Source organism: Artibeus jamaicensis, unplaced genomic scaffold (assembly GCF_021234435.1).
Source record: "Artibeus jamaicensis isolate MK-2021 breed Jamaican fruit bat unplaced genomic scaffold, CSHL_Jam_final contig_923, whole genome shotgun sequence".
Taxonomy (NCBI): domain Eukaryota; kingdom Metazoa; phylum Chordata; class Mammalia; order Chiroptera; family Phyllostomidae; genus Artibeus; species Artibeus jamaicensis.
The window spans coordinates 6,101,223-6,352,789 of record NW_026522014.1 but is presented as its reverse complement, the minus strand read 5'-3'; the positions used below and the strand labels follow the sequence as shown (position 1 = coordinate 6,352,789).

Below are 251,567 nucleotides of genomic sequence, written 5' to 3'. Positions count from 1 at the left end.
TTCCATACAATGGCTCTAGTAGTGCTTTGTTTTCTCTAACTTCATTTGAAATGTTGTTAGAATTGTGACAGCTGTCATATCAGTGCGCCTTTTAAAAAACACTTATCAAAATTGGTGAATTTTTGTACAGCTATTTTAATACTGAAGACAGAAGAAAATATGCAACATTTTCAGCCCATTATGCTTTATTATTTCAAGAAAGGTAAAAACGCAACTGAAACACAATAAAAGTTTTGTGCAGAGATCGAATGTGTCAAAAGTGGTTTGTGAAGTTTCTTGGTACTATTGACATTTTGGCCAAATAATTATTTGTCGTGGGGCTGTCTCATGCATTGGAAAATGTTTAGCAGCACTCCTGGCCTCTACCCACCAGAATCCAATAATGGGAGATAGTCGACATACTCAAAATACCCAAATCAATAAAGTTGGTAGTGAAAATGAAAAATGCCTTTTATTTTACAGAAAAAATAAAGAGGCTCTTTGCCCAACCCAATATTACTATAGAATATAAAATCAGAAACGTGCTTTTCAAACAATTAGACTTCAATACTAATTTTCATAACTTGTATTGTTTCTTCACCTCACGTACAGTAGTACCCCATATCTGACTGACACAAATTCCTGGGTAACTTAATGTGTACATAACATGAACATTCATCATTATTGTAGAAAATCTGGGAGGTACAGATAATAAGACAAATGTCACTTAAAATCCCAGTTGATGACCACTGTTAACATTTTTGTAAACATTCTTCAATAGTGATCCATGCAACTACATTTATCTACTGTACACATCATCTTATGACTTGCCTTCCCTTCATCACGCTATCACAAATCCTCCTTTCTCAATACAAACACCGGCATGCTAATTAAATAGTATCTCATTGTAGGTATTCAACAATTTCTTTATTCTTATTACTGGACATTAAAGTTTCCAGGTTTTCTTCTATAAATACTGTGATCAACCACTTCATAGAACCATACATCTTGGTATGTGGACTTATCCAATCAATCCCTCCAAAAATATCCCTAGTATACTAGCTCAAAGGGTAAGATCCTGCAGCTTTTTATACTGATAATAATGAACACCTGTACTCATACTAAACTCTGACAAGCCATTATCCGACAGTGTTCCTTTCCTACATCCATGAAAATGTGTATTATTCCTTTTTTCTCAGTTGTTTGGTGAAATTAACATGATATGATGGTTAAGTTTTTTGGGGGTGCACTACCAGCTCGTTTAATTTAATCAGCTTAGACAGCAGCCCACCCTGGTGAAGTGTCTTGACTTGGCTAAAAAAGCGCTGATGAGAAGGCTACTGGGCCTGGAAGTTTACTGTGCTAATACACTGTCATGAACTCATGTGGCTGCTGCTTTCCCACATTGTGATTCCTTTCTTGAAATGGAGAGAGTGTTTCTAGGGTAAGGGCATAAGGTAAGTGAGAATGATCCCCAAAAATGTGAAAGGAAAGGAAGGTGCTGTTACTAGCTGTCAGAAAACAGCATCTTATTGCCAGGAATAAAAACATTTGTTTTCTTTTTATTGAATTTATTGGGGTAACACTGGTTAACTGGAGTATACAAATTTTAGGCACGCAATTCCACAAAACATCATCCGTACACTGTGTATTCATCACCCTAAGTCAAGTCTCCATCCACCAGCACTGGCCCCCACTGTACCCTCCTCCATGCACCACGACCCCTCCCCGTCTGGCAACCACCACAGTAGTCTGTGTCCCTGAGTTTTTTTCTCAACCTTTTCTTTTTCGCCCCAAACAACCAGGTGAACAGTATCCTATTGTTTTAATCATTACTTTGTTCTGATTTAATATTTATTTATATTTATTGGCCATTTTAATTTATTTTGCCTGTACAAGTCCTTAATCAGCATTAACTATTGGCTGTATTTTCTTTGTGTTTTTACGAATGCTCTTTGTGAATTCAGGGTATTAAATGTTATGCATTTGCTTATCAGTTTGCTTGACTTTTATTAGCACCACGCTCTAACCAACTGAGCTAACCGGCCAGGATTTGCTTGCCTTTTAAATGTTTATGGTACTTTTGCCATACAAACCAAGAGCCTTAAGGACTTGAAAAAGCAGCAAGGGTGTGCCTCACTTCACTTTGCTCTTTTGAATTGCTTATATGGAGAATCTGAGATAACAGGACCCTTGTTGCACTCATGTCTATAGTGGGAAGGGTTCTAGAATGTGTCCATTACTTATGATGCCAGCTGTTTTAGACAGTAAAATATGAAGGGAAACAATGAAGAAAAAACATTTCCCTTGCATGATAACTAAATCTCAAAAACAAATTGAGTCAATTTCAAAAATTTTATCAAGTGTCTTTTACATCCATACTGACATGGTTTTCCCCTTTTGACATATCAATACTAAATAAACTCTTTGTCATGATGGATTATCCCATACACAGCCCACAGAGTACTACACACAAGTACAAAATAGTAATTAAAAATACAGGTTGGGAACCCATGAGACTGCTGGAATCTGAATCTTGGCTCTGCTATTTACTGGCTGTGTATTCTAGGGCCACTGACTTGATGTCTCTATACCCTAACTGCCTCAGGTACAGAATGGACACAGGTACAGATATGTCCTGGACACCTGCTCGTAGGGCTACTGTGAGGATAAGAGAATGTGCCTGGTACCTGGCACCTAAGTACCAGCACTAACTATGATTCTCATTAATATACTTTGATTTGACATTCATTTTACTTATGAATTTATCATGTATATCCCTAAATGAAACCAGTTGTTTTGGTTATCTATTGGTAATTAGACATGTGAGTTATATTAGCTCTAATAAACATTTGGAAAGCTTTCCTTTCTTTACTCTGAAATAATTTGTATTTTATAAAAATATTTTTGTAAAGTGCTGCTTTTCATAATTAGCAAAGTAACATAATTTAGAGGTGGGAGGGAAAATAAGTAGATGATGCAGTGGAAGGACTTAGTACTAGGTGGAAGGGCAGCTAGCCGTCCAGCAGGCCCCACCTCTGCCATGGCCATGTGCGTCACCAGCACTCAAAGTGAGTATGAGGATGCTGAACTAAAACGTGACATCTCTCCCAGCTCTCTGAGCTTTTTTCTGAGCAGGTATTAGACATGCAAAACTAACTAGTGCCCACTAGCTTTGGCTACAGCTATCCCAAGAGAAACAAATCTCACAGTAAACTTCCTTTTTTGTTACCACTACCACCCCAACGTGTTAACTTGGATGAACACCAGGTGTAACGGAATGGCAGAAGAGGAAAGATTACAGAGATAATAGTGGATGCTTTCTCCCATGAAGAACAGGATTTAATAATTGAATACAGATATGAAAACCTCACGTTTTAAAGAGCTACTGGTCAACTGTCCAGATTTACCAAATTTTAATTTTCTTTCCTGAGTTCACACTTATATTAAACTTCTAGGTACTTGTTCAGAAGATTTCATACAGTAAAAAGTAATATTCTAAATATAGGATAAACAAAAGTAGCTAATTCCTATCTCAAAAAAAAAAAAGCTGTAATTTATCCAGCTTTGGGAAAACAAGCTCTGGAGAAATTTCCACTCGAGACAAATGCAGAACCTTCATTTAAGTTATACTATATTCAGTATAAAAGTAGTGACACACAAGAAGCCAATAAAGATTAAGCTAATGATGACTGTTAAACACCTTTTGTGGAGCACTTCCTGTTTATTCCATCACCTATCAGTCCCATCAATCACCCTACAAAGTAGGTATTTCTGTACCTTGCTTTGAACATATGTGGAAGTTGAATATTAAAACAGTTAAGTCACTTGGCCACAACAGTAAGGGTAGGATTATCATTTAAATTTCAAAGCCCATACTTTAAATATTTGTAGTCAAATGACTGACTGAAATTAAATTGAGCCATGCAATTAAATGTAGAACTATATTCTCTCTAACTATAGTACTTACCATGTGTAGCACTAACAATGCGAAGCTACTTTTTGAATAGATGATTTTTAATGAATAACCACGATGGAAAGCATATTAAAACTGAAAAAAACAAGACCCTAGAAAAAATTACTTCTAAGATTAAGTACCAAATTTGTCATCAAATTAAGTAATACTATTACTTTACTGAATTATTTTGGAGGAGTCACAGATAATTTCTAGATTAGACAAATTGACTTCAACCCACATTTATTGAATTTTTAAAAAATAATGAAAACATTTTTATTGAACACTTCTATTGAACATGTTTAGGTAAAATATCTTGTTGATTTTACAAACCCAAATATCAGTGACCTAGTAATAAAAACAAAATAATTATTTTAATCCATTTTCATGGTCCACATACACTGAAATGCAAAACAAGCCTAACAGTTGACACCTTCTATGAATATCTGGGCTTCACAGAAAACATTAGGAACCTGACACATAGGTATAAACAATTCATCTTAAAAACAGCACCCTTATTACAAACAAGCAGATTATTTATACACTAGACTGTCTTATTATACTGTATTTCCAAAAATTATAAGTATCTTAAATATAACCCTCTTCTAAATATACATTCAATAATTTCACCTTACTTGAGTCAGGACAAGTTGAAAATGTGTAAGACAGTTTGACATTACTATTTAAAGGTGACTTTTCATATTTAGGGCACAATAAATTTGAAATGACATTTCAAGTGAAGCAATTTTAAAGGTAAAGGTTCTGTTTTAGTAAAATGAAATCTGGAAGATTTACTTAAAAGATGACTGGAAAATGTCCCCTTCATGGCAATCTTAGTAAAAAAAAATTTTTTTAAATATGTAACTACTGCTAATTCTTGTCATCATCTAGCTGAGACATTTAAGCAAATGTGCAATATATTCCTAGAAAAGCGTTTTTTGTACCATATCTCAAAGTAAAAATGTTATAATCCACTTTTGTTCAATATTTAGGACACACCTCAAACTATCAGTTCCTTAGAACCTAGTTTCATCTGGTAAAAATGTTAACGTGAAAGCTCTTGAAATTCAAGATATTTCTCCAAAATCCAAAAAATAATTAATTTTTACGGTACTTTAAAAAAATCTATGAACACAACTTCAACTGTGAAAATCAGTTCAGTCCTCTGAACATTCAGATGACAGAGAAGCATGCTATAAATCCTTGATATTTCTCTTCCAATTATCTACAGCTGTAAAAAGAAAAAAATAAAATAAAAACTTAAAATAAAAGCCCTGAATTGGTCCAAGTATGCTTACCTTTAGAAACTTCCATATAAAGTAGAACTGTCTCCAAAGTGACCCGTTGTCCCTCAACATCTCCCAGTTTATCTTAGGGAAAAAACAGGGCATTCCTAAACAGGAGGCCACGTGACAGTAAGCCACACTGGTGTAGATTGCTGAATGTCTGGTCATATAATATCTTGCACAGATTCTGTGTTTATTGAAATGCTCCCGGATGATGAGCATAAAATAAGATGATGAATTAACAGGGAAACAAATCTTTCAAGACAAATCAGGATACTGAAAAGTAAAAGACTGAAACTGAAAAATTTGTTATAGTATGTTACCCTAAAATGATGCTTATTTTTCTCTTCATAAGAGAAAGTTTGTGAGATACCTTCTTAATTTTGGCTTTTCTAGGAAGATAATAATCTGTGCCAAAAGATTTTTTACCTTAAATTAAAGGGTATGAGGAAAAAGACTCCTTAAAATATACACGTATATCAGCCATACCTTGACAAAATTTATTCTCCAGTGTGGGGTAGACGCTCTCTGGTTCTAGAAGTAAAAATCAATAGTTTTAATTTTATCTCAAAGGAATCTAAGCAAGGAAGAGGTTTAACTGTCATTTGAGTCTCTGAATTGGTCATTTTATTCTATTTTCCAAGTGTACTGATTTTACTGATAGATACCAATTTGAGTTTGGAAGATACAGGTTTGAGGTCTGTTCTTGGCTATTCCAGAAACTCTACTGGCACGGTGTTTATAATTTCACCAAAACCCTAGAAAGTTCTTCCAAAATGAACTTTTTCAACCTAGCCAACACCATCCATCCCGCACTCTGACACCCATCGCGGCAGCACTCGTCTCTGAAGCACATCAAAATCACTTGAACATCAAACTGCTGATGTGATAGAATGATTTATTTTCCCATTACAGGAAAGTCATGAGTGACTTGTTGTGAGGTATGTTTTTGAGCGATGCAGGACATCCATTAGGAAGCTCCACACTTGAAGGCTTCTGTTTAGGTGATAACGTTTACGGCTGGACGGTCTCCGCAGGCACCAAATTCCCAGTCGTATCCAACTGCATGCATTTACACGTGCATGCAGACACGGGACACTCTGCGTGGTCCCTAAAAAACAGGCCAAGGAACAGTTAAAAATCTAAATTATACATATATACACATACGTATGTATATACATATGTTTCTGTATCTATAATGCAATGTTTCAAAATGGCATTTGGAAAAATACAGCAATTAAAACCCAAAGACAAAGAACATTAAAAGCATTAAATTAGAAATGACTGCCAAGCTGAGCACGAGGAGAAAGTTACTGAAAAATTAATAGCTTTACTTTATAAATATATAACAATACACCTCATTTACAGTTACGAGGGTAAAGGGATGTGCTTGGTTTAAATTAAAGTCAGTGTGACAAACTGGGAGTAAAAGCCACAGCAAGGAGTGCAGGCCACCGGCACCGCTCAGCCTAAAGGGTAAACGTGGTCTTGAGTCTCCATTGCATGCGGTGCTTCCTCACTGCATAACCAGCTGACTTAAAAGACATTGGACATTACATATGACAGGATTCTGTTGGTCATGAAAAATTATAATCATATCCTCTCCTCAAATAAAGTTAAATAATGCCATACAAACACTTAGCCCATACATCATTTAAACTATTCCTTATATAAGTTTAATTTTATGGTTTAAAATTACACAGGATTTCTAATCTAACAACAGAAATGTCACCACCTTTGTTAACTCAGGTGACAGGAAAGAAGAAATTCACCCTTTCGCTATATAAACCCAAAGTATTTAAAAGGTCATCTGCTTTCCCTCCTCCAACTCCAAGCCTGCTCAAGAAGGAACGTGTTGATTACCTGAACCAGCTAAGCATATGTCCAGCATGCCCACCGTGCCTGCAATTGTGACACCATGTAAACCAGTTGTTAAACTGAGCTAATTTTTTGTCCTTGCTCAAGTCTACTTTTTCATCTGATTTGGATCCTCCTGTGGGTTAAAGAAAATGATCTTCAATAACTGTATCACAATATTTTATCCCAAGTTTCTTAAAAGGTAGTTCTAAAACTCTGTCAAAGTACAATTCATATATCATACTGAAGTAGTAACTTTAATGCTATGATCTAGTTAGATTGAAAAGATACCAACTGATAGGAGTCCCCTTACATTTTTAATAGCTAATAAAACCTTGAAAAATATAAAGTATCAATCCCACTAAGAAGCAATCTGAATGAACAATTTTAGAGAAATAACCAGTAGTTTAAAATCTTCCCACAAAGAAAATACCAAGCCCAGTTTGCAGTGAGTTCTACTACACATTAAAATAACAGGTAATTTTTATCTATACACATTCTTTCAGAGAATAGGGAAAGAACGAAGATTTCCCAAAGCTTTTTATGAAATTGGTATAACTTTACTAACAAAACCAGGCAAAAATAATTTAAGAAAGGAAGGTTATAGGCCAATCTCTCTCCTGAACAGAACATAAAAATGCTAAGTAAAACATTAGCAAACAGTATGATTTAGCAATTCTACTCATAGGTAAACACATCAGAGGAACTCTGTACATGCTAAAAGGACAAATATGCAGGAATGTTCATAGTAGTAAAAATCTGGAAACAACAAAACTGTCTAAAAATTGAAGAATAGAAAAACTGTGCTATAGTCATGAATGAAATTTCAAATAATAATAAAAATAAACAAACTACAGCTACATTCATCAGCATATTTGACACTAAAAAGACAAAAACAAAAACAAACAAAAAACCAAACCCTAATGCTGAGCAAAAAAGGCAAACTAAAGGACATATTCCACATAACTCACTGAATAGAATTTAAAACACAGACAAAGCTACACATGTGATGAAACCACACAGACATACTAGACACTGAATAAAACATAATTGAGAATGGTGGTTTCCTCTGGGGAGGGGGAAAGGGGTGAGATGAGGCCGGGAGAAATGATCAAAGCCACTAGTACAGACAATGTTGGCTTAAGCAGGGTAGAAGACTCAATGATGGGTATCACAGCACATAATATATACACTCTTATCTTCTTATAGCTCACAAAAAATTTATTTTCTATTTATTAGTACCAGGGCTATAAAAACTGATCAACATGCAACATGTAAAATGAAATTCCTTGACTAAAAGTTAAATTGAAACTAACAAGTGCATCCAAAAACATTACACATTGCCTTACATATTTGTTTTTAAAAAGGCATCTAGTTTAAAAATTAATTACTCAGCCAGTGAAACAAGCAAATCTTTCACAGATGTTAATGTAATAATAAAGCAGACTACTTGTATGAATCAGCTGCAGAATTACAAAATTTTGTAACTAGGGAGAATCTCCCAGTTCAACACTTTATATGAAAAAGGGTTAAAGTAACTCTCAATGCCAGACTGAATTTCAGAGCTCTTACTAAGACTCAATCTGACACCATGTCCAGTTCTTTATTCATTATTCATTATACCACTGTGCCAAATATTCAAATGTTTTTAACTAAAATTTTTGCCATAGTATCATAATCAAGTTACATAAATAGCTGGAATATTTCCAGACACTGGATACATTATTTTCAATTATCTATTTTTCTCAATTTTTATATATACTTACTATAAGCAATAAATAATAATCCTAATATTCCTAACTATATGCATACATACATACATATACATATGAAATATTTGCTAGGTAACTAACAAATATAGCAGAAACAGCATCAAACGTTACAAGTAAAGGAATCTCTCTTCTACATATTTCAGAGGTAGATTTTGAAGATGAAATAAAAGGAAATGTGAAAGAGCTTTGAGACAAAAACTCTTTATGCATACAAAGTAGTTTTAATAGATGATGGCACATGACAATTAAATATAATATTTGAGGGAATTCCCCTTAAGAAAATAATATTATGAGATTACATACTGTTTAAGCTCCTCTTACTTCAAATTGGCTGGAATTTGTGAGATTACCTGAGATATCATGGATAATGATTTTTCTTTCAATGTACAGATTTTATAAACTATAGGGAATAAAAGCCAGCAAGTGGCTTGCTCTTAGAAATAATATAAAATCAAGCTAGTATGTCTTTTATTTACAATATTAAATCAATTTTGGAGGAACAACTTTCGCCCCAAACGAGGGACTGCAGAATTATCGTACCAGGGCAGCTAGAAACAGGCGTCCCCATATTAATGAGACAGAGTGCACATCGAGGAAGGGGTTTCCGACAGCCAGGGCAACTGGTGACTTTGGACTTGGTGGGCGAGCCGCTGACACCATACTGACTGAAGCCCCTGCCCTGGTGAGGCACAGTTGAGCAACTGTAAGAGATGGACTTGCCACAGAAATTGCAACTCACAAACACCTATAAAACAAGTAAAAGAAGGTAAAATATAATGCAAACTTTATAAATAAATTCAAAGTTTTATCCTAAAAAATTACTTTAAAATATTTAAAAAATTATTTTGTATTATAAAATAATTTATCTGCTAAGTTTTACTAGCTCTCATTTAATTTCCACTTAGTACTTACACTGAATACTTTGCTCTTACCTGTTTAGTTATATTCTTCCTAATGCCACTGATATGCACAGAAATAGTAGGTAATGTTAGATCCTAACATTATAGAAATAATGAGGACTTTAGAGTTCACATTAGATCCCAACATTCTATAAATAATAAGCACTTGGTAACATGAAATCCCAACACTTTAGAAATAATAGAAACTTTAGAGACATTAAAAAACATCCTAATATGGCTTCTAATCCAAAGTTCCATGATATAATCTCCTGAACAAATTTTCTTCTACAGAAAACACTCATTTCCTAAGATAAGTAATTAATGACCCTGTAATGGTAAACAGTTAACACTTTAAAATAATTAACAATAGTAACTATTAAATCTGCTTTAAAATTAAACTCCTAGACTCTTACATACTTACCATATAGATCAGTAACAAATATTATCATGTAATTCTATTTTACTAATACTCAGGTTGTTTTAATACAATAGAAGCACTATTTTCTCAACTTTCTAAAATAAGAAAACAGCACCATCCAGTGCTCACATTGAGGATATACCTGATTATTTAATGTCTGAACTTAGATACACAGTGATCTTATGTGATTTATAAGATAATCGACCTGTTTTTTTAAATTAATGCTAAAATAAAAAAATTTAAAATTTCCAGGAGTAATTGTACAGATATGTGTGTGTGTATGTGTACAGGTATATGTATGTGTGTGTGTAGTGTTAAAAAATCCTGTCTTATTACAAATAAATAGTGCAGAAAAACAACACCTAAATGGCCCTGGCTGGTGTGGCTCGGCGGATTGAGCGCCAGCCTAAAAACCAAAGGCTCGCTGGTTTGATTCCCAGTCTAGGGCACGTGCCTGGGTTGTGGGCCAGATCCCCAACTGGGGGGGTGTGAGAGGCAACTACACACTGGCATTTCTCTCCCTCTCTTACTCCCTTTCTCTGAAAATAAATAAATAAAATCTTTTAAAAAATACACAAGTGGAATTTATAAGACCATAAAGTAGTTTAGATTCTGAAAGGGCTTAGATATACTGGACAACCTCAGATAGACCCAGGACTGTTTGCCTAGACCCTCCAGGCCTGCTGCAGTTTGCTTTATGTTGGACTACAGCTCAAGCCACTGAGATGACTGTTAGAAAGTGGCAAGACCCAAAACAACAGGAAGATCAAAGACAAAGTGCAGTCCAGATAAAGACATCAATGTGAACTCCACACAGAAAAAAGAGTGACTAAAACTAACTTAGTAAATCGAACTCTCAATGTACCCTATATAATATGTTATAAATACTTCTACTTTTGGCTAGACTATTAGGTAGGTGTTATTTGATTCTCTTTAAAACAAGGTACTTACCTGTGCTAAAGGCTTGGAACTGGGATCCAACTTACTTCTGTGAATATCAAATTCAGCTCGTTTGTGCCAAAACCTCCAGGCATCCAATAAATTTCTGTAATTCTCAATCCAGTACTGAACTCTTTCATCTTTAAGAACATCTAAAGGAGAACCCTAAAAAGAAAACCTGAATTGTTTTGGTTGTTTAAAAATTTTCTGGCTAAACCAGAAGATTCTAGGTAATCTGTGAGTATGAATCACACAAAATAAGCCTCCTTTTTGCCAAAAGCTGACTCCTAATGAGGATATAGATAAAATAACTGATGGAAGCTCCATTAGTTTACTTTAAGCTGGTTTCTACTAGTGACAGAAATATAGAATGCATTTATATGTAATGTATGTATCATTAGAACTGGCCAAGGCAGTGGAAAAAGTTTGAAAACCCAAGAACAAACAAGTCACCTTCCTGGCTGAATAAATGCAACAAGAAGTGATGTGAATACTCTTTATCCCAACTTTAAAACCTCCAGGTTCACAACATCTGTTTACTACCTAATCCAAATATGCACCAAAGCAGCTAAATCACATTTTAAATTATACTGAGCCTGGTCCTTCATATATAGCAATGAACTGTGAACTGAGGTGCTATTTTTGTATACTTATTTATCTGCAAGTTAAACCTGCATATCCACTCTTACCCTCAATTAAAACATACATTTATTACATTAAAATTTAAAAAGAAAAACACCAAACCCAAAACATTCTTAGTTCTTATGCCCCTAAGACATACCGAAAAGTAAGTCTTTTTCCTTAAATTAAGAATTTCCTTAAAATTCTTCTCATTAAAAACTGTAATTTCTTGCCAGTAAGACTTTTCCTAAAGCTGTATTTTCCCTGGCAGCTGCCACACTCCACATTTCATCATTCTTGCTTTGGACGGTTTGCGCAGAGTGTTGATAGCACTGTCCAACATATATCTTCCTTAATTTATGAAGAAAAATAGAGTCTCTACCTACAGTGAAGCCACGGGCATCAATACGAGGCCCATTTTTCTCAGTTCTATTCGGGAGACAGAACACTAAACTGTTAGAACTTAGCATGCATCGTACTTATGGAAAATGGGAGGAAACCTGTAACAACTAATAAAAGTATTATATCTTTACACATTCCATTAAATAGAAAGAACGTATCTTTTACCTATTAATCACGTAGTAATTTCAAACCCGAATTAATTCAGCTATAGGAACATGTGGAAAAATTCTTACTTGACAATTTCATTTTTTTTAAAAAAAGTAAGCCTCTACTCTTAATTTTGACTAACTTAGCTAGAACTATGTATAGAGAACCCCTGGCTTTTTATAAAAAGAAATCTTCATACTGCCACTCTTGCCCCCTCCGTGGCAGTGAGGATCAACTAAGAAGGAATTTGGCCAGTTCATATTCTCTGTTTCCTGTAGCTGGCCCCTATAAAACCTAATCAAGCTCTGACAAAACCTGCAGAGGAAACAGTTCGCATGAGATCTGACCAAATTAGAAGCATCTGCAGGATACCTTGGGCTTTGCACAAATCCATAGGAGTAAAGTGTAAGACAAAGAGAATAGCAAGTTACTGAACTTTCAAAAGCATTAACCAAAATTCTTCAGAAAAAGGTGCAAGGACTCATTACTTTAGAATGTACTATATACAACATGTAGTGCTAAATAAAGAATCGCTAGACATATAAACAAGTAAATAGTCTATGTCAAGGAAAAAGACAGTCAATAAAAACTGAACCTAAAAAAGTCCATATGTTAGAGTTAGTTGTTGGAGTTCACTGCAACTAATAGAAATATGTTCAAAAACTTAAAGAAAAATAGTGTTTTAGTGAATAAATAGGGATCTTGGCTGAAAAATATAAACCATAAAACAGTTGAGATTCTAGAATAAAGTACAATAACTGAAATTACGTACTCCCTGGAAAACTTAACATCAGAACGAAGATGACAGAAGAGTCAATGAGTAAATAAATACATTGTATCCAATTTGAGGGACAGAAAAAAAAGATGGGAGAAAAATAAACAGAGTCTTGGATACCTATTAGATATTATTAAATGATTTAATATATGTATAGTAGGGTTCAAAAAGAAAAGAATGAGATTAAGCCTAAAAAAAATATTTAAAGAAATAATGCCTGAAAATTTCCCAAATGTGATTAAAAACACTGACTGGAGATCCAAGAAGCTCAGTGAACCATAAGCAGGAAAAACAAGAACCACATTAGGCATCAAGGTTAAACTGCTAAAAATCAAAAAGAAAACCTTTAAAGCAGCCCAGGGAAAAAATAAAAAGTTACACAGGGGAAACAAAGATATGAACAGCTGACTACTCATCAGAAACATTGGAGGCCAAAAGACTATGAAACCAAATCTTTAAAGGCTGAAAGAAAAACAAGAACAAAATGGACATTTTCAGTTAAAATTAAACTGAGATAATCTGTCATCACTAATACTGTAATTTAAGAAATGCCAGCGAGAAAGACCAAAGGATACCAGATAAAATTTGGGTCTACTAGTTTAAAGAGTACCTGGAATAGTAAATAAGTAAATAAATATAAAAGCTCATGGTTTTGTTCTTCGCATAATTTACACAAATGACAGCTAAATGTTCAAAGCAAAAGCATAACCCTGTGTTGGACAACATGCAGAGGTAAAATATATGACAACAGAACGAAGGAAGGGGGTATAAATGGAATTACACAGTTTAACATTTGTGAAACGCGAAATATGAAAGCAAAAAGCATAAAGTGTTAGGTGTGACGTACAAAAGACTAAGGGTGGAGGAGAAAGCCTGAGGTATCCAGTGTGAAACGTTAAGTATCAGGAACTAAAATGTTTTAAAAAAGACAAGGAAAGGGGATATAGCCAAAAAGCCACTAGATGGGTAAAACACTGAAATATTCAATTAGCCCGAAAGAAGGCAGTAAAGGAACAGTAAGCAAAAGCAAGGAAAAAAATGGAGAATAAATAGCAAGATAGTAAACTTAATCTTGACCATATAAATATAAGTGGAGGAAACATCCCAATCGAAGCGCAGCTGAATGGGCACGAACTGGGCGGGGGGACTGCTGAAGGGAATGGGGAATGGGGCAGAGAGGGGCAAAGGGGGAAAAACTGGGACAAATGTAATAGCATAAAAATAAATTTAAATAATAAAATAAAAATAAAAGCTGGTATTATACTCAAGTCACCCAAAAAAGAGAAACATAGCTGAATAAATATCAGACTGAATTTTTTAAAGAAGATTCAATTATACACCTATCTGCATTTAAAACATATTTTATAAATTTTGTTAAGAGGTTACCAACTCATTTGTACTGTATAGCCATATATCTACAGTTTGATTTAACAGATACGATCCCACTTTGATAAGAAAAAAATAATGCATTATGTTATAGAAGGACACCTTTTCTTCCATGGGCAGTAGCTTGAAATCTTAGGGTAAATTTACATTGCAGTTTGTAGGCTAGTATCTATATTTGTTCACAATGAAGGGTGAAAGAGCATTTTATTGTATTTTCCCAGTACATGGCATGCATAACAAAGGATGAAAACAGGAAAGGGGACACCATGAAAGGATGAGATTAGCTGAAGACCAATGGGAAATCTCAGCAAAATAAGTAAGTAGAAGGAAACCTCTGCCAGGAATCTGTTTGTAACCACTGGAGAGTAAAAACAGCAAATAGATAACTGGTTACCCTAAATCATGTCCATTGATAATAAAAAGAGAAAATGAAAGTTAAGAGAGTTGTGGTATAACTTGCCTTCTGCACTTCAAATGAGACTATATTTCAGATCAGGGAACTTCAGCCTCTTTTGCATAAGATGTAGTTGTATCCACATTTGGGGAAAGTAATCAGAGGTTTCTTTGCTCCATCTGATAAAATCAAGACTGACAGATACTTCCTAAAGTAAAAGAAAAACTGGATAACCCAATGCAGGAGGCTTAGGGAGAGAGAGATGAGGCAGAAGTCCTCCACAGATGAACTGACTGGGTTAAAGCTAAATAAATGCCTTCGAAAGATCCTAAGCCAGTGGATCCTATCCACTTAATGAGGGAAGAAAATACAGAAGGTGGTTAAACATTTATTTTTCTTTAAGTTGTTGCCACACTGCACTAACCTGTAACATGCAGTAACTTGCTGTTTGGACATCTCCAGTCCTGTCAACATAACTCTCCATTAAGTCCACTCCATCCTTAGTAAGGCCTGTCAGCAGAATTCCTTCCAAATTTCCAGCCTCCTTCATTTCATTGGTCAACTTTTCGATATATCTATTTAACTGGAAAATTCAAAGTGATTCTTCTGAAGCAATCCATTTCACCCTACCTCTTGTCCTTCAAAAACTTCTCTACATGTGGGACAATTTTATTAATAGAAAATATTTTAAAACAAAAGCCTCTGGAAAAATCTAGAGGCATGATCTTTAAGAAGTCTTTGCATCTAATATAAATTACAATGAAATATTTATGATCACTTAAAATGGTTTTTAAAAAGGCAAGGCATTTGTATGTTTGATGATTATTCTATAAAATAACTAGATGGTTTATATACTATTACCAATTTAAAGAGAACCATCCTTATTATTCTGCAAAGTTCTTGCCGTCTATTATAGTAGGATATATTATAACAGAATTACAGAATGAGTTAAAAGAGAACTTGAAGACTATGAAAAATAACCATCTCTTGTAAGGTCTTCCCAGACTTCCTTCCACCCCGAACTCTTACCAAGACTTCTTTATATTCCCTCCAGCACTTTTTCATTATTATAGCACTTACCACATTGTAATGCTAGTTATTTGTGTGCATTTCTCTCTCACTATATACAAGGTCTGGCAGAAGTTAACTCCTGCTTGAGTGTGGTTGGTAGGGTAAAGACATGGGTGTAATAATTTATAGTTTTAATTTGAACATTTCACCTAAAATGTCACATGGTGTGCTTGAGTGCCATACTGTTATTTCACAGAATTACAAGCTTATGATTTTGTAATAAAAGATTTTGTAATAAAAAGGGGCATTATTTATGCCAGACCCTGTATATAGCATATGTATTCAGTTCCTATTTACTATCTTAGAAAACAAAGGAATCAGTTTATAGCATCCCTAAAAGGTGAGTTTAACATCTTTATCAACTGACCAGTCTTACTCCCAAAAGCAGAAATAAACTAAAATATGAAGTCAGCATTATTCAAAAAGTAAATTTAGTTATCACATACATTTACAATACTTAATCTAATAGAGATTATTTACTTTTTAGAATTTATATATATCTCACATATATATTTATACATAAAATCAGTTTTTTAGTCCAGTAACAATAAATAATAATCACTTCACGCATAAAATTGTATCAGTTCTTACCTGACTATCACTAAGGAATTTACAAGCAAACGCTACTCTGTCACGTACAGCAACTTTGTTTTCATACTGAAAGAAGAAAAAGCAAGGAGTTACTTGTAGATGTTATGAGTTCTAAACTTTTGAAGACTAAGTATTTTTTTTAATTTTTTATTTATTTACAGAGGGAAAGGGAGGGAGAAAGAGAGAGAAAGAAACATCAATGTGTGAGAGAAATATCTACCAGTTGCCTCTTGCATGCCCCCAACTGGGACTTGGCCCATAACCCAGGCATGTGCCCTGACTGGGAATCAAACCAGCAACGCTTTAGTTCATAGGACAGCACTCAATCCACTGAGCCACACCAAGCAGGGCTGAAGACTAAGTATTTTATATACAAAAAGTATAATATTTATTTTCAAAGGTATTCATAAGTTATTGTGTATATATTGGCAGAGCCATAGATCCCCTAAGACACCTTCTGAAAAAATTTTTTAAAATTTCAGTTATAGTTGACATTCAGTATTACATTAGTTTCAGGTGTACGGCACAGTGGTTAGACATTTATATATTTTAAGAAGTGATCCCCCATAAGTCTAATACCCACCCAACACCACACATGGTTATTACAAAATTACTGACTATATTTTCTATGCTGTACCTTAACATCCCCATGACTATTTTCTAATTGCTGATTTGTACTTCCTTAACTACTTCACCTTTTTCACCCAGCTCCCCAACCCTACTCTCATCTGGCAACTATCATTTTGTTCTCTGTATGTGTGAGTCTGTTTCTGTTCTGTTTGTTCATTTACTTTTTTTAAAAATTATTAACTAAAGCCCATAGTTTATTCTGGTTTGTTTAGTTTTTGTATAACATACTTTTCTGTTTCAGGAGAGCATGCTATAGTCACTTGCCATGTCTCCTCAGGAGTTTACTTTTTTTTAGATTCCACATGTATGTGAAATCATGTGATATTTGTCTTTCTCGGTCTGACTTATTTCACCTAAGATGCTCCTAATGTAACTCAAAAAAGTTAGTCTTATAGAGTAAAAATTTACCTCTTAAATACTGAAGTGACCAATTCAGTTAAAAAAATTCTAGTTCTGTCTTATCTAACTCCAACAGAAAATACAAACAATGATGCAGTTATGAAACTTAAGATGCTATGTAATCTTTTTAACACAGGAACTAATTTCGGGGTTAAGAGGAAATCTTTCTTTGGCTGCTAAGTTAGCCAACAAGTCCAGGAAATTGGTGAATTACCAGTGAATGTACTAGTACAAATACACCAGTGCAGAACTGAGAAAGAAAATCAACATGTTTCTAAATACAAAGGGAACAATCTTAAAACATGCCATTACTAACAATAAACACAATTTTGTGTGTATAGAAAAACAGGTGGTTTGTGTTAAAAAATTTGGAGGAATTATGCCAATACCTAAATTTGTGTATAATTTCCAACAGTACAGAACAATATTCTGAGAAAATGTTTACTATGAATGCAGAAAGGTACAATTAATTTTGTGATAAGTAAAAAATGTAGTTTAAAGGTGGGCAAAAAATCTTATTTCCATTAAAGTCATTCTATGAACTACAGTTTTCCCCCTTTAAACATAAGACTACTTCACTCGATACCTTTCTTAGTATGTTTTTACAAATACAAAATATTTTTTAGGGCTCTGCCCTAAAGAGAAAACATGCTTGAATCAATGTGGATTTAACTTTTAGATTCAGTTTCATGTGTTAAAATTCTGATCTAGAAAGAGTTATAAATATTATCTGCCCCATTTTACAGCTGAGGAAACTAAAATCCCCAAAAGTTAACTGACCAGCTAAGGTAAATGCAGCACAGCAAAAAACGCAGACCTTTATCTTTTGATTTCCGAAGTCAGTACTTTTTACTAGATTACTGCAACTTGACAATTTTTTTAAAGAACAGCATTAAGTCTGGGTTGGTGTGGCTCAGCTGGTTGGAGCATTGTTCTATAAACCAAAAGGTCCCAGTTTCCATGCCCAGTCAGGGCACATGCCTAGGCTGTGGGTTTGGTTCCTGGTTGGTATGCACAGCAACCAACCGATGTTTCTCTCTCACAGCAGTATTTCTCTCCCTTTCTCACTCCCTTTCTTCCCTCTCTCTAAAATCAATGGGCATGTCCTTGGGTGACAATTTTTTAAAAGAACAACATTAATTATAATTATTTATACATAAAGTATAATTAGGTACACTCTTGAAATAATTTGGAAATAGGAACTTCCTACTCAAGATAAGATACCCCTATCTAATTAATAAAATTTAGATATAAGAAAAGAAGGGTCTTTATAACAGGTCACTTAATTTAAAATACAGAATTAAATGTTTAGACAATATATTTCTCTATCAATTTAAAATTTAAACCGTCCGCTTCTTTTCTAGTCTCTATCATTTTCTAGCACTTCCTGAAAGCATCAATTTATTTCTTCAATGTGCAACAATTAAAGTCTTCTGTTTAGCAAAAAGAATCCTGACAGTAAAAACAAAAGGAGCCCCAGCACACTCTAGATATCAGTCTGAAATTGTCAGAAAAGTTAAATAGCAATTTATTAAAGTAATGAACAAAATATACAAACTAAGGAGTTATCAAAATGGACACTAACATTAACATTTTCATTAAGATACCTAAATATAATACATGTTTTTTATAAACTCTTAGGGACTAATATTAAACCAATCATTCAAGCAATGTATATTTTATAAGAAATGCTGTAATGTCAAACAGAAATAACTTTCACGTTAGAAAGCTCTTCTCAGTGCTAGAAAGAAACCCAATAGAATAAAGAAAGTTGTGGTACCAATGTGAAGTTTAAAACTCAGTAACTAATACTGATAAGCAAATCTCATTTTATTCTTTCTCTCCCAATTTTGTAATAAAAAAACCTATGTGATAATTGTGGTCACAAGTAGTTAAAGCAGAAGAAAATGAAATGGCAAAAAAAGACCAAATAATATGAAATAGACACTATAAGGAGTGTCATCATATACTTTATATTCCAAACTAGAACATGTCCAAGAATGACGAATTATCAGACAAGACACGGTCATCCTGATCAGGTGCTGGTTTACTTAACAAAAACAATAAACATACACACACTTTTAAAAATTATATTTTAATGAAATATTTATGTCTATGTAGTTATAGAGTTCTAGAGCTCAATTCTTAAGCTAACAGGTAAAATCCTATTCCATGCCTGTAAATTATGTAACTAAAACTATTTTAAAAGTCAAGTTCAGTTTGATATCAATTAACTAACTCTAGGTTGGCAGTCATATTTAAGGAGAGCTGCTCAAAAAATATTTAAGGTACTTTGTTTTAAACAGAAAATGCACTGAACTATAACAATATTTTATGCAATAGACATTTGAAATTTTTAACAAAGTTAGATAAAAGCTCCGACCTTAAAAAGAGAATCTTGGGAGACAGAAATAAGCTTACCAATACTCCGTCATAAGATCCTCCCTCACTCGTCAGAAATGCAAACATGACACACAGATAGGGGTTGTTTAACTGTAGCCGCAGAGTGCTGCACATCTCTCTCCAAAGGGAGTTCTTCTCATCGGTGTAACCCGACAGGGCCATTGCTACCACGTTGAGATTCAGATCTCCTGCACGTTAAAGACAGCCAGCTTGATCAAAGTGACCCAAAACTCAGCATCTCCTTCATCCCAGTTCTTAAAACTATGAACAAATAAGGACCACAGGGTGGATTTTACCCCCCGAAATAAACCTACTAGAATAAGAGTTTTGATGCAGATTGGAAAATTTCAGAAGTACCTCTTAATTTTCAAGTCCTCATTCCGGGCAGGTTCTCATACAGTGTGTACTCAGGAACTAACTGAAGAAAAGTGAAGCCATCCTACCAGAATCATTGCCAACTTTACCATCAAATTCATTTACATTAGTTGAGATGTTTTAAAGAACTGATAATAAATATACTGTATCTTGGGACTGCAATTTTTAAAATCATTTTATTTTCCTATTCTTAAATATATAATGCACATATTTATGCACATGCTTTAACTACAAGGTATTAAAACCCACTATTTTAGCACCCTTATTAGAGTATTACACTTTTAATTTTTCTGGGACAAATTAACTATCAGTACTACCAGTGAATTATATTTAGACACACTTACAACAAAGCATTTGTTACTAATAGTCTTTTAAACATCTATGCCTAGAAGTTTATGTGGCTGCGGATAAGCTGCTAACCAAGAAGTCAGGCCTACGGCTGCCTTGCCTTCTAACAAGTTTAGCTTCCAAAGAGAAAACTATATGAACCTTTAACTTTGACTCTTAAGTATTTTCTACATTTATTATGGCAGCTATCTTATTGTTTCCTAATTCTAAATATTTTCTTTCTTTTCCAAATAAAACAGTATTTTTCCCTTTCCCACCTTACATCCTTAATAGCCTCGTTCTTCATTTCTATAAACACGTTCCCCAGTTACTTTGTGCTTGATTCTCTGCCTACTATTAAAGTCTTTAATTAATACCAAAAAAAGGAGTATCTTCTTTGAATCCTGCTAAGAACAATTTATTTCCAAATGGAAAGAAATACTGGATTCAGAGAAATCTTGCCTTCAGTTCTTAAGCAAATTATTAAAATCATTAGAATACTTTCCCCTATTGTTAGCTGAGTGCTCATATCTAACACCAAATATTCCAGGTGCACATGACACGAAAAGTATCATGCTCTCAGGCTGCAGCAAAATTATCATTAGAAATGACTTTAAATATCCATTCCTCTTCCCATCACCATGTCTTCTATTGGAATCTCACATGGGGAAGACTTACATTGTAACAAACGTGAAGAGAAAAAAAGGCCAACCTGGACAGAACATTAGCTTTTTCAACCTTTAGATTGCAAGTAAATATATTACAGCTAATTTCATATTTTCTTCTATTGTACAACAAAGCTGTAATGGTTTCTAAATAGAGCAAAAAAATAGCAACTAAGTACTGTATTTTTGGGACTATAAGACATACCCCCCAAATTGGGGAGGAAAATGGGGGTGCACCTTATAGTCCGAATATAACTTACCTGGCTAGTAAATGTAGTTTACATCTACACTGGTGAAATATTATGTTATTTACGTTATTAAATATATTACCACATTTTTTGCTTCAATTTTTTTTCTATTTTCTTCCTCTAAAACATAGGTGCATCTTATGGTCCAGTGTATCTTATAGTCCTAAAAATATGGTATTCTGAGAACTCAGAAATAATGTGCTAGTGTATTCAAATTCAGTACCTATATACATTTAGATATTTCCAAGTAATATATTCCTATAAGAAAAAGCTGAATTTCTGGATTAAGATTTATGTTTCTGAGTATTCTCTTGCAAAATGTTAGAGCAAAAACTATCACATTTCACTTTTTCTTCCTTTCTAAAAAATATTAAATGGAAACTATGCTTAAATCAGCAGACTCAATAGAATTATATTAGCAAATCAAAATGTCCTTTTTCTAAGAATTTATATTATTCTAACTAGAACTACTGTGCAAAGTTTTCTAAGTCAACCAATAACTATTCAAAAAATCAACTATAAAATGAAATACATTCAAATGTTCACCATAAAAATGCTTGCAAACTAAAGTAGTCCTAATCAAGAAAATATTTTTAAAATGTGTGTGAACTATCTTTAAAATAAAAAAGCTTTGAAAATGGACACATTTGAGCATTTCTTAAAGGACAGCTAAGACACATTCTCTTTCTTAAAAAAAATTTTTGGGGCCCCACCCAAGGACATTTTTTTCATTGCTTCTCAGAGAGAGGCGGGGAGAACAGAAACACTGATGCAAGAGAGAAACCTCGACTGGTTGCTTCCCATCCTCGCCCAGACCACAGTCTGGACCAGGAACTGAACCTGCTACCAGGCATGGGCCCCAGCTGGAAACTGAACTGAAACCTTTTGGCACAGGACAACATTCCAACCGACTTGTGTCACACTGGCCAGGGCCATATTTTCTTTTCTACAGATTTAAACTAAGGCATAAACAAGGGGATGGGCTAATATTTACAGATATAGTACTGTGCTAATTTCTTTCAAAAAACTTACATAAAACTATTAACCAATTAGATTTTTGAAAATTATCAGCATCTTTTCTTTAAAGGAATCTATGAATTACAAGTCTCTTAGAATATAAACCCAATACCTTTTCCTGAAGATGCCCCTTCATTCAGGATTTGGATTGCTCGTCGAATATCCGAGTTGAACAATGCCACAGCAGCAGCTCTTTCCCATTCCCCTTCTTGTACCAGGGAGTTCAAAAATGGCCCCACATCTATATCCGTTCCTTTCTTTATCCACCCACAAAGCTGTAAAGCTAAGATTCTCTCTTCATTTAAATTCTGTATATCACTTTGCTTATCCAGTCCACTCCAATTATGTCTGCTGCTTTCCACCATTCCTAAAACAAGAAACATTTTTATATTAATTGTTTTATCATGTATTATTTTCTGAAGTATATTTGGAAAATAAGTCAGTTTTACAGTTAAATATTTCAACATCAGATTCTGAATGCTCCACTTCTCAGCCACAATTTGATGACAAAATGTAAAATATGCCAAACAAAACATTTTACAAATTGGTGAGTAAGACAGTATTGTGAAATATCAAAAAGACCTACTGGACTAAAAGTCACTGCCTGACAGTCTAAGCTGAGTCACTGCTTCAAAGAAGCCTACCTGGCAACTAATCTAAAGGGTGCCCCCTGCTATTATCTAAGTGTTTCCTCTCTTTCCTTTAGCATTAACATATGCTCCCCCTTTTAAAAAACATTCATGTTTTAGTCTTATCTCTTCTAATACTCTAACATGAGCTCCAAAGGGGCAGGTATCTTGTCTGTTTTGTTCAAAAGGTATTGCTGGTACTTGAGATTCAACACATGCTCACTCTCTCTCCCTCCTCCACTTTCTGTCTCTCTATGTGTATACCTATACACACATGGATATGGAAAAATGAGATCATAAACATCAAAATGCTTTGAAAGTATAAGGTTACTAAAGCTAAAATACAATAGGAATGATTTGAAGTCCTCCCCGCCTTAAATCAGGAGATTTTATATTGTCATTCTCTTTTTGGAAGAAATCTAAATAAATTCTTGGTAGCATTATTTAGATAGCAATCAAGGCAGCTGACCCTAACGGCAGGATAATTTCACTTAGAATTATACCTGGTGCCAAGTAAAAGTTAAATAAATAGAAAACTTAAGGACTCTATTAACTACAACTCAAATTCTTCAATGTTCCAGGAAGTTTTACCTTCAAACTTTATTAAAAAGTTTCAAGGTGGGTTATTTGTAAAACTTGAAATTTAAAAAAGTTAATTAATACACTTGAAAAAACTCATTTTTAACCTTACTATTGGAAGCTGTTGCCAATTCAGGTCAAGGAGCTAGGAGAAGACTTCTGAAAGTTATCTTCCTTTAAGAGAGCCCTCTGCCCATCAAAATGAGGAAGCATTCTGCCCTGCTAGTAACTATGATGGGAGTCAGTTGAGACAAAAATATCACCTTTAGTTTCTGAAAGTGAAATTTTAAGAACTCTGAGAAAGCTTTGAGTAATTAGAAGTCAAAGTTAAAAAAATCCTGTTAAAATTAAACAAAACATTAGTTTTTTGAATAAATTACTTTTACAAATTTAGATTGTTTAGATGGAGTGTAGTTATTAAATTTCAGGTACAAGCTGCAGATGTACTAAGGCATTTATTTTCATATCTCCCCTATAAATTTTGGATTCAATGCTGATATTATTTAATTAATGATAAAAATAACAATTTTAAATGGACAAAAAGCAGCCAATTATTTTTTAAAAGGCTCCTCACAGTTTAATAACATTCCCGTTTCTTAAAAGTTTTCACTTTACAGAAATTTTGTTATGAAATAGAATAGAGAGCAGTACACATCAATCCAAAGACTTCACCGCTAGGAGGTGGAAAATTGTGTCACATATTTAAGCTGCTCAAAGACATTCTTACTCTGGTAACTACACTATAGGTAACTAGGGTCATCAAATAAGCAATGTGATATTATTGTGGATTTTTAAGTATATAGTCATATTATGATTTCTAACATGTATGGATTTTTTTATATCTGATAAACAAATATAAACCATTTTGTTACTTAATGAAATTCATTGGGATGTGAACATCTAAAAACTGAATTTTAAATATATGATTTTAACATAGCTCTGAAAAAAATCAAAACATATTTATGTATGTTATACAATACTAAATGACAAAATTGTATCCCCTAAATTTTATATGAATAATAGAGTCAACATTTTATCAATGGTCGAAAGAGAAATAAATTCACTTATTAAAAAACATTAAAAAAGCTTTTTCCCATCTTGCGAGATAGCGGGCAAAAAACCTGAGAAGCCGGGTACTAAGGAGAAGAAACCCCAAGCCAAAAAGGCTGATGCTGGTGGCAAGGTTACGAAGGGGAACCTCAAGGCCAAGACACCTAAGGGGAAGCTGCACTGCAGCTGAAACTCTGACCTAGTCAGAGGAATTGGCAGGTATTCCCGGTCAGCGAGGTATTCCCAAAAAGCCATGTACAAGAGGAAATATTCCACAGCTAAATCAGGATTGAAAAGAAAAAGAAAGAGAAAGTTATGGGAGAACTGTCACTAAACCAGTTGGTGGCAACAAGAATAGTAGTACCCAAGTGGTTAAACTCACAAAATGCCAGATACTATCCTACTGAAGATGTAGAAAGCTGTTGAGCCAAGGCAAGAAACCCTTCAGTTAGCACGTGAGAAAACTGCGGGCCAGCATCACTCCCAGGACCATTCTGATCATCCTCACCAGAGGATGGTTTTCTCATAAGAGGGTGGTTTTCCTGAAGCCACTGAGCAGTGGCTTGCTGCTTGTGACCTGACCTCTGGCCTTTAACGAGGCCAGAACACACCAGAAATTTGCCACCGCCACTTCTACCAAAATTGGTATCAGCGGTGTGTGAAAATCCCCAAGCATCTAACTGACGCCTACTTCAAGAAGAAGCAGCTGTGCATACCTGTACACCACCAGGAGGGGGAAATCTTCAATACCGAGAAAGAGAAATAGAAGATTACAAAGCAACGCAAGGTTGATCAGCAAGCCATGGACTAGCAAATTCTGCCAAAAATCAAAGCTGTTCCCCAGCTCCAGGGCTACCTCTGCTCTCTATTTGCTCTCACAAATGGCCTTTATCCTCACAAAATGAAGTTCTAAATTTGTTCTGAAAACCTAATTAAATAACTGATCTGTTAAAAAATAAATAATATTAAAAATTTGTCTCGAATACTATATCATGCAATAAGACACTCTGCTATTTGTACATATTAATTTGTTTCATTTTTATATCTATATAAAAAGCAGTAAAATTATCCAGTGTTTATAAAGAATATTTTGTTGGTAAAAACACTAAATCCCAGCCTGTTTGCCCCGTCAAGTAATTCTGAATAGGTAAGTTCTGTAGACCAGAGTATATACCCTTTAAGCATGAAAATTTTTTTTCTCATGCTGGATGGGAAGCTGATGAAAATTTATTACACAATTTTCTGTTATCTTAAAAGGAAGAAATTATACCTATTGACAAACACTGTGAAAACCGCTATTCAAGACTGTAAGGCATTTCCTCAGAGCACGCATTCTCCTCACACTGGTTGATTTCAACACTTAGTCCTCCAATACAGTCGTCTCTTTGCTCCTTATCTCCCATGGTCAACATCTCCTTTACCCTCTGTTTTCATGCACACATTCTAAACTGCTCCTCCTCCAAAAGAGACCTTCCTAACCATGACCTCAAAGCCTTTCAGAAATCCCATTTCCATATCCTTCAACCTCACACTCTCCTGACCACTCATATTTTTATTGGCCAGTCTTTCATTTTCTTCCCTATCCAAGCTCAAGCCCAAGGATCAACAAACGAATCATTCTCTTGCCAGTACCCTTCATTCTCCTGCAACCACTGTCGTTTGTTCTTTCCTTTGGTAAAAGATTTCCCCACAATCTTCCCATGTTTCTTAAGGCAACTCTTTCTCCTCTTCTTTGCATCTTTTCTAGACAACCTCTCTGCTCTTTCTCAACAAGTAAACCTACTGCATAGAAAAAATATGAGTCATCAGGTGGAAAACCCCTCAGCTCTGGTCAGGGAACCTTAAACAAACTGCATACCTTCCCCCTTTCCCTCTGGCTAATACGGAAGTGGTATACATCCTCCTATCTAAAGCTCTGGATCACTCTGTCCCATTCCTAGGACTTTTGCTCTTCACCTCCTTTTCCCTACATTTTCAAACTCTTTCTATGGGCTTTTATGCATCAGCATTTAGTCATGCTTAAATTAATCCCATGTACAAATAGAAAACAAAACCATACGCAAGTCCTCCCCTGATACTAAATTCACCTGCTACTAGTATTGTATGTATTTTTATCCTCCTTCACAATTCAAGTTTGTTGAATTACATAAAATGGGTGACTTCACTTCTTCAACCTACTCTAAATTGCTAGCCCAGTGGACATCTCCAACTAGTTATCTCAAATTCAACTTAATCCAAAAAAAAAAATTCTTACTCTCCTCAAACATGCTCTTCCTATGTTATTCCTGTCTAATTAACTGATAGCAGAATTAACCCAGTTTTCTAAGCTAAATTCCTAATATGTGTGCTATCTTTTCACTTTTCCTTCTCCGACCTCTTTATCCAACTAATCATTCAATTATGTCCCAATCTAATTTACCCACATTTCTCTAGTTCCTCGGCCACTAACCTTGGTAAGGAACACTACAATCAGGTCAGGAATTCTATGTAGAACTGTCTGTTCTTCCTCTCGTTATAACTAGCTGTTTAGTTGTCCTGATTCTGAAGTAGAATGTAAACTCCCAGGAGTAGAAATGATAGCTATCTTGGTCAGTGTATCCATGACGAATATTTTGTTGATAGTTATGTATCCAGTTCCTTGGACAATTCTTAGCACACAGTGAACAAGTAATAAATAATTGGCTCAATGAATAAATAAATTTACCTCACTTTACAGTAGTAAGAATAAAATTACATGGGGAAAGCAATTAGCACGACGTCTAATTCATAGTAAACACTAAACACATATTATTTGTCACAAAAGTTAAAATGTAGCTGTGTGTTCTAATAAACCTGACTAATAAACCTGTGTGTTCTAATAAACCTACAGTGGCCATGATGGCTCGACGTGTTGACTTATTATGTGTTAAATTATTAGAGATACCATTAGAGAAAGGAATATAACCAGATAAAAGATTGAAACATAGAAATGCCATCTTTGGCAGTCATTTCTCTACCTATTACTTTCACCTTGTCGGAACAGAAACACCTAAATCAAACAGAACAAAAAGCTGCAAGTCTAGCAACAAGGAACTCTTTCCAACAGTGGTTTTTAGTCTGGGTGAAGACTGCTCTTGACTTAAGTCAAGATACCTAGTTTGTCTCTACTGCGACAAAAACACAGATATTCTACCTTTCCCCTTGCTTTTCCTCAGATGTAGTTTGGTGGCTTTTCCCTAAAACCTATCAAAATACAACAAAACGGACAATAAACCTCAATGTGGCCTGACCTAGTATTTAGATAAAATACTAAATATTCTATAAACTTGGTGTTTAATTCTTTGCAGCAGTGGTTCTAAAGTCATGAACCACAGTATTCAGGTTCACCGATAGGGGTTATAAGGTATATCTGCCTTTCTACTAATATTAATAAAAACCAGAAGTTTCTAATTGAACTCATTCATTTTATTATTTACAACAAAAGATACTTTTTTGATGGAGAGTTAATGAGAATCCCAAAGCAAAATGGGTTTGAAAAGTAGTCCATTGCATCTTCATCAATGTGAACTAAAGTAATTTGAAAGTCCTTTAAATAATTATAAGTTTAATTAAAATGTTTAACCTACTATTATTAAAGAATAGCATTTTACTTTATATTATTTGTACAGTATTTATGAAAATCAAATTAAAAAACATGATGGAGCTATTACTTTTATTACCATTCTTTGACTAAATAACATGAACTTTTCCAGCAGCTTGCATTAGGCCCGAATTTGATTCCTATCAAAAGCTAAATACCAAATCCTAGGTTGGAGAAATGATTATAATATAAGCCACTATTTAAGTACAATAAAAAACAACTTTTAAAAAGTCAGTGAAAAAATAATAAATTTGGCTCTTTTGCCATCTTACTTTACTTTTAAATGGTTTATCAGGTTCAATCCTACAGTAATTCACACAGTCATTCAGTCATCAAGGGCTCTTTCAGGTAAGGGTCCTTTAGGTAAGGCCATAAGCAGTGTCATAATTATATACAGACCTTGCCATTACATAGCTAAATAAAGTAGGCAGGAAAATAAAAAGCTGTCTTCTTCAACTAAAAATCTTTTTACTCAGTTTTTATATAAGCTAAATACTATAATACAATTTGAACAACCAGGATCCTAAAAATCATCTAACGTGATACCTCTCAAAGTGGGTCTTCAAAAAAAGAACCCAAACCATCAAACAAATGAGTGAATAGATTTAGAAAGTCAGTACCACTTTACAGAACCATGATGCCCTCCAAAAAGTATTTTAGATATAGACAACTATGCATTTAACTAAACACTCACTAACATATTACCCCCCAAAAGAATACTTATGTATACTATCCTGAAATACAAAAATTATAAACATGTTGCAGAAATTGGAATTTTCTTACCCAGAGATGACTTTACAATTGATTTAATTCCTGCATAAACCAATGATCCTTTGTTGCCTGGAGATTTCTGGTCCATATCTTCTGTATACTGCTTCATGAGTATTTAAATGCATAGGAAATACTAGTAATGATACACAATAAAATATTTCAAAGCTAAATTTATTTTGATTTGGAGCCAATTCATAATTAGGTATCAGTGCAAGCAAGGTGCTTCTACTCTGTTGTAGAGCTATACTTTCTTCCTCCCACACAATCTGCAAAGCAGTATTTCAAGTTCAACAGTTTTAAACACTTTTACTTTGTAATATGTCTTATGTAACGTATATTTGCATATAAAACACTCAACATATTTATAGACTGACCTTTCGGCAAACGTCAAGAACATTTCTACCTGATTCATCTAAAAATTCACAACACAAAGGATATAGTGCAGAGTATACCACAATGACTTGAGCTGTGGATCATCATTTCCAGCTAAAATATGGTTTCTCCACACCTGTTCTGTATCGAGTCCGTACCTTGATAAAGCCCGAAGGCGCATCTTCGTTGCTATATCTTTTTCTAATGAATTATCATTTTCTTCTTCTGCGCATTCATACAAATGACGACCACAAGCCCACATTAAAGATGTAATTGGGCTCCAGGCCAGAGATATCCTTTCAAAAACAGTGAAATCGGACATCGTTCGGTTGGGAGTTACAACTATCATTCGATTTTGGCTTGTAGGATGCCAAGCAAAGGAAGCAATGTAATTGTCACAAGGTTGAACACTTCTTTCAATTATTGTGGGCTCAGTTTCATCACCAATGGGAGTGGGTGTGTGCTGCATATCATACAATCTAATAATATTACTATCCCTTGTTAAAGTGGCAAGCAGCCCAGTCCTAGTTGGACACCATGCTACTTTCGTTAAGGGTTTTGGTTGCTCAGTCAAAGTCAAAACGGGCTTCTCAAATTTTCTAAGATCCCATATTGCAACCTGACCTTCATAGAAGGAAGCAACACGATCATGGAAATATGGGTCTACTGTCACCCCCTGAACAGCTTTTGTATTTACAAACATTTTTTGGCTTGTATTCCGAAGATCAAATATGGCTAGATTACGATGCATACCAGCAAGCAGAAGTTTCTGGTCCCGTGGAAGCCAACAGAGAGAGAGACAAGCGTCATTCTGTCCTAATTCATAAAGTGGCTTTGTTACTAATAATGTTGTTTCAGTTTCACCTGCTGAAAGTCTCACTTTCTCCATGGGGACTATATCAGGAGTATATTTGCTGCAGATATCCCAAATCAGCACTGAAAAATCAGCTCTATGTTTATCTAGACCAGCAGCAAGCCAGTTACTATCCAATGGATTCCAAGCAAGGGTATTGCATTGTCGTGCATGTTTTGGAACAAATTCTTTTCCTATCAAATCTTTGAACTTTGAGTTGTGATCTTGGCCAAGACTCGTAAGTACAACTCGACCATTTGCTTGTCCAACTGCTAGGAGACATTCAGGATCATAATTGAGATACCAGGCAACACATTTCATATAGGGTGTATCTGAATTTATTGATAGTAATGTAGCTGCAGAGTCTTCAGATAAACGTAAAGATCCAGCTTTGAGTTCTGAATTCACAGTAGATTCCACATGATAAAGGCTCAGTTCTGAGTCACACACAACAAATCTATCAACCTGGTGTGGTGCCCACAGTATGTCAGGTTTGGTACCGCTCATGTTTATTGATGTGCTCAAAGTGTCCAGCCAGGTCCATTCACCGAGTATCTGTTTAAAAATGAAAAGTTTAAAGTGTTAACAAGATATAATTCTAGGTTGAATCAACAATTCAGAAAGTCAGGAAATTGTCTATACAGTCATTCTGTTTTTCAATCTATATACATTTTTTGTCTCTGTCTGCTATGAATTCAAGACAATATTTATTGACAAAAAAAAAAAAAAAAACACTTCCCCCCAAAAGATGAGCTGGTAAAAAAAACCTGAGAATTCCATTCTGGCTTTATTTCCCATGATCAATTATTTTAATTACATGTTACTAGTACCTTCAGCTTAACCTTAGGGTTAAAATAACTTCAGTGTGGTCAGCAAATGACATCATCCATTTGAAGAGGGTAAAATTTTAAAGAGTTTATGAATCATGTTACTAAGCCATAGTTTAGATCAGTACTAGCCATCTGAATTTTCTGCAATGATATCAATGTTCTCCATATGTACTGTCCAATATGGTAGCTAGTAGCTACATGTGAGCCACCGAGTACAAGAAATATGACCAGTACAAATTTTAAATTTTAATTAATTTTAATATAAATGGCCATATGCAGCCACTTTAATGCAGATTTCAAGTGCAATGTAAGACAGTGGCCTGTTCCCTGATTTTAACAGTAAGAAGCAACCCTAAGGCAGAAGAAACAATGAAATGCCCTGAGCAGGGCTGAGTTCCATTTCTAGCTCTGACGTATGTATTAGCTATATGGCTTGTAAAGGCCTTTGTGTTTGGGGGTCCTTTTGTTTATTCACCTATACAGCATAAAAGTTGGTTTAGATTAGGGTTTCTTAAAATTTAGTCATTTAGGTACCACCTGTGTGTTAAATTTAATATTTTTATTTAAATTGACTCATTTTTTAAATCTAAAAATTGATTTTAATCTCATAAGGTCCATGAATTATAGGTATAATATGCTAAGTATATTTTTTCTAACATACATTAAAATAAATAGATAACTATTTAAAAATGCTTGACTGTGTTTTACCTAAAATTGATAGGGGACTCAAGACTCGGAAAATTTTAGCTTAAGGTAAAAAGTTGTAAGTCTAGCAAGTAATGTGTATGTTAAAAAGCTTTTGTTTCAGAAAATACAGATAAGGCCCATCCTGGCTCCTGGGAAAAACAGCCAACCTCCTGGGGCACTGGCTAGAGATTACTGCCTGGGGACAAACTGGAAGCATCGGGGCTTTTGTCTTCCAGGGGAACAGATGACCAACCCCATCTTGGGAACAGCTAACTGCTGAGGTCACCAGTTTTGCAGCTTCTGAATCTGAAAGCCCTCACCACACCTTGTTGGTCCTTCCCTATCCCCCTTATGAAAGATCTGGCCAAGAAAGAGAAGGGAAGATGGTTTGTTAGGGTATGAACCCGCCATCTTCTTGGATCACTGGCCATCTGAATAATGCACCCGTAAAAGATTCAATCCCTGTTATTGCTTATTGGATTTGGTAGTGACAGGCAGGCTGAATGCCGTGTCTTTTCTGGTTACAAAATCACCCTGTTTATGACCAATGGTACATACATGCACTTTGGGAAACTGAATCAAGTAATCATTAGAGGCACTTTCAGTTTTCGAATCTATAAACTTTAAGTATCAAAAAGAAATTTTTGAAAAGATATCCTAGGACCTTAAACACAAACTAAAAACAGTTATGGTATAAATGATACTTTAATAGTAATGGTAATTATTATTAATTTTAATTTTAATAATAAAAGTTACTTACAAAAATGTAAATGTTTGCTTCTAACCAAATCTGGTTAAAGCAAATTATTATCTGGATTAAAAACAAACAAAGATATGTACACTCTTCACCCCAATTGGTATCTATACAACTGTGTTGTAAGTTCTTGAAGGATGAAGCTATGGTTCATTCATGTCTATAGACACAGAGCCTGGCACAGATTCCTAACAAATATTAAATAAATTCAACTCAAACACTCTTGCTTTACTTTTTGATTCTGTAAATGTTTCAGTCAGAAAATGTCAGTCTAGAATTTCAGTAGACACATGCACTGGGAAAAAACCTTTGAGAATTCTAATGCTGGCTTATTTCCTTCCTTAATAGATACGAAGCTCAACATCAATCATTTCAATTACATTGTTATCAGCATCCTCAATTTCTTCACTTCCGTGCCACTTTGGGTTTGCCTTCCCAACCCTGTATTAACCCAATTATTTACTGTCTTCTTTCCTCTATTCAGGTTGTAGGCAACCTACAACAGCTCTGCAAACCGACTCCATAAGAAATTAAAGTATATAACATGTCTGGCCTGTGGTGCTGGTTCAGCAATTGTCTGATTCATCTTTCTACTCTGGTTTTTACGAAATTCATCTTTATATAATATCACAGTGATCTTTTAAACATACCAACTTAAGCAGGTTATCCGACCCCTGCTTAAAATCCTATAATGGTTTCTAACTGCTCTTAGTACAAAGTTCTAAATCTTCAATATAACCTGTAAAACCCTACATACTTTGGCTTCCATCTCCTGCTCCAGCCTCAAGACATACAATTCTCCTCCTCCTTGCTGTATTCTAGCTACTTTGGGCTTCTAGATATAAACTGCCTCTCTATCATCTTTGCAAATGCTATTCCCTTTGGTTGGAGCATTCTTCACTTTCTTCTTGACGATATTAACACCTGCTTAAGCCTGACACCAGCTATCCTCTATCCCTTCCCAGTCAGCCTGTCTCTTCCACTAGATTATAAGCTTCATAAGAGAAGGTAAACTTTTGCTCTCCATTTGTACCTCTAGTACCCAGCAGAGTACTGGGCTGTTAATAATTATTAATTAACTGACTGCACTTGTTAAATCCTCCCTGTGATACTCATCACTGCTATCTCTAAGCTTTACAAATCTCCTCATGCTTCCACCCATTATTCTTCCTAATGGAGGTTAGCTCCAGCCAAGAGCAAAGTGACCACATTCATAACTGGTTCCAATGAAGGGCAAGAGCCCACAGTAAGCCACCCTAAGAGAGGATCACCCTAATACACTCTTTCATTTATTCTGTGAATGTTTATTGGGCATCATCTATGGTCTAGACACTGTTCTAAATGCTGTGAACACAACAGTAAACCGGGACAGATAAGGTCCCTGGTTGCCATGGACTGAATTCGTCCCCCCAATACTCATATGCTGAAGATCTAATCCCTCACGTGACTGTACTGGAGAAAGAGCCTTCATAGAGGCAGTTAAGGTTAAATGAGGTCATAAGGGTGAAGTCCTGATCTAACTGGAGTCCTTAGAAGAGGAAGAGATACCTAAACTCTCTCCCTACCATGTGAAGACATAGCAAGAAGAGAGCTATCTGCAAGCTAGGAAGAGAGCTCTTACCAGAACTGAACCATCCTGGTACCCTGATCTTAGATTTCCAGTCTCCTGAACTATGAAAAAAAGTTCCTTCTGTTCTTTAAGCCACTCAGTGAATGGTATTTTGGTATGGCAGCCCAAACAAGACTGCATTCTAGTACTGAGGTTATGTCTAATCTTAAAGAGAATTTAAAAATTTAAGAATGAAAAGGAAGAGAGGCACCTCATGTAATAACTAAGACAACAAAAAGAAGGAACAGATACTCTTAAGTAATGGTTCGTACTCTTGCCCTTACAAACAGAGGAAACCTCTAAATTGGAGGTATCCTGAGATCTGGCACACCTTCCATCTCACTGAAAGACAAATGCTTAACCAAGCACACTTTTTATCCAGGTTTCTATCCCATGACACTCTTTACATGAATGATTCATGGTAAGAAAACTTAGTCCCATGTGGAAAAATCCATCTTAAAAAATAGAAAGTGTTACTATAATTTTAAAAACTATTTGATTTACATGACATTTAATGGAGAATCATCAGCATTTCTTTGATGTTATGCATGTAAAATAGTTATATTATCATCCACAAAATCTGATCACAGTAACTCATTTAGAATCAAAGAACTTGAGAGTTAGAGACTAGCCAACCCGACTCACTGCAGAGGGCTGTGAAGACCAGATATTCTGGTTTTTGTCCAACACCTCCCCACTCCTGTTCTAGATTACTGCACACAGGAAAAAACAGCTCCATCATTTGCAGGGCCCAACCCAAACTGAAAATACAGTTCCCCTTGTTCAAAAATTCCTGGCTGGTGCAGATCAGTGGACTGAGTGCAGGTCTGCAAACCAAGTATCGCTGGTTTGATTCCCAGTCAGGGTATATGCCTGGACTGTGGGCCAGGTCTCCAGTTGGGGGCACATGAGAGGCAACCAAACACAGATGCTTCTCTCCCTTTCTCTCTCCTTTCCCTTCTGTCTGAAAATAAATAAAATCTTTAGCTAGCCCTGAACAGAGATGTACATCTACAAGCACCCTCTTAAAAAATTTATTTCTTTATAATCCAACACACAATATACATGGCATCTGGCTTATGAACATAGCTCAATAGGAGTACGATGGAGAACAAAGAAAACCGAACCTGGAGTCAGAAGACCTCAGTAACTTACTGGCTGAACCCAACCAAGTCCCTAAATACTCCAAACTACGAAATGGAGACAGAACCTAGCCTACATCTATCTGGCCAAGGGTGGCAATCAAATTGAGTTCTTCACTATGATTCCCTTAAACATCCTTGGCATTTAATGTTTTAAACATTGTAGACAATGACTGTAACAGCATAACCAATTAAAAAATAAATTTAAAAATATATATATAAAAAAAAGAAAAATTGGGAGTATAAGGGGTAGCATCTGCAATCATTACAGCTTCTACTTAGATCCTCACCTTCAAGTTTAACAAGTGCTCACTTCCCGTCAATGGTGTCAGAAGAAAGGAAAGCCATGATGATTCTGTGTTCCTCACCAGGAGATCCGTAATAGCATTATCCAAAAGAAATACAGGGTGAGCCACATGAATTTTCTAGTAGCCACAATGAAAAATAAAAATGGATGAAATTAAATGTAACACTTTTATTTAGCCTGACACGTCAAAGAATTATCCTTTTCAATATGTAATCAATATAAAAATTATCGAGCTCTTTTTAACTTTGTTTTGGTAGCAGGTCTTGCAAACCCACTGTGGATTTTACCCTGACAGCACATTTCAACCCCACGTGGCCACTCGGCTGTGGAGATCTATAATACTAAGCATACATGGGGACCAATCATCCTTTCACATTTTTTTTTATCGCTGTCTTCTACTTTTCTTACCAGGACCAATAACAGCAGTTGCAGTTTCAAAAAATTCCCACCATCACCATCTTCAAGGAGATAGCTATACTTAAAGTTATACAAAAGGCCTGCACAGGTCGTCATTTGCTAGGCAACTGAGTAATGCTCCGGACATACTTGAGAGGTTTTATCCTCTTGTGGAATTTTCATTACTCCCACCTGCAGAGAGCAGGGCTAACCCGTGACAGGCCCTTTAAGAAGTATGTAACAGAGTACAACCCGCGCTTGTTGCTATTCCGGGTAAACCAGGAATCTGAGGGCGACTCCCACGCTCCAGACACCAGACTGAGTCTCTGGCCCAAGGACGCAGGTCCGCGCAAACCCCCGGCGCCAAGAGTACAGCGCAGCCCCTGCGCCTGGGAGGAAGTCTCCACGCGCCCTCGGGCCGCCCGCAGCTCCGAGGATCCCTCCGAAGCTCCGTGCGGTTACCGCAGCGCGGAGCGCGACGGCCTGCGCCCCGGTTTCGAAAAGGCCCCCGGGTCCGCCCCCGCCTGTCCTCTCAACTGCACTCTTAGCCCTAAACTCTGACCTTCCTTTCAGGAGAGGGGAGACTCCGACCGGGCCGCACTCACCGACCTGGGGAGGTAGCGCGGCCGCCGCACAGCAGCTTCCGGCCCAGTGGCCGCCCCTTTCTCCCCAGGAGTCTAGACTCAAGCAAGATGGCGGTGCAGCCAGTAACTTGGGCCCACCCAACCTCGGTCCAGGAGACCCCACAGCGGCGCCTCCGCGACGAGCTGCGGCTCCTGGGACTCGGAAGGGGGGAGTTTCCCCGCCCGCAGGGCCCGCCCCTTCGCATCCAGAGAGTAGCCCCGCCCCAGGGCGTGGTCACTACTTGGGAGGCCCCGCCCTCCTGAGTGCCTAGGTCTGCTCCCACAAGCTGGTGTCTTTAACTCGGCGGCCAGATCCCAGGAAAAGGACCTGGGCGACTTTTTAGAGCTGCGTTACAGTTTCAAGAACTTCAAACGCTTTAGTTCATTTGATCGGTTTAAAGTTCAATTACAAATGGGTGGCCCTTGATGTGGTAGGAAAGTCAGGGTATTTGGTTCACGATTTATTCACTCATTTTTCTCATTCCACGAACTCGTCTGGCGTGTCTATAGTGTGTCTGGCACCAAAGCTGGGGACACTGGAGTGAACCAAAAAGACAAGGTCCCGGCAGGAAGCAGGCAATTAAAGTAATGCCTCTTTGGGCTTAATACAGTGCTCCAGGGCGCGGGGGGGGGGGGGGCGGTGCCCCCTTAGTTTGGGGGAGTCAGGAATGCTTCCTTGAGGCCCAGTAGGTTGAGACATGGAGGATGAGTATGGGGTTAGCCGGGAAAGGGAGTAGAACAGAGAGGGTTGGAAGGGAAGAGCCGTCTTGGAAGGAGGAAGAGTCAGTGCAGGGTCAGGAGGGAAGGCATAGCAGTGGGGAAGCAGTGGAGTAGTATGAGTGAGCAGAGGAAGTGGGGAGAGATTAATTAAGATGCTGTATCCGGTATTTGGAAATCAGGTCAGTGAATTTAGATAGAATTTTTCCTAAAGGCATTGGTGGAGTCATTGAGAGATTTTAATCAGGCAGGTGGTGTTTTAATCAGGCAAAATCAGTTTTGGAGAGAAAAGGGAAAGGCATAGGTTAAGTATCTGAATGAGAGATGATGGGAACCAAAACTACCAGCAGTGTGGAGTGCGGGTATGGAGAGAATTGTGCGGCCTGGGGAGTATTTATTAGGTGGCGTGATTGACTACGTGAGTGACGGGAAATGAGGAGTCTAGAATTTCGGTCCCGTAATTGAGTGAATGCCACAGTTGAATGCAGCACAGGTGTTATATCTGACACAGAGGCTTTCTTCAGATGCCTGGCGATCTTTGCTGGTCCTGTTCATGCTTGAGAGTGGATGGTGTTGAGCTTTTGATGACTGAAATAAATGGTCTTAGTCCTGATGACCTTTAAAGCAGATTGTTTTGGTAAGAGGATGAGTTTGGGGAGAGTATTGCCTGTGGATGAACCCCGCCATTGGAGAAGTGGAAGCTGAAAAAGGTGCTACATGACTGAGGGGAGACACCACAGGATTTATCACTTCAAATACTATCTTGCCAACCTTCTCAATGGTTTTGGCTCTGGCCCCAAATCCCCATGTGCAACCTCAGATTAACACAAGTCTCCTTCCTAACCGCTCCTCCCATACAGGCCCCCTCATGCTCAGAAGGTGACTTTACTTCCTACTTCAGAAAGAAAACTGAAACTATTAGCTTGGAATTTCCACAGCCCCTGCTATTTTCTTTTTGCATCCCCCACATCTTCATTCACACCAATTCTTACCTTCTTCTAACTGACATAGATGAAGAGAGCCCTATAAGTTTCTCCTCTTCTGGTACCTTACAGTGTAAGAGGTCCTGGTCTGGGCCTGTTAGGAACTGGGCCACAACACATAGCAGGAGGTGAGCTTGAATGTAAGGCGCTTGAATCATCCCAAAGCCATTCACCCACCTCCCAATCTATGGAAAAATTATCTTCCACAAAACCGATCCCTGGTGCCAAAAAGGTAGGGGATCGCTGCACCATCAATTTTCTCCTCTTCCATATGTCTTCAGCCTTTCCATTTCTACTCCTTCTGTACCTTCAACATGTGTTTGAGTCATTCCCACTTTTCTTCTCAAAGGAGAGGATGGTGCTTGCTCTCCCTAAACCCACATTCTCCTGTCTTCCTTGAATTCCCTCCACTCAGGATGTTATGCCCACCAATCCACCAAAACCTTCTTTGCTTGCCTATTGTCGTCTTCCCTTTCTAAAAGGTAGGTACCATGTCACCAATTTTCACTGTTATCCCTCCACCCCCAAGTGTTAGCAAGGTGCCTGGTAACCCAGTTAGAGATGACAATTCCTTGGCTATCCTTTCAACTTGTTTGGCTAGATTGTTACAGAACACAGGCCGGTGGGGAGGCAATTATTGGCCCACCCAGGAACGCCAAAAACTGTTACAGAACATACCCACACATAGGGACAAGAGGGGGACACTATATACTATTACCAAAAGGACCCTCCACCAGGTTCATTATGTCCGCTGCCAAAGGAAAGATATCTCTCAATGCCAGAGGTTTGTGGAAAGGAAAGGAAATGTTTAAAGCTACACAGACTTAAAGTAGTGACCCAATGTCCCCATTAAAATATCAAAGTCCTTTTGGATACCCACAAATACCCAAAGTGCTTCCTTCTTCCCCTGCCCTAATTCAGGGTACCGTAACTCTGGAAAAGAAGCAAACATCTGTGTTTCAGGCCGCTGGCACCGTCAGCTATGTCACCATCCAGGCGGGATGTCTAATTAATCCAAAGCCATGGGGCACCTTCTCATGGTCTACTGGCAAGAGTTTCTTTTAGCCTTCTTCCAGACAAAGTCTCTCCTGCTTCCCAGGCCACGCAGTCAAAGGGTACATCCCAAAGCCACGTGGTCCTCTTCTACCAAAGCTGAGGGCGTCCCCACTCTGGCAAAGCCAAGTAGAACTCTCTATCTCAATGGCTGTCAGGAGTCCCCACTCTGCCAGGAGCACATGGCTCTCTCCTGAATGACTGCTGTGTCTCGGTTGAAATCCCCATGCCAATCTTCCTCTGCAGCCCCATTTCTGACTCGTCCTACAATCAGTTACACTTGCCAGCACTCCCATATCCTTCCAACTTTACTGGACTGCCATAATGAGACTGGCAGGCAGGGCCCCGTGGCATGGAGCCAATCATCTCTAACCTCTCACATAGGCGCTGTCACCTGGGGGACCTGCCCCCAGTTATATCTTGGGTGGAAGTCACTTCCATCCCCCTGGCTCAGAGCATGGCCACAGCTATTTAACATATCTATGCAACCAGTTAAATGTTATAGATATGTTAAATGACCATGCCAGAGGTTAGCTGCAAAGCTGTTGCTGTATAAAACAGCTCTCCATGGCCCTGCTCCATTTGTCCCTCCCCCCAACTCACACCTGTGGTTGGGGGGTGGGGGTAAGGACATCTCGATATTTCCTGGACACCTTAAGTTCTGGACCCCATTACAAATCCCTGTTTGGGGCCCCCCTCTTGGCTGCACTCTGTTACAATATTACAAAGTGACACTGTATCCAGTGACATGTGAATACAACTGGGTTATGTCCCTTAAAAGAGAAGCTGCTTGCCATCCACTTCCTTTTCTCCTTTTCTGCTGTCTGGAAAATGGCAAAAAGTAACACAGACTAGAGATGGAAGTCGTGTATTATATTAAGGAAGGAAAAACTACCCCATTAGTCTAAGTACGGGCCTAATTTAGGGAGCTGAGATATCTGTAGATCAACCACAGCCTGGTGGACAATTACAAGGGACATAATAAATTGTATTCTTTTAAAAATTAGTATTCGTTTGGACCCATTTGCTATTGTGTTTTAGCCTATTCCCTAACTAGTGCTCAGGAACTTTGTCTGCTTTGATCTCTCATAAATCTCCTGGACCTGAAAGAGTGAATAGTACGGAGCATGTGCACAGGAAAAATTTGTTGAATAAGCCCTAAAATTATTCTCTACTCTATAGTCTTCTCCAGCTAATATCTTTCCTATTGTATCTAAGCTCTTGGGAAAGTGTAATTTTTCTCATGTTTCTGCCGCTTCCCTGAACTTTAAAGTCCCACAGGAATAAGTGGCGCTTTTTTCATTCTGCTTGGAAACTGATTCCCCTTCTCCACTAACCTGTGTTTCTTGTGAGTAAAACTGGATTATGTCCTTTAAAAGAGAAGCTGCTCGCCAGGCACTTCCTCTTTTCCCTTCCTGCTGTCTGGAAAGTGACAGACAGCATTTTCCTTATGGGTAGTGAACCTGTAGTATAGAACTTTGGATTTCCTATAGGGCCCCTGTGTAATAAATATTCTAAAATATTTACTGAGCGGCAGAATGCATGGTATTCGTGGGAAGATTACAGTGTGTCAGAATTTAACAGAGTGGTCTGAGGTTACACTAGTGGTCTTTATCAAACAATGCATTTTTAAGTATATTTTATTGATTATGCTATTACAAGTGTCCCATTTTTTCTTACTTTTATCCCTCTCCACTCTGTACCCCTCTTCCTTCCAGCAACCCCACATTAGTTCACATCCATGGGTTGTACATATAAGTTCTTTGGATTCCCCATTTCCTATATTCTTAACATCTCCTTGTCTATTTTGTACCTACCATTTATGCTTCTTATTCCCTGTATCTTTCCCTCCATTCTCCCCACCCCTCGCCCTCCCTGCTGATAACCCTCCATGTGATCTCTATGTCTGTGATTCTGTTTCTGTTCAAGTTGTTTGCTTAGTTTGTTTTTGTTTTTGTTTTTTGTTTTTAGGTTCAGTTGTTGATAGTTGTGAGTTTGTTGTCATTTTACTATTCATAGTTTTGATCTTTTTTTTATTAGACAAATCTCTTTAATATTTCATCTAATAAGGACTTGGTGATTATGAACTCCTTTAACCTGACCTTATCTGGGAATACTTTATCTGCCCTTCCATTCTAAATGATAGCTTTGCTGAATAGAGCAATCTTGGATGTAGGTCCTTGCCTTTCATCACTTTGAATACTTCTTTCCAGGCCCTTCTTGCCTATAAGATTTCTTTTGAGAAATCGGCTAATAGCCTTATAGGAACTCCTTTGTAAATAACTGTCTCCTTTTTTCTTACTGCTTTCGGGATTCCCTCCTTATCTTTAATCTTTGGCAATTTAATTATGATGTGTCTTGGTGTGTTCCTCTTCAGGTCCAACTTGTTTGGGACTCTCTGAGCTTCCTGGATTTACATGTCTATTTCCTTTACCAGATTGATTGGGGAATTTCTCCTTCATTGTTTTTTCAAATAAGTTTTCAAATTCTTGCTCTTCCTGTTTTCTTTCTGGCACCATTATGATTCATATGTTGAATATTTAAAGTTGTCCCAGAGGTTCCTAAGCCCCTCCTCATTTTTTTGAATTCTTGTTTCTTCATTCTATTTCAGTTGAATGTTTATTTCCTCTTTTTGTTCCAAACTGTTGATTTGAGTCCCAGTTTCTTACCCTTCACTGTTGGTTTCATGTATATATTTTTAAAATTTCACTTTGCATAGCCTTCACTTCTTCCTTTATTTTGTGGGGCCATACTCAATCAATTCTGTGAGCATCCTGATTACCAGTGTTTTGAACTCTGCATCTGATGGGTTGTCTGTCTCCTCATTGCTTAGTTCTTTTTCTGATGTTTTGATCTGTTCTTTCATTTGGGCCATATTTCTTTGTCTTGGTACACCTATTGTAAGGGGCAGAGCCTTAGGTATTCACCAGAGTGGGGCAACCCATGTCACTGCGTTGTGGTGCTGTATATGGGGGAGGGGTCAGAGAGGGAACAGCGCCACTTACTCAGCTCTTGCCCCATTTTCAGTCACTTCTCCTGGTACCAACAAGCAAATTGCATCGTTGTGGTGCTGATTCCTGGGCGGGTGGGATAGTGTATGTTCTAGGACCCTGTGGGCCCCTCCAACAGACTCTCCTGTGAGACTGGCAGTTTCTCCCATTGCCTCAACCCCCACAGGTATTTACAGCCAAAGGTATTGAAGTTTTCCTTCCCGGTGCTGGAACCCTGGGTTGCTTGGTTTGTCTAGCTCCCTAGTTGTTCCTCCTGGTTTATCTGCACACAAATGTGTGACTGCCCAGTCCTCCAGCCTTGCCACAAGTTCTCTCTGCCCAGCTGCCCATTTCTGACCCTCCTACTGGTCTTGATGAATGTTTGTTCTTTAACTCCTTGGTTGTTGGACTTCCATACAGTTTGATTTTTTGGAAGTTCTGGTTGTTTTTTGTTTTTAAATTGGCGTTATCCTTCTTTTGGTTGTGGGAGGGAGTGAAGCATATCTACCTATGCCTCCATCTTGGCCGGAAGCCCAAACCAAGACCCAAACAATGCATTTTGTTATGGATGCCAGAGTTGCTAAACTTCAGTTTCAGGGTGTTTTTGTGTGTTTGCTTTTGTTTTTAATTTAAACTTTTTGGTCTCTAACAGAATGTTATTTTTTTAAACTCCTTCATTTTTTATTGTGGTGATCCAGGATAGGATTTTCTTTGTTGTGGTTTTAAACCAATAAAGGACTACAGTTTTACTGCTAATATCCTTCCTATGACTGCTGCTCTCCCCAGCCATTCAGTTACTACTGGAACATTCTCTTGGGTGTGTGCCTGGCTAATCCCAACTCCCTTTATTTCCACATTTACAACATCAGTCTTTACCTGAGGGCAAATTTTGCTATTAGGCATCAAGAGGAAATTTTGGCCCTGTAAACATGTAACATAGCTTTGTAATCTGTGTGTAGATATTGAAGAGAAAATGGTACTTTTTAAAAGTGTTCTAGCATACTCTAAAATAAATCTTATAAATCAATATACTTATTCAAGTTTTTTGAAATTATATCTAACATTGTCATAATAAACTTGCTTAGCTGTCATGATTATGCTTTTAATATTTTTAACATTTAAATTGTAAATAAACTGTTGCATCACACTAAATATATCCAATAAAATTAAATACCTTAATGAGAGTTTCTCGCTATCTTTTATTTAAAATTTTTGTGAGTAAGCTATCCTTTAGCTGTAGGGAATTCTATATTATTCTATTTTTTTGTTCTTAAACTTATATTTCCATTCTGCTTTCTCCCACTGAGTTGTTTGTTTGATAACAAAGAATTAGAGAGTATATACCATGTGCCAGCTACATTACAAGACGGACTCACTTAACACTCTGCCTAAGGCTGCGTGCCCTGGGAACCATATTTCAAGATGGAGATTAGGATGTAGGATACTTATTAGGGATGTTCTTGGGATCAACACCTGTGGAAGGGAGGAGAAAGATGCAGTATTGGGCAGAGTGAGAACATGAGCTATGATTCAATACCAAAGAAGGCCTCAGCCAATTCATGGGAAACTTTGGAACTGGACTAGCCTTTCAGAGATGTCTTGCATTGGGACAAAGGATCCAAGCCTTTATACTACCCACTGATATGGATGTGTCGTCAAGGTGAGCTGTCCCTTGAAGGAGATGTGCTTTCTTGGAGTTGTTTCTTCAGTCAGTCACCAGAGTGATTTTTCTAATATGGAAATGTGATCATGTCACTCCAGTGCTTAAAATCGTTTAGTGTTTCCTCACTGTATTCAAGATGAATTGCAACCTTTTAACATGGCACAAGAGAAACCCCTACTTATCCTCTGGTGCCGCCTTGCTGACCGCTGGGTCACTGCCTGGGCTAGGTGCCCTCTTTTCAGCTCTCTTTTACAGATAGCATCATGCTTCATTGCTATTGTCTTTTTTGCCTAATATTTTGTTATGAAAATTTTCAAATGTACAGAAAAGGTGACAGAACGATACAGCAAATCTGCCATCCGCTGCCTAGATTCTGCAATTAACATTTGCTATATAATTGACACATTTTCTCTATCTATTCATCTACCCATCCTGCTATCCATTTTCTTTTTTTTTTTATGATGCATTGCAGAGTAAGCTGCAGACAACTGTACAATGTGCTCCCTAATACTTCAGTATGGTAGCATTAACTAGAATTTGACATTTGATTCCCTAAAAAAATTTTTTTGGTAAAATTTACCATTGCATTTATTTGCCTGTCTCCTCCACTGAGCTGAAGAGACTGGATCTTATTTGTTTTTTAGCCTCCATATAGTAGAAAAATTAATGTTTGTTAAATGAATGAATTTTAGATTTCATCAGATGTTAGCTTCTTGGTTTATATATAAAAGTAGTTTATCACTCCTGTGATTCATCTCATCATTCGTCTACCCTAAAAATTTGCAAAAAGCAACTTCAATTCTATCTGTTCAGCATCAGGGGAAATTAAGAATTTTAATTTGTTGATGACAGATAGTAGGCAAATGTCCCTCACATCATGTCTTTCTACAAAGCCCCACAAGGTGGTGCCCAAATATCTTTTTTCAAGCACTAGTCCCTCAATATTCACGGTCCTCACTGATTTGCGTGTTTGGCATTTCTGAATTTGGCCAATCAATATAATAGAAAATATAAACTTAAGTAAATATTATTTTACATTAAATAAAATTATACACGTGTGATTTCAGAATCTGTAGTTCTGGAGGTACCTTATGTTTGCATAGGGTTTCATATTATTAAAAGTTTTTAAATCCCCAAATAGTAAAATATTTACTCATCTCAAGCCATTTTCATTGCAAACTTCATCCCTGGGTAATTTACCCTTAGTACATAATTTTAAAGGATAGAAGAAGAAACAAACTATTGTCCAGGAAGAACTACAATTTAGGCGTAACTCAAAGAACAGATGACCCTACTACCTTAATCAGTAACAATGTTGTGTAAACCGGAGTTGTAATGGGTTGACATAATGTGAGATAAGCTATTTAATGTTCTTAAGACACTTTTGTTCCAGGAATTTGATACAGTTATTTTTAAAATGTTTTTGTTGGCTATTCCTATTAAATCTCAAATGGGCTGACCAGAAACTCAAATGGGTGTTGAGTTTCTGAACTTATTTATGAAAATGATATTTACTTATATTACTGGCTGTAGTTTCAATCGGTATCAATGACATGAACCATGGGTCACAAATCCATGTAACAAACCGACCCAAACCTGGAGGAGAAAGTTCTTCAGCTCAGGGTTCTAAGAAGTGGTGTTCCATGCCTTTATGACCCAGGCATTAAGATTTACACAGTGATTGGTGGGATTGCAGACTGGTACAACCATTATGGAAAACAGTATGGAATTTTCTCAGAAAAGTAGAAATGGATCTGCCTTTTGACCCAGCAATTCCACTGCTGGAATTATATCCTAAGAACCCTAAAACACCAATCCAAAAGAACCTATGCACCCCAATGTTCATAGCAGCACAATTTACAATAGCCAAGAGCTGGAAGCATCCAAGGTGCCCGTCAGTAAATGAATGGAACAAAAAATTGTGGTACACGTACACAATGGAATTCTATGCAGCAGAAAGAAAGAAGGAGCTCCTACCCTTTGTGACATCATGAATGGAACTGGAAAGCATTATGCTGAGTGAAATAAGCCAGGTGTTGAAAGACAAATATGATATGCTCTCACCTTTAGCAGGAAGCTAAACAACAAAACAAACAAGCAAGCAAAATATATCCAAAGACATTGAAATAGAGAACAGGCTGACAGGAACCAGAGGGGAGGGAATTTCGGGAGAAAAGGGGAAGGGTTTACAGAAACTAGTATAAGGGGCGCATGAACAACAACTAAGGGGAGTGGAAATGGGAGGGAGGTGGGGAGCACGGGGGGGGGGCAGTGGGATGGGAGTAAAAGACAGAAAACTACACTTGAACAATAATTAAATTTAAAAAAAGAGTAAAGCAAAAAAAAAAAGATTTACACAGTAATTTATGAGACTCAGTGCATGATGGAATTTAGTCCAAGGTAACTTGCCCTGAGCCATTTGCCACTAAATAAAACCAGTATTTTTCAAACATAAATCGTTGGGCATAGACTAGCCTCATTTTCTTCTGCTCTGGCACAAGCCTGGACGGTGCAAAGGCTTAGAAACTTCCAGCGGTATCTAGGGCACTGAAAGATGGCCAACTGATTCACAAACATGTAAATTTTATTCTCTCACTGACTCATGGTATGATCTCTGGGTGGGTCATGACATCTGTCCTCTATTTTGTCATCTGCAAAATGGACGAAACAAATAAAAGTACTTTCTGTTTCCTTTTTGTTCTGAGACTCAATGCTATCATTTGTCCCCAGTATAAGAATAGGTCAAATACCATCTAGTGGGCAATCAAAGAATTCACTAAGTTACATACAGTACAATACTTTCTAATGCCTGAAAGTAAAATCAACTAAGTGAAAAATAGAAAATACTTTCCCCATTAAAAGTAGAATTTGGCCAAAGCTTAACTAGATCTAATCTTTCCCTTCTGATGAACCTTGCATGAATAGTTTATGACTGCTCTATCCACTGACTGAAAAGAATAATTTTTAGTAAATTGAATATTCAAACCTATGATAGAAGAAGACCTATCCACTTCCAGACGTTTCTTAGAAAGGAAAAGTGTAAATGTTTCCAGAGAGCACTCAGTTTTTTTTCTTTTGTCTTTTTTGGCATAAAAAAATTTGTTCTTACTAAAGAATAAATAACACAGAATAAGCAAATATCAATTATGAAAGAAAATTTCAGAGAAAAATTGTAATAGTCCTAAGATTGACACAATGGGAATTACGCTGTCACTGTGATTTAGGTCACAATGTAACACATTTGTTCAAGCTGGGGACTAAATGACAAATAATGAAGCAAGATATATCAGGGGTAAACAATACAAAAAACAACGGAGCAGAGGGAATGCGGAAGAGTCAACTCCGTCCAAATCTGGTGAGGGCAGGGGCACTGGAGTCACACTGCTGCAGACTTACACAATGCCACATTTTCTACACTTGATCACCAATGATAATTTCCACTTCCTTGTCTTTGAATACTTTTAATCCACTCCTAAATTGTTAAATAAACCCATCGTTTTAGCATTTCTTTAACTTCCTGAAGAATGATGGGAGAGAATGGCCAAGTCATACTTCTGGAGCCAAGAAGTATAATACATTTCAGAAACTTCAGAGCCTCGGGGCAAATGTTATGAACTCTATTACACCAAGGTTTTTTTTTAACATTTTTTATTGATTATGCCATTACATTTGTTCTATTCCCCCCCTTTCCCCTCCACCCTGCACACCCCTCTCCCACCATTCCCCCCTTTAGTTCATGAACACGTGTCTCAAGTTCTTTAGATTCTGTATTTCCCCTACTATTCTTACCCTCCCCCCTATCTATTTTCTATCTACTGTCTGTGCTACTTATTTTCTGTACCTTCTCCCCCCTTCTCCTCCTCCCACTCCCCTGTTGCTAATCCTCCATGTGATCTTCATTTCTATGGATCACTCCTGATCTAGCTGTCCTCTTAATTTGCTTTTGTTTTAGGTGTGGTTCTTAGTAACTGTGAGTTTGCTGTCCTTTCACTGTTCATCTTTTTTTATCTTCTTTTTCTTAGGTAAGACCCTTTAACATTTCATATAATAAGGGCTTGGTGATGATGAACTCCTTGAATTTGATCTCATCTGAGAAGCACTTTATCTGTCCTTCCATTCTAAATGAAAACTTTGCTGGATAGAGCAATCTTGGTTGTAGGTCTTTGGTTTTCATGACTTGGAATACCTCTTCCCAGCCCCTTCTTGCCTGTAAGGTCTCTTTTGAGAAATCAACTGACAGTCTGATGGGGACTCCTTTGTAGGTGACAGTCCCCTTATCTCTTGCTGCTTCTAGAATTCTCTCCTTCATTTTAATCTTGGCTAATGTAATGATGATGTGCCTTGGTGTGTTCCTTCTTGGGTCCAACTTCTTTGGGACTCTCTGAGCTTCCTGGATTTCCTGGAAGTCTATTTCCTTTGCCAGACCAGGGAAGTTCTCTCTTATTATCTGTTCAAATAGGGTTTCCACTCGTGACTGTTCCTCTTCCCCTTCTGGTACCCCTATAATTTGAATGTTGGAACATTTAAAGATGTCCTGGAGGTTCTTAAGCCTCCCCTCATTTTTTTGAATTCTTGTTTCTTCATTCTTTTCTGATTGGTCATTTTTTCCTTCCTTCTGGTCTACTCCCTTGATTTGAGTCCCAGTTTCCTTTCCATTACTGTTGGTTTCCTGTGCATTACCATTCATTTCAATTAGTTTAGCTTTCATATGTTTCTCTAATTTGTGACTATAATCAACCAGTTCTGTGAGCATCCTGATCACCAGTGTTTTGAACTGTGCATCTGAAAGTTTGGCTATTTCTTCATCACTTAGATTTATCGGCTCTGGGGCTCTGAGTTATTCTTGAGCCATATTTGGTCTGTTCGTGCCCGTTAAGTATGAGGAGCGGAGCCTCAGTTGTTTACCAGGGTGGGGCCACTCAGGTCGCTGGTTTGTGATGCTGTATGTGGGAGCGGGGTCAGAGAGGGAGCAATGGCGGTCCTCTCTGCTCGCCCATCTGTAATGCCCCTGCCTGTTTATCCAAGCGGAAATGTGCGAGCCCACCACCCTGCTCCGTGGGGTCTCAATGCTGGCCTCTTCACTGGTTTATCTGCACGCAAATGCTCCACCGACCGCAGACAGCCAGCTGTGCCTCTCCCCTGTGTCCGCCCGTAGCTAGCCGCACCTGGGATCTGCACCTTCAGCTGCTTGTGCACCACCCGGTCGGGGATCTTTTTTGCCAACACACTCCGCTGCTGGCTTCGCTCCTCTTACTGGTTTAGCTGAGCATTTCGTTGTCTTTGGACTCCGTATTGTCGATTTTCTGTGTGGTTTGGTTATGTTTATTGTTGTTAAAACTTTGTTTTTAGATTTGGTTGTGCGCGGACGCAGGGTTGTTCCACCTACGCCTCCATCTTGGCGGAAGTTCTACACCAAGGTTTAATACTGAAAAAAAAATAAATAGAAGGGAACATCTAATTTCTCCAAATTGGGTAAGAAAGTCATTGACTTCTTTCTTCTTAGTTGATAATGCTCTTTTCTGTTCTGGGTAGTCAGTATGGAGGGTGGGCAAAACTGGGAGAAGATTGGGAAACATCTCACTAAACTTTGATCTCAGCCCAGATGTATAACTATGTTACAAGCTTGAGCTGATATGTTATTAGCCATTTTTCGTGTTTCTGTGACCTTGTGCAGATAAAACCTTCTGATATTTACAAGTCATCCCAGACTCTGATTCCTCTTAAATGATCCTAGGACCCCAAAATACCATCATTACTGAAATGGGATCTTGGCACCAGTATCAAAACAAATAAGGCCTACATAGATTCTACTTAGGTGGAGTATTAAAATATGTTGAAAAGGCTGAAAAAGATTCGCTGTCTAGCAGTGCTCCGAAGGGGACCAATCTGTTGTAGCATGGTTCTCAAGTGATCGAGGAACACTAAAATTTAAGGGGGAAAAATGGGAGGGATTTAGAGGAACAAGTATAAAGGACACAGGGAAAATAACTATGTGGAAATGGGAGGGAGGTGGGGAGCATGGGGCAGGGTGGGCTGGGATGGGAGAAATAGACAGAAAACTGTAGTTGAAAAATAACTAAATAAATTTTAAAAAATAAAAATAAAAGTTATAGGACTATTTTAAAAAGTCACTTCCAATACTCATTTATTCAACAAGTCTTTATTAAGAATAGTTAACGAGCAGGAAGGCTTTAGCCCATTTCTCCCCTTCAGGAGTCACCTGTTTGCCTCTCAGAAGTATCACTGTTCTTCAAGTTGTTAATCTACCTCAGGAAAAAGAGAGCTGACCTTCTGAAAAATGCCACGTCCTGATTCCATGATTTTCATCTCACAGAAGTGACAAGTGTGGCTAACATCCACAGGCTATTTAAACTGTGTATGTGTAAGTCTATAAATACATATGTTTGCTTCCTGGGAAATCCTATGGTTACTTCTGCAATACACCCACTGTTCCTTTTTTCTGTTACCAAAGCCCTACAAGACTCCCTCTGTTCCTTAAGAACTGCTTTGTGGTGAGGAGACAATGAAAGCACGAACCTTCACCTGGACACTTCATTTAATAGTGTGATAGTTGGTCTAAGTGAGTCTCAGTGGTCAGATAGTTCTGAATTAAGACCCCATTCTGGCATTCTCCAGTATTAATGTAACAGTGGGCAAATGATTGAAGTCCTCTCTGCCTCGTCATCCTCACCTGCAAAATGTGGCTTCTTATAGTACTTATGATAGGTAGGTGGTTGTGCTTTTGGAGGGCTAAATGCCATAATGCGTGTGGAGTACTGAGCATAGTACCTAGCTTGGTAAACTGTTCACCAAGTGGGAACTATTATTGTAACCATAAGCAGATGCATAAATGCTAACATGTATTCCTAGGAAAGCTAATTTAAGACAAAAATATATTGCTTTCTCTGGTCATCTTACTATTCTCTGTCTCCAAGGCAGTTCATAGAGAAGCTGCCCTGTTAGTTGTGTACGTGGCTTCTAGGCTGAATGTTTTGTTCTGATAAACATTGACTTAACAAGAGCTATAACCGCTAGGTAGAAAAATAGGAGAGAGAGAGAATGAGAATGGAACCACTACAGTGACCACATTACCTGGACAGAGACCTCAGAATATTAATCCTTGTAAACCTACCTCTTATGTTACGGTTTTAAAGGATGTTGATAAGTAATTCAGTCTAAGTGGGAACCTGAGGTCCCTATCTTAGAGACAAACCAAGGACTAAATTTAGATCACTCATTCACTACACATTATGTAGACCTTTTATTATGAAAACTTTCAAAAATCACAGATGTATAAAGACTAAAATAATGAGCTTCTATATACTCATCATCCAGCTTCAATAATTATCAACCCATCACCTCTCTTGAAAAACCAGTTTTGCACCTGAGTCTGGAGTCATTTATACTGTTTCACAGAGCTGTTTAGAACCAATTTCTAACAGAGCACATACTCCAGGCAAAGAAATGTAAAAACGGAAAGTGAAGAACACAGCATGAGAACAAAGGCAGACTGTCGATAAATGCCTACAGTGTAAAAAAACAAATTTCTCTAGTTGTTTTTAAAACAGTCTGGAAAACACAGACTTATTCTGAAAGGACACTATTCCTTTAAATTACTTACTGATCCCACCCAAATCTTGCACCCTGGCCAAATGCCTCACCACTCTTGCTTTAACTTAGTCCAATAAACATGAATGAAAGATTGCAAAAGATCCAAAGCAAAGACAATTTTTATGTCCCACAGAACAGAGAAATATTCAATAGCCAGTTGAATCCCCAACGATGGTTCTTGCTGTTGGTATTAGCTTAAGCAGTCTTTAATTCTGGTTTGACACACTTGATAAGGTAAGGCATAACTGCTTTGTTTTAATCACTTGTAATCGGACAGGGTCATTGAGAACTGCAGAAATCTAAATGGTTTACATACTTACTATGTGAAAAAAGCTTATAAAATTTATTCTCTCTATTATCTTAAGTTAATTATTAGAAAATATGAATAATGGTAGAATTTTAAAATGTAGAAATTTAAAATTTATTTTTGAATTATTTAAAAAGTATTTTTAACTTATAGTCTACTTCATAGCACTACAATGATATTAATATCTTTTGGTGGATCCTCTTAATTTGAGAAAGTTTTTATAATTAAATATTGATTGCAGAATGCTTTAAAACTTGGTTAGTTTGACAATTTGAGAAAAGTATTTATCCATCATTTTATGTTCATGTAGGAACAAATAAGATGTAAATACTCTGAGTAAAATCAGTAAACTCTGTTGAAAGATAATTTCATTTATGAGTTTATCTTTAAAGTCTGTTGGAGTTATTGATCATGACATTTATGCAAGATACATTTTAGGCAAAAAGGAAAAAACATGGCATTTGGATAAAGATAATTATTGTTTTTGAATTTGTAAAATTTAACCAATAAGTAAACATAAAGATTTATATTCCATTCATTTAATTAATGATATTTACCCTGACACCTGTTTTACTCGTATGTGATATTTAAATGAGAAAAAGGTGGGAATTTATTAAAAATGCAGGCAAAAATAAGAATTGATAAAAGTGATTAGAAATGGTGGGCTCTTAACATGCCAAACTAAATGATTTCAGGAAGATGGAGAAACCAAAACAGTAAAGAAAGAAAAGTGGAAAGGTATAAGCATGTCCTCTAATACCAGAAAGCAGGAAGAAATACCAAATTTTGGTTTGGGAATGCTAAATAAAAAAATGTTGGAGCACACAGGAATAAAAGATGAGATATTGTGATTATTACTAAAGGTTAAGTTATGATAGTGAGCATTTTATATGCAGAGGTTCAAGTAGGAATTCATGATTATATGCCAAGAAAACTGTATGAGCAGGAGTTTAGTTTGGGAGAAATGTAAGTCTTTATTTAAAGTCAGCATTTTGAAAGCTCAGAATGAAGTCTACAAATAAGAAGAATGGTGTTTTCTTCTCATGTTCCTGCATGGTTATCACTTTCTTTAGGTTTTTGAAGAGTCATCTTGATCATGTAGCTTGTAAGATCTCTCTTGCTATCAATGAAATTAAATTCTCAGTCTCCTATTTAAAGAACTTCTGAGCCCTGACTGGTGCTAGTACTGGATTGAGTACTGGCCTGAGGACCAAAGGGTCACTGGTTTGATTCCCAGTCAGGGCACATGCCTGGGTTGGGGGCCAGGTCCCCAGTAGGGGGCCACATGAGATGCAACCACACATCAATGTTTCCCTCTCTTTCTCCCTCCCTACCCCTCTCTCTAAAAATAAATAAATAAAATTAAAAAATAATAAAGCACTTCTGAGAAGTTTCTTTTGGTATAGACTCAACCAAAGAAAAAAGTCATATGTAATACCAGGGACATGGTGTTACTCCTTTTCCCCCTCTAAAAACGCAATAGCAGCTGTATTTTGCTTCATAGCCTCGTTCTTACTCTAGTCTTTAGAACTAAATTTGGACATCTTTTTGTATTCTTCTCCTTGTTTAGCAAGGGGATTACATCCAGAGGATCCTGAATGTCTTCTTTGTATTCTATTTCTTTAGTACAGTTTTTGTTCTTTCTTTTAACACCCACCTGTCTTCACGTGTTAGCATACCTGGCTTGGAGAGTAGTTGAGATTTGATCAGTTGCAGTACTGGCTGGCAGAGGTACTTGTCCATACCGATAGATATGAAGTCAGTGCAATAAACTCCCTGCTAGGTGGCACTATTTGAGAAATGGAGTATGGCACAGAGCCACTCATTGGTTCATCCCCAACTCAACAGCTTTGATTCGCTTAGGAATTTCTCCATCTGGCAGGTATGAAAGAAGTCAGTCATCCATCTCATTCTTCACTGCTTTTATGTATATTTCTACCCCCTACTCAGAGCCCGGAAAAATCATGCTCATGATTTCCCAATTCTTATTCCCTGAAGGTGAGATGCCAAAGAAGGAAAATGTGATTCCTTTCCCAGAACTTCTGAAGTCAATACAGTTTAGGTAGGCAAACATTTTCAAACCATGCAGAACATTGGTTCTGCTTCTTACCCCCATTCTCAGGTATACTGAGCTAGCCACATGTGAGTATTTTCTTACCAGGGAAGCGTGTGACTTTACAAGTCATTTGGTGTATAGCTGGGCATCTTGAGTGATGAAGATTTTAAACAGGATTGAATTTTTTATTGTCAAGCTACCAAGAAAATTAGTTTCACAGGACTGTTCAGAAGGGGTACTTCCTGATTTCAAGAGCTATTTCTGTCCATTAGCTAGAAGAACAGTGTTATTTAGCAAATCTATGTTTGCTCTCATATTCTTTTGCTTTATTGGATATACAGTTGTGTCCAGCTTGAAATTCTGGTGGACATACAGTTTGCAAAATAAGAGTAGGAAAGAGAAATGGGATTCTATGGAAACAGAAAAAAATGTATGGTAATTTTTAATTTGAGCTCTGAGATTCACTAAAGTTATGCATGAAAATAGTAAGACTGAAATGGCGGTGGTTCTCTAGAACCCTGTAAAAATAGTGGGGTCATCAGGAATTTGTTATAATGTAAATGAGTGGAACCACCATTGTCAGTCTGAATGTGGGAATGCCAAAGCAGACCCTGTGATGGAACCAGTTACCACATAGTATGGACTGAAATGTTGGAAATGGCTCTCCCGACTCCCGGCTTCCCAAAATAAAATGGGGAATACAGACTACTTACATGTAACTTTTTGATTTATGGAAATATTCATTAACACATGTTTGGGTATATTGCCATGATTTATTTGCATTAGAAACTTAAAAAATCTCAGTGTGCATATTTTTCTATAAATATGAATGAAAACTTTTTTCTCCTGTCAAATGCCAGTTTTCAATTCTGCTAGATTGGAATTAAAAATAGCAAACACTATATTTTATTGATGTATTTATAACTGATTTTTCTATTAAAGGTGCTACAGGCAGATGATTTTTCACCATCTACCAAAATGTGGACCAGACACATTGTCTTTTATCTCCTGCTTTCACCAGCTTTTATGAGTCAAACAACATATGGACAAAGAAAGAAAGAATCAAAGTCCAACTTACTTGCAAGAAAAAATAATCGCCAGGGTAAAAAAAAATTTTTTGTTTTTAACGATTAATTTTAGCTCAGAAAGACACTAATATGCATTTTTACCAATAGCATTTGATTTAAATAGCAAACCATAGGCATATGCATGTATGTGATATTCAACTTTGACATGATTATATTATGATAATGATACACCTTACATACTTCTATGGCATACCTATGAAAACATCAGTTTTTAAAGCCCTTGTACATTTGTTATTTCACTTAAACTTCACAGTAATCTTATCAAATAGGCATGGCAGAAAGTGCCACTTTCATGTTATATAAAGAGCTGAGGCCCAAAGAGATTAAGTGGCATCCGCCAGGTTGTAGGCAAATTCGTAAGACAGACCTAAGATGCGATCTTAAATTTTCTGCTTTTAAGTTCCCTTCTCCCTCACTGTTGCTACATTGTGATGTATAGTAATTTTCTCCCTTGATTTCAAAAAATTTTTAAAAAACTACGAAACCATACGGGGCCTCACCAGTATGACACACAGCCTGAGAAACAGGTGGAGTATCATTTACTTCCAGATGACTTTATCCAATGTTTGTTGAATTTTTAAACCATGCTGTGCTATCCTCCCCCCTCCCATTTTAAGTGGGCTTTAATTTGGGAATAGGTTCAGAATATATGGTATTTTTAAAATTATTGTTTTTGTTTTACATGATTTTACATGAGAACAAGAATGGATAGACTTGCAAAGAGACTTCGTGCTTTGCACCTTAAACCCTCCCTACAAGGTGCTCTCTCTCTCACTTCCCTCTGCTCTCAACAGCAAACAGAACAGTGGCATCACCTCAGTACTTTTCTTATGCAAAATTGTCTCTCCAGCTGTCCCATTTATTTTGCCTAATCAATTTCTTCTATTTTCAGACATCGCTTGCTCCGTAGATGTCATCTTCATCGTAGACAGCTCTGAAAGTGCTCAAATTACCCTCTTTGATAAACAGAAAGATTTTGTGGCTAACTTGAGTGACAGGATTTTCCAAATGACCCCAGTTTACTACTTGAAATATGACATAAAACTGGCAGCTCTGCAGTTTAGCAGCTCTGTCCAAATTGACCCACCTTTTTCTTCTTGGAAGAATCTACAGACTTTTAAGAAGAGGGTCAAGTCTATGAATTTCATTGGACAAGGTACTTACTCATATTATGCCATCTCCAATGCCACTAGGCTACTTAAGAAAGAAGGACGTAAAGATGGCGTAAAAGTAGCTTTGCTGATGACTGACGGCATCGACCACCCAAAGAGTCCGGATGTTCAAAGTATTTCTGAAGACGCCAGGACTGCAGGGATATTATTTATTACCATTGGACTTTCTACTGTAGTCAATGAAGCCAAACTTCGTTTGATATCCGGGGATTCATCTAGTGAACCCATTCTACTGCTGAGTGATCCAGCCCTTGTAGATACAATTCAGGATCGCCTGGTAGGTATCTAATGGGTTGGTTTTACATACATACTTCTCATTATAATAGTAATATTTCTGATTATAAAGTCTTTAAGAATACATAATGAGTCAAAATTTGAAAGGAAGATAACTCATCTCAGAAATGGAAAGAAGACTCTTTCTAAAGCCTTTCTCCATGCCCTTGATAGTTTATACCAGATAAACTGGAGCAGTACCAGACCCATTCTCTGGAATTAATTTCTAATCACACAGCTCAGACTCCTGTTTATACATCCTGGGTTCACTGAACCCTGCTGATTTATATTCCATTTGTGGTCAACTTATGGTCTGCTACACTTGGATTAGACTGATCTTTTCCCTTCCTATATGTGTAAAAACAATTTTTGACTTTGTCTTACTGTGTATTGCTCCATTATGCTCAAGCAGAATTCATAGACTTCCAGTTTTTTTTTTAAATTATCTCATTGTTCCTTAGGTGTTAACAAGGCCACCCAATGTAAAATCACCTACAAGCTGCAGTCACCCAACAGTTCTCCCATCAAGTCAATGAGTCCCTTTTGATGGGTCTGCCTGGCTGTGCCGATGCTTTTTTCCTTCATTGGTTGCCCAGCTGCTTGTAAGAACCTTTCCTCCCTGCCTGGTAAAACACAAGGCAAAGCAATGCAAACAAAATCCCTCTTCACAGAATTTCTCAAGGAAAAAAACTCTGGAGAAATAGTGGCTGGTTTGTTAAGTGTTAAAAAACTGACTTTCTTAAAAGTATTCATTTTCTTTGATTTCTTAAGAAGAGGGCAAGACAAATGTGTCCTTCAGGTACCCAGCATTTCCTGTGGCTGTTTTCCAGAGGGTGGGCAAAGCCTCAGGCTCCATTTCAGAGACTGTTTGGCTCCTTTGTCCCTTCCTCCAATCTTTTCCCCAACATTACACTCAATTTTTTGTCTCTTCTTAATTTTATTTTCTTTGGTTACACTCAATTTTTTACTGAGCTGTTTTCAGCATGAGACCCTGAATTTGTCTTATCTAAATAATAATTATCATGTCAAGTGTCACTCTGTGTATTAGGCATTGTTCTGAGCACTTTTACTTATTTTATTCTATTCAGTGTTAAGAACAATCTTGTGATGTAGGTACTGTTATATCATCATTTTATAATTGAAATTTTAAGGCCAGGCAAAGACCCTAGAGTCTGCATGCTTAACCTTGTGAAGTCTTACTGAGAGGGGAAATAATACAGTAGCTTGGGGCACATGCCTACTCAAAGCACCTCTTTTGTGAGAGACGTGCAGGGTGGCAGCCTAACGGCCTAGTCTTGCCTGTGCTGTTTAAGGAGCCCTCACCAGTGAACTTGGAACAGAAGGTCCCAGCATGTTCAGGAGAGAACCCTGGGGGTATAATAATAAGTTGCCTGTTGCTGACCGAGGAAGATGCAGGACAAGCATCTCCTTGTTTGGCCAGATGTGAAAGCTCGGAAGGTTCATACTTCCTCCAGCCACACTGTCACCAAGAGCTCCTGCCCATCTGAGAACACAGAATCTTGGCAGCAGACTCGAAGCAAGATTGCTCGTTTCTGGGGAAACCAAAAGTGACCCAGTGTCCTAATGATTCTGCTCTTCCTTAGCATCCTGTGATTTCAGCTGTTTGTTCAGATGGAAGCTCTGTGAACAAGCCACTTCTTAGAAGGAGATGCTGCTTTACAAACACTTCCAGGATCTAAAGGGCTTATCGGGCTCTTCAAAGAAAGATATATGTAGCTTCAGTGTTTCAAATCACCACTTCTAGGAAGCAGATCTTGACTTTTCATCAGACCATTGGAAAAATTCCTCATCTAATCTATTTCTATTATATCCTCGGTTGAATTTTTAACTTTTTATTTTGAAATAATTAATTAGTTGACTTTTAAAAATAGGTTAATTGGGTATAATTTCCTTACCAAACTGCACTTACCTGAAGTACACAATTCCATGAGTTTTGAGAGATGTATACACCCAGGAAACCACCGACACCAGTAGGATATAGAACATTTCTGGCATCCCCAAAATTTCCTCATGACTCTTTGCAATGCATTCTTCCCTTGCCCCTGAGCAACTGCTGATGTTGGCTTCTCACTCGAGATTAGTGTATACATCCTAGAAGTTTACATAAATAAACTTGTACAGTGTGTACTCTTTTTGTAACAGGCTTCTTATTCCCAGCATAATAATTTCAAAATTCATCTTTTTTTTTGGTATTAGGACTTTATTCCTTTGTATTGCAGAGTAGAATTTATAGTCAAATTTATGGACATGACTGTCTACCACAAATAGAATTTGCAGGATGCAAGACAAATTAAGGAAATCGTTGTGCATTCTTGGCACCTCTAGTAGGAAGTGTCGTCTAAGAACCCCATGAAAACATTTCAGTTCTGAATCACCCAAGGGAGACCTCTGGTTCTAAATTGAAAAATATTTTTATTGTTGCTTTATTATGGTTTACATAACAGTCTTGAAACCTAAGAAACTTAGCCGAATCTCCTAAATATATTACTTGGTCCTTTAGGAGAGCAAGAAAGAGTAAGTGAGATTAAATAAGTACTTTATTTATTCTATCAACTTTGATGTTAAATTTTTTAAAAGCCTTTATGGGAATGAACATTGTGATGAGTTGGTCTCTTTCTCTAAAGATTATTAAGAAAAACATCAGTTTGGTGTATCCCCTTCTTTACCTACCAAACAAAGATCAACTTGATAATTATTGTACCATCTTTAGAATCTTAAGCTTTATCAGTTTATTGATTATAGGCCACTTCCCATTTTAAGTCTTCCTCTCTTTAGAGCCTTATTTTTGCTCTCTGTTTAAGATTTTGTAGTTTGTTAATGCTGCAAATTTTTTTTCTTAGCATTTGCAATCCTTGCCTATTGCATTTTTATTTTCATCCCATTTGCTGTCCTGCTACGTGTTACGCACCTTCCTCACATTTCCTCTCTTCCCTTCTCATAGCATTGACCTCACAGTCATTCACAAAATTGGCCTTTTCCTTACACACATATGCCATCCCAGAGCTCCAGCTCCATTAATAAAATATACTTTCTTTTGCTCTAGGGAGGGCCTTTATCTGTTTATCCTTTTCATTTAAAATACAGTACCCACCTAGACCTTAATTGAACATGTCCTTTTCTCTGGCTTTGACCATGTTTCCCCCAAGGCCTGCTGCCCAGCCTCAGTGAAAGATCTCACTGTGCCCCAAGGCCTCCAGCTCTGTCCACATGGACTCCTCTGTCCACTCTTTCTAAATGTCCTTCCTTACTGCTTCTTTTGTCTATTGCCCACACTAGTCTTGATGACTTTTTCCCTCATAAACTTTGACATACAGCAGAACATTCCATCAAAGAGTTGGTCCTTTGCATTCCTCCCTTGAGAATTTCCAGAAAAATTCACCTATTCCAAGAAATTATCTTGTTCGTGCCCCCATTCCACCCCCCGACCAGGATCTCCTTCCCACGCTGCTTGCTGTGAGCTGTTTTCTGTCACTGGGGCTTAAGACCATAAGTGCCCTTAGGGATGGAGCTTTGTTCATTGTTTGAAACAGTCTTATTTATTGTGCAGTTTTGGGTCCACTCTTGTTTCCATAGAGATGTAAATTCCAAAAAACTCAAGTCAAATGAGTTCCAAAAATAATTTGTTAGTTATGCTGTTATGGTTTTAATCCTCGTGGCACGTATTTTTAGACGGTGATATGGCAAAGCTAGAAATTGAATTTTCAAAGGCAGGGCTAGAAAAGTGTAAATTTGCACATTAGGCGTGGTAGCAGCTAAATTCATGAGTTTAAAATAGATAAGGACATCAATGTTCATTATAAAAAGATTATAACATGACAAAAACTTAGGATTTTTCTATATATCACTAGTTATTATCAAATATTACAATTTGACTTGCATTATAAGTTGTTTATTGTGCCTTCTGAACTCCTTTCAAATTCCCTTTCCCTCTCTGCCTCCCAGAGGAAAGCAAGCTAATGACACATTTTAAATGTTTTTGTAATTTGGATCACATTGCTTTTTCACTCAGTGTTCTTGGGAACCTTCTTATGTTGAAATATGTAGATCTAATATGATTACTTTAGTTGCTGAATAGTATTTCATTTATTGATCCATTCCACTAGTGGTGGATACTTTAATTATTTCTAGTATCTCACTATTAAAAACAGTGAATGCTGAAACGTATGAGTTCAAGACTTTCTCTCTAGGGTGTGTCTGGAAAGGCTGTCGGGATATTCCGTGGAAACGAGGGCTTGTGCTGAGCAGCCTTGAGATAAAGCACACTCGTCCTCAGCTTTCCAGGCACAGCCAAACATTCTGGAGGGGGTGATGCCATTTTAGACACAGATTGCCATTGTATCTCAGTTTCTGTTTTTGCACATGACCTGCCAGGTCTTAAAGATACATTATTAAGACATCATCTGCTTTCAGCCTAGATTTATGCTGGCTAGTAATTTGAAATCATTGGGTGGGGAAGGGGTGGAAGAAGGGGAGAAAGGGGACCACAGGCAAAGCCCTGAATTTAGTATAGGGTCTGCGGACAGAGTTCTACAGCTCTCAAAAATGTGGGGTCAAACTTTCTCATTTTATATAGGAAAATGACCTGGGAAGAGTATATGACTTGCCCAAGGCCACGGGAGTAGTTAGTTAGTGGTGGAAACAGAATGAAAACCTTGGATGACACTTAATGCCCAGGCTCATTTTTCCTCCTGTTCAACTGAGCCACTTAAAGCCTTTTGCTCTGTCTTCTATGTTATTAGTTTGTATGGAAATAAAAATAAAGTAAAAAAACCCTACGGGGATGTGGAGTCCTCCATAAAAGTACAACTCTGACTTTAACTTCCTCATTATATCTTTCATTTTTAATATCTTGCGACAAATATTCTAGTGCCTCTTACTTTCACTTTTAATTTTATCATATGCATGTTATGCCTCTGATTCTGTCACAAGGCATTCATTTGACACATAGTATCTACCTTAAGAAAGTAATCATTCCACCCGTAAACGTAGGTTAACTTTGACTTCAGACGGGGCCCTTCGGTGCACTTGTCAGATAAAACCACTGAACCGTGTTGTAAGGTAGTGAGGCCTAGATATTGGATAAAACAGAGATTGAGAGTTTCTCTAAAATTAGGAATTTAAAGTAATTTTGAAAACTATTCTGGCTATTCACCTCTGTGTGTATAAGTATGAAGCAGCACCGAACTTTGGCAGGTGACTTAGCCCAAGTTTGTGATTTGGGACAAGTCATAACACTGCAGATCAAGTTTCCTTATTGCAAAATGAGAGGTTCAACTTTTAAGGCTCATTACTATTTCCTGAGGTTATAAACCTAAAATGAATGTTTTAATGCCTAAGTCTTTGTAACTGAAAGTAAAAGATTTTTCACTGTGACTGATTAAACTTGTAGCCAAATTAAGCTTGTAGCTAGATCATAGAGCTGATAAAGTAAATCAAGGTACACATAGACTGCAACAGGATAAAGTTCCTAAGCAACAGGATAAAGTTCCCAGAAAACAGAATAACTTTTAATGTTAGTGCCTTTCATGTCCCCTATTTTGTACGGCTCAGAGTATTCCTTGGGTGGGTGGCTGGTAGGCTTCATTGATTTCACAAGGCTAAAAAGGCCGACTTGCTATTCTTCTTGGAAATTGCAAATCCCTTAGGGAACAATTAAGACTAATAAGAGTTGGAAGCAGAACCATAAATTGAGTTAATGTTTCATTCTTTTTTCCCCTCATAGGATATCTTATTTGAAAAGAAGGTAAGTACCACTTGCTTTGATTACTATGCATTACTCTGAAAGCTTGCATTATCAAATCAGCATTGTACTTCTCATTGGAAGATAGTGTGACTAAATAAAAACACTTAACACTTTTTAGAAAGAGCCACACTATTTCTAGGCTGCCATCTGATTTCTTTTAGGCCACCATGTCCAATGCAGGTTGGAAAATTAGAAAAAAATTAATGTGATTCTACAGACTGATTTTAGAAATTAATGATAACCAAAGGACTTGCTAAGCAAAGGACTTTTGCTTAGTTTGATGTAATTTCCTTTATTCTAAGCATGTCTCTGATACTGGTCATTTGTGGAGTGGGGGGGGGGTCCTCTACTTTGGGAGGTGTGCCTGGTGTTGGCCAGGGTTAGTTAGGCAGAATGCTCCAGGCTGAGACAGAGCTCAGAGTCGCCCCCTGCTGCCTGTTGATTGACTAACCTCATTCTTTCTGATGGTGGCAACCAGACCAAGTGGCCAAGGAAGCAGGCCAACATTGGTTAGATAGTACTTACCACAATAGATGACCATTAGCTTGTTGAGGACTCTTGAGCTGAACATGTGTTTCTTAACACAAAGAGTTTGGAACACCTGAACTTTGATAAGTTGCTTATTTAACATAATAAAATTTACACATAATATTGCGTAAAATAATAGAAGCCAACCAAACCTCATAGAGCTGCAGTCCCTAAACTTTATAGCACCAGGGACCAGTTCACTCACTTGCCCACCACTCACTTCCTGCTGTGTGGCCCAATTCCTTCCAGGCCACGGACCAGTGGCAGTCCACGGCCTGGGGGTTGAGGACCACTGTGGTAGAGCACGTTTCATTGAATCATATATACATGGTCAGATATACCATTACTTTATGTGCCATTAAAACAAGAAAAACCTCTGGTGATTAAACTATGATATAGTATCTTATCAATTTTCATTTTTCATTTTATACTTATGTGAAGAGTCCTTTTAGATTTATTTAGATACAGATTTTTAAATCCTGTATCACTTTTATACACACATATATGAGAATATATAAGCATACTAAATTGGTTATTTCTAAAACTTCTTCACATTCAGAGTCTGTATCTTCTGAATCATTTTAGTCTTAGAGTCATTGATGTAGTTGTTTTTCTATAAAAGAAGTACATCAAAAGCATGGGCATACAGTATTTCTTAACAGTGCTCCAGTAGTGTCTCTGGAGTTTTCTTCCATTGCATTCTGTAAGTTTTGAAGTGTAAATGTGGAAAATAGCAACTTCATCATGATTGGGCTTACTCTGATTTCAGAGGTGTTATAATAAGAAAAAATGTGTATCTTAGAATCGATTCAATATGTTTTTAAGTCAAATGCTTTCCTTTGCTGAGTAAGTGAGTATTTGATATTTGTATATTATTGAGCTCTGATGTGTTATATAAGAGAAATAGCAGAAATTCCAAGAGTCCACTGAAAATGTTTATCTTTCCCTTTTTAACTAGCAACTAGAATGTGTGTGTGTGTGTGTGTGTATATATATATGATAGGAGGTCTCTTTAATTTAACCATGGCAATGTTTAATAATACTTTTATTACCTGGTTCTTATTAGATCTGCGTTTTCCTAGAAGAATTTAATAGGAAGAGCAAAATCTCCATAAAATTGCAAAGTAAAATTTCTTCATGGGAGTGTCCCATTTAGTAATGTACTGGATGAGATTTGAAGTTCTGCCTTTCAGTGTGTGTTAATACTGTATTTCATTATTGATTCAGTGTGAACGCAAGATCTGTGAGTGTGAGAAGGGGGATCCAGGCGATCCGGGGCCCCCGGTAAGTGTATTTCTGCTTTGAATTTAGGATCAATTCAGGAGTCCCAGCAATGATCACTCTATTCACACTTGCAAATATCAGGACTATTTCATGATGTCAAAAAGCACTTGTGTGCAAATAACAGCAAAAAAAAAAAGGTGTTTTTTCTTTTTTTTTCTAAAAGGATATCTTCTATCCTTAAGAATAAGCCTGGGATTTTACTGACTTGAACTAAGGGCAAACTTGGTATAAAATGATGAATTTGTTGCCGCAAAGGTTATTTCAGCACCACTTCTTATGTGGCAGTTGGGGCCAGAATTTCTCAATAGTGAAGTGAAAATATAGAAAGAGATAATCCAAATCTCTGTGCTTTAGGCAAAGCTTTATTTGCTCCACCCAGAAACAAGGACCAGAGACCTCTCCTGAAGGTAACTGTGTCTTTACACTCGTCCAAGAGCAATATTGTGGGACCTTGTGCAGAGGAAGCTCTGGCTAGGAAGCCTTGGGGGTTCGAGTGAACTCTGTGACTTCAAACGATACCAGTATGACTGGAGATGCTGAACATTTCTCTACCACCAGATCATCAGGAAGCATCCATGCTGCTTTTTCAGTATTTCATTTGTTTATGATTCCAAACCTTAATGTTCAGAAGCACATTGGAGATATTTCACAAAAGTGCATGGATAAGATTTTTCAACCAATGCTTGTATGTGGGGGATGGGACAGGAGATGCGTACTGTGAGCTTCTTAGACTGTGATGGATGCATTTTACCCTGAGACTTGAGGCTGAAGCCTATCCTTTTTCAATCTTTCCTACCCATCAAGGTACTAGAAAGTAGGAATGTTTGGCTTTTTCTTCAAAATACATGATTTGATAATGTGGCAGCCAGTAGAAGCTGACTTGACCCAAAGCAAAGGCTTGAATTTCCTTCACCATAAAGTCTTAGTTTATACTTCTAACACCAGGGGATTACCAGTGGGAGGTTCACTTGTGATATTCAATTATGTTTTAGGATGAACAATAACAAAACTTGCAATTGCTGAGCTAACTTGACAACTTTAGCCAGTCAATATTGTTAGAAGAGGTAACCATGTTTTAATAAGGGTAGCCATAGAACTGTGTTATGGAAAATTTATTGGGTACCCCCACAACCAGTTCTCAGAAAAGTGATGTTTTTAATTGTTTGAGGACAGGAAAATGAAGAGCCTTTCTGGAACAGGATTTGGAGAATTCTCTTCTTTCATCTTTTGAGATCGTCCCTTGAATTTAGGGTCAGTTCAGGAGTCCCAGAGATGATCACTCTACTCACACTTGCAAATACCAGGGCTATTTCATGCTGTCATGGATGGAACTGGAGAGCACTATGCTCAGTGAAGTAAGCCAGGTGGTGAAAAACAAATACCATATGATCTCACCTATAAGTGGAACCTAATCAACAAAACAAGTGAGCAAAATAGAAACTGAGACATGCAAATAAAGAACAAACTGACAGAGACCAGAAGGGAGAGGGGAGAGTATAATGGGGGAAAGAAGGTGAAGGGTCAAGTCCAGGAACATGTATAAAGGACCTATGAACAAAACCAAAGGGGGGAAGCATTGAGGGTAGAAGGTGGGGGTGGGTAGGGTGGGGGAAAGAGGTTCCAGGAAAATGGGGACCACTGTACTTGAACTACAATTTTTTAAAAAAAACTTGTGTGCAAATAACAAGGAGACATTGTCCTCTTTTGGCTAATCTAGAGAATCCATCTATACAAGACAGTGCAGCCTTCCTTATATGTAGGAAAGGGGATAGTAGAGTTGACTCTCTTCTTGGTAGGTAGTTATTTTACAATCCTCCCTCATTTTATAGGATGAAGCTGGTCAGAAATTATTGTAAGATGTGGGAAACTAATGGAATGGCTGCTCAGTATAATCTTTTTTCCTTTGCCTTCAGGGTAACGATGGAAACCCAGGTATCAAAGGTGAGCGAGGACAAAAAGGAAACCCTGTAAGTGAATAAACATCTTTCCTTTAAACAAGTGTATGTTCTAAATTTATTTAAGGAACAAAAACAAAAACAAAAACAAAAAAAACAAAGAGCATTGCCGTATATGTCAATGCCAAAAAATCAGATGATTTCTGTGAAAAGTACAGGACGTTCACTTCCTTTGTTATCCATCTGGTTTGTTATCTATCTGGATCATGTTAGTAAATACATTAAGGAAACCTTGGGACCCAATAAATAGAAACTTGTAATTAAAATAATGGTGTCCCAATTTAATTATCACAATGTTTTATGAATTATTAAGATATATTCCATATCGGATTGACCTAGACACATGTTTTCAATGGATCTACTTTGAATATAAGTGATCTATAATTATAAGGATAGAAAAAACACCAGATTGACTCTCACTCTTCAGCCATTTCCTCGATTCTTTTCTTTGTGTACCCATCACAAAATTCTAGATTATTTTTAATTATCTGTTCAGATCATTGTTGGGAAAATGGAGTTTCAAGTTTTACAGTGACTAAAGGTATCACAAGGCAGAGACTAGCCGATATACCTATGTGCAAATTTAACACAAAATTCTATATACTGAACAATAATACTTAAAATAAAGAGGAAAACATATAGGAAAATGTTTTCATCAAATAAAATGGACATTGAGTTCATTTACATAGCACCAAAAGACAATAAAATGGATGAGAAAATATCAACCTTCTAATAACTAAATGGTCAAAGGACACAAATAATTTTCAAGAGAGGAAATAAAACCAGTAAATAAAGAAATGCAAAAGCACTTAATTTCACTGTATAATGAATAAAATTTAAAACAGAGACATTGAGGTACTTTTTAATACTAATTATTCACATCGTAGAAACTTGAGAGTCCATGGTTGTTGGGTTGTGTTTTGGGGCTAGAAAGGGATAAATGTTCTAATTCACATAATTTGGTTTATGCTGTGTTTCAAGTTAAAAAGTAATTTTTTATAACAGTTAACACAGCAATATAAAAATAATAATAACTAGTGACAGAAGTATGGTAGTGAAACTGGCTTGCTTTTCATTGCAAAGGTAAGATGGCACATTTTGGAAAGCAAATGAGCGCTACATAAGATGCATTCAAATATTCAAAAATTAATCCAATAATTCATTTCTGATAATGTGTTTAGGGATGTAATGAAAAATACCATAAGGTACATGCATTAAAGTATTTTTTGCTGATTGCCTGTTTGTCAAAGAAAGGGAATGTAAAGCATCTTTGAGCTGTTTCACAATACACAAACGCACACCCCTACACTCGCTCACCTTACGTGGGTTCAAATTAGTGCCATCGTGTCTCCTTTTGTTTTATTAAATACCTGTGATAAGTCTATGTTTATATTTCATTTATTTGGCTTGTAATTTTGTGCCACATAATATATTCTCCTAAGTCTTGCTGAAATCAAGCAATCAGTTTTGAGGACATTTTGGAAAACATTCCACGGCCCCTTGGAGAAAGGCCAGAGAGGCTGGCTCCCAGTGGGTACAGTGCTGTGTTTGAGAACAATGGCTGTGTTGTTAAACTGGGATGCAAGATGCCGCCTACATGGTGAACATGTACCTGGATGCAGCGCCCTCTACATCTGGCTTCACTCCAAAGGGCAAAGGCTATCTGAGCTGCTGTTTCCTTCCCTGGATTGCATAGTGAAAATGTCAAAGGGGAAGACCAAAGATTTTCTTCCTCCATTGGCTTCATTTATTAATCTGGGAATTCTGAATATCACATTTTATTGAGCAATTGGTCCATTTGCAGGATGGTAGAATTCTGACTGAGTTTTTTGTTTGTCACAGGGTGATGCTCAAAAAGGAGAACCTGGAGAAAGAGGCCCAGGGGTATGTATGCAATGGGAATGCCTTTCTAAGAATGTAATCCCAGGTGCTAGATTCTGGAATTGATGGTTTTGACTCATGGCGTGCGAGTGTGAAAATGATTTATATCTATCTGTGTGGGCTAGTGATGTCAGAGACAATTCAGACAAAAACGATCTTAGAAGTGGAAGTGTGAGAGGACAATACTCTGTTCAATGGGAGTGATGATGGGACAAGTGGTCAACCACGTGACACTCCCTGATACTAAATTCGACACTTGTGAAAGGCTCAAATGAGAAAAACATTTTGTTTTATTGCTTCTGGGTTTTTTTTTTTTGCAGTATAGAAGAAATTTAAATTCTGGGGTCATAAGAGTTACATAATCTAAACTACGCTTTTGTAAATCTGATTCTACAGATCAAAAGAGAGAGAGAGTATTTGTGACGGAGAAAAAGGGATTATTCTAGTTGATTGATTATCCCTATAATTAGAAGATAGAAGCTACCAGAGATTGTATGAGAAGTAATTACAGAAGAAGTTTTCATTACTGATGTAGAAAATAGCTGATGAGTCCCCAGTGAACAAAAAGGAGCCAGGTTACGTTTCTCCTCTCAGTCTGTCTCCTTGGGTCAAAGCCCAAGACTCAGACCCAGAGGCTTTAAACGCCGTTCTCTTGTGTGTTTAATCAATGTCATGAAAAAGTCTAATAGAAAGTTTGGTAATTTCAATAGAAATCCATTCAGAATTTGTGTTATTTCTTTCAGGAAACATTTCTTTGTTATCTTCTACATACAATGCATACTGCTAAGTAAAAATAAAATTAAGACAAAGCATTTATATTTTTGAAACATTTATTTTCTCATAGGAGAGATAAGATATTTAAGATAGCTGCTATTTGAAGCATAGTGTCAAAATATTGTGAAAATTGCATGTAAAAAGTATTATAGGAATTCAGGGATTGGAGTTCTTGGGGTAGTTTTACGGGGTGACCCCTGAAGAGTGTAGAATTGTGACAGGCAAGGACAGAATAGTAAGGTGGAAGGGGACATGTATTCCAGGTGGAGAGGGCCTTGAGCACCTAGCTGCCAGAGGGAAGGCGGTGTGTTGGGAAATGGTGAGATGGGGTGCCTGAAGGGGAGGACTGTCATGTCACACACAGCTTGAGGATCAGAGTGGGTGCTCTATGCTGTTTGTAAGATCTGGGCTTTGGTAGGTGCTGGGCATCCTCCAAGATTTTAGATGAGGCATATGACACAGGAGCTACATATGTATTTGGAAGATTAGTCTGGCATGGTTCTAAAAGAAAAATCGAAATGCGAATAAGCACAAGGAAGAAGCACTTAGAAGGTGTATTGCTATATCTTATATGAGAAATAACAGGAACATTGGCTAGAGCTGCTCTGGCCAATGTGAAAGCCACTAGCCACATGTGCTTACTGAGCAGGTGAAATGTGAAATCATGGTGTGCTTTAGAAATAAAACACACATAAACTTTTGATGACTTAATATCCCCCAAATAGAAGTAAACTATCTCATTGATTATTTGTATATAATTACATATTGAACTGACAGTATTTTGGATCTATTGGGATAAATAAAATATATTATAATTAATTTCACCTGTTCATTGCTTTTTTAATGTGGCTATTAGGAAATTTAAAGTTACATATGGGACTCCCACTTGGGGCTCCTCTTATATTGGGAAAAACTGGGCTACAGTGATGACAACACAGTAGGGAAGAGGACATTGTGGGAATTATGAAAGAAAAGCAATGATAGACTGTGGTGATTAATCTAACTTATATATTCAACAAAGATATATTGAGCACCTTGTATGTGTTGGGCCTCTTTATGTGCTGGGATACAGGAGTGAGCAAGTCAGTTCCTGTTTCATAAAGTGTTCTAGCAGGGGGAGGCAATCAATAGGCAAACAAATGAATACGAATTTCGGTCAGTGAGAGGTGTTCTGAAAATATAAACAAGGTCAAGGAGGGCGTTCTAGGCAGACAGAGCAGTGGGGACAAAGGCTCTGAGGTGGGAACAATCTTGGCAGGCACAGGAAATGGAAAGCAAGCCAGAACCTGGTGAAGAATGACAGGAGATGAGGCTGTGGCTTAGGCAGGGGCTAGATCAGTAGAGCTTCATTGGCCAGCGTAGCAGTGGGTTTAAAACAAGTGTAGTGGAAGAGCTACTGGGGAATTTTAACTGGTTGGATTAAAGGAATGTAGGGGGCAAATAGGGACAAAAGATAATTATAAGTTTTTAAGACTGTGTGATTTGAAATATGATAGCCTTAATAGAAATAAGAAAGTCAGAAATAATTTGGGCAGAGAGCCAAGAGTGCAGTTGTGGCTATTTCAGATTTGAATATTTTAACACTAGTCATTAAGATGCCATGAAAGAAAGGAAGGAAGGAAACTGATAGCAACCAAATAATAAATAAATCAGAGATTTCTGAGGGGAAAAACAGGGAACAAAAAGAGAATAGAATTTGTATGGAACCACAAAAGGCACCACATAGCAACAATGATCCTGAGAAAGAACAAAGTTGGAGGATCATGATCCCTAATATCAAACTATACCATAAGGCCATAATAATCAAAACAGCATGGTGCTGGCATAAAAAAGACACATGGATCAATGGAATGGAATAGAGAGTCCAGAAATAAACTGACAATGTTATAGTCAATTAATATTTGACAGAGGAATGGGCTAAAGGTAGCTTATTCAATAAATGGTGTTGGGAAAATTGGACAGATATGTGCAGAAAAATAAAACTAGACCAACTTCTTATACCATACACAAGAATACAAATTCAAAATGAATTGAAGGCTTAGGCCTGACACCATAAAAATCCTAGAAGAAAACATAGGCAGCAAAATCTTGGATATAGCTTGTAGCAATTTTTTATCAGATATCTCTCCCCAGGCAAGGGAAACAAAAGATTAAAATATTTTTTTCACAGCAAAGGAAACCATCAACAAAATAAAAAGATGACCCACAGAATTAGAGAACATATTCACCAATACATATGATAAGGTGTTAATATCCAAAATTCATAAAGTACTTATAAAACTCAACACCAAAAAACAAATGGCCAAGTTAAAAAATGGGCAAAAGACTTGAACAGACACTTCTTCAAAGAGGACATACAGATGGCCAACAGACAGATGAAAAGATGCTCAACATCATTAATCATCAGAGAGATGCAAATTCAAACCACAATGAGATACCATTTCACACCTGTCAGAATGGCCATCATCAATAAATCAACAAACAAGTGCTGGCGAGGATGTGGAGAAAGGGAAACCCTTTTGCACTGTTGGTGGGAATGCAGATTGGTGCAGCCACTGTGGAAAACAGTATGGAATTTCCTCCCTGAAGTTTTCTTTTTTATCATTTAAAAAAAAGTCACACCAAGAAAAACATGTTGTGGACAGACTTACATGTAACTGCAAGTACATGCAAGTACATGCAAGTACATGGCTTGTCTATTCCGCTAGTTTCTCCAGCCCACTTAAATTATCTTAACACTTCTATTTTCATGCTTGAAAACCACAGTTGTATGAAGAAGACATGAAATCCTCTTTGAAAAGGACTTGCTGTTCCTTAAAGTCGGTAACTTCCCAGTCCCTTTAATACTCAGCATCGTGTCGCTTAAAGGGCTTCTGTGCAGCGACAGGATGGAGAGGGCTGCGGGGGGTTCCCAGGAGTGACACAGAAAAGGAGCAGACACTCTGGCCTCTTATTTAGCAGGAGATAAAATATAGCAACTTAAAGGTCACTGCCTCATTAAGATGGAAAAAGGAACCATTCATTTCCTTGATGTTTACATTCTAGACTGAGTTTGAAAGGAGGACCATAAAGAATATAAATATTTATGGACATTTGAAAGGACATTGTCCTAAAGCCATTTTCACGACCAGTTTCTGTGAAACATTCTCAGCCGTGATAGTTCATAGTTTCAAAGTCAATACAACAATTTTGAAAGGGCAATTACAGGTCTTCAATTCTACAGTGACATTCAGTGTATGGTATCGCCTTCTGGTTCAGGCCAAAGGGTAAGAAACTGGGTTCGAAAAAATGCCTGGTACTCAGAATAGAATGTAATAAAAGGAAAAATAGCTTTTTCTCTTCTCCCTAGTAAATGTACAGTCCCTCAGTGCAAAGGGAAATAGCCTATGTATACATGGTCTTATTTTCTAAGACTGTACTGATGTGTTTTATAATGTCACAAATGAAAAACATCAAATACTCCCTCCAACTATGCCTCCTAATATCACATTTTATTTTTTCTTTTCTTTTTTTTAATTAGGGAATTCCTGGGTACAAGGGTGAGAAGGTAAGTTTGTAACAGCCAATAGACCAGAATTCCAGAAAGAAAAACAGAAATATTGCTGTATTTATGTACTGAATAAAAGTTATTTTTGAAAGTCTGGATTCCCTAATTAGTAAATATAAACATAAGCTCTGTTGACACAAATAATAACATGACTTAAGATGTGGGTGTATACTGTAAGGGGTGGAAGAAGTCCCAAGGTTACTAAAATTGGTGCCCACTCCCTCTGAGCTCTGCAAATGGGTTTCCAGACTGAAAGTTTCAGTGTACAAACAGATGCAGAAAACTGCAATAAGCTTGTTCCTTTGGTGCTCACCTTCCCAACCCTCTTCTGTGGAAAGAGGATTTATCCTGGTTAGACAGTGTAGAACCACTGACTTCATTCAGTTAAGCGTCTGGGCAGAGATTGTAGGGGGCAGTAAATCTGACAAACAAATAAAAGGAATGGTTTGTAGATTATTGGCAAATTACAAATTAGGAAACTGATCCAACTAATTCAGAAGAAGTTAACAGCCTGATTCTCAGGTGTTAACGGCCTGATTTCTGGCCTGGGACTCAGGAACCTCTGAGAGTGCTCAATGGTTCATTAATAAGTCCACCACTGTTCTATGATCAGATTTTTTTCCTCTCTGAAACCTGAAGAGGTCCTTGCCTCCATTCTGTCCTACAGGTGGTACATCCCTCAGACCTGGGCACGAGGCCTTACCTCAGAGGGTCCCGCTCTGGGTCTCCTCTGCCCTCCACCCCCACTCCGGGATTTGCAGGGCAAGAGGCCTGTGCCTCCTTGGCCTAGATCATGCTTTGGGTAACCAAGACCCCAAATGTCCCTGCAAAATAATCTGAGCTTGCATTGAAGGCACACATAAACCTTTTCCCATGTCTACTTTCTTCCCAGACCTGAGAAGGAACCAAATGGAAGCTGTTTGCTAGGGAAGGAGGGGTTTGCCCGGAGGCAGCTTTGCTGTGCTGTGTGGGGCACCTTCTCCACTCACACACAGTGTCTCTTGCTGTGGCAGAAGCTGGAGGTGGGAAGTGACATGGGCTGTGCTCCTGCACGGACCTCTGGGGAGCCCCCACCTCTCTGGTTTTTAAATTTCTTTTGAAGGTGTGTTTGTCAAGAAAGGAAGCTAGAACACGACTGCTTTATTAGCTTGATTTTTAACTTTCCACTAGTTAGATACATGGTATGTTGCCTTCTGCTTGACCTCATCCTTGGGCCCTGCAAATATCAGGGGTGAACCTCCAGATGAAAAATAAACAAATCCCTAACCAAGAGGAAGAGTGTAAGAAATGCCAAGATTCTGTCCTTAGCCATAAGAACCTGGGCTCCTCAACCTCTTGGAGTGTCTATTTCATCCTCCACGTAGAACTGAATTAGTCCACGCCTCCCTACTTCTCAGAGAATCAAACAGGATAATGAATGTGACAGTGTGTTCTAAACTCTTTGCTGGCCTGTACATGTGAGGTGCTGATATGGGAAAGTTGAAAAAGTTCCATGACTGCAAATTTGCCATATATATGACAAATACACACCTACACACATATGTGAGAAGAATTATAAATAACCTCCCACTGCATCTTGATTTTTACAATGAACTAATTATCAACCCCAGGAAGATATGCATATTTCATATATACATGAAAATATTCATTGAAACCTCTGGAAAATTATAGACTCCCTGGAGGAGATCTCACTTGGGAAATACACACTGTGAGAGAAAGTGACCTTGACCCTGGCAATCAAGCCAGGAGCTCACCAGGAGCAGCAGCATCGGGAGTCAGAGGCTGTGAACAGAGCTAATCTGTTCATAGCTTTCTGAAGCCCTTGCTCCCTGGAACTGTCACTGTGGTGATTCCGCAGCGATTAATGAGCCCACCAGAAAGAAACCGCCTTTGCAGAGGCAAATAACTTGAGTACAATATTTTCATTGATGGGAACCTGCCCCCGCCCCAAACAAACGCTGTTCCTCAGGACCCCATAGCTAACACATCTGTCTGGGCTAACAGAATGTGAATTCTGCCCAAAATAATTTTGAATGTATTTATGGTACTTTTCTCTTTTGTATTTTGGTGGTTGACTCATTTCATTCCCATCCAACATTATTACATTAATTGCTTTCTAACTGATTCTTCAAGAGTGATTTTCCATTTGCGTTCCGAAATAAATATGCGACTTGTTCTAAGGGAAAGCTCCATTTTTCCTGGGTCAGTTTGACTCACGTGATGTGGGGAGAGAATAGATTGCTTTCGAACAGAGGCATAGCTGGATTGAAGCATTGGACCTCCCTCTTTCTGCTCTCATGCCAGCAATGCCTTATGCAGCACCTAAGGCAGAAGTGTCAAGTCAGTGGGGAGCAACTTGCAGACCATGGCTGCGTGCTTTGTTCAGTTTTGGGTGGTTAACGAAGAACACGGGCCTGAGCGTCTACCAGACTCAGCTTGGGGTCATGGGCAAATTACTTAATCTCTCTGAGCCACATTTTCCTTATCTGTGAATGAAGATATATCTACCTTGCAAGGCCAGAGTGGTGGTCAGCAATAATGCCGAGGCCTTGACACATGCTTTGCACCCATAGTTCGTGGTTACAATTGTGATTTCCCTTCCTTTGGAGCAGTGGTATACAAGATATGGTCTGCAGGCTGGCTGTCAGTGTGTGAACCGTTTGTTGCTTTTTTGTGATAAGATAAAGCTTGCACCAGACTATAAATCCATTAGATCATTAAGTATACTGTTTAGCTCAGCTGACCTTTATTTTCCATAGCAAGACTTCCTTGATGAAGGAAGCAGGGCACTGAAGTGCATGTTAGTGTATCCCTTATGTCCTTATGTCGTGTAGTGGCATTTCAAGTAGCACGCCTCAGACCAGCGCGTAGGAAATACAGCAGCAGCAGACGCAGAAGCCAGCAGTGAGGGCGCTGGCCTAGGAGTCACTGGCTAGAATGTACAATTGAAGTGAACCATTTACCTCTCTGGGTTGGCTTCTCTTAGAAACATGAATTGCTTTGAGACTCAAAATGCATATATATGAAAGCACTCTGCAATTCAAACTTTACTTGTCATTTTCAGTGACTCTTACATTTTAGTTCAATTTTTAGAAGTGTTAGACTTCCTGGGCAACTTACTTAATCTTTTTGAATCACAAAGTTTCAGACTGTAAAACTAGGCTAATAATATCTACCTCAGACAGTTGATGGCAGATTAACTGAGATAATTTCCATAAAATAACATTAATGATAAAACATGAAACATAATGTATATGTTAGTTTTTTTCATTACTATTCCAGGAAAGGCAGCGTGGTGGAGAATAAGGATGGAACATACATGACATGCTGGCCACCATGCCCCCTCTCTCTCACAGCAGGCCTTGCTCGTTCATCTTGCTTCCTTTCCCTACCAAGTCAGGACAGTGTCTCAGAACTTTTTCCTCACACTCTGGAGGCGAAATCTACTGTTTGCTGAAAGTTGGTACTGGGGCAGGAGCATGGTGTTGTGGAAATAACAGGGACTCTGAATCTAGGTAGACCTGAGTTCAGACTTTGATACTTAACTAGCTCTGATGGGGAGACATTATCTCATTCAGCTTCAGTTTTCTCATCTATGGAATAAGAATTGTAAAACTGATCTCATTGGGCTGTACTGTGGATTCAATTAAATCATGCATGCAAAGAGTGTAGAATGTATGGTAGATCATCAGTAAACCTTAGCTTCTTTTAATTTCATCTATCTCTCAAAAATGTTAAACCGCATTAGGTGGTATCACTGATTTCATCCGTCAAGTTAAAAACGACTTACGGATACAATTTTTCAGACTTCAATGCCCAAAGAACCCACAGGACTGAGGATAACCCTGAGTATAATCTATCACAGTGCTTACATCTTAAGATTCTGCTGGGAATCTTTAAAAGAAAATACTAACACTGAATGCCTGCAAATGTCCGCTGATTTATTTTATTCATTTATTTTAGGGTGTACGTGGAGAATGTGGTAAACCAGGAATAAAAGGTGACAAAGTAAGGAACATGTTTTTAAAATGGTAACATTTCTGATCCTTTGGGGCTGAGTTTCCTTAAGATGAAATTCCTGTTTCTATTCCTGTTTTTGTTTGTTTCTTTGTTTTGTTTTAATAGAGATCAAAGAAATGGTTACCAGAAGGGAGGGGGGAGGATGAGTGAAAAGGGGAATACAGTCAACAATATTGTGATACGTTGAAACAGTGACAGATGATGACTAGAATTAGTGGTGTGATCACATTATAAGTTATAAAAATGTTGAATCACTATATTGTGCACCTGAAACTAACATAACCAATATAAGATTGTATACCAACTCTACTTACTAGAAAAAATCCCAAACAATTTTAAAAGATAGAAAGTTCCTGAGATGCATTTTGTTGATCTTACTACTGAAGTTAGAGAATCATTGGCTCAATTTTCTCATTGGTAAAACATGAAGCAGAAGACAAAGCCATCACCTAACTTTAAGTGATAGTGTCCCAAAATGCCTTTCTTATGTTCCATTAAGACTTTGCTTCGTGGTAGCTTTGAGGTAACTTTGAGGCCAGGCCTACTGCACGTCATAGTGAAAAGAATAATTTAACCAGCAAAAATTTAATTCAAGCTCCATTGGGAAAAAGTAGAATTGTTTTCCAGATATAAACATGGATACCAAGTGCTTCCCAAGCACAGTGAAGAACTCGATGACATAAGTTAATGAGATGGTTATAAACAATGTGACAGAATCAGACTCAGACAGGGGTTTGAAATTTTGAAAATCCAGCAAGCTACAGACAACCAAGTATCTATTTACTTTTCATTAAAAAATAAATAGGAATAAAGTACTTAAACTGGAGACAATATTAAACATGTTAAGGAGTTCCTTAATGGACCAGAAATATAGAGTGTATTTGAAATATAATAAATAATAAAGGGTAAAAAAAATCACAGAGTAAAAGTAGTTTTTGTTACAGTTAAAACTATTAAAATCATGCCAGTAAGACAGCAAACTCTTTCCATATCTATATTTTAATTATGGCAGAGAGTCAAGGAGAGAAGGTGAGGCAGAAGGTGAAAAGAAAAGGGTAAGACAATGACAGTGGCCCATGTAACTAAACACTTAAATAGCCTGAGGCTTTCTGAAAGCTTTTTAAACTGCTGCAGAGTGAAAGGTCAGGTGGGTCTGAAAAATGTAGGCTTGGTAATTACCTCTGGATGAAATGGATAGTATGATAATGAATGGATTCTTCCTGGAAGATTACTGAGAATGAGAGATGAACTTGGACTCAAAAAATGCAGGAGGGACACATACCGAACAGAACAAAAATGAAAATCAGATAATAACTAGAAAAACTTTTTGAAATAAAAATGGCTGACAAGGAGTTAATGTCATATTTCATCGACTAAGATGCCAAGGATTGTTAAATGCCCTATTATATTCTGTGCCAAAAAGAAAGAAGAAATACTGTTGATTATAAAGCTGCAATTGATTGTAATGTGTGTTCCAATGTTAGAGAAGTAAACATTTGAAAAATGCATGTCCAGAGTTAATGGAAAAAGAGTCCTTGACATGAAGAGGATTCACATAAATTCATAAGTAAAACATACAAAGAACCAGAAAACCCAAAAAGAAAATATAAATGGCCAATAAATGAAAAACATCTAACATATTAGCAATCAAATAAGTGAAATTAAAACATTAAAATATTATTTCACCAATTAAATGAGCAAACACTGAAATAATATATAATATATAGTATTCAGTGTTGATGGGATTCTATAGGATGAAGATTTGCTCTCTCTATCTGGGTAGTGAGAATGGAAATCTGAACAAATTTTATGAAGAAAAGTTTCATGATTTCTTCCCATAAAAGGTGTGAGAGACAAAGAGAGTGAGAGAGAATCTTAAATGTGCTTATTGCCTTTTTCTACATTGAGCGTCCTCTTCTAGAAAATTATCCTCAGGGATGAATCAGAAGGTGGACAGAGATGTATGCACAAAGTTGTTCTCTATAACATTATTTAAATAATAATCATCAACAACAATGTAAATGTCCAAACTAGTGAAATGAGTAAGTAAATCATGATGGATTCATATTCTTGAATATTATTCAGTTTACTAAGAGTTATGAATGACAAAGAAAAATATTTTTCACTCAACAGAAAACCAGGTAAGGAGGGTGCAAAATTGTATACATACTTTGATCAAATTATTTGAAGAAAAATTGATTGGGAATAAGAACAAAAGTAGGTGAAAATAAACTGAAGCAGTGTGTAGGAACACATACAACAGAAGCAGGGGGAAAAAAGTGAAAATCTGAGAAAAGAGAAACTAGACTATATTATCCTCTAATAAAAATAAACTTCAAAGGGTTTCCTAATTATGAAAGATACTGAAATATTTTTTATTAGAAGAGTGTTTAGCATGATCAGTGTTTTACTAAGTTCACTAGATTAATTCAATTGACATTACCTGGTTGGAAGAAAACAGTATTTCACCAAGTTTACTGCTTCCTAAGGAATTTTAAGAAATCTTTTACTTTGATCAAAATGTCAATATATAAACCAAGAAATTATATCTAAAATTATGTTTTCATAGAGTTTGTTTGCTACAGAGAAGTTTGACCCCCCCCCCATTTGACTTGTTAATCAGGATGATTTCATTAACAATGAATAAGTGAGCTTTGGTGTTTGGGTAATCAAAGAAGATTGGCCACTACTGAAAACATATTCCCTTCTCTTCTACCTAAAATCATTACACTTTGAAGGTGGATATTTTGAGTGACTTACCATTAATTTTATTCCACAGGGATCCCAGGGGTCATATGGACCAAAAGGACCCAGAGGAGTTCAGGTAAAGAAGCTAAAACCAAATCTAAGCCTGGACTAGAATCACCCAGAGAGTTTTTAAAGTCCATTTGCCCACTACATCCTCTACCAATTCGATCAGAATGTCTGGGGATTGGAGCTAGGCATTACTATTTATAAAGATCCCCAAGTGACCCCGATGTACATCCAAGTTTGGAAACCACTACCATAATGTTATAATAATTAATTCAGGCTCCCTCAAAATAGGTACCAGCAGGGGAGTCTACGTAGTGAGTAGCTGTAGGTAAACGTTTATGAATTAGAGTCTAGAAAGACAGTAAAGTCCAAGTAATTATAAGTAGAATGTAACTGTTTTTGCAGTACTACTAAAATGTGGTTGAAAGAGTTATATGCATTTTATCTAAGTTAAGTATTTGTGATGCTCAATAACATGGAATGATTCTTTAAGGCATTTATTTAAGTTAGACATATCTTAAAAATAATAATTAGGATGATATTTGTCTACTCTATGAATTTGCCTCTTCTATAGTTATCATGCGGGGGAGGGTGTATAAGGAGTTGATTTCAGTATTTCAAAAAGTCTTCTGAAAATGATACTTTTGCCCAAGATTTCCTAGATAGCATTTCATTAAAGATCAAGTCCTTCACTGTGGCCTGGAATTGTGTCAAGGTAGGACAGTCACTCTGGCCATCACAAGGTCATTGGAAGCTCTAATTTTCAGTTATAGCTGCCTTAGATTTTTTAAAGTTGTTTATTTGAAATCTTTCAAAAAAAGGGTCCAGCACAGAAATAAGGTTGGAAACCCAGGTTTAGAAAACAAGCATCTCATTAATGTTTGCTCTCAGCTTAAGTACTATTATAGAAGCTGCCTATTTGACACAAGGAATTTTATCTCGTTCCATTTCTCAGTCCCATGCAATCACAATTTAACTGAGCTATGATCTGAATTCTAACTCTGGGATCTCCAGGGACCCTAATGAATGATCCATTCCTGCTGGACCTTGCACCCAGAACTAATTCTTGGTTTTCATCTTGGAGCAGGGCATTAGTGGACCTCCAGGGGACCCAGGCCCGAAGGGAATTCAAGGCAATAAGGTAATCCTATCCTTGGGTTAAAGACGGGCAGAGTGCCTTTCCCCTCGTGAGCCATGGCAATGCATGTTTCTATGAGGTAGAAGTCAATAGACTCTTTCAGGAAGTATGTTTGGCAATACAAAATAACCTCCAGGTGTGTACATAGAAGCAAGATGGTTCAAGTACCTGGAAGAAGTCGCCGGCATAGCTTTTTCATTTACTATTATATTATTCAAAGGGGGCATTATTAAAAATAAGCCATCACCAGAATCTTCACAGAGCATCCTATTTGCCTTGTGCCCTTCAGTCGTTGCATAATATAGCTCACTAGAAACTGCTTAGTAGTAACAAGTAACTCAATTCAAATGACCCTATTTCCTACATGGAATGCCAACTTGACCTACAGTTCATAAGGGAAGAGAATTTATAACTCTTATAACAAAAGAAATCAAGCTTTTTTTTTAACAGGGGCATAACCTTGGTTGTCAGCGCCATGCTTGTAATGCCATCGCCCAGATAAGCAGGTGAGACAGACAGGGAGGGCTGAATGAGAGCCAAGCAGAACTGAAAGATGCGATGAGAGGGTTTGTAAAAAAGCCTTTATAAAGCTCTGTTTTCCAATGAGAGTGGCCCACTAATTTGCTGAAATCAAGCCTTCTAGTTCCTTTTTAATTCTTCCCAATGCTTGGTAAATTTCACAGATGCGGTAAATACCCACTAAATGGAGTTGCGTTAGTCACTGGAGGTCTGTGAGATTTATGGCAGTGATAACTGCAGAAAGTGCTGTCCCCAGTGGACTCTAGATAAAGCCAATATTTTAAAAGTGCTATTAAATTTAAGTTGTGGGGAGTAGTTGGGCTACTTGAGAGAGAGTAAAGGAGTGACAAGAATAGTATTTTTAATGACATAATGACAGTGTGTGATTCCCCAGGCCACTTTTTACTGGCAATTAAAATAGAACAGGCTTCTCCACAGGAGCATGCCTCAGCTTTGTCTGGGGAGGGTGTCTTCCTCAGTCCTTGCCTATATTTCTCTCTGGGGAAAAGAAATGGCTCTTTTGAATACTGAGTGTAAAGATTTTATAAAATTGCTCTGGCCATAGGTAAAGTCCCGGAGCAAGGAAAAAAATATTTTGACAGTTCATGCTTATTTGTAGGATTTTTTGTTTACTGAAGATGATGATTTTCATTTATTTGTGAAAGAGAGGTTTAAAATCAGGGTTCAGGGTTGGAGTTTGTGACAGTAAGAGAATTATGGAATTTTTGAGGCACAAGGGATATGGGTGAGCACTTTGGCCCAAAGTTTTCAGTTTCGAAAATGAGAAAGTCTGGAGATCCAATGGCTTGCCCGAGGCAGAGGCAGAGCCAGAGCCAGGCCCGTCAGCTCTGGGGGGCATCTGTGGACGTGCTGGGCTGGACATGGGACGCGTGGTGTTGGGACACGGTTGGTGGCGGTCCGTGAAGGGCTGCCGTTGTTTGATCATTCCTCTTTCTTCTCCCACGATTACTACTATGGCTTTTTTTTTAATGCATGTATTTTAATGAAATTTAGTTTTTCATCCAGGCATGCAGTAATTCTTAGAAAGAGTAAATAACAAAGAGTGAAGTGTTTGAGGGAGCTTGTAATTTTCTGACATAATCACACTGCATGCTTGACTTTCACAGCGACATCATGAAAATGAGCTGTGTCAGAAGCATTTGAGGACTTCATTAATTTACAAAAGGGACTCTCAGATTTTTTAAAAAAAATTGTTGTAAAAGATATGTAACGTAAAATTACTGTTTTGATGCTAATCACTGCCAGGTGAACATACAATGTTCATTGCCAACTGAAAAGACAAAAAGTTCATGGTGGACTTCTAGAACATGTTCAAGGTCGTGGGGAGGAAGTGAGGTGAGAAGGGGCTTCTCTTTTTCCCTCTAGTTATATTTCTGGTTTAAGGTCACAAATGTAGTAATCTCTTGACTCTTAATTTGAGACTATTACTAATTTCTACTTGTCTTTGGATCAGAGATTCATGTCACATTGAACATTATTTTTTAAATTTTATACATGTATGAATATATTGTATTAAATGTCAGCTTTTGGGGAATATTTTTATTTCACATCCCAGAATGTACTTCTAAATCTTAAAGACCAAATAAACTATTTTTTCCTCCATCTAAAAATAATATTGTTTTATAGTGACATTTCTTTTCATTCATTACCATTTTATTACATAATGCTTTTTAAGAAATTGCTACTGCAATTGGTATAAAAACACTATCTAAAATCCAGTAATTCTTTGTTTTCTAATGGGCACAGGGAGGATTATTTATTTAAAAACTCCTGTAATGATAGATAACACTCATTTATTCATTATCTACAGACACAGTTCTAAAGACTCATTTAACATAATACTACCTTTTGAGGCACGTTCTGTTCTGACCCCAGGATTAGGTACAGATCAGGCTACCGCACAGGGAGTTTAAGCAATGGGGCCAAGTCTGAACAGTGAGTCAGGGACAGAGCCAGGATTCAAACCCAGCCAGACTGCTCTTAACCACCATACTGTATTTATCTCCTTAGGAAAATTGCTCAGTCTCCTAAATAGTCAACCTGAGGGAAATACTTTTCTTTTGGGCAGGATGCAAATTGCATCTGTCTCTACTTCTAATGCACTCTAACAGAAACATCTATCTGTTAAGAGGCACTTTTCTGCTTGGTTATAATGTTTATCCGTAAATGCAGGAAAAGAAGGAAGGGAATCGTATGAGGAAACAGAAACCAGTAATGTGCTCTTCGAACATTTTTATTTCTTATAAGACCTTCTAACAGAAACCTTTAGATTTGTAACATTTGTGAATATTCCCTGAGAGTCTCTGTATGGGGTCTGCCTCTGCCTCTAAATGTAGGAATGGTCGCTCTCATGAACTACAATACCATTCTGTGGCTCTAGTGATTTGGATTTTCTTCATCAAAGGGTTTGCAGTGAAGGTGGCCAAAGAACAAAAGGGGAAAAAAAACAGCATGTGACAAATCAAGGAAAAAATGTGACTCTGGCGTTGTTTCCACAAATCCTTTCTGCCCTTAATCTTTTCCACATGTAAAGTAGCTCCTCTTTTGCCCTGGATGCCCTTGTTTCCTTAGAAACAAAACATAGATGTTCCCACAGTGAAGCCTTGGCTCTGAGGGCGCCTCAGTCTATCCCACACCCCAGGGCCCTGCAGCGGGAAGGAAGGCATCCCATCCATTTCTATATTACATCTCAAATTATAACCATGTAAGGACCCAGGGAGACTTATCCGTAGGATGGAACTGAAAGTGGGACTCGAAAGAGCACTGTGCTCTCTCTTAGTAAAAACTGGGTGCCCAAAACCCTATGCCAAGGTGCAGTCCCATCTGGCCACGAAGTGGGCCCTCTAATAACTGGAAAGAATGGCTTGAGATTGGCAAGCCTTTCAAATCACAGTGAATAAATGACCAAAATTAGTTTTGAACAAATAAGTACAGAAGGCTGGATGGACAAGCCCACATTAGGTAATTTTTGCCATTTCTTGATGTTTTTCTGTGGTTATGTCTGAAGGGTATTTTTCCCTCAAGTCTCATGCAAATTTTCTCTTTCCGAGACCCTCTTTGTGCTCCTGGAAGGGGAGACAGCTGGTCGTAGCTTGACCAGGAAACAGGTTGTGACACGTTGAAGTCTCCCAGTGCTAGGATTCCACTGCTAAGGCCAGAGGATACTCGGAAATAGCCCTGATGTTTTTTTCCCAAGGCAAAATACCACATGTTAATCCCCAAAGCATTAACAAATACCGTGATAGTATATATTAATTTATCTTAATGTATGAATTGCCTCCCTTCTTCCACTGTTTTACTCTCAGATGTTTATAGGTTTCTTGCGGGTCCCCCCCCCCCCCGCCCCGCTAAGTGTTTTCTTTTTGCCCTACACTCAAGTATGAAAGTCTTAAAGTCCTTTTATGTATGAAACTTGGTCTTACATTACGTTCAGTTTAACTGCTGAGATGTTAAGAAAATCCATAGAGAAATGTCATCAGTCTGGTCTAGTTTATCCAACTGAATGTGGTCAGGGTAAAAAAAAAATAATCTCCTGTGAATTAAACATCCATCATCCATCAAAAATGAACAAAGGACCTAGTATTAATAAAAAGACAAAGCCTACGTTTCAAGAGGAGTCGTGAGGGCAAATTAGACACTTAGAACACAGCAAAGTGCTTCCCCACCCGGTCATTCCTAGACACCCTTCTCCTCCTTACCCAACTCTGTATTTTAAGGTTCCTAAGCACAGTAGATATTTTTCAAGTAGCTGGAGAAATTAAGTAATAGCTAAATATACAGATCCTAAAATTAAAACTCTAAGCCTAGTAAACATCCCTGCAGAACATCCTGTTTCCTTCAAAATACTCTATGAAAAAAAGGTTATTTTTAAAAAGAGGGCTGCCCTGGCTGGTGTGGCTCAGTTGGTTGGAATGTCATTCCATAAACTGAAAGGTCACAGGCTCGATTCCGGTCAGGGCACATACCTAGGTTGTGGGTTTGGTCCCCAGTCAGGGCACATAGGAGAGGGCACAATGGATGTTTCTCCTCACACTGATGTTTCTCTTCCTCCTTTCCTTTCTAAAATCAATAAGCACATCCTTGGGTGAGGATAAAAAAGAAAAAAAAAGAAAGAAAGAGCACTAGTTGTTGGCCCTAAACATAGCTACTGGGAATGCATACGCAGGTAATTTTGGTAGCTGGCGGTGTACCGATCAAGTTTTCTTTGAGCTGACATGTGTTATGCCTTTACACATTGCCAGACTTCTTTCAGATGTGAGCCGTTGGCAGGAGAATTGGACAGATATATGCAGGTCCATCACAGTTTTAAACTAAAGGAGAAGATCTAGTGATAAAGGGTCAGGATCACCACAATCATATCTGAGAGATAAAAAAATTACATGCACCCTCAAACACATTTAAAGTAAGCTGCATGTGAGTATTTGTTGCCTGAATCAATGACTGAATGAGGGAAAGGTTTTAAATGGCATGAGCTGTCTGTCAGCAGTAGCATATTGAAGACACAGGTCAAACAGGCGGGAGCCTAGGGAGTGAGTTAGTTCGTCGATTCTGAGGTCGTTGGAAACCTTGGAAAGAGCAGTTTCAATAGAGAGATTGGGGCGATAACAGTGGGTTAGGGAAGGAATCAGAGAGAAGGGTGCAGTAGGCAGGAATTTTGGCCATTCTTCCCAGTTAGTTGGATAATGAAGAGAAACAGGGCCGTGGTTGGCATAAACCATCAAGAGCTTCTTGCGCATTAAATACTCTAATGTGTTATCTATACTTCCACTTTCTTCTCAGAGTGGCGTAAAGACCTGGGGCTTAATTTTATTTTCTTTATAGTTCATATATACAACTTAGATTCTCATGTTTTTATAATGTCAATATTTTCATTAGAACAGAAAAATCATTGATGAAGATTTAGTACAATAGTTTAAAAATACGTTGCTGTTTTGGTAATTATTTAAATACTTGATTTGACTCAAAGCTAGCTTAGTAGCTTTAATAGTCAAGCTACTAAACCTAACCGATATTTCAGTTGTGGTTTGGAAGTAGTTCAATACCATAAATATAAACAACTGTGAAGAATTTTAAACTTTCTCCTTATTTCAGTTTCCATAGAACTCAAAAACCTAACAATTTCCTGACATTATGATGTTGCTTTCAATCTTTAAAAAATCACGATTTGCAATAGAATATAATTCCTTATAACTCAATAGGAAGTAAATCAGTTGAAACATACATGTCATCAACAATTCCTAGCACAGAATAATTAATCACACAGAAAACTTTCTTTTTAAGTCCATAGCTCCCCTAACTGAATGCCTATATTATTGGCTTCATGTAAAGTGTTTTAAGTACAGGATCCTGGAACACATTAGCTTTACCAGCTGTCCAAAAACAGTAATGGGTCTTCTGGTTCAGGCTAACAACTTTGAACACGGTTGTGATAGCTCAATGAATAGCACTACAATGGAAAGAATCCTTTACAATTGTAATTACAAATATCTGTTTAATGAAGAACCAGAACCACGCCGCCAAACCATGTGAATATTTTTCCTTCAGAGATGTCAAAGTCTACATGCTATTTCTGTCCTTAGCCTATAATTAAAGGGAAAGAGGCATTAGTAATCCAGCGATTCTTGTTGCAGGAAGGGCTTTGACCCACATGCACACCTGCCTACCAGGACTCTAAGTTAGCTTACTAACTCACTTGGCATGAGACAACTGAAAGCCACAATGTGAAGTGTCTGCCAGAACATGCAGGATGTCAGCCAACGGTTTCAAGGTAGATGATGTTCATTCCCAGATCTCTGACGCATGTGGTTCTCGGCAGATGGTGTACGCCCTGTGTGGATGTGTGTGCAGGTGTGTATACAGAGACCACAAAGGTGAAAACTCTGACAGATCGAGAAACCAAAATGCTGCCGATATTTCTTACCAAGGCGCTGATTCTAACCCACATGTCCAGTCAATCTGGCACTACTGTGGAACAGAATCAGTTATTGCAATGTCTTTGGAGAGAAGTCAGAATTTTTAAAGAAATAGTTAAATCAGTCTTATTATTTAATTCAACTTGCAATAGCAACACTGCCACAGGGAAAATCAAATTTATTCTATGGGAAAGGTAAAATATACCTAACATAACACTGATCATTTTAACCATTTGTAAGTGTATAATTCAGTAGTATTAAGTACATTCACAATGTTGTATAACCATCATGTTGTCTATACTCAAAACTTTCTCATTGTCCCCAAATAAACATTGTGCCCTTTAAACAATGACTCTCCTCATTTCCCCGTGCCCCGTCTCCAAGGTAAGTTTTTAAGAAACATATCACACTGTCATATAAACCAATCTACTCTCCTAAATCAATGTTTTGTTCTCAGATTTATGGAGAGGGTTCACCCTGATTATTTTCCAGCAAATATTCTGTGCTGGAGGAGTCCAACAGTGGCCACCAGAGTGTGATCATTCAAAGCTCTCCTGATGGGGTGCTGACTGGTCCCCCCTTTTAGGGAAATAACATACATGCCTTAGACCTTATTACATGGGATGAAGTATGACTGTGCAGTTAGATTGAACCATGCGAATTGCTATTTTTGTAGGTCAAACATGGTTGAATGTTGTCTATCGTATGTGGTTTAACCTAAAAGCATTAAAGGGGTTAAGAGTTACTAAAATCCAGTACAGTAGTATAGTTTTAATTACATTATTCTCCAATTGTTTGTTATTTTGAAGTTTTTTCTTCTTTGGAAGGGACAAGTAGGTGGAGTATATAAACTGTGGTCTTCTCTTCCTCAGGGAGAGGTATTCAAACAGGCCTATAATTGAAAATTTTAACATGATGGTGGTTCCAAACTCAGAAATGGGTTGACATATGTGAAATTGCAATGTGTGATCACAGCATTGCCAATTGCAATCTATGTTACCTTTACCCTGTTCCCACTGATTCAGTGACAACGCGGGTGCTGGGGGAAATGGTGTGAGTGGCTTGTGTAAAGTGTATTCCTTCTCAGCTTGTATTGTATTTCAGGATTCTTGGTTTTCATGGGATGAATCTTCAGCTGTGGCTACATTAAAATCAGCTGACTTTGTGTTTTTCATCCTATAACAAAGACATGATTTTAGTCTTCAATAAGATGATCTTTGAAATAATTTAGGAAAAGAACTGAAAAGTCCCAAGGGGAAGTTTGTAGGGTGGCTAGAACACAATCTTTAAAACCAGACTGCTGGGGTTCATACACAGCCTGCTATATATTAGCTCTGTAACTTGGGCCAGTCACTCCCTTCCTATGCCTTGTTTTCTCATCCATGTAATGGGTTAATAATAGTACTTACCTCTTAAAGTCATTTTGAGGATTATATAAGTTACTGTAATATATGTGCAACACTTAGAATAGCATCTGTTACATGTTAAGTGCCATATATGTTGGCAATAATTATTAAGTAGTTAAGTACCTTAACAACCCCTCTTTTTACTAATGTAGAATAAGTCTAGCTGGATACATTTTCTAAAAATATATCTCTTATTATATAATACTTCCTCTCAAACAAGAGAAATGAGGGACTAAAAATTGAGCTTGATTTAGTAAGAATTTGATAAGTATTTGTTTCCTGTCTTCTTTTACCTTCTTTCCAAAAAAGGGGGGCCTTTCTTGACTTTTCCCCATGACTATGTATACAGTCATCATTGCCCTGAGTTTTAGCTGACAATGTATGTCGGCCACAAAATATACAATGTATGTATATTTTGCATTTGCAAAATGCTTGTCCATCCTTTTCTTCCATTTGGAAACTCGGATGATACTTGTCACAAGACAAAATATTTAAGCTGGTGTACACATTGTGTGGAAAATAACAAAAAGCAGTTGCTAAAGCATCTTTCTAATGTCAAGAAAATCTCCTGGTCTGATTAAATTATTCACAATTTTATTACTCAAGAAATGGTAAAGTTCTGTACTCAAAATTTCCAAGACTCTTAGACAACCCTTCATTATTTATTATCTTGGGGAAGGAAGGACATTGGCTTTGGTTAGAGCCAGAGCCAGGAAATAGGAGTGTTGGATTTCTCTGGCTGGATTTCCCACATGGTGTAACCTTAGGTCACCTATTAGAATTTCATCACTCCTTCAGTTGGAAAAAAAAACAACAACTAATTGTATCTGGGTAAGTTTGCAAGAGTAGCTACATAATTGGTACTTGATATCACTGTGTAATTTATATACAATTGCTCTTGACTGAAACCCTGAGGAAACCAGGGTGAGCTCCAGAGGGGCATTTCTGGACTCCCAGCTTCCCCAGCCTGGAAAGGCATCCCGTTTTGTTCACCACCAGCAGCTGGCACAGCACCTGCACCCTGGTGCTGCTCAGTAAATGCTGCGTGGATAGTTGAGTGGATGATATCAATAAGCTGAGCACGGAAACTGCAAAACTGAGCAAAATCACATGACATCCTCCCCACAGTCTAGGGGGAACCATATTAACTAAATGCAAAGTTGCAGTTATAAGAATGCTCAGAAAAAGAGGAAAATGGTGCTGTTGGTGCCAGAGAAGCCCTCCCTGAAGCCACGCGGCTTAAAATAAGATCTGAAGAATGAGTCAGGATTGACTAGGAAGATAGGGAAGCAAGAACATCCCAGATAGATGAAATAGTATGGGTGGCTCATTGGTTGGAACGTTGTCCCATGCACTAAGAGGCTGTGGGATTGGCCCAGTAAGGGCATATATCTAGGTTGCAGTTTGATCACTAGTTGGGACGCGTACGGGAGACATCTGGTTGATACTGCTCTCACATAGATATTTCTTTCTCTCTCCCTCCCTCTCCCTTCCTCTCTTCTAAAATCAATGAACATATCCTCAGGTGAGGGTTTAAAAAATAGTATGTGCAAAGATCCTGTGGCAGAAGGGTACACGACAAGGAACTGAGCAAAGGTCATGCTGCTAGGGTGGTGTGTGAAGAAGCAATGAATAATAGAGAGGGCTGGAAAGGCCACAGGACCATGCTGTGCAAGAGCTCACCAGCCTTGTGAGGAGCTCTGTCTTCATCCTAAGAGCTAAGGGAAAGGCTTTGAAGGGTTTTACTCAGATTAAAATTAAAATAGAAAAGATCGCTGTGGCAGCAATGGGGGGGAATGAATTGGAGTGCGTTAGAATGGATCCAAGTAGAGCACTGAGGAAGCTGCTGTAGTCTGAGAGGAAGCTGATATGAATTTGGGGTAGGCGGCAGAGAGCCGGTAGAGAATCGAGGCCGTAGATGGGTTTGAGAGAGATTTAGGAGGCGTACTGATCGGCACTGGTGATGCATTGCACATGGCGGATGAGGGTGTGAGAGTTATCAAGAGTGACTCCTAGGTACTGGTTTGACCCATGGAGGGCTCCGGTGGTCTTTCCTGAGAGAGAATGCTGCGGGATGACCACGTCTGCAAGTGGAATATCATGAGTTTGTCTTTGGGAATTAGGAGTTTCTTTTAAAATTACTTTTCCTGACTTCCTTTACCCTGTTTTTGTTATCTCCCCCCCTGTTTTTCTTGGTCGCTGTCTTTGCCAACTTCCCAAAGACATCTCTGTGCTCTTCCACTTCCACTTAATTTAAATGATGGTGTTTTCTGTGGATCTGAGCTGAGCTTCTGGACTCTTTAGTGACTCCAAAACTTGCCCCAGCCAATGCAATGGCCGTATATGGCTACTGAGCACTTGAAATGTGCCTTGTGCAAATTGAGATGCACCCTAAATGTTAAATACACGTAGGGTTTCAAAGATATAGAATTAAAAACAATAAAAATGAAATCACTGGTAAGATTCCTAATTGGTTATCTGTTGAAAGGGTAATATTTTGGATATATTGGAGTAGTATTATTACTCCAATATATAGAATTATATATTGGAGTAATGTGTTATTACTTTCTTAGTGTGGCTACTAGAATATTTAAAATTACATTGATGGCTCACTGTGTATTTTTAGTGGATGAAACTGCTCCAAACAGTGACCTACTGCCTGCCCATTCCTGCCCATCTGAGCTCACAGAACTGCTTACTGTATCCAGAACACTTCAAATCACTTTATGTCTCATATGCTTTCCTTTTCCTGAACTTTTGTTCCTTTCCTTTCCTACCAGATTAGATGTGATTCCTACTTCTTTGTTCAGAGGAAAGATCTTCTCTGCTACATGAAAATGTCCCAATTCCTTAAGGTAGAATTAAACATTTCTGCCTCGGAGCTTTACATGCTCTGTTAATGTCTTTATTATACCTAATTTACATGCTGGTATTTTGTTTTGCGTTCATTCGTCTGTCCAGCCAGATTGTAAGTGTCTGAGAAGTGCAGGTGCAATCTGATTTATGTCTGTAATTATGTAACCAGGTACTGGGTGTCAGGTTGGTGCCCAAGGAAAGCCTGATGAATAACAACTGAATCGGCACACATTAAACAGCTACCACATGACTGGTTATGACTTAGATGTTCTATGACAATATCTTGAATCCTCTCAGCAACCCTGTAAGGTAGATATAATTATCTTCATTATGCATATGAGGATCTTGCAAAAGCTCAAAGTGTTAGTAAATTATAGAGCGAAGATTCGACTATAATGAATGACTCCAGAGCTATGTTTTTTCCCTGTGATTTCATACATGCTGAAAAACAGATTTAAAAAATGGAGATTATATTCCTACATCATAACAGAAAAAATACCTATTTCCTAAGATTGTCAAAACATTAAATGAGATACTGTATATAAAATGCCAGGGCAGTGCTTGGAAATAGTTGGTTTAAGTAAACAGTGGCTTTCTTCCACCTTGAGGCCCACAGCAGAGAGGTCCTGAATTTCTGAGGAGGACTGAAGTGGTCTAACTGCCGCGACAGCCCTGCACACACTCGCACACACCCACACTGGTACGGAGGTCGTGAGAAACAGAGCCCTCTGGGGCCCCCGCTTCAACCCAGCCCCCTTTGCACATCCTCTGATGGCTGGAGAGTGAAGTAGAGAAACAAATAATACCACGGCAATGTGTGTGTGTGTGCGTGTGTGTGTTGGTGAGGGCTGGGGAAGAATAATAGCAGAAAGGGAATCAAGTCTGCAGTCTTCCTAGGACTATGTGGCCTCTGCGAATTCCTAGACAATCATTCTGAGTAGCATGCCAACTCTCCTCTTCCTGTTCTGTCTCACCCAACTGTAGCGCTGTACAACTGGGATCACTTTTCTAGCACCTCAGGAATCTTCGTAGGAAAGGGGAAGTAGGAAAAGGCAAATATTAAGTGTAGGCCAACACCGGTCTGCACGTCCTTTGTTGAGATGCTAGGCTCCTGAGAAATTAATTTAAGCATGTGAAATCCCTCTGTAAGCTTCAGATCCCTGTAATTTCACCAACACTTAAGAAATATTAAGAAATCTCTCGGTTGCTGCTGGTACTTGACTGAGGCTAAATGACTTGGTAAATGATCAAGGAATTCATTTACTGAATAATGAAAATGGTCACCCACATGCAATATAGTTGACAAGGAGATCCCAGCTTGAGTGGACAGCAAAGAAGTTGTAAGGAAATGGTTCTTCGAAGTAAAAAGCTGGGAAACTGAATATTCTCTAGCACTTAAATCAAACTTTGAGATTAAGAGAACAGCTTGCCTTGGCTGGTGTGTCTCAGTTGGTTGGAGTATTGTTCTATAACTAACAAGTTGCAGAGTTGATTCTGGGTCAGGGCACATGCCTGGGTTGCAGGTTTCATCCCCAGTCTGATGCTGCTCTCTTGCATCAATGTTTCTTTCTCTCCCTGTCTTCCTTCCACTTTCTCTAAAGGCAATGAAAAAAATGTACTCAGGTAAGGATAAAAAAAAGAAGAAAAAAGAAAACAATTTTAAGTTTAGGGAGAACTTTTAATCTGATATTATATATAGGGAAATTCCATGGCCAAGAGCATGTAAAAATTAACAGTGATGACCTGACTGCTACAGAAAATTTAATCTATATAGAGAAATAAGTACAAAATTGAATTTTAAAGGGAAGAAATGAAGTTCATTTATCTTCCAGACTGACTTGTACTCAAAAGGTTGAAGAAAAGGTACTTTCAAATTCAATCCACTTAAATGCCAAAGCATCGCACTTTCCAATCAACTGATTTTAAGATAATCTCTCTGGGACTAACACCTGTGAAATGCATGAGCTTGATGCTCTCATTCAGTTCTATGATGGCCTGACTTCTACTAGATAAAATGCTGCTACATAGTAGACAGCATTACTGAAAATTAACAGACGCCTTGACTACTAGTGACTTAATCATAAGCACTCTTTTTGTTGAAGAATGCTTCAAAGAGAATGTTTGAAAGTAGATAGTCCAGGATGGACTCACTAGCTTAATGATGTTCTCCAGGCTCTTTTAAAGTTTTTTTTTTGCATCATCCTCTTCAAAGGTTGGCATTCATATGAGAGGTTCTTGCCTCATGACTATAAAATAGCTATTGCAGCTTCAAGTAGGAAACAAGAGCCAGAGGTAAAAGGTTCCGTTTTGCATTAAATAAGATGCCCACTTTAATCAGAACTCAGCCAAGGACAAACCTAGAATAAGCAGTGGCAAAGGGAAAGGAGACTCTAGACTTGCATTAGACCAATTATCATTCATTCTATACCTCTTAGGGCAAGGAATAGCTGCCCGTGACCTGAACAGGTCAGAGTTTTAACAGCAAGGAAGGACAGAGGGTAGAACATCATCACTAGGTAGAAAATAAAATGTGTCCGCCAGAAATACTTAAGGTAGATTTGCTGAATGAACAAGTGAGGGATGTCCTGTAACTTTCGTGGATCCTAAAAACTTTGTCTTTGTGGGTCCCTTCATCTGAAAACTATGTTAAAAATAGTGTTTTACAACTGAGTTGACATAAAGACAAAATCCGGACTGAATTCATCATTATGCATTAATTCTTATTGTCATTAACTTTAATTCTGATGTTTAAAAATGCAAATTGAAACACTTTTGTCAGCCCCAAGCACCGCGCCTATAATGCCTAGTGCGGAATTCCACACTGGGTCTATGCCGTTTCCTGCTGGTGTGTAAACTCAAGGGCCGTGACTATGTACTAGGTTTCTTTGTTGCCTTCAAGCCCCTCTCACATCACTGTGAATCTCAGGGGTGCTCCTCAAATGATGCTGAGTCGAGCTAACATATCACCGTTTCTTCCCCTAGGGTGAGCCAGGTCCTCCGGGTCCTTATGGTCCTCCAGGAGTCCCGGGTATGGGACAGCAAGGTATCAAGGTAAAGATACTTGTCTCTTTGCCCAATGATGATTTGAATTTATTGTGGGGGCTGGGGGAGCTGTGACTTCAACTCTGCTCAGCCTTACCCTCAAAGACACAGAGAGGCTGCTTGCAGAAGTTACGTATAGTCTGGATGCTTGGACAATTCATGTCCTGGTCCGGGGAAGTTACCATAAGTATAACCAATGTATTTTGTTAGTTGATTGGAGTAAAAATTTTTCTTGTCTCCAAATACCCACCCTTCTCCCAATGTACATCTGGGTCTGTTGAGTTTTCATGGACTTGAAAGGTTAAATATGCAAAATGTTATTGATTCGTGAAACACTTTAATACATCAACTATCACCTGTGCACATTAAAGAAGCCCACAGGGACAGAAACCAGAAGAACCACGACACTGGGAAGTAAATATTGACAGAAAGGTCCGTAGGAGCTAGAAGAAACTGGAACACCAGCATCCTAGGTCCCCTGCACATGAAGGATGTAATAGAGCAAAGCAGTTATTTTAAAGGAATTTTGTAAGCCATCAGGACAAAAAGACATTGATGCAAGTCTAATGCAGAAAACAGTCCAAAACAGTGCACTTTGGATGTCATCAAGTGTCACCACGGATGCCAGTTACACAAGAACACGCTGAGACTTCAGGGAAGGTGGAGTTTATATTGGCAGAACTATTGGGGAAGGGTTCTGAGGTGATCAGGTGTGAAACAGAATTGAAAGGAGAGGTGACAGGGGGTGACAGAGGTGAGTGGGGGTGGGGAACAGGCAGCATTCCAGGACGGTGGTGATGGGCCAGGAGCAGCATGAGCTTTGTCAGGGTGGTCATCTCAGTGAGCAAAATGAGTAACTCACAGTCCATCCTGCCAAGTACTGCACAGTGGTTTCCAAAAGCTGAACATTCTGATTGCATTTAGACCAGAAGGGATGCTGAACATTTTAGGGTGATTTCTTCACTGAAATTTCAAGCCACTTTTCCTCCAGAATTTTTTTTATCTTCATGACTGAGAAAAGTGTGGACTTCCAGCTAAGATGGAGGCATAGGTAGACACACTATGCCTCCTTCCACAACCAAAATTAAGGACAACAAAAATTTAGAAACAAAATAACAACTAGAACTGACAGAAAATTGAACTGTATGAAAGTCTGACAAACATTCATCCAGATGGGTAAGAGGGGCGGAGTCAGCAGCTGGCAGCAGAAAGGGTTCGCTGCAGGAAAAAGTGGTGGCCGGCCACCCAGGTGCACAGGTGGTGGCTGGCAGATCTTGGTCACACATTCACATGCAGATAAATCAGGCCAAAAATGGGCAGCAAGACAGACCACGCAACCCAGGGAGGGCCCCAGTGCCAGGAAATAAAGCCTAAAAGCACCGATTGAAAACACTTGTGGGGATTGAGGTGCCGGAAGAAACTCCCAGCCTCACAGGAGAGTTTGTTGGAGAGACCCACAGGGTCCTAGTATGTACACAAGCCCACACACCTGGGAACCAAAACCAGAAGGGCCCACTTTGCTTGTGGGAAGCAGCAGAGGGGACTGAAATTCAACTTAGAGTGGAGCAAGCACCACTGTTCCCTCTCTGACCCCGCTCCTACATACAGTGTCACAACCCAGTGACTGGATTTCCCTGTCCTGGTGAACACCTAAGGCTCTGCCCCTCACTATGTAACAGGCATGACCAGACCAAAAAAAATGGCTCAAATGGAAGAACAGATTAAATCCCCAAAGCCAATACTTTTAAGCAACCAAGAGATAGCCAACCTATCAGATGCACAGTTCAAAACCCTGGTGATCAAGATGCTCACAGAACTGGTTGATTTTGATTGCAAATAAGATGAAAAAATGAAGGCTATACCAAGTGAAATGAAGAAAAATGCACAGGGAACCAATAGCGATGGGAAGAAAACTGGGACCCAAATTAATAGAGTAGAACAGAAGGAAAAAAGAATCAACCAAACAGAAAAGAATGAAGAAACAAAAATTTTAAAAAATGAGGAGAGACTTAGGAACCTCCAGGACATCTTAAACATTCCAACATTCAAATTATAGGGGTACCAGAAGGAGAGGGGGAAGAGCAACAAGTGGAAAACTTATTTAAACAAATAATAAAGAAGAACTTTCCCAATCTGGCAAAGGAAATAGACTTCCAGGAAGTCCAGGAAGCTCAGAGAGTCCCAAAGAAGTTGGACCCAAGAAGGAACACACCAAGGCACATCATCATTATATTAGCCAAGATTAAAATGAAGGAGAGAATCCTAGAAGCAGCAAGAGATAAGGGGACAGTCACCTACAAAGGAATTCCCATCAGACTGTCAGCTGATTTCTCAAAAGACATCTTACAGGCAAGAAGGGGCTGGAAAGAGGTATTCTAAGTCATGAAAGGCAAGGACCTACATTCAAGATTGCTCTATGGAGCAAAGCTTTCATTTAGAATGGAAGGACAGATAAAGTGCTTCTCAGAAAAGGACAAGTTCAAGGAGTTCATCATAACCAAGCCCTTATTATATGAAATGTTAAAGGGACTTATCTAAGAAAAAGAAGATAAAAAAGATGAACAGTAAAAAACCCCAGCAAACTCACAATTATTAACAACCACACTTAAAACAAAAGCAAACTAAGCAAACAACTAGAATAGGAACAGAACCACAGAAATGGAGATCACATGGAGAGTTAGCAACAGGGGAGTGGGAGGAGAAGAAGGGGGAAAGGTACAGAGAATAAGTAGCATAGATGGTAGGTAGAAAGTAGACAGGGGGGAGGACAAGAATAGTATGGGAAATGTAGAAGCTAAAGAACTTATGACACATGGACATGAACCAAAGGGGGGAATGTGAATGGGAAGGGGTGTGCAGGGTGGAGGGAAATGAAGGGGGGAAATGGGACAACTGTAACAGTATAATCAATAAAATATATTTTAAAAAGAAAAGTTTGGTGGGGAGCACGGGGCGAGGGGGCTGGGATGGGAGAAATAGACAAAAAACTGTACTTGAAAAATAACTAAATAAAAAAAAGAAAAGTTTGCTTGTTTTGCTATTTGTTGTTATTGAAATCTTTAGAGTATTTTGTGCTATATTTCTTCTTTGTTTAAAAGCTCAAACTTTTATTTGATTATTTCTTTCTCTTAGGGAGAGAGAGGCCAGGAAGGAAGAACTGGGGCTCCAGGACCCATTGGCATTGGTGAGCCAGGCCAGCCAGTAAGTAGCTAGCAATTCTAGATGGAACAAGAATGACAAATATAGTACTTATGTGCTCCTTCTGGTTAGAACAAATGGTTCAATGAATTCATCGTGTATCTTTTTGGACAACAAAAGACAGTAAATATGCAAGAACTGATGCAAGTCTCATTTTTCATGATAGTTGAAATAGGGACACAGATACACAGATGGTTGTACAATTGGCTCTTTCTTACTGTAATCTCTCACAAGACTAATCAGCTTGTTCGAGAAAGTTCTTATGTGTCAAAATTTCCTGGGAGATATGAGATCTGGGTTCTGGTCTAATGTCTGTACTTTGTAATTTACTTTCCTGCAACCATGAGAAATTCATGACAATGAGGACTTCACTCATCACCTAATCCGTGAGTGTGCTCTGAAGCTAGTGTCAATGATGGTAGAGAGACCATACCTCTGTTATGTGCAGAGGTATAAAAAATATTTCTATCTAGAGAGATCTGAAGAGGAAATGAATCAAACATGACTATTCTAGCATAAAAAGCTTCTTCACTTTTCAAGTAATCATTCTCCTAGCAAAGAACAGTAGCCGACTCCCTGGGGTACAAATGAAAACATAGCCGGGCTCCCGATTTTGTTCTGCATCCCATAGGTCCTCCTGTGTCGCTGGAGCAGAAACACGTGCCTCCTGGCCGTACCCTGTGAGAGCCATGGGAGCACGCTGCTCAAGGTTCCAACTTTCCACTAATGCCTGCAGGCACTAATTCAAAGCCAAACACATCTTATGGATGGAAGATACACTAGACTAATTATCTAGCGGTCAGTGGTCAAATTTCAGTTTCCACTAACTAGACAGTGGCCCTAAAGGGAAACTGCTGAGAGGGTAGAAATCAGCTTTCTTGCAGACATTGCTGGTAGTTCACTGGACAGGCTGGAAACTGAGAAGACTGGAGGGACATCAGCTAGAAAGAAAGACACAGGCACATACAGATCGCCATGTGCACAGAGAGTACGGCGGAGGATCTGGGGATTTTTTAACAGAAATGAAGAAGAATCTTTTCATAATGCCCTGAGGAAGTGAGATTAACAATGAAGTAAATAAATAATTTTTTTAATGAGCTGCTAAAAATACAGAGAAGAATTAGTAAACTTCCACCAGATAGACACATCTTAATATTTTGCTATGCTGACTTTAGATTTTCTTGAAAAACCATAAAATATGGATACAGTCAAGTTTACATAATCTCTTCCAGAAAATAGAAAAGGAAAGACAGCAAAACACTGTTTCCTGTTGTTATATAGCAAAACAATGACAATACATAAAAAGAAAACCATAGAACAATATCCTTCATGAATCTAGATACAAACATCCTTAACAAAATATTGGTGAGTAAAATTCAGCAATACATAAAAACAATTATACAGCATGACCAAATTGGGTTCATTCCTGGATGCAAGGCTGACTTAATAATAAAAAATTATATAATACATCGTATTAATTGGCTAAAAATTGCATATAAGATGAAACAAAAGCATTCACGAAACTTAAAATTCAAAACCCTCACAAACTCTGATAAAAACTATCAGAAACTAGAAATAGAAGAAAACGTCAACTTCTACGAAAACAAAGAATAAAATAAACAAAAAAACTACAGTTAACGTTACACTCCATGATTAAATGGTAAAATCAAAAACAAGACAAAGATTTCTGTTTTCACCAATCTTATTCAGTGTAGTATTAGATGTCCTAGCCAGAACAATAAGGCAAGAAGAGGAAATAAAAGGCATATGCATCAAAAAGAACTAAAGCTGTTCCTATTTGCAGATGACATAATGGTATTCATAGAAAATCCCTGGATATCTATACCAAACCTCCTAGAACTAATAGATGAGTTTAAGTTCACAGGATGCAAGTGGAACATGCAAAATCAATTTTATTTCTATATTCTAGTAACAAATACAGAAGCTTCCATCTTTAATTACATTATTACCATTCATTTTGTGCTTGTCACAGATGACTGACTCATAAAAAATAAATTGATTTTAGACTCTCAGGGCGATTTGTTTATTTTTTTGTGCAAGGTTATTCAGAGCACTATCAGTATAAAATACTCTCTGAAGTAGAACTTGTAATTATTTTGAGGTTTAAAATAAAGTAGATGGCATGTGTGAATATTACAGACAATTTTTATTATTACTTAATATATTTATCTTGTTTGCAGTGTATATTAAAAACTTTATTGATTATCCACACTATTTAGGTTATTAAGGAAAGTAATAACATAATGGATAATTACATTTTATTGTGCTAATGTCTGAAATAAAGCATTTCACGGACCAGACTGTGTTAACCAATAATTAGTTTCCTTCATTATATTTTTTTTATTAGAGCTGTTCACTAGACACCAAATAAGTATGTCATAGTTGTAATTGATTCTCATGAACTTTGAAAAAGATAGTTTTTTATAGAAGCATTTCTTTTTAAAAAATATATTTTATTGATTATGCCATTACAGTTGTCCCATTTCCCCCCTTCACTCCCCTCCACCCCGCACACCCCTCCCCCAGCATTCCTCCCTTTAGTTTATGTCCATGTGTAATAAGTTCTTTAGATTCTATATTTCCCATACTATTCTTGCCCTCCCCCTGTTTATTTTCTACCTACCATGTACACTACTTATTCTCTGTACTTTCTTCCCCCTTCTCCTCCTCCCATTCCCCTGTTGCTAACCCTCCATGTGATCTCCATTTCTGTGGTTCTGCTCCTGATCTAGCTGTCCTCTTAGTTTGCTTTTGTTTTAGGTGTGGTTGTTAATAACTGTGAGTTTGCTGTCCTTTCACTGTTCAACTTTTTTATCTTCTTTTTCTTAGGTAAGTCCCTTTAACATTTCATATAATAAGGGCTTGGTGATGATGAACTCCTTGAACTTGTCCTTATCTGAGAAGCACTTTATCTGCCCTTCCATTCTAAATGAAAGCTTTGCTCGATAGAGCAATCTTGAATGTAGGTCTTTGGATTTCATGACTTGGAATACTTCTTTCTGGCCCCCTCTTGCCTATAAGGTCTCTTTTGAGAAATCAGCTGACAGTCTGATGGGAACTCCTTTGTAGGTGACTGTCCCCTTATCTCTTGCTGCTTCTAGGATTCTCTCCTTCATTTTAATCTTGGCTAATGTAGTGATGATGTGCCTTGGTGTGTTCCTTCTTGGGTCCAACTTCTTTGGGTCTCTCTGAGCTTCCTGGATTTCCTGGAAGTCTATTTCCTTTGCCAGATTGGGGAAGTTCTCCTTTATTATTTGTTAAAAAAAAGTTTTCCACTGTTGCTCTTCCTCTTCCCCTTGTGGCACCCCTATAATTCGGATGTTGGAATGTTTAAAGATGTCCTGGAGGTTCCTAAGCCTCTCCTCATTTTTTAGAATTTCTGTTTTTTCATTCTTTTCCTGTTTGGTCATTTTTTCTTCCTTCTGGTCCACTTCATTGATTTGAGTCCCAGTTTCCTTCCCATCACTATTGGTTTCCTGTGTATTTCCCTTCATTTCACTTAGTTTAGCCTTCATTTGTTCCTCTAATTTGTGACATAAATCAACTAGTTCTGTGAGCATCCTGATCACCAGGGTTTTGAACTTTGCATCTGATAGGTTGGCTGTGTCTTGGTCACTTAGAAGTATTGGCTCTGGGGCTTTGATGTTCTTCTTGAGTCATAATGTTTTGCTCTGTTCATGCCTGTTAAGTATGAGGAGCGGAGCCTTAGATGTTCACCAGGGCAGGGCCACCCAGTTGCTGGGTTGTGACGCTGTATGTGGGGGCGGGGTCAGAGAGGGGCAATGGCATTTGTTCCACTCTCTCTCATATTTCTGTCCCCTCTGCTGCTTCCTGCAAGCAAACCTGGCCCCCCTGGTGCTGGCTCCCAGGTGTGTGGGCCTGTGCACCCTCCAGGACCCTGTGGGTCTCTCCAACAAACTCTCTTTGTGAGCCTAGGAGCTTCGCCCGGCACCTAGACCTGGAAAGTTTTTTCCAATTGGTACTTTTAGGCTTTAATTCTTGTCACTGGGGCCCTAGCCTGCTCGGTCTGTCTCACTGCTCGCTCCTTCGCCTGGTTTAGCTGCGTGCAAATGTGTGACCGGGTTCAGCCAGCCGCCTTGCGTCCCAACTGGGCCTGCCCATTGCCAACTCATGCCTGGGATCTGCCGACTGCTGCCTGCGTGCCTGGGTTAGTCTGGCTGCTTTTTCCTGCTAGATCGGGCTCTGCCAGCCTCTGACTCTGCCCCTGTTACTGGTCTGGATGAACAGTTCATTGTTGTCAGACTTCCATACAATTTGATTTTCTGTGTTTTGGTTGCATTTTTGTTACTAAAACTTTGTTGTCTTTAAACTTGGTTGTGCAAGGAGGCACAATGTTTCCAACTATGCCTCCATCTTGGCCGGAAGTCTGTTATAGAAGCATTTCTATCTTTAAAAAGTGATCTGTTGGTACTGTCTTCATAAATTAAAAATATACTGGGTTGGCCAAAAAGTTCATTTGTTTTTTTTTCCATAACATGGCTCTAGTAGCACCAGGTTGTCTTTAATTTTATTTGAAACAATTTGTCAGTTTGCATTGTGACAGCTGTCATATCAGCATGCATTTAAAAAAATCAAAATTGGTGATTTTTGGTGTAGCCATTGTAATATTGAAGATGGAATAAAATAAGCAATATTTTCAATGTATTATGTTTTATTATTTCAGAAAAGGTAAAAATACCACTGAAATGCAAAAAAAAAAAAAAAGATTTGTGCAGTGAACAGAGAAGTGCTGTGGCTGATTGAATGTAGCAAAGTGGTTTGTGAAGTTTTATGCTGGAGATTTCTCGCTGGACGATGCTCTCCAGTCAGGTAGACCAGCTGAAGTTGGTGATCAAATCAAAACACTGAATTGAGAACAATCAATGTCATAGGGAAATAGCTGACAGACTAAAAATATCTAGGTCGATAAAGTTATTGGTACAAATGAAAAAGGTGTCTTTTGTTCATGGAAAAACTAAATGGACTGCTTGGCCAACACAATAGTTCATCCAATCCAAGAGCCTACTGTTCCCTCTGGTTAACAATATTCTCGATCCTGATTGCTCAGCTAGAAAACTTGAGAATATACTGGTGGTGTGGAATATTACTGTGACCATTTACAGTAATTGAGCCTTGGCTCTCTATTGTTTAAATGTTCCCAAGTAATTGCTCATCAGCATTAACCCTCTGTTCCCAGCAGTTTGAACCACATGGCTCCTAAAAGCCCCTATTATTTTCACTTTCACCTTAGCTGATGTGTTCTAGAAATGCAGAAATGGAAGGAAGAAGGTTCAGTCTTTATTCTGTGTAGCATGCCTCTCTCAATATGTAATATCAATGACTCACCCTGAGACCAACTTCTTTATAAAAATGTCCATAAAAAGACATTTGTAGCCACTGCAGGACTCAAGTAAAATAATTTTGGTAGCAATAGCAAATATATTCAATGCTTATTATGAAAAAGCTTTAAATCTCTCTGACTTAATCCTCATATTAATACTTAAGTTTGAGGTAGGTACTATAGTTAGCAACATTGTGATGCATTTTCTGAGCTTTAAAGAGATTACGTTATTTGTTTAAGGCCACACTGATAATATTATGTAGCAGGGCTGGGACTTGAACCTCAGTCCAAATGACAGCAAAATCTGCTTTCAATTATCATGCAAGACTATAAACTCCAAGAGACAGAGAGCAGGTCTGTCTGTTCTTCTTGGAACCTAGCACAGAGCTTGCACCTGCTTGGCATTTGGTGAACATTTGTTGAATGGGTGAAAAAAAGAATAAACAAGAAAATAGACTTCTTGGCCTCTGATATAAATTGTGTTATTTTTATTTGTCATGTCATTGGGGAATAAAATAATTGGCCAGTTTTTTTTGTTAGAGTGTAATGTTAGCTAGACACCATCTGTTTAGTTTGCAATCTAGTTTTCATGCTTGCATTTATTTTCCTCCTAGTTAATTGCTCTAGCATTAGAGCAAGCTGTCTTGAATATCAATGCTTTGATTAAGGACTTGGATTATTTAAAAATAGGCTTTCCTACTCTGGCCTGGTGGTTCAGTTACTTGGAGTGTCATCCCATACACCAAAAGGTTGCAGGTTCTATTCCAGGTCAGGGCACATACCTATGCTGAGGGTTCGATCCCCAGTCAGGGTGCATATGGGAGTCCATCAATCAATGTTTCTCCCTCTCCCTTTCTCTCTAAAATCAATAAACATGTTTTACATCAATGTTTCTCTTCCTTTCTCTTTCTCTAAAATCAGTAAACACATTCTTGGGTGAGGGTTAAAAACAAACAAAACCAAAACACCTACATTTTCTCATAAACATAGCAATTTAAATAGAATTAAACGTTAGCTTTTTATTTTAATTAAAGTCTTTTCTAAATTGGCTATGCATAAATACTAAAGAAGATGTCTTTTAAAATGTACATATTAGGGAAAAGCAAAAAAAAGAAAAGAAAAAGACACTGAGTTCTTTTAAGCTTTCTTATAAGCTTTTTTCCTACAAATCCATAACTGTGCTCAGTCACTGACGAGCATGATGCTCCATCCTGCTTCTGCTTCCGGCTTGAGTAGAAAGCATCCCTTAAATTACTCTGACAACTGCATATCCAGCGCCCACACCAGTCAATGCCGACAGTGTGCTGGCTTTGGAGCTTCTGGGCAGCTCCGTAACCCTTGTTCTGTAACAGGCGTACTTCCCTGGTAAGTGAGCCCTAATTATCTTTTTAGGTCAATTCAAGGAAAAGCTCCAGTTTGTGCTTCTAAGATTCCTGTTGTTAGTCCCTCTTCTACTTTTTGGCCTGCTGGCCAAGAAGAACAAGAGGGACGATTTGAGGCCTTTTAAAACTCCTAGTGTTTAAGTGAATACATTACTGTTGTCTTATTTTTCAAATAGTACAGTTCCTGCCAGTCTACTTCAAAGCCCAAGACAGTGTTTTTTTCCTTATGTGATAAGTTCTCACTTTCCCTAGTGCCTTTCTGAGCAATAGTTACATGGACTTCCTAACTTTAATTAATGCTTCCCTTAATGATTCTATCAAGATTTCTATTTACACATAAACTTCCAGTAAGTTCAACTAGTTCTGGAAAGAATTCAAGTGTGAATCCAAGTTTGTGAGGATAGAAGTTAAAAATATGTAAATAAAAGCCATGTTTTAAAACAGCTGTGCAGTGATTTCTTCACGAGGCTCCTCTCATAATTAAACTATTAAATTACTCTGCATTCTTCCTCAAGCCCTACAATCCTAGATTTTAGCCTTTCCTTAGAATTTATTTTCTATACCTTATTCTGATGTCTCACTTAATTTTCATTTTCCACTAACTTGAGGACATCAGAGTAGAACATCCTATGCCAACCAAGTGAACAAGTATTTAATACAATGAAGATATTATTTTTCACAACTCTATGATTCTACTGATTAGTATGAAGCTTACCAGGAGGATTCTTACTAATGACTTATATAGGTAGGGCTCCTTCATTGCTGTGTCCACATGAACTGAAATATAACCACTTTCTTTCTTCTTCCCTCCTCTTCTCCCTTCCTTTCCCCTCCTCTCATTATTTTTTATTCTCTTCCTATTCTTTCTTTTATCCTTTTCTCTCTTCTCCCATTCTTCCTGTTATCCTGCCCAGGGTCCCCGTGGTCCTCAGGGAGAACCAGGAGACAGGGGCTTACCAGGAGATGGATTTCCAGGACCAAAGGTAACAATGCCTTCTTGTACCAGGAAAAAGTGCTTTGTCTTGCATAGTTACAAGTCACAAATTTTTAAAAATGTGTCCAATTATTAGAGGTCAAGTATCCCCAACTTCACCAACTTCACCTTGTTAAATGAAAGAATATGTAAATTTTCCCTTAACATGAAACCACAGTGAATTTTGTAATCAAAAATCTCTTAGCCTGTAGTCATTAAAGCCACAGTGATAGCATCTTTATGCCCAGTAGTTAAGTTACAGAGTGTAGCTATGACAAAGCTTTACTCACAGATTTGTTTTGTGAAACACAGATAAGAAACAGTCTAGTAAACCAACTGATAACAGTATTGGCATCAACACTGAATATGCTAAAAAGGAAAATGTGGCTGTGAAGAGGGAACTGGAATTACCTTAATACCATAAGGAGCAATTAAGAATTTAATTGTTTCCACTGCTTTCCACACAGAATTCTTGGAGCTCAAGTTCCTCTAGACCAGGGGTTGGCAAACTTTTTCTGTAAAGGGCCAGATAGTAAATATTTTAGGCTTTGTGAACCAGATGGTGCTGTTGGAACTACTTAACTCTGCTGCTGTAGCATGAGAGCAGCCATAAACGACATAGTATAAATGAACGAGTGTGGCTGTGTTCCCACAAAGCTGCGCTCACGGAACACGGGCAGGGAGCTGGATTTAGCTGTTGGGCTACAGTTTGCCAATCCCTCGTCTAGGCTGTTTCCTCACAATCTACATTACATTTGCCAAAGGCCACATGGGAAATGATTGTCCAAGATACTTTTGGCAGCATCCATAAAACTTCAGAGCAAGTGAGGATAGATTTTGGATTCTTTCTTCTTTCTTTTGGGAACTCTGTCCCCCAGCACACATAGACACACTGCCCAGAGAAGCACATGCTCTCTCCAAGTGACTAAGACCTTCTCCTGCGTTCAGTCAGGTCACTGAGTTCTGACCTTCTCAGTGCAGCCCCCTGCTCTAAGACTGCATCTCATTCTTGGCCTCTCCATCATGAAATATTCAATGATCCATGAGAAAACTGAATCTCCATAGAGGAAAATTAATTAGCTAAAGCAAACAATTCATACGGTGTTTTCAGAGACAGCTGGGCTGAATTTTCAGACAGATCCCTTTTAACTAGCAAAATAAATGTGTCATAATAAATGAAAATAATATCAATATGTTAGATAGAGGGGACATTACTAATGCCCTTCACTAACCAAATGTCACTGTCCAATACAGAGACTAGCAATTTGGCACTGCCTATCAGAAAGATTTCTAATACCTAGTTTCTTGAAATTTTTTTTTTGTTAATTTTTATGTATGTGCAGTCCAAAAACCCTGGAAAACTTAAATAGCCAGGGTTATTTCTCTTTATAATCTGTTTTTTAAAGATAAAGAAATAAATGAGAAATGGATATGTGAAACACTAAGATGGCATGTTGGAGAGCAGGTCCTAGTGACAAGTTCAGCTGTCTGATATAATGACACAAAATAACCCATGACAGGGCATTGCCCTCCAGCTCATCAGAGGAAGGACACACCGCATTCACTGTTGTTTTAGGGTCGACTGCATGAACTATGCTGTGGAAATGATCAGAAGGACTCACTGTTCAGAATACTTTATGCCCCAACCAGCAGGACCAAACTACTTGGGGCTGCTTTGCAATGATATAGGGCTTAAGGGATTATATCATGAATAGAAGGAGACACAAAGATATATTTTCCTGTTGCCTAGGTTTCTTGCCACTGTTCTTTGATTCTACTCTTGGTTCAAATAAATTCATGAAATGAATGCTATTTTGGATTGTTTACATGGTTTATTTTTCATACATATACAGTGTTATGACTTCACTGATAATACATTATGATTAGAGTTATTCACAGATGTCCTGTGATTTGATCCAAAAGACTTTACATTCTTTTAAAACTAAATTTTCAATGAATATTTATAAATTCTGACATAAAGCATGTCATAAATAATTCAACTCTAGCAAGCATTAGTTCACATACCAATATGAGAGACACATTTCCATGGTGTGGTTGTGGCACTGTTGGGGAAATGGAGGGTTGATTCAGTTAGATGTGCCATGTGATTGATTAGGCCCCCCATCTCCCAATATTTCTGGTTATAGTAGGAATAGAGCTCTTTTCTAACTTTAGTGATATTGCATATGTGTTCTGCTGGGACAGAGTCCTTCCTATAAGATGAAAATTTTTTTTTGCAAGTTACAAATCTTGGAGTCCATTAGAATTACCCATGTGCAGTGATCAGTGAATTTGGTTGCTTTGAATGGTTTGTTTTAAAATTCTGATTTTTATAGTGCACTGATATCTCTCCCATATACTTTCAGGGTGAAAAAGGTTCTGAAGGACCAATTGGCCCCCAAGGATTACAAGGCTTGTCAATCAAAGGGGACAAGGTACTGCAAATAGGCCATATAATAGAAGAGATGCCAACAAAGTTATTTTTAAAAGTTTTCATTATATATGTACATTTATGAACCATACACAACCTGACAACTATACCACACAGGGTCTATGGGGTCAACGTAATTCTAAATTATGTATATGCAAGGTATCTTAGTGTATAGGGTGAATTATGATCTGGAAATTCTCAAATTGTATATCTATAGTAATGTTTCATTTATTTAAGTCCTGACTTCCAGTTACCCTATCTTCACCCAAGCAGCTTTGGGACCAAATATTAATAAAAGAGACCTCTGCTTAGTAAAGAAAATAGCTGTTAAAAAACATGACCTGACCTTGTTACAGAGGCAGATATCTACTCTTAGGTGCCCACTCAAGAATCTTACCTTAAAATGGGGTGAACATGAAACGCATCACTTAAGAAAACTGGCATCCATGCCTCTGGCAAGGATCAACAGAAATCCACCTACAGTTACCAAATTTAGGTTTACTGACTCATTGCAGTGGGAGACCACATCCCCTGAGGAACCTATCACAATGCAGTAAGAAGATGAAAGATTTGTTTTCATAGGATTTGGGCTTATGTTAGGTGATTTGGCCATGTATTCGGTGAAGTGGATGCTATAGGGAAGTGGGTAATTTTAAGTTTGGGCAATTTAATGAATCTTACCTAGAAAGTGAGAAAAACAGAATCAGGTTTAGTTGTAATTGGTAAACAAGTAGCACATACTCATTTTAGCCAGTATAGGAGAACATCTGGTCATTTTTGAGGGGTTCGGACATTGTTTTTTGTTTTTGTCTGTGCTCAGACATAACTACAGTGAGGTCTTGCTTTTGTCTTGCTTGCGTCATCACACTGAATGGCCATGCGAGACACTGGTGTTCTGCAAAATTTTTTATGTTCAGTGCCATGGCCTACCTGCTATTGCTTTCTTCTTTCTTACTAGTTACTTGTTTTCTTTAAAACAGCTGCAAATTACCATACCCAGATTAGAAGTAGGGGTGAGGTCAGAGATAGTAGCTACAGGAGGCTAAGGCCCTAATACCAGTGGGAAGGGAAAGCTACCAGAGAGGGTATAAAATGTACAAAAAACAGAGACCTCATAAATATGGAGTCATTTATACATCAACCTCTGAGCATATCATTATATTATATATTATATTAGAATAATGATTGATATTCAAGATTATCTTAGGTATTGTGATTCAAACTTGAATTACTCATTTCTTTGATTTATTGGTAGCTGTCTCTTCTGGGAATCTGTATTTAAATAGCAGAAATAGTGGTAAATAGTGAGTTATATAAATTTCAGGTATAATGTAATTCTTGGTTGTAACTTCAGTGCCAGAATACTCTGAAAATATATAAATGCTCTTTCTTCCTTTGGAGCAGTGAGCATTGAGCACAACTGAATTTTTTTTCAATGTGTTCAGTAAATTAACTTTAAAGTACTGTTGACATTGCATTTTTTATTTTTACACCTGGAGTTCATGCAAAGAAAACACATCAAAATATTAGGACATTTTCACAGAGTAATTGCAAAGCCTTCATCTGTTGTTCCCTTGTTAATTCACACCGACTTCCTTTTCCCTTTCCTCCTTTCTTCCTTTCCTATTCTTTTATACATTAGATTCAGAGACTTTGCTGTCTGTGCTTCAAGTGGTAAGATAAATATGTCTATGTTAAGGGCTCTCAAATACATACAATTGTACCAAAAATGAGGTAGTTTTGGGACAGATATTTAAATGTAAATAACAATGCACAAAAGACCACTCTCGTGGGTATATTGGATAGTTGCAGGGTTATGACCTGGGTCCTGAAGTCAGAGAGCGGACTTGAATCTCGCCTCCGCCATCTAACACCAGTTGTGTGACTGGGTGTTTCTCAGCCTCACCTGGAAAATGGGAACGCCTGCTTTCAGAGGGTTGTTGTGAGGATTTGGTGAGATAAAGCACGGAAAGCATTTAGCACAGCGCCTGCCGCAGGATGAGCACTCAAGTTATGAATCAGAATGACCCAGTCCTGAATTAGGACTTCATTACATTTTCCTTCCATGAGATTTACTTAGACTGGGGATGGATGCAAAGTGAAACGTTCAAAAGCATATTCCAGGGCATGTTTTAGTGACAGGTCCGATATACTTTTTAGTATTGCATAAAGTATAATCGATCAATATACTTCCATTCATAAAAATATATTTGTTTGGCTCAGGCGTTGGCACACTATGGGGCTGGCTGTCTGTTTTTGTAAACACAGTGTTATTGGAACACAGGTTCACCTGGTCACTCACGGACAGTTTACGGCTGCTTTCATGCTGCCAAAGCCGCAGTCACTAGTTATGAAAGAGACCTTATTATGCCCGCTAGCATAAAATATTGGATGACAGACAGAAAGATGGATGAATGATATTGCTCTTCTTAGTGATAACATTGGTTTCCCAAATTTATTTCATGGGAAGGAAAATTAGGTTTCTTCAATTTTGTTGTATTTAACTTAGATAATTTCTTAATTTTCAAAATGTATCTTTGGGAAGATTTGAAGGGAAATGTATTTAGAAAATTTTAAAGCATTTTCTTCAATTTCTTTCTTGAATCCTAATTTCCTTGTACCCTCTGAATGTTATACTCTTAAATACTTCTGTTATAATCTGAACAGAAAGTATTTGTGTTATTATAATAACCATTCAGGAAATTTTGGTTCTTGTGAGAAAAATGACTGATAAATATACATACTGGTACAAATTCTCACCAGTTTAGACTAAAGAGTAAAAACATCATTAACTATTTTGGCAAATTTGAACTAAACTGCTTAAAAGGAAAATGGAGTTTGCTAATTTTCCATGTCGAATTTTTATATGACATGGAGATAGATTTTAATCTAGCATAATTCCAGATTAGCAAAGTGTGAAAGAATGAAGTTTCATTTTATGGTTATATGTTTGACTTATTTCCTATACAGGGGGATTTGGGACCCATGGGACCCCAAGGACCAATGGGCATCCCTGGACTCGGGAGTCAAGGGGAACAGGTAATCGATGCTTCGCCCTCTCCCTAAGGTACAGAATAACCGGCCCCATCCTGGTGTTCAATGATGGCCAGGCTTGCAAACATCACTGAGCATATTTGATAGTCAGACTGCAATGGTACTCACATCCAAAGTGAGTGTAGGAAGGAAAAGATGGTTTCAGGAGATCTGATTTTATAGAACTTTCAAGACTTAAGATAAATAGTGTGTTTCTTGGTGCTGTAACATTTTTGTTTTTATATAATCACCTGAGGACACGCTTTACTGATTTTAGAGAGAGGGGAAGGAAGGGGGAGAAGGAGGGAGAGAAACAGCAACATGAGAGAAACATTGATCGGTTGCCTCTCCTACCTACTTGCCCCAACAGGGGACCTGAACCCACTACCCAGCCATGTGATCTTACCTGGAATCGAACCTGTGACCTTTCTGCTGACAGGTGATGCTCCAACCAGCTGAGCCACACTGGCCAAGGCTCGATGCTGTAACTTTTAACATTAAAGCCTAATTAATAAGATAAGAGTTTGGGGATAATATTATATATTTTTGGCATCCCTTTGAAGCAATAGTTTATTTACCATTTGGTTTGTGTGTTTATTTTTCCCCTCTCACAGCTTTGAGAATGATTCCATCCCACTTTCTCCCAATGCCAGTAGGGTAGTACTTCTCACTGCCTAGCCATGTACCAGCTTAAAACAGTATTAAATTTACAACAAGGTCCAGAATCAGAAGTAACTGCTTAGTTTTAAGGGGCACCATTCCTGAACAGACACCAACCACAAATAGAGTATATAAGTGATGCTTGGCCTTTTTTGGTTAGAAGAAAAATCTCTCAGCTTGTCTCTACATTCATGACTGAAATTGCTTCCCAAATCTGACCAGAGCTAGCAGAAAGCTGGGTACACCTTGTTAGATGTAAGTGATATGATGGTAACATAACAGTACTATATACGGGTGCTGTTGACCACACACTTTTACCCACAATTTTCATTTAATCAAGTGACCAGTAAATCCAAACTTATGCCCAACACCCTCCTGCATAGGACATGGCAATCTCAGTTTGATTAAAATTTATGATTACGGTTTGAATTATTCTGTTGCTTAAGAATGAATAGTATTTCCTTTATCTAGGATAGTGGGAGAAGAAAGCACTAAAGAAAAATGAAATAATTTTTCATATGGCTTTTTGTTGCCATTTGAGTTTATTTCTAACCACCTTCTAATTAATTAGTATATTTTTATTGCAGTTAATGCAAGCAACAGCAAAGTTGGAGTTATTTCTTCTTCTTTTCCTTAGTGGAGGGCTTAGTATAACAAATTAGAAGGATTAAGGGGCAAGATAAGCCGAAACAAATGTGTAAATAAATATTTAGATGATAATGAAGAGCTGGATACTTTGACCATGTATGGGTTGATTATGTGACCACACACTCTCATGCTTTGTAGTTGACTTTTGAATCCCAGAAGTGGCGGGACAGTACTGTCACATCCTGGGTCTGGTGGTGTTCTTGGTGCTGAGTCACCAGTCTAAGGCTGAAACTGAGGTTCAAAGACAACCAGTCTGTCCAGATGGCCCATGGACCCTGGACCTCCCACCTGCAGCTTCCTGTTACCTCCAGTACTGGTTCTTCCTGGAGGCTGTTTTCCTGCAGTTTAAAAACGCCCTCAAACCTCCTCAACTTTTGTTTTCTCATCCCCTTCTGTTCCTTTCCAAGACAAAAACACTTTTGAGCTGGACGTGTCTGCATGGAGCTGAGCCCTATGGGATGGGAGGCTGAATGGAATGTGCCATTCGTAAACTTCCCCGAACAAGAAAAAAATCTGTTTATCCTTCTAAGACAAATGATCTAAAATCTACTTAAATTTAACTGTAATCCATGCAGTTATTAATTTTTCCTCTTATCCTTAATTTAACATGTTTATCCATTGAATTCCTGATATTATTAGGTATCCCTATTTCTCTTGCAGAAGTGAATTTTCTCATTCATCTATTTATGAGGAAACTTCTGTTTCCATGCTAGCAACAAGTGTGTAATATCCTGCAGATTTTTGTTAAATATTTGGAGACTTGACAACCTTCCATCTTTTCTTTTTTATCCTCACCTAAGGAAAAAATGATTGATTTTAGAAAGAAAGAGGGAGGAAGGGAGGGAGACACATAGAGCAAGACCAGTGTGAGAGAGAAACATGAGTCGCTTGCCTTCCATATGTGTCTCTGCCAGGGATGAAACTCACAACCTAGGTATGTGCCCTTGACCAGGAATCGAACCTGCAACTTTTGGTGCACAGGATGATGCTCTAAACAACTGAACCACCTGGCCAGGACAAAAACCTCAAATATTTTATAAAATGAAGAATATAAATAACCACATATACATCTGTAGGCACATATATGTGCCCTTTGATTTTTTTTGGTTCCTTGTCCTACTGCATGCTACTTGGGTTAGGAAAAAGTCCTTCTTATAAAGGTTCAGTGTTTTCAAGCTTGGCTTGCTTAAATTGTTTAGATTGCTTCACCTTTATAAGTCAGAGAAAGGGAAATACCATTAGTAATTTTGAAATGAACAGCTGTCATAGCTTCTAGCTGGAGAAAGGGCCTAACATTTGTAATAATCATATTTCTGTAACCACTATACACACAGGCATGGCTTGTGGGGTCTCGGCAAAACCAAATCTTAGTTTTTTTCTCTCTCATCCCCTTAAAATATTTTTTATTGGGGGAAGTTTCTTTTTTGTCCCACCACAAAAAGAAATGATCACCAGGGTAGACTTTTCTTATCGTTTTTTAGTTAACAGAAAGTTACTGGATCACTCTAAGCTGCAAATCCCAGTTTTAATTGTACAATAAAAACTCTCTAGTCACCATATAAATCTTCCCTTCGATCTTTGTTCACCCGGTGTGAGCTGCACAGAGAGCCTGTGGTCCAGGGGGAGAAACATGCTTCTCATCCCGCCCCAGGCTGAGTCCAGGTTGGGAGGAGCGGCGGGGTACAGGGGTTCTTTGTCACTGACACTTTCTCATGGGGACCTGCACTGGTCCCTGTGTTTGCCCCTCTTGGAATATGGATAAAGGACTCTCTTCCTTCATCTATGTCTTCCCACCAGCCTCTGCTTTCCTGGGGGTTTACTCTGTACCAACTCTTTTTGTTAGAGTCCCATCACTCTTCTGGGCCCTCTTGGACGGGCTTCAGAACAGCTCCGCGCCTACTGTCTCACACTTCGAGTGCATCTGGTCCACAGGAAAAACTCGTGTGGCCTTTGCACAAACTCTGATGCTCAGGTGGATCCCACCCCAGCCCTCGCTTGGCTATCACAGTCCAGTTAGCTTCCTCAGGTACAAGTCAGACACTGGCCCCTGTGGGTGGAATAGGTGAAGGGGTCAAGCTAAACAAAAACTCATAGACACACACAACAGTGTGGGATTGCCAGAGGGAAAGTGGAGGTAGGGCAGGTAAAGGGGAATAAAGGGGGCAAATGGTGATGGAAGGAAATTCAACTCTCGTCGTGAACACATAATACAGTCTATAGATGATGTGTTATAGAATTGTACACTTGACATTTACATAATTTTATTAACCAATAAATTCAATAAAAAGAGTTCTTAAAAGTAAAATTTCACAATTGTTTAAAAATTAATTTCTTCAAGTAGTTTATTGAAGTTCCCTTTGTAGAGTGGGGTAAAGAGTGAAGCAACTTAAACCCCTCTCACTTTCTCCAAAGAGAGATTTTCATAGCTCCTTCTTCCAAAGAACAACTTTATAAATGCTGTCTCCTTTCCCTTTTTACACCTACAACACGAGTGAGAGGCAAATGTGTGAACATCTGTCGGTTTGCTGTCCTCTGCCTGTGGCTTCTAACAGCCTCGGTCAAACCTGCATTTGAACATCCTGACACATACCCATCGGTCCAGCGAGGGTGCAGGTGTGCTGGTGTGTGACCGAGTGCGGAATGGGTACCAAGGTGAAATGTCCTTTCTCTTACTCAGAACTCCAAGCTGCTGTGGCAGCTCTCTTCCTCAGGGGTCCGGGCTTCTCCATTATGGTTCATCAGCCATCCTGAGAATCTTCTTCCTCCACGTAATCCAGGAACAACACCACGTCTTCCCTTCATCCACGGGAGAACCAGCCGAGGGGAGGAGAAGGCATACCTCCACCTTCGCATGGACCACAGAGTACACACCTCACTTCCGTTCACATTCCAGTGGCCAGAATCCAGTCATATGGCAACACCTGGCTGCCACAGGGCCTGAGACATGTGGACTTTATTCTAGGCAGTCACGTGGGCCAGCTGAAATTTCTCTCCCCATTGGAGGAGGGGAGAAGGTATTCTATGATTCAACGAGCAGCCTCTGCTATCCCATCCAACTAATATAGAGTATTAGTAATTCATTATCACTTTAGAGGATTTGAAGTATCATACTCACTTTAGAAGATTTAAAACTGCTCATTCATATTTCTTTCTCATCTCACTAATACTATTTTTAAATTTTTATTTTAAAGGGAATCCAAGGTCCTATTGGTCCCCCTGGTCCACAAGGACCTCCAGGACAGGGATTACCTGGTTCCAAGGTAACGTTCTCAAGGGGAGAGGAGTTTAATATGTCTATTGTCTAATTGCTGTTTTCTGGGTAGTGGCTGGGCATGTGGAAGGCAGCAGCTGAAATGAACTTAAAAATCATAGATCTCTACTTAATGTAAAATACTACTGATCTTCTTAGTGGTTTAGAAAATATAATGTATATCCTTCATGCTCATAGAAGCTTCTATTTATGCAGTAATTATTTGCTGTTTTCTTTATTACTCTTACTTAGGAGGCCCTGTTCTAACAACTGCAGTAGCGATAGCGGCAGAGACAACACGTGGTTGCATGGCCCCCGGGCAGACTCATTCTCATTCTCACCGGAGGGTCCAAACTCTAAAACATTTCGTTAAAGATGTGGAGTCAGAAATGACCCAACAAATAAGCATTTTCTATAAATCCAGGAATTGAATCACCCCCTAAGCTAGGACTATTATTGAGCCCTTGGGGAGAGGTATGGCACCTGTTCTCTCATCAGCTGTCCTTCATGTTGCTTTAAGAAATCACCAATTGTTGTTCAATAAATAAATCCTTCCCTGAGAGGTCTCACTGCCAAGCATACTCCTTCGCGATGCCCATGTTAGAAGCAGCTCCGTGGAACACTGTCCTGGAGATTTCTGCTGTGGGGCACATCATCGAACACTCAGGCTATTGTCTCTGGTCGTGATGCTGCCCTTGATCACCAGTCGTCTTGGCTTCTCATGTGCTGGGGGTGGGGTGGGGTGGGGGATTCGTAAAATCAATTTGAGTATGGTACATAGCCTGTATGTTGAGCCAGACCATTATACATGTACACATTCCAAATATGGTGGGGGAATATATATATAAACTGAGCACATGAAGCTCAGTGGTCTCTTATTTGGTTGATATAAGACAGCTCTTAGGAGACCAAAGACAGAGATATATTATTTTTATTCTCCTGACCTAGTCAAATAGCCTTCAAATGCTCTTTCCATATCAGGGAGAAGTAGGCCAGATGGGACCTCCAGGCCCTAGAGGACCAGTGGGGGTTGGAGTACAAGGCCCAAAGGTAAGTTGATTACGCTGCTCAGACGCATTTAGATAATTTGTGTGATATTATGTAAAGTTTCACTTATATCCAAATGAAATATCCAAATGAAATCTCCAGAGGAGATTATGTATGTATCATCCTAACTGTTACTTTACTGGAGTATTTATTTAGAAAAAGTCTGATACTCAGTATAACTCTTATTGTTTAAAACCCCCCACAAAATTGGTTTAATTTAATGACTGCTGTTTGTTTTTATTCATGAATTTATTAGGATCAGAGGCCTGCTTTTGGTATAGAGTGGTTCTTTAAGAACATTATCACATGCCATATTATAAAACAAAGCCCCTAGTGGGCAGGATTTCAGTAAAGGTCACTTCCTTTCCTGTGTTTTATGGCTTCCCAACCCATCCATTCCTTAAATCTAAAATAAGTCCAGTCCGCTTCTGTTACCCAGTAATTTTATATCTCAGCATGCTGTGATTTCCTTGCTTTTACCACTTATTCAACTTGCATTTAATTTGCATGTTTTTGAATTACAGTTGACCCTTGAACAAGGTGGAGTTTAGAGGTGCTGACTCTCTGCAATAACTTTTGAATCCCCCCAGAACAAGTCATCCCTTGGTATCCACGGGAGGTTGGGTTCCAGGACCCCTGCAGACACCAAATTTTTGGAGGCTCAAGTCCTTCACATAAAATGGTGTAGAAGAATGCATACAGTTGTCTGTCCATGGATTCCCACAGATTCCCACAGATTCCCACGGATTCCCACAGATTCCCAGCCACAGAGTAGTTTTGATCCATGGTTGGTTGAATCCATGGTTGGTTGAATCCATGGTTGGTTGAATCCATGGATGCAAAACCCAGTGATGCAGAGGGCTGAGTCTACATTTGTTGAAAAAATCTGCACAGAAGTGGACCCGTGCATTTCAAACCCATACTGTTCAAGGGTCACCAGCACTTCTCATCTTACTGTGCCCTCTAGAAGTGTACTCTCCAGTACTGCAGCTACTAGCCGCATGTGGTTACTGAGTGCTTAAGGTGTGGTTGGTGTGAGCTGAAACCTCCAAGTGTAGTGGTGATATATACATCGGATTACAATGCTTGGTCCAGAAAAAGAGTGTCAAATATGCCATTAATGCATTTGTACGCTGATTAAATGTTGAAATGGTAATATTTCAGATACAATAAATAAAACCTATTAGAATTATTTTTACCTACTTTTAACTGGATAAATGTGGCTGCTAGAAAATTAACATTACATATGGGGCTTGCTTTATATTATTGGGCCTTGCTGCTCCTTTGGGGCAGGAACCTGGTTTCCTTCTTTTTCTTCTTAATTATTGAATTACCAGCTTGGGAGACATGATAGGTACTCAATAAATGCTGCTGAATAAATGAGTGAATCCTTACTTCACCTTTCACAATTTCTATAACTCATCCTGAAAGCATATAAGGTCTGGTGAGCCATTACCAGACCATAAACTTCAGCATTAAACTTCACCATTGTTCTCTGCCATTGCCATCATTCTTTAACATATTTGGTTATTAGAAGAAATTTAAGATGTAGGCCTAAGGAGAACCTGCATGTTCCATATATATAAACATATAATTATGGGGGATAAGGTGTGTACTAATGTAGTAATAATTGTAATCATTTGTTGAGTGGTTTTGATGTGCCATACAATGTGCTAAGAGCTAAATATGACATATGTCTATACATATATGGAATGTATACATTTATACATATGCATGTACGATGTCCTACAGTTGCCAGTTTCAGAGAGGTGATGTAAGGTAGAAAGGCTTAGTGGTTAGACTACCTAAGTTCAAACCCCAGTTTTGCCACTAACTAGATGGGCAATCTTAAGCATCTCTTACCTTAAAAAATAAAGTATTTCAAACATGCTACCATATAGAATAATACAAAGAACACCCAAATATCCCATGACCCATATGGAATACAGTCATAATAAATTTTTAATATTTTTTTCAGATGTATTTTTTATTCCTTCTTTCTTTAAAAAAATTGTTCCAGTACAATTGTCTCCATTTTCTCCCCACCACTCCTCCCTGTCCCCCCATCCTGCCTCCCATCCTCAGTCCTACCCCACCTTTGGCTTTGTCCATGTGTCCTTTATACATGTTCCTTGACTACCCTTCCCCTTTTTTCTCCCCCATTACCCTCTCCTTCCTTCTCTCTCGTTACTGTCAGTTTGTTCTTTATTTCAATGTCTCTGGTTATATTTTGCTTGTTTGTTTTGTTGATCAGGCTCCACTTATAGGTGAGATCATATGGTTTTGTCTTCCACTGCCTGGCTTATTTCATTTAGCATAGTGTTCTCCAGTTCTATCCATGCTGTCATGAAGGGTAGGAGCTCCTTCTTTCCTTCTGGTGTATAGTATTCCATTGTGTAAATGTACCACAGTTTTTGATCCATTCATTTACTGATGGGATATTATAAATAGTGATGTTTAATGTTCTTATATGCTAATTCCATCATGTATCATTTTCTGGATCAGTTTTAATTGATTGATTTTTCTCAACACAAAGGGCTGTATTTTCCAGCTTTTTTGAATGCCTGATAATTTTTGATTGGATGCCAACCATTGTGGATTTTATCCTTTTCTTGGGGGGATGGGGTGCTGGATATTTTTGTATTCCTATTGATATTTTGGCTTTGTTCCTGGATGCTTTTTAAGTTACTTGAAAATGGTTTGATCTTTGCGGTCTTGCTTTTAAGTTCTAGGAGGCAGGAAAGGCAGCATCCAGTCTAGGTCCTCGCAGATCCTTGAAGTTGGTTGTTTCCTCTGGCCTTGGGTAGTTTCTTCACACTGTGCTGTGCAGTATTCACCTGATGCTCCAGGGGAAACTCAGCAAATCACAGTTTTCTGCACGTGACTCCTTCCTTTTTGATAATCTATTCTGTGAATTTTTTACACCTGGCTACCTTGTCTCCTTAACCTTCTGAATTTTCCCTGGGTAGTTGCTCCCTGCACCATGGCTGGGAAACTATTCAGGCAGTGAACTGGGGAATTTGAAAATTTTACCTTATTTGTTTCTCCTTTCATAAGGGTTATTTTTCTTCATTATTTGGGGTTGAATGCCTTGAGAGACCCTGTTTCATATATGCTGTTCAGTGTTCTTGTTGTATTAGGAAAGAAATTAAATCTAGTTCGTATTCCTCCATTCTGGCTGGAGCCTTAAGTTGTATCTATTCTCACAGGTAGACTGGTGTATAATTGAGTTTTCTTGTCTTGTTATTGTGTGTGTGTGTTTGCATCAAGATGATATTAGTCTCGTAAAATAAGTTGTGTAGACTTCCTCTTTCTATTTTTCAGAACTATGTGTAAGACAGGAAATATCTGTTCTTCAGAGGTTTAATAATTTGGTAAGGCTTGACTCTAAAACCAGTTAAGCCTGTGATCCTAAGAGGAAGTGAGATCCCTTGAATTACTGATTCAACTTACTTAAAGCTCTTAGTTTATAAAGCTTGTCAATTATATCTTATATTTTTTATGTAATTTATATTTCTGTTGAAGATTATCTATTTATTAATGTTTTCCAACATACTTTTGAAATTGTCATAGAAATTTTCTATGATTTAAAAATATTTATAATGTATATATTTATAGCTCTTTAATTCTTAATACTGTTTATTTGTGGCTTTTCTTTTTTTTTTATTTGTGGCTTTTCTTTTTAAAATATTAATCATTTCCACTAGGCTTTATTTTAGGTTTTTAAAAAATATCACCTTTTAACTTTGTTATTCTTCTTACTTTTTTGTTTTCATGTTTATATTTTTCTTCTCTCATCTTTATTATCTTCTTTTACTTATTTTTAGGTTCACTGTGCTTTTTTATCAGTAGCTTTTTGAGTTTAGGTTAGTTGAGATGACTTTCAATTATCTTTAATATATTTTGCTTCTAATAAATGTAGTAAGGACAACTTTATACTGTTTGAAGATAGCATGTGTTTCCTTTGAATATATTAAAGAACTTACTCTTAATTACAAATTAACTCAAAAGCAGGTGAAACTGAGTATTAGAGCTGAAAGTGATGGTAGGCCCCAAATATTTTCATGTAACTTTTATATTAGTTTCTCAGGATTGCTGCATCAAAGTACCACAAACTGTGCTTACTACAGAAGGAATCTATTGCCTCATGGTTCTGGAGACTAGAAATAGAAAATCAATGTGTGCTCAGAGCCATGTTCCCTCCAAAACCTGTAGGAAAGAATCCTTCTGGGCCTCTCCTTAGCAAGGGGCCAGTCCTTGGCACTCCTCAGCTTGCAGCTACATCACTCTAATCTTTGCTAGGTTGTCACTTGGTGCTGTCCCTGTGTGTCTGTCTTCACAAGGTGTTTTCCGCTTTTTAAAGAAACATTGGTCCTGTTGAATTAGAGCCCACTCCAATGACCTCCTCTTAACTTGATTACACCTGCAAAGACCCTATTTCCAAAAAAAACATCACATTCACACGTACCGAGGGTTAGGATTTTAACATAAACTTTTTGGAGTCAATTCAACCCATAACAAAAAACATAATCCAAAACTGAGACCCAGAGAAGTAAAGTAACTTGGCCAAGGTCAAACAGTTTAATCACTATTTAGATTTCTCAGCTCAAAGGTTTTTCTTACGCACTATTATGATGTATCTAATTACAAGTACCTCAAAATGGGGGTGCATGATAAACATGAACTGCTGGAAATAAAATCTTTTCTCATCCACCAGGGGGCGCCAGGAACAATAGGGCTCCCAGGCCAGCCAGGAGTACCAGGAGAGGACGGAGCTGCAGGGAAGAAGGTACCTAGGTTTTTCATATTACAGGAGTAAAAACCATTGGACCACACTGATCCCTTGGTCCTGCAGGACCTCAAATTAAACCATCCAGGGCACATTTAGTCTTTTAAGAAAAAAACCCCACAAATCTAAATTTCCTTGTTCACTGACATGTTCTTTTTCTCTAAAAAGAGCACCAGTTCAAAGGATGAGTAGTGTGTTATGCCTTCTGCCTTCGCTCTGGTGTTTGCCAGGACATTCTCTAGTGACCCAGTCTTTTTTGGATACCTAGAAAGCACTTTAATTTAAACTTAGACAAAAACAATCCCCCCCCCACTGTAAAAAAATATCTGTAAATGCATTTGGGAAGTAAAACCATTATAAAGATTTCCTGAAATATTGTAAGTGGACACGTGAAATATTTATTTTCAACACAAGCAGTAAAAAACATCAGATGAAAAGGCTGAAGGTCTTGTTTTTCAAAAAAACAAACTACCAAAAGTGAATGACAAGCCAAAAGGAAAGTAAGCTTATTTCTTCAGAAATTGGCTGAGAAATTGGACTTTTTCATATTTCAGCTGCTCTGTGCTAAACTAGAGTTTGGTACTAATTTATCCAACTTGACAAACTGCTAAGCTAATTTTGTGAGTAAAGTTAGGGTCTGGTCTGTTTTGGAGGGTCTCAGCAGAGACTCCACTGGCCTGAGAGGAGGCCGAAAGGCTGATAGAGAGGGTGGGACACAAATAACGCCCCTCTTTTGTTACACAATCATAAGCATGTAATTCTGTCACATAACAATATCTGTCACATAACAACACTCAAGCACACCACATGACATTTTAGGTGAAATGTTCAGACTAAAATTAAAAGTGATTACACCCATATTACTACCCCACCAACCACACTCACGCAGGCATTACTTCTGCCGCACCCTGCACACGGCCTGTGGAGGGTCAGCTAAGCCCCCGGTGTCATCTTCTCCAGGGAGAAGCAGGGCTCCCAGGAGCCAGAGGCCCAGAAGGACCACCTGGAAAAGGACAGCCTGGCCCCAAGGTACGGAGCTGACAATGTCGGGGGGAGCAGACTGCCTGTGTTCTGGTCCCGATACTAAGGAGCCAACTTGGGGAAAATGCGATTGTTATTCTCACTATGTCAAATGTGTTTACTTCTGGCTTAAAGTTATGGACACTAGCTTGCGAGTTCCGGAAGAAAGCAAGTATGTTATTACTCATCTTTACTTCCTAACATCCATTCTAACACCCTTCTTATACAAAGAGTTCAACACATGTTTTTCTTAATAGCCAGACTGACATTTAGAAAACACAGAGGAAGGGAAAGAAGCCTTGAGATATGTCCTTGAGACCTGCAAGTTCATGCATTTTCTTTAAGTATTTATGGAATTTCACACAGTAAGAAGAAGTATTACCTTATTAAGTGGCAATTTTCCCTTCGCAACTTGGAATAAATTTATTTTTATACATTGTAGAAACGCTAGTGACTACCATCTTTATAGGTCAAGATGAGAATATCCACATTCATTGATAAGACAGTTAGCGACATAACCCAGAGCTCTAAGCTGCTAGATGTGCCTGTATTTTTTATGCACAGCATCAATGTGCTGTAAAGATTCTGAAAAAGTAGACATGAGGAACGTAAAGTAAAATCTGTATACAAAGATGTTGAAATAGTAATGGACAGCTTAAGACATCTTTGTTCTTGAAAAATACTGGCTAAAATTGAGTCCTTAACCTTAAATGTGAGAATTTGACACTTAAGTATATTTGTAAAATTTCAAACAATTTTATTTATTGACTCACCAGATTATGAGATTCTTTGGGGGCTGTGGGGGAGGAATATAGACAGAGAATATCTTTTTAACATCATGCAAAAATACTTATAGAAATGCTTTCCCGTTAACATTCAGGAGGACTTGTATATTCTAGAATATGCTTTTGGAAGGCAGACCATTGAGGTAATAACTGAAGCTATAAGAATGAGTGATATCTCTGAGAAATAGAGCTGAGGTTTGACTTTCACGCTGCACAGTTGCTAGAGAAAGAACATTCAAAACAGGACAAAGGTAGGCACAATGGTTACCGTGTTAGGGAACCTAAGGAGAAATCATTTCAAAGGGTGTCAGATGCCACCACCGGAGCAAGGACAATGTGCTGAAAGAGAGGCCACTCGATTTGTGGCTTCGAGGTGATCTGTGGCTTTGGAAGGATATTATAGCAGAAGAGGGATGGGAATATGTTACATGGCCCAGTGTCCCCTTATGGTTCAGTGTTGGCACTTTCTTATTTGGCCAGGCTCCGGTTGTGGTCTTCTGGGGTGATTTCGGTCAATAAATTGAATTTGGTAATGAGTGAAAGAATAAGTAGTTTTTGTTAGATTTTTTTCTCCATTGGGAAATTTTGACACAATAAGTGATATTTAGACATTCAACTGCTACTTTTGTAGCAGGGTAGTTCTGTAATGCTCAGGGGCTTCTGGGTGAAGGAAAGACAGTTCTCTGGGGGAGCGGTGTATACACCCAGGCTGGGGACCAGTCAGTAGGCAGTTTCCAGCTCTGCACCAGGTTAATGCTCACAGTCTTTCACCAACAGAACCCCCAGTCTCCTGTGGGGGAAAGAAAGAGGCCCCCCACTGAGGAAGAAGTGGGGCTGGACTTGAAAGATATCCCCTTTTATGTTTGGAAACTGAAATAGCATGAACACTGAAAACCACCAAGGAAAAGCGTAGATCAGTCTGCTTGGTGGTGCTGTGCCTTTCTCAGAACCACCCATTAATAGGCCAAGAGTACGTAAGAATTGTACATTTAAATAAAAGTCCCCAAAGAAAGATACTGAACTTAGATTTAAAAATATTAAATCATATTGATTCTGAAGTATCCAGTCTGCTCAAGAACCTTGACAAACCCTGTATAACTGACCTGGGCTTATCACTTTAAACTGGGTATTAGTTGAGAATGTGGCGCTGATATGGTTGTTGCATGACCGGGGAGGCTTTGTTAATACAACAACTATGTTTTTATTTTGCCAGGGAGACGAAGGAAAGAAAGGGAGCAAAGGAAATTCGGGACAGAGGGGATTTCCGGGGCCCGAAGGGCCAAAGGTAAGGTATTTATACTCTCATTTCTCTCTGAAGAGATTACAGTTGTATCTGGTTTTAATAGAATATTAGGTTTCTACCACAAATTTGATTTCCCATTTTCTTCTGAACAAATACAAAGCAAAAACCTCAAGGTGAAAAACATCTTCAGAAAATATATTAATCCAGACCATGGTAGAATGGAATAAGAAGGTTGCATACCATATGTGTTTCTCACTGGAATGTTTATGCTCCTAAGAGAGAATCTGTATGTCGCCCCTCTCTGGGACACAGTTAGGACCACAGGCGAGACCAGTCCTCTATCATCTAGTTCTGCCCAACAACGTAGGAAGCCCCAGGCTACGGGGCAGTTGACTTGACGAGCAGGGCTGCAGAACGCTGGGGGGGGGGCGGCTGAACTAGTCTCATCCTGCTCCTCCCCAGAACCTTCTGGGGCCAGTCGTTTCAATTGCAGAAGGAAAGTAATACTAAGATCTATTTCACAGGGTCGTTGGGAAAAGTAAGACATTTAACAAAATGCTTAATACAGTTTCTGGCACGCAGCAAGAGTTCAATATGTGGAGTTATTTAGAGAGCTTATGGAAATGAAAAGTAGGGGACCCATGTCCTGATAAAGTGTCCTGATAAAGTGTCCAGCTGAGGAAGAAGTAAAGGAAATCATGAGGCAAGTGATTAGGTACATGTCCTGCCTTAGCAAGAGAGGGTATTGAGGTTATTTGGATGTGTCAGGAAACAGAAATTTGCAAACCTAAGGGAGCTCATGCCTCTAGGAAGATACTAATTGTAAAAAGAGACACAGACCAGACTGCTAAAGAACAACTAAAAAAAATGGCCATGGCATGATGAAAGCAGGTACAAAACACAGTGACCCCTGTAGGCCAGCGATTCTTAAACGTCGGTGCCCCTCAGTGTCCCCCAGGGGGCTCCTTGCAAATCCGTGTTTCTGGCACCATGCCCAGGGATCTGGGTACCAGGGATCTGGGTACCAGGAATCTGATTTTCTTCAATAAGTGCCTCCTGCTGCAGGGAGTTTAAGGAGCACAGGATGAGAAATCCCCCTCTATAAGAAATATGTTGTATTATTATTAATAACAGTGATTACTCTTTGCATCTTAGTTGCTCTTATTCAAAGTGAATATTTTTCTGTATTTTGAAATAAAGCTCTTTTTAATGAAGAACTGCTGTATTTGAATTAATAATCACACCTTAATAAAGGGTCTTTAAACAGTTGTACACCTATGTATATAACTTTATATTTTAAAAGTACAGTAATTGGCCTCTTTAACAAAGGTAGATGAGATTAAATCTGGAACATAATCTTGCTTACCCTGGTCTTTGTGAAAATATAACAGGTCATGCTTTATGCCTTTGTCAAAGGACCGACTGGGGCGGTGACGTGTTCCCAGAGCCCTGGTTTGTGGTGGGCTATTGACCTGCAGGTGGGAAGCAGGGTCGGCCACATTTTGGGTAAAGGGACAGGTAGTAAATATTTTAGGCCTTGCAGTCCAAGAGGCAAATTGAGGATGTTATGTACCCACTTATATAGCAATCATTTACACGTGTGAAAGCCGTTTTAGTCCTCGGCTGTCCAAAGCCAGTGGTGGGTTGGATCTGGCCCACAGGTAGCAGTTTGAGGCACCTGTTCTAGATCCCTTGTTTCCAAACGGTTCGGTTACAAATCTCTAATAGCACTCCAATATGGGTTTTGTTTAGTTAGTTTTCCATCGTAGTTTTTATTTGGAAACTATCATATTAATGTTATAAGGTTTATCTAAATAATGGAAAATTTAAAAGAGGAGATAAAAGTAAATAGTGCAGCCCTAATATTTTCTTCTAATAATGCCCAGTGGGTCCATTTAAACACCCTGCAGGCTGGGTGCACCCTGTTATCTACATCAGAAGCCCCAGAGCTGCCTCATAAAGATTCATATTCCTTGATCCAGCCCCCACATCTATTAAAATATCTGGAAGTGACCATCCATAGATGACTGAATAAAGAAGATGCAGGCCCTAGCCAGGTGGCTCAGTCGGTTGGAGCATTGTCCCACGCACCAGAGTGTTGCAGGTTTGATTCCCGGTCAGGGCATGTGCCTGGGTTGCGGGTTTGATCGTCAGTCAGGGCGTGTACAGTAGGTGACCAGCTGATTTTTCTCACATCCACGTCTCTCTCTCCCCCCTCCCCTTCCCCTTTGTCTAAAATCAATAAACATATGCTTAGGTAAGGATTTAAAAAAATGAGAATAAAAGCTTAATTTAAAACCAAACAAAAAGATATGGTATATATATACACGATGGAATATTATTTAGCAATAAAAAAGAATGAAATCTTAGCATTTGCAATAGTATGGGTGGACCTAGAAGGTATTACATTAAGTGAAATAAGTCAAAGACAAAAACCATATATTTCACTTATATGTGGAATCTAAAAAACAGAATGAATAAACAAACAAACCAGAGACAGAGTCATAGATACAGAGAACAAACTGATGGTTGCCAGAGGGAAGATGGGCTGGGTGGCGGGGTGGAAATCGTGACGAGATAAGGAGTACGAATTGGCGGTTGTTAAACAGCGGTGGGGACGTAGAGAACAGTATGGGGAACACAGTCAGCAATGTTGGGGTAACTGCACATGGAGCTGTTGTGTGCTAGACTTATGGGGCAATCAGTTTATAAATTATCTATAACACACCTGAAACTAATATGATATTGAATGCCAACTGGAATTTTAAAAATATCCCTGGGACTGAAACCCTGGACTCTCTATTTTACCAAATTCCTCCAGTAATTACTCCCTAAAATTTGAGAACAATTGATCTAGAACTAGGTAGGACAGAGATACTACTTGCTATTTCTTTCTTTTTTTAAAGATTTTATTTATTTATCTTCAGGAGAGAGGGAGAGAAATATCAATGTATGGTTGCCTCTCGTGTGTCCCCTGTTAGGACCTGGCCTGCAACCCAGGCATGTGCCCTGACTGGGAATCGAGCTGTCATACTCTGGTTCACAGGCCCGTGCTCAATCTACTGAGCTACACCAGCCAGGGTTTACTTGCTATTTCAAATTGAGTCTTTATTGAGACTCAATGTTGAGACACCCACCTGACATTGAGAGATGTTTTAATTTTTCTATTTGAAAATGTATCTATGTGTTTGTTTGTTTATACCATAAGTTCTCTACTTCTAAAAAGGGATATGAAATACTTTACAATGGAAGACTGACATACCATGGACCACAGAACTAAAGAACAAAGGAAAAAGTTATAAACTAAAAGAAACATTATTTCTCTTTCAAGTATACCAAAAAACTTATGCTGAAGATAATTGTTAGAATTGAACAAATATTTCCCTCTGAGCTTCTTGGCATACAGTGAAAGGGAAGCATCATTAATTGCATTATTTTTATTAACTAATAAAAGGATATACAAAAGACAAAATGTGCCGAATACTCAAGAATTAACTGAGTGTATTTATTGAAGGCATTGAAATCTTAATCATCAATAACTTTAGTAGTGGTTTAACAAAGATGTTGAAATGTTTTTACATTGGACTGTGAAACAGGTCATAATATTTCAAAATGCTGGAAACACATTTCTATGCTTTTCCTAATGTAATTCCTATATATATATATTTTGTTTGTTTGTTTGAAGTGTAATGAGTATTTTGCTTTGCTTTTAGGGTGATCCAGGGGTTATGGGCCCCTTTGGGCTGCCTGGAGCATCAATTCCTGGACCACCTGGGACAAAGGTATGCATTCTTGTGAATACTTTTTTCTTTTTCTTAAGATAGTTGGAGAAGGGGAAAATTCATGATACCAGTCTACTAGAATTTTAGCTTTGGAAGAACCCCAAAATGTTACCTACTTCAGCCCTGATGCATCACAATGAAGCAAACTAAAGGCCAACCACAAATGTAAGATTAGAGACAAGATTTCTTGCTCCCGGTCTTGAGCTTGTCATTTCATCGCAAATTACCTCCCCCAAATCTTAGACCTTAATACGAGTAAGAATTTATTGCATCTATTCACAAGAATTTGCTAAGATTTGTAATGAGAAAGTGTGACAGAAAAGAAGTTCACTCAGATTTGAGATCATTCCCAGAGAGCCTTACAGTCCACACATTTGAGTCCAGATGGCCCCCTCCTACTTCAGGGGCCTTTCTCTAACCAGCCTGGTAGACTTTATGGACAGGTTTTATTTACTCAGAATTTGAAATTCATCTCAAGTATGTTAAGAAGACTGTACTCTCTCAAGATCCAAGACTGATAGGTGAAGCCCTTTACCAACTGGCCAATCACTTTTGTCCCCTGCCATCATGGTTTCTCATGCAACCTCGCATCTGAAACTAAGAACATTATTTGAAATGTACAGGGAGACAGAGGAGGACCTGGGTTGCCTGGACTTAAAGGAGATCCTGGCATTGCTATTCGAGGACCAAAGGTATGCTTTATGCACGTTCTTTTATTTATTTATTTTTCTGTATGTGAGAGAGTGAAAGTAATTTAATGCATAGTAAACTGATGGCCAGGATGGTTCTATTTCCAGTATTTACATTGATGAGCTCAAATGTAAGAATACACGATTCCCTTAAAAAAAAACAAAGCCAACAGGTCATTTCTTTTTCTTTTCTTCTTTTTCAGTTACAGTATACATTCAGTATTATTTTATATTAGATTCAGTAGTCAGACAATCATATACTTTACAAAGTGCTCCCCCCAGTATTTTCGGTAACCACCTGGCACCTACACAGATATTACAATATTATTGACTATATTCCCTATACTGTACCTTACATCTCGATGACTATCTTTAACTACACTGGGTTTCTAGAAGTTCCTAGAAGCTGCTGAACTCGTCCCTGCTTCAGCGTCCTTGCAAATGCCGACATTTCTGCTTAGAATTCTATGATCATCAGTATGTGCATAACCTACATCTCGTCTTTTGGGTCTGAGCTCTATCAACACCACTTCCAAAGGCATTTCTACCCTTCTGACGTCGGCCACTTTGATTGCTCTTCAACTAACCATTCGTTTCCTTCATAAGACACCATTATTCATAACAATTATGTTCGTTAGTATGTGTCCTTGTTGTTGTTACTCTATCTTGTAGATAAGTGAGAAACAGCAAAGATTTTTAAGAGATATAAAATAACTTATTCAATTAAACTCTAAGTACATGCCAGGTACTGTGGGAAATGAGACAGAGAAATCATTTATTTTTCATAAATGGTGGAACTTTCGCTGACTAAACAGTTGTTTGAAGACGCTCATTTTGTAATATCAGCGATGTGAGATTATATGGCCGCTAGCCCTTTACATTTACATATTAATGGCCAATGTGTCTCTTCTGCAAAACATTACCACAAAAAAGTTCATGTTTGGAAGCTTTATTGAATCAAATTTCTGCGTTTTGTTATCCATCTTTCAGAGTTATTTTCCATTAAAATGCAAAGAACTATAGGAAGAGACAGCTTTAAGCAGTCGTTTCTGTTTCTCTATGGCAAGGAAGCGCCATTTCCCTCCCACCACAGCCAGCACTGCAGCCGTCGGCACCATTCCCAAGGTCAAGGCAGCGCGTCCTTGTGCAGAGAACAGGCTTCCGGGCTCCATCCACAGTCAGCACTTAGTGAATTAGTGGCACGTTGTTACACAGCTTTGAAGCTGCCTGCAGTTCTATCAAATCGTCTCTTCTAGGGAAAAGGGTTTATGCACTGACATTGGTGATTTTCAAATGTCAAAAAAGACAAAACTTAAAACTGTCTTTGTAATATAATGCAAAACGTATTATTTACTGATATACACAGTAGGGATTCTTTTTGAAAGTCAAAGGAAAATCCTGACCCTCAGTGATCTTAATCACTTTGTTGTCCTTGTTGGAGTGACAATCTTCTTGTTTATTGGGGACAGAGGAGTTTCCAGGGACATTCAAGCTGAAACAGAGAAAGTCCTAGACAAACTTACCCCTCAGACTTTGAGGCACTTGGGAACCCAAGTTACTGAAAAGACTCTATGGGAATCCAAACTATGTACAACTCAAGAAGAAAATTTCAAATTTTCTAATCCTAAAACTATACATATAACCTTGATCAAGAACATTTGGGTGACTATTTTCATATTGTTTGATAACTTCTTGGATCTGTGTATTCCTAGGTTTATGATTTATAGTTACTTCTCTCTCCTTATATTATTGCTTAAAATAGAAATAAAATCTTATTAAACATGCAGCTAGGGCTTATAAGCCCTACCTGTTTTCTACTGATCATCACTGGGCATTATTGGTGACATATTTAAAGTTATTTGCCTCTTCACTCTTCTTTCTAATCTCTTGGCCTCTAAAGATTTTCTTTCTGTCATTCTTCCCTAATGCAATTTTTTTTATCCTCTCCCCAGGACATTTTCCCACTGTTTTTAGAGAGAGAGGAAGGGAGAGAGAGAAACATCTATGTAAGAGAAAGACCAAATGGCTGCTTCACTAGGTGCCCAGACCAGGGACTGAACCTGCAATCCAGGCACGTGCCCTGACTGGGAATCAAACCTGCAACCTTTTGGTTACAGGACAGTACTCCAACCAACTGAGCCACACCAGCCAGGGCTAATGAACTGGTTTTTATGCTTTTGGGTGATTAAATGCCTGATGGAAGTTTTAGCATATTCATTCAGTTTTTCTGTATCAGGGAATTCCTAGCACCCCCCTGAAGCCCATTTCAGAACATCAGATTAAGATTTCCGCCCTAATTTATGCTGAATGAGAAACACATTTTCTTGAATCCAGGGCAAAGAGACCAGGTAGCTAAATTCCATTGGAAATACGCTGTGAGGAGTCCAAAATAAAAATCTGAGAAAGAACACTTCCTTTATCCCCATCTCCCGGTATTCCCATTAACATTAGAAGCCACAAACTAACTATAATTTTTTCAGGAGAGAGGACAAATTTCTCTAGGGAAAAAATGTTTGTAAACTATTAATGTTTTGATGTTTTTCCCCCAGTGTGGGTGCCAGAAAATAAATGATGACAGCTGCTGATAATTTGTTATAGGCTTGGAACTTGTAACCAAGAGCTGTAATAGAATTTTTATTCCAATTTTCTTTCAACTTCACCAGGCAGCAGTTCCTGCTGCATTTTGTTGCTGGCCCGCTCCTCGTGTAAGCGTGCAGAGAAATGGATGTCTTATTATGGGACATATCCCATATGGACGTGTAAAGCTGTAGACTTAAATGTGTTTGGAATAGAACAAGAAATTGCTTCTGAGAAGTGACCAGTTTCCTGCAATTGGAGATATACCAAACCCCACCTCTCCAGACGGCCTTGCTTTGCTCTCCGTCATATAATTTTATGCAGTCATCTTGGATCTTTGTTGCTGATAGATAGTAAATTAAGTTTTTAATAAGTGACTGCTCTGTTCTGAAGATGATCAGAACACATATGGTAAATGTTCTTAAAAACGTTTATCACATAGAATTAGTCCCTTAGATTTAATAGGAAAAACCAGTTGTTGCACCCATGGTTTTCAAAATAAATTTAACTTTCTTATTATTTAAAGGTATACAGAGCTCCCCTGCTCCAATCAATCATTCTTTCATGGGAGTGAAACTGGGAACATTTTGGGGAGTTGGATTTTAAGAAACATTTTGGTTTGGAAGAATGGCAGTTTGACCTCAGTGTTTGCTTGTTATGAAAGTATCAAGAGTCCTGTGACTCTTTCCAATCTTGGAAAACAAAGGTCTGTCTATTAGTAGAGTTTCCTTATAATGTAAAACCCAAAAATACTTAAAAATATGAAGAGCTCTTTATCAAAATAATTGATGTGTATTGACAAGGACCATTGCAAGAGTTATCAGTAGCAGAATGGAATGTGGTATAAAAGGACTATTACAAGTTTTAAATACAAGTGCAATCAACTTACGTTGAACAAATCTAGAAATCTTCTTTGTTTTTCTTTCTCTCTCTCACCATTTTACTTTGGCCAAAATTTCTTTAATTTCCATCTGTAGAGACTTACACATCTCAAAAGGCTATTGTTCAAAAGGCAATAATTACCCTCCTCTCTCCTCTGTGTAGGAGGTCAATAGTTATTACTAAAAGTTTTTGATGCCTAAGGTTATCACTCTAAAGCAATATTTATAACCTTTTCCCAGGTCTCAAGGTATAAACCAAAAACTCTGTGTCTTCTCTCCTTTTAACTTTTTAAAAAATTATTTTCAAAATTTTATTTGTGATTATTAAGTCCCCAAGTCACTTGGGCCCCAGTGAGGAAGACAAGAGATGTAACATGATAATAGGCAACACACAGTTTACCTTACCTTACAATTTTGCTATGCATGGGGGGGTTCCCCCAAACCTGGAATTTATTTATAAAAAATTGTGTATTTATTCTTTCATTTAAAATAAATGAAAAGTTTATTAAAATTTTATTAAAAGTTTTATTAAAAGTTTATTAAGAGTTTTATTAAGTTTATTAAAATAAATTAAAAAGTTCAAACTTCAGTTGCCATCAAAGTACTATTCATTTGATGTAATGCACCTATCAAGATGTTTTTTCTACTACTCAGAACAGTTTTTGAACTCATTGACTTTGATGCCTTTTTGCACTTTTGTCATTTTTTGTTTCACCTCTGCCACATCGGCAAAACACTTCTCTTTGAGGACTCTTTCATTGGAAAAACAAAAATAGTTGCTTGGGTGAGAGCAGATGAATAGGGAGGGTTGGGTACCAGGGTCGTGCTCTGGGGTACCGGGGTCATACTGGGCAGGAGTGCCCATAAATCACCCATTATGAATGGACAAATGCATTGAGTCTTCCAAAAAAATAATTCACTGAAGCCAAACGCAGCCTCTCACAGCAATGCCAGCTGGCACACTGATACAAATGGGCTCCCAGAACACTCACCTAGCAGGGGAATCCTGGACTAACAGGGAACTGCCCTCCAGAAGATAATTCCATTTTTGGGGGGGCAGTCCGCCTGCATATTCTTTTCTACTCTTTTTCTCATGTGGTGCTTATTAAATTTTCTCATTTTTATACTTTTCCTTGATCTATGTTGCAATAAAAATCTGTCATTTTTAAAATTAAAATATCAGCAACCAGACATCTTCTAATCCCTATAAAGTGTGTGTCCTGTGGAGCACTTGGCAATGGTTCACATACGTGCCCTACGTGCATTCCACACACATGAGTAAGACTTAGGAAGAGGTAACAAGTTACCACAATGGCAGGGTTTTCTTCTAAAATTTTTTCATTCATTCCTTTGTACTTACCAAACCCACCTTTGGCATATTGAGTTGGTACTGTGCTTAAGTTTTGCCAGGTGTTTCATAGAATAGTCTTATGACATCTCCTGGTGTTGGAATTTACCCAGGGTGCCCAAGGCCCTCAAGGACCAGTGGGTGCTCCAGGACTCAAAGGCGATGGCTATCCTGGTGTGGCTGTAAGTTTGGATATTGTTTTTAAATTTATTTTTATTGTATTTTTCCATTACCATTTAACCCCCTTATTACTGTCCCCCACAATCACCTGTTGTCCATGTCCATGAGGCCTTTTTCCTTTTCGCTCGATCCTTCCATTCCCTAACCACACCCCACCAAGAGCTGTATTTCTTCCCCTCTTACTGCACTCCCTTCATTTTTCCTTCCTCCCTCCCCTCTCCTCCTCTTTCTTCCCTTCTTTTGCCTTTTATTTCTTTCTTTTTCTCTCTCCCCTTCCTTCCTTCCTTCCTTCCTTCCTTCCTTCCTTCCTTCCTTCCTTCCTTCCTTCCTTCCTTCCTTCCTTCCTCCCTCCCTCCCTCTCTTCCTTCCTTCCTTCCTTCCTCCCTCCCTCCCTCCCTCCCTCCCTCCCTCCCTCCCTCCCTCCCTCCCTTCCTTCCTTCCTTCCTTCCTTCCTTCCTTCCTTCCTTCCTTCCTTCCTTCCTTCCTTCCTTCCTTCTCCATGGACACTGCAAACCACACGGTTGCTGACTCGATCCCTTATTATGTCATCTAGGGACCTCGAGGATTACCAGGACCCCCTGGACCGATGGGCTTACGTGGAGTGGGGGACACCGGACCAAAGGTAAGATTTTAAAGTAGGTAACATAATAGCTTCTAAAAATGTACCTATAGGTAGGTGATTTTGGTCATTTTTATCAGGCATTATAGAAGAGCAGATATAGCTAAAGAATTGATAAAGTTGTTTATCCTCATCTATGGACTTCCTGGCGACCTCGCACTAATTTGAACACATAGCTTACTTTTATGGTTTTTCTCTTGCTTTCCTCGTGGCGACTCTCACGTCCCTTGGCTGCTTTATCTTCCTGTATCAAGACCAGAGTCAAGTTCAGAGCCCTCCTCTCTTTCCTTGGTGCTCTTTTCCCGTCCCATGGCCTTGACCACTATCCGAGTGCTAATGGCGTCCAAATTTCTATCTTCCCTCTCACATGTTGTTTCTTCCACATAGGGCCTTCTAGATTCCTCACTGATGTCTCTAACCTAACATCCAAAATCGAACCTTTGATTTTCACCCCATAAGCCTGTAAGCAGCACTACCATGCACCACACACTCATGCCAGGAAATCCTTGGTCTCTTCTTTTCCCTCTCCTCCCTCCACACTGAGCCCTATGGTAAATCCTGTCAGTTCTACCTTCAAAATATATCTTGACTCTGTCTGGTTTTCTCCTGCTGCTTCCACCGGGGACATCTACCATCATGTCTTGCCTGGGCTATGAAAATACCCTCTTTCCTTGTCTTCCCTTGTGGGAGCGACTTCTTGGCAAGTCCCCCCGGTGCCACGGACATGAGTGAATGAATAATGACTGAGACATGATGAGATCTATTTGGGGGAGGAGGAGTAGGCTATGGCCAGTTTCTCAGGGAAGACAAAGGCCAGCAGCGGCCAGTTTCTCCAAGGAGAAAAAGGCCCCAAGTGCCCTCTTCCATAGCCTTTTATTGGGTTGTAATACACAGGAATACAGGGAGGCAAGGATAAAACAGTAGATAACATTACAAAGAAATCTGAGGGCTCCAGAATCTGAGTCAGTATCTGTCAGGAAGAGAGTTGCAGAAACTTTGGGAGACATGCTCATTTCCTGCTTGAACTCTTAACATATAAATGAAAGCACTCTTAGCAAAGCAGATTTCACAGGTTTATCAGCAAGTCTTTGTGGTGCCAGATTTTTCCCCAAGACATGCTCTAGCAAGGCAAGGAGCTGCCCCTCTTCCCAACAGGTATTCAGGCTTAAGGAGATTAGAGCCAGGAAGTGCTTCTCCCAGAGAACATGGGGACTCGGGCTATGTCAAAACTGAGGGGGCGCGAGTCCATTGCTCTTTGTCACAGCCCCTCCAAGTCCTTCTATGAAGGCCTCCCAAGTGATCGAGTCTGGCTTAGGTTACCCCCCGCCGTGAGGGGTCTTACCCATCATTGACTTCCGGCCAAGCTTTGTGGGCAGGGAGAGGAACTGAGGCAGCATTTGCTACCAGAGACAGGCTTTGTCTCCTGTGGCTGGCATTCCAGAGGTCGTCTCTGGCCCTTAGCCACAAGGGGTAGAGATACAATTCCTAAAACCAGGCAGAGTGGTCTACAATATTCCCTCTTCTACCTCTGCCCTTCCATATTACCTAGTAGGCAGAGGGGTCTTTTATAACCACAAGTCAGATAATATCTCTTTCCTTTTCAAAAAACATTCTGGTATCTTCTCTTTGTGCTGAGAACAAGTTTGAACCACACTCTATGCTTGTGAGGCCCTTCACAACCTGACTATGGCTCCCACCCCTTCCTCTCTGGCTGCTGCCCTCCCCCAACCCTCTCTGGGAAGCCACACTGGCCTGTACTGCACACTACTTTGGCTCATTCCTGCTTTCAGGCCTTGGTTCTGTGAGGATGGCTCACCTCCCTGACCACCCATGCAAAAGCAATCCTCCCTTTCTCCCTTCCCTCCCTCCTCCTCACTATCACATCCCTTTGTGTATTTTCTACTTGAGACCTTGCATCACTTTCTGAAGTCATCTTGCTCATTTCCTGCCTTGCATATTCCACAGGAGGAAATTTTCCAGAAGGCAGGCTCTTTGTCTTCTTCTCTGCTAAATTCCTGGCTCCAGAACTATGTGTGCCATCCTGTGGGAGCTTTGTAACATGTTGAATGAATGAAAAAGGAACGAGTGATCAATAGTACCCTAAAGAGAACATTTTTTCCTTAGAAATACACCCACTCAGTTTTTCAAATGGTTCCAGGTCACTAGAAGGAGATGTTGGAAGTCAATGTCAACTTTTTATCTTTTTTTAATTGGTCTGCCCCATCACTTAGGAGTATGATGACGCCTTGATGGTGCTTCTGTCTAGTGAATGGGGCAGGTGCTCTTCCGTCCTCTCCTGGTAGAGTGAAAGGTTGGGACCCAGGCATGGAATATCATCTCCAAGGGAGATCTCGATTCCTGCCTCATGTCCGTCTGTCAGGGAGACTGTGAGAGCCGGGGACAGGCTGTGTCTCAAGGTGCTGAGTGAACTGTGCAGAGGAGACACAGTCAAGGTGCTCTTATCAAGGTTCTGGCTTGGTCAGGCTAAGGACCAAATCCGACCCTCTCAAACACCCCAACATGTCAATAACCATACTGAACTTGGGCATCCTAGTATTCTTTATTCTCTAAGGCAAAATAGCTGTCCAATGCTAAAGTTTAACAGTAGAAAGAGAAATTCAATATGTAAATCTCATTATTTTCTGCTCTGAGTGGAACATTAGTAAAAACTTTTTACTAATAAAAAGGTTTTTACTAATAAAAAACTTTTTACTAATAAAAAGTTGTTACACTAAATGTTTCTTTAGAGAAATAGCTTATTTCTATTTAAAATAAGGCATGATATAAAATGTGTGAAATATATACTGTACCATAATTGTATTCCAATGGAACAGTATGGTCATTTACACTTTTGGAGATGATCATAAATATTCTATATAAGAATATGTTGTGTTAATTATACTATTATGCTACTGTCTTACAGGGGCAATAATAGTAATGACAGGACTTAGGCACAGATAGAGAACATTTACAAATTTGATTTTTGTAAACATTCACTATGTCATAGTGAATGGTTTAACAAATAGACTAAGTCACTTACTAAATGATTTTATATACTATTTCTCTCAAAGTCCCTTGTACTTGTTTTCATATACATTTTTTAGAGAGAGAGAAAGAAAGGAGAGAGAGAGAGAGAAAGGGAAGAAGATATCCATCAATTTGTTGTTCCACTTATTCATGCATTCATTGGTCGATTCTTGTATGTGCCCTGACAAGGAATTGAACCTGTAATCTTGGCGTATCAGGACAACATTCTCATCAACTGACCTACCTACCCAGTCAGGGCTTGTATACATTTTAAGGGGAAAGATCATGGGAAAAAAGTGTTCTTTCTAAATTTTGTCGTTTCTATTTTTTTGGGTAACTGTCAACATGTTGCCAAAAGCTGTATCTTAAGTGAAACGTATCACCCCTGTCGGCCCACATGGGAGGCTGAGTGGAAGCAGCAGCCTGGATGCTTGCCTCCCACTGACAGGAGAAGAGAACATGAGCTCTGACCCACCTCTGCTGGCCTACCTCCCTCTCTGCTGCAGCTTTCTGTAGGTGCTGGGAAAGCATGATGTCCTGGCTGTCACTAGCCCTGCAGGGAGATGTCAGGAGGGTGAATCAAAGATCCTGGATCATCAACTTAAAAGTCAAGGAAATTTTAAAAGCAAACATCAGCCTTTCATAGCTTAAAATAATCTATGCTCTTTTAAAGAAGCCTTAAAGTCTCTGTGTGGCCTTTTTTTCTTTTTCTAAAGAAAACTTGGACACACACTCAGAAACTGGTAAAGAAAGGAAAATGTCCATAGAAGTGGATGGGCAGAGCTACGGTGAAACTCCCACAGCACCTGAAGCTGTCAGTGCAGCAAAAGTGCAGGACTTCAGCGTGTGCAGAATTTCTTCTCCTTCCATTTTGACTTTTAAAATGGCAGAGAAATTACATGCGTAGTTGTATAGACATATAGATCTGATGTTTTTCACTTAAATCCAGTGTACTTACCTTAAAATATAGGCCTTAGGGCATTCATTTATAAAACAAATGTGTTTTGAAATGAGGAAACCATTAAGGTTGACGATGAATTTATGGTGGGCTTTTGTGATATTTAGTTAAGATCACATGTGTTTAGCACATGACACAGATATTTGAATCAAAGCTTCTGTGTTTCAAAGCACGTAAAAACCAGCCCCTGACATCTTGCACCCTTGTGGTGCTCTGTGGCTTTTTTCCAAGGGGAAGAATTTCCTATGACACCAGTGGCTAAATGGTACCTCTACATCCATTACCTTGAATTTAATCTAAATTTTGAGGAGGGCTTCTGAGAGATTTCTAAAGTTTTTGTAAAAACTACAATGTTCAAGGAAACAGTAGATAGAGTTTTTAAATCTACATTGGAGACATGCCCTGAAGAGGAGCAGGCACTTTGGTTTCTTGACAAACGAGAAGTGCCCCTCCAGTGCCCTGACCCTGGATTCAAGTGCCCTGCTCATTCATTCATAGGGAAGGCAGGTTCAAAGATCCCATCTAACACTGCCTACATTTCCTCAGCACACTTTGTGATTTGGGGACAATCATTACATAAAACTCATTTTCCTTTGAGAAGCTCAGATAACTCTTTGTTCCTGTATTTTTACCACCAAAGGCTCATGAGGGGGTGCATATTGCCCCAGGGCTGACTCACTGACATGGCTGAGGGTAAGAGTTTGTTCTTGGACTCTTAGGAGAGGAATCAATGCAAGAAGTGGCTCCCCTGAGCTCTATAAATGCAGGTGCATCCTCCATGTTCCTCTCTGAGCTCCTTCAGCCCCATTAGTATGCTGGTTCCTCACAGAGAAGGCCATGGCCTCCCCCAAAGCCTTGGAGCTGGTGAGCCCAAATTGTGCACAGAGAGCAAATGCGGCTTTCTGGGCCTTCAAGGGACCTCTTAACCATCAAGTGGGTGGAATAGTCTGTGGGCAGAAAAGGTTTACTGAGTTGTTGTTGTCACTATCTAAATATTTCCAGAATATTGTGACATTTTTAAACAAACCCCTTATTTTATAGATAAGGAAATCAAGAACCATAGAGGTTGAACAACTTGCCCCTTTATAAATAGTTTTGATATTATATTGTTTTTGCATGTGACAGGGAACTATGAATATAGGTGAATGACTGAAGGACTAGATGGATGAAGAGATCGGAGCAGAAAGAATGACTTGGCCTGACTCGTAGATGCTCACTCTCCAGAGCTATCTGTCTTCCGACTATCGTGGCACCGTTTTGTGCACAGTTGGATTGTTTCTCTTTCCATCTAGTTTTTCCATTGTCATGACTTGAATTTTGTAAACATTAAAGAGAATCATAAACCTAAGCCCCAAAGAGTTAAACATTTTTAAAAGCTTTAAATGTTTGAGGATTATAAGTACATACTTTATTTGACAAAAGTGGTCCACTGTCATAAATTAAAATGCAAGTGTACGTAAAATTCCACTGAGTGTCATTATTCTAAAAATGTTCCCAGCGTCTGAATCGCCCCTCTGTTCTCTGCAATGGCTCACATATGTGCACACCACCAGCAGGCAGTGGCGGAACAGAGGCACGATTCACACGGAGATGCCTTAGGAATTTGTAGATTCCATCAGTGGACGTGAACTGGACGAGGAACTTTATTTTGAACAGTGTCCAACAAGGAGGGCTAGCCTAGGACACAGCCTTAATGATAGCAAAGTTAAGGGTCCACAATTCCAAATTGGAGTTGAAGACACCCACCTCCCACAGTGCGACTGCAAAATTGCTACAAGGCAGGACAATCAGCTCAATGAACAGGACTAATTAAAGCTAGAGCCGTATCAAAGTTAAATGCCAGACAGTGTGACCTTTAGATTTGAGTAAAGGTCACATTCCAACCAGGGAAACTTGATTAGGTGACTTTTCAAGGTTACTTCTGAACTCAGTTCTGTGCATGATAGAATCAGAGCTGTACTCCGGCCTTTCATTATTTTCAGTATTGCCTTCCTTCCTCTTTGCATGTGTTTTCCTAGTTTGGCATTTGTCTCCCCCCAGAGTCCACATGGACCTTCCCTTTAGCCCTGGTGATGCGCACTGGATTGTAACATTTTCCACCCATGCCACCATGGACATATTGGTATTTTCCATCCTGCAGACTGGAGGGAATTTCCCCCAGCAGGCAGTTACATTGAACATCAGTGCAAGAGGGCTTTTCCTTCTCTGTCCTTAGGGGCAGTGCCAATATTTCAGTTTTTGAGGTTTCAAACTCGGCTCCCCAGATACAAGACTCCCTCCCCAGTGAGATTCTTGGCCCAGGAGAATCATTTGCTCATCTTTGAGGAGATGATTTTGAGAAAAGAAAGAAATAATCAACAGCAAATCCCTAAATCCTAAAGCAAGTTTTGAATTATCATGGGTATTGATTTACTGCTGCTTTGGGGTGTGTATTAAATTTCTAGAAGAGAAATGGATTTGGAGAATTGAAATCATTTTAAACATTTTGAAATTTAAAGCTGGAAAAATACACTAAAGGAAATGTTACAGTGACTTGAGTGCTGTATTCAAGAGTCACTTAACCATTGCCTGTACTCTTTAGGCTATTCACTCCAGAGTGGTACTTACATTTGTGGTGGTGGGAACCTGAGTAGTTGTGTCTTAATTTTATGTACAAGCCAGACAGAAAGGAACATTACACAACTGCTAATCATCACTTTGACTTCGACCTTATTTTAAAACTCAGTTGTTCCTTGGTTTCATCATTTCATACAATCTTCAGTGTACCATTCCTCGGAAAATTCTTAAGAAGCTAATTCTCTTCACAGTAAGTTTAATTTGTATTTCGTTGTCCCCAAAGTAAAACAAAAGCATAAAACCATTTATAGAACAACTGTAACTTGCTTCTGTAGTCTTCTCAAAGAGTGACAGGAACTTAATCGACACAAAGGGAGAAATAATGATTAAAGCTTCACTTATTAAGGTGTTTAGGGGAGAGGGAAGGAGAGAGAGTGGAATGGGCTCTTTGGTTTCCAAGAGTGCTATCTTCTCAAATATTATATTTCGAACATATAAAATAGAGAAAATATAACAGAGTGTTTTCTTATTACTACTGTACTTAAGACTTCTGCCATCTATTAGCTGAGTGACCTCAGCAAGTCATTGAATCTCGGAGTTAGCCTCCCCATCTTGGACTTGGGATGAGAATCCCTACTTCATGAGGTTACCGTAAGAAATTAATAAAATCATATCTATAAGAATTTTTTATGAATTCAGACATACTAAAGTACTATTAGTTGCAGTAGTAGTCATAGTATGCATTATTCTGCCAAATCAAGTATACTGTGGTGTGGATAAAAACAGAGAATACAGATTTGTGTAGGCAGGAGATCTGGAATAAGACCAATGAAAATATTGAGGTAAGCCACAAAATTTAGGAATGGTGGTGGAGGGAAAATTGAAAGAGAAGCTGGGTACTCATGCAGACTGCGTGAACCTCTTAGGAGTCTTATAACCAGGATATTTTCTCTCTTTCCCTTGAGAGAGTGTGATTGAATCAATGCAGGAAAAAAACTCTGACCACCACATAGCCATGTGTTTGCATTCAGTGGCCTCTGGAAGCAAGTCTATGGAGAAGTCAGCCTAGTCCATCTAGCCCCAGCCAATGCCAAGGTCAGAGTTGGACTCGACTCAAAACTTGAGTTTGAATTACCTCTGGCTGCATATTTTTTTGGCAAATTCTGTATCCTCTCAGGCCTCAATTTCCTTATCTATAAATTGGAGTAAGTTAATAGGATCAGATAAGATAATGAATGAAAAGTACCTGCCATGTAATAAATTTATTTTCATTATTTCACTACTAATTATAATAGTTTTAGGATGAACCAAAGCACAGATTTACTAATGAGAAAATGAAGGACAGTGATAGTGTTTTTTGCTTTGTTCTTCCTTTTAAAAAGTAAAAGATTCAATAAATCGTTGGTAGGATCATTATAAGATTATGTATGATTTTAAAGGAGTTGAAATTAACCACTCTGCAAGGTTATAGTCTAAGTAAAACCTTCACCAAATCATTTGTTAAGTTCACATATACAAGTATTGCAGATAGTCTTAAATTTGACTATCCTGTCTAAATGAAAGGAGCGTCTTTTCTAGAATCTCTTTGTGGGCCAAAAGGAAGCTCTGCGCAATCTAAATAGTTAGCTGCTCTTTTTGGGGAGGAGTGGAGGTAAGCAAGTAGGGGTAGGACTTAAGCTAAGGGTCTTATGAAATTGATGGATGTAGTTACAAATGGCAAGTCCAGAATTTGCTTTTGGGTTTGCTCATTGTCTCCTAGTGCAAGGGCTCCCTCTGCAGGTTCTAGCAACCCTCAGCTTCTGCACGGGAAGCTAAGACCAGCTGTGCAAGCACCTGCTGCACTTCTTTTTGGTTGTGAATGTCAATGTATCCACTGATGTCAGAACTGAAAACGCCTTGGTAAACAATTTCTTCAGTACAGGGGTGCGGCATGGTGGCAGAGCTGGTGCTATCAGGTGGCGAAGTGACTCCCGATCCCACTCCTCTCACGCACACTCCCCTAATGCCGTAGCCTAGCATGGGCTTGTGGCCCAGGGGACAAAAGGCAGGGTGCATTTTTAAGGCCCCACCATGATAAAGAGACACTGCCTCTGTGGGTTCACTCTGCTCACTAAGTGCCTGATGCTGCCACTTGTTGGAAAGTGTGGTGCATCTACACCAAGGAACGACCCTCACACCTTGTTACCGACCAACTTGTACACCTGCAGACTACGTTAAGACTGGACTTTAGGTCTGTCATATCATAAAAGCCTGTATCAGATTATGTTCACAGAGGTCAAAAGATCCAGAAAAATATTTTGATAGATAAAACATGGCTCTATATCAACAACTACATGAAGAAAGGTGGACGACTTGGTTGAGGTAAACATTGCAGTACCACATGTGACATGGGGTCACACCCTTATAAAGTTCGTTTACCAGTTCACATGTAGAAGAGAGCCACACAGTGTCCATGGGGGCAGCTACACTATTGCATTTAGCCTTCAGGCATTTTTAAATGGCGAGGGTCAGGAGGAACTAAGTCAGAGGGAAAAAGGATAGCAAAAGCAAAGTCGTCAAGGGTGGCCTGAAGTAAACTCACCATGTATTGTAACTATTTTCCCACATACTTTCTCACCTGGGATGTGTGTGTGTGTGTGTGTGTGTGCATATGATAAATACTAATCGAGAAGGTGGTTTTGACTAAAATCATCACAAAGAAAGTATCATGAATTCGAGCATCATATTCTTTGTGAAAAGAAATAGGACTCTATAAAAAATATCCATCTGCCTTCTTACCATGTCCTTAGTTTTTTAAAACGATTTTGTACATACCAAGAATATATGAAACACATGTAGGTTACACTAGTGATGACTGAATCTACTGCTGTGTTCCTCCTCCCCTTTGCCCATCATTCTATCTTAAAAATCCCAGCTCCTTCTCATTATCAAGGCCAAACATCGCAGCAACCTTTCCTCACCCTCACTGGTGAGATATTTATTAGTATTGTTCACGGACTTTGAAACATGTTATTAAAGTATCACGAACATGAGTAAGTGTATACAAAGCAGAAACATTAGTAAATTCCCATTTGCCCCTTGCGCTTCTCCAATGGTTACCAACACGCGGTCAGCCTCTAGCTGCGTCCCCCACTCTCACTTCTTCTGCTCACACCCCTCATCCCTGCAAACCCCAGGCATCACCTCTGTACCACTTCGGCATTTGTCTCTGTGATGTAAGAACTCTTTTTTAAAACATAACTCTAATACCATCAGCAGACCTAAGAAATATTAATAACACTTCCATAGTATCTTATTTTGAACATTAAAATTTCACAGTTTGTCTTGTACATTCATTACCATTGGTTTGTTTCAATGGGGATCCAAATGATGTCTACACACGGTGTTTGAATTCACACCTCTTTTTAAAATCAAAGGTTGCATGTCTTTTGTTTTTTTCTTTACACTTTCTTGATGGACTTTCTTTTTTCTTTTTTTGTCCTTGAGGATTTTGCTAATGGCATCCTTCTGGTGTTATTTTCAACATGTCTTTCTGTTTTGTTTTATAAGCTAGTAGTTAGATCTAGACAGATACCTGCTCAGACATAGGTTCAATTTTTCTTAGTGAGAATACCTCAGAGGCGGGGCCATGTCGTCCCATTTTGTCACATCGGGTGTCCAACCTCATCACGGGAGGATGGAGAAAACCCGAAACACAAGAGAGGCATCCACCGCGTCTGGAGTGGGGTTAAGGGCGACCAGGCAAAAAGGACAATTGTTTTCTGATAAACCATTGAATGATCTTGAATAAAATCTCCTTAACTAGATTTACAACTTTCCTGTGTTTGGCGTTGCTGGAGGGGCTCAAAATGTAGCAGAGGGGTGAGTCAGTCAGGTGTAGCCGGAGACCCTCCTGCCGCAAGCTTGTGGACACTTCCCGTAAAGGGCTTCACAGGTCCTCCAGAGAAGAGAGATGATACAAATCTATGTAATGCAAGACACGTTCATGTTCACGACTCTCAACTGTGGATGATCGGAGTGATCATTTAAGCTGGCAGAAACGTGGGGCCACTGGCAGTCGGGAGTCAGGGGGAGAGAGGGGTTGAGGAAATAATTGGTATCTGTGGTCTCAGGGGCAGTTAAGTAGTGAGAGGAAGAGAGGGAGGCTGGAGATCCGAACCATAAGGGTGGTATGGAAGCAAAGGGGAAATACATGATTATAAAAAGGGAGATTAAAAGAATTAAGTCAGTAATAAAATATAGTTTAAAAGTTTTCCTCACTCTTTCAAGGCCTTGTTTTCTCTAGAAGTATTTTAGGGTCTGTAAATGAGAAGTAAAGGACGGGCTATTTTTCTAGACAAACAATGTCATCATTCCTTAAAGTCCATGACTTTTGCACTGGTGAAAGCTGTGAGTTATTTAGTATTTATCTCTCTACAGGACATGGACACAATAAGGCCCAGAGCAAAGAGCTTGGGAGATCAAGGTCCAAAGCCTGGCTCCTTTTTTTTCTTAATAACTTTATTAAGACATTTAATGTAACACAAAAACCACCCACTTCAAGTGTACAATTCCAAGATTGTTTAGTAAATTTACCAAGTTACACAGCCTTCGCCATAAATCAGTTTTTGAACATTTTCTTCCTCCCTGTAAGATTCCTCACGCCCCTTCACAGTTAACCCTGTTCCGTGCCCAAGGCAACCATTGATTTACTGTCTCTACAGATTTGCCTTTTCTGGACATTTTATATAAGTGAAATAAAATAATATGTGTTCGCCAGAATCTGGCTTCTTTTCCTGCAAATAATGTTATGGGGGTTCATCCATGTTGAAATATGCATCTGTAGTTCATTTCTTTCTGTTGCTGAATGTCCCACATTTTGTCTATCCCTTTATTGTGTCAGCTGATGGACATTTAGGTTGTTTCCATTTGGGGGCTATTATGAATAATACTGCTAAGAGCATTTGTCTGTAAGTCTTGATATCGACATACATTTTCATTTTTCTTGGGTGTATACCTAGGAGTGAATTTACTAGATCAGAAGGTAAATTTTTGTTGAGCTTTTAAAGGAATTAACTGCCGAACTGTTTTCCAAAGTGTCTGCACCAGCAACATGTGAGGATTCCCATTTCTCCGCATCCTCCTAGCCCTGCCTCTGACCCTGGGCAAAGTCCAGTTTCCTGCTTAGCAGAATAGGTGGGGTGGGGAGTGAACATTTACCGAGGGCCTGCTCTAGGCTGGACTCTGCAGTGGGAACATGCACGTTCTTTGTTTCACTTTGTCTTCCTCCCCATGAAATGCGAACATGATTTTCAATATAACTGATGGACTTACTGAAGCTTGAAGGGGTTAGGTAAATTAGTCATCACTGTAATACAGGATGGTGCTAAATCCTAAATTACATCAAATAACATATAGGAACATGCCTAGTAAAATGCTAGGCATGCAGAAAGTGGCTAATGAAGAGATTTTTGATTTCTGTTTCTTCCCATCCATCATCACTCACATCTGAGAGAGGTGTAACCACAGGGCCAGACTTGTCCCAATCAGGCCCCACCACTTCTCTGGTGATAGTCACCTGGTATGACACTGTCATGCTTTGGAGAGTCTGAAAAGCCTTCCCGCAGCCTGCCCTGCCATCTCAGCCACTCCAGGGGCAGGAGTGTCGCAGAGCCCAGCCCTCACCTGAGATGCGAATCTTCACCGCACAAAGCACTAAGCAGCTAGTCCGGGATGGGTCACATCTTTTCATGGTTTCTTTTGTTCGTGTCTCTTTTCTCAATGGTGGTAATTATTTGTCCAAATTCCAGAGAAGGGAGTTCCTAAGAAAAAGTACATATCAGGGTTGCCAAGTAGTTAATCGAGTGGGTTGCTTTGAAATGGACCCAGCTGGCTTGCTGATGGAATAAATGGCAATAAGAAACGAAAACAAAGGGAGGTAACACTCCTTGGGTCAAGTTTAAGAGACTGATGTGTCATAAAAGGTCACTATAGCTTAGTCAAGTTCAAGGGTGTGGAGTATTAAAAATATTTTGAATATGTAAATTTATATAAAATATTTTTAATATTTTAATGTTTTAAGTATACATCATACAGGTTTTCTAGACATTAGTAACTTGTCATTCACTGTCTTTTCAGGGAGAGCCGGGAGTCAGAGGACCGCCAGGCCCCACTGGGCCTCGGGGCCTGGGAACCCAAGGGCCAAAGGTGAGTCCTCAGGGCTGTGTTTCATGTGAGGCTCAGGCACCACCAGTGGCAACCAAGTGAGCATTAGCTTCACAGTAAGTGCTCGTTTTGGTGCTTACTTGTCTTTTCTTGGTTGCTGATGAAAAGCCTTCTTTTCCCATATTATGTGAACTTTCAGTAACTAGAACATCTAAGTTTATAAAGGCATTCTCTTCCCCCAAAGAAATTGGTAAGCCAGTGTCTCTTTAAAAACCAGTTGCAAAGTACCCAAAATATTTCTAGGTTCCTTAGAGGCTTTGCCATCATTAAGGAGCACACCTTTGCTTTGGCCACAGGTGCGTCAGGTGGCCTTTTGACAGGATACCAGCTGATGTGTCTGTTGTGTCATATGTATGTGGTACACTGTCAGGGATTCAGTGCGAGGTCTAGGTTTATTATCTACATGGAAGGTAAAAGAAACTTCCTTTGGCTCCCTTTGTTCTCATTTCTATTTCACTTCCTTTTGCCACCTCCAGTTTGGTGTCTATTCATCCCTTTAACCCAGTGTTTCCTAAGGAGGGAGATTTTTCCCTCCTCTCACCACTCCAGGGGGACGTCTGGCAATGTCTGGGACCGTTTGGGGGGCGGGGGTTGCAACCAGAGAAGGGTTGCTGCTGACTGCTAGTGGGCAGAGGCCCCGGGTGCTGCTATACGTCCTGCAGTGCACAAGACAGCCTCCCATCATGAAGAACCTCCCAGCTCAAAATGCCAGTAGTGCCGAGGTGGAGAAGCCCATTCTAATTTTTCATCCACCTGCTCTGCATTTTTTTTGAATCATTCAAAAAGTAAGGCAGAGAAATATCAGGTATGCTTATAGTAAAAACAGGTACTGATGAGCAGGCACAAATTCGAATTTTAAAGAGATGTAGTCACACTCAAAATGCTGAGAAGTGAATTAGAACCCAGTTATCAGCAGAACGGGGAGAGGCTTTATGAGTCAAAGTTACTGAGGACCTCAGAATCACTAAGATTCTTTATCTTTTGTTGTCCCTCAACTCCATTTGAGCAGTGGGCATTTCTTAATCTCACAGATCACTCTGTGTGAGTGAAGATCACCCAGGATGCCAGTACTTGTTGTCACTGGGTGATGGGGAGATGGGTCCCTTCTTTCTTCAGTGTCACCTTTATTTCTGTTCTATTTTATTGGTTGATCAATCAATTGATTGATTGCAATAAGCAGGTAATCCTCTTATAATCAGAAAAAATAAAGTTGGTTTCCTACTGGAAAGAAAAAGTCTGACTTATACAGTAAGTTATATTAACCCAGAATTTCTACAAAGTTTATCCCATCAAATGTTAATTTGGAGACTTCTGGGATAGTTAAACTAATATCTCTATTTGGGGGCTTCCTAGAAGCTTTAATATTGGTATTTTCCTATGGGCTGGAGATCTCCAAGGAGAGGCACTTACTGTGGTGGAGAGCACTTTCCAAACTCATTTGACCACAGAAGTTTTTCCTCAGGAAATATGAGGTCTACTTATTCCATAAGGAATACATACGGGAAACTGTGCCCTTTTTGCTTCATTTACATATTTTCTTAAGAATTCAACAGGGATCCACATCAATATCCACTGAATTTTTAACTGCAACCCCAGTGAATTATCACTCCGTGTTGAAATGCAGCAATAGATCAAAGGCTCCATAGATGGTGTGGGAGTGGTCTTCATGCCCCCGGCTTGTGGGGTTGTTGGTAGGGCAGCTGAAGGAGCCCAGGGTGACGAGGCTCCCAGGCCGACACTGCTGCTTACACCAAGCAGCTCTGCCTTAAGTCTTTATTGATATTTGGATTATATGTAAGATTTTTGCAAAGGATTCTGTGGCTTAAAAATTTTAGAAAACCTCTACTTTATATAAAATACAAACTAGCTTATAGGGAGCATGGATGAAGGTCCTGATCAGATTGAAGTAAGAACAAAGCTAAGAGCAATAATCCATGGTTTCTCTCTAAATCTTCTTACACTTGTCTGATTTCTCTCCATCTTCTCACAGGGTAATATTGGGCAGAAAGGCTTGCCTGGCCCTCCTGGCATCCCTGGCTATGGATCACAAGGAATTAAGGTACATAAACACAACTGTGCTAGAGTCACCTCTCAGTCCACGAGGGTGATGGAGAAAAGAGGCTGTGGACAGTATAAATCGACTATTATGAAATGAAATGAATGTAATGTAAGCTTAGCCATTAAAATTGCATCCAGTATTTAAAGACACCATCCAGAAGCGCAAAAAACGCTGTAAGTACATTCGTTTCAGGAACGCTAAACATGGCGTAAATTACTCGGTGAACAGTTGAGCTGTTGCAGTGATTTGTGTGGGGCTGCTGCTGTGTCATCCCCAATCCTGGGAACCCTGGAAACTCGATGGGCTCACTCCATAGGCACCACAGCAGCCCCCCCCCCCCATCTTTCCTACGCAGTCCCCGCTGTGGGCCTGCTGGCACCGCCCTGCAGAGGTGTTCCGGACCCTGAAGACCTTGCTCATGCTTTTTCCCAACCACATATGTCTATTGATTGCATAGATGAATGTGGGACTCTGGCTCTTTGGTCTCTAAGTGGCCTTGGTGTTTCCGGTTCACAGCACAGTCCAGCAAGTTCTATGCTGCCATCATGCTGACTCACTGTGAGCCTCCAGCACGACCTTTCCCTAGATGTGGACTCTTGATACGCCAGTAATCCCCAGGGGAAGTCAGAACAGATGAGGGGTGGGGCTGGGTCTTGAGAGAATCCTGAATATGTCATTTAGCCCTGGGGGGCGGGGCCAGTGCTTAGGGGGGCCCAGAGGGTTATACTGACAGGGTGGGCCATTCCGGTTAAAAAGCCCAGTATGGGGACAGACCAAAATCTTCATTTCTACTCAGGAATCATTCCAGTTTCCCCCTCTCCATCTTTAACTCAGTTCCAGAGTCCTGATCAGCCCTGACATTTCCACAGTATTTTTTTCCCCGGGTATCAGGAGGTCCTTATAAAAACAAAACTCCTGGTGGCCCGCCATAACTTTAGGATTCTGAGGTACATTTGCAGGATGGGACTATGGCTCCTGCCACACACGAACCCTTTATTCATTAAAAGAATGCCTTTCTACACCACTGGCTTCCATTCTTTGTTTAGTCCTGAACATAACCCACCCAGTCCTGGCTGAGGGCACCCTCCCTGTGGGCTGTGGCAAAGGATGGGTTGACTAGTATTTCAAGCCTAGCCAGTTTGTTATCGGTGTGAAAAAAATAACCTTAATGACATGCTAGGGGAGCCCGGTGAACACTATCTGGCAGAAATCCCAACGTTTCCAGAGCTGACAGATAGTGATGAGTGCAGTTGTCCCTTGGTCACAGAGCTACCGACTCAGCCTCCGAGGAAATGGAGGGAAGCTCAGTCTCAGTGACCTCTCTTGTCTATCTACATTCTGACTTCAAAGGTGTGATGGAAAGAGAAGGACTTTAGAGGCACTCAGACCTTCGCCTGAATTTTTCCAGTTGTGTAAGCTGGGACGAATCATCTGCCTTTGTTGAACCTCGACTTACACATCTTTGAAATGGGGATAATAAAGCCTAGTTACAAGGAGTTGGGAAGGTGAACTTGTACGAACTGCCTAGAACGCAGTAGTGGGTACTGCACTAGAGCTTGGGCTATGGAGTCAACAGATTTGAATCATGGCTTCCTGAGTACAACATCTCTGCCTCAGGTTCCTCAATCAGAGTAATGGGGGTAATGACGGCACTATTTCCTAACATTGCTGTGAAGCATAAATGCAACTATGTGAAACAGTATGTATAAATGATGCATCTAACACAGGCTTGGTACATGGCTACATAGGCAGTAAATGTAGTTACTCACATTAGTGCTCTTTCCTGCTTCTCATCCCTTTCAGCTAGTATTTCTTATATTTCTAGGATGAAGGTCCAGAACTCTGACATCCAAGTGATTCAGTGCTCTGAAACATAAAATATTGGTTGCAGTAATTAGTGTAGGCATGGCTTCAGAACCCCAAAAGACCCTAAAATGTATAACGGCTCAAACACAATAGTGTTTATTCACATAATAGGCCATGTGAGTGCCCCTTGTTGGTTGTCAGTTTTCTTCCACATAGAGTTTCAGAGAACCTCATCTTCAATGTATGGTTCCTTCAGCTGCTGGGCTTCTTTTCCACTTACGCCCAGCAAACAGCAAGAGAGAGTGTGGAAGAGTCACACTCGCTTTTTCAACTTCTTGGCCAAGAAGTGACAGACATCGCCTCTGACCCATGTTACTGGTACGAAGTAGTCTCTCGGAAAGGGGGCCCAGCTGTGTGCCCAGGAAGAAGGGGGGCAGAGGTTTGGTGAACAGCTGCCATTTACTGCCACAGATAATTTAATCTGTTTCTAGATAAGATGAAAAAATGTGTTGCTCTGTAGTGTATCAGTGGTTCCAGAAGAGAATAGGACACAAGAGTGGTCTCCATGGCAACTTCCAAAGTGCCTCATCAGTACCGATATTTTAGGGCACCATCACCTGGGCTTACAAAGACTGAGTTCAGCCCTGTGATTTCTTTTATGCTATCTTGAAAAGAAAACTTTACAGCCTTGATATCTTCTTATTTATTTCAAGCAGCATCAGGAGGACCAACGAGTGATTTAGAAACTGTTTTAGGTAGACAGGTTGAGTACCAGATAGAGTTGGACAAGGCTTGGGGTTCAGTGGGACCAGGACATTTTCATTTCTGTCTATGACAAAGTCAGGGTCAGAGGATGAGGGACACCTGAAACCTGGAAGAGAGTTGCGGTTCTAAGGCCTGGGGGGAGATGGGCATGGCAGCAGAGGAGGGAGGTAGAGCTGCACAAAGAGCCTGATGTTGGGAGACAAAGAGGCTCTTTGTGCCAGCAATGAGGCTCACGTGGAGACTAAGGGAGGGTGGGAATCCTGGGGGGTTACTTGGGAACCAGGAGGCATGTGCTGGTGGGTGCGTCAGCCCAGGGCCTAGTGAGGGGGCAGCCAGAACAAAGTGGCTTCTCCCACCTACGTGCTCTGAAGAGAAATTCAGGGTAGAAGCTCAAAGATTCTTGGCTCAATGTTTAAGGTTAATATCATTTCTTAGGCAGATTTTTTGTTTGTTTCAGCTGTGTCAGGGTAACTCTGGTTCTGTAAACTCCAAATGTGGTTTTTACTGCACTAGCCATTTTTGCTACCTTTGGTGTCCCTTCAACCAGAAACAGTAAAACTTGAAAGAATGTCAGCGTACTGTAGTGGAAATCTCACGTGGAGCCTGCCAGCCTTCTGCTGGGCGTCTACCTGGGATCTGATCTCTTTGAAAGTGTTCCAGAACCTATTTGACTAGGTTTTTATAGAGAGGACCCATTCCAGCATGGAAAATCATCCCCCTTAAAGGCCAAATAGAAATGATATATTCATTGAAATGAAGCTGACTTCAGGGGGAAGAGGGTCCCACCTATAAAAGGTCATGGGTAGATTCAATATGCGCTAAGTTTCGAATACCTGCAGAAAGATTAAGAGGTAATGACATTAGGAAGTTTTTCTAGTTTTCTAAATGTGTAACCATGCATATAATGTTAATATTATAAGAGGAGCCATAAACACACACATTTTCATAGGATGATTAGAAGTTTTAATTTAAAGTTTTTCTTCCACCTTCTGATTGTAAACAAACAGCAGCAAAAACAAAACAAAACCAACCATAGTTATTACCATGGTTATGTTCACAGCATTGAACCTGAACACACCTTAGAAATTAAATTGAAACAGTAAGGAATACTGTAGTTAACAGCATAACAAAGACTGTATATGTGTTTATGCCAGAAACCGTCTTTGAATTAATTTCTAATACTTTTTCTGCGCTATAATTTTCAAATTCCCATAATGATTTCTCTACATAGAAGGGAACCATGTGGGAAGTTTATACTATCATACAGCTTGATGGTGTGGGATTTCCCCTGTCAAAATGCCTGTGGCAAAGAGGGCAGTAGCTAAAAATCAATCCTGGTTATCAGAGTCCACAAACCTAGTTATAGACATTGAAGGCCTCCCCAATATCATTATAACCTTCATTATGTTTAAACAAAATGAAAAGCAGTGGTATGGGTTACAACCCAAAGCCAAAACTGCTGAACCCACTGTATCTTCTAGCTAGCTTGTAGATGGCAGGAAAAGTGTGCGTTAATTAACTGGGGTGGGCTCAGAGGCCAGTCCTATTACTCACACCTTGGTTCACACTTTCATTTCCTCCTGGGTCATTTAGGAAACAGGATTTCTTTTGGTCTGTTTTTTAATTTTTGAATTTGAATCTGAGGATATGATAGGTCATTTTCCTCTCTCAATCTCTTTACTAAAATTTTCCTTTTTAATAACCACTTTCCCCAGTGAGGGCTGGAATGGCAGCGTTAGGCCCTTCATTCGGTAGGGCTGGACCCCCCCGGCAGCAGCATGCACTTGTGGTCCACGTGCCCTGAGCAAGTGTCTGGTGGCCATGTTCCTTCCATGGAAGGAACCTGAAAGGAAAAACGAATCCCTGAATCATGTTTTCCCAAGTGAATATTGAATGCCACCCAAGGTTTACCATGGTTTCTCCTTTACTAAATTCTCCTCTGCCAGGAGAATTTAGTTTATTTATTTTATTGTAATTAGTAAACTTTAAATTTTTGTCTACCTTTCAGTTTGGGACTATTTGTCCCACTTGTTCTCTGATTTTTTTAAACTCCTTTTTTAAAAGAAAATATTTATTTGTTTGTTTGTTTATTTTTAGAGGTGGGAGGGGAGGGAGAAAGAGAAGGAGAGAAACATCAGTGTGTGGTTGTTTCTCACACATCTGCTACTGGGAACCTGGCCTGCAACCCAGGCATGTGCTCTGACTGAGAATCCAATTGGTGATCCTTTAGTTTGCAGACTGGCACCCAATCCACTAAGCCACACCAGCCAAGGCTGATTCTTTCTTTAAAAATATTTTCTTACTCTTTTTTAAGATTAATTTTTAACTATTGCATTTCCACTTTGGTAGTCCTGAATTTATATGCTATTCTCCCTCTTTTTTCAATAATTAATCTTAAAAATATTCACATTTGCCGTATGAAATAGCCCATATCAACTTTCTGGTTACTATAATAGCTCAGAACACTAATTCCATTTACCCCTACCCTAATATTATTATTCTTATTTTAATTAAGTTTCAATCCTTCGAGACATTTTAAATACCATTAATGCTTATTTAGATTTACCCACAAATTTTCTACTCTTCTTCTCTTTCACCTGCCTTGCACCTCAGACTTGAACTACTTCAGTCTGGCTTGGATTATTCAGAACTTTCTTTGGTGAAGATCTACCAGAGTAAACTCTCCTCATTTTTGTTTGCCTGAAACTATATTTATTTCTCCTTAATATCTTTTTAGGAGATTTTTTTAAGTATAGAATTCTAGATACACAGCTTTTCCTCTCAGTACACGTGAAGATTTTCCTGTCATTTGGCCTCTGTTATTGGTTCTGATAAGTTATCTAGACTGTCTAGCTATTCCTTTGGTGATAATTTGTCCTCTTCTCAGTGGTTTTTAAGGCTTTCTATTTTTATTTGGTGTTATGTACTTTCACTGTGATGCATCCAGGCATAGATTTCATTTCATTTATCCTGCTTAAGATTTGTTAGAATTCCTAATTCTGAGAAAAATACTTCTATGAAGTATTTTTAAAAATTGTTTCTGGGAAACTTTCTGCCTTATCTTTTCAATAAGTAATTTAAAGTAATCTCTCTAATCTTCCCCATTTCACACCATGTCTTCCTGGAACTGTAATTAGTTAAACCTGTTTATTCTTTCCTTCTAAGTATCTGTCCTTTTGTATTTTCAATCTTGTCTTTCTGAATCACATTAGCTCTAAGATTTTTCAGGTCTGTTTTCCAGTTTGCTAAATCTTTTTTCAGCTGTATTGAATTTGTTCTTTAGTCTATCAATGAAATTTGTAGCTTCAATTATATGTTTTGTTTCTAAATGTTATATTTTAGTTTTTAAAATCCACATAGTTATTCCATGTAGAGTATTCCTTTAGAAAAATATTCAGACCGTATCTCTTTTTTATTTTTATTTTTTAAATATATTTTATTGATTATGTTATTACAGTTGTCTCATTTTCCCCCCTTCATTCCCCTCTACCCTGCACACCCTCTCCCACCCACATTCCCCCCCTTTGGTTCATGTCCATGTGTTATAAGTTCTTTAGCTTCTACATTTCCCATATTATTCTTGTCCTCCCCCCTATTTTCTACCTACCGTCTATGCTACTTATTCTTTGTATCTTTCCCCCCCTTCTCCTCCTCCCACTTCCCTGTTGCTAACACTCCCTGTGATCTCCATTTCCATGGTTCTGTTCCTGTTCTAGTTCTTTGCTTGGTTTGTTTTGGTTTTTGTTTTAAGTGTGGTTGTTAATAATTGTGAGTTTGCTGTCATTTTACTGTACGTGTTTTTATCTTTTTTCTTATATAAGTCCCTTTAACATATCTCTTCTTTACTTAAAAAGCTCTAAAGTCTTCCTGTAACCAATCAATCTTTCTTCCTTCCATGTATTTTTCCATTGCCACTTATTCCCCTTATACACCCCTCCCTCTAGCAATCTTCCTATAATATTTTTAAAAATTAAAGAAAGAAAAAAAGAGGAGGAGAAAAGCTTGAAAGGCTGTCTATGACCGGATGCTGCCCACCTCCGAGACTGGACCCTACATCTCCCTTTCTCTTACACAATACCATCAGGGCACAACGGTTTTCTTCCTGTTTTTCAGAAACAAAGGTCATTCCTTCTGTAGGGCCTTTGCACTGCTGTTTCACCTACTTTAGCATTTCACATGGCTGGCTCCTTCTCTTTATAGATCTCAGCTCAGATGTTATTTCCTTAGGGAAACCATTCCTAACTTCACCATTCCGTCTCTACCTCATTCTCAATCATTCCATGATATTACCCTGTTATTGTTTTTATAACAATATCACCATATGAAAATATTTGTTTCCTTGCTTATTTGTATATTATATGTCTTCTGGTTTAAAAAAATCTCCTTGAGAGCAGTGGCTTTGTTTCTCTTATCCATCTCTAATTTGCTAGCATCTAGCAGAGTGACATATCGTAGGCACTTAACAAATGTCAATTTAGTAAGTGAACAAAGTAATGAGCAATGGAATGAAGGTGTGGAGGTTGGTGAATGATGGTAAAGTTCCACCTGTTGACCTGCAAAGTGCTTCATTTCTATAGACTGTAAATTTAATAAACCATGACTAAATTCCATCATTAGGAGAACTCTAAACTTGTGAAATGATAACTTTTTTTCTAAATCCTAGTATTTAATAGAGGACATATTAATACCTTACTCTTACAGTTTGGTATACTTGGTTGATCTAATAACAAATCTCGGAAGTGCTGGCTTTGGCTTTCTGGAAAGTATATATTGGTGATCAATTACCACAATACAACAGGATCACAATGAATGTTATAAAAGTAAATGTACTTATTTGATATGAATAAACCACAGGGTATTTGATCTGGTGATTCTTTTATATGCTCAGTGGATTCTGCCCAGTGATAATCAGAACATGTATACAAAAATTCTTGACTGAGCTGATCTAGGCCTTACTTCTAAAGACTCATGAACAGATTAAAATAGTCACAGGGATATAAAATACAGCACAGGAGACAATGTCAAAAACACTTTGATAATTATCTTCAGTGCTATGTGGGGACCACACTTACCAGGGAGATCACTGACTAAGTTATACAAATGTCTAACCACTGTGCTGTACACCTGAAATGAATAGAACATTGAATGTCAACTGTAATTGGAAAAAAAAAGCTAAGGGGAAGAAAGCATGGTCCATCAGTGCCTGTCACCAGACCAGCCCGTCCCATGCCGCATTGTGACATGTTCCATGGGCCTCTTAACAGTTAAGTTAGAAACAAATGACAGACCCAGTGCTATCCAGCTGTTAGATCTTCACAACTGTGTAGTTTTCACCTGCAAAGTGTAAGTCTTAGAAAGGGACAGGTTTTCTTGCAAGTTCATATTATAGACATGACATTTAAAGTGCAGTACTAACACATTGTCGATTCCTTTTCTTTGGTATAAAGAAATAAGTTTTTTTAAGACTTTGTTTTTGGGGTGTTTGCCATTATGCTTTTAAAGAGTAGCTCTTAAATTTCAAAGTTGAAAACAGATTTTTAATTTATTAGAATACTAGTCTTCTGAAAGTTCTCCAACTGGCTTCTGTTGGTTTTAAAATAAAATCTGATGAGTCAATAGCTCCCACTGTGATTATTATGCCAGTTTTAGAAAGAAATAAATCTTCCCTGGACCTCAATCTGTCCTTTCTTCTTTAATTACCTTTCTGTGGTGATTGCACAGGGTGAGCGTACTGGCTGTGCAGTTTTTGCTGCGCACATACTTAAAAAATAGTGCACTTGGAATCTTTGCCAGGGTTGTGATGAGTAATGCTAGAATGTCCTTCAATACAGGATCTGTTTCTGTTGTGCCTATAAGGAAAATAAGTTTATATACATGTGTTTTTTAATTCTCACCTGAGGACATTTTTTTACTACTGCTTTTTGGAGAGACAGAGGTGGGGCTGGCGGGAAGAGAGAGAGAGAGAGAGAAACACATTGATTTGTGAGAGAGAAACATCAGTTGGCTGCTTCCCATTTGTGCACCAAGCAGGGATCAAGCCCAAAACCTAGGTATGTGCACTGACTGGAATCAAACCACCTATAACCTTCTAGTTTATGGGATGATGCTCCAACCAACTAAACCATACTGGCCAGGGCATTTATATACAAGTTTTTAAACCAGATCTTCTATCTGCCCCAAATTAAGGATACTGACCCTAATATTCAGTCCTAGCTAGTTGTACAAAATTTTATATTAGCAATTCATTCAATATATACTTATGGAGCATATATAAATATGCTAGGATCTGTTCTAGGTCCTTGGGATGTATCAGGAGCAAAAGAGACAAAGATGTGTCTTTATGGAAGTTGAATTCTATTAGCAATAAATATAGTAAATAAGTTATATGTTTGAAGATGGAACTACTATGGCCAAAAGAGGGAGAAGGGCAAGAGTATACAGTGGGATGACCTCAGGAGATCGTACCATTTGAGCAAAGACCCGAGGAAGGTCTGGGAGTGATCCTTGCAGATTTCTGAAGGAAGAACAGTTCAGGCCGAGAAAGGAACTCACGCAAAAGCCATTCAATAACAGGAGGATGCCTGGCATGTTCCAAGAAGAGCAAAGACACTTGGGTGGCTGGACATGAGGTCAGGGAAGTAACAACACGAGGCTGGAAGGGGGCCAGTGCAGGTATAGCCATGTAGGCACTTGGAAGGACTTTGGCTTTTACTCAGAGTCAAGCTGATTTCTGGGTTTTGACCAGTAGTGTGGTATGGTATGACTTACTTTTGAAAAGAATAACTCTAGCTGCTGGGCTAAGAATAGAGTGTAGCAGGACCAGGATTGAACTAAGGAGGCTGTTCAGGAATTCAGGAAATTACAAATAGCATTTGAAAATCTAAGCCTTATAATCAGTTCACAAAAATTTCACTCCCTAGGGAAGAATTTATATCTAGTGCCCTGTGTCTGAAAACAGGAATGTGTAATAGAAAACGTTATGACAAAATTGATGCCAGGTATATAAGTCTGATTGCAGATCTGCCAACTGGAGTTTAAGCTATTGAACCATACAGAACTGTACTTTATATGTGGACTGTGGCACAAAAAGTAAAAAAAAAAAATTCTAAATCCTAATCCTAGATACAGTTATCATTATGCATTTGGAGAAAACAAAGGTGAAATTTCCCTCTCTCCTTTGCCTTTCTTCCTTCCCCCTCTTTTTCTCTCTCCTCAGTCTGTGATAATTATAGTTTAGACATTACAGGTGAAAGTATGTGGTTTAGGACATAGGTATGAGACAGAAGTACCACTTGTTATCACCCACCTTCCCTGCCAAAGTCCAGGAAAGGAGGTGTCTGCTTTCTATGAGCCATTAGAAAACTTTCATAGTAAGACGTAGAAATACATTTCAGAAAACCTAGTTTATATTTTTTAAAACCTTTATATATTTTCATGTCAACAAAATACATCTAAAGAGTCTTTAAATACACCCAAAGAGATCAACTTCAAAAATTGGCAAGACTCCCTTTGATCTGGACACCCAGTCTTCTTCTATTGTCTCAACACCCCCCGTCCACATCACCCCCGCTCTCTAAGATGCAGTCTTGATGAAAGTCTCAGTTTCCTGTGAAAGCTGCATTTCCTGACCCTGGTGCCTTAGCCTATGCTGTTCCCTCTTCTTCGAAAAACCCGTCACTTCACACTTCTACAGGCTCATTTTTACTCTTATGTCAGGACTCATATTAGGTAGGTTCCCTCCAGCAGCCTTCCATCTCCTTACCCTGGGTTTCCTTTGTGTTTTCCTGGCACACTGCATAATAACCCCATCACAGATCTTTTCACATTGTATTATAAGCACTTGTTTTCTAATCTAAACAGCAGATTCTATGAGACATGTGAGATTACAGATGTCTTGTGTTTATTTTTTGTTTCCTAGCATTTACCACATGTCTGGCATCTATCTATTAGGTATCCAGTAAAATAAATGAAGAAGTCCTGTCTATAGCCTTCCTCCATATTGACTCTCTTGCCTCTCTTCCAGAGCATTCATTCAACAAATACTCCTTAGCAACTACCATGTGCCAGACACAGTGCTAAGTGCTGGGGATAGAAGTAACTACAATAGCTAAAGCATCGTACATGGAGATTAGATTCTATAGAGTTTCTGTTTGCATTCCCTTATATCCATAGTTAAAAAAATCAAAACATACAGTGGAGGAGAAGAAAATAGGGACCTGTGGATTGGGTCTATTGGCTCTTTACCTTATAAAGGACAAGATGGCTTTCTTTCGTATTTCGATTTGATATTTATTTCACTCAGAGTGAAAGCTACAAGTCTACATAGTCTTATTCTCTAAAGCAATTTGCTTCCAATCTGTGACATCTGCTACATACAGTCTCTCATATGCCACCTGAGTAGTGGAATGTCTGTGTTGAAAGTATAGGATGCAGAATGGTATCTCATGGAACTGGGAACTAGTAAGACTGAATCCACATATCACACACCAATATTACCCCATTCCTTCTGAGCTATAGAAAATGTGTATTTATAATTTACCAGTTCTTAGTGCATAGGGCAATGTCATTGCAACCAGCCTTGGAAAGAAGACACAAACTCTCCTCGAGTTTAACCCTGGTATTTTGCTGAAGTCATGAACCGGCACTGAGTCAGCCAATGTAGACCATCTGTACTGATGGTAGATTCTAAAGGAGGAATTAAAGGAACAAAAGACCCAGGGAAACACCTCTCCCATTGGGGGAATCCTTTCACTGCTTGCTTTTGCTTCCTCTGTCAAAAATACTCCCTTATTGGCCATGTTCTTTGTCCTTCTTCACTTGGCATTCTTAACTCTTGACTTTCCATACTGCATGTTAAAAAGTGGATAGAAACTCAGACCATGGGTAGGAAAACCTTTGGCATTCTTAATTAGTGGTTTGGGATATAAGCCCGTGGCTGGTATACTCAAGGAATGAAGCAAGTCACAAGGTGAGAAGGCGTTGCACAGAGAAGTAACCTGGCATAAATCATGTTTTCAAAGGATGGTTCTGGCAGCATGTAGCAAATAGACTATGGGGCACAAAGACAAATAAAAAGCTGAAATAGGAAGATATTGCCAACGTTGGATGAGAAATGGTGATGGTGTAGCCCAGGGTGGTAATGGTGGAAACAGTAAGGACTGGTTGGATTCTGGGTTGGATGTGGGGTGTAAGATGAAGGAGTTAAGATGACTAAGAATTTTGGCCTAAACAACTGGAAGGATGGAGTTGCCATTTTCTGAAATGGGAGAGTCTATAGGAAAACGAGGATGAGCAGGTGTGCAAAGAAACCAGTTCATATAACCTGAAATTTAGATTTGGGTGTGTAACGCTAGACCTCCAGTGGAGCTATTAAGTAGGAGTTTGGGAATAGGAACCTAGAGTTTGGAGGAGAGATCCATACAGGAGGTATAAATTTGACTTAACAATGACAGACAGTATTTGAGTTTTGGCAGTGGATGAGAACATGTGGGATTAATGTAGATAGAGAAGAAAGAGATCCAAGGACTGGGCCCAGTCCCTCTCGTATTTGGAGGTTGTTATGATGAAGACAGCATAGCAAAGGAGACTGAGAAGTAGTAGCCAGTATGTGGAGAACCAAGAGGAAGTGGCTCCTAGAAGCCAAGTGAGAAAGTGTTTGAAGAGGGAGGAAATTATCTATTTTCAGTGCTGCTGATGGGATGAGAGCTGGAAAGTGATCATTAGATTTGACAACAGGAAAGTCATTGGTGACCATTGGAGACAAGTGCTGTGTATACACAAACACACACGTGTACACACTTGTGCACATGCACACATACACGCAGGGAATAAAATAAACAGGAAAAATTCTTAACAACTGATGGCTCTGGGTGAAGGGAATATGGGAAATATTTGTATTACTACAGTTCTGTGAGTCTGAAATTATTTTAAAATCAAAATTTTATGATGATGAAAGGAGACTTGAGGTGGGGTCGTGAACACACAATCCAATATACAGATGGTGTGTTGTAGTATTGTACACCTGTAACCTATATAATCTCATTAACCAATGTCACCCCAATAAATTCAATAAAAAAGGAAAAATAGTGATAGGACCAGATGGCTCTAATATTGTTATAAATTATGTAGCCATATAAAAGAAATAATTCAAAAAATAGTTTGCTGAGATTAGACTTTGAGAAGATAGCTAAGCTCCTTCCTGTTATTGGAAATGTTATTTTCATACCTAAGACCTGAGTCCAAAGGGCTGGTGAAACTTACTAGTTTCTGCATCGTGGGACAGAGAAAGGAAAAGGCTAACAGACAGTGTGAGTTTTGAGAAGTTCTATTTAAACATCACACAAGGCAGTCTGGTGATGTTTGCTTGATAACTTCACCAGTAAGTATAAACCGATACACTTGCAGTCAGACATTTTGGAAGTCCCAGAAATATATGTCATTTCTAATAGAAATTCTAATGTAAAAATGGAGAAATATTCTGATTACCCCTGGAGGCAACATGTGGTTTAGTTCAAGATAACAGAGCAAATAAAAATTAATGAGAAACAATACAAAGTTATACTTAGGTGTTTATATCTTTAAAGCTTGCTTTGAAAGACTAGTTATTATTTGTTTTATATTACATTTTTGGCAGTTTTATTTAGAAAATTTACATAACAAATGCCAGGCCAAGCCCAAACTTCTTTGCTTCAATCATTTACAAATAACTTTTATTGAGCATTTATTACATGAAGTTTCCCTGGAGACACAGGGTAAAATGTGGTCACTGACTGACCACAAAGTCCAGGCAACCTAATGGTGGAAAAGAGGCCATTATATAAAAAAATGACCACATCCCTTTATTTCTTTGGATTGGAGTTGGCATAGTAATTCCTGCTGTCTCAGCTCACTGACCAGTTCTGATCTTCCCTAATATCAGTGTTCTGAGAGATCAAGCAAGCTCACGTTTGCAGGTAAGCCCTCTGAATTCCATACATTCAACTTCTGGCAAGTTCTTGAGGCTATGTCTTATTGACAAGTCCTGCCCACCCTAGATTTACTTCCCTCTCTTTGTGGGTTCCCGTTTCATAGAATACATATCAGGCTACTCTGAGAATCAAAGGCATGAGTCATATTTTGATCATTATAAATTGGCACATAGATATTAGGTATTATTCATATACAATGTAGCAGAGTGATGAAGTCTTTAGCTTTTGGTATCAGACCACCTGGATTCAAACTTCAGCTCTATCTAGAGATGTATAACCTTGCACAAGATCCTTAACCTCTCCAGATTCCTGTTTCTTAGTTTATCAAATGAGAGTAATAACCTGCCTGATAAGGTTGTATAAAAACTAATGTATAGCTTTCACTGTCATGTTTAGCTCATAGTAAGCAACCCATAAATGTTGGTTATAATGGGAATTAAAGAGTAGGTGTATTGGGGTGATCACTTTGTAAATTATAAAACAACTAATCTCTATGTTGTGCACCTGAAACTAATATAATACTGTATGCCAACTATAATTAATAAGTACAGTTTTTTTTTAAAGATTTATTTATCTTTAGAGGGAAAGGGAAGGAGAGAGGGAGAGAAACATCAATGTATGGTTGCCTCTTGTGCATCTCCTCCTGGGAACTGGCCTGCAACCCAGGCATGTGTCCTGACTGGGAATCGAACAGTGATCCTTTGGTCCACAGGCCCGTGCACAAGTACAGTTTTTAAAAAAAATTTAAGAAGAGTTAATGTTGAGAAAGGAAGTGCAAACAGAGCACACAGGCAACATTAGTGAAAGGGAGGACATGGAAATGAAGTAATGGAGTGATATGTGAGATTAAGTAAATTTATATTTAAGATGAAAGATATTATGGTATCATGTAGGCTGTTGGGAAAGATCTAGTAAACAAGCACATATTCATGATGCCAAAAAGAAAGGAGTTGCCAGAGGCCATGCCCTTGATCTTCTGAATCAGAAGGGGCTCTACTAACACCCCTTCCACCCAACACAAGAATCTACTCTAAAATTCTAAAGTGTATCTGGTCATCCAGACTCAGCAAGACATTCCAGGGAATGGAAGTTTTTCCCTCTCTTGTGTGTTTTTTAATGACCTTGTAACAAATTCAAGAATTGTTGCTTTTTAAAATGAAAATAATGTATACTTGTATTAAATCCAAATACCTTGTAATCATGCAAAATTGTGGAAGTCTCCTTTCTCCTCAGTCTTCGAGGCTGCCACTGGTTGGAGTTTGGTGTGTAGTTGCCATATTTCCAACAGATGTGTCAACAGACACGTGTATAGCACAACAGCCTTTAACACCATTCTCTGCAGAACTTCCCCAACTTGCTTCCTACCCCAATCCACCCCTGGTTAATAGAGCATGAATGGCCCTCCAAATCAATACATAAACACTTACTATGTTTCAACAGCTATGTAACCCATAACGTGTAACCTATAACATGGCTGTAACATAAGTTATATAACTTATGTTTCCCATTCTTAAATAATGCTGCAGAGATCGTTCTTGTAATTTCCCACACTTGCAGTAGTATTTCCGTTCCATTGTGTTTTGAAAGTCTTGTTCTATAGCCATAATTGGCAGGCTTTCCTTCTTTATATTGAACTGAAATCTGCCTACCTGTGAATTTTTCTGCTGCTGCTGACCCTTTGATGTGGTTTTCTACTTTACTTTGAGCATGAGTCTAAGCTTATAAAATTTTGTAAATGCAATTCTATTATACATTATTTATCTCTTTTACTGTTAGACTTTTAACTTTCATTTTCTTGCTTAAAGCAAGCATGGTGCAATTAAAACCAGAGCTAACTTTGTTAACAGAATTTTCTTGAAAGCTATATTTTTATAAGCAACCATGACTTTGTGGACCTTTTCACATTATTTTACTCTGTACCTTTGCCACACGTCCACGTGTTAAGTGGCGTATTAAGGCCAACTCTAAAGTTGTCGCCTAGAAGCTTGTGAATTCAGTCTAAAAGAGCGTTGCAGGGAAAACCAAGAGAAAAGTTTCCATTATGAGTAAACTCTGCCCTTCTGAAAGCAGCATTTGAATCATCAGGAATAGCTCCTATTGTGTTAAATTGGAAGCACTGGAAAAGAAAAATGGGGCATATAACTGAATGAGGTTGAGAACTGCCCATAGGAACTACTAACCAAAAGGCTTTATTACACGTACATTTTTCCAGCTTTTAGAAATTAATTTTCTGTATATTATTTAAAATATACTTGAATATGTGTGATTTCCTTTTTAAACAAATTTATTAACCTACCCACTTAAAGTTTTAAGTGTACAATGTAGTATTGTTAAGTATAGGCATTGTGCTATTCAGAAGGCCTCCAGAACTTATTGATCTCACATAATTAAGACTTTATACCCACTGAGCAACAACCCATCTCCTCCCCCCAGCCTCATTCTACTCTGCTTCTAGGACCTTCACCATCTTTCTCTCACATAATGTGACCATGTAGGGTTTGTCTTTCTGTGCCTGGCTGATTTCACTTAGCACACTTGTGTGTTCACTGCGGCACTAGTCACCATAGCCGCGACATGGCAATACCCTAAATGCCCACTGAGGGATGAGTGAACTAAGACAATGTGGTCTATACACACGATTGAATATTACCCAGCCCCCCAAAAGGAGAGAATTCTGCCAGATGCAAGAACAGGGATCAAGCTAGAGGACATTATGCTGGGTGAAATAAGCCTGCCATACTTTTACTTAAGGAATTCATAGAACTCTATTAACATTGCTTCTTTAATCTCCATAGTATATCCAGAAAGAGACCCGTAGAAGAGCTAATGCTGAGAATTCTGGTGAGAGGCATTTCTCTGAGTGGGCAATGAGTTGTTAGTCCTCTTTGTGCTTTAATTCCTGGTAGAGAGTAACCAGTTCATAGAATGCTGCTGTCTTTCCGTACCTGTGATCCTGTTGGACAGGAGATAAAGCTAGGAGAACAGAACAGAGGCATATATTCTGGTATTCACATCTCAAATGCAAGAATTTAAAAGCAGTAAGTTTCCATTATGGCTTTTAGATGTCAGTGTCAACAACGTCTCCAGAATTTCTACATGGGAGGGGCCCCAGTCCGGTGGCTGGGGGCCTGGTCCCGAAGTGTGCAGGTGTAGCAGGTGCTCTGCTTACAGTGGGTTGGGAGTCCCCAGCATGGCAGAAGGGGCCACGGGATGAAAGGTGGGGGTGATCCACCCCTTGGTCTGCTCTTTTGTTGCACCTCACAAGTTAACAGGCCTCACCAAATCTATTCACAGGAAATAACTTAGGTCTAAGGGAAGACCTGGCTGAATGTCACATTGGGATATTCTTTTTGATATAATTAAACACGTGACCTGGAGCCTAAACAACTTTGCCTTTCCCCAGCCTTCGCACCTAAATGTGGGACAGTTAAGACACATTCATTGTGACAGCAGGAGCTGCTACCTTCTGCTTGTGTATGAAGCTGGTATACTTTTCTGTTCATCTTCATGGAAAGGACTCCCCCAGTACATTACCTTGTGGTGTTTCTCATGTCTATGCAGAGCCGACCATGTTTAATTCTAATTAGCATCTTCCCTTTGACTACATGTCCAAGGATGCATGACCATGACATATATTTTGATATATTTGGAGTTTATAGGGGTTTTTTTTGGTGGGGGGTATTAGCATTACAGATTCCAGGCACTGGGGCCTGCATATCTTTGGAGCCATTAGTGAGCCTACCCCAGTGTTAAATCAGCACAAGGGAGGCTTTGCCTTTCATGCTTTTGGGCCTATTCTTGCGTGTTGATAAACTGATAGATGGAAAAGAGAAATATGAAAAGCATACAACATTTCACGGAACGCTTTTGTTCAGCAAATGTGTACACAGGGACTAAAGACTGCCAGGAGTCCCTGAAGAAGGAACTCCATTTCCTAATGCCCTGGCAGCACTTCCCCCATCCCCACACCCTGGCGGCAGTGTGGAAGGGGCCTGTGCATTCAGTGGGATGCTTCTTAAATGACTTACGGCGGTTTCCTATCTGCTGCCCAGCCCTTGACTCCTTTGTTCAGAGGTCTCTAGGGCCAGTGCCACAGGAGCTGCTAATAAAGTGGACCTGGATTCAGCTCCAGACTCTAGGCCAGAGGATTGTTTGTAAATACCTCCTTCACGACCCACAACGTGAAATCTTGGCTGGCAATTTTCCTTGTGTCTCTAGGCTGTTACCTCTGGTCCACATTGATTCCTAAAAGCTTATCATGAAATTTGCCTTGTAGGAACCAGAGAAGCACTAATAGCTGTGGGGATTTGTAAGGCTAGGTAAGACAGTGTTTAGGGCACATGGTTTCTAGGAAATTTCTACCAAAATGACAGCCAGCCTCCACATCCACTCCCTCTAGCTCGGTGGGATATGTAGGGCCCTGATATAGGTACCTCGGAAGGTGTAAAGATAAATAAGATGAAGAGCCTTTGCTTGGGGAGTTTAAGATAAATGGGACAGAAATGATGTGAGCATTCACGCCTGTTATGAGACACTGCTACAGGAGAGGGGTGGGTTGCTCTATAGGGGTATTACTCTCAGCTAGGGTGAGGGTGAAAAAGGGAAGACCCCCCTTGGAGGTGTTTGCTGCCTGGAACAAGCCATTGATGGTATCCAGGGAGCACAGACAAGGTCAGAACAAGAAAATCCTGGAAGACTGAGAGGTGAGTTAAAGAGGGAAAACCAGGGAAAAAAATAGATGTGGCTGAATAGAATTTCTGTCTTTGATAGATTTGGTTCTGAAATGGCCAACAATTGGGAAGGTCTAGAAAGCAGATATAAGTCAGGCCTGGAGCTTAGAGATTGGGATAGGACTGGAGATTAGGAAACTGGAGGTTATCCCTCGAGGGTCATAGTTAATGCCATGGATGTGAACAAGGTTGCTAAGGACAACACAAAAGGGAAAGTGAGGGACCAAGGCAGAGGCTGGCCTGGAGGGCACAGACAACACTAAGAGGGATGCAGGCGTTCAAAAACCAAACTGACAAAGAAACGAGCAAACCAGGAGACACACTGCACAGACACTGAGCAAAGGGAGCACCCTGAGCCCTGTCTCCAGCCGGGTGAGTTCCACAAAGCCAACCTTGTCATTTCTTATTTATCATTCATGGGTCAAGTAATTCAAATTCCTTGCAAGATATTTATGAAATTTGGCCAACTTTACAGAAGAATATTTAGGCAGAAGGGCAGGACAGGTCGATTCATAGAACTGGTTCCAACTGGTAAAGCCCCTAGAAGTCATGATACTCTGTGCTGTGATTTATCAATGTATTTAATTCTAATATTTATACCACTAAGGATCATTTTATTATCAGACAGCAGGACTAAATTCTGTGAACTGGATAGAAAATCATAACAGTGAGCACACGTGTCCACTCAGTAATCAAATGGTCAAGTGGCTTCTGTGGCTGAGATTATTTGCAAATGTTTATGTACCACTTGTCTAATCAGTTTATCATCTGCTAGTAAACATAAACAGGAAAATGAAAGCAGACACCAAAAGTTTAAGCAAAATGTCTTGGTAAAAATATGCCCAAATCGAGCACATTGGGCTATAACTGTTGTCAGCTAACCTTGGTCAATTCGGACATCTACAATTTGTCACACTCTTCTTGATGACTGTCAGTAGCCTCTGAAGATTAGAGTCAATAGGAGTTACCTGCACCCTCCTTGACACCCTGGCTATTAAATGGCATATTCTATTTAAAGCAAGTGTTAGACTCTCACCCTATGTTCAGCTACTTACTAACATGCATGCAAAGAACATGTAGTGATAGTCTGGTCCAACTTCCAATTCTCTACCTTTTAAAGCACTTTGACAAGCACTTTGCATAAAATGACCATTCCGTGGGTTTCTCCCTACGCAGAGACTTTTGCTCTTCTTCTTGTATTTGTGAAATGATCACAAATATAAGAATATTCTCATGATGGAACCAGCTAACCTTTTAGTCAGGTCAAGCAAAGGCATTCTTCATTATGGGATGAGAATAGGAGGCGCCGATTCTGAATGAGGGTGAATTATTTTTATCTTGCCTCTGAAGAAAATTCCGACAGCAGTGGTTGAAGTCTTTAAAGTGTGGACCTCTGATTATGGTATTTCAAATGTTAACTCAGCACCCCTAGAGTGCAAATTAAATTCATTTGCACACACACATGTTCATGATACTGTCTAAACTGAAATACAGGGTCTGGCAGAAGTAACATTTTCTTGAGTATGTTTAGCAAGGTACTAACATGGGTGTAATAATTTATAGTTTTAGTCTGAACATGTCACCTAAAATGTCATATGGTGTGCTCGAGTGTGATATTGTTATATTACAGAATGACATGCTTATGATTTTGTAATAAAAAAGGGGGGGCATTATTTGTGCCACATACTGTCTACCAATATGAGACGTTAAGGTGGAAGAATTCAATTCCACAAAGAAAAGGATTTGATGAAACTGGAAGCTCTTGACTGATTTTCATGTTGGACGTGAGGGAACTTGAACTTGCTGACAAGAGAGAACTGAGAAGTGAGAGCCTGCAGGGGACTGGCCGCTTTGCCTTTAGAAGGCCGACTGACTGGGTAAGGCTCTGCTGTGAGATCAGGTGCAACCTGAGATGGCGTGGAAGAACTGCTAATGTCTCAGTTTTAGCACTTAGATACTTTCTCCCAGGGTTATTACAGAAGTTAAAGAAGAGGGTGTCTAGCTCTATCATTACCCAGCTCAGTCCCTCACACACAAGCATGCAACAAGGAGCAGCTATTAGTTACCCAGGAAACTGTTAGGACCAGAACTTTAGGGAGGAGGTGAATGCCAAAATGCCATATCATTCGGTTGTTCTAGGGGTCTCTGGATCACCTTCAACTTTGTGTACAATGATAGGGTCTCCGCAGGCCACCTGGAAAATACCATTTTCCTTTTAAAGTGAACCAGCTGTGCCCACCAAGTATAAGAAAATACAGTGCAGTTCCTGGATTCCAGGCCAAACACTACATGCTTATTCAAGGCAGGTCACTGGGACGTGCTAACTCTACCATTACCCACTAAATCAACATCTTAACACAATACCGGCTTCTTTTTTTCAAGCTGGCCGAAGGCTGCTTGTCTCACTTTCAAATTTTACAATTCCCCTGATTCCTAATTAGCAATATTCTAATCACCATCAGGAACAAAGAAAGGTAAACGAGGAGAGGGAAACAAAAGAACAGTAAATTGATTTATTCTAGGATGTTTGCGGGGCCACTACAAAAAAGATGGGAGGGGTTTAGACTTTTAAAATGGTTTCAAGATTGCACCCCACAAAGAAAAAATAGTAAAAAATTAAAATGCTTTCTCTTTTCATAGCTTCTATCACAAGAGCTCTCAACCTAGAGCGCTCCTGCTGACCTATGGCGGGAGGTCGGCCAGAGGTTCCCTTTGTTTTCACACGTAACCAGGCCTCCGCAATTTCTCAGGACCACAAATCTTGGTAGAGAAGAAACCCAAGCTTCTGGTTGAGCTGGAAATACTAGAGATACATTTTCTAATTTTGACTTTAGCCCTTTTTCTTTTAGCAAGAAAAGTGATAAGGAAGAAGGCAGCTCACTAGTAAAAGAAAAGGGGTGTCAAGTCTGAGCCCAAGTCCCACTTAGGTGTCATGGGGATTTTTGTTTTTGTTTTTTCTCACCATCCATATTTTAGCCTGAGACAATGGGCAAGTGCTGAAATCCTAGAGGATATTAAAACATTTCTCCAGTAGTGGACTTTCTAGTACTCTTCTGTACATGTGAAATGGGTGATGTCCATGTTCTAAATAATTGTCTTGACTATTGCCTATGAGATGACAGAGGAAACTTTAGAAGCAGTAACTCAAACAGGAAGGGAAACTGAGGGCTTCCTTTCTGTTTGTACAACTCAAATATGTTGCACAATTATAACACATTATAACTCCTTTCTCAATTAGTGTTTACATAATCCCCACGCAGATAAAGTCACAGTATAGTGGAGTCAACCAATATCAGGCTTATAAACTGGTGTGTCCAAGTGTGGCAATGCTACTGCTGCTTTAAAGGATGAGCTGAACTCAGTGTTTTATGAGTGTAAATTCTGGGGCAACAGGTTTTTGGTAACCTCATAAGCCTCCTAAATTCAAAGAGCAAAGCTTTCCCTTGCCAGTGTGGCTCAGTTGATTGGAATGTCATTCTATAAACCAAAATGCTATGGGTTCAATTCCCAGTTAGGGCACCTGCCTAGGTTGTGGGTTTGGCCCCTAGTCAGGGTGTGTGCAGGAAGCAGCCAATTGATGTTTCTCTCTCACATCAATTTCTCTCTCTCTCAAAGCAATTTAAAAAAATGCCCTCGGGTGATGATTAAAAACCAGAGTAAAAGTTATCTCTGGGTAGAAAGAAACCTACCACTGTGGCTTTGCTTTAGGTCTCTTGGTGTTCTTTTAACCTGTGTGTTCCCAACTTTGAATAGGTAAAGGACCTGTATACTCACATGGTTCAGTTCCTTTAGCACTAATAGATGCTGTCTTTTTTGCAACCATTTAGTGCATTCATTCATTCATCATTTTATATAGTATTTTAATTCTTACTTTTATTTTGAAATAATTTCAGTCTCATGAAAAAGTTGCAAAGATAGTACAAAGAATTAATTCCCATGCACCCTTGACCCAGATTTCTTCTAGGTTAACATACCACATTTGCTTCATCAAAGTCTGTGTGTGCATGTGTATACACAAACATTATTATTTTTCTGAAACACTTGAGAGTAGCAGTATTTACCCCCAAATGTTTTGTGTTTCTCATACAAACAACCACACTCGTTCACATAACACAGTAAAGTTATAAACACCAGCAAATTACTGCGGTCATGTGTTGCTTAACAACGGGGATGTGTTCCAAGAAATGTGTCACTAGGCGATTATGTCATCATGGGAATGTCACAGGGTGCACTCGCACAAAGCTAGATGGCATGGCCTGCTACACACCTAGGCTACAACCCTGCACAGCATGTTACTGTCCTGAATACTGTACATCATTATAGCACGATGGTATTTGCATATCTGAACATCTAAACATAGAAGAGGCACAGCATAAATATAAAAGATAAAAAATGGTCCACCTGTGTAGGGTGCTTACCAGGAACGGGGCTTGCAGAACTGGAAGTTGATCTGGGTGAGTGAGTGAGTGAGTGAGTGGTGAGAGAACGGGAAGACATAGGACACCACTGCTGGTGTTATGATCACCTTCCCACAACCCCTCCTTCTGGCAATATCAGAAAGAGAACACGAGCTGTCGGTGCTGCTCCATGAACAGGGATGTGGGTGGGACTGACCGGGACTATCGAGGGGGAACTGGCTGGAGAAGGCACAAATCATCGTGACAGTGACTGTTGGAGGGCGGGAGTGAAAGGTGGCCTCAGGGTCGGTAGGAATAGGAAATACAGATGGAGAATGAAGGATCATGGGACTGTATGGCATGTGGTTTGGCTATTGCATGTTGGAGCAGTGGTCAGATGAAGGAACTAGGTGCTATTCATACACATAGAGGGTGCTTAACATGAAGGGGTCCAGAACTGAGAACTCAATAAACTGACTTTGGAAACTTGTTTTTGGTTCCATTGATCCCATCTGGCACAAGGTGTTCTCTCTGGCATGGAACTGATGGAGAAAATAAAAGTTATCTATGCTTCGCACCATTATAATCCAAAAATATTTCCAAAGCACAGGGACAGGCTGGCTCCACACTGACCACGGGAAGCTTTTACTACGGCGGCAGTGACCCTTACTTCTTGTTAAGGCAGCTCCTGTGGACTCGCGTCCTTGTACAGAACTGTAGGTCCTTACCAGAGAATGTCCAGCAGTGTGCCCTGCAGACCATCAGGCCAGACCTGGGAGGGCAGCAGAGCCCTCTTTGTAGTGCGTGGGGGACAGGCTCCTCTGTGCTGAAACAGGCCAGGGACCGACTGCTGGGGAGCAAATCTGTGCTCTCAAAAATAAGTGTGTGAGTGAGAGGGAATCTGTTCCCAAGCCCCACAGATATTGCTCCCAACAGAACGATGACAAAAAAAATCCTCCTGAACCACATATCCTTCCATTTCTTATGGGAAATTCAGCTCCATCGGTATCTTATGTGACCACAAGCATATACTTGGTCTGTGGTTGACTGAAACATCTTTAGTGGCACCTGACTGTGTTGATATACTACTATTTAATCTACAGACCTTACTCATTTTGTCAAGTGTTCTGTTCATTCTTTTTAATTAAAAAAATTTAAAAAATTTTAGTAAAGAATTAAATACAGGAAAAAACAAACCCTCACCCCCTTTCAAGTACCTCCAGTTCTATGAGTTCCAGCAAATGCACAGGAGGCCTCTGCTGGCCCGGGCCGAGGGCAGGTTCCTGACCCTCCCCAAGGAGGAAGTTGTCTCTGAAAGTCTGGGCCCAGGATGTACTTCTGCAGGTTTTATTCTATTTCCTTCTCCTGGCCACCGTGGGTTGTCATCTGTGCCCTTGAAGTGACAGTGTTTGTTGCTACTACCCCAGCAGCTGAAGATTTCTGTCCCAGAGAGGGCTTTGTGCTTTTCCCCAGAGGACAGCTGCCCTCCCTGAGGCCTGGTCCGCCACGGAGCTTCAGGACTTGCCCTGTCTCCAGCCCCTCTCGTGAGCTCTGGGGGGGTCCCCGGGGAAAAACCTGTGAGTGGGTATGAATTTCTCTGGTACCTGAGGCTCCCAGGAGTTCTGGCCTCTCACACTCGCCACACCCGGCCTTTAGCGATTTGTTAAAAATGCTAGCTGAAGTCTTCCCACCAGCCGGCATGACACCTGGCGTTTCCGGCAGGTAGGTGAGTGCAGGGCCCTGTCTCTCCTTGGGGGAGCCTGTGTTTCCTTCGATTCTGAGTTGGTTCCTCGCCTTGCAGCCACAATCACTGCTCTTCCATGGATTCAAGGAACGGTGTGACTTCATTAGGGAGCGTTTTTTGGTTGCTGTTTCAAGAATAGAAGCAGCCTTTTTCTGGCTTTCTACACCCTAAGTAGAAGACTGACATCTATTTTATATTTTTGATCACTTGTGAATTTTACCTTACTGATAGAACATTTGCAAAAAAAAACAAAAACAAAAACCCCAAAACCCAAAACCAGTTGTTTCCTGAGATATCAGTAGTGAAAAAAGATCTATCAAAATATTCAGGTACTTGTACATCCTCCTTAGAAAGTTATCTCCCAGAAAACGAGCAATCATATGAAAAGCTAAAAAGATCACATCTTCAACAGGACAGATCCAAGAGTAAGATACAGTGGTTAAGAAGCCAGGTTTGACATTACCATTTAATTATACCTTCTGAGAGACAAGTTCTTTCCTGCAGTTGCTTCTGACCCACACTGAAATCACACTATATCATTTTCCTGACATGTGTAAAGAAAAAGAGTGGGAGAAGGAGAAGGGGGCAGAAGGTACAGAAAATAAGTAGCATAGACGGTAGGTAGAAAATAGATAGGGGGAGGGCAAGAATAGTATGGGAAATATAGAATCTAAAGAACTTGAGACACGTGGTCATAAACTAAAGGGGGGAATGGTGGGGGTGGGGGTGTGCAGGGTGGAGGGGAATGAAGGGGAGGAAATAGAACCATAATGGCATAATCAATAAAATATATTTTTAAAAAAGAAAAAGAATCTGATTGGATAGCACGCACCTCTGCCAAGCTAAGGCATGGACTCACTTGCTAAAGGCTTTTAGCCAGATTGTCGGCTCTGAAAATTATGGAAAAAGCCTTAACTATTTTGAAGGGAAACTGGTGATTAAACAGGGTGGGGGCAGGGGAATCTTTATTACAGGGAAACCCAGCTGCCTGGAATAGCTACAATGTTAACGATTTTATATTAAAATGTCTATATTGTGAAGTAATGAAAAATAAACCCCTCAGCATGGAGCTGATCCTGACCCCATAACCGGCTACTCTGGGGTTTTCTGCTCAGGGTGCATCAGTGGAGCCACAGCGGCTGTTAACTTTGTTAGGAAGTTGAGTCATTTCTTAAAAACAGCTAATTAGTAGTGAACATTGATTGAGCATTTTCTGTATCAGCTGCTGTAGGAATCTGAAAGTTTGTAAGAGGAATAATTATTCTGAATAACTGTCAGAAAGGTATTGAGTCCTTTCTGGACCCACTTTCTCTAAACGTATAATTCCCAGTGATAATTCACCATGACAGCACAATCCCGGCTCCTTTGTCACACCATTCTGTCCTTTGGGGTTGGGACCAAGCCAACCATAGATTTCCTTTTCGGGTTCTCTCATAACCGTAGTCTCCCTCACACCTGCCCGGGAACCCTGCTGACCCCCGCACCAGTGGCCTCATGCCCCTCATTGGCAGTCCCCAGCTACTCTTCACCAGGGACACAGTTGAATGAAGAAGTCTTCAGCCACCTACACACACACGCACGGAAAAATCCTGAGAAAATGAATTTATGTCAGAGTATCGTTACTGATACATCTTTCTTAAGAGGATATTTTCCTATACTTTTTATTTTTAAATTTTCTCTCATTAGAAGAAAGAATGGGAGACTCTCAGGTGGGTATCTTTTCACTGTTGTTGACTGCACTCTGTGCGCGGGCCACCTAGTCTGTACATAGACAGGTGCTTCTACCCTTTCAGCTCAAATGAGGCTGTAGACTGACTGTTGGTAGAGCATGTTCCCCAGTATGTGTGATGAGGCTGGGCTGTGTTACCCACACATTCCTGCCCATTCCTTTTTATTAGACCAGTGTTAGCAGTGCTATCTTTGGAAGGGGGACAGGTATTTCTCCCATCTGACATACGTATTTTCAGATTTAGATAATGCTGTAATGCAGTATTGAAATTGCAAGTATATATCTGACCCAAAGAATATTCTGAGTTTTCTCAGAAGATTAACAGGAACATCCTTTTTTCACATCGCGTGTAGGGAGAGCAAGGACCTCAAGGCCTTCCGGGGCCAAAGGGCACGACCGGCCATGGCTTCCCTGGCCAGAAGGTAAGTATTTCAGGACCTTGAAAACATTCATAGGCTTAGAATCTCAATTGCTTGACTTGAACTTTGGAAGGGCTCTCATATACTTGTTACTCTTCTTTTTACAAAACTCTCAGAGGAAAAAATTCATTTGAAAGTGAATCCTTATGCATTTTCTTTCCTATCTACGAACATGCTTACTTAAAAAAAAAACCCCATTTCCTTCATTCTTGAAAACCAGCTGACAAAGGACTAAATCCTTGCAACATAGCATGTAGAAGATACCAGATAACTCAGTTATAAAATATATAATGGTTGAACTTCCTGAAGGCAGTGAGATGACCCAATGGTATCTTAAGGTCTCTTCACTCTGAGATCTCCAGTTCATGATGAGTTAGATTATGGTACCTGGAAGGGGAAGGTGTGAGTAAAATGTCCACATTTTTTTTCTATCACACATTCCTATCAACAAGTACTACAGCTCTTCAAGAGATACCAGTTATAAATAAACAAAATGTCAGAGTTGTTCTTATTTGGCTTTGCCTTCCACATTCTAAACTTCCCTTTCACTGTATTCTAAAGGGGGAGCATGGAGACCGGGGTGATCCAGGGATAAAAGGCAACAAAGGGGAAATTGGAGAGCCCGGATCACCAGGAAAACAGGCAAGGAGTGACTTTTAAAGCCTTACTGTGATTTTATACATTAACCGATTGCAACCTATACTGACTGTTACTCTTCTTCTGCTAAGCAGGGGTTACAGGGACCAAAAGGAGACAAAGGACTTACAGTGAGTATCACTCTTAGAGGCTAACTGAGGGCACTTGCAAAACTATTACACTCAGACTTTAGCTTTAGAAGTATGAATTTTTTTGATGCAGTGTTCCAGTTGCTGTTTAAAGGACAGCACTGCAAACAACTCCAGTGTTGACTTGGAGGCACGAGGTAACTGAATCTGAACGTGAGGGAGAAATGCCACCCAGTGACCCTTATCTGGCCTCATGGTGGGGACTGGTGACTATTCCCCTCTGATTCCTGGTAGGAATGGTAACAAGGTACACTGTTTACAAGAAGCCAAATGACCAAATGACTTTGTATTTTACATGACCCTTCACATTTCAGAGCAGGGGCTGTTCTTTCTCAACTAGTTTCTTTAGGAAGTGCCCTGAAAAGACAGCAACCCCAGTATTTTTATGTACTGATCCGTGAAGACAAGTAACTGGGAAGCGTCTATGGACTGCTCCCTATACCACTGCAGACAAAAAGCCCACTCTTTGGAGTCTTACAGGGTGGAAGTGTTCCAGAATGTTTATAGCAAAGTCTAATTCTTCCTTTCTGACTTGAAGGCACTCTATCTTCTGAAATGGAGAAGAAATACAGACCTTCTCTTTTATTCCCTTTCTGATTTGGGGGATTCATGCTCTGGGTCTGGGGATACTGTATGGTACTGGGCTGGGAAGTCCAGGTGTGAGGGGGGTGGGAGTTCTGGTAGTAAAGGTGAGCCAGGCATTTGACAAACAGGGCTGCATGCTTGTTTGTTTGCTTTTTTATGGCCCAGCTACCTTTATTTCTTTGTTCTTCCCCACCGCAAGTCAACCCCTCGTCTGCACCCAAGATATCTGAAGCAGCTGCACATGCAGCAATTCTGCCCCAAAAGTAGCAGGAGAAAATGTGCACAACACACCCAGACAAATGCACCCCATAGATTTATACCCTCTTTCCCATTCCACCCTGGGGAGGGGATGGTTTCCTTCATCCATTCATTTGTTCATTCACTTCGCCCACGTGTATTGGGCATGTACTCCAGGGCAAGCTCTGAGAGGATCACTGGGAGAATAACAAAGAATAAGAGACTGTTTCTGCACCCAGGGAGCTCCCAGCCCAGTGGAGAGAAAGACAAGCAAAGGATGTTCACTTACAGCTTGATGAATGCTGTGATAGAAGAAGATACGTGGGTCCAGAGCAGGCAAAATGATGTATGATGATGTTTGGGGGCAAGATAGGCTTTTATCTCTTTAACAGGAGTTTTTTAGCCAAGAGGCAAAGATCTTAGAAATGGGGATCTGATTCTTCTGACTTTGGCTTTCCAGATTCTAGAAAAGGGGATGAGCAGGAAGGGAAGGGTGAAGGAAAAGAGAATTTGTATTCAGTGAGAATCCAGGGTAAATATATAAATATATACATTTTCCCTTTCTATATCCATTCTAGTTTCAGATATCTTAAATGCCTCAGTAAATGTGAAAAAGCATGCCAAGACCTGAAAAAAAAGGATAACTATTCACACTCTTTTATATAATTTTTAATATCATACTGGAATTTCTTTTAAATAGCCACTTGCAATCATTGGCTTCTACTTAATTTATGGTAAAAAAATTAAATTAAAATGCCCTGAACATTCCCATACATGCTCTATTAAGCCTTGACACCAGCAATGTCACTTCACCCCAATTCTGTCATTATAGATTTTTTTCTCTAAAACTTTACTTTTGCAACTGTTAAGTTTTACCTTCTTAGATGAGGTCCACTGCTCCTTCCTGTCGAGATTTTCTGGGCTCCTGTTCCTTTCATCTATTAGTTAACTATCCCTGTCTGCTTCCTGTCTCTGGCGAATGCAGAGCCCTGCCCCCTCTAGTCTCAGGACAGTTATTTGTAAGTCTGCTACTCAGGGCAGGGCATTGGCAGATGCACTTCTCGTACCCAGCTCCTGGGGGGCCCTTCTGCGGGGCCCACTGGGCATCAGGACCAAGAAGGAGCATTTGAACACTGGGACCGTTCACGAAAGAGCCGAAGAGAGAGGATTAGGAAGCTGGAGAGGGGACTTGCAAAATTGGGGAGTGGTACAGAAAAAGCAGGGGGGTACAGCAAAGAATACATTCTCTTTGGCCATGTTGCTTATTCTAGTTGCTCAATACATGTGGGTTAAATCAGGGAACCGAATGCATGTGCTGCTCACACCACTGTAGGGAGCGTCAGTGGTTCCCCCTCAGCCACAAGGAATATATGGCAACGCCCCCAGTAGATGCCTGAAACCACACAGTGCCCTATATACACTATGTTCTTCCTGTACATGCACACCTATGATGCAGTCTAACTTATAAATCAGGCATAGGAAGAGATCGACAAGAAAACTGATAATAAAATATAGTAATTACAATATACTATAATCAAAGGTATGTGAATGTGGTCTCTCTCAAAGTATCTTATTTCACGGATGGAAGATTCGCTCTTATCATAGATCTTAGCAACTTCAGCATGGGATTTTTCTTTCCTTATTAAGTCAAGAATTTTTACCTTTTCACTTAAATGAAGCACCTTATAGCTTCTCCTTGGCATATCCAATTTCCAGCATCACTACTCTTGTGCTTTGGGGCTATGAGTAAGTGAAATAAGGGTTCCCTGAACACAAACACTGCCATATCGTGGCAGTCGATCTGATAGCCCAGTTAGCTACTAAGTGACTGGGGGTAGGGGGGTAGGAAGGGGTTAGGGGAGTATATATAACGTGGATACGCAGGACAGAGGGATGATTCCTGTCCTGGGCAGGATGTGGTGGGACAGCATGAGATTCCATCTTGCTACTCAGGACAGCACACAATTTAAAACTTATGACTCATTTATTTCTAAAATTTTCTATTTAATATTTTCAAACTGCAGTTGACCACAGGTAACTAAAACCATGGAAGGTAACACTGTGGGGGGTGTTTACTTTGTGGGGCCAGACCTTATGTGAAGAGCTCTGTTTGTGTTACCTTGTTTAACCATCCGTCCCCAGCCCAAAGACACAGATACACTAGGTCACCTCATGTCCAAGGTCATACAGCTGATAGAAGCTGGAGCCACAGTTAAACTCAAAAAGTCTGAGCTATTACATTTCACCACTCAAACACATTTCAGTTATGACATATGATAGCCACCTTTTAACCTCTGTGCTATTTACTTTCTTTTCTGCTCTGGAAGGATGAAATGAAATGACCCATGCTGACTGTAATAAGACATATCTTTTATGATGATAGGAAAAATATTATGGCCATATGGTTAATACATATTCCTTTCTTTTCTCCAGAAAGAAGAAATTATCAAACTTATTTTTGAAATATGCGGTAAGATTTGACTATTGAGGGGAACAAAACAATCCTTTAAAGTGCCAACCCCACTATGTTCTGTGTTGGTCAAGATAATGTGCTCCCCCAGAAAATGTATACCGTGCAGCTCATGAGAAAGTTTAAAGCTCATCTGAAGTCAGTGGGAAACTGAAAGGAGGCAGTGAGAGAGGCTGTGGGAATCCGGATTTAGGAAAATAAAGTCATCTTCCCAGCTGGTTGAGAAGCACGAAGATGCCTGCCTCGCGTCTGTGGGCAGCCAGGCCTTTGTACGCACAGTGCTTACTTATATTCAGTGACCTTTACCTGAGCCTGGGAAGAAAAAACAACAACAAAGGAAACAGAACCATAGGGGCCCAGCTGGTATTTGAGTCCAGCCTGGCTGGTGACTGTGGTGTCTGTGTTTTTCCTGAAGCCAGAAGTCTTTCTGTATTTTGTTTTCAGCACTGTTTCTGAAGTGCGCTGCCCCTGAAAGGCAGGGAACAGAGTCAGGGGGTCCTCTTGCTTCACATCTATATCTAAATGCTTCTACACATTTGGCTAAAGACCTTAGACTTAAAAATAAAGTTACCGGAAAGCAGAAGTAAAGAAAAGAGATTAGCCCAAAAGCAGGAGATGAAATGGAGTAAGAAAGAGAGGAATCCTCTGGGTTCGAAGAGGACAGAGGCAGGAATATCATTGTTCTTCCATAGAGAACCCCAGAACTGGTTCGTCATCTGGAAGCCTTCTGGACCATGCTGGGACTCTGTGTGATGTGACCAATTGAGGCCAATTGAGATGTGACTTCTGGGTTCTAGAAGCTCTATAAAATCAGCACCAAGTTTCCTCATGACTTTTTGTGGTAGGGTTGTTGGGTGATAGGAGTGTGGATAAACCATTTGAGTCCCTGAGAATTCTTAACTCCTGGGGACTCTAGCAACTGCTCTGAATGGTAAATCCTAAAAAGAGGTTGTTTATTGGCCAGCACTCTCAATGCCCTCAAAAGGTTACACAGTACAGATGGAAAGCTGGCCTTGGTGGGATGGGAGCCACCTTAGTTGACATTGTGGGTGACTGGGGGCATAAACTAGAGTAGCTATTCTTTATTCTTGTACAGTTAGAAGCTCTAATCCTTCCCTCACAATTAAAATTTTTCATCCCATTACTTTACCCAGTGCCCATGCCAATGAACCAATCTCTATTCTCATATGGGGATGTGGTTGAAGACTGAAATATAAGATTTCAGATTCAGATTAAATGAAAATGGTGGAATGACAATTTTAGGCTAGTGGTTATCTCTTGGGAGAGGGAGGGGAATGTAATCAGAAGACAGACAGACTCCATGGATGCTGACTCTAAAAAAGTTTAAATTTTTAATCTGAGAGATTGGCACCTAGTGCTTATTATTTTGTCATCTATAGTTTTTTTTTTCCATAGAAATTATTTTTTAAAAACAGTCAGGTGTAGAAACCAGAAAGGACGTGGTTGTCAGCTATGTTCACAGTCACAGCAAAGGAAGGTAAAAGTCCAAGTCTCAGGTTCATCTGTGCCCATCTCTCATCACCTCCCCACCCACACACACATAACCATCTGCTATCAGTGAGTGGTGTTTTGCATTCCATTCTGCAATGTTTCTGTCTTGACATTCACCTTTTAGGTTGCGGGCCAAAATGTGAAGAGCGTCCGTTGGAGCTGCTGTTTGTGATTGACAGCTCAGAAAGTGTGGGGACAGCAAACTTCCTGATCATCAAAAATTTTGTGAAAACCCTGATTGACCGGGCTGCTCTGGACCTTGCCATAGTCCGCATAGGCATAATCAACTACAGCCACAAGGTGGAGAGGGTGGCCCAGCTGACGCACTTCTCCAGCAAGGACGACTTCAAGCTGGTGGTGGACAACATGCAGTACCTGGGGGAAGGTACCTACACGGCCACAGCCCTCCATGAAGCCAACCTCATGTTTCAAGCCGCAAGGCCGGGTGTCAAGAAAGTGGCCTTGGTCATCACAGATGGGCAGGCAGATAGCCGAGATCAAAAGAATCTGACAGAGGTGGTGAAGGACGCCAGGGACGCCGCTGTGGAAATATTTGTGATTGGGGTGGTGAAGAAAAATGACCCCAACTTCGATATGTTCTACCAAGAAATGAATCTAATTGCTAACGATAGTGGGCACGTTTATCAGTTTGATGACTTCAGTGCCCTTCAAGGTAAGGCTCAGCTCCAGGGCAAAGACACTTACATTGTTCTTCCAGGTACCATGTCACTGATCACCCTGAGCAATAATGGAAGCGGGGGCTAATGAGGCTTAGGCAAACATTAAATTGTAACATAAACTTCAGAAGGTAGAAGAAGCATTTAGTATTACCCTGTTTAGAGAGCATAATCCCTTGTCTTTATTCATTTTTTTAAATATATTTTATTGATTATGCCATTATAGTTGTTCTATTTCCCCCTTCAATCCCCTCCCCCTGCACACCCCTCCGCTACCATCCCCCCCAGCTTATGACCATGTGTCTCAAGTTCTTTAGAGTCTATATTTCCCATACTATTTTTCCCTCCCCCCTATCTATTTTCTACCTACTGTCTATGCTACTTATTCTCTGTACCTTCTCCCCCCCTTCTCCTCTTCCTACTCCCCTGTTGCTAACCCTCCATGTGATCTTCATTTCTATGGTTCTGCTCCTGATCTAGCTGTCCTCTTAGTTTGTTTTTTTGTTTTAGGTGTGGTTCTTAATAACTGTGAGTTTGCTGTCCTTTCATTGTTCATCTTTTTTATCTTCTTTTTCTTAGGTAAGTCCCTTTAACATTTCATATAATAAGGGTTTGGTGATGATGAACTCCTTGAATTTGATCTTATCTGAGAAGCACTTTATCTGTCCTTTCATGCTATATGAAATCTTTGCTGGATAGATCAATCTTGGATGTAGATCTTTGGATTTGATGACTTGGAATACTTCTCTCCAGCCCCTTCTTGCCTGCAAGGTCTCTTTTGAGAAATCCGCTGACAGTCTGATGGGAACTCCTTTGTAGGTGACTGTCCCCTTATCTCTTGCTACTTCTAGACTTCTCTCTTTCATTTTAATCTTGGCTAATGTAATGATGATGTGCCTTAGTGTGTTCCTTCTTGGGTACACCTTCTTTGGGACTCTTTGAGCTTCCTGGATTTCCTGGAAGTCTATTTCCTTTGCCAGATTGGGGAAATTCTCCTTTATTATTTGTTCAAATAAGTTTTCCACTGGTGGCTGTTCCTCTTCCCCTTCTGGTACCCCTATAATTCAGATGTTGGAATGTTTAAAGATGTCCTAGATGTTCCTAAGCCTCTCCTCATTTTTTTGAATTCCTGTTTTTTCATTCTTTTCTGTTTGGTCATTTTTTTCCTCTTTCTGGTCCACTCCTTTGATTTGAGTCCCAGTTTCCTTTCCATTGTTATTGGTTTCCTGTACATTTCCATTCATTTCAATTAGTTTAGCCTTCATATGTTCCTCTAATTTGTGACTATGATCAACCAGTTCTGTGAGCATTCTGATCACCAGTGTTTTGAACTGTGCATCTGAAAGTTTGGCTATTTCTTGGTCGCTTAGATTTATAGGCTCTGGGGTTCTGAGTTGTTCTTGAGCCATGTTTTGATCTGTGTGTGCCTGTTACGTATGAGGAGGTGTTCACCAGGGTGGGACCACCCAGGTTGCTGGTTTGTGACACTGTATGTGGGGGCGGGGTCAGAGAGGGACAATGGCGGTCCCCTCTGCCACTTTCCACCACCACTGGGGCCTGCACGATCTGTCTCATCACTTCGCTCCTTCACCGGTTTGTCTGCACTCGAATGTGTGACTGTGGTCAGTCCTAAGTGAGTCCACCGCCTTGTGCCCTCAGTGGGACCGCCCACTGTTCCACACCTGGAACCTACCTACGGCTGCTGGCAGGGCTGGGTTGTGAGCCAGCCCCGGTCAGTCTGGTGGATCTTTCCTGCCTGACCCTGCTCTGCTGCTGGCTCTACCCCTCTTACCAGTTTGGCTGAAGGGTTCATTGTTGTCAGACTTCAGTGAAGTTCAATTTTCTGTGGTTTTGGCTGCATTTTTGTTGCTAAAACTTTGTTATTTTTAAACTTGGTTGTGGGAGGAGGTACAGTGCTTCCACCTACGCCTCCATCTTGGTGGAAGTCCCCTTGTCTTTATTCATTAGGAACAAGTGCTGAGTTGGTCTTGGAGTTCACTGATGTATTTATGGTCAAGGAACATGGATGGATAGAACTTGGGGGTATTGCTAAGATTAATATTCAAAAAGTTACCTGACCTGCAGAAGAGATGGAGCAAGCCAGCAGCAAGGCAGAAAGTAACTGTAGAATCAATGAATTAGGAAGTGCATGATGAAGAAAAGTTATAGTAATCTAAAGGGATGAGAGACATAGTAACTAGGATTCTTCTATTGCATTATCTGTTCTTATAAATATTTTCAACATTCTCTGTTTTTTATAAGACCACCAAATTATATACACTAGAACAGATTACCTATACTATTTCAATCACCCACTCACCATTCTATGTAGACTCTGATAACAGGTCAAAACTTTCTCATCTGTGTACCCACTGCCCATTTTTGTTCCCTCTCAGGTTTCTTCAAATAGAACATTCTCTGTTTTTATGGAAACAGATAATTTAAATATGTGGATATCAGGAGTTTATCTTGCAGTGAACATTTTGAGTATTCATCCTACAGTCAATGCCTAGGTGATGGGTTTCCACACCTTACTTCACCCTCTCACAGGAACGAATGGTTCCTAAAAGGCATTCTCAGACACTCTCCCATCTAAGACTGAAGTGTGGTCATTATTGCTTTACAATGATACATGTTCCAGCTCTTTGGAAACTGACCATTCATTCTGGCAGGGCCCACACCTGGCAAGCTTGTGAAGGAGGTAAAGTTGGTGCTCCATGTGTTTCTAGGCTTTGGTTTGGCACCACCCTTTCTACTCCATCCCCTGGGAGAGAGGCCTGACTGAGCCTGGCACTGACCCTCCTTGTGCCATGCTGTTCGCAGCCTGCTCTGGGTCCCCGCACGGCTGGCCCTAACCATAGCATACCATATGCAGAACATTCCCACTGTCTAGTCACTCTTTTCTTGAGACCCTTCTAACCTGGGGTCCCATTTCCTTAATAGTCGGCTGGGTGGATAATCAGTTTGTCTGATACATTCAATCTCACTGGGCTGCTAACATGTTAGAATGACCAGAAGTATTGTGCATTTCAGAGACAAGTTGCTTGAAGAGTTTTATCATCTAAACTAAAGCAGTTAGTTATTTGTTCCAGCCTGAGAGGGCTATTGTTTTGGGGCTGGCTGGCCTTTTGCTGTCCCTAAAACTGCATGTTAAACTTATTAAGGGAGAGACTTGCCCCTTCCACAAAGTAGCTCACAGTTAACCAATGCTTTACATGAGCAAGCACTTAAGTCATTCTTTTGCTTATTTGGGCCTTCATATATTATTACATTTAATTAAATTAGTTAAATGGCCTCCTACTGATGATGTAAAAATGCTTTAAAACTTCTTTCCCCTCACAGTTGACTTCAAGTAATGGGAAAGTCTGTTTACTAAAAGGAGAATGGAGAGCTCTTTAAACAGGTCTTAAGTAATGTTTCCTTTTCCTACCTCCCTTTTCTACTTCTCTCTTAAAAGACACACTGAAGAAAAGACTGTTTGAAAAACTCTGTAGGAATTTTGATGACTACCTCAATGAAGTTTTGGGTTCGTCACTACTTCAGCCTGGACTTGGCGTGTCAGGGGAAGAGCTCAGTGTTTCCACGCCAGAGCCTCAGAAGAAAATTTCTGAGTCAGTAAGTGACCATCTTGCTGAATTTACAAGCTTAACATTGTGTTTTCTGTCTGCTTGACACCAAAGAACATCTCGCTTTGCATTGCCAAGAATCAGCTGAGGTATGTGTAGTTTCAGGTCCTTGGCTCTAAATATTAGCGCGTTTGTCTCCAGATTTCTAGTTCTGAAATAGCTCTGGGGCTGGTGAGAAGGATGATAAAGTTTAAAAATATTTCTATATTTTACCCTGGCTGGTGTAGCTCAGTGGATTGAGCATGGGCCTGTGAAGCAAAGGGTCACCAGCTCAATTCCCAGTCAGGGCAGATGCCTGGGTTGCAGGCCAGGTCCCCAGTGGGGGACACATGAGAAGCAACCACACACTGATGTTTCTCTCCCACTCTTTCTCCTTCTGTTCCCCTCTCTCTAAAAATAAATAAATAAAATATTAAAATTTTTTCTATATTTTATAAGTGATTATTTATTAATAATTGTTTTATTAGACCCCTGCCACCACTGAAGTAATTCTAGATACTAGAACAGATTAACCCTGTACTATTTGAATCACCCACTCACCATGCTATGTAGATTCTTTGATAATAGGCCACAACTCTTTCTCATCTGTGTACCCACTGCCCATTTTTAAAATTTATTTATTTATTTATTTATTTATTTATTTATTTATTTATTTATTTATTTATTTATTTTCAGAGAGGGGGAAGGGAGGGAGAAACAGAGGGAGAGAAAAATCAGTGTGTGGTTGCCTCTTGCATGCCCCCTACCAGGGACCTGGCCTGCAACCCAGGCATATGCCCCAACTGGGAGCTGAACTGGCAACCCTTTGGTTTGCAGGCCCCCACTCTATCCACTGAGCTATACCAGCCAGGGTGTCACTAACCATTTTTGTATCCTCCTAAGTTTCTTCAAAGTGCACAATGTTCAACCTGCCATTATGACTCAATCCAAGCCACACTCTTGCTCATTTAGCTTCTACTCCCTGTGCTCAGATGGAGACTGGGAGCGGGGCTAGGCATGCATTTGGTGCATGGTGGATGCTTTGTTTCAGATCAACAGAGAACTACCTCCTGAATGTACTGTGACAAATATCAATGTCTTCATAGCCAGCTTCTGGGCATCAAACTTAGCTAATCAGGTTACAAGTGATTATTAGGTTCTTTTAGGTCAAAATTGGAGAGCCTCCCATAATCACTGGCCAGTGGATGTTGTAGTCTCTTCTCCACCAAGTTACAACGAGGCAGGTCTAGACTAATCTTTACTAAACATGAGGACATCCTTTAGCAAGTGGGCACATATCTGCAAGCTCAATAAAGCCCCTGTCCTGTCCTCTTATGAAGTTTTCATGGACATGAAAGATTCATTATGAGCACATGCAACAGTATTCTAGCATCAGGATTCAGCTGCCTAGTTGGACTAAGGCCTTGAGGAATCTCCAGATCAGTAGGTAGATCTAGGACCATTCAGGCCTAGGAAGCCATTCCTAAAGAGACAGACTATAGGACTCACTAGATTTTTATACTCTTTTCCAGAATGGGAACAAAGGCCTCTAATATATTTCTATTTAGTTAAATATTAACCATCTCTGAGATGGGTAATTTCAGTTAGGGCAACAGACTGTCCCTGGACTATTGATTGAAATTAACACACACATTTATTCCATGTGGTTTATATCAGCCAGCAACCTCTTTCTGTAAAAGGCAACATGGAACATCTCTTTGGTTTTGCTGGCCGTTCCATCTCTGCTGCAATTATTCTGTCTGTGAAGAGCAACAGCACCACAGCCAGTACTTAATGAATGAATATGGCTGTGTGTGGATAAAATTATTTTCTAAACAGATAAAGACTAGAATTTGGCCCCCAGAGTTTGCTGACGCTGGTTTTTACTGAGCATTTTCAAATAAATTACAGACAATAATGTACACAGTCTGTCACTTTGTCCCTCTCCTAGTCGATTCGTGTCCCCTTCTAAAGGTTTCCCAAACAAGGGCAAACTAAGGTTTCATCCAGCAAGTGGTGCTGAAGCTGAGTTCACCTTGTAAGTCATGAATCCAGTATAATGTATTGACCATCCACTGTTGTAGTGGGTGGTGACTCCTTAAGAGATAGTTTCTGTCCAGGAGAAGTCCAGGGTCTATCGGGGAGTGGATAAGTATAAGAAGTGTTAATAACTTTAGTAGAGCTGTGGATAAAGCACAAGAGGTGGTACAGTTCATTTCAGGGCAAGGTGATGGAAGGCTTTATAGAGGTGGAGGCGGCCATGGGCAGAGTCTTAAGAATAAGCTGGGGTTTTTCAGGGTACTTACTGCAAAAGGAATGTGTAGGCAAAGGGGCATTCCAAAAGGCAGGACGTTTCAATAACTTAGTACAAGTTAAGTCTGACTAGATCCTAAAGTGTGTATGGCAGAATGGTGAGAATTAAATCTGGATAAATAACTTGAGCCATCAAGCTAAAGAGCTTGAACTGCATGCATAGGACAGGCAATCAGGAGAAAGCAGAAAGATTTTTAAATCAAGGGTCATATGGTCATATTGGGTTCATAGGAGGAATAACCCCAGTTTCAGTGTGAAAGCTAAATAGGAGGAGCAGGAGAGGAGACCAGAGACTGAGCTATGTGGAGTGATAGTCCAGGTGAGAGATGATGGGAGCATGAGAATAAAAGGAGGCATGGGCTGGAAAGCCATTTCTGGGGTCGAATGGACAATATTTGGTGATGCTGCGGATTGGAGGTTAGCGAGAGGGACAGGCTTGGGGATGACGGCTGGATTTCTAGCTTGGAGATGAGGGCGAATTTGAACACTGTCTACTGAGAGGGAGAAGATACGAGAACAGAATACAGTTTTTCTGACAGAAAATAATGAGCTTAGTTTGCACAACTCTACAGGTAAATTAGAGTTGCCTGAGGGAAATCCAAGGCAGCTGTGACACAGAATGAAAGACATTAAGACCCTATGCCTCCTATCATGACCCAAGAAGTCTGATGGCCCAGAGAGACCAGGGATGTTAATAGGTTATAACAGGAATGTTAATAGCTGATTCACTCTAGTAGCTGGGAAGGGAAGGGCATTAGAAGAATACATCCAAAATAGTTTGGATTTATGTCAGAGCCACATAGAAGAAAACTCAGCATCAGCTAGGTCTCTCTAGGGTGCCTGTTACTGAGGTGATGACAGTTCACAGTGAACTTGAGCTTCTCGGATTGCCCCTCTTTTCTCTAGACTGTCTCACCCTGACTCTCTTTGCAGAAGCATCACGACAAAACTGAACAATGAACGTTCCTAACAGACATTTGGTCTAACACACATATATGCATTTATTTCTGTCATTTGTGCATAGAAGACATATACATGCACACATGAATACCAAAACATATTTATAATATCTCTGCATGCACACCCACCTTTATCTTAAAGTATAATTATTATATCCAAACATCTAAAGTAAAATGAATCTGTCAAAACCTTTTGACAATTCTCAGACTGTTCCCAAGCCTACCCTAGGAAATACTGCAAAACAAATAATCTCAGAAGTCCCTTCTTGTGCCTCTATTTTCTTTCTCTGTTTTCCCTTCTACCTACTCCTTAAGATACTTATATCTATCCTTCTTTCCTCTTCTTTCTATCAACTCTCTTCTTAGGGAAAAGTTTGCTATTGGTTATTTACACTTCTGTGTGATATCTAAGTCAATAGGCTTCCACCTCCAAGAAGGACTTACACATAAAGCATTTTATATCATTGTGGAATAAGCTTGACAGACACTAAACGTCTGGAACAGTGTGTTGGGAAATAAAGAAAATTGAAGGATTTCCTAGGTTCTATTAAGTCCATAGCACTTCAGCAGTGCCCTTCCCTGTTGCTCTTTCCGGTCAGTTCTGGAGAGTGAAACCTGTACATCTATTTTACCATCTCTCTCCTGAAATGTCAGATCATTTATGCTATTCTGGAATTTGTCACATTTTACACTGTAAATAATTATTTATGTATTCACCTTAATTTTTCTAATGGACTTAAATTCCTTGAGGACATGATCTGTGTCTCATTAGACTTTGTATCCCATTCACAACCTAAAATTGTGCCTCAGTAAATACTTACTGACCAAATGAATGCTCTACCAACGGTTGGACTAAAAAATCTAAATATTTTCTTCAGTGAAAGGCATAAATTATATTATACATTTATTTTTTTAAGTATTTTATTTATTTATTTTTAGAGAGAAGGGAAGGGAAGGAGAGAGAGTGGGAGAGAAACATCAATGTGTGGTTGCCTCTCATGTGTCCCTTACTAGGGACCTGGCCTGCAACCCAGGCATGTGCCCTGACTGGGAATTGATATGAGCTGGTGACCCTTTGCTTCACAGGCTTGTGCTCAATCAACTGAGCTACACCCACCAGGGCTATATTATACATTTTTTAAAAACCACCCACCTTGCCTAGATGGGTCAGTGAGTTGGGTACTACCTGGAAAACCAAAAGGTAACTGCTTCAATTCCTGGTCAGGGCACATACCTGGGTTGTGGGTCAGATCCCAGGTTGGAGGTGTGTGAGAGGCAATGGGTCAATGTTTCTCTCCCTCTCCTCCCCTCTCTTTTAAAATAAATACATAAAATCTTTAAAAAACCCAAAACGCTTGTTTTCTTTGGAACTAATAATGCTGGCACTCCGTGTTCCTTTATTCTTTCAGGGTTTGCCAGTTGGGTTGAGATTTCCACGGTGTAAATTGAAGTAGGGAAATGAAATCAAGTATATCAATAAAAAGTAAAAAAAAAATGTTTGTTCACTGGAGTAGGTTTCTTGTAAGAATATTCTAGATCCCCCCAACATATGCATATATGCAAAAGACTAGAAAGGGAAGGAGCCCTGTCTACCCTTCCCATAAAGCTTTACATTTTTGTATTACAAAAAAACTGTCCCTGATTGCAAATAAGTTAAATAACTAGCAGCAGAGAGTTCTTCCTCTCCACTGAAAGAAGGCTGTGGGACTCCTATGCACAGAGCTTTCGTGGCAAGCCAGTAACGGCAATAACCAAGCTAACATAGGAAAAGTCCCTCTGGTCGCTCCTGCCCCAGGTGGGAAAATGTGGTGGAGGAAAGGGGGAGCTAGGACTCCCTACTTTCCCTCTGACGGCACCCTAAAGTATAGTGCAATGCTAGCCATAAGTGTAGAATGCAGGCTTTGCATCTATGGAAGAAATACATTTTCTCTATGAATGTACATTGATATTGATTAAAAAACTCACCCAGCAGGTTAACTTTGCTGGCTGTCCCTTCCTCTCTTGGTCCACCCTCCTACTTTTAGTGAGACCCCATCCCTGGTCCTCACTGGCCTCATTTCTTCCCCCTCACCATTGCCACACAAGCTGCTCAGAGAGCTCCATCTCAGTTTTCACTCTTGCTGTTCTTCCCATCTCATCCTCTTTTTGCCCCACAACTCTCTCTCTCATTCTTATTCTAGTTTGAGATCCATCTAAAGAAGGCCCCTTCTAATAGTGGGGCTCCCCTGGCAGGTTTTTTTTTGAGAGCTGGAGGCCTGGGTAGGTTCTGACTTGACATTGAAGTTAGATGGGGTCCTTCACCCCATAACCTGGTCCTAGGCTCTACCATCCTCAACTATGATGGCACAGGCAGTCCCCTACCTGTGCTCTGGGGCCTCTTCCCTTCCCTTCTCTCCTAAGACAAGGACCTTGCTTCACTGCTGTGCTCCTTCCTGCCAATATTTCAGACTCCTGCTCCATAGTCAGTAAACAGGCTTCAGACTCTCCCATCTAAAACATTCCCTAACCCTCCTGTAGTTCACATATCCTTCTTTTACTATCCTACCTCTTTTTGTAATAAAATTATTCCACAGGCCAGTCTCTGCTATTGTTTCCTCTCCGTGTCTCTGTCTGTCTCTCTCTCTCTCTCTCTCTGTCTCTCACACACACACACACACACGCACACACACACACAACTTCCCTCTCCCTCTGGCTCTCACTTTCAAATCCTTCACTTCTACTTACTGCAGGTGCCCTCTGAAGTCAGGCCACTGCCTCCAGTGTGGCACTGGAGCTCTGCTGGGAAAGCCACCAATAACCTCCTAATTGTCAAACCCTTATCGCCATCTCGTTACTTATCTTTTCTCTTTCACGTATAACACCAGGCCATTCATTTCTTTGATTCTGAGTGTTCTCTCTCCTTCTCCTCTCACCCTTCTGAACATTCTCTTAATTACTTTTGAGGTTTCTCTTTCTTTCTTTACCCGTTAAATATTAAACTCTTAATTTGTCTGAGATTTGTCCTTAGCCTGCACTTCTCCTTGTTCCACATTCTTTTTCTCAGTTTCAAACCTAACTGCTCTCCACTCTACCTCCCCAACCCAGACCTTTCTTTCTCCTGGGCCCCAGGTTGATGTCTTTGGTGGTCTCTGCACACTTTATTCCCCCCACATTCAACATGGACCGTGTTCACAGTGCTGCTCCTCCAGATTCCCCCCGGGATTGCAGTCCCACCAGCCAGCCAAGTACCTGACAAGAAACCTGGGATACGTCTCTGGCTCTGTTCTTGCTTTGCTTTCCATAGTTGTTGGTACTGTCCTCTTTGGTCTGATCATTTCTCTATCCATTCTCTCGACTCTGTTCTCCTTATCCATATCTCTACTGACTCATCACTTCATGTCTATGTGGCTTCAGAATACTGGTTCCATCTTTCTTTTCTATATCCCATTCCATTTATCCATTACTTGTTGATGGTATAATTATATTTATTTTTTATTCATAAAAATAACATCATTGAATTATTGTTTGTATGTAATTCCATTTGAGTGGGATTTCCTTTTTTTTAACTTTATTTTTAGACAGGGGGGAAAAGAAGGGAGAATGAGAGGGAGAGAAACATCAGTGTGTGGTTCCTCTCACGTGCCCTGTACTGGGGACCTGGCCCGCAGCCCAGGCAAGTGCCCTGACTGGGAATCGAACCTGCAGCCCTTTGCTTCACAGTCTGGCATTTAGTCCACTGAGCCACATCAGCCAGTGCTGGGCTAAATTTTCTTAATAATCTATTATAACATTGCATATATTTTAATTTGGTACTAAGCCTCCATGACAGTAGATGAGGAAAAATAACATAATATTTCAGAGAAAACATCTGTGTTTTCTCTTAATGTCCTATGCAAGTAAAATGTAGATTGCTCAATCATATTATACTCACTATTAAATGAATATGGTCTGTTCAAAGGCCATACTTAATCCTTTCAAATTATATGGACTTTTTAAACTTTTGAAAAACACTTGGGACTGAGCCTACTGTTAGTTTACTGTTTCCACTAATAGGAAAACTAGGTTGATTTCCTGAAATTAGACTTAATTATTTATAAATGGCCTTGACTAAGCCACATTTATACAGATATGGTCATACCAGTCAATATAATTTATTGTTTTAATACAGGTAACACTGTCTCATTGTGGTGGTAAAAAATAAAAACAGAAACAAAAATCAATTCTCTTTGATAAAATCCTACTTAACAACTAATTCTTGTTGAGCATTGCTGTGTGAAGATGTTATCTAAGCATCCTATACTGCCAATAACAGACTTATTAACTTTAAGATGCTCCTGTCCTATGGTGGAGAGAAAAAAATTGCAAACTGTCTAGAAGAAATATCCCAGACCTAGAAGTCAGGAAATGTGGTGGTCTCAATGCTAAAGTTACATATTTATCTTCTTGAATCCAAAGTTTATGTATATTTTTATTATGTTATTTCAGAGATTGGGATATGTCTAGTTAGTGCGTTGTGGTCTTTTTTTAAAATGACTTTAAAAATGTATAGTGTATCTCACAATGAATGACATCCTAGAAATGAAATCTAGTACTTGACATTGGGTGAAGTATCTATTTCTTTTTTTTTCTTTTATCCTCACCTGAGGTCATTTTTTTCATTGCTTTTTAGAGAGAGGGAGGGAGGGAGAGAAAGAGAAACACCAATTTATTGCCTCTCATACGCAACCTGATGGGGGATTGAACCTGCAACCTAGCTATGTGCCCTGACCAGGAATCGTACCCACAACCTTTTGGTGTACAGGACACTCCAACCAAATGAGCCACATCAGCCAGGGCTGAAGCACCTGTTCCTTAATATTTCCATTTCCTAATTTATAAAATAAAGGATTCTTACCAGAACATTCTTTCTTTTGTAAAAGTATATGATTAGAACAGTCAAAAACATAATGTGCCCAATGCCATAAACATTTACTGGGCATTATATTAGTGTATGAGAGGGTTTAAATAAAATAAAATACTGTAGTTTTCCCTCTAGGAAAGCTGCAGGTGATCAGGGGGGATGCAGCCCCAAAACTCAAGGTGTTCCTGACAGTCCTCAGCAACCTTAAATGCATGTAAAGAACATTCAGTTTAAGTATGTTAAGTGCTGAAAGTCCTGGCAAAAAAATGCTATCACCTGGAAAGAGTCAATCAAGGTCGGAAGCCTGGGAAGCCAGGCACCTTGCAGGCACTGGCTGCTGGGCCAGCTGGCAACAGCAGAATCCCCACAGCCAACTGGGAGAAACTTGCACCCGCACTGCTGGGAAAAGCTAAGACTGAACACTGGGGCTAATGCAGACGATCATTTGCATTCATGCAGAGAAGACATGGGCTCAGATTTGAAGAGTGGGTCTGTAATAGATGCAAGATTCTGTGTTATGAACTATGAGGGGAGTGTTTGGGAATCAGAAACCAAATGGCCTTTTGGAATTGTGTAGAGCCTGGCTAATAATCCTCCTTTGGGTCATACATTCATCATGTTCCTAGGATGCTGCTCAAAATCTGTTTCCCTCCTCTTACACATCTGCCCAAAGACTGAAAGGAACTGACACATCTGCTTGTCCAGCTGCACAGAGCAGCCCGGGGCTCCGCGTCCTGGCCCTTCACGTGCCCTTTGTCTCCTGTTCTTTGTCTTTTCACTGTGCTGAGCCCCTGCTTGAAGCTGGGCCCATTGCTCTCCTTGAAGGCAAGCCAGTGTGGTGGGAGTGGAAACGTGTGGAGCTTATAGGTAGGCTCCTGTGTTTAGGCGTAAGATTCATACAACAGAGAAGACATTAAACAAACCTCTGAGTTCCACCTCCCAGACGTAACCATTGTTTACATTTGTTCACTCACCCTTGCTTCAAAAAAGTTCATGTCCTTGCTTGTTTTAAGTCTCTATCTCCCCCTCTTTCCGTAGTGAACCACTACTGTGAATATGGTGTGTATTTCACCAGTCAGGTTTGGGGCTGCTTAACTCCCACTTTTAGAACTAGAAGTTATGTTAGGGTCTAAGCTTTTCCTATTTTAAAATGATGATATTAAAGCCTAGAGGAATTAAATAATTAATCCAAAGTCCTTTGCCCCCCTTCTTCCTCTCTCTTTCCTTCTCCCTCTCCCATTCTGAATTTATCCAGCGGCCACTATTTGCTTATCTATGCTATTAAAGACTTTTTTTTTAAAGAAGAGGAAGGAAGGAAAAAATAGAAGAGAAATGTGGTGTGGCTTAATTTCTCTTATCAGGAAAGGGATGTTTACATGGGAAACAGGAAGTGATACAAGACAGTGTAGGATTAAAGTTTAACTTCCAATATGATCGGGGCCAAGTAGAGAAGCCTTAGAAGGTACGTGCACCATCTGGAAGAAAAAGTCTGTACTGACTGGGTTGCTGGGGAAGGTTCAGTGGCTGGGGACCATGGTGGCGGGTTCATTTTGAGCCAGATGCAGGATGAAGAGGAAGTAATGAAAGAAAGGTCACCGCAAGGTGTGCTGGGAGGAGCGGCAGGTGAGCTTAGGAGAGTGTGGAGGAGACAGTGTGTAGCGTGGCCACGTATCAGCTGGAGAATTTTTTACCTAACCAATTGGTAATTATCTCTTTTTTCAACCATGATATCTAATAAATGGTGATAGTTGAAGGAAGATACTCAGTAGTGAGAGTGCATGCTGCTAAAGCTTTTTAGAAGACAGCTTTGTCTCATAAGCTCATATAGGTGATCACTTTAACCAGCAATCAGCCATGTGGTTTCTAACAGAAAAAAAAAAGCAAATAAGCCCTGGCTGGTGTGGCTCAGTGGATTGAGCGCGGGCCTGCGAACCGAACAACCATGGTTCGATTCCCAGTCAGGGCACATGCCTGGGTTGCAGGCCAGTTCCCGGCAGGGGACGCATGAGAGGCAACCATACATTGATATTTCTCTCCCTCTCTCCTTCCCTTCCCCTCTAAAGATAAGTAAATAAAATCTTTAGGAAAAAAAAAGCAAATAAACCAAACATTTTAAAGAGCCATTGTAATTAGGTATGTTCTATATTTAAAATGGTATATTGAGTCACAGTAAAATATATGGAACCAGGATATATTAAATTTAAAAACCATAAAAACCAACATAATACAGTAATTTTTTGTTACAAAAATATATGCACATAGCAAAAAGACTGAGGGAAAAATGCACCTGAATATGGTGCATCATCAACAATGATGATTTCTGGGAGGTAGAATCCATCGTTTGTGACTTCTCTGTTCTTGTTGCTGGTTCAGATTTTCTAAAATCCCTTCAATGAACATGTTTGCTTTTGTAATAAAGGAGAAAATTATAAAAATGGCAAACCATAACAGTTATGTATTTTTAAAAATACAATCTGAATCTCATGGAGCCAAAAATAAATTATTCTTATTTATGAAAAATAATTTCACTGTTTCTAAGAACCTGAGGCGTGATGCTCTCGGGGGTCAAAATTCCCAAATGATGACATGATTGAGAAAACACACACTCCAAAAATATAAGCGGTACAGAGTAACTGATGAGGCCTTAAAACCTGAGTAAGGTAACGACTTCAAGGCCGCGTTAATCCCTTTACGAAAGCTGTGCTGTCTAGTGCGCTCCTTCAAAGGGTCAGTCTGGCCCGAGAGCTGGCATATCTGCTGTGTGGTCTGTTGTAGTGCTTTGACATGCTCGTTGGATAAAGTGTGCTTCAGGCGACCTCCTCCTTTAACTTACTTTGTTTAAAAAGAAGTATGGTGCGGAGGGGAACCCAACACTATTTCTTTCCTGAAATAGGCATTTCTCAGATTTTTGCCACTAGCTTACCAATAATTTGGGGGAAGCTCCTTAATCATTTGGAACTTCAAGCTCCCCCCCTAGAAAATGGAGTACTGAGAAAATTTTCCTCCAGCCTTAAAATTCTCTAGTTCTGTGATTATAACACAAGTTCTTATTCAAATTGTCGTATGTATACACAAACCATTCTGAAAGAAATAAAAATGCCAGATGAACCACAGTTTTACCTCCATTTGCACCAAAAGCTGTGTTTGGGGTCCAGTGAAAATCCACTACTCTATTTGAATTGAGTGTCCATTCATATGCCGCTGATGACCCGATCAGTCCCAATGGAAATATTTGCTTTGATTTACTTGGTAGGACTTTAATTACTGTAAATATATACACACCAACAATAGACTTGATTAGCATTCCCTGGGTGTGTGTGTGTGTGTGTGTGTGTACAGAATCAAAAGCAGTAGAACGGCTTTGGTGGCAGAGAGCAGCAAATGATGACAGCTCTGGTCACAGAGTGACGAGAAACACAGGTAAGATAGCGTCAAAAATGACCTGTATGTAGTTCGCAGATTTGCCCATTTAAATAACTTTTGAAAAAGCAAACAAATTTCAAAAATAGACAAGGGGGGCCCTGCCAACATAAATGACCATACTGTGTCAGAACAGAATAATCAATTCAACTCCATGTGGATGACAATTACATCTTTAACCCACAAAATTTGCTTCTGAAATTCTAATCCTTTGTTCCTTACCTAACATTTAACTTCTTAGAAGCTAAGCATCCTGCAGTGTTTGACACATGCTGGGGTCTGGATAACAGGATAAGATGAAAAGGGATGACTGTCGTTTTTACTTTAGCATATTATTGTCCTTGCCACCCCTATTCCCATTCTCAAAATTGATTGAGTTTGGATGGATATTTTGGAATAAACTTTTAAATTTTCTAGTATTAGGAAATGGAGAGAAAAAGATCATGAAAAAAATGGTCAAAGAAATGAATGATTATCTTCTCTCCTCATACCAATGACTAAGAATGAAGACAAACTCCGCCCGACCTCCCATCTTCCGTGCCCTACATGTGGACCTCTCTGGAGGGCTCAGCACAGAAGCACGTGTGCATGGGAAGTGTGTGTGAGTGTGTACACATACACCCACATAGAGTAGTAGGAAAACCCATAATTAGGTATTCAGAGACATATCACATAGAAGAGGGGCATCATTTCCTAAGATTTTATTAAAAGAATTAATATTGGAGAGTTGGGAGAAGCAGCATGGTTCTTCCTTAAATGTTCCCCAAAGCAAGTTCACCTTTTTGACTTGATATCACCAGAAACAAAAATGTGAACTTTTTGTGTAGGTCAACATCCTCGGAGCCCAGGACAAAGAGAATGAGCCTCCAGAACCTACTCGGGCTGACTGGCTGGCCACCACCCCTTCATCTGAGGCTGCCACCACCCTGGGGCCATTGCTCAGCATCCGCGAGGACAAGGCAGAGGGACCAGAAACAAGAACTCCCAGTGCCATTTTGAACTTAGAGTTGGAAGACTGGGTGCACAAAGGTAAGATATCTGTGAACCAGCTGCTGCATCTATGTGTGAAGAAGGCACCAACACAGTCTCTGTGATCTCCTTTAGAGAGAATGCATTTTAATTGTAAACAGTGTCAGACAAAATGTAATTTTCATTTTATTATATAGAAAATTGAAAAACTGGCTGCAGTTTAAAGTTCTGTAGTGTTTGTTATTATTGTTTTTCATTTGAATGTCTTTACAGAGGGTTGTGTTCTTGTGTTTGCCATATAGTCCCTACCACTCCCTATTATATTACACTCAGCCTTCACACATACAGACATTTGAATTTTGAATCCTAGGTTGTAGAAGAGGAAAAAGAGCCAGAACCTTGATTCATTAACATAGTTTCTATAGAATTAATATCTACAGAAATTAATCATTAGGTACAGTTTCTGAAGAACAAGCCAGGAAGACAATACCCTTGCTTCAAAGAAGACAAGATTGGCTTGAAAACAAGTTACACAATATCATTTTGAAGAGCAAAGGTAGTGAAAATTCACTGCTTCTTTCCAATTGGTTTAAGGAGTGCTCATTTAGTTTCAGAAGTAATTGAGACACACTTCAAATCCAGGGAAATGATGATGAGAGATGGGGGGAGGGCTGGTTGTGATTCTGAGAAATGAAGCTTACAACACATACGCCGGCTCACAGAACACAGAAAGCAGCAAGTATCCATTTGGTCTTTCTGTGGATTCTCTCTTCCTCAGGTAAGAAATATGAATTTCTTCATATGGCGCACTAAGGAGCACTATGAAATAAAAAGGGCTTTAACAAAGGATTTTTTGTTGTAGCTTTTCTTTGCTTTTTACAGCGGATGTATTCCTGAAACTTATTTGTATACTGACACAAAAGGTCATGTTTTTATCACCCTGCAGGGGCACCTCTTTATAGACGACAATTGTCACATGAAGGAAAGCCCTTTACTTTTTTGTAACTTAAAGGAATCTGTCTTTTTTAGTGGCACAATGGCATGGGATTGTGGTGGTACTTTCTAGAAACAAAGTACAAGGAAGTGTGTATGGAAAGCCCAAAACCATCTTCATTCCAAATATTAATTTAATTTTTAGTCCATTGCAAAGTAAATTGGGAAGTTCTGTTTTTTCTCCTGTCAACTAATCATCACAAGAATATTAGCCAGTGAAGGCTCACAGTGTTATGCTTTCAAAGAAATATGAATTTCTAATGGGGTTTCATGAAGATGGAAAGTTTTATGTTTTCAAAGGACTGTATATTTCATGGTGGATTTTCAGGTGGTGGAGGAGATGTTTTGGGTGTTAGAGAACTCTTCTTTAACTCAAAACAGTATTTTCCTAGTTGGTGGGTTAGTGTGCACGGAGAACAAATTGTATAAAGCCTTTATTTTTCATCTTGTCAGTGAACAAAACGCCTATAACAATACACGGCCCTTTTCTCTACCTAGACCATAGGTGTTTAGAGGACCTAAAGCCCGGAAACTGCAGTGAGTACGTGGTACGGTGGTATTACGACAAGCAGGTCAACTCCTGCGCCCGCTTTTGGTTCAGTGGCTGTAACGGCTCAGGAAACAGATTCACCAGTGAAAAGCAGTGTCAGGAAACCTGCGTTCAAGGATGAGCCGGTAAGCCCACCTGTAATGAGACCAATCTACATCTCTATCAAGTCTAGAAAGAACCTTTATAATTTCAGCATATTCACCCAATATAAACAAAGCACCATATTTGATTGTATACTATTTGTAATTTATAAACACAGTTGAGTCCTGATAACCACACTGGGATGTGGATGTTATTAACCACTTTCATAGGTAAAGAAGCTGAAGCTCCAAGGGGTTTAGTAATCTGTTAACAGTGACCCAGCTGGAAGATGGCAGAGCTGAGGATTTGACTCAGAGCCATGAAACCTCAATATGTAGGTTTTAGTATCTACTTCACAACCTGCAATGCGGTTTCTGATTCCTGTTCATTCCTGTTCTATGTGTTATGTCGGGTGAAACTCCTTCCCCAGCCCAGGCCCCCATTCCTCCCTGGTCCCATTCACCCACTTCAGTCGCTCAAACCCCTCACAGCCATGCCAGCAGCAAAGGGTGGGTAGGTGGTGGAGAAGGACTTGGGTGTGGGAATCAGGTGTGGTGGGAGTATGTTTGTACATAGGAGGTCATCAGATAAAGATATCCTGCTTGAAGGAAACCAGCAAGATGGAATGGTTCTGAGAAATGGGAGGTGCTGGGATAGGAGGTGGAGTGGTGTGCTGAGGATTTTCCCCTCTTGCTGTGAAAGTGAATAAAAAACCACTCTGAGTTAAAATGACTTAATTCACATGGATTAACAACTGTCACTCTGCACTCCTCCAACATGTTTGGTAAAAAATCCTTATTGTATGTTAAAACTATATACAGAAACCAAAAATTGAAATGTAAATAAAGGAACTTTTCTCATCCTGCCTTGGAAACATGTAAATAATGACTTTCAATTCCAGGAGGATAGAAAAAGAAGGCACTAGACAGCCAGGAACTTTAAACCCACATCCACTCGCGAGGAGGGCGTTTTAAAGAAAGGCCTTAAGCTGAAAAATGAGCCACCAAATTGAAATATGACCCAATAGAGTAATAGAGAACTGGCTGTGTCATTTTACAATAATTCTGTGACACCCCGTCTGGGAGGATCATCAGTTGTGAGCTATGCTCAGACAGCACTTGTATCTGTCTCACGGTGCCCTTCCTTCTTCTTTCAGGCCTGTGACCCGCATTCAAGGTCAGTGGCACACACGCACACACAAAAAAAAAGCACTCAAGGAAAAAGGTGCTGGAAGAAGAGCCATCTTAGCAAAAATAATTTTGTGTTGTTTGGTTAAATGTTTGTGATGTAATATTTGATACTCCAAAAGAATATAAGCAATGTACTTGTCGGTTTAAAAATACTATCATAAGGTGAACACTAGTGAATACTTCGCACAGAGGATGACCAATTCCACGGGGACTTCCGGTGCGTCCCTCCACCATCCTAGCCCCTATCTCCTGTCAGGGATAATTCATCTTGAATTGCGTGTTTACCGTTTTGCTTTGCTATTGTTTCTTATATGTAATTTTGCAGGTAAAACCACATCTATCTGTATGTATCTCTAAACAATACACAATTTTGCTTATTTTAGAATGTTATAAAAATGGTACCATATTTGAGTCTTTTGCAACTTGCTATTTTCATTCAATATTATAATTAATCCATATGTCTTACCATTTGCATTCCTAAAAATATCTACATGAGTTCTTACAAATTTATTATTTAGGCATTTTGGGCTTTAGAAAATTTATTTCATAATATATCATTCTTTGCAACTTGGTATGTTATTGCATTGTAATTCATTTACTTTCACAGTTGTATATTTGTGTGAATCTATCATATTTAAAGATTGTCTTGTCTATGATCAATTACATTGTTTCTGTTTATTTACTTATTTTTTCCCGTTTCATCGGCATTGCTATAAATACTCCTATGCACAGCTTTGGGTGCACATGTGCCAGTATTTTCCTAGGATATACACCCCAAAATAAAATTGCTGGGTTGCAGAATATGTAAACATTCAAAAACAGTATATCATACCAAATCAAAACGTCTTCCAAAGCGTTTGAACTGATTCATTATAAACTCTCACCAGTTTTGTATAAGAGTTCCTTTTGCTTCATTTTTTTTTTTCAGTGTATGATCGCTTCTCATGCGACCCCTGCTGGGAACTGGCCTGCAACCCAGGCGTGTGCCCTGACTGGGAATCGAACCGTGATCTTTTGGTTTGCAGGCCTGTGCTCAATCCACTGAGCTACACCAGCCAGAGCTTTGCTTCATATTCTTGCCAATACTGAGCATTGTCTGATTTCTTCATTTTGCTAATACAAGTAGAAAATGGTATCTTGTTTTGCTTTCACTTTCTCTGGTGACATTTTGCCATATTTATTCACCACTGGTGCTGCTACTGCTGCTGTAAAATGCATGTTTATCCCTGGGGAAGAATTTTCTGTTGGATTGTTTGTCTTTTCCTTGAATTTTGGGGAGTTTCTTATATATTCTTCAATTAAGTTATTTATTCATTATTTGTGTTGCCAATATCTTTGTGGCTTGCCTTTTTCTTTACTCTTTTCTTTTTTTAAGTCAAGAGAAACTCTTGATTTTAATGCAGTCTCACATTTACCCATTTTCCCCCTTAGGGTTAGCACTTTCTTCCCTTGCTTAGGCTGACCTGCCTGCCCCTCAGCCACCTTTCTTGACTGGGACACTCCCCCCAAGACAAGAAAGGTTCGGTGCTGTGTGTCCCTCTCTAGATTCCCATCTTCACAGAACCTTGGTAATTTCTGGGTGGTTGTTTTTGCTTTGTCTTTTTCAGTTGTCCTCAGCGTGGAAGTGGATCTGAGCTGCATACATAGCCATTGCCATATTTTATTGCTGTGGGATGGGAGGTTTGGGGTATTTTCTTAATTCCTGGAAGTCCAGCAATGCTTTAAAAAGCACTGATTAGCTGTCATGTGGTTATTGAAAAGTAGAAAAACTATTTGGAGTATCTATCCTGCTATTTTGCCAGAAGCAGTAGTACTTATATTCCTTTTCCAAGCTTTTCACGACTCTGTCCACGTAGAAAATTGATATGAAAACATGTTGTAATATTGGCTTGGGTGTTTGTTCCTTTGTCAGAAACATCCTGCTCCTTGTGATGACCAAACCTGATACTTCAAGGATAACTTGCAGGCCTCCCCTTCCTCCTCTGTGGGACTTCCTCCTCCCATGCTCAACACTGAGGGCCCAAAGCACCCGGCTTAAGCCTCTGTTCTACCCTTAGCCTGAACTGCCTTGGACTTAGAGCATTTGTGTTGGTTTTCATTTGCCACTCTAACAAATTGCCACAAATTTAGCAGCTAAATGACACAAATGTTTATTTTATAGTTCTGTAGGCCAGATGTCTGATGCAGGTCTCACTGGGCTAAAATCCAGGTATCGATGGGGCTGTATTTCTTTTTTTTTCTTTTCATTTTCACCTTTTCCAATTTCTAGACGTGCATACTTTCCTTGGCTCATGGCCCATTTCTCAATCTTCAAAGCCAGCAACCGCAGGTTGAATGTTTCTCAGGCTGCCATTGCTCTGACTCTGAGTGCAGCTGAGGAAGGTTCTCTTCTTTTAAGGGCCTCTGTGCTTAGATCTGGATAATCCAGGTGGCTAATCCAGGATCAGCTTCCCATCTCAGATGTACACATCTACAAATTTCCTTTTGCCAAGAAAGGTAACCATTTAAAGGCAACTAGGGAATGGACATTGTTGCCACAATTACTCCCTCAGTCACAGCATCTGTATCCTCTGCCAGCTCTCTGAGTTCAGGAGCAAAGACGTGTCTTATTTATCTCTGTGTCCCTAGCTCCTGGCCTATAGGAAGAACTCAATTCATTTAAAAAATATTAGAATTAATTTTTTTTAATTACATAAATAGTTAACTACTTGGAGCCCTGGCTGGTGTGGCTAAGTGGATTGTCTGCAAACCCAAGAGTAGCTGGTTTCATTCCCATCCTCGGGCCAGGCCTAGGCTGCAGGCCAGGATCCCAGTAGGGGGCGTGCAAGAGGCAACCACACATTGATGTTTCTCTCCCTTTCTCCCTCTCTTCCCCTCTCTAAAAATAAATATATAAAATCTTAAAAAAAAATAGTTAACTACTTGGAAGAGGGAAATAGAAATATATAAGAAAAAATTATACCAGTTTAAAAGGAAAATAAGAGAAAAGTGGTATGTTAGTGAGTAAAAGCTCTTGCTCTGTCATGTGCACTTTGAGTCTGAGAACACCCTCTTCCACTTCTTCCCCTGGATTAGCAAAACAAAGAGAAAAGTCAGAGGGAGTGTTGTCTAGCTAGAAAAAGGATCAAAGAGGCCTAATCAAACAATCTGAGGATCAATTCTGGGAAACAGAATGATGATTTATGTTTTTGTATTTAGCTATTCAAAAAGCCAGTAAAGACAGAAGATATATGATATTTTGTTTCTCTGTTCTCCAAAGAAAAAAGGACAGATTATGTACAAAATGTGCTAGAAACAAGAATGTATACTTTCTATAAAAAGTCCCCATTTAAAATTAAGACATCGAGAAACTTTTAGTATTTTATCAAATTCTAATGATGTTCAAGAATTTTAACAATGAAAACACTACACTGAAATGTTAAAATATCTTAGGTGATCATTCTGTCATTCCCTTGAAACAGCTTTGCCAACTGCAAGCGATGCTCTAATCAGGGGTTTGCAGAGAGTGATAAATGCATGTAGTTATTAGACTTCGTGATTTTGGCCTTAATGTTTATCCTAAACACAACAAAAAGGAAAGAATGAGAGAAAAATATTGGCAAGTAACACATAACAGAATTATTTCATATCGCTAACAAACCAAGAGATCTTACAAGTCAAAAAGAATAAAAAGGAAAAAATAGAAAAATGATTCAGATTGCCAGCTCAAGGGAGATGGCCAACAAACCTTCATCAACTGTCAGAGAAATGCTTGCTAAGTAGGTCTGGGGCGAGGCTGGAATACCCACCCACAGGCAAGTCTGCTGAGTAACCCTGGCTGAAAACCAGTGAGGAGACATCAGCATCGTGCTACCCTCCAAAGAGTAGGAAAGACTCTACTCTTTGACTATTTGATTGTTTGACTTGGGATTTTAGCAACTTTTTACTCCCTTTTTTTCCACAAATCTATAATTCAATGTTTTTCATGGATAGCAATGCAACGATGGATTAACGCTATTGAAGTGTCCAGGATACCCCCTCCTTATATTTTTAGCATAATGTCACTAAATTAAGTCATATTTTAGATTGTGTGTGTGTGTGTGCATATGATCATCAAAATAAGAACAGTCCCAAATCATATTTCACACATATACTTATGACACTTTGGGTTTTTAAAAAATATTAAACTGATTTGAATTTTAAGGGCATTATTTATCATTTTACAAAAATTAATATCTTTGAAAATATTTTTCATTTAAACAAGTACATTTAAAGTCACACCAGACTCTGAAAGTTAGGAATTTTTGAATCAGGTTAAAAAAAGAAGGGCTCTTAGAATCACCAAGAATCTTCTAGTCCTATATCTCTTGTATGTACTGCTTATGTCCTTTATACAAACACCCTAAGTGACTGGGCGTTCTTGGGGCAAACATTCTGATATGACAGTGATCTGAGCAGCCCCGTCTTTGGGTGACACCACCCTTACTGCTGCGCATGCGCCGAGTATCTCCTGTGGCTTGCACCTTATGAAACTCCTGCTCTGACCCGTGGAGCCTTTTATAACAATTGTGTTGTTATTGTAAGGCTGGCCGTGCGTCCTCTTTCCTTCCAGCTGCTTCAGCAGCTTCTCCCACTTCCCTGGCTCTCTGACCATCCCAGCCTCTACTTCTGAGTGTGCCCTACAGTATGTGAGGGTTTCACAGTGACCGGAGTAGGGGAAAGGAGCAAACCAACACAAATAGTATATTCCTATAGAATATTAAAAACCCAGGATAACTGGCACATTAATAGAAGACATGGGAAAATTTACCTCTATCTTGGAAGCAGAAAGGAACAGAGGAGTTACACAGTAGGGATTCTAAATGGTAAAATAGGACTTGGGCATTGCAAAGACAGCAGGGCTTCTCTCCATTTTCCTCTCTGAAACTGACTGCAGGCTTCAGTTTTATTTTTGCCAGTCTTCAAATTTGCCCTTAAACTCTGCACTCACAGTTTCTTAGCATTATTTTTAACTCCTAACAGAATTCTCCAGTTATTTTCTCCTTCTCATATTAGTTGGTGTTATCTTAAATTTATTATTTGGCTGTTTTCCCTCTCTTGCATCTTAATGAAGAGAGCTATGGTTTTGTCAGTCGCTCAAACTGGCATTTTTCTCGAATTGTTCTATTATGAATAAATCTCTGCTCAGACTTGCTTTCAGCTGTTTAAAGCGAAACAGAACATGTCCCTCCTGGGGGGTAGGAACACAGCCCTTGCCTTTATGTAACTGTCTGATCTCTGGTCTTCCAGGAAATAAATATTGGAATGAGTAGACTTTCCCTGTGGTGCATGACTTTGTTATTAGAAAAATACTCACAAATACAGTAAAATGGACTAGAATTGTGCCTCTTCAAATTTTGGAGCGTTACCAGAGCTCTTCCCATGCTAAAAATGAGAGGCTAAATCTATTAAACTTACTTTGGACTTCTCTACACCTTCATCACAAAGCAGAATCCCTCTAGGTTCCATTTCTGTCAATGGTGCAATCACCCAGCCAGTGACATTGCGGTGAGACACCCCTGACTCTTTCCTCTCCCCCCACTCTCCCATATCCAATTGCTCAGTGCACCTGGTCCATATTTCTTCTTCCTGTTCCTCCCTGCCCTGCATCCATCATTTCTTCAAAGTTTGCCTCCTCATCTCCAATCTTTATCCACCCAGAGCTGCGGGGTTATGGTAAGTGGGATGCAATCCTTCTCTTTACAATGCTTTAGGCATGCTCCAGCTTCTTCAAGATACAGAGTTCACTTTTTAGCACAGTATTCAAGGTCTTTCAGGACCTTACTGCTGCTTACATTGCTCGTTTATCTCCCTTCAGGTCCTTACACATGGTCTTTGATTCAGCTACCCTCAACCATTTGCTATTTTTTGAAAACACCATTCATTTCCTTTTGGGAATCTTTCCTTCCCTCTTTCTCTCTCTTCCTTACATCTTCACGTACTTAGCATTATGGAATTCATTCCTTATCAGGAAAGATCTACCTGAGTCTTTTAAGACTTTTGATACTGTTCAATTGAATCAATTCATTTTTGTTGGGCCCGTGTTTCCAATGTTATGTTATTATGACCAAATCTTCACTGAACATCCTTGTACATGTTAGTCTTTGTGTAGGGACGGTATATCTCCAGGAGATATTCATACATGAAAACTGTAAGGACAAAGAGGAGATTTTTTTGATAGGTATTTCAAAGCTCCCTCCTTAAAGATGGCACCAATTCACATTCCCCCATCTTAGCAGTGGGCCTGCTTTCTCACTTCCTCACCATTGCTGAGTGTTGTCAGTTAATCAGCCTTTGTTTATCTGAAGGTTGAGATGAAATCTCCCTTTAGTTTTAATCTTTATTTCCCTTTCAGTTTTTCATTTCTTAATATTGTGAAGTATCTTTTATATGCAGAAGAATGTATTAGATTTATGTGGAAAAGAATTAGAGTTTCAAGTAAAATAATCATATAAAAGCCTGTGTATCTACCATCCAGCTAAAAAAAAATAGAGTATTGCCAATGTCACTGAAGTCCCCTCTAAGTTTGATCCTTAAACAAACAGAGCCAAAACCAACTTGAAGTTAAGCAGTCCTGGTGATTTGGGATATCTAAGGATATGCCATGAATTTCCAGAAATTACTGTGGCCAACAATGTGCTTTGTGGATCTCAGAAGTTACTCTATCTAAGGACATGCTGTGAGTCCCCAGAGTTTGCTCTTGGATGCAGCTCAAAACAGGCTATCCTGGGGCAGCCAGACTAGAATGAACCACAAACACTTGATATAGAGGTACTAGAACTCTGTGGGTGCCTAGCTCAGCCTTGTGGCCGTTAGGGATGCAATGCCAAGTTCTAGAGACCACCAGCAACCTCATCCTACACAGGAACTTGTACCCTTTCATGTGCTCATCCTGCTGCCACTCAGGATACCCAGTGTAAAAACCGGCTGTGGTGGTAGAAGGTATTCATTTAGAATTTTGTCAAGAACCCAGGAATGCCTGAGAATTGTCGCAAACTCCACTGCCTCTGTGCACAAGAATATGTACAGAAAGGAAAAGCAAAGGAAAGAAAAGCTCATCATTTTCTATACTTGAGTCAAGTGCCAGGGCTGAGCTCTGTGACAACCAAGTCTAAATCATGTAGCATCTTTTGGTCCGAGGTCACTTCATCTGAAGCAGTTTCTAACCAAACACTATCTAGCACATTCCTTGGTGTCCTGGGAAAGTAAGCAGAAAAAGACATTTGTTCATTCATACAACAGTTGCTACCTACTATATGCCAGGTACCAACTTTGCATTTATGAAGCTTGTTTTCTAGTGGAAGAAACGCAAAAGAGCCACATAAATGTCATGTTGAAATTTATCTGTGAAATACTCTGATGTGCTCAGTACTACGAAAAAAAGGTCCATTGTCCTAGCAGAGCACATAGCAGAGAAAATACCACAAGAGAGAGCAAATCTTCAAAGCTATGGAAGATTATAATTGTTTGATCATAATCATTATTTATTTTTCAATCCTCATCATGGTCCTTGTAGGTAGGGTGTACTTTCCCATACATTTGATTTTGCCTTGGCTGTTGCTTTGCTTTGGATGGTGGAATGTGTACAGGTGTGAAGTAAGCCATGACTGAGCAGAAGCCTGAAGTGTGTTTGTATGCTTTGGCCCTGTGCCTGTTGTTCTGGATCCTCACCAAGACACTGGCATGTCTCCTTCACCTGAGCTTCTGGGACAAGATGCACAGAGCCGGGCCCAGGCAAACCCAGCTGAGACAAGCCAAGTTGGTTGGGCCCAGCAGAGCTGGAACTGACCGTGGCCCTCATGTCATGTGAGCAAGAAATGAACGTTTTCATTGATCATGATTTGGAACTGTTGCAACTGTGAAAGTTGACAAATATAAATTCCCACCCTCAGGCTTGCCTTGGCTGTGGATGGGAGGCTGGAGCCCCGGGCCTGGCCAGCGTGTGACCGAGGAGGAAGGTTACGGGTGATGGCTGGGGCTCTTCCCATGTAGGGAAAAGCTCTGACACGGTTACTGCTGCAGCTTCTTAGAGGAGAAAGGGAGAGATGGAGAATTTTGCTTCCCATCAAGATGTAGTAACATGGACCAGATTTATTCACATTCCTGAAGCAACCCAAATGTACAAAATATAGGAAACAGGTTGCAAAACACTGTGAATCAGTAAAGAAAGAGCAATGATCCCCAATGGGCAGGAAAACCTACAATTGCCCAGCCTACTGATTGGAGCATTTCCAGGCTACAGCACCGAGGAGGAGACCTCAGGCAGACCTGGCAGACTCCCTGGACGGAGGAGCTGCAAGTCCAGGAAGACCACGGTGACTAGAAATCTGAGGACGAGGACACACTACTGGAAGGGGGAGACGTTCACAGAGCAAGAAGCTGGGAGAGCTGCGGAGGGTTCCTCTTGAGTGAATGCACACAAGGAAACTGCCCAAAACTGGGAACGGAACCAACTGAGAGGATTAGAGGCAGCAGGGCCAGCTGTTAACACTGAACCGGGGACAACGCCTGCAACACCAGTCTGACGGAAGAACCTTGAGATTCATGGAGTATGGGGCAGAGAGCGTATTTCTGGGCTGCAAAATGAGAGCCAATGAATTTAAAAGACTTTGAATCATACCACATATGCTCTCTTATCACAATGAAATTAAATTATAAACCAAAATAAAACATATACTTGGAAAAAATCTCAAGTATTTCAAAATTCTATAAAGCACTTCTAGATTCGTAGGTCAAGAAAGACATCACAGATGAAGTTAGAAAGCATTTTGAATTAAATGAAAAAAAAAAGTACACAATGCATCAGAATTTGCGGCGTGCTACTAAAGTAGCACGTAAGGGAAATTTTGTAGCACTGAATAGCTATTGGAAAAGAAGAAAGGTTTCAAATCAAGGACATAAGCATCTCCTTTGAGAACCTAGAAAGGAAGAGCATGTAAAGTGTAAATTAAGTAAGCCAAAGAAAGACAGACCAAAATGGAAACTAATTTTGGAAGAGAAAGGAGAAAATAAATGGGTATATACATATTTTAAAACTTATTAAATTGTATAATTTAAATAGATGCAGTTTATTGTATATCAATTATATCTCAATAAAGCTGTTACATAGTTTTTAAATTATCTTGTGGGAGGAGTGGAGGGAGGAGAGAGGAGGGAGGGAGGGAGAGAGAATTCTGCAGAGGCTAGACATCACTTATGTGCTCAGCATTACAATATTTTAATACTATTGTCCCTGTCTACAGGTAAATGTAACTATATTGGTGATTCACATGTGACCAATCAAATTAGCACCCCTGTTCTGGAGAGGCACTGGCTGTTGGAAAGGGGGGTGGAGATCTTATCCTCTTACACTATTGCTTAACCCCCAAATGTGCTGGCACAGTTCCACCAATAACTGCAAGTCTTCCTGGAGCCCAGCTTCACTGCTGTTGTCCCCAGGTCTGCCAACGGCATCTCAATGCAGCCAGCCTTGCCAGCTGACCTTCAGCCCTTCCTTTCCTTTCACATCCCATAAGCCACCGAGTCCTGCCAGTTAGCCCTCAGAAATCTCCCTCAAATCTATCCCCTCCTCTATGTTCTAACTTCTTTGAACGTTTTCCTTATGTTTATTCATTGCTGGCCAATTAATACTTCATGGAACAATGGAAACATTCTTTCTAGGACACAAATCAGATTATTTTCAAAACATTCCCCAGCGCGTGCATAACGAGGTCCAGCCTGTGCAGCAGGGTTTATAATCCCCTTCACAATCCAGCTTCCATTCTGTTCCATCAGTCCCTCCCCACCTGGTGCTCCAGCCACTCTGTTTACTAATCCCAAATGTACGAGGCTGGGTTTGATTTTGGTATTTTTGCCTTTGTGTCTTCATGCCTGCTGTTTCCTCTACCTCTTCTCTGCATGACAGACTCCTACATATTCTTGTAAGATTTGGTTTCAATATCACATCCTTAATGAAGCATTTCCTAATAGTCCAGAAAAAAATGACCCCTGTTTGACCCCCAAGTAGTATTGCCCTCATGGCGTCTACTAATGGCAGAAGTAAGATGGTAACTAACTGTAACCTGGGGCCGTGCACTTGGACTCCTGCAGTGGTTTGGGCTGGGAGAAGTCACAGAAATGCTGATGTAAAAAGCCGTAGAAAGAAGAGAGGGGACTGCTTCGGCTGGAGGGTGCAGTACCACCTTTCTGAGAGCCACATAGAGATGAACAACATTTTTAGAAAGATAGCAATAAAATATGAAGAAGAGTCATTTTTTCTTAGAATAGACATTCGAAGCAAACAGAAATATGTTCTGGGCATTTAGAAGCTTGCAATTATTAAACTCATACACCTAAGAAAGAAATAATTTGTTTACTGACAGAGGGACTTGTATTGAAAACTTTTAATGAGGCATTTTAAAAAGGGGCTTATGCTCTGGCCAGTGTGGCTCAGTTGGTAGGACCACTGGTAACCAAAGGGTGGCAGGTTCTACTCCCAGTCAGGGCACATACGTATGTTCTGGGTCCGATCCCCGGTCCAGGCATGTACAGGAGGCAACCGATTGTTTCTCTCTCTCTTTCCCTTCTCTCTCAAAAAGCAATTTTTTAAAAAGTCCTCAGGTGGGGATAAAAATAATCATAATTATTAATTATGATTATTATAACATAATGATAATAGTGAATAAATATTTAAAAGGGGTTCACGCACCAGGGACAAGAAGGACACTGGTCATTTCCTTTTAATGGCCAGCGTGGCCAAATGCTAATTAAGAGCCTATGTACACTCTTTTCAGTTAGTGTGGGCATTATAATTCATATTAATAAATATCCATCCCTGTGAAAAACCAGTCTTGGGTAAGCAGAAGTCAGAAGACAAGTTTCTTAATTCAGCTTTGCTAAAAATATTAGCAAATGATTTATCTGGTGTGTTTAATTAATAACAAAAAACAATTTTTAATATCTTAAGACAATGACGCTTTTAAATTTAACTATAGAAATATTTATATTTCCAATACCAAACAACTCTGGCAAATACTTTTTACATAAGTTTTGGCACAAAGAGGTGGAAGGTTTTGACCACGATATGCTTGTTATCTGTACTTTCCTAGAACTGATAGTTTAAAGTTAATGAATCTCTCTCTTACATTTCTTTTCCCCAGGACACATCCTACCCCTCCTCTGGTCATTTGGTTTTATATAAAGCTTCAGTGAGCTTTCTAAATGAATGAATATTCCATAATTTTATTTTGCAAAAAAGACTCAAATTAATTGCTATGGGATATTGAATGGTACTATTTGATTTTCTGCACCATCAGATATAAATCGTCGTTAATATGTTAAAAGCCGTGAATTGGATTCTGGTACTTTATAGATGCTTTCTTGAGTTTCCACTTCTACTGTGGAAAAAATCTGTGTTTTTTTCCCAACTTGAACAACACTGTATGGCCTTTCAGAGGGAGGGCTTCTTTATTTTTTAGATTCTCGTCATTTTAAAAAGACTGTGTATCATACTAGAAAAGTTCTTTTCTAAATATTTGTGCTTATTTTTAAAATTAAAAAGTCCAGACTTTGTCTACATTCCTCACTAATGAACACACAAACCTTGCTTAGACTCCTTTGTAATGAGCACTTTTTTTGTCCTGTCAATTCTTTACAAAGTTATTGTTTCCTTGTCTAAAGAAGTATAACATGCTGGCTAATTCTCTCTGAACTTTGTTTATGATTCTCCCATGCACACAATATCAAGCTGGTATTTCTCCTGTTAATATAATCTTGTGTTCATTAGTCCAGCCACTGGAAGTAAGGGGTTGTGGGTCCCCCCTTCCGCAACAGGGCCTCCTTGTAGGCAGGAACTAGCTGGGCCGATTAACTGGAAGGAGAATGGAACAAGGGCGTCAGAAGAGTGGCAAATGGCTCATGAAATGCAAATCAGACTGAAAGAAGCACATATGGAAGGTGATTGTACACCCTACTCTAGATGGTTAAGCAACAGAACTTTATTTTCTCACAGTTCTGGAGTCTAAAAGTCCAAGATCAAGCTTCCAGCAGATTTGGTTTCTTGTGATATGTCTCTCTTTGCCTTGCAATTTGGCCGCCTCTCGCTGTGTTTTCCCCCCAGTCTTTTCTCTTGTTACACACACCTCTCGGTCTTAATCTCCTCTTCTTATCAGGACATCAGTCATATGGGATTAAGGCCCATCTATATAACCTCATTTTACCTTAATTTGCCTTTTCAAAGGCCCCATGCCCAAATATAGCCACATTCTGAGATACTGGGTGTTAGGACTTCACCATATGAGTTTTGGGGGGCGCAATTCAGTGGAAAGCAGTGGTGATAGTCAGGAAGTAAAGGGATTCAGTGACGAGTGCCTTTGTTGAAGCCAAAGAACCAAGTATTCATGAGAATGAATAAAAAAGAATTGGAAGAACATAATTTTTTGCTTAAAGAGTGGAATGCCTAAATTTATTACCTTGGAGGGGCTCCTTGGGCTATGACAAGGTTTGAGTCAGGGTCATGGAAGTGGGTAGCTGGAGAAGAAGAGTGGTCATGAGCTCACAAGGCAAGGATTCCACATGAAAATTGAAGTCACTCAGGTTGAGGCAAGACTTGGGTGGCAGGTACTAAAAACAGGGGTGTGGGTTATGGGAACTGCAAGGCTGTGAGCACTTTAGTCCTCAAGGTCCTTTAGTGGATGTGGGAACGCAGAGGCCCTCCTTTTAGAGGGCCTTTGAAGAGGTCAAATGTAAAGTGGACAGGGAGTCTCTGGTCCCCCTGCAGCTTCAGACTGGCTTGAATTTGAGCGTTCAGGGGAGAGGCCCTGGGCTCAGGATTCCTGGATAACAGACTCTCTGGGGCTTGGCAGTGCTCCAGGAGTGAGAAGTCTATGAGATGGCTGTTCCCTGTGGAAGGGATGGTGGAGCAAATGCGAGAGCATCTTTAAGCTGAATTTAGATTGTAACACTGCTCCTCAGTTTATGCTTTTTCTGTCAGCACCCAGCAGTAGAAGGCAAAGAGCAAATACTGAAATACTGGGGAAATAAATGCTACTCTTCATGCTGTCGAACACATATTTTGAAACCTATTCCACAGATTTACCTTTTTAGTGCCTTATTACCATGGATACCATAGTAACCATAGTAAAACTATGTATAACCATATACATAATTATGTGTATAAGACATATAGGCTGGGAAGAGAACAGAAATTCAAAACAGAGGAGTCCTGGACTTTTGTTCTTATAATACCAGTAGCATATATGAAGTAAATGCACAGTATGTGCCAAATCCTATTCTAAACCATATTAATTTAATCTTCATTACAATCTGATTTTTATATTGACTTTTAGGTCCTCTAATATTTTGAATTTGAATCAGTTGTATGTATCCCCCCAAAAAACCCCCAAACCCTCTATATCTACTCTGCAGATTATTGCTCACTCTCTTTTTTGGAAGATTTTATTTATTTTTAGAGAGAAGGGAAGGGAGGAAGAAAGGAAGGGAGAGAAACATTAATGTGTGGTTGCCTCTCATGCACCCCACACTAGGGAACCTGGCCTGCAACCCAGGCATGTGCCCTGTCTGGGAATTGAACAGGCAGCTCTTTAGTTCATAGGCCAGTGCTCAGTCCACTGAGCCACACCAGCCAGGGCTCTGTTCACTCTCTTAATAGTAGGGCCTTTCGTGTTCATCTTACCCTATAATCTTATTTGTTAGCTTTTTTTCTGTTCTGTTTAAGAAATCCTTGCTTATTTTTAGATAATGAAGATGCTCTGTTATTATTCTAAAATTCTTGTTGTGTTACATTTCACATTTAATTCTCCAATCCACTTGGAATTGACTTTGAGACATGGTGTGAGGTGGAGATCCAGATTTTCCCCCATATTTCTATCCAGGTAACTGAATTCCATTCGGTGAAGTGACCATCCTTTCCCACTGCACTGAAGTGTCATCTCTGTCGTAATCAAGCGAGCAGATCTGGGTGATACGTTTCTGGGTTCTCCATTCTGTTCCATTGCTTTATTTGTTGATGTGTGTTAGCGTTATTAACCTAATTTTGCAGTTGAGGAGACTTGAGCACATGAGGGTGAAGTAACCTAGGTCACAGTGCTAGGTACTAGTGTGCACCCTGTTAATTATATCATATGTGTGTCTTAAGAGCAAGTTTGCTCAAGTTACTGTGTCTTTTTAAGGGGGTTCCAGAACTGATTCTTCAAAGAATACTCCCCACATGGGGAACAGGTATTAGAATGGAAAAAGGTTTAAGTCAAAGAGATGTGGGTTTGAATCACCATTCCATTCATTAGCAGGGAGAATATAGACAATTGAGCTCTCTGAAATGTTTCTTTGTATAAAATGAGAAAAATAGTCCCTAGTTAGCAAGTTTAGACAAAAACCAAATCAAGACTGTGTCTATGTAACCCAGCAGATAGTACTGAATAACGTCATTTGTCTCCTAATCAATCCCTTGACAAAACTGCTTAAACCTGAAGAAATTTATAGATACATTTTCTAGCCTATTATGTTCTAGCAGTTTTGATGTATTCAGGTGGATGTCGATACCCAATGGCAAAGGAAAACGAGAAGGAAAGACAGAGCTGAGAAAAAGGAAAAAAAACAGTAGCTTTTGCTGAATACCATCACAGCTAGTCATGTCTCTCTTTATTTCCTTTCTACTTTGCAAATATCAGTGATGTGTGACTAGGGATGAAAAATACACAGAAAAGCAGCAACCTGCCGCAGGCGTTCTTCTTAGATCGGCCTAGGGGAGGATGCAGGCCTGTTCCCCAGCTCAGTCCCTCAGGGAACCTAAAACCTAAACTGCCGTGAGGAAACCAAAATCACTGAAGCCGTGTTTGGAGGCAGTTTGAACTTCCAGCAAAAACAGGTCCTCTTCCAAATCACTTTTTTCTTCCCTTTCCTGCCTCTCACCTCCTCACCTCTTGTATTTCTTTTTCCCCATCCACTTTCCCACTTCGTCTTTGTCTTCTTCCCATTGTTTGGACCTGCCTGCCTATGATGCCCTCCAGTCTAAGGAAATGCTGCATCAACATCAGCAGCACTGGGAAAGGGAACTGGCCCAGACAAGAGAGAAGCCCTTGTACAGCAGGAATGAATTCTACTGGCTGTGTCTTTGCAAAATTATCTCAAGTCAAGAGATATTTCATAAGTCTCAACAGATTTGCAAAACAAAATTAGTTTAAATTTATCTTAAAACTGCATATGGTGGCACCCGTCGTGTCCGGGCAGAGGAGGTGGGGGCACACCAGGTCACAGCCTCAATCCAGTGACAGATTTGCCCTGCTGTGCCCAGAGGCACCAGCTGTCACAGACTCTGCCGGCAGACATTTGCCTCATCCCACCAAGGCCCTTGCTCTGATTCAAGGCTGCTGAAGCAACCGTCTAATTATGATTCCCATGAGATGTGCCAGTGGGGAGAGATGGAACTGATTTTGCATTTCTTATTTGCCTAGTAGAAAACAGGAGCGGCTGCAATTTCTTTATTACAGTGATTTTTTTAAAGATTCAAGCTAATGTAATTTCTCTGAGGAACTGGGGGAACAAAACACATGAAGAGAAGCACCAAGGATTTGCCCTGGGGTCACATTTCAAAATGATGGTTAATGTGCAGGAGTCATCTAAATGTAATGAAACATTTAATTTCAGAACATGTAAAGAATGGGTAAAGACTATGTTAAAAAGCCAGAACATGTCGTACACTAACCATTCTTTCTGTCCTACTTGCAGAATCTGGGGCTGTTTTGTAGTTTTATTAAATTGTCTATGCCTCCAGCTCTGGTTTTCAGTAATTGCATTTCCCCTGGAATTTTCACTCTGAACCATTCTAGGATCTAATGCTACGCTGGAATTGGAAGCATGTGCTGAGGATAATTGAGAAAGTTAGGTTCTGTTTGTCTCCCCCAATACTTCAGAAAGCAATTACAGACATGCCTGGCACCATCGGGAGCCAGAGCTGTCCACACTGAGCAGGTTGTAGGGTTTCTCAACCTCTGTGTCCTGGCCAGAGACGACGAATAAGGCTCATGTCTGGGAGCAAAGAAACATGTGAAAAGGGAAGTAGGGGGGGGTGCTTTTGAGATGGAACAAGGAAGGCCTCTCTCCAATCTAGAAGGGTAAAACCGGTGATAGCTTTCTTTAATCCCTTGACCGGGTCTAGCAGGGGTGTCCAACCCTTTGGTGTCTCTGCACCACCCTGGAAGAAGAAGACCTGTCTTGGGACACATATTAGTTACGCTGTGATGTGTAATCACAGAAAAATCTCATGCTTTAAGTGGAAGAGGAAGAGTTGTCTTGAGCCACACGTTAAATACATTACGACACATAATCACAAACAAAATCTCATCATGTTTTAAGTAAATTTACGATTTCGTGTTGGGCCGCACACATGGCCATCCTGGGCTGCAAGCTGGACATCCCCGGTACACAATAGGACTAGAAAGCAAAAGGTGCTACCTGTCTTCTAGACCTGGATGTTTCTGAAAGCTCCAGGTCTGTGTCCGAGACCTTCTCTGCCCCCCAGCCCCTCTGTCCGTTCCTCACCACTGATGCCAATGTGGGGGGAGGAAGGCCTGCCGGAGCCACTGTCAAATGCTCCCAATTCCAGGAGCTACGTGTGCTGGAAGGCCAGTGCCTAGAATTCACTTCTTGTTGACAGTGGCTTCGCAGCCTGGAGGATACATGCCAAGTTACAAGTCTGGGCTTCAGAAATGAACCCATGTCTCCACAGTCAATTAATATTCACAGAGAGGGTAGAAACATAAAATGAGGTAAAAATAGCCTCTTCAACAAATGGTGTTGGGGAGCTGGACAACCACAGGCAAAAAAAAATGAAACTCGAGCACCAACTTACACCACACACAAAAATAAACTCCAGGTGGATAAAAGACTTAAATGTAAGTCATGACACCATAAAAGTCCTAGAGGAAAATATAGGCAAGAAAATCTCAGATATTCAAAGCACCAATATTTTCATCAGTGTGTCCCCTATAGCAAGGGACATAAAAGAAAGAATAAACAAATGGGATCTCATCAAAATAAAAAACTTCTGCACGGCTAAAGAAAACATCAAAATGAAAAGGGAACCAACTGTATGGGAAAATATATTTGCCAATGATACCTTGGGCAAGGGTATGATCTCCAATATATATAAAGAACTCACACGACTCCACTCCAGGAAGATAAACAACCCAGTTAAAAAATGGACAAAAGACCTGAACAGACATGTCTCCAAGGATATACAGAAGGCCCAGAGACATATGAAAGGATGCTCAGCATCGCTAGTCATGAGAGAGATGCAAATTAAAACCACAATGAGATATGACTTCTCACTGGTCAGAATGGTCATCATAATCATATCAACAAACAAACAAGTGCTGACGAGGTTGTGGAGAAAAGGGAACCCTAGTGCACTGGGAATGCAGACTGGTACAGCCACTGTGGAAAACAGAATGGAATTTCCTCAAAAAACTGAAAATGGAACTGCCTTTTGACCTGGCAATTTCACTGCTGGGATTATATCCTAAGAACCCTGAAACACCAATTCAAAAGAACCTATGCACCCCAATGTTCATAGCAACACTATTTACAATAGCCAGGTGCTGGAAACAACCTAAGTGCCCATCAGTAAATGGGTGGATCAAAAAACTATAGTACATTACACAATGGAACACTATACAGAAGAAAGAAAAAGGAACTCCTACCATTTGCAATGGTAAGAATGGAACTAGAGAGCATTATGTTAAATGAAATGAGCCAGGTGGTGAAACACAAATACCATATGATCTCACCTGTAAGTGGAACCTAATCAACAAATCAAACAAGCGAGCAAAATATAACCAGAGACAATGAAATAAAGAACAAACTGAAAGTAACCAGAGGGGAGAGGGTAGGGGGGTAATGGGGGAAACAATGGGAAGGGTTGTTAAGGAATATGTATATAGGACCCGTGGACAAAGCCAAAGAGGGGCAGGATTGAGGGTGGGAGGTGGGGGTGGGTGGGGTGGGGGAAAGTGGTGGCAGGAAAATAGAAATAACTGTACTTGAAAAACAATTTTTAAAAGTATGGGCTTAATACTTCACTGGCTCTGAGGGGCCAGGACCAGAGCTGCACAATCAAACCCCAGTGCTCCTGTGAAGTTTTTTTTCTTCACCTCAGTGACATGGGTCCACCATTGTCTACTCCATCACCAGACACAGCTCCATCGACTGTAGGTATAGCCATAAAATGTACTTACAAACCTGGAACTTAATTCCAGACACAAAAGATAAATACCATTTGAATCCATATATAGGACATACTTAAAGTGGTAAAATCATGAAGACATACAGCCTAACGGTGGTTGCCAGGGGCTGGGAGGCCAGGGAAGTTATTGGGGAATAGGTATAGCGCTTTAGATTCACAAGATGAAAGGGCTGTGGGGATGGACGGTGGCGATGGCTGCACAACAATGCAGATGTATCTAATACCACTGAGCTGTACGCTTGAGAATAGGTAAGATGGTAATTTATGTGTGTTTTAGCACAATAAAAAAAGAAAAAAACACGGGGAGCCTAATTAACATAAAGTAGGAAATGAAATGTAAAGTCATGCAATAGTAAGTGAAGTAAGGAAGACAGAGAAAGACAAACACCGTATGATTTCACTTACATGTGGAATCTGAAAATCAAAATAAATAAACAAACAAAACAGAAACAGATACAGAAAACAAGACTGATGGTTGTCAGAGGAGAGGGGTTGGTAGGCTGGGTGGAAAAGGTGAAGGGAGTTAGGAAGTACAAATAGGCAGTTACAAAATAGTCGAGAGGGTGTAAAGGACAGTGTAGGGAACATGGTCAATAATATTGTAATAACTACATGTGGTACCAGGTGGGTACTAGACTTATGGAGGAGATCACTTCATAAGTTATGTAAATGTCTAACAACTATGTCGTATACCTGAAACTAATATAAAACAAAATTGAATGTCAACTGCAATTAAAAAAATAAAAATTAAAAACAAATGAGACTCTAGTGTCCAACAATAGATGACTGGATAAAGAAAATACAGTACATAAATGCAATGAAATATTACTTGGCCATTAAAAGGAGTAAAATCTTACCATTTGTGAGCATAGGTGGACATAGAGAGTATTATGTGAAATAAATGAGAGAAACACAAATATCATATGATTTCACTTTCCTGTGGAATCAAAAAGCAAATAAATGAACAAGAAAACTGAAGCAAATTCATAGACACAAATGACAAACTGCCAGTTGCAGGTTGGAGGGGGTTGAGGGCTGGGTGAAAAAAGTGAAGGCATTGAGTACCAATTGGCAGTTGCAAAATAGTCCCAGGGAGGTGAAGTACAGCTTAGAGAATAGTCAACAATATGTATGCTATCAGGTGGGCCTGAAACTAATATAATGTTAAATGTCAGCTGTAATTGAAAATAAAATTTTTAGTAAATTAGACAAAAATAAGTTATAAGCAAAAGTGAAGAGAAACAGCCATTGAGTTAATTTCATTTCCTTAGGCAACACGTTTTATGGGGAGACTACATTTGTTTAGTGGAGTGTGTGCTGGGGGGATGGGGCTGGATATTGGAATAACAAACCTTTCTAGGTCATGTGACCTCAGCCTTCACTCCAGGGGAAATCAAATTTCTAACTGCTCTGCAAGGAGGACATGCGTACCACACAGAGAAAACCAACAGGACTGGCAGAGGCTGGCACCGCCAGTGAGCCAACTCACTCATTAAACGTCTGCTTCCTCTCTTGTCCTTGTGTGAGGATGAGCAACTCAGAAAAGCAAGCACACAGCTCGGCCACAGTTGGCTGCACACTCCTCACAGATGGTAGCTCCAAGAGGGTCAGAAACCATGCCTTTCCTTCTGTGCATCCTGAACACCGATGCACAGCAGTTACAGAAGGAATAAACATCATTTGAAGTAGAATTCAGTGAGAGGAGACAATGAAAGGCCAGGAAAAAAAGTGTTTTCTTTCTAAAATCAGAAAAACAATGGACATAAGTACAATTTTTTTTAAATTTGTAGAATGTTTTAAAGAAAGAAAGAAATTAGTCCTGACCAGTATGGTTCGGTCAGGTGTCATCCTGCAAAGACAAAGGTCACCAGTTCAATTCTGGTCAGGGCACGTGCCTGGGACACAGGTTTGGCCCAGCGTTGGAGCAAATGTGATAGGCAACCCATTGATGTTCCAGTCCCTCTCTTTCTCTCTCCCTTCCCTTCTCTCTAAAAATAAATAAATGAAATCTTGTTTTAACAAGAAAGAATGAATGGAATTAGAGAACTTGCAGGAGGTAACAGCAGTGGGTCAAAACCCTTTTTCTTCTTTGATATGTGTGGTCAATTTTATGTGTCAGCTTGGCTTGGCTTCGGAACCCAGATGTTGGGTCAAACACTAGTCTGGATGTTGTCATGAAAATATTATTTTTTTAGATGTAACAGTAAAATCAATAGACTCTGAGTCTATTGCCCTCCATGGTGGAGATGGGCCTCATCCAATCAGAGATGAGACTGAGGTCCCCCCGAGGAGGAAGAAACTCTCCTTCAGGTGGGCTTCGGACTTGAGCTGCATTATCAGCTCTCCCCTGGCTTGGCCCACCTGCCTACCCCTCCGATGTTGGATTTCCAGCCCCTATAATCAGTGAACCAATTCCTTAGAATGAATCTCTGTCTTGCATATACATCCCATTAGTTCCATTTCTCTGAGGACCCTGACGAATACAATATGTAACAGTTACCTTCTGAGAACGTAATTAGAAATCAGCAATGAATGTATGGGTGCTGCCCTTGAAATGCTGAAACTGCAAGAAAAAGCTCTAGGGGGAATGAGGGAGGGACCTAGACTTTCATCTCCCCAATGGAGTACGTATAAAAACCCTACTAATATTTCATGCTGGGCCTCATTATCAGCCACTGGCCTTCTTTTAGGGGGAAGATCAAATGCACTGCATTTGCTTTACTGTCTGATTAGCTAGAGAGGCAAAACTGGAATTTAATCAGAGGGACATGTCCGAACAAGTAGCAGTGTCCCTTCCCGCACACACTGTTGTTCAGTAAATAATGACATTTCTATTGAATCCTGACTATACTTAGAGGACTGACTTTGGTGCTGTGAGAGCCGAAAAAGAAGTAAAAAACATTGTGTCCCCACTGAGCGTACTTACTAAAGGAGTAAGTTTAAGTCCATGACTGGACAGCAAATCGTTACAATATTTCATTAAAAACTATCGTTGTTAGGGAATGTCAGCCATTAACCAAAATAACTTCTCTTACAATATAAACTTTTTCATCCAACAGTGAAATTGTATTCTAACTTTATTTCATTTATTTATTTTTTTAAATCCTCACCAGAGGACATGTTTTTCATTTCCTTTAAAGAGGGGAAGGGAGAGAGAGAGAAATGTCCATGTGAGAGAGAAGCATGAGCTGGTTGTCCTCTATAACTGTCCAGACTGGAGATCGAAACTGCAGCCCAGGTATATACCCTGCCCAGGAATCGAACCCACAAACTCTCAGTTACAGGGTGATGCTCCAACCAACTGAGCCATACTATCCAGGGCTAAATTTTGTTCCAACTATTTTTTTTTAATTAGAGTTTTTATAAAGTATGTATATTATCATTATTAAGGAAACCCCCAAAAGGTTCTATATCAGTTTTAAGCATCTTTATTTATCGGGTTGGCCAAAAAGCCCATTTAGTTTTTTTTCCATAAAGACACATTTTTCATTTTTATGAATAACTTTATTGAGTTGGGTATTTTGAGTATGTTGACTATCTCCTACTATTGGCTTCTACTGGGTAGAGGCCAGGGTTGCTGCTAAACATCTTGCAGTGCATAAAACAGCCTCACAGCAAAGAATTATTTGGCCAAAATGTCAATAGTACCAAGAAACTTTGAAAACTACTTTTCATACATTCAATCAATCACAGTACCTTCTCCATACACTACACAAATCTCCCATTGTGTTTAAGTTGCCTATTTACCTGTCTTGAGATAAAGGAACAAAATATGCCAAAAATGTTGCCTATTCTGTCTTCAATGTTAAAATGGCTGCACAAAAATTCACCAATTTGATAAGTTTCTTGTAAATGCACACTGGTATGACAGCTGTCACAATACAATCTAACAACATTGTTTCAAATGAAATTGAAGACAACTAAGCATTACCGGAGCCATCGAATGGAAAAAAGTAAATGAACTTTTTGGCCAACCCACTGTAACTTCAATATTGACTTATTTGAATCATTTAGGAAATACCCCATGAGGAGTTTCAGATGAATTAGACCTAGGCTTTCCTTCTCAAGACTTGCTTCCTAAAAGTTAGTGTTTCTTGTTATAAATCTTCATAGAAGTCTATCATTGACTAGTCATTACCGAGTCTAAGGCCTTCACTTCACAAATGTCAGAACTCAGCTCCTGGATGGGGAATGGTCTGCTCCCAGTCATGTAACAGAGCTACGTTACCTAGTTACTCTGGCTGGTCTCACTGCTAGTTACACAGTACATTTACTTCTCAAAACCAGTTCTTCTAATGTCAGGAAATGTGTTTCTATTGCTCTAACTGTTCCCAGGTTGTGTCTACAAATGGGATAACTGACCTGCGAGGAGTCTTTGACACACAGCCCACTTCCAAAGGCTGATTCATGTCCAGCGCAACCTCCGAGTGCTGTCCATTCTGTGGTTTGTTAAGGCCTCTGAGTCTAATAATGAAGTAACAGTAATTTCCAGCCTTTTTGGCGTTAGGTCATTCCTAGGTTACAAGTGTTCAGAAGGGTGGAGCAGCTGTGAGTCAGACCTGTGGGTTTGGTGGATTCTGGGCAGCCCAAATACTGTCACAGAAACCCAACCTCTATTCTGCACAGGCCATTATAGGAAATGACATCAGGAAAAGGAGTCAGTCAGCAGTAGCTACTTGCAAAACTGTTCGTAGACTATTAATAGAGTATCTCTTAAAGTTGAGTGGAAACAGAAGAACTATTCAAGGAGTTCTCAAGTGTCTTCGAATTTTAAACCTACACTTAATCAAACTTCTACCTCCCTTCTCCACAATCTCCAGATCCAAATAGGCCCTCCCCAGCCCTTTGCACTCCAGAGGCAGACTGTAATTTAAGAGGGATCCAAACCAAGCTTCATTGGGATTTATAACCATTTCTATGCACAATGCTGTAAGTACTATTTTACAATGACCACTGACTAGTAAAACACCAATTCCTCTTTACATTAATACTAAATTTCATCTGTAATTTGCACAATGCGATTTCTTCTAATTCAGCAGTAACTCCAGAAGCCTTAAGAATCTGCTCTCCGCTGCTAGGGAGGGAAATGGATGCTTCTCAGAAGGGAACCTAAAGGCCTTAGAACATAACGTAGTTGGTGAAGGTGGACAAGGATGGTCCATGCTAACCTAAAACTAAAAAACCACAAACTTAATTGAAATCAAGAAGAATAGCTATTCAGAAAGTACTGATTCAGGCAGAAACCCAAGTAGAGTTCCAGTTAGGTGGGTGAAGGCAAGGGATTTTTATGAGAAAGCGAAAGGGAATAATTACATGAATAAAAGGAAGAAGTTTATGTTGGTGTTAATTAAGTCAAGGAAGGACTTTATACAAGTGCAGATAAGCTAAGTTATTCTTTAGCTAAACACGGTGGTAATTCTAGAGAATGTCTTTAATTTGCAGTTAGGTAATCAGGGCATCTGCTTTCCTTTGGACTGGGCAGAGCACACCTATGCTTAATCAACTTCTACCTCCCTTCTCCTTCTCTGCGGTTGTGTTGTTTGACATACAATGTCGCTCTGGCCCAGTCCAAAGGGTATTTTGCTCAGTTCATACATTCCATAGGCTGGAGGGGTAAGATGTGCAAGGCAGTTCCTCTGAAATGGCTGGACTGTATCTATTTTAAATGGCTCTACTTATGTCAACTTTTCATGCTCAGGAAACACTGCATCTTCTACCAGGTTACCAAGTAAAGGGCTGAAAACCTGCTTCAGGTGGGGGTTTGTTGGATGTTCTCTGAGAAGGCATGTCCTATTGGACACAAGGGGTTACCATGGAACTGAGTAGGTTTATTCCCCTATGATTCAAAAACTTATTGTCAATGTTTATCTCAGTTTGGAGTAGGGCTAATCTTTGAGTGCAGCTCTGATTATCTTGATTTACCTACTGCTCAGGGCATTGTGGGTCCCTGGGTCTGCCACTGGGGAGGCCCCTCGTACAGAGGTCTCCAAGGGCCTCTGGTCCTCACGTGATACAGAATCCAGACCTCCTCGCTCTCGGCCCAGTGCTCTTCCCACACAGCCTCTATGCGCCACACTGCCATTCAGCCAGTTACCTCGGTGACCCAAATGAGAAGAGACTAAAATGACTTCTGATACACTGAAGCATTTGTTCAACAGTTTCATACAGAGTCAATACACTGAAATACTTAGTACACCCCTTCTCTCATGGCAAAAGAACATTTGTGCATCCATGATGAGTTTTGGATTTTTAAACATTTTATCCATGTGCCTTTCTATTCCCAGTTCTTTTACATCCCCTCCTATTACATACACTTAAGCATACACTTAAGTGTATGCTCTTTAATCCTTGCCATAAAAACAAAACAAAACAAAAAAAAACACTGCAACTTTGAAATCCCCACTTCCTCTTACCTCCTATAGGAAATTACTAACCTCTGAGTTGTAATTTTCCTTTTCTCCCTATTTCAGGGAAATGATCTATCAACCATTTGGTGGCTTGGCTCCTAGCCTCGTAAAGAGTGAGACAGTCATGCTTGATTCTGCTCAATCTGTTTCTCTTTAATTATATTATTAGTTGGACTTTATCGAGTAGCAAGGAAGAAACTCGCAGGTGTGATGCAGACAATGGTCTCTTCCAATCACAGCGCTTCTGAGGCCAGAAGGTCCAGAAAGTGAGAGGGAGGAGGAGAAACCTTGTCATTCAAGAAACAGGTGTTGTGCTGGTGACTCAGATGTGATACTATCTCCTCCTCTATTTCAATGGCTGTTTGAGTAATGCATTCGTTCGAGCTGAAATCATAAAGCAATTAGTGGTATTTGAAAAGTGATTGTGAAGAAATGAGGCTGCTTTCACAAGCGATGGTTCTTTCCACATTCTTTTTACGTGTGTGAAATGACGGTCACAGCTTAGATCTAATTTTCATGCCGGCCTAGGGAATTCTAGAATATCAGGGCCAGCTGCGAGTCCAGTTTGAATGAGGACTTACTCAGACTCCTGGGAGAAAAGGCAAAAGCAAATTTAGGTCTGATGGTTGGATTCCTGGGGGTGGGGTGACTCAGCTGGACAGAGGCAGTCCCCCAGTCTTTCTCACAGGGAATTGGGGACCCGGTTACAGAGCTGGGGCTATGGTAGGTTCCATAGTGGCAGAGATGGGAAAGGACTGACAAACCGGGGCAGAGGACCTGAGGGAAAGCTGAGGGTCAGAAGACGGAAACACCACCCACAAACGGTCATTATCAAGGGTAACAGTCAGGTCCGCAGGGTGTGGGGTAGACTCACAGGACATCCGATTGAAAATGGGATGGGAGGAAGTGAGAACAGGACAACTGCTGATGTTAACTCCAGAGTCTCTGTCACTGGTGGGCGAGTAGGAGGCTTGGCTGGAGCCACTTACGGAACCAGAGGCAGGACAGCCCAACAGCAGAACACTGAAAGCTCTGCTCCATGTGGCTTCACCTAATGATGTTCAAATGCTCTCTGGCCTGGATTCTGGGACATTCTTGCCAAGGGAAGTTTCTCTCATCGTGAGGCAAAACCCCCAGCACTCCCTGTTCCCAGATAGTTTTCTTCACAGGAGCTGGGCAGCCAGTGGCTGCAAGGTGAGAAGTGGAAACAGGGTCATGCAGGTGATGGCAGGGGTTGCCGGGTGGTCAGTTAACAACAAGGAGATGACGGCCACACACCCTCAGCGCAAACACCCACCAGCCCCTAAGGGAAATCAAGCCCCTCTGGGGATTAGGGAATGAGCTCTGGGTGGGGGTGAAAACAGCACCTGCCCCCCCAGCACAGGGTTGCAACCCGAGGGAGGAATTCCTGTTCCCCACAATCACCCTCCATTCCATCCTCCAGCTCCAACACACAGTGCACTGTTCAGTGGCTGCCCCGGTGGCCTTGGAACATATATATTTAATTACATCAAGCTACTCTCCTACTGCACAGACCTCATTGGTTTCTCACAACCCATAGAACAGGGCCCAGCAGGCTTTGGCGCCCACCTGCTGGCCTGAGTCTCTCACACCTCTCCCCGGTCACTTCCCAGCGCTCCAGCCACACTACTGTCCTTTCTGTCCGCAAACAAGGCTCTTTCCCAACTCAGAGCCTCCGTTCTTGCTGGCCCTGAACCTGAGGCCCTTCCTCCAGCTCTTCACTTGGCTGGTTCCAATTCATCTCCCCAAGGTCTCCGCCCCAGTGTCCTTCCCTGACCTCCCTGCCCAGTCACTCCTCCCCCAGTGACTCCACCATGTTCACCGGCCTCCTTACAAAGTTTGTTTGCTTCCTATCACCTCTGCTGAGGGCAGTGCCTTGTGTGTCTGACTCACTACATAGCGAGAATCCAGCATAGTTTGGCACTGCAATGTATTTTATAAGTTGAGTAGATTAATGAAAGAATTCTTCATTAGGAGATAGGGGATGAAAGGGGATAAGGCCGGCAGGTCTGTCCTTTGTGAGGGGATTCTGGGTCATCACCACCTCACCCTTCAACCCTCATTGCCATCCCCCTCTTCCCTCTGTGGCGCTAGGCCCCAGGAGCCAGTTAAGGGACCAGAAGCAGCAGCAGCAGCCCCCCGAGGTGCAGGCTTCAAGCACAGGTGGAGCAGGTTTCAAGGTGCTGCGATAGGAAGAAACTGGCAAGTGTTTCTGACCCTAAAAGACCTATTCCATCTACTTGCAACATCTTTTTTAAAAACTGAGATATGATTACATCACATTGTCTGAAATCCTTCCATTGGCATGGTCATTCATGCCTTTTGGCTAAGCCATTGCCTCCAGTTCCTCCTCCAAATGGAAACAGCTCTGGGCAGGACTCGATAACACGAGAATGGCGCCCTGCCTTTAGTTGCACAGAGCACTGTCTAGAGCTGCCGGACCCCAGGGGCTGCGCAGTCCTTCCCAGGAGTGAAGCAGGAGCCTCCCCTGTGCCAGACATAGAGGTCCCTAGAGGTCACCACTCCTGCTCTAACAAAAAGAAAAGACTGATGAGGTACAAAATCATCGTTACAAACAAAACAGTTGAAGAAAGGGCTGAACAGAATCCAAGTGATGCCCAGCACCAGCTCAATGGCAGGGGCCTCCCCACGAGTGTCCCCCAAGCTGTCAGCCAGCTTGGAGGGTTCAGCCTTATCTGAGGTCTTCAGTGGAGAAGAGGCTTCCTCCTCCACACGTGTAAGGATGGCAGGAACGGGAGAACATATTCACCAGTGATATATCGGATAAGGGATCAGTATCCAAAATGTATAGAGAATTTATACAACTCAACACCAAAAAACAGCCCAATTAAAAACGGACAAAGGACCTGAATAGACACTTCTCCAAACAGACAAGAAAAGATGCTTGATGTCACTAACCATCAGAGAAATGCAAATTAAAACCACAATGAGCTATCACCCCACACCAGTCAGAATGGCCACCATCAATAAATCAGTAAACAAGTGCAGGTGAGGATATGGAGAAATGTGCACTGTTGGTGGGAATGCGGACTGATGCAGCCACTGTGGAAAGCAGTATGGAGCTACCTCAGAAAATTAAAAATGGATCTGCCTTGTGACCCTTCTGGGAATATCTCTGACGAATCCTGAAACACTAATTCGAAAGAACATACACATTCCTATGTTCACTGCAGCGTTGTTTATAATAGCCAAGATCTGGAAACAGCCCAAGTGTCCATCCGTAGGTGAGTGGATAAAAAAGCTGTGGTACCTTTTCACAGTGGACTACTCCTCAGCCATAGAAAGAAGGAAACCTTACCTTTTATGATAGCGTGGATGGGCCCAGAGAACATTATGCTGAGTGAAATAAGCAAGTTGGAGAAAGACAAATACCGTATGATTTCATTTATCTTTGGGATCTAATGAACAAAATAAACTAACAAACAACGTCAAAACAGACTCACTGATACAGAGAACAGACAGCTGTCTGAAGGGAGTGGATAAAGGGACTGGCTGAAGAAAGGCGAAGGGCTGAAGCAAAACCAACCAACCAACTTTGTATGCAACATGGTGTATGGTATATACAGCAGTATGGTGGCTACCAGAGAGAAGGGAGTGGGGGAGGCAGGAGAAGGCAAAAGAGGAATAAATGATGATGGAAGGAGACTTGACTTGGGGTGGTGAACACACAGTAGAATACACAAATGGTGTATTGCAGGACTGTATCCTTGAAACCCACATAATTTTATTAACCAATGTCACCCAAATAAATTCGATTAAAAATAAGAAGAAAAAGAAAGACAAGTTTCTAACAGGAAAAACCCAATCTTGAAAACAGCCCTTGGTTTGCTGGTGTTTCAGGTATCAGTGGTTAGAGAGACTCTGAGAATCACTGACTTTGAGAGGTAACACTTTTCCCCTCCCGCTCTCGGGCTTCTCATCTCTTCTTTGTCCCTCCCCCTCCCCTCTCCCCGACAGTCCCAAAGTCAACCTCACTGACCTGAAAAAGAAGCATCAGCCTCCAGCAGGAAGCCAGCTCCAGTCCAAGTGCACCAGCACAAAACTGCCCACTCTTCTCGGAGCCTGGTAGCTCCTGCCAGTGCCTCTGGTCTAGCAGTGTTACTAGAGACCACTGAAAACCCACACCTGCACACAGCCCCGCCCTCTGACACAGGTGTTTTGACTTTATAATGCAGATCTGGGCCTTGAAGTGCATCAGGCCTAATTTTCATTTACACCTGGAGTTTTTGCTCTTGGTTTGCTTTGCTTTACCAGACTTGGTTTGGAAGCCACTGAAAGGCATGCAGCTTTCTATTTTCATAGCTAAAGATCTATAAGAGTTTATTTTTATTGTTGCCCATGGATTCCTTCCCACAGACTCCATCTAGTCTGAGTATGTGATGCATTTACAATTACTTCAAGCAGGACAATGAGTACAGCTTACTGCTTTGTAACAAAAAATTAATTCTGAAGAAAAAACATAAGGCCGTAAAAAAAAGGGCAGGAATTGCCCCTTCTCACACACCCGTTTTACAGACAAGAAAAGACAAGTCTGAAGAGTTGGTGCAGTCAATTTGACCAAAGGCACACTAACTGTGTTTGAGTAGCACAGCCGGTCCCAGAACCACGGCCTGTGCCTCCAGCCCCACACCCCTCGCTGTGTGGCAGGGATGGGCTGCTTCTGCAGGGAGAGCCAAGGGAAGGGCTGCCCAGCCAGTGTGCCAGTTAGGATCAGGTTCTGTTGCCACGTAGCAGAAACTAAATACAAGACAGTTAGACAAACTAGAGGTACAATTTTTTTCCCTCACAAAAAAATGAAGCCAAAAGGTAAGTAGTCCATGACTGGCGTCAAGGTTCCATATTGTCCTTGAGCGATCTGGGCCTCTTCCAGCTCCCTTACACCTTCTTTATGGGGTGTCCACAGTCCTTTTGCTGTCAGAATGGCCACCAGATTTCCAGCCATCATATCCAGGCTTCAGGCAGGACAAAAGGAATGCAGTAAGGGAGACAGACACTCGAGCCTGCTGAGTTAGTCTGCTTTCAAGACTTTCAGAAAATCCTCATTCCAGGCCTTCTGTTTGTCCTTAATGGTCGAGACCCGTGCTGTAGGATTGTTCCTCACTTCAGAGGAAGTAGAAACATTACCGCCCTGGATAAAACTGGGCTTCTGTGAGTAAGAAAAAGGAAAGCATCTTCAATGGGCAACTGGCAGTCTCCCTGGACCGGGAGGGTGTCCCAAGGGGTCCATCCTATTCCATCACACGGAGCAAGGAGCCAAATCCAGTGGAAAACCTGCAGGCCTCGTGTTGCTTAATCTCTAGGCAGCCTTTCAATCACTTGCTCACTCCCTCCCTCCTTGTTAAGCTCCTATTTTTTCTTTGGCTTCCAGGAAATCATATCCTGTTTTCCTGTTCTGACACTGGCCTTGATCTCTACTATTGTCTAATATTGGAGGGATCTAGGCCTCAGCCTCAGATGACTAAGCAATCAACTCTTCTCCCTGGAGGCGTCCTGCAGCCTCTGACTCTATATACTCTTTCTATGCTAAAGACACCCCAATTTTTATTTCTAGCTCTGTCTTCTACCTTCTAGTCTCATCTGTCTGCCTGAATTCTCCACTTAGATGTTTAATAAGCCTCTCAAGACAAATAGACCCAAAGCCAAATTCTGTGTTCTGCCCCCCAAGCCGATTTCTCCCCATGTTCTCCGTCTCCGTAATAACACCATTCACATGTTCACACTGAAATCCTCAGTGTAACTCTCTCACCCCCATGCCAGGCCTTTAAAGTGCACCTTCAAAGTGCATCTGGAATCTAACCACCTCTCCCCAGGTCCAAACCACTGTCAGAGCAGCTCTGGCCAGGTCTATGCATGGCCTCTTAACTGCTCTTCTTGTGTGATGGTTAATTCTATGTGTCCAGTTGGCTGGGCCACAGGGGTGCCCAGATATTTGGTTACACATTTTCTGGGTGTGTCTGTGAGGGTGTTTCCAGATAAGAGTAACATTTGAATTGGTAGACTAAATATAAATTTCCCTCCTCAATGGGGTGGATCTCACCAAATCCAATGGAGGCCTGAATAAAACAAAAAAGACTGAGCGAGAGAGAATTTCTCTACTGACCTGCCTTTGAGCTGGGACATTTGTCTTCTGACTTTGGACTTGGACTTAACGTCTCCAGCTTCCAACTACAGATCTGTCACTTCTCAGCATCTATAACCATGCGAGCCAATTCCTTACAAGTCATAAATAAATACATACATAAACTCTATTGTGTCTGTTTCTCTGATGAACCCAGAGTAATACACCTTCCTTTCATTCCTTCCTTTCTATACTCAACTCTTTGCACTGAAGCCGGAGCAAGCCTTTGAAAATATAAATCAGTCTATATCCTTTTGCTCAAAACTAGCCAGCAGCTTATAACATTTTATTATCCTTTCTTACCACATCTCTATTCTTCCCCTCACCCATTTTTCTCCAGCCACACTGGACACCTTGCTGTTTCTTACACACACTCAGCACATTTCTGCTGCAAAGCCTTTGTACCAGCTGTTTCCTATTCTTGAAATGCTTTGCCCTCAGACATCCACATTGCTCATTGGCCCAGTTAATTCAGGTATCTGTTCCAGTGCTGTCTCTTCAGCAAGGTCATCCTTGCTAGCCTGATCCTCGTCGTTCTTCATCCTCTTACTCTGCCTTGTTTTATTTTCATAGCACCTATTACTACCTCATATTATGGTATATATTGATTTACATATTTCTCCATGACAATGTATACTCCACAAAAGCAGGAATTTAGTTTTGTACAACACTACTGTATCCCTGATGCTTGCTTGTGAGGTAGATTGCAAGGAATGGAATGTTTGTTTTTCTCACCTGCCAGGGTCATATGGTGAAGGCCTAATGCTTAATGTAATGGTATCAGAAAGTGGGGCCTCTGGGATATAATTAGGTCATGCGGTGAAGCTCGCATGAATGGGATTAGCATCCTTTTAAAGGGGACCCCAGAGACCTCTCTCATCCTCTTTCCACCACGTGAGGATACAAGAAGATGGCTGTGAACCAAGGAGTAAGTTTCCACCAGAACCCACCCCTGCTGGCACCCTGGCCTTAGGCCGCTCGCCTCCCGCACTGTGGTTTCTTATTCAGGCCACTTGGTCTGTGGTAATTTGTAATAGCAGCCCAAACTGAGATATAGATACTCAATGAAGATACGTTGAGTGAAAGAATGAATTCAAATTAGGGGAAAAAAATCAACCCCCCTTAAGAGACACAGTCATAATATGGCTTTTGAGTATTTCTTAGGGATGATTACATGGAAATTTAGAACATTATTCTTTAGCCTACAGAGAAATCTCAAGAGACAGGTGTATCTAGTTGGCAATAACCCAATGGGAACCTTCTGATGAAAGGCATAACCTGTCCTATTTATGTTGATACTAATTCTTTCCATTTTGTAATAGCCACTGCTGACTTCCAAGAACATAATCCCCGTCAGTATGAGATGGAAATTCTGGAAAGTGGAACATAAAGGACTTATTTTATCTTCCAAATGGCATTGAAAATATAACCTAAGTATGAGCCAAAGAAATAAGACAAAGGGTTCTGTTGTAATCAACTCAGTCTGCTCCTGACCTCAAATTTTAGGAACTCCCTGGGTCCCTAACATCAAACCCCCACTAGCAGGAGGGATAAGGACACCATGGGCTTCCCGACCATGCTCTTCCTGAGCAGACGTATCAGGTGATTGTAGGAAGGTCACCTGTGTCAGTGGGAATCAGTGTATGTGGGTGGCCAAGCAGGAAACGAGAGCAATTAGCCCTGTGGTCAAGGTCTCAGCAAGGCGGTGGTCCACAGCAGGTCAGGGCCGCAACGAGAGTGAAAAAAATGCCTGCTCGTGAGTGGAAAGTGCTGGAAGAAAAAGTCACAAAGGTTCCTCGTTGATGGAGCAATAGCGGGTGCTCGCTCTCAAAGGCTATTGTGTACTTTCAAGATGGCATTTATAAACATGAAAAGAAAGCACTAGAAGAAATCATAAATTTTTTTTAGTATTATTTTAGGGTGAGGACACTCTTCTGAGCAAGATACAAACCCCAGTATTGACCAAGAAAAATAACAAATTACGCAAAAAATGGACAAGAAAATTTCATTAAAAAGTATAACACAAATATAACTGAAGAAAAACATCTGTCCATTCAAGGACCAAGGGTGAATTTCCCTAGTATATAAATATTCCTCGATTAATAGATAAAGAAAACAGCCAAATAGAAATACAGCCAAGGGCAAAAACAATCATTATACTGCCTATAAACAATTATTTTGAATGAGCAAGTGCAAGTCACTGGTGTATAAACAAAATACAATTTTTATTTTTCCAGAATCTGCTGTGAACTGTACTTGAATCGCACCCCCTTCCCTCATCCCCAGCTTACACCTGTTAATAGAATAACTTAGCAGTATCTCAACCTTACTTCCACATTTTGTCTTAAAACAATGTCATTTTTGTTCTTGTAGTTTGACCATGTTTGTTCACAAAATTTCAGTCTCCTAAAAATTTGAAGTATTAATTTATAAAATTTTAATATCATATTCACCCTACCACCTCCCCCTCCAGCCCTGGCCGAATGGGCGGCTGGGAGCAGAGAGGTGTCACCTGCCCTCGCATTGCTTGCTCAGGCGTCTGCTCTGTGACTGGTGAGGGGCCTGGGGGGAAGGCCCATGGTGAGGCGGTCCCTTGCTCTTGGTTGTCGCCACCTCTTCTCTGACACTGATTTGCCTCAGTTTCTTTCTGTGGATGAGGAAGATGGCCAGAGCCAGAGCTCTCCCCAAGGGACAGATTAGACTTTTTAGAGGTGACTCCTGTCAGGGGCTTCCTCTGAAGCACAGGTGGCAAACACAAGGCCCACGGGCTGAAGCTGCCCTGCACCTTGTCTCTACCCGGAGGCAGCACCAAGCTCCTGCTTCACTGTTAAGGAGCAGTTACATTTACACAGTCCTAAAATTACATTCTGCCCTTTGAAGGCAACCGTGAGGCTGATGTGGCCCCTGATGAAAACGAGTTTCACATCCCTGCTAAAGAGTCATTGCTCTGGAAGGTTTGGGTAAGGCCTGGCCCCTTTGTTCCCTCCGCCCCCACCCCGCCCCGCATCCTCACATCAGCCACAGGGACAGGAGGTCCACTTCAGTGGCCCTTCCTGGCGAGGTCCCTACTTCTACACCCTGCTCCCATTCCAAAGGAACTTCCAGTGAGTTGGGAGTTTGGAAAATGCTGCCTGCTATGGTGAAGGGTCTTCTTAATCATTTTTATTTTTGAAACCCAGGTTTTAAAAGCTTAAACTCGAGAACAAAATGTATTAACCATTTATAAGCAGGCAGGAGGTGACAGAGATATGGTCTGAGGAGGGGGCAGAGCTGCTGGGCTACCACCTGCTCCAAAGGTAGAAAAGCCTTAAAATGACTCTTTTGGTTGACAGGTCAGTAGCCTTAAATTTCTCATGGTCTCCATCACAAATTGCTCTAGCGAGAAACCCACTCTATTCTTCAAGCTCTCAGTTTGTATTTAGATAAGATTATAGCTGTGCACTGACATCAACCTCAGTTTACGAAGTCAAGTGGGTGAGAAATGTCATCTCTGCTTTTAAAGTATATGACCTGAGTTTGTGTTCTCAGTCTCTGTAGCGCTAACCCAGCAGTAAATTCAGGCCTGGCTCTTCACTTCCATTCTACTTGGAGGCCGCAGGAATCTTTTTGGTGCTACTGCTTAAACCCCAAGGACGATGACTTATTCCGCAGCATGTTCCTGTGGCCTTAGCACCTCCCCAGTACACTGTCCCTGAAGCCAAACCATGACCCTGACACTCTGGAACCACAGATCTTTCCTGAAGCCAAAGGACATCACTGCTCAGGCTCTCTCTTCATCATTGCTTCACTCTCCCGCTCAAGCCCTAATCTCCTCAGGGGGTGAAAGCTTCGGGAAAAATCCAAGAAATCTCCAAGCTCCCACAAACCTCTGCTTTTGACATGTCCCCTTGGATACAATGGAGCACAGAACCTGCTATGAGCAGAGATGGGGGTGGGGAAGGTAAGAAAATTATGAAGAGAATAAAAATTTTACAATTAATTCACAAAAAGAAATCCAACCAAGTCTTGTTCTTCTGCCATTTTCCCAGTGCTTCAAATTACCCTAACCTATACAGTGTGACATCAAGGCATGTTTCCAATGTGACATCAAGGCACATTTCCTAGGAAGTGTGATATGCTGGCAAGCGATTTCACACAAGGTGGTCGTAGATGTCAATCTCAGTGTGAATAAGGCTCCTAGCAGGACAGTAAGAAGGAAACCACTTAAATAATCACTCTTCACTTCTGAGGTATGTGAATTAATCTACTAATCTATCTACTTTGAAGCTTTCTCTTTGGTTGGATGCACAGGCATTAAATCGTAAGGTAATTGGACATAAGTAGATTAAGTGCACAGGTAATGGAGTTTAAATGCTCCTTTTACCCTCTCTTCTCAGCTTGCTGATTAGATGTCATTCTTGGTTCAGGATGGGACTAATTTATGAATAGGTAGGTTATAGCATCATGTTTGTGTGATCTAGAAAATTCAAAAGTTCCACCCCAAACAACAAAATTTTTTCTCTATCACTCTGTCATTACTATCTGAAATTCTACTAGTTGACCATTTATTTCTTTTAATAAGCAATATCTCTGGGGTATCTAATGTGTCCTTTAAAAAGTGAAAATATCAATGTGGGTAAAGAGATACTTTCATGTGATGTGGTTTTATCTGATTGATTTTAATTTGAAAGGAGCAGCTAATACTCTGAGCGCACTGATGCCCTAGGTGATGTAGACAACAATCACTGAGAAAATGATGTGCAGCTAACATTTCCCCAGTCTCCACAAGCCTGAGGTCATCAAGTAAGGGCACTTTTATTAGTACCTGTAATATCAAAACACAGAATCTGCATCCTTTAGATTCCAGAAATTTCTTTTTTTTTTAAACTGAGTTTACATCCTCAAAATAATCTCTGGCAATTATTGAGAAATGTGTACATGGATAGTCAATATTATTAACCAATTATATTGGTGAAGAATGGAGCAAAAGGAGAAAAGAGACAAGTGGAAACACTGGCTAAAAAGCAATTGCAAAGGAAATGAACACTGAAACATTATGAAACTTTCAGAAATGGAGGATTTGGAAACTCAGGAATGGGAAGAGGAAAAAATATCCAGAACCATCGTCAAAATAGGACAATTGGTAGTAGCATTTTTGATGAGCATGGGAAAGGGAAGTACTTAGGTAAGGGGTTTAACCACAGGTTTGGTTTTAGATGTGTCTACCCTGCATAACCATGAGGACTTCAGGGAAGAGGTAACAGGTAGGCAGGTGGAAATGCATATCTCAAGTTCATAAGAGGGGTCGATGCTGACTTACTTATGAATACCTCTTAAAAAATTCATGACCCAGCCTAAGGAGGGAAGGGGGAAGGGGGGAAATAACAGGAGTAGAAGCTAGATTGCAAGAAATTAATGCAAGTGGGTGAAGAGGTTGTGAATTATCCTTTCAAAAAGTGTAATGATGAAAAGAAAGTGCACTGGTAAGGTGGGTCACTGGGAAAGAAATGTCAAAGAGAGGATTACACTAAAAAAGGAGAACTTGACTATGTAATCAGTAGAGGGGAAGGCACAATGAAGAAGGAGAGACTGAACATTTAAAAAAAGACCAAGAATGACTGAAGAGATATTATGAGATCAAGGTTGTAGACCAAAGAATTACTCTTACAAAGCAGATGTTCCACCCCTTTCTCCCAAGAACAAGAGTGAAGATAGGGAAAAGATAGGGCGTGTGAGGCCCCGGGCAAACATCTTCTGCAAGGTCCTTGTTTATGTAAAAAAAAAAACTGCTTTAAAATGTGTTAAAAAATTCATGGACCCATGTAAGTAATCTATCAATGAATATGAGGTCTCTCTGGAAAAAGTGCAATTAGTGTTAATATGATGAGAATGGTTTGTACAACCTTGATGTAACATGGCAGCCAAGGAGAGTGGACTGGAATGTGCATGCATGAACAATGTTGACTTCACTGTACTGGTCAGTGGGGGTGGTAGACACTGTTGAGTGAGCATGTGTACTGTGTGGCCATCATTTTCGAAATGACTGAGCAAGTAAAGTGACGAATCTGCATCAAATTTTGCATTAAGCTTGAACATTCTTCCACAGAAAATATTCAGATAATTAGAAGGCCACAGCTATGGACAACTGGTGGTCGGCAGATTCATCAAAACAATGTGCCTGCTCATGCATAACCTCTCCTGCAGAGTTTTTTGGTGAAACATCAAATCACCCAGGTGATTCAGCCTCCCTACAGCCCAAATTTGATGCCCTGTGACTTCCAGCTTTTGCCAAGGGGGGAAGAGGTTAGAGAAGAAAGAGATTTCATACTATTGATGAGATTCAGGAAAATGTGGTGGCCCAGCTAATGGGGACGGGGAGAACTGTGTGAAGTCCCAAAGGTGACTACTTTGAAGGGGAATGAGGTGTCATTACCCTATGTACAATATTTCTCTGTATCTTGTATCTTCTTTGAGAAATGTCTCTAGTTTTTATAGTACATGGCTACATACATTTTGGACAGGCCTCGTCTTTAAAATAATGGTAGAGAAGAAGTTTTTATGTGTGTGTTAGTTATCCAGTCAGCACAGGTGGAGATCCTTGTACTATCTGTCCTTGTTCAGATCTGGGAATCATTTCTTTGGGTTCTCTGCCGTCAGATGCACCATTTCTGGACAGCTTTCTACAGTGCTGTGGCTCTTCAGAACCTGTTGGTATTGAAACAATATAGGTATTCTTGTTTTTGCAGTTCCCTTACACCACTGATTTAGTGATGTCTGTTGTGTAATTACTCATGGTACCGCATCGCCCCTCAGGCCGCCCATGACCATTGTCTTCCAATGGCTTTCTCAAAATCGTTACCATGTTTTGCTGATGACAATGAAAACAAAGCATGACCATTTTCTGGTCATATTAAATTTAACATTTGGAATTTTATAGCATAAATATAGAGCAACATGTCTTCCCACCATATCTTTTCTTTAACTCTTTAGGTTATAATCACTGCATTTCTAGAATGTGCTCTATTTTGATGTTAACTGCATCATTTCCTTCCACCCATCACCAGCAACAAGGAGGATAGAGGAAGGACCTGTGGGCAAAGCTATAATAGAAGTCCTATTCATCCAAAGAATGTCCTTCACTTATCTGATCCCCCAGGAGAGTACGGTGTCACCATATCAGTGGAAGGAAAGAGAAGACCTCGATCAAAAAGACCCCTCTGTATGGTGGGGCAATGGTCTCAAAGGCCCTTGGAGGACACAGCTGCCACCACCGCTAGAGCTGACTGACAGAGGGTGCCGAGCCTGTGGAGGGCGTGAGTGGTGGAAAGCACACGGGAAGAGAACACCCGCCACCACCTCCCACCGCCCAGTGCCATAGACTGGACAGAAAATTATACAGTTAGAACACAGAGGGGCAGGGGCCCACACAGGGGCTCCCACACATGGCTGAAGGCCGAGGAGCAGCAATGAATTTTCAAAACTGCAAGTGCCGCATGTGTCCTTTGACCATAGCCACGCCTCTGTGGGTGTAACTGAGATACTGCTTGCAGGGGAGGGAATGGTTGGAGTGAAAATGATGGGACCCTCCTTATTACCTTTCCCAAGGCCGAGAAAATACACATATCTCACATCATACGAGGTGTCATATAGACAGTTTTTATCTCCTCTGCCCCCCCCCTTTTTAATGAAAAAGAAGCAAGGACTATTTGTGAACAAAGACGGACTTTTGATAGGAAATTTGCAGACACGACATCTCCTGTCTTTTGTGGAAATGTAATTATCTCTAAGAGGCATGTACCTTGCTGAACACCCATAGATATCAATCAGCTAAGGCATCGACTTCCCAGAGGAGAGGAATATTGCCGTCAGTGGGGCCAAGGAGTCTCCAACTCCATGTGGGGCTCCTCCTGAAGGTTTTCCGTAAGGGTGTCAGCACAGGAATGGAAGACATCCCTATAAATTGACAGATTTTTACAACAAGTTGTCTTAATAGAGGCAGCAGGGTGAGTAAACATAGTGCTTCCCTGGAGGCATGACAGGCTAAGGTTGGAGCAAAGCTTGAGTTTCAGGGAGGAAAGAAAGAGACACATTAACAGGACAGATTATAAGCAGAGATCTGATTCAAAGGACCATTTCAAAGCCACTACTGGCATCAGACCCTACACAGTTTTGAAAACAAGTTTCTATCCTAGATCTCTACAGTGAATAGGTCTCATGTTTACATTCATGAAAACAAGTTATTTAAAATGCACAAGAAAGCAGATTATATCTAGGTAAGTGGCAAAGCTAAACCCCAGCCAACCCTGTCGGGAATTCACAGTCCCTGCTTTTGTTCCTGAATTAAGAATCTGTTTTTTTGAGCAGATACTCAGGGCCACCATCATGAATAGAGAGTATGAATATATAGAAATGGTTTGTTCATTCAGCCAAAAGTAAATTCCCATAGACAAGCGTTTTTTTAGGACTGGAGAGTCTTAGGCTGCCTGCTCTGTGTTAAACACACCGTGTTCGCCCCGGAGGTGCCCTGTTTGCACAGGGAAGAGAAGATCCTGCACATGCTCATCATTCACGGTCTTGATTTTAACCTGCTTTCCTTCTCGTTCCTGTCACCTCGGGCCATCAAGCTTTTGCCACCTTAGGCCGTAGACATTGCTTCTTTTTCTCTCTCTGTTGTACTTGATGTGACTGTGGCTGTATTCAGTTTTCTGGGTAAGATCATTAGTTCTTCTTAAGACGGTAATCTCCTCTGGACATAAACATGCATTCTGCCTCGGTGCATCCAGAGTGGGTGTCATTGCCACCGGGCTCTCCTGTGAACAAGGGACAGTCTGGGCAGTAACCAACAGACCTTTTGTTTGAAGGAACTGCCCCTTGGGAATTGCTGATGGGCAAGTAATTCATACTAAAAATATATCTTTGGCAAATGACCTAAATAATCCTTGGACCAGGATCCAGCCAGAGAGGGCATGCAGTCCCAGGCAGTGTGCATCTTTGGAAAGGAAAGTTAATTTAAAAGCCACCTACTTGGTAATGGAGAGGTCACGCCAGCAAACTCCTACCCATATTCATGCCTCCTCCTGCAGGATGTTGCTCTGCCTACAGCCTTGCTTCCTAAGTGGCCATGATTAGATGACATTGCCCTAGTCCCTTGGCCACGGCTGACTGGGGAAAGAGTGAATATCCCACCCGAAGTAGCCTCATTGCAAGGTTGGCCCCACCCCAGATGATAAGCTGGGTGTATCAGTTTTCAAGGGCTGTCATAGCAATTTAACACAGACTGAGTGACTTGAAGGAACGGAAATTTTATTCTGTACAGTTCTGAGGCCAGAGGACTGAGATCGAGCTTCGAGGGCCCTACAGAAGGTTCCTTCCTTTGCAGTGTCTGTTGGTTGCCAATAATCCTTCCCTTTCCTTGGCTTCTAAATGCAACACTCCAGCCCTGCTTCTGTTGTCACGGGGCTTTCTCCCTGTGCATTTTCTTTCTGTGTCCAAATTTGACCTCATTGAAGGGCACTGGTCATATTGGATTTAGGCACTCTCTAATACAGGTTGACCTCATCTTAACTTGATTACATCTGCAAAGATCCTATTTACAAACAAGGGCCCATCCACAGGTACTGGGAGTTAAGACTTGACTATATTCTTTTGGTGCACATAACTCAACCCACAAACACTGGGTCATTTAAAGTTTTAATCTTAGAACTATGGACTAAGAGACACACAGAACTAGCCAGTTGGTAGTGAAATTCAAAGTAAAACAAGTCCATGAGCTTGAATTAGGGCCTTGGCAGCCGAAAGCTACATGTAAGCAGGAGTCCTTTGGAGCAGGTCAGGCACAGGGTGGAAGCCGGGGGAGCTTGGGAGGGGCACACGGAGGCTGGAGCAGCCGCAGAGGGGAGGGGAACTGCTGAAGGATCGGCATGGGTTCTGAAGCGGCCCTGCACGCCCTCAACTTGCACTTCCAGTCTGCCCTAGCTATACATTAACCCCATGTTTTTAAGATAACTACAGTACCAAGATGTTCCTTGAAACTCCTTGTGGTAAGAGAAAGAAAGTCCAAGGAGAGTCCTTTTAGAGGTGAGAGAACAGAGGCTCTGAGAGAGGCCGTGACTCCAGCCCACTAGCGCACCCTCCTCCTTTAGCTGGTGCCTCCCTGGTGCTCAGGGTGCCCAGGGCCCCTGTCTGCCAGAGTGATGATTGGCCAGAGGCCACCAGGAACATATTGCTTGTCTTCTAAGGTGACCCAGAAAGCACAAGAATGGCACAATAGCTGCCTTTCTATTTCTCTCCCGGATTCCGGATGCCAGGCCAGTTCCTGGGTGGATAGGCAGATAGTCTAGGGTATGCAGATTGCTGTTTACCTTCTGCACCAACCTCACCAATGTTAAAAGGGAAGCTGGCACAGGGCCTGGAATAAGCCAAAAGGACTTGGTCAACCTGGATTCCCCTTAGCAAGTCTTTCCCCTGGTGGACACAGGACAGACCACTCCATAATTTCCTGACAGTGGTAGGAATTTAATTATCTGAGCCTCTGAAAGGAAGAGGGAGAAGAGGGGAGGGGAGGGGAGGAGAGGGGAGGGGAGGGGAAGAGAAGAGAGGGGAGGGGAGGGGAGGGGAGGGGAGGGGAGGGAGGGGAACAGAAGAGAGGGGAGGAGAGGGAGGAGAGGGAGGAGAGGGGGGGGGGGGGAGGGGAGGGAGGGGAGGGGAGGGGAGGGGAGGGGAGGAGCAGGGGTTTGGTCTGGGATTATATTATGTTCTACTTCACTTGTTCCCTGCTTTCTACTACCTCCACTAAAAAGTTTTACGTAAGCTTTTGTTGTTCCAGGGATAATACAATAGATACTTGTTAAGAACTTCATTTATAAAGCTCTCAACTGTGAATGTCTGAATGATTGATAAGTTCATTTTATTTTAAAATTCAATATCAGTTAAGAGGAGAAATCCAGTTTGGAAATCAGAGAAGTGGTTTCTGGCTCTGCTGCTGCACTAAGCCCTGGAGCTCTGAGAGGGCGTGGACGGAGGAGAACCTCGTTCACTTACTGACCCATGGCTCTCCTGGGACGGACCGGGCTGTCCGCTTAAATGCAGAGGTTATGGGGAAGGGGAGGAAATGTACTCAATCGGAGTGCCAACCATCTGCTGGAATGCGTAGGCATTTATTGCAGATTATCTCCTTTAATCCTCAGAAACACATTAAAAAATAAGTTTCACAAATGAGGAATGAGAGAACCAGAGAGATTAGGGAGATTTCCAGTACTTGAATTTCTGGCTGAGCGAGAAATACCAGAAGGTCAATTTCACTCTGAAATTTTTATTTTCATCAGCCTTTTTCCTTTAGAACTAGGAAGTGGAAAAAACAGAAAAGAAAGTAGTGCATTGTTAAGATACAAAATGTTTACTGAGAGTTTGTAATAATGTAGAAGAATGTTTATGTTAATTATTACAACAAAAAAGCCAGATGCAATATACAAATATAGCATCATCCCTGTTTTATAATTCTCCCTATAGGAGCAAACCTAAGCAAGCAAAAATAGAATTACCTGTCCCAGTGCTGGAGATAAATACACTAAAATGCTAAACAGTGATGGGGATATGAATCATTTTTCTGACTTCTTTTTGTTTTCCTAATTTCCATGATAAACTATTAGTATCTCTAGAATGGAAAAAAAGCATCATAGTTATCTTAAAGGAAGCAATCACCCAGAGTTGTATTTAGACAATGGGGTCCCGGCCTGAATCAAGGTCAGGGAAGGCTGATATGCTGACGCCCTCTCTACCCTCGGGCTGGAGGCATAGGGTTCATCTCCAGCTCCCCTCAGTCCTGTCCCCACAGGACCGGTGAGCACCACTGCTAACTCGTAGGAAAGGAGGGAGCTGTTGGAAAGCCATCTCTCCCTTTTCCAGGCATCCTACCTAAGAAACAATTCCTAGGTGCTGTGAACACATGACAAATACGTCCAGGTCACTGCCCTCAGGGAGCCACCACCTAGTGGAGGAGACAGTTAATTTCAGAGCAGCGTGAGGAGGGCTGAAGCAGCGTGCCCAGGAAACCATGCACTGTGTGTGCATGTGGGAGCCGCAGTACCAGCCTGGGGTGTGGGGCAGGCTTCCTGGAACGGGCACGAGCTGGCCTGGCAGTGGGCACATCATGACACCGAAATGTTGGACCGAGCTCAGGCCCGTGTTGAGACCGGGCACGTGCTGCTGCTCTCCCATTTTGTCCACCTCTCTGGATTTCTACAGGGCAAGCTGCTCAACAGGAGGAGATAGGAGCTTGATAAAGGTGAGAGGTAGAGAGAAGGAAGCAAGCCCCAGGCTGAGGGATCAGCTGTGCCAGGGAGTGGTGGCCAATGAGTCTATTTAGGGAACTGCAGGTAGTCTGTGCGGTTAGAACCTGGGAAGCTTCCATCCTGAAGCTTCTAGGAAGCCACTGAAGGGTTTAAACCACAGTGACATCGAAGTCAGTTGTGATTTTTAGGAGGATGGCTGCAGGACAATGTGACCTTCCAGGTGGCAGTTATCAAGGCACACAGGGTGTGTGCTTCACCTTGGCCGAGGAGGCCAAGCTCTTGCTTCATGTCACCATCACACCGTATGTGTCCCTGAGCCCCATCTCCAATCCTGAGTCACCGTACAAGAGTTTGTGTGGTATATGTGTCAGCATGTGGGGTGACTATGTGTTTGTGTGACACATATAGGGAAGTATGTGGTATATAATATGTGTGGTCTGTATAGTATGTGGTATGAAATATGTGTGTGGTGTGGTTGTGTTATATAATGTGCATATGTGGTGTGTGTGTGTGTGATGTGTGGTAGGTGAGGTGTGTTGTGTGGTGCAGTGTGGGGTATATTATGTAGTATACTGTGTGGTCTACGATATGTGTGCGTGGTGTGTGGTGGGTGTGCGTATGGTATGTGATGTGTGTGGAGAGGGGTGTGTGCTGGGCAGGGTTACTGGGAAAGGATGAGTATTAGCCCACACGGGCTGCTTACTGGGGAAGACTTGCCTGCTGGCAGCTGGCAGCTCTCCCCGTGTTTGTCTCTGCACAGCTCCCTTCTTCCAGGCTTGAGGTGTCTCCACCCTTGCTCTCCAGTCCCCAGTCTAATTGACTTAGTCTATGCAGGAGAAAAATGGGTTATCACAAGTATCTGAGTCTTTAGGAAGCTTTCCCATCCCTTCTGTTTGCAGGTCGGATGGTGAGTGCTGAGTAGAAGAGAAGGGGGCTGTGTGAGAGAAGTTGGGAGTGACTGAGTGGTACGCCCCAAAAAGAAATGTCCAGTTCCCAACCCCCAGTACCTATGAATGTGGCCTTAGTTGGAAATAGGCTCTTTGCAGATGTAATTAAGGATCTCGGCATGAGATTGTTTTGAGTTTAGGATGGGCTCAAAGTTGATAATGGGCAGCAAACACATAAGGTGCACTTATAAAAGAAAGGCGATTTGAGGCGCAGAGACACACAGAAGAGAAGGCCATATGACGATGGGGTCAGAAGTCCGCATGCCAAGCAATGCCAAAGAACGCCGGAGCCATCAGACGGCAGAGGCATGGGACGGCCTCTTCCTCAGAGGTTCCAGAAGGAACCACTCCTGTTGACACTGTGATTTCCGACCTCTGGCCTCTAGAACTGTGACATGATGAAGTTCTGTTGTTTTAAGCCACCAAGTTGTGGTAATTTGTTATAGCAGTCCTAGAAAACAAATACAATGATACAGTAGAAATAATTTGGTGAGAGCAGAGAAAGGAATATCTATCCAGTCACTCAGCTTACTATCCCCTACACGAGCAAGAGATGGGTCTACAGCAATGTCAGGGCAGTGAGGATGGAGGGAGGAAGAAAGATGTAAGAAATCTGTATTTCCTGTCTGTAAGAGCAGACTCTTCCCTCTTAGACTCTGATACCCTTAAGTAGTGGCTGGTACATCATCTCCTTGACTGTTACACACAGAGCACAGTGCTGCTTCTCTTTCCCTGTCCTTATAAACTTTTACTACATAGGTAGTGTTATAAAAGAGAGCATCTACACTTCCAGTCAAAAGGGAAGTATAGGTTGACATGCTTCACCTCATGCAACCACAGAAAGAATTACAATCACATCTTAAAAACAACAACCAGAACTGTCAGAAAATCAAGCTATATAGAAATCCAACAACCAAGGATTTAAAGAAGCCACATTCATCTAGACAGGTAGGAGGGGCCGAAATGAGGAGACTAGGCAGAGAGGCAGTGTGGTGTGGAGAGGTGGTGGTGACAGTGGAATGGACTGTCCCACATTCCCCCATTTACATCTGGCTATAAAAACCAGCGGGGGTTGGGGCAGCAGAAGTAACTACCAGATTTTCATTGCTTAAAGGGCCCACATGGACTTAGAACGTACACAACCCTCATTGCAGCAGCTGCAGGGGTACCAATCGCATACAGGAGGTGGATGAGATGAATGGAAGCAGGGCCAGTGTCAGGCAGGCCTCCAGAAACCAGACAGAGGCACTGACTCCTCTCTGACTATCTGCCACACACAGAGCCACGATGTGGTGAAGTGGACTGCCCCACCCTGGCAATTACCTAAGGCTCCACTCCACACAATTTACAGGTACCTTTTCTACATAGGCCAGGCTACTAAGACAGGGAGTAAAAGCAGCTCTACCTAATACACAGAAACAAACATGGGGAGGCAAAGAAATGTGGCCAAAGAACAGAACAAAACCCCAGAAAAAGAACTAAATGAAATGGAGGTAGCCAACCTAGCGGATGCAGAGTTTAAAACACTAGTGGTCAGGATGCTCACATAACTCACTGAGTATGGCAACGACATAAAGGAAGAAATGAAGGATACACCAAGTGGAAGAAAGAAGAATATACAGGGAACCAACAGTGAAGGGAAGGAAGCTGGATTCAAATTAATGATTTGGAACAACAAAAAAGAAATAAACGTTCGACCAGAACAGAAATAAGAAACAAGAATTCAAAAAAAAAAAAATGAGGAGAGGCTTAGGAACCTCTAGGAAAACTTCAAGCATTCAATGTCCAAATCATAAAGGTATTAAAAAGAGAGGAGGAAGAGAAAGAAATCGAAAACTTATTTGAAAAAAATAATGAAAGAGAACTTCCCTGATTTGATGAAGGAAATAGATATACAAGTCCAGGAAGCACAGAGAGACCAAACAAGTTGGACCCAAAGAGGACCACACCAAAATATATCATAATTAAAATGTCAAAGGTTAAAGATACAGAAAGAATCTTAAAAGCAGAAGAAAAAAAAAAGCCCAAAAGAGTTCCCAATAAGACTATCAGCTGATTTCTCAGAAGAAAATTTGCAGGCAAGAAGGGACTGGCAAGAAATATTCAAAGTGATGAAAAGCAAGGACCTACGATCAAGATTACTCTATCGAGCCCTGGCTGGTGTGGCTCAGTAGATTGAGTGCCAGCCTTTGAACCAAAGGGTCACAGGTTCGATTCCCAGTCAGGGCACATGCCTGGGTTGCAGGCTAGGTTCCTGATGAGGGGCCCATGAGAGGCAACTGCACATCAGTGTTTATCTCCCCCTCTCTTTCTCCTTCCCCTCCACTCTCTCTAAAAATAAACAAATAAGAATCTTTTTAAAAAAGATTACTCTACCCAGTCAAGCTCTCATTTAGAATGGAAGGGCAGATAAAGTGCTTCCCAGGCAAGGTAAAGCTAAAGGAGTTTATCATCACCAAGGTATTATTACAGGAAATGTAAAAGGGACTTATCTAAGAAAAAGAAGATCAAAACTGTGAACATAAAGTGATAACAAACTCACAACTTTCAACAACTGAATCTAAGAAACAAACAAAAAAAATAAGCAAACAACCAGAGCAGGACAGAATCATAAGTATGGAGATCATTTGGAGGATAATCAGCTGGGACAGGGAAGAGGGAAAATGGAGGAAAAGGTGCAGGGATTAAGAAGCATAATTGATAGGTACAAAATAGAAAAGGGGAGGTTAAGAAGAGTATAGGAAATGGAGAAGCCAAAGAACTTACATGCATTACCCATGGACATGAACTAAGAAGCAGGGCTTTGCTGGAGGGAAGGAGTGTACCATGCAGAGGGGGAGAAAGGGGGAAAATTGGGACAACTTTAACATAATCAACAAAACATACTAAAAAAGATAGCATCTAAAAATTAAGAACATCAAGTGCAACTAGGTGTCTTGAGACTTTAGCAGAGGCCCAAGGTTTCGAGAGCAAACAAGTGCCAAGTAGTCCCTCGTTCCAAAGCAAGGTAGTGGGTTGCCTGCACAGGGCATGTGAAGAGGATGTGAGATGGTTTTGCCAGCACTGGCCGATCACTTGCCTGCAGACCATGAAAGAGAAGGTGAGAATCATTGGGAAGTCAAAGAGCCTCCTGTGAGGATTTCTTTGCAGAGAGGAATGGGTGTGTACCTCAAAGTGAGTGTTACCTACTTACTTTAAGCTAATGAAAGGAGCTTAGAAAAAAATCACTTGGAGATTTGAACTTCTCTTGATGTTTGAGAATCATTGTCACCATCCTCTGCCTCCTGCCTGGGAAGCCGAAGTCAGGAGGCCAGTGCTGGGAGCTGGCCCTGCCTGGCAGCATCCGTGGCAGCAGAAGAGATGGTTGCTTAGGAACGGCCTGTGCTTTCAGTTTGGAAGGGCAGGAATGACTCTGTGTAGTGGGGATCACAGAGAAGCGGCTGGATTGGGTCATTCTGAGAGGAACCCCCATCCAAACAGACAACCTAGTGGGAGTCCGGGGGCTGGGAAGTGATTCTCACAAATGAATGAACTTTGGGGGGGAACCTGGAGGTATGTGGAAATTCAGAAGCAGACGCCTGAAAATGATATCACTCGTCTCCAAAACTTTTTAGGCGAGAGACTCATCAGTGACATGGGGGATCTCCAGAAAACCTGCAGGTGTGCAAACTGGTTATGGTTTCCACCAAGCCCCAGGGGCACAGGTAATGGTTTGAGTTGTAACCTTTAAGTTAAATATTCTGTGCCTCCCCTCTAATCGCAGATTCCTGGTTCTCTATCTCTGGATGGGTCCAAAAAAAGTATCCGAGTGGTGGTAAGAAGGCACAGCAAACACTAATGAAATAAAACTGATTATCCTCCCGGTGGTACATTTCTCAGCCTGCAGCAGACCTGACCCAGGAAAGGGGAAGTTTTAAATTAGAAAGAGCTATATTTATAATTAACTATAATTACCCTGGACTGGACTTTGTATTTCTTTTTTGGGCGAGTTTTTAGCTGTGCCTTTATTCACCTTAGTTTATTAAAAATGTTCTTGTTTTAAAGATTCTATATAATTAAGATGACCACGAACTTATGTAGGATATAAGTCACCCTCCTCCATTTGGTATTTTTTTAAAGCAGAAGTTCTTACAGGAATCTTATTGATCACACCGTAGTAATAAGAAGGTCCAATATAACGGTATATGCAGTCTAAATAAGACAGGCTGATTAAGATGGTATGTAATGTAAAAATACACATGTAAACATTAGTCCTGTGGACAGAAGCATGGTGTAGGAAGAAAATGAGACAGGAAGTCGGGGATCCCTTTAGGATCAGTCGTGCGCCCATACGCAGGGAAATTGCCTTTTCCTCTCCGCCACAGTAAATAACTTTCGCTAACAGATTCAGGTATTCTACACACACCCAAACATACAAGGACACATTTTCACCTGCTACGTAGACAGTCTCACATCCTGGTACTGTGAGACTTCCACGGAAAAAGTTGAGAGCAAACCCCACCCAGGTAGCAGAAGGCATCAAATCGTTTACCCTTTGTTGAACCTAAAAGACACAACTCTTGGCATTAATATTCCTAAGGAGCATATGTCTCCCTTGCCACATTTCCCACACAATTGACATGTAGTTAGAATGGGGAGATTTTGATGGCTGTTTCATCAATACAGATAACTGAAGTACTCTTACAAATGTGAGAAAAACTTAATAACATATTTCAATCATTTGCTTAAAATATAACAAGAATCATACATAACTTTAAACCAGAAGGTAGGAGGGAATGTGTCTGAATTGTGACGCTTTTAGTTTTTGTAATGTATGGTTTCTACCACTAATGACATGGAAGCAACTGCTTGTTTATCTAGGAAACCAAGCAGCAGTCTGAATTCTTAGAGAACCCAGAATCAGAAAAGATCCTACTCCTTTTTCCTCTGCATACTTTTTAGAAGCTAGCCCCAAATTATAAATTTTTCACTGGCTCCTGTTAAGCCATGCTTTTGTGTATGTGTGTAATCGTCAGAGAGCAAACCAACTCAGAACTTGCTAACACTGCTAAGAAAGTTAACTTTTGGTATACAAGGGGGGACCCAAAAACCTGACTTTATTTACAATAAAATTGTGCGTTTTTCCTTACGTGGTTAAACTTCGGTCACCTTCAAAGTACCCTCCATTTGATGTAATACACCCATCAAGACGGTTCTTCCACTGCTCAAAACACTTTATGAACTCATCAATTTTGATGACTTTTAGTGCTTCTGCTGCCTTTTTTTTGGGGGGGTTAATAGTTTATTTTTATTTTATTGATTATGCCATTACGGTTGTTCTATTCCCCCCTTCATTCCCCTCCACCCTGCACTCCCCACCCCCACCATTCCCCCCTTTAGTTCATGACCACGTGTCTCAAGTTCTTTAGATTCTATATTTCCCATACTATTCTTGCCCTCCCCCCTGTCTATTTTCTATCTACCATCTATGCTACTTATTTTCTGTACCTTCTCCCCCTTTTTCCTCCTCCCACTCCCCCATTGCTAACCCTCCATGTGATCTTCATTTCTATGGTTCTGCTCCTGATCTAGCTGTCCTCTTAGTTGGCTTTTGTTTTAGGTGTGGTTCTTAATAACTGTGAGTTTGCTGTCCTTCCACTGTTCATCTTTTTTATCTTCTTTTTCTTAGATAAGTCCCTTTAACATTTCATATAATAAGGGCTTGGTGATGATGAACTCCTTGAATTTGATCTTATCTGAGAAGCACTTTATCTGTCCTTCCATTCTAAATGAAAGTTTTGCTGGATATAGTAATCTTGGATGTAGGTCTTTGGATTTCATGACTTGGAATACCTCTTTCCAGCCCCTTCTTGCCAATAAGGTCTCTTTTGAGAAATCAGCTGACAGTCTGATGGGAACTCCTTTGTAGGTGACTATCCCCTTATCTCTTGCTGCTTCTAAAATTCTCTCCTTCATTTTAATCTTGGCTAATGTAATAATGATGTGCCTTAGTGTGTTCCTTCTTGGGTCCAAGTTCTTTGGGACTCTCTGAGCTTCCTGGATTTCCTGGAAGTCTATTTCCTTTGCCAGATTGGGGAAATTCTCCTTTATTATTTGTTCAAATAAGTTTTCCACTGGTGGCTGTTCCTCTTCCCCTTCTGGTACCCCTATAATTCGAATGTTGGAGCATTTAAAGGTGTCCTGGAGGTTCCTAAGTCTCTCCTCATTTTTTTGAATTCTTGTTTCTTCATATTTTCCTGTTTGGTCATTTTTTCCTTCCTTCTGGTTCACTCCCTTGATTTGAGTCCCAGTTTCCTTTTCATCACTATTGGTTTCCTGTGCAATTCCCTTCATTTCAATTAGTTTAGCCTTCATATGTTCCTCTAATTTATGACTAAAATCAACCAGTTCTGTGAGCATCCTGATCACCAGTGTTTTGAACTGTGCATCTGAAAGTTTTGCTATTTCTTCGTCACTTAGAGTTATGGGCTCTGAGGCTTTGAGATCTTCTTGAGCCATTTTTGGTCTGTTCGCACCCATTAAGTATGAGGAGCGGAGTCTTAGGTGCAGGGCTTGGCCACCAGGGCGAGGTCGCTGGGTTGTGATGCAGTCAGGCTAAAGAATTCGTTGTTATCAGACTTCTGAAAAGTTCAATTTTTTGTGTTCTGGCTATGTTTTCTGTTGCTAATATTTTGTTGTCTCTAAACTTGGTTGTGTGAGAAAGCACTGTATCTCCACCTATGCCTCCATCTTGGCGGAAGTCTCTTCTGCTGCCTTTTGGTTTTACTTCCTCCACGTTGTCAAAAGTCTCTTTGAGGGCTTTTATCATTGAGGAAACAAACAAACAAAAACACAATTGCTCAGAGTGAGATCAGGTGAATAGGGAGGGTTGGGTCATTTTTGGGTTCATGCCATTTTTGGTCAAAAACTGCTGAACACTCAGCATGGTGTAGGCAGGTGTGCTCATATATCACC

General features: G+C 40.0%; 2 protein-coding genes and 1 pseudogene across 4 annotated transcripts; 2 read left to right on the top strand and 1 right to left on the bottom strand.

Annotated features, from left to right (window-relative positions):
- Positions 1 to 4,166: 4,166 nt before the first annotated feature.
- Positions 4,167 to 36,951, bottom strand: MIOS (meiosis regulator for oocyte development). Of its 3 annotated transcripts, none has more exons than XM_037136692.2 (12): positions 36,717 to 36,951; positions 35,742 to 35,876; positions 29,643 to 30,984; positions 29,217 to 29,315; positions 22,669 to 22,923; positions 19,943 to 20,112; positions 16,493 to 16,558; positions 15,255 to 15,413; positions 11,118 to 11,270; positions 9,390 to 9,594; positions 7,084 to 7,213; positions 4,167 to 6,331 (listed from the first exon to the last, which is right to left on the bottom strand). In XM_037136692.2, exons 3-12 carry the CDS (start codon positions 30,934 to 30,936, stop codon positions 6,235 to 6,237), a joined length of 2,628 nt encoding a protein of 875 aa, XP_036992587.1. In that variant the 5' UTR covers positions 30,937 to 30,984; positions 35,742 to 35,876; positions 36,717 to 36,951; the 3' UTR covers positions 4,167 to 6,234. The 3 variants fall into 3 exon arrangements, with proteins under 3 accessions (XP_036992587.1, XP_036992588.1, XP_036992586.1); XM_037136693.2 differs by having other exon boundaries at positions 36,760 to 36,951; XM_037136691.2 differs by having other exon boundaries at positions 36,764 to 36,951.
- On the top strand, positions 23,330 to 25,727 carry LOC119042896 (60S ribosomal protein L6-like; annotated as a pseudogene).
- Positions 36,952 to 51,940: 14,989 nt separating the features above from the next.
- Positions 51,941 to 201,025, top strand: COL28A1 (collagen type XXVIII alpha 1 chain). The gene is made up of 36 exons (XM_037136685.2): positions 51,941 to 52,028; positions 55,100 to 55,259; positions 56,138 to 56,694; positions 62,434 to 62,454; positions 64,210 to 64,266; positions 66,180 to 66,233; positions 68,064 to 68,105; positions 72,397 to 72,423; positions 76,387 to 76,431; positions 79,223 to 79,267; positions 80,285 to 80,338; positions 94,032 to 94,100; positions 97,224 to 97,292; positions 104,948 to 105,016; positions 107,373 to 107,441; positions 110,408 to 110,476; positions 114,970 to 115,038; positions 116,010 to 116,078; positions 120,793 to 120,864; positions 121,825 to 121,893; positions 123,883 to 123,954; positions 127,626 to 127,694; positions 128,318 to 128,386; positions 133,303 to 133,371; positions 133,923 to 133,991; positions 146,647 to 146,715; positions 148,724 to 148,792; positions 175,284 to 175,352; positions 175,911 to 175,991; positions 176,081 to 176,116; positions 179,390 to 179,426; positions 181,063 to 181,611; positions 185,073 to 185,230; positions 197,619 to 197,820; positions 199,252 to 199,428; positions 200,541 to 201,025. The coding sequence occupies exons 2-35, from the start codon at positions 55,136 to 55,138 to the stop codon at positions 199,422 to 199,424; spliced, it is 3,441 nt and encodes a 1,146-aa protein (XP_036992580.2). The 5' UTR covers positions 51,941 to 52,028; positions 55,100 to 55,135; the 3' UTR covers positions 199,425 to 199,428; positions 200,541 to 201,025.
- Positions 201,026 to 251,567: the final 50,542 nt, after the last annotated feature.

Excerpts from the sequence above, each read along its gene's own strand:
- COL28A1 (XM_037136685.2), top strand. The coding sequence starts at position 55,136 with ATGTGGACCAGACACATTGTCTTTTATCTCCTGCTTTCACCAGCTTTT. Across the intron at positions 123,955-127,625 it reads CGGGGCCCGAAGGGCCAAAG|GGTGATCCAGGGGTTATGGG; the intron begins GTAAGGTATTTA and ends CTTTGCTTTTAG. Across the intron at positions 148,793-175,283 it reads ATGGATCACAAGGAATTAAG|GGAGAGCAAGGACCTCAAGG; the intron begins GTACATAAACAC and ends CATCGCGTGTAG.
- MIOS (XM_037136692.2), bottom strand. The coding sequence starts at position 30,936 with ATGAGCGGTACCAAACCTGACATACTGTGGGCACCACACCAGGTTGAT. Across the intron at positions 11,271-15,254 it reads CAAGTTACTGCATGTTACAG|GGTTCTCCTTTAGATGTTCT; the intron begins GTTAGTGCAGTG and ends TTTTCTTTTTAG. Across the intron at positions 7,214-9,389 it reads GCCTGTTTCTAGCTGCCCTG|GAGGATCCAAATCAGATGAA; the intron begins GTACGATAATTC and ends TTTAACCCACAG.